The sequence below is a fragment of the Aquila chrysaetos genome, chromosome 22 (assembly GCF_900496995.4).
Source record: "Aquila chrysaetos chrysaetos chromosome 22, bAquChr1.4, whole genome shotgun sequence".
In the NCBI taxonomy this organism is placed as follows: domain Eukaryota; kingdom Metazoa; phylum Chordata; class Aves; order Accipitriformes; family Accipitridae; genus Aquila; species Aquila chrysaetos.
In genome coordinates, this window is record NC_044025.1 from 14,010,620 (window position 1) to 14,214,094 (window position 203,475).

Below are 203,475 nucleotides of genomic sequence, written 5' to 3' on the forward strand. Positions count from 1 at the left end.
ACACAAAGTTTTTCCTGCAGTCAGAATCCTTAGTTTTATATGAGACTGGGTTGTGCTAATTGAATTTTCACTTGGGTAGATAAAATCTTTAACAACTCTGGAATAACTAAGTGTTCTTTGTTCAATGATGTGGATCAGAATGATTTACAGCACCTTTCACATAATCATGCTAATTTTGCTTTCATATGATTAATTAAAATAATATGTTCTTTCTTCATAAAATAGAATTAGTGCACCCAAGAAGACAGGTTTTACTGCAAACTTCTTTTTCTGGTAATAAAAGCAATTTTCACGCACCATCTTTTTGGCAAAACTAAGTAAACATGCTTAAGTGGGCAAGAAAACTGCAGCTGGGGTCAGATCCCTTCATGGTGTACCACCACCGGGTTTAGCAGACTGCACCAAAGATGGTTTAGCCCTAATGCTACGAAGCAGACCATAGCCAGCATGAAACTGGCTTGGACATCCCAAAAGCAAAAGTCCCTTCCCGCTGCCATAGTTTCCTATAGACAGGCTCTCTCTCATCACATGTGGAGCCAAACTGCAGCACATACCTGTAACAAAAGAGAAACTCAAATGCTAAATTGGATCACGCCTGTGATCGAAGCTCTGGATTCAGCACAAACGTAATCTTTCAGCACCATTTAAGCACACCTAGAAGGATCAGATTATCTGACTGTGGTGGTTATGCTGAGTCTGACCAACAAGTTGAAACAAAAATAAGGCTGACTTAAACGGCCCTAGAGAAATCATCTGGTAAAGCAAAGCTTACGTGCTGACTCCCTGGCTCACTGCCCAACTGTGGGGATGCAAAGCACCAGTGAGCCCTACAACTATTGATGGGTCCAAAGGTCACCTCGGTTGTTCTATGCCAGGTGGCTTTTGATGCAACACTGATATTTCCCAGTGAGACCAACAAGCTCAGAACATCGAACATTGTTAGCAGCATTGAAGTGTCACATCTCATCACATTGGTGCTGGGTAACAGAAAAGAATCAGCAAAAGGGAAAAACAACAATAAAGAAAAACTTATGTGAAACCATGGAATATGTTTTCTATGATCTATCTTACCACAGAGCCGTGACTCTACTTTGATCAGAGGCTGTGCAGGCACCACTGTATTAAAATTCACTAAAGAAGAATGCAAGTGACTTTCAGGTCTGATCAGCAACGCAAGGAAGCGGGGAACAATCACCTTCTGCCATCCACATTCAATTCCGCAACTTCCCCTGCACAAGACTTACCCACTTTTGGTTAAGTGATTACCGAGAGCCACCAGTTAATCTTACATGGGTGCAGTGACTAATGGTATGAATGAACGATGAATTTTAACAGAGGTGCTTGGCAAAGACCTGAAACCATCTAGTTGCAGATGACCAAGTTCAACACAGGTTAATTCACCCAGAAGAGAAACCATGCTGAGCCAAAGTGTCAGGCAAAAGCAGCACACCACATTATTTTACAGCCTTTAAGGCAAGCAAAGGAGTTTCTGCCTGGTGCTGTAACCTCACAGGTAGACACGCCACAAGCTCCTTGCACTTTAACAGACATGAAAACCAGAACCTAACTGGGGGTCTGTAGCAAGTTCTGTGGCATTGAAGTAAGAACTGGGATTTAAGCAAGAAATTCAAGCAGCGACAGGGACATAAGTGTCTGTGTGCACTTGGTCATCACTGCCCTGGGTGGTCCAGGAACTCCCCAGCTAATCTCTGCCTGGAAGCAATGGACCACTTCACAACAAAGCCGCTGACTGCTACAAGAGTGGGAATTTTGGATGGCACTGGAAATCACAGAATGGTTTGGGTTGGAAGGGACCTTTAAAGATCATGTAGTCCAACCCCTCTTTCACCAGAGATGCCCCTAGGCAGCTCCTGCTGGGAACAGATCAATTGGTGGACCCCACTCTTCACCTCAGATGCACGGATTAACCCCCTGGGTAGAAAGCCTGGCAGTCCCCAGCAGTTCCTGCCGCTGAAGTGACCAAATTGTACAGGGGTAACTAAATTGTCAGTAGAAACTGCTCCTGCAAATACAGAAGCGGTCACTTAGAACCCATGTGGAGGATGTGAGTGAACTTGACAGGGCCTTGCTCTGTGTATTGGGTACCAAAGAAGAAACTGTTTTGTAGTTATTTTTTATTGTCCGTTCCAGTCTTTATTACTGCACCTTGTGTCAAGGTTTAACCCCAGCCAGCAACTAAGCACCATGTCACTGCTCGCTCACTTCCCCCACCCACCGGGATGGGGGAGAGAATTGGGGGAAAAAAAGTAAAACTCATGGGCTGAGATAAGAACAGTTTAATAACTAAAATAAAATATAATAATAATAATAGTAATGAAAAAGAATATAACAAAAAGAGAGAAATTAGACCCAAGAAAAAGACAAGCGATGCACAATGCGGTTGCTCACCACCCGCTGACCGATTCCCGAGCGGTGATCCGCCCCTCCTGGCCGACTCCCCCCAGTTTATATACTGAGCATGACATTCTGGGGTATGGAATACCCCTTTGGCTAGTTCGGGTCAGCTGTCCTGGCCATGCTCCCTCCCAGCTTCTTGTGCACCTGCTTGCTGGCAGAGCATGGGAAACTGAAAAATCCTTAACTTAGGATAAGCGCTACTTAGCAACAACTAAAACATCGGTGTGTTATCAACATTATTCTCACACTAAATCCAAAAGACACTGTACCAGCTACTGGGAAGAAAATTAACTCTATCCCAGCCAAAACCAGGACACCTTGGCAGGATTATTTAGATCTTCTCCTTTAGGTAAATACTGACAAAACACCCCAGATAATGAGACCTGTTACAAGAGAGTGGTGAAGTGGATCCCATGAGGGGCTCTGGAGGAGAGGCAGGTGCTCTGGCTGATGGCAAAAAGTGAAGAGGGAACCTCAAGAGATGCTCTAATAGCACCAAAGGGGTAATTGTGCAACCTGATGCATGAGAATGTAGATTCACAACCATCATTACCATTAATGGCAATCATGTGGATGGCTAAACTCCCCACACAGAGCACTGAATATTTACCTCCAAGTGCTCCCTCCTGTCTTATTTCACTTCAAGCCTGGATCGAGGTGCTGGACAGGAAAAGTTACCCAACTCGAAGTTTCAAACACGCTAAGGTTGTGATATCACATCTCTGACTGGATCTAAGACTTTCTCTAATGCATGAAACTGTGAAGGAAAGCCTATAGCGTTGCATTTCTTTTACTTTAACCAAATTAAAAACATTCAAAACAAGAGAAGTTTATTTTTGTCTGTCACCTAAAGATCTCAAGTCACTTTGCCTGAAGCATCCATGTGTACCAGCAAAAAGAAACCCCTCAACTGTCAAACGTCAGGGAAAACAGATTCAGGTGGCATTGTTTCTTAAAGTAGATATTTCCACCACAAAAAGAGTATAATCCATCTCAGACAGAAAACCAATGCAAAACTTAGAGCCACCCAATTACATCTGACTTTGAGGACTTGCACACTGCATAAGATACCCTGCAATAAAGGAAAATTCCAGCTGCTTATTTAATAATTCTCTTGTAATGGTCAGTTTATTGAGCCAAACCTCCCATTACATTAACATGAAGAGGTTGAGGGTTTCTTCCCCACCCCAAAGCATACCTAAGCATTCAGATGTGAAGTACGCCGTAAGACTGAATGGCCAGAGACAGTTTTTCCTGCTTGGACCTATATTGCTCATTGGCACTGTCAGAGACAGGACAAAGAAAGGGAACCCAGAGAGGTGCAGCAGAACCCTCCGGCAGTCCAAGAGACACCTACCAGTCCTAGAGTTGGCTAATGACATGCAGTTACTGTGCTGTTCCTCCAAGGTGAACAGCCTGACAAGTTAGGTAGGGCTACACATACTTATGTCTAATCCTTGGAGCTCAGGTATCAAGAAACACCATCATGGTAGAAAACATTTCAAAAAGGTAACCCACCAACCGTACCATACAGAGAAACCTGCATAGAGACATAAATATAAGGAGAGTGAAAATCAGTCAAAGCAATCACTTGGGGGGCAGGTGGAGCGGAATCAACACTGGACAGATTGAAACAGAATAACACTAATACTTGACCCTAACATCAATGCTAAAATATAGCTGCAAGTGCTAGGCAGAAAACAGAATGCCTTCTGGAAAGCAACTGTGAAAAATTTAGGCATCAAATAGAGACAGTCCATCAGCAGGTAAAGGAACTCAAGAAATCAATCAAGTTTAGGACAAGCTGACTATAGATGGAACAAGCACATCCACTGGTGCGAGAAAACACGAGCACTCCCAAAGAGCTTAGAAAAGGCATCTTCTCAGGAAGGCAGTGCAGTTGATACGGATACTGAAATGGAAATATTTAAAGCCAGTTCTGATTCCTATAAAAGAGTGAGATGCAGAACAAGCCAGCAAAAAAATAAAAGAAAAAGGGTTGCATACATGTCTTTCTGTACCTATCAAAAAGCCTCCAAGGATGACTGTACAGGTTCTCTCCAACAAAATGAGTAGTAAACCCAGGGATACTTTAGCTGGAAGAAAACCTCTCAGCACTAGAGTAAGTTTGACACTTGCAGGGAGCACGGCCTCCCCTTATTCTAGTAATTTGTGGGCTAAAGTATTACATTAATTTTAAATAATTAGAGAATATCTTTTACCTATACTGGTGCTTTTTGCACCTGTCAGACCATCACTGGTTTGCAGAAAGACAGCTACCCTACTGGGGTCAATGAAGTATCCTTGATTGTGTTTTAAAGTCATATTTGAGTTCTAGAGCAAACAAACTTTTACAAGCAAACAAGCACACCTCACACATATATGGCTTTTCCAGGAGTTCTGGCAAGCAAATGGTTAAAGACCAACACATGTGCAAGCCTGCAGCATCTCTAACTACATTAGCAGTCACATTGGTTTTGGTGAAAAAGCCACAAGCTTTATGGAAAGCACATTTATTTTGTTGTGTTAGCACAGAAGACAGTGTCTTCTCAGGAACTGGTCAGAGCCCATGAAGTAGAACAGCTTTTGTGTGATTAAAGGACCATTGCTATGCTCTCTGCTACAACTATCTCCATATCTCAGCTTGCTTTCTCCAGCAGACAGAAGGGTGTATAGCTATTTAAAAAATTCCTACCTCTACAAATAACTCATTGTACACACAGTTGTCTCCAGGGCAAAAAAACGAGCAAAACAGCAAACTGCATGTGACAGGTCACTTAATGCATTTCACAGCGATGCTTAGGGCTGTAGTCAAACTATCTGCTATCAGACCCTAATTTAGGTGTCACGACTACCACTCTTCAGCGGCTGATGAGCGAGCTGTTGTCTAGGAGCCCTGGCCAGTTCCTGGTCTTAACCTCTCCACGCTCTCTGGAGCTCCTGCGACACGGCACCTCAGGAAGCTGCCCTTCGATTACGCCTCTTCGATGCTACTGTCCTGAAGGCACAATAAAAGCCCCATCTGGAAAAGCACGGAGAGAACAGACTAACGGGCTGCTTTTAGCTAAGGGTGGTCTGGACGCTGCCAGCGGTCAGACAGCGTGGTCCGTCTGTCTGTCCGCTCGCTCCTCCACCGCAGTCCCGCTGGAGCCAGAGCAGGCTGTGTGCTACACACCACCGGCACCTCCTCCAGTGATTGGCATTTTCTGCTTCTGTAAAACTAATTTGATGACTGAATTAAACTAATAATTGCCTCATTTCCAAATATGGTCTCCGGGTGCACTTGACTTACAACATGCTTCTCTTGGCAGGTACCAGGGTGATCTAGTTGTATTACTTATGGAATCTGGGCTAATTTAATTAATTTTTGACGGAAAGTGCTCAATTTTGCAGATGGTAGCTGTCTGTTTATTCTGTAGCCAGGGCCACACACAGTTGTTGATACCTTTTCACTTTCCCCTGTGATGCAAGAAATGATAAAGGGCCCAGTTAATAAAGTCACCTTGAAAGGGAGACCTTCTGTTAATGGGAGAAGCAAAAGTCATTCACCACTTGAGAGAATTCTGGTTTCCTTATTTCTATCCTATCACCCACTCACAATATACCTCTTGAAAACAACTGAATTCTGAGGGAGTCCATATGTCCACACTTTCACAAAGTCTTTCAAAGCAAGGTAACAATTACAAGCATAATTACAAATGACATCCTGAAACTGTGCCATTTTCCTCTTCCACCGAGCATCGCCTCCAGTTCCACATGCTCCCATTGGAGCTCGCCAGCCCTGCAAGCAGGAACAGGGCGTTCGCATCCTGCATCAAAAGTCTGGGAACTTGAGTGCTGACAAGGCAGAAATAGTACCAGAGTAAATAATAATAACAAATAGTTGTTTCAAAAGTAAGTCTCTGCTGTTCAGACAATTAAATTCAATTTTCCACTCCCCTCCAGCCGAGGGAAGAGTCACAGACCTCCACCCAGGAGCATCACACTTGCCTCCTGCGCTGCCACCAACATCCAGGGTAGCCTCGAAGTCCGCGCTAGGGCTTCTAGCAAGCTCCCTAGGGAAGACTGCTCCTTTTCTCTCTCTGCCTTAAATTCCCTCCAGAAAAGGGCACATATTTTTGTTTCTTGCCCTCCATCTTGGCTACCCAAATCATTTTTTCCTGCAAGCCAAACCAGTGCTCACTGTAGGTACATACAGAATCCAGTCCTGCAAAACAAACGGGGGCTCTGATTTCACATGGGATGAGACACCAACATGACACAAGCAAAATAAAATTGAGCCAGTCAGCATTTAATGGTTAATGCCTTGCCAGCATGCTGAAGCAAGGTGGAGAGCATCATCTCATCCCCACAGCTCACAAGAAATCCTAACAGGCACTTCAGTCCATAGAGCTTAAACCACAACAGTAAAGATGCATCTCAGAGCTTGGGATTTACTCTCAAGGGCGAAGTGGTTGAGTTCTGCTGAACCATGCCTGGCTTTAAACAGCATGGAGAATAAGTAGAATCAGCTCAGCTGCTTTCTCCAGAAAAGGTGCACCAGATCTAGGTCATCGTCTGTCAGTGACAGGGAGGAAACCTACCCAGAGAAAATTAGACAGAGGAGGAAGAAGAAGTTAGGAACTGAAGGTGGAATAGTTCTGCAAAAAACGAAGAGGTAAGAAAGAGCTCTCCAGAGCTTTGATTCATCCTAGAGAGGAATGAAATGGTGGATTCTGATGCCACTGTGAGATGCTGAGTGATTTCAACCCCACTCCCAAATGTGGGTCATTTTCTATTATAACTGGGTAAGACTATCATTCCCATTTAAATCCATTCTACCGGAACCAAACCAAGATTTGTAAGGTTTTATCCCTCAAACTCTCTCAAAGCACTGAATGGAGGAGTTGACGCAAAGGCAATGCCACGCACAGCACCATGCCCAAGTCTGGCCTCGGAAACTCAGGCATCCTCTCCCGAGGCACTGGGTGAAGTCTGCCATGGTCCGCCAGGGACCGCGAGCACATCAGCAGAGGGAATTTAGGATATCTCCGTGGGTTCTGGTGCCTTCACAGCAGAGTATCTTACCATGAAACCCTTGCAGTAACAGATGATTTTTGCACATAGTGCTTTCCTATTCATTACAGAGTCACAGAATCATAGAATAGTTTGAGTTAGAAGGGACCTTTAAAGGTCATCTAGTCCAACCCCCCGCCTCAGAGTCTTGAGATAAGTGTTCATTCTGGACATTCATTTCTATTAATGAGGCTCAGGACCAGAAAATCGAAAACCAGAAGAATGAACGCACACACCCAGCAGCATCCACGCACACTGACAACAGCTAGCCTGGTATCTCACGACTCCCCTTGGGACACAGAGAAGGGCTCAAAAGAGAAAAGCTCAAATCGGCAGCGCTGACATTATAAGGCCTCTAGTACAATATTAAATTAGAGGCTTGGTACTCCCTCTAGGACTGCATACTGTTATTTGTAATACAGTTGAGCTGCACTTAAAATGAGGACTTACGAAACGAATAGACTACCATAAAAAGAATTAATTTTCTGTACTCCAGATCAGAGCTGCAGCACTCAAATGAGTCCTTTGGAAACAAATAACCGAAAAGCAATAAACCTATTAAAAGAATAAACTTTTACTGCACCAAAAGGGTGAAATAGTGACCTGTCACATGAATGGCTCAGTTAAACGAATACATTTTCTCTTTTGCAAATCAAAGCACATTTCCTAGGGAAATGGATCTTTTTTGAACAAATGCTGCTTTTAGGATTAGGCATGTGGGAACTGCAGCTTGACTTTACAACATGACTGTGCATTGAGCAGACTTTTACTAGAGCAAAGAAGTTATGGATGTAGTTAGTCAGCAAAAAAATTAAAAGAGGATGATCGGAATAGTCAGGCATTAAAGACTGAGAGAGACTATTCTGCATGCAGAATGCTCTGGAGCTGCAGCTTTCAGCCCATGGCAGAGTGACCATGTCTGGTACCAAGTGCTTTGGGTGGAGGCACAGACTCTGTTTAAAGGCAAGTGCCCCATTTCCCAGTGACTCTGTTGCTCTTATCTATTCTTTGATAGTGACAACTATAGAGTTTGCACCTATGGTAGGTTGCAGCAAGGGCACGTCGAGTTTATTTAAACCTCTGCCCCCGTTCCCCAAGTTTCACAGCAGGGACTGACTGCTTTCATGTTCTGTCCTAGGGACCTCCATCAGGTTACACGGGTCCTGTGCATCAGCTCTTCATCCATTCAGTATTCTCAGCCCCACTGCTCCAAAAGTACATGCACTTAGATAAAAGTCCTATGGTTTGATGGCAAAAAAACATTTGGCTTTCCTCTAAGCCCGATGCAGACAGGTCAGATATTCATGATCCACCTATGCAGATGAAGGTAGGAGGCTCATGCCTTTAAAAACAAACAAATCAGACATTTCTAGGAGCTGCAGTCTTCAGAAAAACAACAGGCAAGGACTCAAAATTAAAATGGCAGAACCGGTAATGGTTACATGTACCCAAAACACCCCTGTGGTGGTGAGAGCGAAATCTGGCTCACCCACAGCCCCCACAAAAATTCATCTAGTCTCTCCATTCTTCCATAATGACAAGGTTTTATTTACCTAAAGAAAGATGTATTCACATTTTGATGAGCTCTTGCTGCTTTTTAATCTATCACTCAGGGAGCTGCTCTTGCAGGGAGTATTTGACACTGAGCGAGAGGCAGCAGTGCCTGGCAAAACCCAACTTGCCCATTTTTATGGAGGCTGTGTTTGAGCATCCATCAGGTGTGGGGCTCACACAGCCCAGCCAGACACTGCTCTCTGGCCAATTTGGCAGACATCAAAGCACTGTCTCTCACTCAGAGAGAGTGGTTTTTCTTCTCTCACTACCCAGATGAAGGAGAAACCCAAGGAGACGGTCGTCCTTCCTTCTCACACCACTTTTGCACTTCACAGTCGTGGCATTGCCGAGCTCCGCAAAGTCTCCATCTTTTTCTTGCTTTGAATGTGGTAAGGTGCAATGTTTTTTATTCCACCTTTAATAACATGGAAACTGGCATTTAATTTTTAATGTTAGCTTAAAACCCAGGTGGTTGCTAGGCTTTACACACCAGCAAAATCAATCTCCTTTGGGGTCATTCAGAGAGTTCAGGAGTCTGACACTACTGCCTGCAACTAATCCCTTCCTCCTCCTCTTCCCTCCTCTCTCAAACACCCTTTCAATTTTGCTGGACTAAAGGCAGGGGTAAGGTCAGACGACCGGCAGGACTCCTGGGGTACTGCAGGGGCCATAAACCAACAGGAATTAAAGCAGGATATATATGCCAGGTTATCAAGCCCATTTCCTGGCTGGTGCAGTTTAGTGCCCCACAACACATTCCCTTGTGCTTTATCCGCAGCTCTTGAATAGAGCTTGCTACTATTCATTTCTGGTCACTAGGACTTTGCAGCTCTGAGTATGTCCTGCAGGCTGGTTTGATCCTACCTGCAAAGGCTGTCTTGTCTAAGGAAGAGAAAAAAAAAAAAAGAAAAAAAAAAAAAAAATCAGTGTATAAAGGAATAGGTAAGAACATACTCCTGCAGAGATGAGTCCCTGAGGTTTTAGGGTTTCATGCACTACCAGCAAGTTCATTGCACTTGTGAGATGTGTCCATACCACCAGTGTTTTAAAACCTACATTAGAGAACAGACTGCTTTTTCTTCTCTTTGGATTTTCTAAAGGGAAAGATCAAGAGACTGGAATGGAAGGGGGGGCAAAAAAAGCCATAAATAGGACCAGTTCCAGGAATATCAGCTACTTGTCAGCTCTGCAAAATAGATGTTAATTTATAGAGGAGAAGTATGCAGGTTCCTTCAGAGCCATACGTCAAAGCTTTCTCACTATGATACCTGGCTTTATTTGGCCTTCATGTTATGGACCAAATTGGATTTCTCTGGTTCTGGATAAACCACGCAAGGGTGATGTACACTGTGATTTATTGCTCTAAGTGCTTAAAATGCCTCCCACTAAATTTGTTGTGACCTTATCACACTATTAAAACCTGAAGTAAATAAGTGCACTGAGTAAAGGTTAACAACACACCAAATAAAACAAACAGCAAAGAGGGGATAGGACCTACTCACTCACATCGCTGGCACGCTCCAGGGAATGAAATTGCTGTGTGTTCTGGCAGCACAAGGGAAGAGCCCAGAGGACATAGAGCCGTACAGAGATGGCAGAGATAACGAATGGGGTTTAACTCCCCAGACCAGCCCCCCAACCCTGCAGCCCCCCAAGCGCGACAGCTTTGCTCGTGCTTTGCAAGGACATGTTTTCACCTCCAGAAGCCCCTGAATCAGGCTCCATGAAGAACAGCGTCCCTCTACCTCCAGCCCAGGCTGGGTAAGGACAGCAGCACGGAAATTCACAGGGCTCCCTCTGCACAGGGAGCCTGCACCTAGGATCAAAGCCCAGAAACCACTGAGGAGGACCCTTTACAAAAGCATTAAGGATTACACGTACTGCCAGGAGGTAAGCAACTAGCAGCCTTCGAGATGGGTCTGAAAGGGACTGTACGACTGATTTGCCTGCATTAGCCGGATCCCTCTTCCAAGGGGCGAGATGCTCCCCTTCCAGCCCACGATACTCAAAGCAGCGAGCCCAGGCAGGTTCAAGAAAACCCTGGTACCACAGAGATCTCTTCCCCTTCTTCTCAAACGAGACCCCCCCGAGCTAGAGGTCCCCCATCTCCGCACCCTCCTCTAGCTAGCTAGACCCAAAGGGGCTGAACCGCTTACACACCGGAGGCGAGAGGGCAGAGCTGCCCGTTCCTGGAGCAGACTTTAAACCATCGTATAAGAAATCAGTAACACATCAAAGTTATCGCTGTCCCCCTTTCCAGTGCACCAGTTAGTACCCATCTCCAGAGTTGTAACGTCTTCAGTAATAGCTCTGCTGCCACAACAAGATCCTTTAGAGAAAGAAACTTTACACTGCGGTCTGAATATAGAGTCAACAGGGACAAATCTAGCCCAGACTTTTAAACAAGGGCTGAGTATTTTCCTTATAAAACTTGGTTTAGGTTGATTTTCTGAAAGAACATGCTTAGGTCATGGCTTGTTTTGTCTCTCACAAAGATTTACAAATTATCAGATATCTGAATAAAATTAGTATCGCTAAGTAGAGAAGCCCTTGGAGAAACACGAACAACATGAACAAATGCAGACACTGACCCAGAGAAAGAAAAAGAATCATTTAAACCACTGATTTAAATAGATGCCTTGCTGTTTTGTAGAGGGAGGTATTCTCATCTCCAGGTGCTCATCGTTACAGCCAGAGATAACAATAAAGCTTTGTGCAACTCGGAGCAACACAAAATACCTTCCCAAACTCAGAACTTGCTCAAATGAAAAGCAAAATTGGGGGGGGGAGCATTTTTCATTAGAGAACCTCAAAAAAAAAGTGTTTGAAGTCCTCAAGACAAAAGAAAAAAAACAATTTCTGAATAAAATTGTTCCAAAGTAAATATTTAGTTCAGGTAAGTGTGAAGTTCTGAAAGTTTCTCCCCAGATATTAAACTGTTTGAATACAAAATTTAGTACTCCAAACCACATTTTCTTCTGATACATCAGCAAAGGCGAGTCAGGTCATTAGAATCTCCTTCCTTCTTATTCCAACAGCAGTTGTGATAATAAATTCATTATTTTCATAATTGCTCCACTATAATTTAGTAATAGGCTCACATTAATTTCAAAAGTCTTACTATGAGGCATTATCCAAACAAAATAAGAAACAATTAAAATTAAATTAATCTAAAATCCTACTTAGGAGGCATTACCCAAACAAAATAAGTAATATATAGCATGAAATTTATCTAACAACCTATTAAAAATGATGACTTTGAGGCCCCCAAAAATATTTTACTTAAAAGTATATGATATAATTGACTTTTTCTGCTGTATTTTCAAAGTGAGAGCAGACAGCCAGTCACAGTGCTAAAACAAAGATGCTGGGCAGCCACAGAGGCTTCACCTCCCCAAGGCTGGTCTCAGAGCCCAGCAGCAGTCCCTCCTCTCACCCAGCCAGTCTCACCCTCCCAAATATTTTCCTCTAGGAATTCAGGGATGTTATACCACCAGTCACTCACTTTTGCCAGAGCAGCCAGGACTCCTTGAGAAGCTTCTCTGCAGGCTCCTGCTGCCTTCAAGCCTCAGGGTTAAGAAATTCCTCTTCTCTAGCTGCAGGGAAGCACCATGGCTGCTGTCTGCTCCCCGCCAGCCCCCGCAGGTAATCACAGCCTCACCTGTGCAGCTTCCCACCCCCACGGAGCCCGTTAGGTCCATGCCGTGGGGCAGCTGTGGGGAGAGGCTCTCAGCCCCTAATCACAAACACCTTTTCACCTGGTTTGACCTGGGTCCCACTCACTCACAACCAGAGTATTTCAAGGAGAAAAGGCTTTTAAACAATAGGCACCTGATGTGCCTGTCTGCTTTCTCGAGTGTTCATGCACTTTCCTTGCACAAATCACAGCAGATTACTATCTGTTCCCCAAGGCTTCTGAGATCTTTGTAGCACCATCTACTATCTTGAGTCATAAACTGCTTTATTGTTTGCTGCTTCAGGGAGCGTGTAGCTAAGTCCTGCCTTGGACTGCTCTTTTGAATGTCCCTCCATTAGGTTGTAGCCACTTTTGAATTAAAACCCTCATAATTTTTTGTTTTAAGCATGTGTTGAACTGTTCTTGCTGGAGAGATGCATTTTCTCCACAGCAGTGGAACTTGTATTAATGCAAACCAGCCATTTGTGTAACAAATGCATGGTAACCCTAACACGTTTCTATAGTATGTCTCAATAACTAGGTCATATACAGCATTAAGAAAAATGCTACAGATCAGATTCCCATCTGCCATGCCCCACAAGGGGAACTAAAAGCATCATTTTATATGAGTAACTTGATCTCAGCGTCCAGTTTTACATTTGAGAATGTATGTCCAGGTTCAGAAACATATTAAAGCAAACACTTAACTCCACCCCAGTCAGTTATCTCCTGTCTCTGCCTTCTTGAAATGAGTCATTAACTGCATTTCATCTGTTCAGTTCCAAAATCCTCAAATTCAGCTGCAAAAATGGAACCCCTTTGATCTTAGATTGCCGCTAATTCATAATTGATAACCCAGTCTGGAAGGAAGGGAAAAGCTTCGTCCCCATTAGTCGTTCCACTTAATATGTTCTGGTGCTTCAATTATGCAAACCCCAACTCTCAGGGTCTGACTGCCTTCCAAAATGTGAGTCAATGGGGGAAAGAGAAAAACCCAGATCGAATTATTCCAGCTGTAAATCTTTGTAATAGCATAGATGTCACAAGAGTGATATCCAACACTGAACAATTCTGTTTGTTTTCCGAGCTGTTGCTTTGTAGAATTCCCAAGGCATCCATTAATGACTTCAGAGAGCTCAGCAGAGAAGGACTCATTCTTCCTTGCTTATATTTTTTTGGTCAGGTCATTAGGCTGTGTGCTGTAATGACCCTTTTTGGCCCAAGGCACTAAAAGCCTTGGAGTAATATATGACCTGGTAAGTGAGTAAGCGAGAAGGAATAATTAACACAAGTCATTTTGCTTTTTATTTTGTAGAAGAAAAACTGTCACTTCTTTCTGAAGATGTTTGAATTATAAATGTTAAGAATATGAGCACCGTGAAGAAAACAGTAACATATAGACATGACTGGGCCAAAGAATGTTTTTCTACTGGGAGACTCTGACAGAAGCAGGACTACGGAGCAGGGAACTCAGCTAAAAAGGCACAGATGCCTACATCACCTCATATGAATAACCAGCAATCAAAAATATGTATATGACTGTACCTGCATTCTGTCACCCAGCAGGGTGTGGGGCTTAAAGAAGAATTATTTGACTTACATTTCTCTTAGACAAAACTGTACAACCACGCAGCAAACTCCCAGGAATCCAAGGGAAATTAAAGACTGCAATCGCACAGCTGCTGTTCAAATGAGAACTGGTTTTAAGCACAGGACATCCCACTGAAATCAGACTGTTCAGGACATTTCAGTTCCACAGTTCTCCAGAATTCACCCACATTAGCACAAAAACTAAAAACGTAGTTTGATTTTCTACCGGCTTGTGTCAAGTGACTGATGGACTTCATGCTTCAGGAAGATGTGAACTCCAGTTGAAAGTTTTCCTGGAGTAGGACCAGGACAAGGTCTCTTTTCTGGAGGTCATCACAGCTTTTCTTTTTCAGGTGTTTATAGGATCTCTGCTCCACCTGTCACTGATTTTCTATTAAATTCATTCTCTTCGACACTTGTCCTCATCTGCCAAACTTGGTCAACAGGCCCTGACACTGCTGGGAAGTCTGGGAGATACACAGAGTGCAAAGGCATAAGCTTCCTTTCTGTAGTAAACTATGCTAAAGAAAAACACAAATATTTTGCAAGAGAAATTCACATCCTTTCTTTTCTCTTATATACAGTGAGTTCCCCATAGTGACAGAGTAAAGTCAAAGGCTTAGAGCAAATGCAGGAAACATCTTCACATTGCATTTATTGCCAGAATATGTCAAAGCCATCACATAAACCTCCTTGCATTTTCTGGTACATTTTAAGGGCTAAGCCATTAACCTCTTGCAAGGCTAAATCCATCAAGTTCTCCAGGCTTCCCTTGCTCTGTTCTTACTTCCCCGCCGAAACCCTTTCAGTGCTTGGAAATTGCGGAGCAGACCATGTCCTTTATAAGTAGACAGGCGCTACCTGTCCTCACAGACCATCCTCTTTCCTCTTTGTCATGTGCTGCAACCCACCTGCTGTTACTTTTGCCCACCTGGCATTCTCATTGTCCCCAAAATTTCCCCTTATTTCTCAAAAGAGAAATACGCCTCAGCCTTACAGAAGTTGATGAGAACAGTAAACTGTCAGCTTGCTTCCTCGGGCAGTGCAAACCCTTCCCCACACCCCAGGGCAGGGGCTGCCCTTGCAGGTGACGGGGGTTCCAAGTTCTGGCTTTGCTGGCAGACTTTGGGAATCCTGTCTCGTGGCCAGCAGGACTAGGACCACTGACCCAGGGCCAGTTCTTGCCTTACATTTTGGCTCTCCTGCTTTGCTGCATCTTCTCCTGTTGTTTTTATTTTTCACAGACACCTGGCAAAAGAAAAACAAACCTGCACCTCACAGACATTTTAATAATTCATATTCAACTTCAGTTACTGCAAGTTTAATAAACAAGCACTTATTAGAATACAATCATTTCTTCTTAAAGCAGGCAGTTTTTAGGAATGAAATCACAATAATTACCTCTAAGAATATGTATGAATAACAAACATTCAGTCCTCCTGTTTTTGTTGTTTCGTTCATTTCCATAAAAGCCTTCCCCACTGTTCCCCTTGCCTTTGTTTCAGCAGAGACTTTGCTTTTAATTGGACTGAATATTCAGCTGGGTTCAAACCCACATTTGTATGTAAAAAAGCTATACATAGCAACCAGCTCATCCCGGAATCCATTAGAAGTAACAAGAGGGATTGAAATGAGATTATTTCAAGAGCTCTCTCGCATTCATAGGAAAACAGATTTATTGCACTTGCAGAGAAGCTCTCCCAAGTAAGGGAGATGCAGGTGATAACATTGAGTCCTCCTGGTTTTTCTTCCCTTCCATGAAGCGGAACCATGTGAATTTCCAAGCTAATTTCATACCTGAAAAACAGCTTGCCGTGCACTGATAGCCTGCTATCCGCTTCTACGCCAAGACTGATTTTACTTTAACCGCAGTGACATACCAACACTGTCCGTTTCTGCAGCCTCTTTCCTTCAGCCCTCCCCCGGGAAGCTTTGCAGGTCCCCATGAAGTTCAACTTAGCGCTAAATGGAAGCAACGGAGAATACAGTAGCCTGTACAAAACTAAAATAAACCAGAGGTTGTTAAGTGGCAACAACAATAAACCCACCTGCAAGAGCAAGGAAAGCAGGTTGAAAAGCTGACTTAAATCTCCAGAGAAGGTAAGCCCAGCAGCCTCAGCATCATGCTGCATCAGGGGAGCTGACCACATCCCTAGCACCCACCCTAGCAAGCACAGCCATCCTCTCAGGAGGCTCCAATAAAATTTGGGCTCACCACATAAAAAGCAGCATGTTGCCCAAAGGGCAGACCACAGTGCCAAATTGTAGCCTTCCACCTCAGCTGCCACCCCTCCAGGAGCACACAGGCTGTGTTTTCATTCCAGGGCAGGTTTTTTATTATTTCTCTCACTTAGAAAATAGCTATTTTCATAAAGAGCATCTTTCCTGCACTCCCACTCACAGCAAGAAAATGGAAAAGTGATCCAGAGACTTTAGGTTTCTCCTTCTAGCACTTGACAGCAAAAGTTTCCCAGGAAAAAAAGAAACCCCACCTTAACAAGATAATTAATTGTTTTGTGGCATATGTGTTGTGGAACTGTTTAACAGAAGAGAACATGGGGGGAAGGACAATTTTGACTTTCTCAACAGGGAAAAGTAATACCTCTATAAGTCAGAGGCACATACCCTGAGGCTGTGGCTGAATTTTTGAAGGGCAAGTCCTCCACTAAGACTTGCCTTGCTGGTTGCCCTGCAGTGACCTCATACCGCAGTCCCAGAAGAGGCCATGAAGTCATCATATCCAAAGGCACAGGTTCGGATATGCCTCCTCTGAGGTAGTCTGCCTTCCCAGGAAGGATAACATTTAACTCCAGGGCTACAAACAGAGGCCAGGATGAAGCAGCAGCATGTTCTCCTGTGTCAGGTAAAGTATGGCCTTTCAAGTTGCTCTTCAAAAGAGAACATCTTCCTTTGGACCACAGAGGCATACGCAGCTCCAGCTTAGGTTACTGGTGAAAGGTCTGTGCTCAGAGAGGCTGTGATTAGAGGCCAAACGAAACAGGGTAAATTTGTAGCGGTTTTGAGAGCATGTGTTACTGTCACACACCCTTAAGTGCTGAAAGTCTGCTGATCCCAAAAGGTTCGGGCCACTAAACAGAAGTCACAGGAACCAAGGTGGTTTTCTTTGAAGTCTTGCTTCTAGTTGCTTACAACTTTCCGCTCTCAAACTAAATGAGCTGAAGCTTGGCTCTCTGTAGATAAAGGTCTTACGTTTGCACTATACCAAAAGAGCTCCCAGAGCGCAGAGTAATTCCTCTGCACCATGCAGATTCCTGTAAGAGTTAATCACTGTAAAGCACAGTGGGGTCTTTTGGCGAAAGGCACTAAAGAAGTCAAGTCCTATTTTTTCTTACAGATTCCACATCAAGTTTGTTTGTTTCTTTTTATAAGAGTGAACTGAAATGAATTGAACATTAGCATGGCTCAGCTCTGTAGTAGATCCTTAGGTGATATAAATTAACAGAGCTCTGACCCATATTCCTACTTTACACCTTCTTGCCAACCCAGGAATGGATGTTTGGTGGTGAAACACAACCAAGATTACTATAGTTAGCTATACAAGACTTGGCTCCAAGAACGTTAAGGACTCATCAATTTACCTTCATTTTGATAGTCCTCATTCCAAAACTAGAAGAGGAAAGAGGCTTTTATTTCGGTATCCTAGATTTTTGTCTCCATATCAACTCAAAAGCATTTTATAAGAGCCTGTGACTTGTGTCTTCTTCCAACTCATTTTCCCTGGTGCATTGGCATAGAAGCATGCTGGGCAAATGCAAAAAAAAAAAAAAAAACACCAACAAAAAAAACCCAACAAAAAATAAGGACCATGTTTGGATCTAACCTAGTTTGGGAATCCCTGGGATGCAGGGGAATTTGAACTGGCTACCCAGTTCCGGCTGTGTAAAAAAACCCCTGGCTTCTTTTTAAGCTTATTTATGTACAGATCAAACAAACAGACTTCCAAGTGCTTTCATTTAACTTTGATGCCAAACTTTGATGTCTTCACCATTTACAGTAATCATTAAGTGCATTTAATATATTTTTTTTAGTCCAAAATGCTACACATAAAAAGACCAACTTCATTTGAAATATGCAGCATTTTTGCTATTTGAAAACTCTGCATTTTTAATTTGTTTCTTATCAGCAGAGTACTTCTGGGGCAAAGAGAACATCAAGTTTTTAATGCCTTTCAGTTGATTTAAATTAATATTTTATGTTTGTATTCAAAAGAGCTGGCTAATAGAAGGGCACTGACATTTTTTCACACTCTTTCTCTGGCACGTGTTATATGCAAAGTAATGGTTATTTCTCAAATGTTTGGTGCTTTATTCCATGATGAGTACCCAAAAGATAACATTTCCACACAGTTTAATCCACTTGGATCACTGCTCAAAAGCCCTGTGCCCAAGCTGGGGAGGAGAGGTACCCCAGCCTCTCAAGATTAAGTTTTAGATGATAATATATCAACCCTTTGCTTCAGATGCAAATACCTACCTTTGTACGCCTGAAAGCCCCGTCCCCCCAAAACAACAAAGTAGGGAAGCATTTCTCTCCATAGTTTTGTTTTTCTGCCGAGCTCTTTTCCAAGAACATAGAAAGCCAGAGATAAGAGTGAAGCTTTTAATCAAAGGGGGCCTGAATGATTTCTATTGCATTTAATAACCACTTCATCACTGTCACTTGATGAAAGTGCTGTATTGGATTCCATAGCTGACAACAGTGATGAGGTAGAGGATAGTCTTCAGTTAGGAAGCTATACCCCTCTCCTTTTAAAACTGATGGAAGAGCACAGTATCTGAAGTTACCTTTTCACTGCTGAATGCTGCAGCTAGCTTTAATCTAGGTAGCTCAGAGGCTGGTAGCAATCTAGTACCAGCAGGATGGAGCTCAGTTTGTATTTGTCAGAATTAAGGTCAGAGTGATGCCGTGGTCATGTTGCCCAGAAATCTTCCAGGATTCTGTCAAGATGACAGTAGTTAGGTGACTGCTAAGGAAGCTGTGAATCATTTCCAGCAGGCATCTGCTATCCAGAAGCTGAGTTAACTTAGTACAACTTAAACACTCAGATTTAACCTACAGGATTCGCTAATCATAGAGATGAACCCTGGGCTTCCAAAACTAAAAATAGCTTTTTAAGTTGGGATTCCTGCCATGCTACTCCTGTTGAGAGCACAACAACTAACCTTCAGCTCACTGAATCACGAACATACCTTCAAGCAGGAAGAATTACCACTCTGTTCCCTGACATACCCACATACTGTACCAAACATTTTCTTTCTTTGTGTTTGCGTATATACACTGTTACAGCCCTGAACTTCCCCATGGGCCTGACTACTCTGAGAATTTAATGGGCACACAAACTGGTTTTTTACGTTCCTGAGCTGAAACTACTGGAGTCAACCTGGACCAGCTGTGCAAACAAGTCAGCATAAGGTCACCACCCATTTATGCAAAGCCCTCGCTGAGCATCTCACAAGGAGAATTTTAGAAACACTATGGAAGCATTAACTCTTCTATCACTTTGGTTAACAGGAAACAGTTGAACAGCTCAGAGAGGAGTCAGCAGAGATGCAAGCTCTCAGACTATCCCTGCTACAGCTATCACAGTCACAGACAGGATCTACAAATAAAGTCTGGAAAAGGAGGGAACTTAGATGAGGAACGTAATTACATAGCCAAGTTCCACACAGCAGAGGCTACTGCAGTGTTAGCACCACATTTTTACAGAAAGAAACCATTTGTGCCATTATCCAAGAGGATAGAGTACAGCAGAGAAAGTTTTCCTCTCTAGGGCAGATGAAGGAGGAGGAGACCACAGATGAAGCAATCATTAGTAAAATAATTGGCTGCCTGCTTTGCACAGTTGCCACAAAATGTTTACGCTGTCAGTGCCATGAATGCATTGGCTTGCCAAAGTCACAGCTGTGCCAAGGAACTGACTACCACTGGGGCTACTGTCACATTTCGCCCTGCAGGTATATGATGCACCCCTGGGTCATCACCCCTATTCCCCTGCTACCCCAGGTACCGTATCGGGAAAATTTATTATTAGCCTCCTTCTGAAACCTAGCAATCATGGGGGCCAAAATTCTATCAGGAACAAATATGATCTAAAACGTACTTTTGAGAAATGAGGATATTATGCTGTCTGATAAAGGATCTGAATTAAGTATTTTTTAAAAAATCAGTAATATGTTGGAGGCTTCTGTGTCACAGATCAAGAAAAAGAGCTGTTGTTTTTTCCTGCTGTAGATAGAAAGAAATGTTAATGTCTTACATTCAGGGACAATGATACTGAATTTATTGTACTGTGCTGGAGTGGGGTAGAAGTGTCACTTCATGAAAGTAGTTTTGTTTGCTTTTCCCTCTCATTTTCCAAATAACTTTAACAAAGCACACCTTGAAGAAGGAAGGATGCCTTTGTTTTGTATCAAAGAAGATGGACATAGAAAAGAACTCCTAAGAGACCCAAAAGTGGTTAGCTGAGCACAGGCAGTCATTGAAAAATTTCATCAATAAGTCTCACTTATCAGTGAGAAATCATATTAAAGAAGGGTATGGTCTAGGAAGGAAAGACATGCACAACACAGTAACTTATTCATAAAATTCATGTGTAAAGAAAGCTTCTAAGAGCACAATCCTGAAATATGCTCCCTGCAAGTTACTGCTGCTCTCAGTTCCGGTGGTGTTGAGCATACTCAGCACACTGCAGGATTTACCTCTAACAGCTATCTGATCCAAAAGCCAAACTGTTAAATGAATAAAACCCCTGCATGCTAGATCAGGACATGAGAAGATTGCCTGAGCTGCTGAGAGATTAAGATTATCGAGTGAATAAATCTAGCATGTGATAGCTAAAACAAATACCTATTAAAAATATAAATCTCTCAACACTAGGAGAAAGGCATTCCTAGCACAGACTCTGAAAGCCTTCAGAAAGACAGGCATATCCAGCATCAGAACAGATGGAGAAGATGAACAATAATTGCTTTCCAAGCATCCATCCCCACAAAAATAGTGAGCACAGGCCCCCCTAAAGAGACAGATAATAAGAGCAAAAGAAAAATGAAGAGTATCTTTGAAACACCTAGGACTTGATGAGAACAGGTGGGAATCTCTGCTTTGACATGTGACATACTAGCTCCTTAGCCAACCATTTAGTCGGCATTGCCTTGATCTCGGACAGAAATTTCCACTGACTTTTGTAGGCAAGAGAGGTGTAACTGCACCAGACTTCTGACCCTTATTCTTGACTCCCGTCAGCCCAAAGTAAATCCAAGTTCTACACCGTTTTGTCCCTTCCCTTCGCTGACTTTGGAAATCACCTTCCCCTTCTAAGGGCACCACAGTTCCAGTTGTTTCATGCTCAAATTTCCCCAGATATGTCTCAGTCAAGAAGGTGCCATTTGTCTTCCCTCATTCAACCGTCTGCAACCACATTTCTACACTTACCAAAGGCCCTGGGCACTCAGGATGAAACTTAGGAACAGTGTCATTTAAGAGGTTGCTACTAACAGGGATCTTGAGTGGCTTCCCCAATTCACATGGACAGGGCAGACAAAACATAGCTAGAGCGCATGCATGGATACGCTACTATAACACAGTTCTTCCACTACTATAATAGAAGCTCTATGTAGAAGTCATCACTGGCGATTGAACCCTTCCAGCTCAAGGTTCGGTATCTCCTGCTTGTCTTTTTCTCACAAGAACCATGTTACAGGCTCCAACTCAGGGCAACTCTATCGCAACACAGACCACTGCTTCAGCCTGTGCTCCGAGCTGACAGAACACGAACCCATGCAGGCAGCCTTCAGTCACAATACTAACCCGAGTAAAACCCTGAGCCCAGTCCTGCTGGGAGAACCCTGGCTGCTGACTCAGGACTGCCTTCCCCTGCCTGTGCAGGCAGGTTCTTCTTTAGACAGTCCAGTGTTCGGACTCACCAAACTAGTGACACATTTCAGGCCCAAAAGAAACAGAAAAGGACTTTTTAAGCCAGTGGAGAGAACCAGAACCATAAGGAATAGCTGAAAGCTAAAGCTATGTAAGTTATGATACAGCACACTGACAAAAGGCATTAGTTGCTGGAAGAACTACCACAAGGCAGATGTCCCACTTCCATTCTGCACCACATTTGGGTTCAGCAACATCCCCTTTCTGGTGAAAACTTCTGTCTTTTCTGACTTGCAGCCCTTTTAAGAATTGTCCAATACACCTTGCTGTACTGGAATGATTCAGGGAATTCAAAGTCCAGAAGAGAGCAGGATGGGGCTTATTATTAATGGTTTAATCAGCTGTTTGTGGGGGGTTCTGGGTTGGTGCCAACTCTACCTTCAGTTTTAGGACACACACTGTGTGAGGGTAAGTAGGACTTCTGTACGTTCTCTCAAGCTGTTCCATTACACCTGATTTATAGCATGACACTACTTGTTCTAGCCCATAACCTTGAGCTTGTAAACTACACAGGGGAAAATTTACTAACTACTGAGTTCATCTTAATGCACTATTGGGAATTTTAAGTGGGGAAAAAAGAAGGCAAGGAATCAGGGGCATCTAGAAGAGCTGGTTTTGAACAGCAATCCTTTAATGGCCCAGTGCAGTGCACCTCACAGTCCACTCTGTTTTCATTTAATTAAAGTTTTAGTTTACATGGCCAGCATACAGTAAGGACCTATGTTTGTCTTGCTCTGAAGGAGATAATCAATAGGAGAGATGTAGACACATTTCACCACTTATTAGCTGCATACATTGACAGAGTTTACCACAATAGCATGTACAGATGCCTTTACTCCACTCTTAAATGGCACTTAAGAGTTTGATTAATAACAGAAGCCAGAAAACTGTTTTGCAACTTTTCTATTGGAAAAGAAAATTATCATCCACATAACAGAAGAGTTTTCTGGTGGTAAAGGAGTCCTCATTAGTGTATACAGAAAAGCAATGAGAGCTGGAACACAGGTACTTACTGCAATTTTGATGAGTGACCTAAAAAGGACCTGGGACTCGCGTGAACATCAGGCTGAATGTGAGCCAACAACATGCTCTCATCACAGATACAGCAAACTGCATACTTGGCTCCATTAAAAGCTCGGCCAGACAACCACGGGAAGTTATCTCCCTCTCATCAGTGCTGGTGAAGCTGTACCTGGAACATTGAATCTTGTTTTAGGTCCCCCACTGCAACAGAGACAGGGAAACTGGAGAGGGTACAGCACAAGGGCTAGAGAAGTAGATTTATGAGGAGAAGTTGAAGGTGGGCTTGTTCATCCTGCCAAAAAGGTGGTTAGCAGGGTGATCTGATAGCAACAGGAGAGTTACAATGTGACAGAGTCAACCACTTCTCAGTAGCACCAGGCAATGGAACAAAAGAGAACAGAGCACAGCTCGGGAGGCTCAGGCTGGACTCTGCAGGAAGTTTTCCCAGGGACAGTAGCGTAGCGCTAGTACAGGCTAACGGAGAGGTGGCTGGATTTCCAATAGCATTAGGCAGAGACACAGGTGACTGGGTGCAGTGTTGACAATGGTCCCAACTCCAAGCTAATTTAAAATATAGATATCATATGAATACGTTTTAAGCCTCCATTTCATTATTTTTGGAGGAAAGAAAAAGGGAGTGGAATCTAGGTTCATATATGGCAAATTCATTTTACCACACAAATCTTGACAGCTGTACTACCATGCAACACACAGAAGTGGCACCCACAGATGCAGAAGTTATTCAGATGCTCTGCCCCACGATTTGTCTTTAGTTTCAAGAATGCTCTGTTCAAGTGTATTACAGACCTTCAGATTAATTTCCTCAGCTAATACTCTGAGGTGGATGCCTAATTTGCCCAATGTAAAGTTACACTCTCCTTGGCTTGTTCTCTTCAATGGCAGCTTGCCCTCTGTATTAGCGTACAACTTCCCTTCAACAAGAAGAGAGTGTTGATATTATAGAGCAAATTCAAAATTAGCTCTGCGTTTGCTGACTACTCCCAAGAGATGTCTTGTTCCTTACTTCAGTCTAAGTACCTAAAAGCCAGTTCCTGAAACTTTCCCCTTCTTTCAAGTTATTTTCCCCAGGTAAGGCTCCAGCAAACAGCAACTTGTGTGATTATTATTGCTATTACAGTCTCTTATTTTGTTTAATTAGTAATTATTTTAAATTACATGGCTGAAGTGCAGCTGGATAGATGTCATTCAGCAATAAAGGCTTGCTCTTTGAAAAGCTAGAAATAGTGGCATTTTCAGCAGCACTATAGCTCATACAGTGAAGAATGTCACACTTTGTTTCTATGGTTCATTGAGGGTATTAGGAGTAACCTTATTTCTATTTAAAGGAGAATTCTGTTTGCAAATGACTTTCCAGCATCCCAGGAGTGGATTTTCATAGGGACTGGCAGAACGCAAACACTGATTCCTATTGTTCCTTCACTCCAGTGACTGAAGGATTTCCCAAGCAACTCCACAATGCGGAGGTGGCAGTAGTTATACACCTCCCACCTGTGCAAACAGGGGTAATCAGAAGATTTGCACTGTGTGACCTTGGCCTAGTCAAGTTCATGCCAGGTACAGCAACGCAGCTGAAGCACCAGGCAGAACGTGCCTGTCTGTGCCCAGGTACCACCGAGCCCTAATGCAGTCCACCTCACAACAGCAATTTCCAGTACAGACCTGACCAGAACCAGAGGTCCCTAACTGTCCAGTCATTGTCTATCACACTCACATTTATCTTCCATGTTTTTGAAGAGGCTGATGGTCACTTTATAACTACATTCATGAGTGTTTCCTTACTCTGCCTTTGATGAACTACCTCCTCAGTAACTGCCCAGGAGTTTTAAAAAGGAAAAAAAAAAAAAAACCCACATCCAAAAAGACATGGGGCTGACAAAAGTCCTTCAACTTTCTCACTGGCTACTTTTAAATGTTTATGAACATGCCCAACAGCAGGTTTTTAAGTTTTCCTCAATTAAATCTCACATTGCTGAGCACAGCTCAGAGTTCTACTCTCTTCAGATTTCCCTAAAGCCTTACTATACCTTCACGCATACTTGCTCCTTCTCCAGTTTCTGGAACATCAGCACATATATACACAAGTGGTGAGTTTACAGTGCCCCCAGATGTTACTAATAAAATCAGCATCAAGTAGAGGCCTAGGTGCCTCTCTCCCTCCCTTCTGATGACAGCTTATTTAAGAATGTTCTTTTATTGGAGATCACAGTAATAAATGATGATCTTCTGCTAAAGACTTGTTGCAGTTAGCATGGAATTTTCTGTCTGAATCCATATCAACTATCTGACTGATGTGTGGATGTACTAATTACCAAGAAAGCACAGTCGAATCAAAACCGCCAAATTTTATTTATATATAGAACTTGACAGTATAAAGCTTTATCACTAGGTCTTACTGAATTTTAAAGAAGTTCAGGCAATTTCCCATACCAATGTTCTGATGCACCTATCACAGAAACCACTTCAGACACTCTTACCATCCTACCAGTGAAAGGCAGGGATCAAGCCAGTTCAAGCCCCTCATCTCACCAATCTCCCATCATTGTACTGTTACAGACACAGCTGTGGAGATTCCTTAGCCAACACCATAAGGATCCACTAGGGGTTACGCCTCTAAGAAGGCGCAAAAGGGTACTAAGGAATAAACAGAATACTGAAAAGCAGGTCAAAAAAGTCTTCCCACTTACTGTTTTGAGAAAGAAAACAAGAATGACAAGCAACAACCTTGCTCTTTAACTGAAAAATTTTAAAAGCCCAGGTCTGTTTGTATAGACTGTCAGGGCCACCTGTTGCATCATAAAGAAGCTGGAAGAAACATCAGTCACATTCTCACTTCTCTCCCCGTCTGCAGATTCATAACTAGAGCAATGATATCTATAAGGATACAACCTTGTCTGAGGGTCCAGAAGGGATCCAAAACAAACATCTACAGCATGCAGGAGAAACAGGTACTGGAACAAAATACCTAAAAGCCAGGTTTTACATGCTTAGATGACAAGCATTTATTAAGCTTGGCTTATTTTGCAATTCCTTAGCTTCTCCCAGATCACTGACCCCCCAAAAGATTAAGTCATTCAAGTTTGCTACAACTTGTAAGAGACTCAGTATGACAAAAGAGTTTAACGGCAGCTGGCAGAGCAAAGCACAGCTGTTTATCATAGCACACCAGAAACAGTTCTTCAAACATACATCAGGGACTACAGAGATAGAGAGTTTTATCAGGAACATACCTTTCAGATAAAAGTTACTTGCTTTAAAGCCACGATTTAGTAACACGTCTGTAAGTGCACTGCAGAGAAACAGACTGCAAATAAGCACCCATTAATGGCATTGAGCTATGCATGTACTTCTTGTGTAACTTCACAAGCCCCTGATACTCTAACATCACGAGACCCTTTCTTTGGTAGCCAAAAGAAACAACTGTATGCCACCTTCATTAAGACAACAAAGATAATCTGTTTCCTTATAGGAACTGTTCCTTTGCCATCATTCAAGAACATAGCAAAGTAAACACACATAAGAAAGGCTACCACTAGTTGGTGTGGTAAAAAGACCGAAATGAGGTAAGCAATCTACCTCCCATTCTAATGTTCCCAGGATGGAAAAGAAAGGCCTAAATAGCAGACATTTGCATAAACAAGTAACTACTCATTCTTTTTATGCTGATGTTCATGATCTCTGGCCACCTGAGTTGAAAATTTGACTGGGTGAAATGAGATTTCCCCCTATTGACCTCAGTCTTTTTCTCTTCAAAGAAGTAATGATAAAAATAGGACTGTTTTCAGAGAACTGAAAGCCTAATTTGTATATGCAACAAGCCATTCCATATTAAATCCACAGAGCATTTTACTCACCTCAACATTACAAAAGCAATTTGCTTCCAGACAGTGCAGAATGATTTGTTCACTCTTCACCAAGACAAGCTTTTCTCCATATTGTGCCTGTTACCCATACTGAGTTTCCACAGAGAACAGCCTGAACTCCATGCACATATCAGACTATTAATGCCATGGTCAGAATCAAGAACAGAGTTTCAACATGCTGTAAGTTTTCACTGCCACTTCCCTCTCTGACAAACTAAACATTGCCACCTACCGACTCTGTCAAAACCTGAACTTTAAATTATTTTTTTATTCCCCACTCCCAGACACAATGCCTAAGATGCACAACAGAGGCTGTAAGGAAAGAGCATTACAGCCTAGATAAAGAAACCATAAATTAATGCCTGATAATCTCGACTATTATTGTTACTTGTTTTGTTCCACTGTTGTAGATACTTTAAGATGTTAAATTTCAGTAATTTTAGTCCAAGTCTTGATCTTGCAACGTGACTGTCAAGCACATATTTTTACAATAGAAGACCCAACCATACATTAACAGACAGCTACATGAATTTGAGGACAACCACAGTTCCTCACAAGCTTTATAATGGCACCGCATGTTCTAGATTTGATAGTCCAGGGTAGAGCTTGAATGCTGTGGTCCAAGTAACTCAGAAAAAGTAACATCTGTTGCTTTTCCAAGATATTTCCATTCCTATGGCCTGAGAAGTAAGAAAAAAGACTATGGTAATTCTTGCATCATCCAGCTCCAGCAGCACCAAAGATATAACTAAAACATTATTTTAATTATTCTTTTATATAATTACATTGTCGAACAAGAAATACTTATATAGTCACAAAAGTTTGTCACAGTGTATTAACAAGGGTTCTACTTCGCAGCTGCTGCACGTATTCTTTTGCTTGGTCAAAACCAGTCCTTGGTGGCTCTGGAGGAGGAGGAGGACCTTCCACCAACTTCACAAAGTAATGGCACCTGACGATTTTCATGATGCCAAACATGCCTTTGCCATGGTAACGAATCCGCTTCACATAGCGGCCTCTGCCCGTCATTGACTCAGCTGAAGGAAAAAGGCAGGGGGGGAGAGAAGACTATTCAGTCAAGAATAAGCTACTACACATCTGCAACTGAAACACTGTCTTGCCAGTATATTTTTCATGACTGCATATGAAAAGTTAATTCTACTCAAGATTCTCTCCTCCATCTTTCTTCTATTATATTTAGCAGACTACTGCTATAGAGAAACCCGTGAGCTGAATTAACACTTTTCAGGAGCACCAAAAAGGTGACTTTAGAAAGCATGCATGCAAAGATAAATATGTAGTAAAGGATAAATCCAAAGGAAGCTACACTGAGCACTTACTAGATTATATAGCTCTTCTGAAGGTGGTATTAATTCCACTGCTTTTCAGTAGTTTGACTCATGAATTCCTGTAGAAGCCTTACAGACTTCATTTTCCCTCCTTTCTTCCTTTATTGCACTCATCGTAGGTATTTTCATTATCTATACATCCAGCCCTGCACTAGCAGATAAACCTTCTTATGGCAGAGGCCTAGAAGGCTCCAAAGAATTCTAATCAAATCTGCTCTACAATTCAGGTTACTTTAAGCTTATGAGGTCAGCTTAATAACATTTATACCACATTTGGCAAAATGGGAATTTTTTTCTTTGGGCCTAAAAACACCTACAAGTAAACATTTCTCTAACATTTTTCTAGACAAGAAAGTGTTGTAGTTACTACAAGACTATCCTGTAATTATCTATAACACAGCCTTTTTATTAAGAAGTCTACTGTCAATATTCATTTACTTTTATACTGTTTCTTACAGAAGTTTACATTCCTATCCTGCAAATCTATAGTACTAGCCACAGACAAAGCTTCCAGCATCTATGTTCACTGTCAACATTAAAAAGTAGGAACAGTTTGCTTCTTATTGTCTAGTCTTTCATAATCATGTCAAGCATCTTCCTCTTCAGGACTTTCTGTTCACATAGGTAGGGAGCAGAAATCCCACTCTCAGATGAACGCATCGTAAAAACAACACACCTAGCAGATGCCAGAATACCAGTCAGACACCAACTATAACAAAGTGATGGTTGAAGGCTCAACAGTCACACTAACTTCAGTTGTGCTGCACATGCCTTTCATGTTTTGGTAAAGCTAAGTTTACTAGAAACTATCCCCTATTCATTTCTGCTAATTTGAAGCAACAAAACCTTATTAAGGATAAAACTTTTTCATAGGGTAGAATGACATTTTTCTGCACTAAAATAAGAAAAAAATGTACCTATATGTAAATTTGATTTGAATTCCACATTGTGATTTCTCACTGCCATTTCCTGTGCTTCTAACAGAACCTGTAACAAAAGGAAAAGAAATGGAAATACTGAGTAGGAATTTAAGCAACACTACTTCTTATGTCTAGATAAACTTGCAATTTCTTCCATGTTAAGTCAGCTACAGGAAAGTGTTCTATAGAAATCAAAATTGTTAAAAGACAAACATATTCTACCTAAGTATGTTCTTTGCATACAGACTCAATAAGCTTCAGTACAACTCTATTACATTTTGGCAGGGAAGAAAGGGAGTGGAAAAGATGGTTCCCACGAGCATTTAACAGCCTTCCATACATGGACCTTTGTCTAATTAGACATCAGACTAGAAACAATTCCAAGGTGGACAAAATGAACTTGGGCCATTCAATATTTTCAGCTAATACAGGATACTTCTTTGTCATTATTATGCCAGAAATCAATGCTTCGGCCAAGAAAATGAGTAATTTGAGGCTCCTAACAACTACTACAGTGTATGAAAAGCTTTCATGCCTTTACAGAACTCAGTCCTTTCCCTGATGATATCTTTCATCTCTTACAATTTTAAGAACCAAAGCACATTGATGTAGCAGCCTTTAGTGACTAGAATCCTGCATTATTTACCATGAACTTAACACCAGGCATTGTTAGAGAGGGTACCCACATGTAATTTATTATCAATTAAAAGTTAAAACAGCCAGCACAAGTGACCTCTGCATATTCGTAAGTCACAACATTACATGACTGCTACAAAAATGTTGTTTGAATATGCTCCCAACGGGCTTAATAGAAACATAGAAAAACACAGAAATAGAAACATCTCCAAACCTCTGGTGATAGGTATTTGATTTTAAAGTTTTCTTGAAACTAGGAGTGTTAAAGAATACTACTACATACCTCTTTGATCACCTTTGCTCCCTTTTTATCACTAAACTCCAACTGAGCAAGAGCCTGATCAATGGACATTCCTTTTATCTGCAACCAAAGTGTTAAAGTTAACTTCTGCAATTACAAATATTTCCCTTCTCTTATTCAGAAGACAGTAATTAAATTATTTTGCCATTATAAAGAGCAAATCAAAAGACTTTAGTTTCCTTAATTACCATTTCTTCAATGTAGTATCTTACATACAGAAGTTCCGAGTTAAATATTGAATAAGTCTTGATAAAACATTCAATTAGGTTTTTTTCTTAGAGCAAAACAGCCCATTACTATTGTTCAAAGTTACCCTTGCCATCTACTACTAGGCAGAAACCAGCACAAAAATTCTTCCACAGTGCATAATCTGCCTATGATCCTGGGTACACATTTGAGAGCATACTAGGATAAAGCAGCTAAACAAAACTACAAACAACTGTTCGCCTGCACAGATGCACGCTCTTCCCCAGGACTCTATTATGAAGATGCTGATTAGACCATGATTGAACTAAGCTGTTAAGGCAAATACAGCAATTAAATGTTGCATTCTAACAAACACACTACAAAGTACTTTTTGCTTACCAGTTTTGCCAGATACCACATCTTGTCTTTGCTATATTTTATTTCCCTCCGACAGTGATATATTTCCTAGGTGAAAAAAAAAGTTAAAGGATCAGCAGTTTTGTTGTGAAAACAAGAATGGAGCACACATGTCTGCTCCACAATCTGTTTTCTTACTAGGAATAAAATGACTCCCCCTACTATACCATGAACATACCAAATCAGGCATACCTTCGACATTTGAAACTGAAAACATTAAAAAAAAGTAGCTAGCATACAGAAAATTTTAATACTATCTTATGAGAATTAGTTTATAAACACAAGTTCCTGAAAAGGATAATGAGAAGATTTTTCAATATCTTTTCCTTTCCTCCTCCCCACCTTTTGAAGCAGCCTGAAACACCCATTCAGTTTTAATATTACTCTGCTGTCAAAGTCAACTTACTGGGATAGCAACTAAACAATATTACTAGAATGAACTTAATTAGCTCTTCGTAAGTGAAGAGGGATTCAAGTTTGATTGGCATGAAGAGCTGTCTCCAAAGACCCATTTAACATTATTACTGTACCAATGGGGACCAAAACTAGCTAGTAAAATTTAACATCATTACAAATTTGAAAGAGGTAGCATTCTTTCTGAACGGGTAAAAAACTGATTTAATAAGCAAACTGGTCGATAACAGCACTTTCACATACATTGTATTAGTCAGCACGGCACATAGCATGTGTTTCTACATCATAAGCCATAATGTTCACAGAAGCAATAAAACACACAAAAGCACATGTCCAAAAAAACCCTATTCTTTTGAACTGCAAATGCTTTGCTGAGCAGTATGCCTAACAGAGGCCACAACACATTAATTTCCAATGAAGAACAATTACAAAAATGGAATTCCAAAATATCAGTTCAAGAGTGAGGAAATACCGAAGAATTAACCTAAAACTCTCCCACATTGTGCTGTAGGGAAAGCAGCACCAATTAGTCCCTTCAGTGATCAAATACACAACACTTAGTTTTCTATGTGCAACTTAATTTAAGAGGCTTGCTTCTGTTCACATTTAACTGTACTTCCCAGTTACAAAACAATCAATAAGAGGGGACAGGGAGAAACAGGAATAAACCTGCTGTTATCAAAAAATAATCTGTTATTACTGCATTTAAAAAATTGACCATGTTACTTATGCTGACTTTTCCAAAAGTTGTCTTGAACAGCCAGCAGAAGGCCCTACAGTTGGCAAACAGGTAACAAAAGGGGTTTAGATTCTTCGCGTCAGTTTATGGCTTAGTAAAACACAAGTTATTGTGCAACAGACTGAAGAAACAACTCCACTGTACAGTATATGTAAAATGGTTTCCTAACAAAAAAACCTCCTGCAGTCGTGTGCCGCATCTGACTCACATGTCCCTCCCCATGTAACTTTAGAACCTCTCAGTCCACATTAAACATTTCAAGCAACCACTACGACAGAAAACAACCTCTGAATAGCTTCATTACGGGTAGGCCACAGCAAGAGGTAACACATTATCAGACCTCAGAGAATCTATAACACAGAGAAATTAAGAAATGAAAAGAGTGTGCACTCTATTGTACCTACATCAAACAGGCACCACTAGCTCCACTACTCAAGGAAAGTTACCTTTATATCTTTGTGCACAGAAGCAATGATACAATCGCGTTCCTCTCTAATTGTTCTGTTTGTACTGACAGGAAATAAGTGTATAATGCTACATCCTTGGTAACTTCTACCTCCTTGTAGTTCAGAGACTTCTACAAACAGAGGATGGTACCTTGGCAGCTTGCATCACATATTAGGTACGTGATTAGCTGCAAGCAACTTGAAACTCCAATATAATTTAGAAATGGAAAACATTCAAAGTGATGTTAACTTTTACAATATAAATATGCCAAAGTGACTAAAATCTTAAATAACAAATGAATAATCTATCAAACTAGCGCCTTGTGGAGTCACCCAGAGACAGTGACCACCTGTTCAGAAGTTGCTAAACATAAACAGGGAAGGAAATTCACAGGCGTATCCTTACAGCTGGTCTGCGAGGTTCTCCAGGCAGCTGTGGAGGGTAAACAATCCTGTTCTTTTTCTCCCACTTCCCAAATTTCTGCAGAGATGTGCTTGTGTGGATGCACGACAAAGGAAAAAGGCTACTGGATGCTAGCCACCTGCAAGACAAGACCACAGTCTTTGCTGCTGAACACAAGAGTTCTTTGTCCTTGCCCAGATTACCTGGAAAATTGTGAACTTACCTGTCTTCATAAAGAGAACTGATACATTTGACTACTCACAAAATAAAACTGTTCAAGTCCTCTAGTTTACGTTGAAAGGGCTTTTTAATTCAACAAGAAGCCTCAGGCTTCCTAAAGCAAACCATGAAGCGTAAGTGATATTGGTATGGCACGAGATTCCACGTTAAGTGTCCCCAGATCATCACGGAAAGACACAGTCACATCTTTGTTCTTACGAAGGGTTCGTTACTCACCCAAACAATTTACAACTCTTCCAAGACTAGCCAATACTTATTTAACTTTTACCAACAACATTTTTAGCAGTAAAAATTTCTAGTTTTTCAAGGGACTGAGTATCAACAAAGTATTAGAAGTTTATAAACATTCTGAAATTTGAAAGATATTCCAAATTACTTTCAAAAGGCAATCAAGTCAATATAAGACAGCCAATAGCAAAACCACTCTAGTTTTCAGTCAGTTCGCTCACCTCAGATTCAGGAAAACCAAGCTACATTTTGCCCCCTGCTGACTAGATAAAGCAGTACTGGACAGCCACTCATAACTACAAGAAACAGATGAGTTCAAGACCAGATATTGTGAGTTTAACTAAGGCTTGAACGGCTTCGTGTGGGTAGCCAAGTTGTGCAAAGCATTTTAAAAACAACTGGCAAACAGAACACGTTAATTAGCGTCAAGAGGGCATTGTACACCTTGAAGTTTTCACATCACATCAGTAGGGGCTAGCATAATATACAAATTCAAACGTTACAGAATATTTTTTCAAATATTTGCCAAAACCGGTTTATTTGCTTAATACTTAAAAATCTCACTCATCAAGACAACAATTCATCATCATCAGACATAGTATCATTGATTAATACAGGAAAATATTTGATAAGCACATGAATATCACTTTGCAATTTAACAACTTAAACAGTAATAAACTAAGTATTGTCTTCCTGGTATTAGCAAAACACATGAACACATTCAACAAACTAAGACATCTTACATTCCCTCTATCTTAACGTAATCCAATCTCATGTGAAGAGCAACTCTATTTATCATAACTTTAGGAGAAAAAAGAGAACACGAACACATTGTAAGCAAAAGAAAACAGTGAGAAGCAACAAGCAAAAGTACATTATGTATGGGTAGGTAAGGGGAACAGGAAAGAAAAGCTGAGCACCTTTCCAGAAAGAATCATGCATAAGCCGCAAATGGGAGACATACAGACTACAAAAACTAAGTAAAACAATTAGCACATAAGTCTGTTCAACTGCAAAGCAATGAGCAAAGCACAGGCAACATAAGCCTATTTTTTCTCCCGTCAGTGACACAGGTCTCTGCAATTTACCTCCACAGGCTCTAGCAGAGACCAAAGCTCTGCACTTTGAGAATCCGCAGCAGCCTTTCTTCTACAGTCAGGGACACAGTCAGCAGTGACCCATGCTCCCCCAGCACAACTCTGCCATTCCTCCAGACGGAGGGGAAAGACCAGCAACTACAGAAAAGCAATGACTGGGGAGGGCGCAGAGGGGAGCAACAGGTACCGCGTTACTGTGACCGGCACCATAAAACCGGAGGAAATCTCCATGCCCGACAGAAAGAGGTCAGGAAAAAGAGAAACACCTCCACCACGCCACAATCTCCAAGTATGTAGAAAGACACTACAGAAGCACGGAGCGACCTGTTCCCCACAGCTCCGGGACAGGGTGAGAAGCCAGCAAGAGGGCCGAGCCAGGCGACCCCGGCCCCCAGCCCCGGGGACCCCCTGAGCGAGGCGGCCGGTTCCCCGCTGGAACGGGCCCGCTCCAGGATCACGGCAGAGCCAGACTCACCTCTCCGGCCGCGCCCAGCCGAGGAGACCGCGCACCCAGGCGCTACCTGAAAGGAAGCGGCACAGTGAGCAAGGGATAAGCAGCCGAGAAGCTCCGAAACCGGCGCTCCGCTCCGTCCCCTCAGACTCACCCGCGCCGAGCGCCCACCGCGCCGCCATCTTCCCCGGCCTCGCTTCACGGCAGACGCGCCCCGCGCACGCGCGGCCAGGCGCGTGGTTTGCGACGGTTTGCGACGGCGTGCGCGGCGCTTGGCGGCAGCGCCCCAGGCGAGGCGGAGTGGGGCGGCCCGGGAGCGATGGCGGCGGCGGGGGTGCGGGTGTTGCCCGCCTCGCCCAACTGGTACAGCAGCCGCTGCAGCGACGCCAGCAGCGATGGCCGCCTCTTCGGCTTCGCGGCGAGGCACCGCGTCTGCCTGCTGGATGTCGGCGGCGCCGCACCCGCGTTTTACGGTACCGCTACAACCCACGCCGGCGGGGACACCGGGCCCGCGGGCGACCCTCACTGACCTCCCCCCCTTCCACACACACACACACGTTTTATACGAGCGCCCCGGCCCCGGGGGGCAGCCGGGACCCGCTCGGGCACGTGTGGGGCGGCGGGAACCCCGGGGACGAGGAGGATGAGGATGAGGATGGGGATGGGGATGGGGATGGGGATGGGGGGGGCGGGTTGAGGAAGGTGCCGTTGCGGTCCCGGCGGGGTCGAGGGGGTTCCCATGGCGTTTTCTCGCTGTCGGTGCAGGAGAGCTCATCGGGCACACGGACAGGATCTCCGGGTTCGCGTTTTGCCGCTGCCCCGGGCAGAGCAGCCTCTGCGCCAGCAGCTCCGACGACGGGAGCGTCAAAATCTGGGACGCGGAGGCCCTGGCTCCGGTGGCGGGGTACAGCCTTCACCAGGTGGGTTTATTCAGGTCTGGCACAGAAAGCAGGGTGACGTTACTTTCGCCAAAGGTGACGTTCAAACCCGGGGAAATGAAAACCGTTGAACGCTTCTGGCCAGCTCCTTGTTCTAGCCTGAGGTCTGCAGCGTTGTTACATCACCTTAATAAGCTGTTGGTTACCATCAAAGCCTCAGTAAGCGAGTGCTCGCGGTGTGAACTCGTTGCCGCTTAACCCAGCTTGCTTTCGTCAAGTTATTGTTCCACACAGGACAGACTAAGGATGTACGTTTGAACAGTTACTGTCTCTCAGGGCAGCATATTGGCAAATACGTCAATCGTGCCAAAGCCTAAAAGAACTGAAATGCTTTAGAACTGATTCAACTGATGCTGGGGAGTACTTGCAGATTATTTTCTGCCTGTTATTCTGTGTTAGATGGTGGTAAGACAGCCTTAAATGTATGCGATTCTCTTTCTTCAGAACACCATCTCAGCATTGCACTGGTCACCCCTTGTGAAAGATTTGATTGTATCCGGTGATGAAAAAGGTATAATTGTTTGTTACTGGCATAACAGAAGTGACAGCCAGCAGTTCTTCCCAGAGCCTCGGACAATTTTTTGTCTCACTTGTTCTCCTCACCATGAAAACCTGGTAGCAATTGGGTAAATATTCATTACATTTTGTTTTCCATTCTTCTGCTGAGAGAACCTTACTGTGAATTTTTGCTACACAATTGCAAGGTTATTTTCTTCTGGATTTTTCTTCATTCAGAAATAACATTTAGATTTGATAGACCTGCAAAACATAAGAATCCATAACAATGTAAGTGTCCAGATTTGGTTTGAATCTTTGAAATTTCTTAAAACTGTTATTTTTTACTTAGACTTGTCTGGTGTTTGCCACATTATAGGTTACTTCATCTGAAAAGAATTTCTTAGTTTGACTAGGCCTTTGTCAACCACTGCAATTCCAGTCCTTTAGATACCCAAGGCTGTACTGAACAGAGAAGGAACGTGAAAGCCCCTTAGACTTAATGATACAGTTCTCTTGAAGGAGAACACAAGAGGGAAGGAATGAAAGTGATTTGTGATGAAGGGAAAAGTTTTCCTTGTATAAAAGCCACTGTAGTTTTTTAAGTCTCTGAAAGCTGTATTACTAATGAATTACTGTCATTCTTGAAGCCAAATGTACTACTGGTTGCATCTCTTGAAAAGGCAGCTGCAGGTACACCAGTGCTGTACTGGAGCTCCCATTGACCATAAGTCTGCTAGTCCCAGTGCTGCTTGTGATTTGGCTTCTCTGTCTGCAATACAGAGATAGTCATCCTGGTAAAGAGCTTGGAAATCGAGTCAGGTATTATTCCACAAGGATCCAAGAATCTCTTCATTAATTTAAGTCTCCATTTTTAGCTACAAGGATGGCATGGTGGTTATAATTGATATCAGCAGGAAAAGAGAAGTTCTTCATCGGCTAAGAGGCCATGATGATGAAATACATTGTCTGGCCTGGTGCCCTGTGCCTGGTGAAGAAAGGTTACCTGCTTGGCAAGATGAGCTCCAAGGTATGTAGAACTGATTAATAGTTTGTGAAGTGATTTTTAGTTCATGTAAATGTCTTTCTAGAGAATTGAATTCCTTATTCATAGAAAGTCATTAAGTAGCTAATCAAAGGCAACCAATAAGTTCAATTAAAGTACATTCTGATACAGAGCAATATATTTTCAGTCAACTTTTTAGAAAGCTTTGAATTTTAAAGTGTAGTAACATGACTTCAACGGTATTCAGTAGTTCCTTCAGAGGAAGGTGAAGTTCCAAATGGGGAGCTGACACAGAGCACAGCCGTGAAGAAAGGTTGTTACCTGGCTTCGGGAAGCAAAGATCAGACCATACGAATATGGAGCTGTACTAGAGGCAGAAGTAAGTAAAATTAATAATGTGAGATAAACAATAACAATGTGGTGGAAGAGTTCTTCTCTAACTGCAGCCTTCATTTGCTACCCTGATAGTTTAAAGCATGAGGAGTATACTTAAAGCTTCAGATTCACAGGACTTCTTTTTCTCTCAGAGGATTTTGATGTATTAGGTCTAGATGATCCCTCTTCGTTCCATAGGTGTAATGACTTTGAAGTTGCCACCCACGAAGAGAAGAGGTGGAGCTGTTGATCCTGCTGTTAAAGAGCGCATTTGGCTGACTGTTCACTGGCCTTCTGGTCGTTCCACAGAAATTATATCCAGCTGTTTTGGGTAAGCAGGGCACACAGTAGCCTGGGTACCATCAGTAACTGCAGATTCATTTGATACTTAAGGAAGAACTGGGTAGGAGACATTGACACCCCCTTCCTCCTTCCTTCCCAGTATAACTGGAGAGAAGACAGGCCAAGAGTTAAAGTGGGAATTCAGACTTCTAGAAAACTACTATTTGTCCCATAATTTGTCTGATAATCTAACTGAATATTGACTGCTAACGGTAGTAATTGTGGTTTTGCCCATCTACTGGGAGAAAATGACATGTCAGTTTTCAGTGTGGTTAACTATGGATATCATTTGTAGGGTGGCATTTGCGTGTGTGTATCTGTGTATAGGCACATGTAGTGGATGTGTGTCTAGCTGTATTACTCTTGTACTTGCAGTATATATGTGATATAGTCTATATATAGCCTATATTATTCTTTTGAAGTGAACAATGAAGTACACACTTTAAATTTCACAGAGGAGAACTGCTACTCTGGGATTTGAGCCAATCTGGAAAACGCAAGTGGACTCTTTTAGGATCTTCAGAAGGACAAAATCACTCCCGTATTGTGTTCAATCTGAGTTCTGTGAAGCTTCAAGACAAAGAGCTCCTTTTTTCCATTTCAATGGACAGAGATGTAAGAACCATTTATGAAATTAACATTAAAACATCTGTATGTATACAGTTTGACTGAGCCTACCCCTTTTAGGGCCACGAGTTTTCTCCTAAAGTGGGTTTATTGCAGCATTTTATAACATCATTGCTTAAAATGTGTTCTGAGCACAGGTTGTATATATTTTTGTTAGTTTATAAGCTCAAGCTCTTACCATAGTGGAGTGAATGGTTATGACGTTCTGGACTTGAATGGTAAGCATTTAATACAGGGAGCTTACCATCTCTTTTTCCTGGATGTTTCATTTTTAAAAGGCCTATTTTTCCTTCTTAAAATCATTTACTTGTACAAACTAAAGCATCTATTTTTTTTAAGTTTTTGCCTTTTACAGGCAGCAGACTGCATCCTATTTTCAAGTCAGGAGAGGACCATAGTATTAAAGTATAATCATTTTGTCCACTCCATTAGTCTTCCAACTATTGCAGCCCTGTCTGTGACATGTAATCCTCTGGGTGCAGATCACATACTATCTCAAGCCTTAAATTCAACCGTTTGATTCTTCTTCCCATTCAAGCTTTTTTTTCCTTGTCACGCCAGTCACTACATTTAACCATTCCTTGTTCCTTAAATATTCTTCAGGTGAAGTGCTGGGACCTATCAACTCTGGATTGTAGCTGGACCATGCCCTCGCTTGGGGGATTTGTCTATAGTCTTGCCTTCTCCCCTGTGGACACAGGCTGCCTTGCCATCGGTGTTGGAGACAGCATGATCCGAGTGTGGAATACTTTGTCCATGAACAATATTTATGATGTTAAAACCTTCTGGCAAAGCATAAAGTCCAAGGTTACAGCAGTAAGTGCGCTTTTGATTCCCCTTTTTTTTTCCTTGTCTCTTTTCGCTCCATTTTTTTCTTTCAAGAATATTTTTCTTTCACTCTGAAAAAGTTTTTTCCCAACTAAAAATATATAAAGCCAAGTTGTTCCTTTTGTACTTGATTCTTTTGGTATACATTTTAGAATCTGGCAACAAATTTTTAGACCTTTTTACAACCCTGGATGCTTGCATTAGATCTAGTGAAAATCAGCTGGAGTCCAGCTGGCTGTTACATTACTTTTTCACTTTTATCCTCCTTCTTTGCTTAATCCATGGTTGCCCTTGCTCTGCTAGGAAATTTGACACTCACAAAAACCGATATGGATGTCTTCAGTTTGGGTTTAACCAGTGGTTGGCCAGGCCCTACTGTCTGGTAAAATTGCTGGCAGCAGTAAAACACGGTAGTTATTCTTGTTTGCAGCAAAATTTTTCTCACCATCCTACCATATTCTCCATTTCTATTTTGTAATGCAGATGTCAAACAGCATTTTAATGATATTAGTCTCTTTCATCCCACTATAGCTGGTAGGGGGAGAGCCTTTGATACTCATAGCCGAGTGATCAAGTGGCTGTGCTTGCTCATCAGTTTCAATGTTTTCCTTTTGTTTATTATTTAGAAATCAAGTGTCTGTAGCTTGTGTCCTTACTGGTCTCTCTCTATTTTGCTTGTAGTTATCCTGGCATCCAACTAAGGAAGGCTGCTTGGCTTTTGGAACAGATGATGGAAAAGTTGGCATATTTGACACCTTCTCCAGCAGGTAAGAAAGTAGCTTTCAAATTCATTAGTGTCAGGTCCTGCTCTTATGTTACCATGCATAGGTGGTGTGGTCTTTCCCGAGATATACCTTTACTGTTAGTCAAGAGTAGGATTAAATTAAAACTAGTCAAACAGCTGGGTTTTCAGTGCATCTTTTATTCTCTCCATTATGTCTGGTAGCTTCTAAGGTAATCTTTGCATAAGGTAAACTTAAAATTGCATGACCAGAGATCACCTTGTGGGAGGACATCAGTCAAGGAAAATTTTAGCCAGAAGGACATTTTCAGAGAATGAAAAGCAACATGTAGGTGAAGGTCATCAGGACAGTTTTGTTATGATTTTAGTAGTGTCCTACAGGAGATGTTAAAGAAGGCTTGGTTGAGCCGTGGCTTTAGTATGTTAAAGTACCTGGTGTCCATTTTCACCACTGGAAATAAATCGCTTTGATTTCTTTCTTTTTTTTTTTAATTTCCCTTTGCTGAATCTGGCTGACCCTGCTTCCTTATCTTCCTGCCCAGTGCTAAGAATAAGCCACCTCAGATCTCCAGTACTTACCACAAGAAGACTGTATACACATTAGCCTGGGGGCCTCCAACTCCTCCTCTGTCTTCTGGTGAGTCTTCCAGCGCCTTGTCACAAAGCAGAACATTCATGCAGAGCACACAGATGCCATGAAGTTAGTATGCCCTCCCTTCTTAGGAAAAGGAACCCCGTTTGCTTGGTAGCAATCCTCTCTAGCAGCTAATACTGCATTCTGCTAGAGGAATTGTTAATAGTTTTGAAAGGGGGCAAAACAATCTCTTCTAGTTTTTGAATTCTAGTAGCTTCAGGAAGTAGGTGGGAGTGGTGTACCACACCTCTGCACTTACTTCAGGGTATTACAGTCCAATAAGTGTCTGCACGGGCTTCCTGTAGTAACTGCGTCAGATCAGGTATGGGTTCCTTAGCTCCAGAATTATGTTTCTACCATTTGAACTAACCAGAACAGCTCCGTTAGCTCTTCTTGCACAACTTGAATTTTTTGGGGACCAAACTTTAAAGGGAATTTTCATGCTTGAAGGGATTGTGCTATGGAGAGATCTGTTGGTAGAAATGAGAGGTCCTTTCAGAGGACTGTATTGTTAGAATTTCTTGCTGCTGGATCACAGGCAATTGAAGCATGTATAGCCTTTTAAAATGTTTTGATGTATAGTGGGAGTGATTACTTCTGGGAAGACTGATGAAGAACATAGTATATTTAGCCTTTTTACTCTGTTGGATAGGAGGAGAAGGTGAACAGCCCTCTGTAACTTTGTATAGTTGTGCTGGAGAAGGTATTGTTTTTCAACACAACCCCTGGAAGCTTAATGGAGAGGCAAATGACATCAACAAAGTCATCCGAGACACTAATTCAATCAAAGTGAGTATGATTTTGAGGGGTTTTTTTTATGGATTCATGATAACCATGTCATAGTTTCTATGGCCTTGTAGTTGTAGGTTTCTGATTTTGCCTCCATGATGAATCTGTAATAAATAGAAAATTTGAAACCTGCAGTCTCCACAGATGAACTTCAGTGACACTTATTGACTCAAACTATTTAAGCTGTTTATGTGTTTGCCTCTGAAAAAGCGTCTTTTTTTTTCCCCCCAATGTCAACATGGCCCATCGGCTCCTGGCATCAGTTACTTAGGTTTCTACTGTGTAATTTACTTAACTGGAAAAGTTAAATTGAAGTATAGGGTCTGGTTTTAAGGCTGTGTGTGGCTGTTTAAAATAATTAGTTCATACAGAGCTTTCCAGTTTCAATGCACTTAAAGTAATATCCTGAATAATGTCATAGCTTAGATCCCATAGTGGGCATGCATGAGTTAACTACCTCAACTTCTCCAGTTCTCATTTCAAATGTTAACTTTTTCTTTTTTAAATAAATTTTGCAGTAAAGGCAGTCATGATTTTGCAGGAGTCTGTTTCCATTTACACTGCAGCTAGTGCAGGGTGTTTGGTGATAACTGACCATAACATCTTTGCAAGTATGATCAGTCATTTCTTAGTTGAAAGTACAAAATAAGTGAAGTGGGTTAGATCTTCAGTTGCTTTAAGTCAGCATAAGTCAACTGAAGTCAATGAAACTATATTGATTTGTATTAGCTGGGTTTTAGCTTCTTACTTGAATAGAAGACTCACTGGGGATTGAGAGACTAATGTCACAGGCAATGAAACGATCATTTTTAGGCATCTAAATTGTAAACTGTGAGTAACTTTCATCTGAATTAGAAAGAACAGAAATAATTACAAGTAAACTTTGATTTCTTCTGAAATTTGATAGAATTTGCTTGCATCTGGGCCTTTCCAAGGAGCATAAGGAGATCAAGCATCAAGGTCCTATGGGAATCCAGACAAACTTCCTTTGAGACATTCCACTGAACTGATAAAAATAATCACTGGTTCTTGTATCAGTTCATTCAGTCTTTCTTAATTGCTCAAGCTTATGTCACTGCTACAAAAGCAATGGACCCTTTTGTTACTTTCATTTTGTAGACTAATTGCAACTCTGTCCAGTTGCCAGTCTTGCTCTGTTGAATGTATGTGAGAGAGATTTAAGAGGTTTTGGCAATAGTTGTGTCTTCTTTCTACAGCACAAACTGCCTGCGCGTACAGAGATCAGCTGGAAACCAGATGGCAAACTCTTGGCTCTTGGCAATGAAGATGGGTATGTTTCACTTCTAGGTCAAGGTGGTGTATGTGCTGATCTTGACTAGAATCACTGTAGTGAAGCGAAAGTACTTTTTGTTGCCCTGGTTTGCCTCTGTTCTTTCACTGCCAATGTATTTGAATTGTGATAATACAGCACTGCTTGCTGTTATTTGGTTTAGCTGCTCTTGGCATGGAGGATCCATATCATCACGTTAAATTATTTTTCAAGGATCCACTCGTGGTTGAAACGCACTTTTGCTGATGTACTAAACGAAGGTTTGAGTTGAATCCAAAAAAGAAAAACTCATTTAGTTACTCTATTTCATGTCCTGTAATTCTGCTCATGCAGTGTAACAAAAAAAATTCCCATTTTCACTGACTACTGGAATTCTTACACTGTTGTTCTTACATTTCAGCTCAATTGAAATATTTCAGGCACCAAACTTGAAGTTGCTCTGCACTATCCAGCAGCATCATAAACTGATTAATGCTATTCGTTGGCATCATGAGCATGGGAGCCAGCCAGAGCTGAGTTACTTGATAGCTTCAGGCTCAATCAATGCCACTATTTATGTGCATAATCTGAAGAGCGTCGTAGGTAACCGTTTGCAGATTACATTCCAAGTCTTGGCATCTTGTTTTGGTTTACTGCCAGTTTGTCTTGCTGGCCATACTTGATCCTTTTCTTTTTCTTTCAGAGAGCTCTTCAGAAAGTCCTTTGACAATAACAGAGCCTTTTCGAACTCTGGCTGGGCACACAGCTAAAATCACAAGTCTGTCTTGGAGCCCCCACCATGAGGGAAGATTGGTATCTGCTTGCTATGATGGCACGGCACAGGTATTGTTCCACAGACACTCATAAATATATTTCTTTTAGTTTCAAATCATCCATTCTACAGTGTTTTAGAACCAAGATGACTAAACAGCAAAGCTTCTCTTGTGAGATAAACTACTAAAGTACTGCAAATTTACCCTTGGTAACCATCTCCTGGTTCTGGATACCTGATATGCAGGTATCCATATGTTTTTCCGAGTTGCAAATTGATTTGTAAGTCCAGTCACTATCGTTTTCATATTAGCGCTTTTGGATCCTTAAAAAAGAAGGATGTTATGCAAATGTATTGATGCAAACAGAGGAAGACCTGAATTTTCTCCATTTGCATGTTGGTATTTGAAATACCTACAAGCGCAAATCACTGAAGAGAAAATGCAGAGTATTAGGGGAAGATGAGACTTTCTGAGTAATCGGATTTCTTTCTTGTTTATAAGGTATGGGATGTTATGAAGGAAGAGCCACTCTGCAACTACCGAGGGCACCAGGGCAGGCTACTGAGTGTCCAGTGGTCACCAGTGGATTCAGATTCTGTTTATACAGGAGCAGATGATTTTTCTGTTCACAAATGGCACATCTCAAAGCAGGAGCATACACGGCCTCCTCAGGGTAAGTATATTCAAACAGAAGATCCTTTCCTGAAGATAATATTGGAGCTGGGAAATAGAGGGTTGCCACATCGAAATGGTATGGTAAGTTCTTATGCTGAATTCCAAATCTGCCTGCTACCTCTTCAGGAATAAACTGTGTCTAGGTTTAAATTGAGTTGTATCCTTATTTGGAAACTAAATGTTGAACTTCAGAGACACACAGCTAATACACTAAAAATCTCTACAGATATTATCAGGGTAACTTTTGCAACCTTTTACAGGCAAAAAGAGTATAGAATTAGAGAAAAAAAGAAGTATGCAACCAAAAGTCAAAACCAAAAAGAAGAAAAAGCCTATAGAAAAGAGTCCAGCCAAGCAGGATCTAAGTGATACCATGAATGGAGATGAGAGCGGGAAGGAAATGTTGCTAGAGGAAAATGGAGTGTCGGACCATGAAGGAGAAAAAGCAGCTCAGGAGGCAGAGTTGCCTGATAAAGTCTCCACAACTGGTAATAATCAAATCATCTTAGTTCAATGGTTCCCAGATTGTTTAGCCCTCAGAGCATCACCAACTTTAATGTTTTCTTGCAGATTTTGTCATAATATGGTTTTATTGAAATAGTCCACTTGAAGGAAGTACAGTTTTGGAATGCCTTTCATAATTTTCTAAACTAGTTTGGGACTAATTGTCTTTAAATAAGAACATTCTGGCCTAATGAACAAAGTTACTGTGTTTGGATTGAAACGATGTCATTTTTGATCAGTGTTGCCTTCTGGTGATAAATTTTACAATACTGGTGGACGTTTGTTAGTGTCTGTTGACATCTTATTTAGCTTTCTGACAGTTCTGTAATGTTTTCTTAGTATTTCCTTTCCCTAAAAAGCTATTAAGTTCCATGGCAAAGCAAAGCCTGGTTTCTGTATATTTCAAAATTAATGTAATAGAATGTGAATATGTCAAGTATTCTGCTATGGGCTTTTTCACGTATTGTTTTTCCTTTTTTATCACTTGTTTTATCACTTAACTCCACAGTGTCCAAGGATACATTTTCATCTACATATGATTATTCTTCATTCAGCTTGCCAAAGCCTTTTGTGACCCAGAAAGCCACTCCTGTGAAAAAGGATCTGCCTAAAGAGAAACCAAGTTAGTATGTTTCAGGGACTTTTTAACAGTCCTGCATCAAGGCAGAGTTCCTCATTCTAGGCTTCTGTTTGGCTGCAGCTTCCCTTCCTAATGTGACACCAAATAAGTGCCAGAGAAAGAAGAGTGTGCTTTTAACATCTCTTAAATGTTTTAAATTGCTGCTTCTTTTATTTGCCCTGCTTGTCACGTCAATTGAGTAGTTTAATGTGGGCTTTGATATTGCCTTTTAGTTGCTAGTTTCATTCCAGGCAAGATGGGCGGAAAAATATGCAAAGCGATCAGTATTCAGAAGTCGGAGTTGTCATAATGGAGATGCATGTGGCACTTGAGCATCTGTTTTTTGTTTTCCTGTGTGAGGAAGAGGGGGTTTTGGAATACATTGGGGAGTTCTGCTGTAGGAGACTTGTAACCGTGCAGCAGTGACTAAAATGTGTCTGATTTTTCAGCTTCTGATGCTTCTCTGAAGAAGAGGAAGCCTCGTTCTATTCTACCCTTCAGCACATTCATGGATCACAGATCAAAAGATGAATTGCATCAGGACTGCTTGAGGCTGGCTGCATGTCTGAAAACCAAAGGTATCAGTCTAAAACTAAAATACTTAAAGGGTAGGTGCTCTAAAGTATTCAGAAGCATGTGTCCAAGGATTTGACTTTGACCACTAGGCATTATTTTTTTTAAATCCTTACCTTTATCAAAATGTGTGACTAGTTGTGGTCTCTTACCTAACCTCTCTTGCAGTGTTTCAGCACTCTCTAGCTACTCCAGACAGGTTTTGAGTAGGATCCTATGTTGTGGAGATAGGGTAGAATTGTCTGCATACATGCAAAGTGTTTTTCACCTTTGAAAGTATAATATGGGCAGGAGAAAATAAGCCATGAGGGAGATGTTTGTATTCTCACAGTATTGTTCCTTAGAGCATGCAAAGGAACGTGTTATGTTTGATTTAGACTAAATGTTCAGCACAAACATGGTCCTTCTAACCAAACTTAGTAAGTTCTAAGTGTAGATCTGCAAATTGTTAAATCTGCTATACAGGAAAGAAAGTAGAAGACATAAGCATTGCTAGTGAGTGTAATGGAGTGGTACAGTGACTTGGCACGTCCCAGTTCCCAGTGTTGTACCAAATCTTAAACATTCATTCTTTTTATCTGGTTCAGATAATAATGAAGATATGTCCCCTGACCTCAAGGATCGCATCCACTTGGGGCTGTTCACAGACAGGGCTTCTCTGCACAAGATGATTGATGTGGAAGGTAAGTGGAATAATGAATCCACTTTGACAGTATGTCCATCATAACTGTTAACATTCAAGGAGAAAACAAATTAGGAAAAATACTTGAGCTTTCTTTACTGTGGATTAAAATGTAGGATTAAGAATGCAGTTCTGTGTGAAAAGAAGAAAAGATGTATTTTTCCCAAATAGTTTTTACATCTTCCAGATGCAAACCTGCAATACCCTGAGCTTGAATAATCTCACTTTTGCCAAGTTATTTTTCTATGGCAAAAAATGCTATTGCACTCATGCTGATAGAAGTGTGTTTGCTTCCAACAGGAAAACAACACTTGGAGAATGGGCATCCAGAGCTCTTTCAGCAGCTCATGTTGTGGAAAGGAGATATGAAGGGTGTCCTCCAGGCAGCCGCTGAGAGGGGAGAGCTAACAGACCAGCTAGTAGCAATCTCGCCCATGGGTATGTTTGTTCTTGTAACACATAAGCAGATGGAATTAGCTGCCAAGCGTAGCCTCATTCTGATTGTTCTGAGTTGGAAACTCATGATTGTTCCAAACTGGAAGGAGGTTGCTTCTTTAACTGCCTGATAACAAAAATCAAACACAAAACATATCCTATTTCTGACAAAGAACCTGGACATTTCCACAAGCACCCTTACGCTGGGATAGCAGGAAATGGAGAGGTTTCCTTTGGGACTTCTTGAAGGAGCAGGCCCATCCTTCCAAGTACAAAGTTGGTTCTTTGTAATATGTAGCAGTCCTTCCAGCCTGCTGTTGGTTTAAATGTGCTTTTAAGTTATTTTACTGGTAGTGAAGTCCTACAGTCATGTTCAAGCCCTAGCTGTTTCATTGACTCAGTGACTTGTATTGGGATGGTTAAGAAACAAGAAACTAATCTGGGGCAGAGGAGGGGTACATGTTGAAGAAACCAGTGATGATGTCATCCCACAGGAATTCTTCCAGTTTTAAAACTCTGCCTCCAATTGTACTGCCTTCTCTTTTGCAGTTGGATACCAGGCCTGGGTTTGGACAGTAGAAGCCTTTGCGAAGCAGCTGTGTTTTCAGGAGCAGTATGTGAAGGCTGCCTCCCATCTTCTGTCCATACATAAAGTGTATGAGGCTGTGGAGCTCCTGAAAGTGAACCATTTTTACAGGTTGCTGTATATTTATGTTTAGGATTTGCTCTTGTTTTCTATTGGGGTAGATTTGACCTTTTGGTTCACTTTTGTGCACAGTCAATTAACTTTTGTATCTGGTTTCCCTTATGTGCGTTAGGGAGGCAATTGTAATTGCTAAGGCCAGGTTGCGTCCAGAAGATCCAGTTCTGAGGGATCTCTACACCAGTTGGGCAGCTCTGTTAGAGAAAGACGGTCATTATTCCATGGCTGCCAAATGGTGAGTGTTACTGGGAAGAAGACAGACTTGGTTCCATGCCTGAAAAAAAGAAGGTTCTTGGTTTTGTAGCAGCTGAAATCTGTTAACTGGTCTGGTCATTATTTGTCTGAGGTGCTTTCTCAGCCTGATCTCACTAGACTCCTAGGAGCTCCAGAGGGCAGTTCAGAGCAGAAGGTCCAAATGCCATACTACAGTAGAGCCATCTAGTCTAGCAAGACTAAGATTAGGATGTATACAAAAAGACTGTGTGATGTTTCCAACCTTTCCACTGGAAATGTGCAGTGCAAGAGTTCATCTTGAGTTTCTTGAGGCCTTCGCTAATATCCCAATCACTGGGCTCTCCTCCTCCAGCTAGGTTGCTTCAAATTTGTGACTACCAAAATTAATAATAATGCTTGAAGTATTTTGCTGGAATAGTGTCCTTTGCTTGATGCTGATTTCAGTTCTGGGATTTTTGAGGGTGTTCACACTTGGGAAAGGATTCAGATGAAATCCAGAGAAATGCAGTACGGATAAACTACTGCATATAACCTTTGTCTCTTGAATCTATTTATTTCTATTTCTCATCCAAGCCGTACGTGGTATGCACACCACCAGAGGTTTCAGTCCAGGTTTTTAGGCTGTGTGACTTTCCCTTTGTAGCTTTGCATCAGATCAGGCACCATATGTCTGTAGTAAACTTTGGTAAGACAAAGTGATGAGAGCTCTGAGAACCTGTGGAAAACAGAGGTTTATCTTCATTTGTATGTTTGTGCTATTGTGTTGCAATAAAATTTTTAAATGGTATTTTAGTACTAATCAAGTCAATTTGCTTTTATCTCTTTTCAGTTACTTGGGGGCTTCCTCACCCTATGATGCAGTTAAGGTGTTGGCAAAAAAGGGGGATGTGACATCCCTTAAAACTGCTGCTGAGCTTGCACTGATATCTGGAGAGGAGGAGTTGTCAGCAACTTTGTCTTTCAGATGTGCCCAAGACTTCCTGTTATCCAGGAACTGGGTGGGAGCTCAGGCAGTCCTTCGGCAACATAAAACTTTATTTGTGAGTCTGGTCGTTTCCTTTCTGCTTTCTTTAGCATTGTCTCTCTCCAGATGAACTTGGCACCACTTCCCATATGTTAATAGTCCAAGGTAGTCCTTTGAGCTGGTTTAGCCTCAAAATAATTTTCTAGTTTATTGCAATGACCCTATGAAAAAGCATGTGCCTTTGCAGAGGCAAAGGGCCCATGGTGGGGAGGCATGTAGGCTCTATGCTTGTTAGTTACATGAGAGGTAGTTGAGAAAAGTGGGATTTTATTTTAGGTATGTAATACTGATCGTAAGAAGAAAGAAGTGAAGGGAAGTATTCACTGTTTACATGAAAGAAACAAGTGAGCTAACTGTAAATCCACCTGCTGGAGGCTTAATCCAAAAATCCGTTTTCATGCGGACTGAGAAGCAGAAGGCTAGCTTAGCTTGTTCTGAGGTTTCCTTCTGACCTTACAGTCTCTGAGCCTATCAGCATTGTTCTTTGGTAGGTGCAGTTGTGAAACAGTCAATCATCAACAAGCTACTGCTAGCCATGATGTTCTTAAATTTGTCTACCTGCTGTGGTCAGTAAGGGATTGGTTTTTTTTTTAGCAGCAGTTCAGTGCTCTTTTTTTTTTTTTTTTTTTTTTTTTTTCCTTGTTAAAGGGACAAAGACTTGTTTTCTGCCTTAATGAACTGCTTTGCAAGTGCCTTAGTGAAAGAAATCCCTCCGATCGAAAGAGCCCCGTGCCTCCCTGTTATCACAACTGGGACCTGAACAGAGAGACCTCATTTTTTGACATGGTGATAGAAGTGTGGCAGAATGTATTGGGCATGGACAGCACTGAACAAGCCACATGTGCATGGGAGCAGCTGTGCAGTATTGAGCATCCTCCTTCTACCAGCAACACACACCCAAAGCAGGTAAATGGCTTTAGATCTGTATACACATTAAGCCTTACTATGGCATACACAGTAAAACACAGCCACTTCGTGGTGTTGTGCCAGCCATTCCCAGGGGACTGATGTCTGCACCCTGCTGCAGGATGAGGTTATAATCTGGGAGAAGTAGACGATAGGCAGCTGGGATGGCTTGCATAGCCACCAGTCTGTTTCTGCATTTGTTTCTGTGCAGGGTAAGAACTGATGTACGGTGTCAGTGATGAGCATTGAGATCACTGAGATGTGCTGGCTGGGTGAGAGTGACTGGCACAGCTGAGTAGTCTCTAGCAGTGATTTAGGGGTTTGTGTCGAACTGTTTGGAGAGGCAGGGCTGCTTGTTGTTAAAGTATCCTGGAGTCCAGAAGGTCTGTTCATAGACGGGTGCTCCTGCAGCTTTACTCTCTGACTGCAGTGAGTCACTGACCTTTAGTGTGCTCCCACTTCTCATCTGTTTAGTAGGACACGTGCAAGCACAGCTGCTGATTTTACAGTTAAAAGTAATGTAAAAGTGCTCTACCTCCTGCATGAAGGAGACTATGTAAATTGCATTGTTGTTAAAATTGCTTTTGGTTAAGTCATGTGCTTCTGGGCTCTTCCACAAGGGTCATAAGCTGTGAGTAATTCATATGTTGCAGTAAAACTATTAATCATGCTCTCTGGTGCTTCCTGTAGATGCTTTTCCATATCTCCCATGACCTGACCCTTGCAGCCCTGAGCTGTCACACTGCTACCTGGGATGAGGCAGTGAAAAGTATTCTTGGAGCTGTGAGCCGCAGTTATGATGCTGGTAATTTCACTCTGATGCAAGAGATTTGCAGTATCATCCTTCCTGAAGGTAAGTCTCTTAGTCCTGGCACTGACACAGATAGGGGGATCTTCCTTGTAAGCACAGCTGTGTGTCCATTAATATTACTAGACATAATGATGTTTGGAAGGAGCAAGACATACCCATATATATGGAAACTAGTGGCATTTGGCTAGTGCAAGGGCTGTTGGGCGATCAAAATTCCTGACTGTGGAAGCAAGCTCAGCAGCGTCAGCTGGTGTGGGTGATGTAAGAAACTGAGCAAATTCTGTTCTGCAAGGCAGATGGGGACATTGGAAAGCTGTGTTCATCTCATAGTCACAAATCACTCCAACTGGCCCTTCCCTTCATTCCTGCAGAGTATGCAGTGTGTTTATTTTGCAGATCTTGATCGTGTGACTTGATGTGCAGCTTGGGACCAAGGAAGTTTGCTGTAGATGATGAGAACATGCAGTCTCATGCTAGCTAGAACAGAGTATTGTGTTTAAAAAGATGCCAAAGATGTCTGCCTTTGCTATTCTGCTTCCTGCACCACTCTGCCAGTATCTGAGTAAATCTATGGTTTGGGTCTCCAGGATAGCCATTCATTTACCAGATCTGGTCTTTTCCTTTGGAAATATCTATAGACAATTTGTAATCCTTTTTTCATTATTAGGCTGTGATAACCTGAGACACAAACTGGAGAGTACAAATTCTCAGAGCATGGACGCTTGCAGAAGTTTAGAGGGCTTTGTGGCTTATGGACTGCTGTATGACCTGTGGTGGAATGCACCCAAAGACTCCCTTGTCTTGCAAAAGGCTGGTTTGGATCCTGTGCTCTGTCCCAGTGAGCAGACAGCTTTTGAGAAGAGTTACGTTTCAGGTCAATCCTCCTCTGAAGAAACTCCTGATCAAACTGCAGTTGAGATGGATGAAAACCTCTGCAATACAACTGAAGTTCGTAGGTGTGAGACAGAATATGACTCAAGAACTAGCTCAGTCGATTTGTTAGACAGACAGTCAAAACTGAGAGGCTGCGAAGTGCTTCTTTCAGAAGAGATTGCTGCTTTACAGAACACCCAGAGAGATATAGCTGAGGTCCAGCAGATTTTAGCAGATATGATCCGCCAGCATCAGCAGCAGAGGAACAACCTCCAGGAAAACACAAATGGAAGCACCCAGGAAAGCAACCTGCAGCAGAGTTCAGAGACTGAATCAGACAAACCATGCTCTGACAGCAACCAGATGAATGGGTAAGCTTCAGAACATGAATGAATGAATGGATTAAGCAATGCTGGTTTTTGTGTGTGTTTGTGCAGCAAATTTCCCGTTTAGCTCATTTTGCCTCTAATCTCAAGCTTGTCACCCAGGGACACTTAACATACAGCTCGAAAGTCTTGCATTTCCCTGGGGCTGGACTACCATGTGCATAAACTTACTATATCTGAATAACTTCCTGATAACACAGGGTGTGTTGGTACAGTGAATAAACAGGGCAGCTTGAAAATGGGAGGATAATGAAAAGGACAAGCATGATCTAAGAGGTCTGTCTCTTTGTTGAACAATTATTTGGGACTTTGGCAAGAACGAGCTGGAGCGTATGACGCTTGTCCAACTCTCTCCTGTGTTTCCTGTACAGGAGGGAGGCTATGCAGTCATTTAAGCAAAACAGTTACTCATGTCACCTGCTCTTTCCTTGACAGTAAAGATGAAGTAAAGGAACCAATTACACTCCCTGAGCTAACAAAGCAGCTTCTAAAAGCAAAGCAGAAACTAGCAGAATTTCCAGATAATTTAAAGGTAAGTTTTCGGAAGAGGCATTGTGGTTCTGAAAAAGACAAGTCTTTTTGTAAGGGCAGCCTCATCACAGAATCCCTTTCATACAGAAAGTAAGGAACAGTGATTTTCTTTGTGATCCTATGGCAATTTTGAGAGAGAATTGACACATGGCACCTGAGTGATTTTTTTTTTTTTTTTTCCCCCAAGCATAACTTTCTCCGTGCAGTTGGAAAGTGTAGGTAAAGCTCATGCATGGGAGAACTCAATGAGATATTCTGTATGAATCTCTCCCATGCATTTTAAAAGTAATCCCTTGCTACTTAGAATTATGTATGCAAAAACAGTTTTGATAAACAGTGAAATCAGAAATGTAAGGTATAGAATGGCATTTATAGATTAGGAACTGTAGAAACTACATATCACATGTTTGAAAACAATGTTTCTTAGGCTGTCTCATCGCCTCTGTTCTCAAGTTGATAATATAACTAAAGTTAATCATGGTTATTGTGCAAGAGGGGGCAAACCTGGTTAAAAGTGAGCTAATGCACTGGAAGAACAGAAAGAAATGCATCTGACTCATGACTATCTGTTCCAAAAATACTACAAAGCAGTGGCTTTACAGAGCTGGCTGCCTGAATATGTTGTAGTTGAACAATTATAATTGACAGAGTAGACATCACCTCATGTTCCTTTTTTTGCAGGTCTTCCCGTTCCCTGACGTGCTGGAGTGCTGCCTTGTACTCCTTCACATTGGATCCCAGTGCCCTCCTGAACTACGTGAACAAGCATTGGATCTCCTTAGGAAAGACGGTAGTGCTAATATTTATAAAAAGGCTGGCAGGAGGTTCTTGACATGACACTTTGAGACCAAACTATCTCCTTTGAGCTGTCTACAGCTACTTAACACCAAGGCTGTTCTTTCTTCAAGTGAAGGCTTGTTTTGATGGCTGTGTTTATTTTTGATAAAACTAAAAAAATAATCAGGTCTATATACAGACTCAGTTGTGGTCATCAACTACTACTACTTAAGGAGATTGTGTTAGAAAATTGAAAAGCAGTAGGTTGTGGCCTTGAACTGTATACAGGATTTTTGTATAGTCTTTTTTTATTTGTTGGAAGTTATGCTAATGAAAGCTCTTGCTATTTACATGTAAGAGAAACAGTTTTGAGCAGCTGTATCAGTCTTTCAGCAGAGGAATAGGAGCTGCCCTCAGGAAAAACAATGGTTTCTATAAGCAAACTGACCCTTAAGCCAGAACTGTTCTTAAAAGCATTGTGAGTTTATTTTCCCTCCTCTAAATAAAGTCTTCTACCACCATGAATTGGCATTTAATTTGATGGATAGAATCAGTATCAATCAAGAGCAAATGTATTAATAAGAAGCCTGTCTTTGGGGGGGGGGGGGGGGGGGTGTTAAATGTACATAAATCAAACTCAGTAGATGAAACAAGTGTGTGCTATGACTTAGCTTTGTGCAATGAAGCCACCTGTACAACATAAAAGATCTCACCCCCCCCCCCCCTTTATATTTGTTTCCAGCATGACTAGCAAGAGATAAGGGATTTTTCCAGGTCAAGAAAAGTCCCTGCTTTTGGCAACATCCATGGCTGAATAAACTGCTTTTTGCTACACTGATGGTAAATTTGAGGTACTATCATGTTATCTAGAAAAGCTGCTATTCTACAAGTGCCAAAACCAATCCTAGATTGTGTAGTTTTGAACATGCAACATTTTGGACCAGTCATACAGCTTACCTAAAGGCTTTGCCTGTCTTGTTAGAAAAACTAATTCTTCCTAAGAAAAGAACAAGGTTCTATAAGCCTCAGTGAACACAGCATTTATCTTGGTAATTTGTAGAAGCAAGTTTTTAAATGCAGCAGAAAAGTTCATGGTAGGATGGGGGGATCATGCATTTAGAAAGTTTGTAAGTAAAGTACAATGAAGATTATTGTTTAAGAAAAAAAGTAGGAGGGATGGGTTTCATCAAGATTCTTCCGGCCAAAATGCAGACTTGATACTGATGGGTTTCCTGCTCCAAGCTGAGTAAAGCCTCAGAACAACTTGAAGAGCAGTAGGTGAAAGCCTGGGGTTATATTAAAAGAAGATGCTTCTGTAGATGTGTTAATCTGGTAAACTGTTGCCACTAACTTGAACTTGCTAAATTCTGTACGAAGTAATTGAAAACCAGGAGGGGGAGCTAGTGCTTAACCAAACAGCCCTCCACTTTAAGCAAGAACCACTAGAGTTTAGCTGGAGCAGGAAAACTTCATACAGGACAGATGAGCAAAACAAATTTGTCACTTTAAGCGGCTATGCTGCACTGAAAGAATACCCCACAATACTGCTAGCTGTGCCGAGACAAGCAGAAAGAGAATGCAAGTCCCCCCAAAGAGATCTTAAGCTCAACATTCATCAGCTACTGTACAATAAGCCTAAAAGCAGATTTTACCAAGAACTACCCCAGTAGCAAATAATAAATAGTAAAAGAAGAAAGAAACTTGAGCATCTTTGAACATGTATCACTCAAATTCAGACTGCAAAACCTGGACTCTGGGAATTTTAGTGCTTGATGGAAAATCCAAAACAAGGCCTGGTTTAAAAAAATTTATTTTACAAAAATTAAAAACACGTAGTATTTACAAGCATTTTAAATACCAGCTCTAAACCTTAACTCCTAATGATGGATTGTTTAAGCTTGTTTAAAATGAAAGACAAAGAAGTCTTAAAATTTTAAGTAAGTTTGCCATGTCCAAAAGGGCTTTTTTTTTTTTAAGAAATGTCATTACAGAGCTGTTGGGGAAAAAAAAAAGATACTATAGAATAGCTCATTTTTTAAAAAGTCAGAATCCCAAGTTGTTCTTCCATCCTCTAACTACTTTTCAGATGTTTATAATGAAGAGAAATGGAGCTGTTTTGTCTGTTGTTAAGCATGTAGTAAAATCAGGGGCTGAAGAAGCACGGGGGAGAAGAAGAACAAATACTTATCCATCTGCTGAACTACTTGTGTTGCAAGGAGACGGATAAAATCTGTAGGTTAAGTTGAAGAAAACTGAAGTCAGAGTATTGGTCCAATCCCCTGTCAAAGGTGAACTTTTACGCCTCTTAATGTATTTCCAGAACAGTTTATTAATACCCATAAGAACTAAGCTAAGGCTCAGTATAGGTCAAACCTGTACCATACAGATTTAGAAACTCTGGAGAGCTGATCAAATCAGCTCCAGTAATATCCCTTCCCGCTGTTGTTAAAGCAAATCTCTGAATATTTTTAGCTGCAAGGATCATTTTTAATGTCATCCATTCCCAAACCTCTGCAGTGATCAAAGGGAGCAATTTCCACAGACTACACAAAGATAAAATAAGCAAAACATGAGGTGAAGCAGTCACCCTCACAACATGCAGAAGTTTTAAAATTAGCTTTATAAAGCACAATTTGCAAATTTGTGTGCATGTCTGTGTCCATTTTTACTGGATTTCCAGACCCTTAGCTCTACTGAATATTCTACCATTAAGTCTTCCTTGCAGATTCTGTACAGTATAAAGAGGAAAAAACCAGAGGTATACACAGTAGGTTCTGTCTTTTGCCCTTGGTATTAAAAAGATAGCAAACCACAAATGCTGGCATTAGGAATTCAGTCAACTCTCTTCTTTAGGGTTTCAAATGAAGATGCAGCTCTTCAGCAAAACTGCAGGCCTTCTGCAGGCTGTATACTGTAGATGCCTTTTGTTTGAAACACTATTAGGGAAAATGGTTGAGGACAGCAGCTGCCAATATGGTAACCATGTTCTGCTGAGGGGTACCACTTATCAGGGCTGCATGTTGTTGATAATAGCCAAAATGCTCATTTTCTCTTGGGCAGAGTCCACATCTTCATTTTGTTTCTGAGCCACTCCTGTGCCAAGGCCATACAGCCGCCCACAATACTTTGCATCATCAATTGTATCCTCAAAAAACAACTGCAGATTAAAAAAAAAAGGGGGGGGGGGGGGGGGAGAAACAGGTATTGTTTAATTGTGCCTCTACATCAGAAAGCACCCAATGCTAATTAAACAGCTCATTTGAAGTCAGCCACCTCCAAGATGCAGCGTGCGAATTAAAATAAGCACATAAAAGAGGAGTAAACAGAAGCCTGTGCCAGTATCAACAACTTCTATTATTGACAGTTTGAAGTGTGATGGCCACAAGGCTCAAAAAAAAACCAAAACAAAACAAAAAACACATTGTGCGTGTTCACATTTATGGATAGGAACTGGAGAAAGAAGAACCCTAAAGAATACTGCAGTACCTCTTTCATTCTGAAGAATGCCATTCCCGTGAGAAGAGAGTCCGATCCTGCCTGGTGTTGTCGTCCAATTCGCTGCAAATCCAGCTGATCTGCCACTTCTTGAAGGCCACCCTGCAAGGAGAACACAGGAGATTTTATTTTGGAAGATCCATCTCTTTCTTACCAAAATTGCCACACTTCTCCAAAACATAAGGGCAAACACTGGCTATGATGAATCGATGCAGATTCCAGCAGTACACACACACCAGCTGGGAGTGAAACACAGTGGTAAATACTGTTCAAGAATGCATACTCTTCTCAAATTTAGGTAACTTGCTTCCCTGCTGCAGATACTTGAGATGACTGTGGGTACATTCATAGGTTACAAATGCTGGACCTTTCCTTCCCCTTCCTCAAACAAGGCTGTGATTCAGTAGATAAATTACTTTCAACACTGAGCGTCTACTAGTTAATCAAGTCATGTAGTAGTTCATGTAGGAAGAAATACTCCACCTTGCATAGGGAGGATAGGCATGCTGCATTATAATTAGCCTCTGAAATCACTGACACACAAACAGGAAGGCTACGGGAATGTCCCCTATATAATATACATATTGATAAGTCTAAAACTGGGCAGGCAGAATCTATTAGATACAAACTAAGTCATAGGTGCTTATGTGTGACTACTAGCTTTTATACACATTCCAGTTTTAAGACTTCATATATGCAGCAGTTCTGTCAATTGGCTTACTGTACACATACAGTGTTGATGCCCATCCATGACTTGCTTGCTGGGGATATACAAGTACCTTGAGGTTTTTGCAGCTCTTCATTAAGTACTTTACATCATAGATAGATGGGAAGAAAAGGTTCAAGATATGGAAAAATTCATGTTCCTCTTCTGGTAACCTGGAATCTGTCAACAACTTCACCATGTAGCCAAAGTCATAACCACTGAAAACAAAAACATACAGAAGCCAGATAAGCAGGCAACATCTATACTCGGTCAGTACCGATACCTCATTTTTCACAAGAGTTTTACATGCTGTAGCTTTCAAACCTTAACATTTTCTGACATTCATAAAATTCCTCTGGATCAGAGCCAGAATTCATCCTGATCGTCTGTGTCAGTGTAGGATTTCTGAATGCTCCCTGGGTGCCTCCGCTAACCTCTTGCGGAACAGCTAAGCCATTGGGAAGAATATACTCTCCTTCCCAACGCTGCAAGTTTCTGTAGCTATGGGCAATATGGAAAAGCAGGAAACCCTGTAAGTATCTGTTGCCACCACCTCCTCCCTGAAGTCCTTTCACTTGCTATGATAGGTATCAAGGACCAGAGCCTTTGTAATAAAGTTGCTTGAAATGCCACAAGACATCTTAATTACACAGATTTCTCCCTCTGCGTAAACACAAGGTGGAAGTTGAGAACACCACCAACATTGTAAGGGAGAAGAAACAAAAACCTTAGTTTACAATGCACACAAGTTACTAAGTGTAGAAATCACATTTCAACTTGGTAATAACTTCTTCCATAGAGGAAGACTGTAACAGTGAAAGGATTTGCAAGCAACGCATACACAAAATTCAGACTAGAACAAAATGAAGTGGGCCAAGCATCCTTACTTGTGAAACTTGGCCTTCCTATCTTGAAGCTTATTTTAAGAACTGCAGAGCTGCTTATTCTTCTCCTTAAAATCTGTGTCAGTCTCCATGGACAAAAGCAGCAGTATTTCAGTCAAAAAGAGATTTCTCACTTCACATCAGTGACCATCTCAGACCTACCTGTGGAAGGACAGCCATTTCACGCTGTCACTAAGGACAACCCCTGATGTCATAAGCAACTCGGCAAAATGCAGGGTATCGATCCCTTCTTCTTCGTGCTTCTGGAACTGCAGCCCAGAGCTGGCAAGGAGGTCTATGGAATCCTGAGAGTACATGTCCTCCCTGAAGGAGAAAAGCAGCTTTGTGTTCAAGGTGCTATCAAGACTCATTTTAGAAAAATTCTCCCCGCGCTGTATTTAAAAAATTGGAGTGACCAATAGGCTATCTCTGGGTTCCACATTTGTGTCTCTAAAAATTCAAATTGAATTAGTTTTAATACAACTACTGCAGCCTCCTACAGCCATAATAAGCTATTCTGCAATCGTAACTAGTTAATAATTCTGTTGCTAGTGCAAATTCCAAAGATTCCACCTCCATAGAACTGAATGGTGTTTTGAAAAGTGCCATTTCTGCTAGGTGAACAGAAGCACCACAGGTGACAGCACGGAGAAGAATTCTCCCAAACAGGAAGATGCGCAACTCTAAAGCCCTGAGCATCATTCCTGTCTACATTTTTCTTTGTCACTTCACAGCACATACCACCTTATCATCATCTCCTATTCCATCTCTGGGAGTAAACAAAATTGCATAATACTTTGCTAAGGAAGGCAGACAGCGATGAGTGATATGTTTGGTGGAGAGCTGAGCAGGAACCTGACTTCTATACTAGTTTGCTTCATTTGAGGGTGGGGAGGAGGGAAGGACATGACAACACACTGAGCAAAATTCATGCCAAATTCGAAAATTGAGTCAAATTAAGTGATCACACTGTGAAAACCACTTCACTCTGATTTCAGTACTTTTAAGAGGCTCATAAATTTGTGGAAGTAAACATTGCAACTTTTGGGTTCAAAAACTATATGATCTGCACATACTAGCTATGAATTTTTCTTATGTTTTCCAATGACAGTTCCATAAAAATACTGATTCATTTCCTATAAATGTGGGTTTTGCCAGATAAACCCTCTCTTTATTTCCAGGCAGCTCTAGTGGTAATTATGCTGAGTTTGTCTTTACAATAACAGGGGAAGGGATAATGAAACTTGTTTCAACTGTAGCCCAGGATATTGCAGCATGGAGGAGACAAGAACAACTGCCACACTCCATTTAACAAGTTTCATCACACCTGTTTCAGGAGAATGATTACATCTTTTTTTTTAGATCCCAGTTTATATTTTAGCAAGGATCTGTAAAGAGGTATTTTCCTTTTTCCTAAAAACAGCACATCCATTTATTTTTACCAGAAAGAGATGGATTTTTATATACGTATATTTATATACATAAAATGTATAAAGTCTCAGACTATAGCATTGTTCCGGAAAAAAAGTTTAAGGCACATAAAATTATTTGGGATAGACTATTTATCAAGGGTATTAAGGATAGGATTTTAGCATGGCTTTGACTTCCAGAAATATTGCAAACTCCTGTCACATCAAAATAGGTTCCCACATAATCTATGTTCGAAATCTGAATTTTTATTGCTCAGAACCAGCCAGCAATGATGAACATACAGACACCTGCATTTGCCAAAGGAAAGCATCGCTTCAGCAGAAGAGAATAGGCATTATTCCCTAGCTCGAGACTCACGTAAGGTTGAATTTAAAGTTAAACTGCCAGGTGTTGATGCCGGAAGGATATTCTCCTTTCTCATTTGTGAAAGTCAGGCCCAGCTGGATAATTTTCAGAAGGTCAACATTACACCGAAGGAGCTGATACTGATAGTCTATGGAACTGCGGAATTCACCAATTGGCCTTACAACAACTCCAGGAAACTCTGTGTCCTAGGAGAGAAGGGAAAATCTTACTTCACCACTTACTCTATTAGGAGTCATTATTATCACTCTATCAGAAGTCTATTCAATTCCACACTTGCAGGTGTCACCACTGCATTCTATGAATTCTTCTGTAAAAATCACTTTTTTTTTCCCCCTTTTCCATATTCATACAGCTTTTAAACTGCTACAAGTCAGACACTAAAAAACACTACACGATTTGTTAACTATTGCATTCGTTCATTTATTACAAGTATCTCTTCTTGCAATTTTTTATTCCAAACCAAAAATGTTATAAAGTCATCCAATATGCACTATTGTATAATCTAAACATCTCCCTCTTGCAAAGGACTAACTCTCTCATTTTCCCTAAATCTATTAAAATGGACTTTTTAATTTATTCAGTGTTCTTTCATGTTCTAAATACAAGTTATATTTAGCACTCTGACCATCTTCATTCAATAGTCCAGATAGTGATAACCTTCACTGTTTTTGAGGAACAGCCAACGCCTACATTAACGAAAACTACTGCCAATCAAAACAGACCTTAACAACAGAGCAACTGTCTATTAGGTGAAGAACATTTTACTTGACCAGTGATTGTGTGCTATCTTTGCTGAAACCCAAACTTCCATACTATTTTTACTCTCCGATCAGGTTACAAAACTTAAGAATCCAGTGCTGTGTATCTGACAAAATTTCTCCCTTGCCCAGGATCTTTTTGTGTCCACTCTTACAGCATAGCCGCTAAAACAGGTCATAAGCACACTTCCAATGAGATCAAACAGAAGCAAGAAAGCTCATTTCCCATTGACATAAAAAAAAAAAATAAAAAAAATAAAATCACATTCACTTACACAACTGCGTTCTACACTGAAATACTACACACTCTGCAGGGGCATGTGTCTTTATGCCACGCTTTTATTAAGGACCTTTCATATCTTGAAGTTTAGCATTCCTAAGCAAAGTTGGCATAACTTACAGTATCATAACTAAAACCAGTTATTTATGTAACTAACTGCCTCCTGCCAAGCAGATACAGACTTCTAAGAGCAGGAAGAGATTCCTCCCACCTGGGGGAGATCCTGGTCATCTTAAACAAAGCTTTCTGAACACATTGTCATACCTACACCTACAGCCAGAATATTTTTCTTCCCTAAGAATCAACATCTGACCTTGTTAAGCAGGAGGCAGCCCAGCTGACTAGTTGTCACTTGCAGGTCTTTTGTCCTTCAGGACCATAGCATCTTCCATAACCAAAGGGAGAAAGACATTCAAAGGACAAATACACTGGTGGAAGACTAAAGATTTAAACCCAGTTGTACATCTGACCTGTTTCATTTTTCTGTTGCACAAACGAATACATTACAAATAGCTAAATACTAAATTAATTCAGGTTTTTAAGGCGGTCTCTCTCTCTTCCCCATCTTTCATTCATTCCATACTCAACACTACTTGTATTAAATTCTGGAAGGCTTCTCCTGAACTGCTTTCTGATTTTTCACCACTTAACTTCTAGCTCAGTTTGACTAGGGACAGGGGGAAATACTTTCTCACTCAAGAACCAACTTATTCCCCTACCCAAAAAAATCCCTTGACTAAGGCAATTCAGTCAAGTATAAAATATTTACCATTGCAATGTAGCTGTAACTTAGAACAATCTCTCGAATCTTCCTCATCTCTTCTTCCAGATTGTTTGCCCATACTTCACATATAACCTGGCTGTTCTCTGCAAGGGCTGCTGGCATCTTGCAGGGACCAGAGTGAAGACAACAGCTGATGTTGAATTCAGATGATGGTGTAGAATTGCAAGCTGTGTGATCTTATCAGTGCACTGCATTAAACAGATAAATAAATAATGCTTTATATGAAGAAAGATCTATATGTAGGAATGAATGCTCTGTTGGAGCCAGTCACGCTTCCATTTGCAGCTTCAAATAGCCCATTTAAACTTTACACCAAGTTTTTCTTGCTTTTATCACTTCCTGTAAACACCCTGAACGAGACGAAAACGTAGAGCATCCGTTCAGGTTATGAGCACAATGAGCAGCCCAGTTACCCACGAAAAAAGTCACTCTCTCCTTCTCCTGGCATAAGCTCTGAAACTTTAGGCATAAGACATACAAGCAGGGAACCCCCACGTTTAATGTTCAGCTATTGCGACAGCTTTCAGGAACAGCAACGGCACGCTTTACAGACTACATTTATAGGCATGAGCTCCTCCGACGTAATTCGGTAACCACCGAAGTGAGGTATCTCAGCTTATGCTAACGGCAGTCCCAGCACTGCTACCCCCGGGATGAACCGCCGCTCGTTTACCGTTTCCTGACAGAACACGGGCAAAACGACCCCACGTCTCCGCAGCCGGGGCTCCAGCCGTTACCTGGGCCTGCCCGCCGCCGCCGCCGGGACTCAGCCCGACCGGCCACGGCTCGGCCCGCCGCGGGGGGCGTCCCCCTCCCCCCGCCCGCCGACAAAAGGCCCCGCCGCCCGGAGGCGGCTCCTCCCGGTCGGGAAGCGGGAGTGCCCCCCCTCCCCTCCCCTCCCCTCCCCTCCCCTCCCCTTCCCTTCCTTTTCCCCTTCCCCTTCCTCTTCCCCTTCCCCTCAGCCGGGGGGTCCCGCAGCGCGCCCGGGGCCGCCCCGCCCGCACCTGCTCGCGCGCCGCCGGGCCGGGCCCCGCCGCTCGCGCTCCGGGAGCCGGACCGCCCGGCCGCTCTAGCCCTCAGTCCCCCCCGCGACTCGTCTGCTCCGGCGCTCCCCATCGCCTTCCCTGCCCCCCCCCCCCCCCACGCTACCTGCCCGGAAGCCGGGGCCGGGCCGCTCGCCTACCGCGCAAGCGCGATACGGCCTCCGGGAAGGGCGGGACTTCCGGGTTGCCGCTTATGCTCTCGCGAGAGATATGGCAAAGCCGCAAGGGCGCGCGGCGGGGGGGGGGGGGGGGAGGTTGCTGCGCGCGCCTGTGCCGCGGCCGCGCGCGCGCTCCCGCGGAGGGGAGGGCAAAAAGGGGGGGGGCGGGGGAACGCCACGCGGGGTTCTGCCCGGAGTGCGCCTGCGCAGAGCCGTCGGCCCTGTGACGGGTCGTCTTTCTCCTCCCCGCTTCCCCCCCGCCGGTACGGCTAATGGACTCGCCCGCCTCTCCCAGAGCAGGGAGCGCGGGCGAGTCCAAAGTCCGCGGACGGGGGGGGAGGCATGAGGGAGTTAGGTGTCCTCCTCTCCCTGAGGGAAGGGGGGACTCGAGGCCGGGCGGCCATGGCCTCGGTGGACCGGCAGCGTGCCGGCGTGGCCACGTCCCCTGGGACAGGGACAGCGCCAGGCCCTGCCTGAACGTCCCCGAAAGAATTAGTGGCCGCCCTTGGCTCACCAAAGGGAGAGGAGTGGGTCACGACAGAGACCCTTAGGCCGCGGCCTCCGTCGGGCCTGGGCTGCTGCGAGGCAGGGGTCTCCCCGTGGACCCACGGGCCTTTGCTGCGCGGCCCAGGCGTGGGCGCGCAGGGTTGCGGAGCGGGACGAGGGTGTGTTTTTCCAGGCCGCGACGGCAAACAGCTGCTGTCCTGGCACATGTTGCTCATATGTTGTAGTGTGTAGCAAGCTCATTACTTGAGGAAGTTCTGCCTCTTCCTGCAGAAGCTTAGAAGTCATTGTTCAAGTACCTACTATGCCTGCAAACTTTTAGGCTGACTCCTCCTGTTCCAGAAAGGCTATTTAAATCACATTAGCAACAGAAGCTTGTATCCGGTAAAGCAGCATAATGTAACTGCTTGTGTAGCATAGCTGCCAACACTTGCTTTGCTGGCAGGTGCTGGCGGCAGACTCTGAATTTATTTGGGAGCTCGTCTACTAATAAGTGTAGATGGTATTTCCTTTCTTTTAGACTGCCAGCCTGCTGGACAGGGTTGCATCTGTTATAAAATACTGCAGTTCTGGTACCGTTGCAGAATTGTTACCTGCCCACCATTTGGGAGTCTTTCCTCTTGCTGAATCTCAGCTACTTGCCTATCATTTTGATACAAGTATCTGGAAAAACAAATCTTGGTATCTTATGCACTTCAGACACAGTTCAGCGTCTCAGGTTTAATGTTCATACCTCAGCAGAAATGTAACTTTTAGAAAAGAAGAGGTTTTTCCAAGTACTGCTCTCTATCAAGTGACCTTGGTGCTGTCAGCGCCTTATGACATCCCATTATTGAATGTCACTTTGATTCAAAGTTTATCTTCATAGATGATAGATAGTTACCATTTTGCCTCCTCAGCGCTGCAGCCTCTTGTATTGTGTAATTTATATATTATGCAATATGCTAGATTGGCAGAAAGTAATCACCTTTTTTCCCATGTTCACTTGCGTTTGGGATTCCATGCAAGAAAACATATGTTGTTAGCAGGTAAATATAGCAGGTTAGATTACAGCACTCCGTAAATAAAAGGTTAGATTTTTTTCCCTAAAGAGTTTGGAGTAAAATAAATATATCATTTTTCTTGTTCAGAAACCCAGTGCTTGAAGGTATGTTGAAGCCAGGGAAAAAGGGAGGATGAATCTTCTCAGGACACCAGAAATATGTATGCCTTGCTACTCAAAAAATGTATTGCGGGAAATAATCACTTGTGATAAATTATGCTTGTAATGTTTAAAAGTTTGCATGTAGTTTTTTAAAAAAAAACTATTCAAGAATGTTTACAAGCACTGGTGGTAAGAGCTGGAAACATATTTTGCTTAAGGAGATCAGAATTTGTTTTTTCAATCATGGCTAATTTTGATCATGGCTAATAAAGGTGAAGAATAGCTGGAAAAGGCACCCTGCTCTTTTTAAAAGTCCCATAGTTCTTCTATTTGGAAGTTAGCAAACTTTCTTCCAGGTCCAGCACTCCAAAGCAGGTTCTTGAAGACTCCTCACACCCTCTATATGCTTCCATTAAGACCAGAGTAAAAAAACAGTCTGTGTGTGCAGACCGTCTGCATCATAAGGTGGAATAAAGGGCGTTAGTTCAACATTTTCACATTAGTCAGCTTGAGCTGCATGTCCTGGATCGTGCCCTGTTGAAACCGTTGTGCGTTTTCTTTAGAGCTTAGTAACAGCACCACAAATAGTAGAAAACTTGCTTATGGAAATCTTAAAATGTGAACTGAGAGTTAAAAGATGCAACTATTGCTGAACATGTTTGAACCGTAACAACAAGGCCATCATTTCCACTTTCCTAACCCTTCCATTGCTCCACAGATGCTTCTAAAGCGTACCACTGCCGTACTAGGTGGTGGCACACATGTGCCCTGGCAGGTGGTTAGAAATATAGTTCAGAGTGCAGGGAAATAATGATTAGGTGAGGTGCGCTAATTTCTGTTTGACGTTAGAGGAACTATCAGTGTGGGTTTGCACAATCCTGAAAGATAACTCATAGTTTTTCTCCTTCTAATGTTGTTTTCAAACAGCGAAACAAACAGCGACTGTTACAAAAACTGTGGAGAGTGAATAAAGAGAGGCTATTTTATGAATTGTCTGATCAAAAACTCCTTCTGCCGAGAAGAAATCCAGCTTCTTGCATGCCTTAGCAAAGATTGCACTAACGTTGGAGGGTTTCTGCTGAAGACGCCAGTGCAGGGCACAGGCTAGCCAACAGATAGAAGCAGCTTTTAGATTACTGCCAACCTGTGCTAGGTACAGACTTGCAGCAGAAGGTAAATTACATTTACATCCTTATGACTAATATGCTGAGCTGTTTGTTCCTAGTGGGTATAAATATTTCAGAGATAACCCATGTCAGAATTGAACAGCAGTTAAAAAGAAACACTGAAGTCTGTGAAATTCACTGGCTTATCACCTACTTTTGGTTATTGGATGAACAGTCCACCTAGTGCAAGCTCAAGTCCAAATAAAGATCAGCTCAGGACAATATTCTTATGGTACTCCTCCCTTGAAATGGCAATTTCCACTTCCTCCTCTGCATGTGTGTAAATAGTTTGAAGGAATCGCATTCCTCCCTGTTGAGTCTGCTGTCTATGATAAATAACAATTAGTAGCAACAGCTAAGAATTACAAACTCTTTCCCTGCTAGGGAATAAATAGTTAGGATTAGTCAAGAGAAAGTGTCAATGTCTTAAATCTGAAATTAAACAGCAGCGAATGTTTACTGCACTAAGAGGACAAACAGCGTGAGGTCAGGAGGGGAGTTCTGGGAATACTCTCCTTCCAGAAAAAAAGTTAATTGATAAAAATACAGAGGTAGTGGTAGGTACAAGAAACCAGGTGCAGACAATGAGGCATCACCACTATTCATGCTTGCAGATCTCTCTGCAGCTGTAGCTGCTGCTAGCTTGAAGATGTTGCTTACCAAACACGAGCACATGTTGCTTCACCTGTGAGTGGCCATACAAGGCTAACTGTGAGGCAGAGGTGATATTCCTTGTTTTATCTTGTGTGGAAAAAATAAATCTGGAAAGTTATGGTGAGTAACGCCCTCAATTCTCAGAACTGAGTTCATAATAGGGCACTGCATATTAGGTAAGTAACACAGATTTGGGCCACATTTGCATAATAAAGACCAATGCTACTGCAAATTACATCTTTCTCTCTGCAGTACCATAATTAGAGACTTTATGGTCTGTAAACATTATATTTAAAGACAACTGAGCCCAAGCACATGCTAACCTATTTGCATCTTGTCCTTAGCTGGAACCAATACCTGCAACTGGTTGAGGACAGTACGTAGCAACAGCGTTGGTGTAATTTGTAGACCTAGTACAATATAAGGAAAACCGGACTGCTGTTTTTTTGCCAAATTTCACAGTAACCCTTATTGCTTTTAACAAATACACCTTTGACCCATTCAGTTGCCCTGGCACTACCTATTCTGTGCTCGAAACATGAGTTAGTGTGTTATAAAAACTACTTATCTTTAAGGCGTCAGTGGCTTTTTTATTCTCAGATACAGCCGTTAACTCTTGATGAAAAACTCTTACCTGCAGAGATGTATTCCAAATGCTTAACTGAGTGACAGCACGCACATATGCACAGGGAACACTGCCAGTACTAACAGTGACATGGCACTGGCTTCACATGACTTCTCTGGGAGGGGACAGCCAGCTCCTGCTTGGAAACACACACCCCCGTCGGCTTTGCCTAAGCCCTCATAAAGTTTCCACAGCAGTAGTGAAAGGTGAGGAGTTGAACTCTGGGCTCTGAATAGACACAAAGGACCTCTCCTAGGCTACCATCAGCAGGAGGTGAGCGAAGAACGGGCAGCCAGAGTTGAGGAGTGTAGCAGCTTGAAAAGATAGGATAGAAACTTTGAGGAAGTCATTAAAAGGCAATGTCACGTGTCTGTGTAAAGTACGATTGTAAGCTTTTCTAGGAACTGTGGTTGCCTTCAGATCTGTGCAGTGCTTGGCACAGTAGGATATCCACCAAACACGACGTCTAGTCCTGTGTCTGTCAACATAGTATGGCTGATATGCAACTTTTCCAGTGACCAGGTAAGTTGTCCTTATATTTTCCGTTCTATACTTTCATGGATAGTCATAGCCTTTTTTCTCTCAGGCACGGTTGTTTTCCACTGTCTATGCGCTATAAAGGTTGATTCCAGTGAAGTAAGCTCTACAACAGATGATTCAAGCAGGAGGGAACAAGGAATACAAAGAAACTGGTAGGCAGCCAGTCCATCACAGCAGACGTACCATGTTACTCAGCTGCACTGGCCAGCAGCAGGACTATTTGGCTGGTGTCAGAAGCAGGATGCAAGGCAATACAATACAGGGTACAAAAGGAAAAGTGAGCGCTTGTGCAGCCTCAGCTTGGGACTGTCTGAGCAACAGAAGTGTAAGGGGACAGCAGAGATGGGACATAAATAATAATCTAAATGTTAAAACAAATGTAAAAAATATGGCAGTTCTTTCCTTTTCAGATTATGTTGAGCATTTTAAAACATGATAAACTAGCTAGACTAACTAGCTTTTTCTGATACCTGAAGTGGAAAATTCAGTGAAAACAGATCTGTGACTTAATGAACAGTTGTTGGACAAATGATGAAGTACATGGAAATAATAATAATAAAAATGTATTAGAATTATTTATTGACTAGTGTATGTTTCCTCTTTAACATCAAGAGACTGATTGGAAAAACAATTACTTCATGGTTGAGAATTTGGTTTGGATCAAATTTTGTGTTAACTAATTTGAAATAACCAAAAAGGAACTTTTTTTTTTTTTTAAACAGCACCAGTTCTAGCTAATATTCAGAAAAAGCTGCAGGCAACTGAGAACTTCACTGGTTGATTCAGGGCTGTGTAACTTGCCAACATGAGATCAGTGCCAAGCAGTTGAAGGGCTTTTTTGTTTGCCGAAACAGCCATGGTTACACGAATGCTTTTTTAATATATTTGGTGTATTCTTAATCAGAAAAGACATTATCCAACAAAAAAAAGAGTAGGTAATGAGATGTTGGGAAAAACCTAATCCCTCAAAATTTATCTTGTTTTAATGTAAATAATGTGACATTTTATCCCGTAAATGTGACTTAATAAAGGTAGTGTACTACGATTTTGGGGTGAGGGAGAGTAAGCTGACATGGCAGTACTGTTTTGAACTGGAAGCCTTTGCCCAAGCAAGACTTCTGTCATAATTTGATTATTTTAAAAGGAGTACTACTAGAAATTTGATTATAATTTTAACTCTTTCCTAAAGTCACAGAATATGGGACTCCATCAAGCAATGGCTCTTTCGCCTCCTAAAAATTCAAAGCAGAGTCACATTTTCTGCTGTGCTCTGTTCTCTAGCTCTTCGCCTGCAAAGATTCAGCAGTTTGACTTGGCACTGCTGCATGGAGGAACCACTCTGGAGCATCAGCCTTCCAGCAAGCAGCTGAGATACCCCTTTTATGTCTGCTTCTCTAAGATCTAATGTTGTCTACTACAAGGTCATCGGAGTAGGATAATCTCTTTAACCACAGAAAACTATGGCCAACACTGTTTACTGCATTGTCCCAGTAGAATCATTTCATATTGCTGTTTTCAGCTCCCTACTGGGTGGTTGTAGAGAAGACAGGGAGGCACACAGCAAAAGGGCAAGGGATACAAGTTATAACAAGGGAAATTCTGATTAGATTGGGGGGGGGGGGGGGGAATTTACAGTGAAGGTGATCAAATACTGGAACAGATTTCCCAAAGCAGCTGTGGAATCTCCTTCCGTGCAGATACTCAAAACTCAACTGTTCAAGGCTCTGAACAACCTGTTAAGAAAGCTGGAATGGAGCAAAGCCTCAAAAAGGAATGGATTATTCAAGCTTGACATATTTCAGGCATTAGTAGTGTTTTCTTGGAGGCAGTGGGCACACCTGCACTGAGAGGTCCTGTGTGACAAGATGGGCATGTAGTGCACATTACATAACATAAAATGCATCACTGCGATCAGAAGGTCTTTCAGAAATGAAGATAAGATCAATTTGTCCTGTGGCAAGTTATTTACTCTGTTCTATTCAGGCTAGCAGGTTATTTGCGATTGCTACTTATAGGTATTCATCAGATATGTTAGAGTACAACTATATTTTTTCAATAAGGTTGTGGTTGGCAAACTTGATATATCAGAGAAAAAAAACATACAGAAGATCTCATAGACTAGATCTAGTAACTCATAGTCTAATAGCAAGGAGCTCCAGATTCGTGGCAAGTCGAGAAGTCCTAGGAGACTGTGACTTCCTTAACACATTCTCATTTTAAGCAATAGCACCTTAGGGCACCTCTGACACTACTTTTTTGGCCAAGGGAGACAAAGTTAACTTGTTTATGTTTTTTTAAGGCTGCTACCAAAAGTTAGCATTTCCCATAGGAGTACATACAAACCTAGTGTCGAAATAGGGGGTTGGGAGTTCAGGCTCGTGGTTTCAAGTTTCAAATGACTTTTTGCCTGATTTTTTTTTTTTTTTTTTTCCTTCTCAGAACTGTTTAACATCAGTTTCTTCCACTAAAGTATGTGGTTTGGTGGACTGGCCTTGTCCTTTTTTGTCCATGAGTAAGCAGGAACCCAAGCATGAAGGTGGTGTCCAATTTTTCTCTCTTGTGCCCCTTGACCTGCATACTAATGTAATGTAGGGAAACAGAGCTGGAAACACCTGTAAATAAACAGAGTTGCATGTGTAAGAACGTGCCCAGAAAGCTATCATTTCAAAACTAAAGTATAACCTCCTGGCTAATACAAGGACTTCTTTTTGGCAGTGTATTCTTCCCTTCTGAAACGCTGCAAGAGGAGTACTCCCAAGAGGCTTGCTACCATCATAAAGGTAATAGAATATCATCTTCTAATGAATAATTTTCCAACTGTTTTTCTTTGTACCTTAGACAGGTGCCTTTCTACCTTCTTTGTGGTTTCCTTTGTTACCTTAGGTAACACAGTTTTCCTGTGCTTGAATATTCTTCTGAGTATAAAAAGCAAAATAGATTAAATTCTGCAATCCTCAGTAACCTGGCCTTCATATTATTAGAATTCAGGTATTTGTTCTTAAAGACCATATGAAACCAAGAAAACCTGTTAGCTTTTGGTAATTATAATTTATGGTAAGAGTGCAGCAATATAAAAACAGCTGCACAATAATCCCTAGGACAGCCACAGCATGTCCTGAAATAACAGAGATCTTTCCATGGCCATGGGCAGCAGCAAAGCCCCAGCAGCTACTTAAACCTGGGGTTTGATATTTTTTTTTTTTTTTTTTTTTTTTTTAATCAAAACCGGCAACAAACAGTCAAGCCAGAGCCAAAATGCAGGGAGATTTATTACGAGGTGACCACCTGTCCATTTAGGACTTTAAACCCTCTAATTGACCATAGCGGGACTTGAAGCAAAGATTATTTTCTCACTTACCATGTTCTTAAGCTGTAACTTAGAGTTCCTCTGCCACGTGAGTGAAGGCTGCGTGGGGCTCTACTGTGTTAATTCTTTGTGGCACAAACTCACTTTGTTGTAGTTGCATTTTTGGTTTCATCCTTATTAGTTTAACGGCATGTCGTCGTTATGGAAGAACGCATGTCCCATTATCATCATTTGCTTGCAGTCTGTGAAGCGCTGGAGTTCCTACCGAGTGCAATGTATTCCTGGGCCAGATGGAGGGAGGCAGCTGTGCCACAACACAACAGTACCATGATCTAAAGCTTTGGTTTTGGCTGTTCTCCCATTTTTCTTTGTTACCCTTGCATCCCTGTTCGTTTTCTGGGACAATACTAACTCATCAGGAAATAAGGGGATTTTTCTTCTCAAGAGCTCAGCTTTGCTTGACGGCCAACATGAAGGAGGGAGCAGGACAGAGCAGAGAGAGTAAATACTTTACAGTTTTGCAAACTGAACTCGAAGTTGAGGGGATTTGCTATTGTCAGCAGCATATGCTTCTACTCTCCAGCTGTACAAGGTTCACTTTACTTAGATCACCTTTTATTTCAGATGAAAAGAGACTCTGGATATTCCACCGTGGCTGAGCAGCAGAAGCAGGTAAAGGCTCAAGGTCATCTTTCGAAGGAAGCGTTATGCAGATGCTTTGGAAGGCTGGATGTGTTCAATCATCTTCTAAGAGAAGTGACAGGCACATCCACACTCCGATCGCTTTAGCACAACCAGGAGCTCATCTCTTCTTACCACTACAGCAACATTTTCCCAGCCTTTTTCCCTTCCAGCAGACTGCAGCTACAGCACCAAGTGATGAAGGGCCTGTTATCTTTGCTTGCGTGGCAAGAGACCACAACGCTCCCCTGTAACCAGAAGCTGTGCCACCTGACTGGCCCCAGTCCTCAAAGTGCTCCTGCTAAACAATTAAGTTTCCCAGCTGATGTGCCCCAGTCTCTTTACCTTGCAGGCAGCAACCCTGTTCTGCACTTAAGGAATTTGCCAACTTGTACAAGCCCTTTAAGGGCAAGATCTCAAGCGATCCATGGATCAGAGTTTGGGAACTACTGTGCTGGAGCTGTTGGCAGGAAGAGAAACAGGGTGTTAGCGCTTGGACTTAATGAACGAGATTTTTTTTTTTTTTCCTATGTAAACTTCTCTGGTTCTACAGCTCATGTAATTATACTGTGTGGGATTCATTCATGTAATCACTTCATCACATGCAATAAAAACACAGGCTCAAAACAAGACAGTTTCTAGCCAAAGAGGTTTTAAAATAGCTTAAGTGTTGAGCTTTAGCTACTCTGTCCTATCTCAAAGCAGGACATACACAGTGTCTGATGAATATTAGGAGTTATTAGTTTTTGAAACTCTGAGTTGTTCAGCTGGAAAATGCTAAACAGTCTGAAATACTATTTGGTCTAACTAAAAATTCTCACACTGGTAAGACATCAGAGTTTTTCTTTGGTATGTCCTTTCTTCATCCCAGGAGAAACAAGGATTTATAGGATACAATTCTGTTAAAAAGCTGTAAGCTTTTTATAGCTTTTGTAACCTTTTTTCTGAAGAATAGGTAGATGGTGTTCCGGGGTCTAAAGATTAAGAAAGTCTTATCTCATGTCAGCATACATGAGGCATAACATGGATGCAATTGGAAGTATGAAACTGCTAAGAAAGCAAATCTCCAGCCCAGAATCCAGCATGCACTATCTGAAGCTGCAATAGATGGCTTTCACCAGGCATGCCTTTGTAGTTCAGTACGCCCAGTGACAATGCTGGCAACTGATTGCATTGCTTCTAATATAAACCTATAGGGTTCACAAACATCAAGCTGTAGGGCAAGAGTCCTTTAAATGACTTCCTCCCCGGTTGCCAACTTGATTTAAGAAAAAAAAAAAAAAAAGAATGATGATAGGAGGAAATGGTTGTTTGTTTTAATGAGGAAGTTTCAGTGCTAATGAGCAAAGTTCTGTCCTGGGACAGATAAATATTGCTGACAAGTCCTGGGCGATGTTTAATGTTCTGTAGCTGTTACAGAATCTTAAAGAAGCTCTTCAGCACTGAAAGCCATCTAGAGAGGATTCCTCTATATTGCATTACCCTAAACACACCTGCATTCAATATTAGTGAGCTCTCCTGTTTGTCCTCTCTGACAGGAGACAAACAGGACAGCAACTATGAAGCGTGCTATTTTTACTCCAGCCTGTTTGTGCAGCACAACAACACAGTTAAACAGGAAGGACAGAGTAATGAACAAGGCACTAGCTGGTTATTACACTATATTATTTTAGAACTGCACTGATTTTTTATTTTAAACATTTATCCTGCAGAGAAATGTAATGCATATTTACCCAAGAAAACCCAAACTAAGATTGCTGAACTCCAGAACCAATTCCAACTTGGGCTACTCTAGAAGACAGATAGTTAATTATACATTTGTAATATATTTGCTAAACAACTTGGTTTCAAATATTTAAATGCTCAAATATATTGAATACTGCTTTTTGAATATACTTACTCCTGGAATCAAAAGGTCTCACTGGTAATTTTCTGGCTCTCTTGCAGTTGCTTTGTATAGTTAAAGTCCTTACTGTGATAAGAGTCATGCTAACATCATGCCCTTATGCTGTACACAGGAATGTTTTTTCAGTAGATAACATTGCTGTGACTGAGAGCAGGGATTTAGAGAACTTTATACTTTGGAGAAGTTGAGTACTTTAGCTCATTGTTAATGTGCAGTTGTTCTATACAGATGGCACATGGTACCTACTAGCCAAGTTGTACTCTTCAGTACTAGAGCTGAGTGGTACCTGTGAAGGCACAGCAAAGTGACTTATGCAAGGAAAGGTAATATCCTGTATTAAACCTCTGTTATACTTGGGGAAAAAAAGGCAAGCCTCTGGGCACGTGAGCCTGACTTCAGAATCAGTCTTCAAAGCAAAGAGGAAAGTTGAGAGGAATGGTTCTGGATTAACTGGAGCTGTTAATCAGATCATCTGAGCGCAACAGTTCTTGACTGCCGCAGGGAGAAAACATACTGCATACCGGGAAGGAGAAAATAGGGAGGGAGGGAGGTGTTGAGATGGAGCTCCATTCCTTACCCCCAGGTCTTCCTTTCCTACTGCTCTGACTTATCCAAAAGCCCCTTATATTATAGTCCTCCAGGTATGGAGAAGCATGCCAAATAAAAACTAAGAGGGAAAAATCAGTGGTCCTTTCTCTCCCTGTGGTTATTCCAGAGAAATTACATGTCAGTGACACTTCAGGTCTCTGTAAGCATGGCAGATGGATGTGTGTATGCTCCCCCCCTCAATTACACACAATATCCCATAACAGCTTTGTTATTATGTTCTTTAGAGAGTTTGTGAAACAAAGTGGGCCATCATAGGCCTGCCTTTACCTCCTGCCTTTCAAATACAAAAAATGCTAGTGTAGGACACAGCAGCACACGCTCACTCTTGTTGCTTGCTCACAGGCAGAGAAGCTCTGGGATGCCCTGAAGGTCACTGCCTGCGTCCTTGGTAGCAGCCTGCTCATATTCACTGCCTTAGCGAACACTGTTTCTTGGTAAGATTGTTCGAACAAAGGGGCTTGAGGAGAAGCTTTTCTGTGGAGAGGGGAAAAAGTGGATGATCAAAAGATGGACAACCAAGAACACTTATTCCCACAGGTATGTGCAGAATCTCTGGGACGCTTTAGGCCATTTCTGGCAAACAACATGGCTAAAGCTCTACTACCTGTTTGAGGGAAAGGAGTGGACAATCTTCTTCCTTGGTGAGTTTTAACAACTCCCTGCTGTAGGAGCAACCGTCCATGTATTACATCTAAAAGGGGGATGTGGACACACCTTCCCCAACTCACTAATCCTCCCACTGAAAAAGCACATGTAGGCTTCAAAGCCAGCCACAGCTGATGTAGTGCAACTGTGCTGCCTTTGGACTGGTTTGCCATTAGACCCCCTATACAGATTAAAAATTTGATTTTTTGCTGCTGCTGAAATGGCTTCACTGCGAAGACACTTTGCTCCTGTGAGAGCTGAGTGACTCAGCAGAGCTAATTACTAAAAATTAAAGTAAAATTAGTGAATTTTACTCTTGCTGCAGCGCCTATAAAACTCCTCTCTGTCTGTGATTAACAGCTGGTGAACAGGCCTGGTAGGGACCTTGCAAGGTCCCAGGGATCAACTCAACCTTTTCCTACTTGTATTTAAAAACCACCCATGACAGAGATCCCCCAGCCTCCCAGAAGAGCCCTTTCTTAGCCTCAGCTGTGGCAAGTTTCAACCTATGCGACATTTGTCTACTCCTCCCCATTCCCTAGGTTTTGCCCGGACGTCAGAACTTACCCATATTCCCGTTTAAAGGATCTCAGGGCAGGGGATATGCACCTGGTACATCTGGGTCCCAGAAAGGTCCTCTGGGCACTACGCCACTGTATTTTGTTTCCGATTTAGCCAGGGCTCTCAATTTATTCACCAATCTCTGCCCTTTCCTCACGCCACAGGGGCTGCATTGGTGCCTAGCCTTGCTTTCTGGTGCTTCAACGGAATCCTCATGGTGGCTGATGTAACAGGAAAGCCAACTTTCATTACTCGCTATCGCATTCAGCTGGGCAAGAACGATCCTGTAAGTATTTCTCGCTCTGCCTCTTCTGCTGGCTAAACACTTCCTGCAGTCTCTTAGGCTAGGAGCAGGGGAGAAGAACCTGTTATGCTTTTCTCTTGCAACCAGGTAGGATTCAAGGAGAATCAAGCTGAGTCTTGTATATCCACTGCAGAGAGGAAGGCAGTTCTTGTAATTAGCCTACTGATCAGATCTGGATTGACTGCTTTTACAAAGTTGATCCCAAAACTAATATGGAAACTGCCTTAAAAAAAGTCTTAAAGCTCTTTATCCTTCCGACTCAAAGCTGTATTGTTTCTGACTTAGCCTCAAGTCCTGACTTCTCTTTTGCAGGTGGACACAAAAAAATTGCGCCAAGCCATCTACACAGCGCTGTGTAATCAGTTCTTTATCTCCTTTCCCATGCTTGTGCTTATGTTCTACATCATGAAACGGTGGGGCAACACCTTCAGCAAGGAATTACCCACCTTCCGCTGGTTTCTTGTGGAGCTAAGCATCTTTATCTTAATAGAGGAAATTCTCTTCTATTATACACACAGGTGAGCTGAGCACAGGAACAGAACTCTATGGTTTTTCTCCACGCCTTTAAGCTTATACCCATCTCTTGCAACAGCAATAGTCCTAGTCCCCCCTCTTCCACCCATCTTGTATGTATATGGAAAGACTTACAGGTCCTGAAATCCACCTTTACAACATGAGGCTTTGGTATTGCCAGTAACTACAGTAAGCAAAAATGGGTAAAATTACAGAGGTGGAGCAGCTTAGAGGCTAAGGAAGAAACAAAACAGGTAGCTTGACACAAAAGCTGTGACCCAGCATTCTTTGAAAAGAGAAGAACAAGACTGATTATCCTGAACAAAAAAAGCTCAAGAGGTCAGTGACTGATCTCCTGTTCACTTGTACAGCACCTACGAAACAGGGCCTGGCTCCTGACACGGCAGGCTTCCTACCAACACCAACATTAGAGGGAAAAATTAAAGCAAGGAAGAGAAAAGCCTGCAAAAGACGATGCAGAAGCAAGCACAGCACTCTCAGAAATATGTAGGTTTCCCTTTTGGACAAATGCACATAAAAAATGTAAAAAGCCATTTCTTACGAAGGACCCACAGAACCTAAAATTCTGACTCTAATAATTGCCAGCAGGAAAAGTCAAAACAGTGAAAATATAAAGTGAGTCTTCCCCTAAGTAGCACTCCCAAGTTTGAGCAAATGAGTCATTCAGGGACTTTGATCTACGGGATTTATCTGGACTTAAGTTTAACATTAGCCGGTGGACATATCAATTGAGCGAGGGCTCAATACTAAAGAAAGAGAGAGACAGGGAAGCAAGCCAGGAGTCTCACCCCAGCTGCTCTGAAATCTTTATGTTAAAGAGGAGACATGAGCAAGTCCCCAGCAGAAATTCTGTGTTATGTTACTCTATGTTCCTTTCTTGCAGAGCTCAAAACCTGCCTTTCTGTTTTCTCTACTTAGGCTTGCTCACCTCCCACTCCTGTATAAGCACATTCACAAGAAGCACCACGAATGGACAGCCCCCATTGGCGTGGTCTCCATTTATGCTCACCCAGTGGAACACATAGTAAGTGGATTCTCCCATGGTCACCCTCCAGTTTCTGCATGGAGCGCGATTTCCATGAGATGAGGAGGAGTGGTAAGAGAAGAAAAGCAAACGCACCCTTAGACTTTTTTTTTCTTACAAAGAGGAAGCTAAGCTGCATTGCCAAGAAGCTTGGCTGTAGAAGGGTTGCTGTATCTGTTTATGCCAGACTCCACTAGCTTTAAGAGCACAGATCCAGGGGCCTCCAACAGATAAGGAACCCGACTGAATGGTGCTTCCTTGAGCACAGAGAGGGCTGGGACTACATACGGTGCCTTTGGCACAAGATGTGACACACAATCTGGGTTACTGCATGGATTCGGAATTCTGTCATGATTTTCATGCTGGTGGCTGGGATCACTGTTTGCAAGAGTGTCTCCCAGCGCTGCTCCAGTGGAAACTTCTCACTAAAACACATCCCACCTTCAGAAGATTCCACTTCTAAGTACTATCTCCTGTTAACAACACTCCTGGGCTGCAGCACCAGCTCTGTGAGTCTCCCTAACTGACAGTCTTTGGGCAGCAGACTGACTTCTTTTTTCAAGAGTCCGGCTAAGCCTAGCTGGTGCAATGAGCTTGGTCTGGGCGGCGACAGCCATTTGTGCCACTGGTAGAACACAATGAAGTGATGCAGCCGGGATCATCCCATTGCTGCCCGGGCTGCACATGTCCCCAGGCCATGCCCTTTTACAGCTAGGTTTCCCAAGAGCAGCTTCAGCATTATTCCAAGGTGAAGCTGAAATTCAGACCTCTGACTCCAGGGTGATTTACTGGAATCACGCTGCCCTCACACCCCGGGTTGAGCTCATGTCTTAACTTCTACTACAAGCTGAGGGAGCTTGGGCTGTGACTATGTTTTGCAGTGAATGAAACTGAGGTCAGAGTAAGTTATTTCTTTGATCATTATGTAATTTTAGTATGGTGTTTGCAGAGGGATCTTCCCTTTATGCTCTTTGCACAAAACTAATGTGGTGTATCACCTACATGAAACAATTCAGCTCCTAGAGGAGAGTCTGCTTGTTGTGGACTCGTTAATGAGGTAGAGTTTGCTTCTCATTTCTAGCTCTCCAACACACTGCCTGTCCTGACTGGACCGATGATCATGGGGTCCCATATTGTTTCAATCGCAGCGTGGTTCTCCCTTGCTCTCATAACAACAAGCATTTCGCACTGCGGCTACCACCTGCCCTTCCTACCGTCGCCGGAGTTCCACGACTTCCACCACCTCAAGTACGTCCGGGCACTGCTCAGCTTCCCCTTCCCCTCCTGCCTGTGCCCTGGCATCGCTGACGGGCAAAGCTCCTTTCCGAGGGTCAAGTGGGTTTGCGTAACTCACGTACAAGCAGAGAAGCCTATCCAGTTCGGCCGATAGCAGGCTGAATGCTGTCAGTTTTTCAAGCAGTTAGAGATGGCGATTTCGGAGGACTCCAGCCCCCTGCCTACGCAGCTGCCAGACACCTCACTGACATCCACCCTCCTCCATCAGCTGACTTGGAAACTTTCTCCAAAGCACAAACACCGCAGCTGAGGCTGGGTGTTTCAAGTTTCCTAAGATTACATGGGAGGAAAAAGCACATAGTGTCTGAAGCAGCAGGTATCACCTGGACTTTCCCCAGCACAAGGTCAGAGGCAGTTCTCTGCAAGGCTCTTCCTAGAAGTTTAGAAGACACTGCATGTGATCTAGAATAAAGACAGAGCAAGGGCAAGTCACACAGCTGAAATAAATTTGCAGGGAGCCTCCCTGTCTGTCCCTCTCCCATACACTGGGATTAGTAACACCGACCTAGTTAACACCTTGCCCAAACAATTGCAATTAACCCTTCCTGGCAGACTCCCAGCCTCCTCCTCCACTGGAGAGAGCAGAGTTTCAGCTGGTTGTTCAGGTACACATACCACAGTAGTGGCAGAAGCAGTCCCATCTCCCAGATGTGCACTAAATTCATAGACATACACCCTCGAACAAATTAACCCTCCTGCAGAAACAGCCCATGTGGCAGTTCTATCACCACCCAAGTGCTAGGCAACACCCAAACCAGTGTCGGTTCTTATCAGTCATTTCCTCCGAAGCTCGGCTCAAACCAGGACACGGATCACCGCAGAGCCGAGATGCTCTCTGGGCAGAACGGCTGTGCCAGCATACCAGTGCTGGAAGCACAGCAGCTCCGCATCCCGGGGCAGCCGGATCTCGGGATCACGGACACGGCAACGTGGCTGTCCAGCTGCTCCCGCAGCTCTGAGCGGTCCGGGAGAGAGACGGCTGCTGTTCGGTGCCACCGTTTCTGGGTCACGAAGGCACCAGAGAGGGAAATTGCTGAAGTTTCACCCAGGCTTCGACAGAGCTGCGAGGGAGACTGGTGCCGTGGCAGAAATCGCATGGACGGTTTCTCAGGGCTCTGAAAGGAGATGGAAATAGGAAGGGCAAGAGAACCTCGGTAACCTCCAGTGATGTTTATTCTGTTTGGTTTCCAGGTTCAACCAGTGCTACGGAGTCCTGGGAGTGCTGGATTATCTGCATGGAACAGATACAGTGTTCAGACAAACCAAAGCCTACGAGAGACACAGGGTCCTCCTCAGCTTCACACCACTCTCAGAAAGCATCCCCGAGGCACCCAAGAGGGCAGAGTGAACCCAGCAGCAGCCTGCAGTTCTTGCAGAGCCCCGTGACTAGCAGAGTGAGAGGCAATGATTTATGCCAAATAGTATTTTAATTGGGAAACATGTTACTGTTCACACGTAACAAAACCCAAAGTTGAACTTAAAACATGCTACTTGAGATGACTGCACTTTTGCTGCCATTATTTTCTACCTAAGGCACAAAAAACCTGCTCTAGAAACCTATTTTTAAACAAAGTTTAGAGCAGGTTTTTTTCTTAATTACTTGCACTGTTCCTTGGTTTTAGCTGCCTGCACATAAGCCAGATGTGTTCTGGGCCACACGGCTTTGGGGAGTTCTCATTATTAAGGTTTTAACACTTCAGTTTTCACAGGGCATGCTTTGGCCTCTTCAGCAGCATTCTATAGAAATACCAGCAAGATCACTGTAACTACATGTTAATAGGATTAAACCCACTATTTTTCTGAGACTCAGAACACCTGGGATATGGGATGCAGCCCCATGGAAAGTCAGTGGGGCCACAGCTTCAGAAACGCTCTCCCCTGCACATGCAACAGAGGCCTGACTTGCCCCAAGCGGTTTTCCTTCATGCGAGAGGTCAGTACAGGTCTGAATTAAGGGCTGCCACGTTCTCATCTCTGCTCCACAAACTAATGTCTGCAAACATAAAGTGAGTTTCCCCCACATAGGACAGGAAAGGAGAGCTGGGAGCTGATGTGCTGCATGGCAGAAGCCCTGGTGTATCACCTCCTCCTGCTGTGACTCATCTCGCTCCCCACACGCCAAAAGGAGACACAAATCAAAACAACAAGCTCTGTGCAACTATCAACTGCGGAAACAGACGTTCCAAGGAAGGCAGACTCGCTGCCGTCCTGAGCTGTGTGGAGATCAGTGAAACCCTGTAAGAAAGGGCCCAACAAAAAGCACTCATACCTTTACGCACATCCATAAGTACCTACACAACCGAGCTCGAGACATTCTGCAAATTTTCTCCATGATCTTTCTAAGTCTCAATCCTGTCTGGGGGCCTGGAACAAAAATGACACCTACCTCTCACCGTTGCTAGACCCACATCCTAAGCGAGCCCACCGAGGAGAGGACACGCAGGGCTGACCTGCGCTGCACTTACCTGCTGTCAGCCCAGCTCCGCCTGTGGAAGGCAACTCTCTTCGCCCAGCCTCCTCCAGTCCCTACAACCACACGGGGATGAACCCAGCCCGTTCATCCACCCACAGCCCCCTGGGGAGGGCAAGTGAGCAGAACAGAAAACCCAGGCCACATTGTCTTTTGAAGTTTTTATTTTTATACATTTTTTTGTATTAAAAAGGAAAAAGCATAATTACCACAAATTACAAAGGACTAAAGCATTACTAGAATAATGAATCACATCAGCCTAGAAAGCAGATACTCTGAATAATATTAATGTTATAATACAAGCTCTCATTCAAGTATTTTACATTTTTCTTTTCCTTTTATATGTGATGATGATCCTAGCACATGGGTCAAAGATTATGTACTATCGACAGAAGATGGATCATGTACAGCGGGCCATATTAACAAGATTTTCCTCCCAAGTGATACATGGTCTGTGATGAGTCATTTTAAGTTTGTCTCTACGATAAATGCAGCTGAAGAAGGTTGCACACACTTTCTAGTTTTGGGAAACAGAAGGCTGAGGTTGGGACACACAGGGTTTGAGAAGGGCCAGCACATCGAACCATCACCCCTTTTGCTCCAGGCGAGCGAGCCGAGGGCCACCCTCGCCGGGGTGCAGCTCAGCGGGGGTCTGAGCCACAGATCCAAAGGTTTCCAACCCCAACGGGACCGGGACAGGCTGGAAGAGGAGGAGGGGGAGCGGGGCTGCACCGGGGAGGCTCGAGGGGACCAAGTGGTGCCAAGCATCCCCTCCTGCGAGGGGCACCACCGGCACGAGCCAGCCCCTGTGCGGGGCTGAGACCTGGAGAGCGAGCCGCAGGGGGACAGCGCGGGGACCCTGGGGTTGACCCCAGCAGGTTCCGCACGCCGCAGGGGGCTGGAAGGCACCCAGGGCGCTCCCCGCTCCTCTGGAGCTTCCCACCAAGGGATGTGCTTGTCACAGATACATCGGTCCTATGTTCAAGTGTCTGCAGAAAGTGAAACTGTAAACTACTCATTGAAACGCTGCCCTCCAGCCACCCGCTCCACACCACCGAGATGAACGTTTTCTTTAGGAAAAAAAAAAAAAAAAAAAAAAAAAAAAAAAAGAGTCATTCATCTATTACCTGTATTGGAAACTTAAAAAAAAAAAAAAAAAAGTCAGTGAGGCATTTAACATCAAGTGTAGCAACCCTCTCTTAAAAAGAGCCTAGCATCCATTTCAAAACAGTGACAAAGTGACATAACCAGTCTCAGAGGAGACAGAAAATAAGCATTGCAAACACAGCTTGCTACATTTACAGTTTTCCTTTTTTTTTTTTTTTTTTCCTTTTGATAAAATAACTGGAAAGGCATTAACAGCTAGAAGGCCCCCTCTGCACTGCCATGTGGAACGTGTAGAGACACGTGGCAGGATACTGAGGTTAACGCATCATTTTGTTACAGTACAGTCGACCAGTCCCAAGCAAGATGAGCAGTTGTGGAAACTCGAGGGACCCCAAGGGCTACAGTGACAAGCCGCCATCAGGGGTGCGAGGGGGGCAGCAGGAAGAGGGACAGACAGGCAAATGGAGCAGCAGGATTATTACTTTTTTTAAATTCCCCCCCCCCCCCCCCAAATCAGCATGGCAAAGCAACAAAGCCTCCTCCGAAACACACCTTCCACCTCCACTCCTGACCCCACGCCAGAGCTCTGTACCCGTTGTAACCACCCGCATCCCGAAGACGGGCTGACACGTGGGACCGTGGCAAGGAGCCCCAGCTGTAGCAGCCTGGGACCTCCCGAGAAGAGGGGCGAGATGGGGAGCACTCCCCCCACTCTGCCTGCAGAGACCCGACAGCCTCACCCAGCCTTTCCAAAAGCAGCCGGGGCTCCCTCCGGCCGTGCCGGTGGCTGGGCACCAGCACTGCACAGACCTCACGAGCTGCGGGACACATCAGCGTTCACAGGAGTACGCGTGCCCAACCGCTAAAATTAAAAAAAAAACACAAAAACATGATCGTGGTGAAGCATCCAAGCTAAAAGCAAGGGCGAACTCCCTCCTCAGCAGGAAGGCAAGAGCTTCCTCAAAAGCAAAACCCCTCTCTGGACAACCGTCCCTTGGTCCAGCAGCGGAGCGAGCCGCGTGCGATGCCTTCTGCACACAGCAAGAGGCCAAGTGCCTCTGCGGACCCGTCCCCTGCGCGAGCCACAGGACAGGGGAAAGCCTCGCCACGGCCAGCCCCTCCTCAGCCTGCCACGGACCACGCAACTCGGCAGCCTCTGCATCCGTGCAGCGCAGGGATGCAGGATGCTGCCCCGTAACCAGAGCATCGCGCCCCGGCCGAGAGCAGCGGCGACGGGCCCCGCGTTCCCTCAGTCCGGAGGAAGATAGGCAGGAGCAAGCGACAGCCGCCTCAGGCTGCGTCACGTCTGTCTCTTCTTCGCTCCCGGGCTACGCTGCTGCCCGACAGACAGTAAAACAAGGCACGCAGGCCGCAAATCCGGAGGGCGGCGGGCCCGCTGGGATTGCTTTTCTGACCCACCTTCCCCTGGGAAATGGGGGCGGGGGGGTGGGGGTTGTTTCACACAGGGCCATCAGCCACACTGATGTGACAAACCACTGACTCAGCAGAGGGGGGGGGGACCACACCTCTTCTGCACCAAGACTAGAGTCTCAGCCTTAAAAAAAAAAAAAAAAAAAAAATTTAAAATCAATTCAGATTTTGGGAAATTCTCTAGGAAATTTCTTAACTCTACCACCACCCAAGCAATTCCACAGTCTGCTCCACAAGCAACAACTCCACAGCAGCTCATTCCTCCTCATTTCCTATTTCATTTGTTCCTAAAACGCAGACAACTGGCTTCAAAAGAGAACACGCACCAACGAGAGGAGCACGGGGACACAGCAGCAAGGACCACCCGCGGCACATCCAGACCCGCTTCCACTTGCAAACAACCAGCAGTGTATCTCCAATGTCCTTGTCCAACCCTCAACTCCAGCCTCCGAGGCTCCTTCTTCCCAAATCAGAGGCAAACCCGGCTGCATCCGTAACCTCAGAGATCTGACTCCGGCTCACGAGAGAGGGGAAATCCAGAGATAACAGTCACGGCCGCAGCACTGTACGAGCGTTACTTGCCCGCCTGGCCCAGTTACTACCCTGCAGCCCCAGAGCACTGCTGCTGTCATGGAGCAAGCCACGGACTCAGACATGTTGGCACGCTGAATTTGGACCTGCGAGCGAGCGGTACCAAGCTGCAGGGTGATGTGGCAGGGCGGACAGACCAGGGCAGGATCACACCACCAGGAAACAGCAAAGTAGCAGCTACCCAGCCTCACTCAAACCCAGCTGTGCTTTCAATTCTAGCAGCAGTTCACGAAGCTGCTCCACGCGGACCAGCCCACCTCCCCCCCCCCCCACCTCCTAAAGCAGCATCTTCGACGCAGTGTCAGTTCGGGAAGGTGATAACTTCAGCCAGGGCCCCACGAGCATCCACAGCCACTGCTGATCGACAACTTGCCCAAACTTGCCCTCTTGATCTCCACTCTCAGCGCCTGGCTGCTCTCATCCACCAGCCCTGCAGCCCTACAGGGACAGCCCTGAAGAGATGACTCCTCCTCCCAGCTATGAGATGCAGCTCTGGATCAACTGGATACTTTAGGAAAACACTGTTCGTTACCAGCTTGTGATTTTGCAGAGAGGGTAACGCACTTAGCTGCATCTGTGAGTAGCCCATTGCGGTGCCTGCTCCGCACCGCACGCAGGAGCACACTTTGCAGCTCACGAGGACGAGGTGCCGGAGCCACAACCAAGCCAGTTTCAAAGCAGGTATCCCGACCCAGGAGACCGAGCACAGCAGCAGCAAGGCAAGCGGCTCTAGCTGAAAAAGGAGCTGCTACCCTTACGGCAGGAGCACAACTTTCCAGCGCTACGTCTGGGCCCCAGGAGCGGATCTCAGCCCTCCGACGCATGCCCACACGTGGCCACGCGCTTACAAGGGAACACAGCTCACGAGCCCTGGGAGGGTTTGCCTGCCGAAGCCCACCCGGTGCTGGGCAGAGGAGCAGAGAAAATGCCGCAGCAGCTCTGCAGTCATCCCCTTGCCTCAGCTAGGCAAGGAGCAGCGCGGTGTTATCTCAGCCCTTGGAGATGCACAGGAATGCTACCCTGAGCGCAAGACTCCACGCAGCCGCCCGCCGAGACGTGATGCACAAGGAAACCCAGGCGAGAGCCCTCCTTTGCCGGGCAGGTCTCCCACTCGCACCCAACACGAGTCCTGCCAGCGGCCCTGGGCCAGTGACGGCTGCGGGAGACGGAGTTCCCCGGGGCTGCATCGCTCCCTCGTCAGGCTACAGCATTAAGTGGCACCAGGGACACGCCAGCCCTCCCACTCGCTTGCAGCAAGGACCAGTCCCTCCAGCTGCTGTGACGGATCTCCCCGCTCACCTCCCGACCACGCTGGAGGCACAGACGAGCAGACAGACCTCCCGCCCCAGCGTGCCCGGAGAGGGCATGGGGGTTCTGAGCGAGGCCATAAGCATGTACAGTTGCTGTTGCGGCAAGGATGCTACAATGGTATATACACAACATAGCGGCTTCAACTACGTCATGAGCACAAGTCTTGGATTTGACTGCCCTCGGCACCTTCCCCCATAAGAATCAGGGCTGGCAGGGGGTCTCCGCGATGTGGGGGGAGGCATCCGAGCGAGCTGCGGGGTCAGAGGAAAGGCCGCAGGGAAGATCAGCTCGGCAGCAATGCCGTGAGGAGTCTCTGGGCCGCGGGAGCCGAGAGCCTAGCGCGCCCCAGGGTGCAGGAAGCCAGCGAGCCTCCCCGGTCCAGCTCCACCATAAGGCAACTTTTTTTTTTTGTGTTTTTTTGTTTTTTGTTTTTTTTTTGTTTGTTTGTTTGTTTTCTTCAATAATATTTCCAAGGAAGAAAGCAAAGGGACATGTGTCTTTTTAAAGAGTTTTTTTCGTTGTTGTTGTTTTAGAGGGGTTTGTGGGGTTTTTTGTTGTTGTTTCATTTTTCCAAGGGAAGAGAAAACCTCCTTCAGCAAAGTCCTGTCTTTGCATGCGACGGGCATTCCTGGGGCAGGGGGTGCAGCGTCCACGCAGGCTTGAGTCCAAGTGCCTGCCGGCCTCCCACCAGCCATCCTCGCAGGAAGGAGTCAGAACAAGCCTATCCTTGGCAAAGGTCCTTTGGTTGACTTCCAAATTGTCCGTGATGGAAGGGAGAGGCGGGCGGAGGGAGAGCCAGACCCTCGGGAAGTTTGGAGGTGAAGACTCTGGGGAGGAGGGACCAGAAGGACGAACAGGGCGACGATCCTGTCGTGGCAGTCGGTGTCAGAGAGGCACCGCCACACGTGGAATGGGAGACGTCAGCCAGGTCATAGAGATCAGAGGCTCCGCAGCATCGTGACACGCTGCGGCTTCAGTCCCCATCGGGGAACCTCGCTCCTCCGAGCTTCCTGAGCAGGCTGCCCTGCGATCCGAAGGGGGCGACACAGAGGGGAGTCATTGGGGCCGCACAGAGCAGACTTGTTTTGGTAAATCCAGACGAACTTCTAGCAATAATTTAAAACTTGATATATATATATAATAATAAAAAAATCTCCCGTTTCCAACCCAGCCAGAACATTATTTTTTTTTTGAAGAGACACTAAGACATGAGTGTGTGCACAAGAGGGGAGGGAAGGGAAAGCAAAGGGTGGGTCTGCTGGGAGCGGGTCTGGCTCTGGTCAGGGTTGTAATAGCAAAATGGTGTTTTAGATGCAGATCGTCTTTGCTTTCCAGCCACAAGAGAAAAAATCGTGTGCGTTGAAGTTTCTCCCAAGCAGCCTATTCCTGGGCACCCACCTTCCAGCTCCCTTCCTGTCCCACCCCCTCATGTCTCCCCTTCTCCAAGCCAGTCCCCCGCCAACCCACCCCATCCCCCGGCTGCAGCCTCTCTACTTCCCCACTGTCTGCGATTCTGCAGCTGACGGGGCGGGGGATTGCTGGCTCAGGTTTTTGGCATCCTCTTGTGCAGGCTGGCTGGGTGAGGCGTGGGCTTGGCTGGATGGGCACTGGCTGACTGTTTTGCTGGAAGACTGGGATGGGTAGCGCTTCCTGCCATCTCCCCCTGACGTCGTAGGGTATCTCTTGTGTCCACCTTCCTCCCCCATGGGTGGCTGGAAGAGAAGCACCCCAGTATCAGCACAGCCTCCTCCAAATGCAGATGCCCTCCCCCCGGATCAGAAATCAGCCCTTCCTGCAAACCTTCAGTTGCAACTTCTCTCCCTAACCCACCAGGAACACACATACTCACCCCAAGCACACAGCTGCCCTCCTCTGCCAATCTACTGCTGCCAGATTTGCTGACAGAAAGACGGACCGACTTCCAATCAAGCACAAGGGTGACAGCTTGCTCTTAGGCACCTCCTTCCCACACAGGGGCACAGTCCAGAAGTCTGAGAGCTGAAGCTCCACACAATGCTGGCTCTGCTCAAGCCATCAAGGCTCGCTTTCCTCCTCCCTCCTCAGCTCATCAGGGAAGATGGGCTCATCCAATTCCCCAGAAAGCTGCTCTGAAGTGGATTTGCAATATTCAAACCCTGCAGCTTGTTCCTGGCACAGCTGCAATGATAGGGCATGACACTAGGTGTCACTGACTTCCCCTGCCTGGCACTGCTTGGGGACCAGCCCCCCAAAATCCTCAGTCCTTGGAGGGGCCTGAGGGGTGTTTTCAGCGGCCATCAGTGTGGTGCAGCCATTGTGTCTACTCACATCCACTCGGAAGTCCTCGAGGCGCTTGAACTTGCTGAGGTATTCTTGCAGTTTGCTGTTAATGTCCAGATTTTTGGCTTTGGAATATTTTAGGAAGGCCCAGAACTTTTCCAGCCCATAGAGCTGTCCTGGAGAGGAGGAAAACCAAACCAGATGTCAGCAGGACAAAAATCAAGCCAGATGTCAGAACCCTTTCCTCCAGGCTTCCCCACCGCTTGCCCCACAGACCCTCCTGTCCCACTGATGGGCACAACCGAGGCAAGATGGAGAACCTGGAGAGAAGCACCCTGCACCAGTAATGGGCAGCCCTCTTGACTGGGGAAGTCCTCAGGCTCTGCTGACCTGGTGGTGACAGTCACTTGAGAAATTGCAGGGCCTTGAGAAATCCTAGAGAAACCAGTGCCTCTAGAGAAATGTTTTGGGAGAGCTACAGCCTCCCATTGCCCTCCTCCATCCCCCCAGCAGTTTTCAGGACAGTAAGCATCCACTCAACCTTGTCCTGTGAAGCGAGCAACAGGATGTCCAGCCAGTCCCCACCGCACACATTAGTGTACAGCATTACATGGCTTCCCCAAAGTCATGGAAGAGGCCCGGAGCAGCCATGCAGCTGGGCAACATCGCTGCCAATCCCAGGGGAGGCCGAAGGAGGCACCTACCAGCTTCGTAATCCTTGATGGTCTCTTCTTGAAAGTCCTTAAATATGTCTGGCCGGAATTTCTTCTCCAGCCCGTAACTGTAGTATCTGAAAAGGCACTCCAGACCGTACCTGGGAACAGAGCAGCACGTGGTGCTCAGACACTGGTGCACACAACACCCGGGCAGAAAGACTCAAGGCAAGAGCCCTGCTGTGTACCAGCAGCAGGAGGTGACTGAGGGCAACCCCAGTCCTACCTTCAAACAAGGCTAAGATGCTGCCTTTGTTTTGCTGTGAGCACCGCAAAAAGCCGAACTCTTCTTCCCACGCTCCCCTCCCAGGAAAGGCCACTCCGTCTCTCCTCTCCTCTCCTACCTACCTGTATCCCTCCTTCCCGTCCTCCACAGCCAGTTGCTTGAACTCTTCATACATTTTCTTGTTGAAGTGATCTCGGAGGAAGAAGGACCAGAACCGGAAAAGCGTGTTCATCTCCTGGGACTGACCAATGCCCAGTCGTTTCCGCTCTGTTTTGGGAAAAGGCGATGCTTGCAAGGCAGATCCTTGCCCAGGGAGCCAGCTCTTGCACAGGGGCTCATGTACAGGAGGGCCCTATGGCACTGTGGCTACATCCAGCCCCGGTGCTGGACACCCTGAGCCACAGCTCATGCTCGCCACAAACTGTGGGGAAACATCAGCTACCAGCAAGGTCGTCCCGTAGCACCCTGCTTATCTCCGTGTGCATGCTCTGCAGCCGTACCCTGCCCGCCGACGCAGCGCAGCACAGACACCCTGCCCCACACCTCACAGCGCACGCATCCCTACCGTTAAGGCAGCGCCGACGGTACTTGTGGTAGACATGTTGCGTGAAGCCATTCTCCTTGAGCAGCTCGTGCGAAGGATGCTGAAACTTGGGCAGGGACTGCGGGGTGCAGCCATAGCTTCCAACAGCCGGGGTCCCCTCCGAGGGGCTGGAGCTGAGCATGAGAGACTCCTGTCAAACCCCTTCCTCGGCACCACCCAGCTGACAGAAGAGTGGGGTCACGCTCCACCCCACAGCACTTGCCTGTTGGTCCCACCAACTCCCTGTGACTGTCTACTCTGGGTCTGGGACCTGAGCCATGGGGTATCCTACTAGGAAGGGAACCAATGTTTCCAAATGAGTCCCACCTTGTTATTCCAAGGCTTCAGACTTTCCTCAGCTCCTTCTAGGAGGGACAAGTTGGGTCCCAGTCCTTTCTGCAGCCACCTAACAGGAGACCTCCCCTGCAAGACCAGATGCTGCCTTTCCCCTTGCTTCCCACACTCGTTCCCTTTCCCATTTCTGGCTCCTGTGTCACCCCGCGTGCCTGCCTCTGGTACCTGATGGAGGCAGTTCGGGGCCTGTGTTCCCGAGAGTCCATCACCCAGCCCACGTGGCACTCCATCGGGGGGTTCGAACTGTGCCTCGTCTTCCTCTTCCGCGGGGTCTGCAAGACATGGTGCATCAGGGATGTGTCCCCTTCCTCCCCAGGACCCAGATGGGAAACCCAGCTCCCATTGTGCACCCCAGCCCTGGTCCCACCTTGGCATCTATCGTCCTGCCCTCTTTCACCACTGGGTAAAACCGGGGCGTCTGTGTCGGGTCCTTCAGCTGAGGCGTGCGAGGGGTCCGGGGGGTCCTGGCGTTGCGGTAGTTGGGCGATTCTGGTACAGTCGTAGGCAAAGACCGGGCAATGGTTGAAGGCTCAGGGACTCCAAACAACTTGTTAGCCAAAGCGTCTGTAGGTACTGCAAAAAGAAAACCCCCCACCCTGGGTCAAGCTGAGTTCTAAGCACAAGAGCATCACTACAGCCAAGGGACATCCATCTGGTGGATGGGAAGCAGCAGGGGCAGGAATGCAGGGACACATCCCAGCCCTCTGAGACAAGCAGCTTCAAATCCAGCATGTCACCAGCTTGGCCAGATAGCCCAAAGCCTAGCACCAGATCCAAGGACGGAGCTTCCAGGGATCCCACAAGGTATCTGCTTCCTAGTGGCTAACAGCAGTGACAAATCCCCCATTCCCAAGAGAAGGACAGGGCAGCAGGTGCCACACACAGGCAAACAAACCCCAGCAGGCAGCTGCCTTCCAGGTACTCAGGGAGGGTCCAAGAAGAAAGTCACATCCAGGGGACTACATCAAAGTCTGTCAAGGTTTTCTCACTCAACTGGGACACCCCTGCTTTTGGGCCTCCTCTTCTGGAGCCCCAAAACATTCAGCTGGGAGACAAGCATTGCTCTGGGAAAGATAAACCCACACACCTGTGGCCCCAATTTCTTCTCCCCAGCTGCTACCCAACCTCTGAGGACCTCTCACCAGGAGGAATAGAGACAAATTCAGTCCTGCCCATTCATGCCCCCTGTCTCTTACCTTGCTGGAACCTGGGGGGACCGGGAGGGACTTCCTGGTTTGGATCCACAGGGGGCTCTGGGGTCAGGGTGTCAAACTGCTCCCTGCTGATCATATTCACCTTCTTGAAGTTCTCCACCTCTTGCTGCATTGGAAGAGGAAGATGATGAAGCAACCAATTGCCCTCTTCTCCCCTCATCCCATCAGCTCACCATGACCACCGCTCTGCTTGCGCAACAGCCACAACGCTGGGCACCAAGTGCAGCCATGGGGCCTGGGTGCCCAGAAAGGCAACCTGCTGTGCAGAGGTAGGAAGTGGAGATGCAGACGACAAAACTGGGCATTGCATGGGCCAGATCCGAGCCACTTCCTGCTCCCAAGCTTTCAGGGATACTACAAGACAGCTCCACTAATCATTGCTTGCTTCTTTCAGGCTTTTACCCACCCAGGGCAGCGCCAGTGCGACAAGGTTCAAGGCAAGCTCGGTAACCCATGCTTGGTGAGGACCCCATTGCTCCCGCCATCTTCTTGCATCCCTAGAGCCTCCTCCCTGGATTCTCACAGCCACACCGGCAGTGGGGCACAATGCTCCCATGTATTTGAAGGATCCGTACCGCCAGCACACACTGTCCTTCTGTCACCTGTTCTCCCCGCACCCTCAGCTTCTGCCACCCCAGAGAGCAGCACTGCCTCAGCAATGTGCCAGGTACCAGACATGGGAACACTGAGCCCAGCTGGTAGCTCCAACAGGCCATCCCACCTCACAGCCAAAATAATTTCCGTTGCTGAACGAGTCTACGCAAGTCCCCGACCGTGAGAGTCGCCAAGATGGGACTCAAATGTTTCAAAGCAGCAGATGGGCTTTCTATAAAAAGCCCAAGTCTATGCAAACTGGCACCAAAATGGAGAATAGCACAGGCCAAGTGCAGCCCAGCCATCTATGAACTCGTCCCCAATAAGCGTGGTCTCCAAGGGACCGTGCCATGGAGCGCTGGGCACTATGGACAGTGCAGAGACACCCGTTTCGCCCCACAGATCTGGCACTGCCTGCCAAGACCATGGCAGACAGCAGAGCAATGGGCCCCATGTTCCAGGTCACCTCATTATTGGCGCTTTGTTTACCTGGCTGCAGCCTCACACTACGTTACAGAGCTGTGTTTATCCCTGATACAGTAGAGCACGACGCTGCGAGCCAGGAATCCCAGGCTCTGCAAGAGGACTAACCCTGGTTTAGCTCTAACCCACGAGTGGGCTCTAACCTGCTGTACTGCCCTTTCCACCCCACACCAACAAGGTGGCCAGCCTGCTGCACATGAGGCGCTCTGTGCTCCACACGCGCTCCCTTCTTTGGATCAACCAGTCTCACCTTGATCTGTGAATACTCCGGCTCAAACTGCTCTGTCCACAGGTCCTGCTCGTAGTAGTACAGCCCATCGTTGATCACCTTGGCCAGCTCTGAGCTCATTTTAGCCCTGGATGTGTGGTTGCCAGTCCGGTCCCCACCAGGATGCCGGCGCAGGTAAGGAGGCGTCTGCGTCACGATGAGGATCTTGTTCACGTCCCGATCGTCGATCTCGTAATCCGAATCTTCGTCTGACCAGTCGGTGAAAGTGTTTTTACGGCCATCCATCTGCTCCATCTCCTCGTCGAAGAGGAAGTCTAGCTCCTCAGGTTCGTCTTGGTCCTTTTGCTTTTGCTGCTGCAGTGTCTTTGACTCCTCTGGTTTCTACAGGTAGGGGGGGAAGGGTGACACAGGGTGAAGACCACATAGCAACACAAGCCTACTGCTTGAAGACCCAACTATTACCCCTTGTCTGCCCACCGCAGCCAGAAGCTGCCCACCTGGGGAGAACACCTTATTTACACCACTGAGGAGCAGCTCCAGAGGGGATCAGATGGGGCCAGGAGAGTCTAGGACATCACCCCCACGACCATCAAACCCTGTCTGATCTGAAACCTGCCTACTTATGACTCGAGTCACCCAGACAACTGGGAGACCCCCACCCTGACAGCTCCTCCATCATCACCTACCTTGGGCCTGGCTGGGGAGGGCCGAGGTCTCTTCTTCACTTCAATCCACGTCTCTGAATCCAGGTCTGGCAGACTTGCAGACAGGCCCTTGGGCATCGTCTTCAGGTTACTGACCTCCTCTGTTTTGGTGGGGACCGGGCTGGCAGGACGCGGGGACCCAGGAGCAGACTCTAGAGCCAACAAGAGCCACAGGGTGCTTTAGAGGGAGGGAGGGAGACTGGGGGGTTGTGTACTTAAAGCACCCGACTGAAGAGGTAGTTTTTTTGGCAGCATGACACAGCTTGCAGGACTAGCTAGCATCCAGCAGCCAAGGCTTAGGAGCACGCTCACCACAAGTGCTGGGGCCGGGGCAGGGAGGGGGTAAGTCTCCGATTAAGGCTCTGGTGCCGGTGGTGGCCACAGAGTTCTGCACGTGACAGCTCCCCAGACACACAAAGCCCTAAAAGCAGGTGCTCTGTTGCTCTCAGGGAAACCTTCCCAAGACAGTCTGGAGCCCGTGGGAACAGATCTTCTCCTGCCAAAACTAACTCTTATGACAGCACCAAGAAGATCCTCCACTTGGCCTCTCAGGCCCAGCCCTGGGCTCCCGCCAGCCCCCACGGGATGGGGTGACAAGAGCAGGGGGCAGCCCATGAAGGACAGCAGACCCTTCCCCATACCTGCTGCCCCATTTGTGCCCAATATCTCCTCACCCATTAAGGAAAAGTTGGGTTCATGAGTGTCCTCTGCTCTGCCCAGAAGCAGTAGAGTATTTCCAGGCACAGCCGAGAGAATTCCAGCAGGACTGATCCTCCCTGACTCCCCTCAGTCCCCAGCAGAGCAAAAGCCACAGACTCAGTCTCTTTCATGTCTCCCCATGTACCGAGGCAGCAGCCCTCTGGGGGTCTGAGGACAGAGCCCATACCAGCTCCCACCACCAAGCAGAAAGCAGACGGCAGAGCCCTGCCCTGGGGAACACTCCTGACTCTCAGGTCTCAGTCCTGCTGCAGTACCAACACTGCATCCCACACCTCCCTCCACATTCCCCCCAGTGCTTACCTGTCTCTTTCTGGAAGCTTTGCCGGGGCACAAACTCAGGGCAGTTGATGAACTGCGAGAAGTCCGTCTGTGTGTAGTCTGCCATAGGAGGGCCAGGCAGAGCCCATTTTTCTGGCTGCTCTTTTCTCCTGATCTTCTCGTCCACGATTTCCACCACCTTGCTGTCCTTCAGAGCCTGGAACCAAGTGATACCTGGTTAACTTAGGGCCCTGCCTTGGCACCTTGAGTGGCTCAGCCCCAATCCTTCCAAGGGACCAAAAGGAGTAGGGAGGCGGTCAAGGACAAAGGAAGGCTCCACTTGCATCTCACCCATAGCCCATCTAGAAAACAGGCCTCAGACAGGGGTGGCGAGAAGCAGAATAAGAAGGGGAGTTCATCTTTCCTTGCCCTCACCTTGATGATGAGGCTGATGTCGGTGGTCAGCGCCTGCACCCGGTGGAAGCTGGCAATCAGGGTGATGGGAAGGAAGCCGTCTGAGTCCATCTTGCGACGCAGGAAGAAGTCTCGCTCCAGGTTGTCCACACTGAAGTAATATTCTCTGTATGGACAACACATCATTGAGTGGCAGCTCCAAGCCACCTTCCTCTGGGTACCCCCAAGGAAATAATTCCACGTACACGCTTCTGCTACTGCGAGGCTGAAGAAAGACAGCCTGGGGAGCCCAGACTTGGGGCAAGCTGGTGCTGTAAGCTGCGTGGCACAAAGTCAACACACCCTGGCTCTAAGCCTATGCACAGGATTAGCCATGCAGCCTCCAGGGAGGGCATCTGTGAACATCCCACCAACAACCAATGCTCAGACAAGGAGAAGAGGTGGTGCTTACATCTGCCGCTTGATGTAGTCTTTGAGCAGTTCCTGGTCCACGCTGTAGAGCTCGGCACTGCTGATGTTGTCAAAGTAGTAAGTGATGTTGCTAGCGTACTTCTGGGTGCGGGAGCCATCCGAGCCCTCAAATTTCCGGTACCCATACTGGTAGTCAAAGTGCCCTGTGGGACACCAGTAAGGGTTAGCACAAAGCCCCTGGGATCTGCTACACAGGCTGCACTGCCAGATGGGGCCGGAATCCTGCACAAATAGCTCCCTCTGCACTGCTCCTGGGGCCCCCATGGCAGCCCAGAATGGGGCATCACTCACCCACATCCCTCATCCTCCTGCTCTCAGCCTTTGCTGCAGAAGGGATCACAGTGAAGCTTCAACACACCAAGCCAAAGAGAGGTCAGGAGCCCTCTTACCCAGGAGCAACGAGGCAGCCCAGGTGACACACAAAGGCCCTACACTGAAGCTGCGTCAGAGTTAGCACAGACACCGCCCTGTCAAATGCCAGTGCAGATACTCTTCGCCATCCAAGCCATGACTCCTGCTTGGCTCTCAACATGACAAAGCCTACACAGAGTATCAGCATGCTTCAACTCCTGCACGCAGGGGTACTACAAGGGGCAGAAAACAGGTGGAAGAGCTTGGCCTGAGTAGCAGAAAGACATTTGCCTTTATTAAGATACTAATGAGAATAATTTGCTTTTATTAAAAGCACCTCAACTTACCAACTGGGATGACCTGCCACAATATTTCCCTGCATCCCCACCGTGCTCTGCCCTCCCCAGCCTGCTTTGGAGCCCCAGGTCTCACACACACACCCCCAGAGCCCTACACACTTCAACATATGCCCTGTTCTCTCCCTACCATCACGAGACCACAAATACAGTGATCACCTCCTCTGCCACGGCCACGGCCCCTGCCGCGGCCACGGCCTCGGCCCCGGAAGGTCCCTCGCACAGCTCCTCCCTCGCTCTTCACGCTGGAGGTTTCATCGTGGTCCTGCCAGCTGCGCTCGTGCTTGTTGTCTGGGTGCCAGCCTGCAGCAGACGGGGAAGGAGAGGCAGGAGGAGTGTTACGGGATGAAAGCACCTGCCTGGAGCAAGCCCGCTGCACCTGGAGCCCTTTGAACGCAGGAAGCGTGCCCACCGCCCCATGCCATGCCTGGGCATCAGGGCTTGCTCTGCCCTGCAGCCAGGGCAGGGAGAGCGGGTCCCCAGCCTGAGCCCCCACCTTTCAGCTCACTGCGGTTGTTGGAGGGGTGCCTGTGCTGCTCGTTTTGCCGGTTGTTCCGAGAGGCCGTTTTGTCCCTAGGCACCTCTGACTTCATGTCTATCTGCAAAGGGACCCACTTGTGTTTGTTGCCTGCAAAAGGACAGGGTTTGGGTGTGACACAGGTTCAGAGAGCGTCTGCTTCCTCCCCCGCAGCCCCCTCTTGCCACACAGCCCCCACACACGGAGGAGAGAAAGCAGCAGGGCCTTTTGGACTGACCCTGTCCTCGGACATCCCTCCAGGCCTCACTGGATGCAGAAAGGCTCCAACCGGGACTCTTGGGCATGGAGGGACATGACACAAAACTCCCTCTTTGCTTCAAGGCACTTATCCTTCCTCTGCCCCTTTCTGCCTGCCGAGGCTCAGGCCAGACCGAGCCCGCCTGTCAACCACAGCTGATGCAACCAAGTCAGGGGCTCTTCTGTGCCACCACGGAGCATACATGAGAGAGCAGACTACGGCCATGCTCCCCAGATACACAGATGCCCCTGCTTGGGCCCTGCTCCACCTGCTCCCACCAAAATGACGCTTTGCCCCCTTTGAAGCCTGCAAACACCTTTTCACCACAGCTGTCCCTGTGCTGGGACCATGTCCTGCAGCAAGGCCCCCAGGGAAGGTGGTGGACCCTTCCACCTGGCTGTGGGTCGCAGAGATGGCAACGGGCTGAGTCCAGGGGAGTGTCCCCACCAGGTCCTGCCTTACCTTTCTTCTTCTGGGCTGACTTCTGGTTGTCGTCGTCTCCATTCTTCTCCTCCCCGGACTCGTCCGATTTGGTTTTCAGGCTCTCTTTGCCGTCGCTCCCATCCCCTTTCTCCTGCTCTTTCATGTCTTTCTTGACAGGCAGTTTCCGGAGGGATGGTGCTTTGTGCGGCTGCTGGAGACACAGCAGTGCAGGAAAGATGGGAGAGGTGGGAGAAATGAAGACCTGGAGGCAGACCCCAGCTGTCCCAGCAGGAACAGGAGGACCTTGCCCTAGGCTAGAAGCACCCCTGCTCCGTGCCTCCCAGATCTGTCCTGTTCCTGGGAAAGGGCTTATGTCTGAGCAGGGCAAGGGCCCCTACAGATGCCGGGAAGTGCTCAAGCTGAGACACAAGCCCCAGGCACAGAAGTTACCGAGAAGGACTGCCAGGGAGGCCTGGTGCTCCTGGATGGGGTTGTCCTACAAGGGACCGGACTGCCCCAATGACAAAAGGGTGAGTGACCCTCATGTCCTGACAGACAGCCAGGAGCTGGCAAAGCAGCATCCAAAAATAGAAAGGTTTCAACGACACCCACATCCCTAGCAGGAGAGGAAGGCCATGCCCCTCAGGCACACAAGCCCTTTCTCACACGTTTTCAGTTCCTCCTGTGGAAGTCTTGACTTTTGCCCAAGACCCTTCTTGCACTGAGCAGCCCTGAGGAGAATGGGTCTGGGAGCTGCCCTACCTGCTTCACCCAGCCGAGGGGTTTAGCCTGGGCTCCAGGCTCCCAGAATAGCACTGAGGGAGGGAGCCCGATGCACAGGGCAGCCCTAAAAGGAAATCCCCTGCACGCTATTCCTGGCTGCCTCCGCGGTGACACTCAGGACCCCAAATGGCCTGGCTCAGCCAGCACTCCCAGCACCACAGAGGGACAGGGAGCTCTGCAAGGGCCTTATCCTGCTTACCGGAGCGATTTTGTGTTCTCACCTGGATGCTCTTGTGGGCTATTTCTCCAGGTGTTGGCCAATTTGTGGCATCACCGAAGTCACCAACCTTGTATCCAAAGAGAAAGGTCTCATTAGCACACAAGCTGCAGGTGCCGTTTCCTGCATCAGCAGCCAGAAGCCCTTCCAGCCACACTGTCACAGCCACCACCCACCACTGTCCTGCAGACGGCTGGCCCCAGGAGTTTTGGGGGTGACACCCAAGCTGCATATATACAGCCCCTCTCCCCACCCAAGCAGGGCCCCCAGTTTAATCCCAAGTAACTGCAGACAAGTTTATGTCGATCAGGGACTGTAATCAGGCTGCCACCAGCCCCATAAGCTACCAACATCCCAGCTCCCACCAAACTTTTTGCCCCAGCAGCAGCATTTGGCACTAAGCCACCTGAGGTAACTCACTCATCATAGGCACTGTCCCTTGGACAGGGAAAGCACACAGCTTTAGCATCCTAAACCCACCTGAAGCAGCTACACTCCATTAAAGAAGCTGCCCCCACCTAGTAGCAGGTTACAGCCAGGCATAGCTTCACTTAAGTGCTCAACTGCAACCAAGTGCTGGCAACAACAAAGCAAGGGATCATTTAGTAGAACTGATGGGAAAATTCAAGCAGGTATGTGATGGTGATGGGAGGTCCCTCATTCCAAACACCCCATGGCCACATGGGGGACCACCAGTCACTTTTCTGCTGAATAGGTGAGCTGGCCACTACCATCACTTCTACCTCCTCCAGGTTTTAGAGAGGACCTGCAGGACAGAGAGGAAAGGACCAAAACAGCTGCCCAGGTACACAATGAATCATGGCTGGGCACTGAGCTTAAGATTATCCGGGCACAGAAACTCCTCCTTGCCCTTATGGGGTTATTATTTCTAAATTAATTTGGAGTCAGAGTCCCTCAGGAGATCACATCTCTACATTCAAGTGCCATGCTCCTCTCCCCAGAAGGCAGCTTTCCTGGGAAAACTACCTCCAGTGCAGGACCATGCCTGTTTCACAGACAGGAGCACCTTCCATCCCCAGGGCCCTCCTCTCCCCGAGATAGAACAGTTAAGGTAAGTCATATCAAGTTTCAGATGCGTCTTCACTGGCTACTGGGAGCCAACACCAACAGCCCACATCCCTAGCTGTGCCCCAGCAGCATGCAACATCCCCAGAAGCAACTGTCCCTCCATCACACGTTGATCCCCTGGAACAGATTGCCCTGGTTCCTCCAAAGGAGTTGCTTTGTTTGAAATCAATTACGCTGGCTCTCTGTGTGCCAGTAAAGAACAGATTGCACAGGGAAGAAAAGACCTGCAGACACACCGCTCTGTCACACTGCCACCCTGTCTGCACTGCAAAGCAGGACACTGGCTAAGCCAACGAGGGACTTGGGGTGTCCTTGTGATGGGGGGGGAGAGGCTTTCCACATCCAGTGCTGTGCTCCAAGTGCCTCTCTGTGAGAGGGGAGGTGAGAATGTCTCCCCTAGCCTACCTGGGCAGAAAACCAGTCCAGGCAGCATGCAAAACCACTGAAATGCTGAAGAGGACATGGAGAATCAGAATGTTCTCCTCGACACTCTTGCAAGCATCCAAGCCAGCACATCAACCCCTCCACAATCAGGCTGGCGAAGGAAGCGGTCTGCTCACCAGACCCTCAAGATGCTCATGCAGTGTTGACAACTGCACCAGAACCTGGTAGCCAGTGAGGGGGACAGCAGGCACGGCCTTACCTTGCTTCCTTTCCGCTGTCTTGGGTTGGCAGCCCTCACCACTTTTGCAGGAGTTGTATGTTCTACAAAAGAAGGAGAACAAAACTGTTAAAACACAGCTGAGGGTTGTGGAAGTGTTAGCTCTAGAGGGAAACAGGTGGGAAGCAAGCCAGCTCCCCCTTCAGCAAAGGAGGGCTAAGAGGAAAAGGTGAACAGAAAACCGAGCCAGCTCCTGACCTGTGTCTCAGAAGGGCCCCATCAAGATCAGACAACTCCTGATCAATCCAGGTGGCCAAGAAATGGACCTTTAACACCATCCTGCCACAGGAAGGCACTCCCTGACTTAGCTCAGACCTCCCCACTTGGCCCTGCCAGCCAGGGAGGAGGGGTGGCAAGGAGTTCAGCTCACTCCGTAAAGCACCATGCAGAACTCGATCCGCTGTTTTGCACAGCAAAACAAACATGCCCTTGAACAGGCAAGGCCCACCACCATGCCAATGTGGCCAGCCTTCCCCAGGGAGCAAAGGAGGGCTCTGATGGAGGGATGTGCAAGCCTGCAGTACATGGGTGCTGCTCAACTTGTGCTTTGATCTCCAGCGCATTGCAGCACAGGGCAGCAAGTTCACATGGGGGAACGTACAAAGAGAAGGAGCCAGATCTGGGAAGTGCCTAATCCTGCTACAGCCAAAAGTATTTAGGCACTTGAGTGCCTCTGGGGTGTTTTAAGGTATCAGAATGCAACTGTCGGGGTTCACACCACCATGGACCTCACACAAGACCTGCAGCAAGTCAAGACCTCAGCCTCACCATGACCTGTCTTGGCTCCTGTTCACACACCACCTCCATACAAGCAGAAGAAGAAATTTTGACTTGTTTTCTCCCTCCCAGGTTTGGCTGCAAGGTCTCTGGACCTGGAGCAGGCTCACACAGGGCACATGCAGAGTCCAACAGAGCAGCACACCACCGCCTAACATACACCAGTCCCGCGAGGACCACATAGGAGGGTCTCCTCCCCGACAGCAGCATTCCACCGGGAGAGGAGGGCCCACCAGCCCCTCCCTTGAGGAGCAGCCCATGCCCAGTGCCATGCACCCAGCAGGAGCGAGCATTTCTGCTGACTCTGCTGGCTTTGTTTCCAAGAAAAGCACCCCAGACTAGGGTGGGGGGCAAGGGTGGGAGGGACGTGCAGAGAAGAGCCCAGAGGCATGACACAGACTATCTGGGGATGCCCTGGGAAACACCCTGAATAGCCTACCTACCCAGCTGTACTCAAAGCTGGCTTTGATCTCCTGCATAAAGCAGGACAACTTTACCTAGATGATCAAAACCGGTCCCCTTCCTAGCCTTGAAACCTGTGATTCATCCTGCCGGCCCAGCCTTGCTCAGAGCTGGAGGCTTTGAAGTGTCAATAAGGCAGTCAGACATGGCACGACAGAGCCACGTGCGCTCCCCTTCGTAGGTTCCCTTCCCCAAGGCTCCTGCGCGGGGATTTTACCCCCAGGAGAGCCAAAGCTCTCACCTAGGTCCCCAAATCCTCCCCTTTCCTCCCCAGACCTCCCCAGCCCACCTGCACTGCTTCCCCCCAAGTGCAGCGGCAGTCCCACGTGTCCCTCATTTATTCCACGTGCACCTCATTGAGAATCCCTGTTCCATGGCACAAAGCTTGCCACAAGGCTTTTAAACTTTCCTGCTAGTGTAGGAAGAGCAAGCACTTTCAAAACAGCCCCTAAAATCCTCCACTCAACGCCCACAGATGTCACCAACTAAATATAGCTTCAAAAGCCACCAAGTGCTACAGTACAAACCCGCAGCCAGCCCAGTTTTCCACAGGTATGGAGCACCTCTGCCTGCTCCAACAGCATTGACATGCCTGGCAATGCAGAAAAAAATAAGTGAACTTGCTCTGCAGCCTGATTAGGCACCCACCTCTCTGGCTAGGGGAAAGCAGGGCTCCCTCTCTCACTGCGAGCATCCCACCCGGGCACCTACTCCCACTGCACTGCAGCCCCAGGGTTCGCAGGAATGGCATCCAGCCCTTTTCTCCAGCTGCTTCAGCTCAGGAGCCTCATGGCCCCAGATGTGCTTGTGCTTTTCTGGGGACCAGTCAAAGAGAGGCCCTCTCACAACCTCTCCTGAAAGAGGATGCAGGGGCACAGGCTGCAGCGGCGGGTGCCACAGACTCCCATCATCTTTGCGAGGGAGGAGGTTGTTTGAAACAAGTTCTGCTAGTTTCCTTATCTGCAAGATAGGAACAAGGATCCCTTATCTGAGGTGCTGAGAAGACTAATTAGCATTTGCAGAGCACTGCGGAAGACAAAACACAAAGCAAAGCGCTGCAGCCTGGCAGGGAGGCTGCTCCAGGGAGCGCAGCCAGGCCAGCACCAGCACCGCGGTGGGGGCTGCAGGCGGCTCTCGCCAGCCTGGATGGAGTCGAGATCTGCAAGTCACGGTGGAGACTGCTCAGACCAAGGCAGGAGACTGAAGACACTGTGACTATGCTAGTGGATAGACAAACACACCATCCGCAGGGCCAAGGGCCATGGCGAGCAGAAGCTGTGCATGCCTGGCACCCTCCAGGGCACGTCAGCCTAACTGAGGGCCCCGGCTCCAGCCCATCAGCCATTCTGTAGTCAAGCTCCTGAACATCAAACCCAAAACTACTCATGTTCCCTTGCAGACACTAGCAAACTCTAGTTTAAAAAACCCAAACCCAACCCACCCAAACCACATTTAGGCTAACCCAGGTGCTCAGGCTTCAGAAGAAAACCTTCCTACCAGGACAGCAGCACATCTTGTGGTGCACAGCTGAAAAGACCCCCTTGCCCAAACCCTGCTGCAGGAAAACCCTGCTGCCCTTCATCACTGCATCAACCTGGGAAACAGGGAGCAAGCGGGTGTTGCTCATCCCCACACAGGAGCTCAGGACAAGCAGTGCTAGTGAGGGATACTGGATACTGCCCTGGTTGATAGCTGAACCCTTAAAAGCTGCTGACAGATGTCTCAGACCTGCCAGCATTTCACAAACCTCCTTTTGCATTTATTTGGTGGCAATAAGGAATTTTCAGTTGCGCTAGCACCAGCTGACTGCCCCCTCCACCCCGCCAAAAAACTGGGCCCCTCCGTGCGAGGGGACAGACTAAACAGCTGCAGTAGGAGCTGGGGCTTTAGTGGTGTGAGACTGGCAAGGGAACAACGGGCAGGGAAGGAAGGAGCAGCTTTGCCTGCGGCCACAGAGCAGATGCTGGCACAGCCAGGAACAGAAAAGCATGTCTCGAGTTTTGATCTGCTGCCTGCAGCCAGAACCAGATCATTTGCCCATGGGGCTGCCCAGCCAAGAGGAGGTTATTTCTTAACAACCAAGGCGACAAGGCACAGGTGGGAGCATGGCAGCCTCAATGCCAGTATTGCAGACAAATGCTTCCCACGGCCAAGGCACAGCCAAAGCATTCACTGTTTTTTGCTGCTCGCTCCCCAATGCACCCACAGCAAGCACCAAGAAGGGCAAGGCTGCGCAGGCACCTTGTGCTTTCCTTGCAGCCCGCGGCTGGCTGTGGCACAGCAGACCTCGAGGCAGAAGCTCACAGGGGCATCCAGGTGAGCAAATGCCTCATACCTGGAAGGAGAAGAACCACTGCACAAGGACCAGTCAGCCAGGGTGACAGCTGGTCCACAGCTAAATGTGTGTCCCCCCCGCTGCCCGCGCCCCACCAAGAGGGACACGTGCCGTAGGACCACTGAGCTTGGCTTAGGAGATGTATTTACTACCTTACCTGGGAAAATCAAACCCAATGCCCGCTGGCCTGGTTCCCTACCTTTTCTTACATCCAATGCAGCTTTATAATGGACTTTTAGAGAAGGTGGAATAAATCTGCAGGGCTGGGCAGAGACCTGGCATTATACTGCAGAAATACCTGCATCCTCTAGCAAGAAAGCTGTAGTGCCTGCTCCTGGCACACCTACCACTCATGTGCACCGTAAACAAGGCTCAGAGCACCCCAGCACCACCTGGGACAGCCTCAGAGGGCTCCCAGCAAGAATGCAGAGTCCTCAGCTCCGGCACATGCTCTGTCCCTGACACAGCACACCCCTCCTTCCCCAGCAGCCAAGTCAACAGAAAGGAGCCGGCCTGCCCCCAAGCTCCTCCAGCCCACAGCCTGGCACCTAGGAGAAACTGCTGATGAAGGTGGTTTTGAAGCCAAGAGCCCGGACTTTGCGCTGGAGAGGCTGAGGCAGGAGCGCATGCTCCGTGCCGCAAGTCCTGCTGGGGCTGGAAGAGCCAAACTGGTATCCCCAGTTAGCCCAGAGCCCTGGCAGGAGCCCGAGGGTGCCACACGGGACAGCCTGCCACATGCCCAGCAGTCCACTGGGATCCACTTCACTGCTCAACAGTCTCCAAACAATCCTCCCTCCTTCCAGCGCTCCACGGGACAGTCTTGGCGCATGCGAGGACCACAGCTCATAACCAACACGACCGGACACCCGCTCTGGCAATGGTTCTTCAAGGTCTCTAGGTGAGAAAGAGCAAGTGCAGCTTGGGCAAGGGCGAGCTGAGCCCTGAGTGGCCTGGGGGTCTGAGCAGGCTGCAAGTGAGAGGGGGAATAATGCCCCAGTCAAAATGGCACGGCAAGGAAAAGGTATTGCGTAAACCTCCTGAGAAATCAACGGGCACGCAGGTATGACAACTTCTGAGGAGAGTAAAGACAGAAATCATTAGACAGCTTACACTGAAGACTACTACTCACTCACACTATTTGTATATACATGCTCATTGTCCAGGCAGAGAAAATCAGCCTGAGGATTAGCTGTTTCCCCTGGAGATAGCTAGCTCCAGGAAAGGCTTCCAGGAGGGCAGGAGAGTCCCTCCTGGAGTACAACACACATGACAGACATAGTGGGACAGCACCAACCTGCAAAGCAATCCCCCTAAGAAAGAGGGACCCAGCAGGCGGCCAGCCACAGCCAAGCCTGCCAGGACCCCACTGTGGCTGCAAAAATCCCCTTGCTGGCCCCAAAGCAGACCTAGGGAGCCAACAGAGAACAGCTGCACAAAGGTGTATCCCCATCTTGCCAACATGGGCAACTCAGGGCACCAACCCCATCCCTGTCCTTCCTCCAGGCCTCAAGCAAGCTCTCTGCCAGGGCAGCCTGATCCACAGAGTAGCAGGGGCACAATATTGATTCGGAGGCTCTCCTGTAGCACTCATCACTGCCCATGCACTCGAACTCCATGACTTGGGGTTTGAGCCTGACCGAGCCATCAGAGGACAAAGCTGGTGAGCTTTGTGCCCACCAACACCACACCTTCTCCAGAGACATTTGCAGGATCAGTCCTGCAGGCCAGATGTGACCTGCAAGCAGACAGCAGCCTTCCCCCTCCCACCAGCAGCCCGCCTGCTGCAGACAGTGCTGAAGGTTTTTCTTGTTGAGAGTCCGTCCCATGGAGGCCCCCCCTGAAGTTACAGGCAGAGAAGCCTTGAGGGACAGGCAAACACCTTCTGCCCACCTCCTGTGGCTGCTGTACCTGTTTCTTCATCAGCAAGACAGCAGCAGTGGGCAACACACCCTTATTGTAAAGGGGCTGGGAAGCATGGGCAGACAGGAGGGGACCTCAGTCTCCCCAGGGAGCAATTTGGTAGCACCCCTGTGTGCCGAAAGAGGTCCAGATATCCCCAGAGACCAGCTAGCAGCTTCCACCTCTGCCTGCCTCCCAAGGAGCTGCTCCCAGCACCAGCCTCAGCCATGCGTCAGAGCTAATGCCAGACTGAGATGGGAAACACTTGTCTCTGCAGCTCCACACATAACTGGAAAAGCCCGGGATTTATAGCACTGACTGCATGGCACGCTCACATTCTGAACACATCATAAGGTACACAAAACCAGCAAGGTTCAGGGCAAACTGGGCATGCAGACTGCACCGCCTCTCGGTTTGCAATGTTTTATGGCTCTACCTCCAAATCACAGTCGTAACCAGAAGTACATGCATGGAAGGGGAAATCAAGGGAGCACTGGATGGAGTTCTCAACAGCTTTAAATGAGATATTATCACAAGGACATCTTCCAGCATAAGGGAGTCAGTGTCTCCACAAGAAGGGCTCCCACCTCCTCCTAGGGACTGCAGAGAATCACAGCTGGCCCCACCACCTGCAGCACATGGTCTCACAGCTCCCAGCTGGCAGCACAGCATCTGGCCTTGTTTACAAAGGTAAGTGGGATACTTGCAACACCTTTGCAATATCAGAAGTATCCCGCACACGCAAGAAAAAACTACAAGAGAATGGGCAAGGTCAGGACCAAGCAGAAGACTGGATCCTTAAGCTGCATGGCTGAGCAGGATTCAGGCTTGTAAAGCATGTGGGAAGCCTGTTCAGCAGGAGCAAGAGACAAGCTGCAGGCACCATGGCTCAAAGCCTTCCAAGCAATTTTCTGCAGCTCCTCAGCAGACAGCTCCACCTTACAAGCCCTAGTGTAACAGCAAAGGAAGCAGGGAGCTGCCTACACTTCTCTGCAATGTAAGCTCTGCAACTGCTGCAAAGATCACTCACTAAAAATAACTTCAAAAAGGGCATCTGACAGCTCTGCAGAGAGCATGAGAACACTCCCACCTGGGTGTCCTAGGCAGGCTCCGAGAGCTCAGGAGTTCGCCCTGGAAAAGTGCAGGGAAGGATGCCAGGGGTACAGGCAGGTTCAATACAGCGTGCCGGGACAGCACTGTCACGGGCTCGGAGTGTGGGCATCAGAGTTATATTCCCAGCTTTTCAAGCCCTCACATCCCTCAGCTGATACTCCCAAGACAGCTCCCAAGCAAGGGGAGCTAAACCAGCTCAAGATTGCCAAGTGCAGAGCTTGTCTCTTGCTGACAGCACCCTACAGGCAGCACAGACCTGCACAGAGACCTCCAGAGCAAGCAGGGGCACCAGATGTGACATAGCCCTGGTCACAGGGAGCTGACAAACAGTATTGCTTTTTAAATGCACATAACTGCTACAAGCTCTGCACACACAAGTTATCTGCAGGGTCTGACTTTTATTTCCAGGGCAGATGAGGGGCAGGAAGGGTCTGGACTTACCAAAGATGCATAACCATCCTCCCTGCAGCCTCCCAGTCCAAGACAGAAACCTTCAACTGGTGGCCAAGCTACGCTCCAGAAGGACTGAGTTAAGAAATGCCGACAGGCATTTCTAACATTAACAGCGTCAGTGAGGGCACCATGGATACTTCCTGGCACAGACGGCTACTATTAAAGGTAGCAAATGATCTCTCCCAAGGCCAAGTGACATCTTTCCACCACCTTTTCAAGCAACGCTCTTCCCTGAAGAGGATTTCTAGGAAACTTTTGACACACGATCCACGCTCACACCACCGCACCGATCCCTGGGACACCAGGTTCATGCAGAATGAGACAGCACAGGAAGCCCCCCAGTTTTCTAAGGAAAACCGAGCCCTAAATGAAGGGGTGTCTGCTGGGAAAGCCAGTGGTTCCCAGACCCCAGGAGGCATCGCAGTGGGGACGCAGCCAAGGTCACCCAGCTGACCGGACTCCAGAAACTGTCAAAACGAGGGAGCTGGGCTGGTTCAGGCCCCCAGAGCTGCTGAGCCACCCTGCTCTCCCTGAGCAGGGAGAAAGGCACCCATCACCCCACCACCCCTGCAGGACAGGCTACTCCAGCACCAGTGCCTGACCCAGCTTGTCTGGTGCAGACAAGTCTCCAGACAGCAGAACATTTAGCCAGTGGAAAAGAGAAAAGCCTCCGAGGACACTTGCAAACACTCCGTCGGGTTAAATGGTTCAGGGAGAAGGGCCGGAAAAGCCAGCAGCGCTCCCGGTCAAACGCCGCGTCAGTCCGTCATGAGCGGGCTGGGGCCCCTGAGAAAAGGCATGAGCTGATCCAGCTGCCGCTCAGGGCGGCGAGGCGCAGCAAGGACACCTCGGCGCTGGGAGAGGAGGGTGCCCGAGGCAAGGCTGCAGGGGCCCAAGGGCATGCAGGCAGGCCAAATCGTGGAGGAGCCGGAGGGTCAGGCTCTCCTCCAAGCCGGCTTGGAGACCAGCTGATAGTTTGGGACCTACAGAAAAAAAAAAAAAAAAAAATCAGTGGTGGGGGGAGAGGGAGGAGTTGAATGAGCAGCAACTACAGGACAGCAAGGACAGACACGCAAGGCATGGCAGGACTTGCAACTCCTTACAAAACACAGCAAAAAAAGAAACCCAACCCACTCACCTTTGGGGGCAACTGATTTGCAAATTAAAGGGGGCTGTCCACCCTCCGGGAGGGACCAGGAGCAGTTTCCTCCGCTCCTGCTTACCCCTGCTGCACCAGTCTGCCTGTTCTGCCAGGCTCTAATGAAAAGCTAGTTAACAGTTAATTATTACCCATTCAGACACACGATCCCCTACACTGACCGACTGCCGGCCGGGAGGGATAAGACAGTCACGTGATGCAAAAATCCCAGCCTTATGAAAGCACGGGCAACTATATTTAGTTAGAAAAACGATGACCTAGCAAGCCCGCCCCTCCCTTGGCCCCTCCTTGGAGGAACCGACCTGCCACCTCCAGAGATCCTACCTCCATGGCACCTGGGAAGTCCCTCATCCAGCCAGGAGTTGTAACACCGAGACGGGACGCCCGGCATGGGAGCAAGCCTGGGATGCATGCACATGCACGGGCTGTCCTGGGGAGGGGGGGGGGCAGACCAGCATGCAGCCCGGGCCGGGGGGGACCTTCCCGTCCCACCCTCAGCGCTGCACAGCAGGTCACCTTGTCAGCCACAAAAGCTGATAAGCACCAAGAGCAACAAACAGGGCCCAGCCCAAGGTCCTGGACCTTATCTTGAAAGCTGGAGGCACACTGGGAACCTGACCATCGTGACCAGTGCAGAGGTGGCATTCAGCAGCGATGCTCTTGCTGCCAGCCTCTGCACACCCAGGGCTGGTGATGCTCAGAGCTGGCAACGGGAGTTTGCCTCACCTGGATCAGCCCACCCCTCTCCACAGGGCCGCTGGACGAACAGGACAGACACGGTCACACTGAGAACGGAGAGGGAGCAAAGGCAGCGGGCAGCCGTCACACACGCGTGCCGCTGCTGCGGAGAGAAGGTCCCAGAAAAAACGTGTGCGGCAACAAAAGCCAAGAGCATCACCCGCACCCCCTCCCACTGCAGTGGAAGAGCTTCAAAGGAGAATAGAGGGGAAAAAAAAAAAAAAAAAAAAAAAAAAAAAAACGCCTGAGGACCAGACATCATTAATCTCTTGTCATCAGCAGAGGGGTGCTCTCTGCGCACAACCCACTGCGGCCGATGAGACAGCACAACCGGCAGTGCCCATAGCATGAGCGAGGGGAGGTCACCGCATCGCTGCCGAACCCAGGGCGTCGCGCTGACACGATCCCTTTAATGGCCGTCAGCCTCTTCTGCAGCTGCATCTGGGGACTTGGAAGCTGACAAAACCCTTCCTGGGAAGCATCTGGTACATCTCACCGTAAATATTTAACAACGAAGAGACAGGAATTGAGAGCCAAGTGCCTGCCACAAGACCCTCCAGCTCTGAGCATTCGCACTGTCTAGCAGGGGTCTGTGCAGTTCCCACTGCCCGTGCCAGCGGAGGAGGGCGAGGGGTCGTACAAGGCAAAGGTGCAAACTCTGCACAAAACATGCCTCTGGAAAACTTACCATCTCAAAGAAGAGAGCCAGAGACTGGGTTTCCGGAAAGTAGATCGTGATGCAATTTAAATAACATCATTCTTAGTTCCTCCCCACTATGACTCCTGTACCCGACTTTGGCTACTTCTGCAAAGGGATCTCTGCAGGACCAGCATGGCCCCTGTGCAGTGGCCACTTGCAAAGCAACCACTAGACCTCGCTCTCGAAGTATGCACCAGGTCAGCTGCAAACCTGCCTCCCTGACTGCATATAACAAAAGGACACTGAGCAGCAGCTCAGCTTGCGAGGCCAAGGAAGACAAAGCCACCACCAGACAGAAATCCAGCCGCATCTCTTGGGGTGGGAGGAAAGCAATAGCGATTTGGTGGTAGGACCAAGTGCAGCAAACATTCCCAGGAATTCAGGGAGGCCAGACCTAGGTCACCCACTAAGCAGTGTCTCCAGAAATGAGCTAAATCCTACAGTCTCGTAACCACCTGGATTAAACCAAGCACAGGTACGGGGGCTTCCTCCTGTTGGTGAATCGAGAGCATTAAAACCTTGAAAACAATAAGGCAGCCAAACATTCTTGCAATTTTTGAGAGCAGGCAGAAAGGCTCCTTTTTTGCTACTTAAGGATTACTGTACCTCAGCCAAGCTGATTTCAGGGCATGCTCTCCAAGCACAAGACACAATATCCTCATTTATGCCCCCCACCTTAAGCCAGATGCAGTGAAAGTCAAGATTTTTCGAAGTAACTTTGATGCAACAAATGCTGCCAACTTCCTTCCTGGGTGCACAATCATGTGGATCCTGCTGCGTAAACCACTCTCTCCAATCCAGGTAATTCCAGTGCTACAGGTGGCTGCCTCCCCTGTTTCAATACACAACGTAAAAGAGTAAAAACCACCCTAATCAGAGTGAGCCTTCCCAATGGAGGCAGGTATACCCAGCTACAAAAGACTGCAACGCAGCACTTTCTCTCCTAATTTATAGATCCTTTATAAAGGATTAAAAACTGCTTCCTTGCAGTGGGAGCATCACCCACATCTCTACATCTCTTTATGGAAAACTTCATAGTATTTAATTCAAAATGGCATTTATAACTCAAGAAAGATACCTCAGCCACTGCTGACAATTCTCCAAAATTATCAGCTCGGGGTACAGCAGCAGATTAAAAAAAAAAATCATCAGGAGCAGTGAGACCAAGACAGAGCATCACTCACTGCTCTGTTGAACACCAGTGCATCCACAAGTGCACCCTGCAGTCAGCTCTGGTCTCTGCATTTCAACAAAGGCACAGTAGTGTTACAGATGCAGAGAGAAAAAGCAATTAAATAGATCGCCCAGGGGCAGCCCCTTAAGAGGTGAGACTAAAAAGGCTGGGATCCTCCACCACGGAGAGAATGAGGGCTGGCTGCAGTGTACGATGCCAGGAGGGCACAGGAACAGCACAAGAAGCTAGCAGATCCGCTAGCAGGAGATCCATTTAAAACAAGCGAAGTATTTCCTTAAATAGCAGGCAGCAAACTTCACCACCCCACGCAGCAGCAAGTCCTGGGAGGTGGATGGCATTGGCAGCCTCGCAGAGGGGTTAGGTGTTCACGGCCAACATGTCCACAGAAGTCCGGGTGGAGATGCGCCCTCATAGCCCTCGTGTAACAGCAAAAGCAGGGAATATGAGTCCATCCCTCTGCTCTGCCAAGCCCAGCCCTGCATCTCTCAAGGGTGTTGAAGTCTCTCGGCTTTCCACCTGAGCTCTGGATCACAAGGTTTGAAATGGCTTCTTCTGAAAAGCACCCTGCAGCTGCCAAATCCTAGTCACTGGATGTGGGAGAGGAGAGGACTGAGGAACTGCTGTGCTAGACAGAAAAGAAAGTCAGTCGCCTCTCTCCGAGAACAGCTTTATTTCCAAATGCTGTTAGGTAACCAGGATGCAAACACTGCTGCCCTTCCACCTCCATAGTGCTTGCATGTGACACCAGGCTGAGGGCAGAACGCCTCCAGCATCCATACGCTAACAAGCGGGAACATGCTTTGGGGCACGCTATAGCTACTGTGCCTACAAAATGGCTGATTTTTGGCTCAGGCTCCCCACCTATGCAAGTCCCAACTCTGTTACTGCAACTCAGCATCCTCCATCACTATGCTAACCACTTCCTTGGGTGGAAGAACAGTGGACTTCTCACCAAGAGGGGAAACCAGCCCTACAGACCCACCTGGCCTTACAAGATTAACCTTAGAAAATAGGCACTGACATAGATATGGGAGTTCTGGTGATTTGCAGTAACAGACTTTAGCAAATTAACTTGTTAAACCACCTCAGCGATGAAAGGGAGGTGAGGGAGTCAAACCCAACAGCCTCAGGAGTGCACAACTCTGGTGCTAGGAGCAGGTATGCTCCAGGCAAGCCTGCCGCCCCCCACCAGCGGTGCTACCCTGCCTTCACACTTCCCTGTGTTTTGAGATAGCAGGGCTCCCAGATAAGTTTAGTGCCTGGGAAGAAAAAGCATAGCACCAGCTTTAAGGCTTTTCTGGAGAAGGCATGAGAAAGGACTGTGCAGCATCCTGTGCCACTATCATTAAGAGGAATCCTGTTTAAGCTTTCACTTATCTCCTTAAAAATATAGAATTGTATAAAAACCCCAAACTCTGTAGGTAATGTTTTCTGCAACACTATTGACATCTAACACGCACGTACTGAAACGCTATTATCTGCTGCAGACACACACTCATGCCCCACCCTGGAGGCAGCTGCGGAGGTCCCCAACCAGCTGGAGGGCAGAGGATGGAGTTGTGCCAACCAAAGGACGTCTCCAAGCCTGCAGCACAGGCAGACAAAACCCAACAGCCGATGAAGGCAGATCTTCAGCAGGGTGGAGAAAAGCCTCTTATGAACTCAGCACATGGGAATATACCTTTACTCCTTCAAAATCAGTCTTAGTATTTCACACTCACACGTGTTCTGAAAACGAGAAAGTCATAAAATACTTACAAATGGGTTGGATTACTACTTGGGTTACGTCAACATCTTCTGCAATGCTCCAGTGGATCTAGTTATATACCACGGCCTCATTAGCTGGCTAGAGCTCTGGAAACACATACACACACGCGACTTCCCACCCCCTGTTCAGTTCATTAAGTCAAATTACACTGTCTCCAATGTTACACCAGACCACTTAAAACCAGTTACTCTTACTGAAATCAGCTTTAAGACAACAGAGCTGATTTCCATACTTCCAAATCCCAAACACGCAATGCCTCCAATCAGCTAGTGATCTATCCTCACACTATTGTGTGAACTGGGGAAGTATGATCCCATGCAAAGCCAAAGATGGAGGTAGGAGGTGGACATAGTGACATGTCTGAGGCCACACAAGGACAAGCCAGCCGTTGACCCCCATTCCCAGTGCCTTTGCTACAGGACATCTCCACAAGGCACTACAGCTCTGAGACAACAGGATTTTACTGACTGGTCTTTGTACCACTGGGTAAAACATAAACCTTTCCTTCAGCCTTGGCACTTCAACAACATCAACCTGGATGAAAAGCTCCCAGCAGTTTGGGAAAAGCAAGAATCGAGATCATCAATAGCTGCTTTTAAAAACTACATCCCCTTCCTAATTTGGGACCTCCACCCAAAGCAGCCTCCCCCTGCCTCCCTAGGGCCCCAATCCATTTCTGCAGGGTCTCTCCTAGCGAGGCTGCACGCACTACTGGGGCCAGGAAGTTTTCATTGGTCTTGCACTGATGGCCACACAGTGTGTATCTCGGTTGTCACTAATAGCAATACTCAGCAGCAACACACAGACTAAACAAGCCAAGGGGGAAGTCTGCATCTTTTCAAAGTATTGCAAATTGAAATATACATCTTCAGGTTCATGGACACATCAAGCTGTATACAACTAACATACAGACTAACAGTGGTGACTCTGAGTTACAGTTGCATCTTGACACATCAAAGTTTTCAGTTATGTGTGATGACCAAGACCTACCAGTTTCCAAAATCTTTCACCCTGGACACCCAAATTTGCAATGCTACAATGTATAGGAGGAAAGTAACCTTCCAGCAGTTGTAGTCATCACTACATGAAAGCATAAAACATATCACTGCCATGTAGGAATGGCCAAATATTAGACAGGCTTTTTGTGTGGGGTTTGTTTTTTTGACAAGTTTTTGTTTGATTTGGTTTTGGGGATTGTGTTTTCTTTTTGGGTTTTTTTTGGTTTTTTTTTAATTAATGTCTGTTGCATATTCCTGTACCAGTCTTCTAAATCTGGTTAGCGCTGTCTCTGCAGAAAGAGTAGTGCAGGGAAGGCATGGGAGAGGAAGGTTTGAAGAACTCCATTTTTAATTAATACATACCAGACTGGCCATCAGTTGGAAATATATCTGTAAAAGAACAAAAAAAAAAAAAAAAAAAAAAAGAAAAAAGTCAGTATGGGTTGCAGCTGCAGTGTGAATCATATTTAAAAGGTCCCTCCCCTCTTGATTTGTTTGCTTTAACTAAACAGAGGAAGTATTTTCTTAGTATCCCAAGTTAAACATCAATCCAGCTTGCAACCTACCTCAATTCAACCACTTGTTGTGAGAAACATTTTGAAGGAGACAGTGTTTACCTGAACGTATTGCTCTCATAAATAACCTTCTATATTGGCTTCTAAGAGACAGCGGTGAGGAATAAAGAGCTCACGAGATGTACAAAGTTCCACACAATGAGCTAGCTGCTGTCACCCCCATGCTCCTGCTGGCCAGCATTATCAAATGGAAACCTGCACGGAGAACACCTAACTTCGTAACCGGCCAGGGAGCGCAGGTGGCAAAGCAAAAGCAAAATGAGCATTTTCCTGATGGTTCTTGGCTTTCACAGCCACAAGGGACATCAACAGCTGTGCCTGGCTCCAACACAGCACCTATAGCAGAGAACAGGCAGCCAGAAGCACGCACCCATCACCTGAGCGGACAGCCGGTGCCTTGGCACATCACACACCACCCCAGGGGAATGCCTTCGCCTTCCCCTTCCCATCTCAGGTGGCTCTGCCAGCAAGCGCAGCCCGTTGCACAGAGCTGCTGGAGTCTGGAGGGTTTCGGATGCTGAAACAGATTACTCAACCTTCCCACCCCATAAGCTCTTTCCAGTTAGAGGTACAGGTCCTTCTCCTGATGGATCCTATTTATTGCTGGGAGGAGGATATTCACTGAAGTAGCTGGGAAGGGTCAGATGAAAGATTCATTCTTTTGAGGAGCACGCAGGACAGCACATGTGGAGAAAGCCTGCTGATAAAGGCTCCCCAAGAAGCTATGAAAACATCACTTTTGAAAGAGCAATACACTATTTTTTTCTTCAAGGAACTTGGAAGAGGGGGAAGGGAAGCTGCCAGCAAGCCAAGGTCCTGCTAGGACAGGGGCAGGCCCCTGGCTCCTGCTTATCAGCTGTCCAAAACACACATTCAGCCGTAAAGTCACAAGAGTTGCTGCAAGGACTACCCCTTGGACAGGGCAATGCTCTCTAGCCTGGGCTCAACCAATGCAGAAACAGCAAAAACACACCTCTACCAAAGAGCTCCTATTTATCTACCTTTAACAGTGGACCCTGCGATCAGGCAGGGATGCTTTCATCCCATGTATGAGCAGAAGCAAGCGGGAGGAAAAAAAAAAAAAAAAAAATACCAAAACTCCCTCCGCTGTTACACAGGGTTATGGCCTGTGGCCATGTTCAAGGCATGATCTCAGGGAAAAGCCAACACATCCAGAAAAGCCTCCAAGCAGCGATCTGGATCCTTTGTAGACTGCATGTTCTACCACAACCCTCCACCAGCACATCACCCAGGTACATCTAAACATCTTGCATTTCTGCAATGGTTGCTGACGAGGTCGGGCTCCTACAACAGTGAGTAGAAACAGCCTGTACTTGATCTAACAGGTCCCAAACAAGAGGCAATTTCTGCATTTTCCTACTTGGGCAACTCGAAGGCAGCTTCTCCACAGACGAACAAGGTAGAAGCACTGGTTAATTCATATCCCACCTGCTTGGATGAGCTAGCTGTACCAGCTATTATCAAAAAACAAAATTAAATAACAATAATAATAATACTACTACAATGGCTGAGAAAAGGAATTCCTTTGTGCCAGCCAAGAACTACAGGCCTTGGCAAACATTCCCCTTGCTATACCCCTGCCAGGTGCAGTTCTCCAGTTTGCATTCCTGCTATGCTGTCCAACCAACTCTTCATCAAATGCATGCTGCAGCCTGGCCAGCCATCTGCACAACCAGCCACTGAAACCACAACAATTCGATAGCAGATTTGCTACTACATTTCCTAAAAACGCAGTGGAAGCACCTCAGTTGCTTAGGTCAGTAGAAAGCAAGGACCACGCGTGATGACCGGGGCAGATATTGCTCACATTCACCTTGAGAGGTTTGCCAGTGCAACTCCTGTTGAGGAAGGACACTTGCCTCTACTCCTCAGCCCTCTTGTCTGGGAGAGGCTGAGCTTGTCCAACTCATCACACCTACAACTGACACAGATTTGACTCCAAGCTCTCCAGGGCAGAGGCCCAGAGTGCTGGGCTTGCAGGCAGCTTTCCCCACTACCAAAAACAAGCACAGAGCAATCAGTCTGCAGGACTTGCTCTTCTGAAAAATAGGGTTGCTGGGATGACACATACGAGCTGGGAAGACACGTATGAGGCAGGGCTGGTCAGGGACTCCCAGGCACAACAACCCTTTGGGACACCTTCTCCCCTTGCAAGCACAAGTGACTAGATTAGAAATTAGCCTGCCAATTAAGGGCAGCACCTGAGGTGCCCAACAGAAGTCTAAATCAGGCAGCACTTTCTCCTCCCAAGAAAGCCATGGTAGGGAAGGAGGCAGAAGCACACATGGCTGGCAGGGCTAAGATAAACCCCTAGGGCTGCTCTCCAAGGAGCCCGTCTAGCACACTGCAGGACTGAGGCTGCCTGTCCAGGTCACGTCCCTTCCCAGCGCTCCCAAGATTAAAAATCAAACACGAAGGACCCAGGCACAGAGACCAGGCTGGGATTTTGCTCAAGCAAAGTCCCAACGTGGCAAACCAGCCCCACCAATTCCTCCCACCACACACACTGCTTTTCTCCCCAAGGCACCCCGATGCCGGGTATCCTGACACAGGCCAGATGCTGCAGAGGATGCCCCGCAGCAGCTCTCCACCACCCGACCGACTACCTGCCCAGCAGCAGGCACTCCCTGTGTCGGAGCCAGGCAGCTCTGCCCCTGCCTGCACCGCACCTCCCAGCCAAATCCAGCCTGCCACGCTGGGCCTATACGCAATAACCCCCAGGCAGTCAAATGGCAAGGAGCAAGAAGTAACAGTACCACAATGCAAGCAAGGAAGACCCAAGAAATTTGGGCCCTGTGGTCTCACATTTCCTTCCCCTTCTAGCATGCAGACACTTTGTTTCTCAGCATGGGCCCAAAACCAGAAAGACTTGGTGTCTAAACAGAGGGTTTATAATCACCACGGGAACCAATGATCGCTTCATCGCTGCGCCAGTCTGCCAAGCCAGATATTTCCCAAGCCCTTTACCATCCTCCTCAGCTCTGTACATGAACCATACAGCCTACAGTATCTCAGCGGAAACCACGTTTCACGAATCTCCCTGTTATCAGCAAAGGGGGGTGGAGGAAGGAGCGAGGAGGAGGAGGTCAAGGATGCGTGTCACAGCAGGCAGGATGTCGGGATGGGCGTGAAGCGTCCCTTTCAGGACCGTCACATAAGTGTGCAGAGCCGGTACAGAGGTGCTTGCTCTGAACACCAATACCCAGAGCTGCTGCACAAAAAGCCCAGGAGACGTAACCAAATTGAGGGCAGTCCTCCTTATTTGCGGTGGTGCTGGGGGGTGGATACAGAATCCCAATTTTTGCCTGATGGTATTTTTAAACACAGGAGGAGACCATATGCTAAAATGGGGCATTTAAAGAGAAAAGCCGATACATCCACATACATACCCCCTCCCCTGGGGCTATCTGGCCACCGCTGCTATTCAGGTATCTGGGACAGATCCAGAAAGGCTACCCCATTTACGAGCCCACATATCCCCTCCGCTGCTCCCCCCGCTCACTGCGGAAGCACGCTGCTAACTGGGCTCCTCCACCAGCCACGCTTCAGTGTTGAATCCAAAACTCCTCATAGGAAGCCTGCCTTCTCCCTGCTCAGGAGCTACAGCTGAGAAGGGACCTCCACCACCCACTGCCTGTCCCCTGCCCCTCTGCCACCAGCACCCCTCTTCAGGCAGGGATGCTGCTTCTTCCCAGCAGGGCCCAAGAGGCAGCAGCAGAAGAGCAGCTCATTAGCCCTGACGCAAGAGAAACGCTGACTCGTTATTACAGCAACCCGCAGCTGTAACTGCCGAGAGGGGCAGCACAGCCACAGGCAGAGTGCCAACGAGAACCAGCTCTTTGCACCCCACCACCCGCTCTGCTCTCCAAACTGGGGGGAAAAGGACCTCAGTGTGCTTTATGTCACCTGCCCGTCACGAAAGCACGCTGACTGGTACCACTGCACCAGTGTGCTGAGCAAGGGCTGCTCCTCCGCACGCACAGGTACGAGCGTAGAAGATACCATGCTCCTCAGCCACTCCTGGCGGGACACAGGGCTCATCCACACTGCCACTGCTATGGGAAGACACCAGCTGATTTGTCCTGGCTTTCGACCCATGAAGTTGTAACTAAATCATCCTCCACGTTTTGCAGACAAAAGACTGGGACGTCAGCAAAAAAATGACCTCTCCAAGGTCACATGGGGACTCGGCAGCAGAGACGTGACCAGAACTCGGTCGCAATGGCTCGAAAGTTGCAGGGCTGCACTGGCTGCCCAGGAGAGGGATGGGGAAGGGAAATGCTGGCAGACAGCAGGATCTCCAGGGATCTCTCCTCCTAACCTGACCTGCCACCCGGCAGGGACAACTCAGTTCTGCTCCTCTGGCTATGACTGCAATCCTCACAGTGCAAACAGCACAGGCAGGGAAAAGGTCCAAATTACATAGTCCAGTGTCTGCTTCAAAAAGACCAGCGCCACTTGAATCTCTTCCCCATCCCCAGACAACTTTTCAGCTCAAATGTGTATCAGCCGGCTCCCCCTCAGAGGCCAAGGTAGTGCCTGCACAGCTTCCTGAGATAGCTACAGGCCTCTTCAAAGCAACGCTCAGCAGAGAAGGGGGTGAGGTCTGCTAGGAAAAAGTAGCAAAGCAAGAAACCCCAAACCCAAAGATTAGCATGGCCAATTACATCCCTCCTGAGATCTTGCTTGCTTCCTGCTCCCCTCCTTCATTACCTGCCGAGCAGGCTCAGGGAGGGTCCGGCTCTCAGCCACCCAGCTCTTCCCAACCCTCCCCAGCCGCTAGGTCTGGGCAAACACCTCCCATGCCTCTTAACAACGCTCAGCTACTGTAACAAGAAGTATCTTTACCCCCTCAAAGAGAAGCTGAATCTTGAGATGGGTGAAAGATCCAAGCGAGATGGATCAACCCTAACCCGATGTTGGTTAGGTCCCAACACATCCATAAGGTCTGTGCAAGAAAAAAAGATAAAAAGCTACAGAAGCATTTACCAGCTCCACAATCAGTTTCTCTGCAAAGGTATCCAGATCCCCAGACCCCCGGTAAGTGGTTTTCTGCTCTTCATCCAGAGGAGAGGCTTGGTTCCTTCTCAGACACCCCCACCACCTACACTAAGAGGCTGAAAAGCTGCAGCCAGTGTGAGCTGTGACATTGATTTCCCACAGACCACATGGAAACAAAGGCTTGAAATAGGTTTTCAGTGTATAAATGACCATGGTTTTGATGAAGCTCAGCTGGGTTGCCCCTGCCAACTTCATGTAGTTGAAAAGCAGTGAAGACTTCCAGCATCACCGAGCTGCAAGAGGAACACCCCTGGAAAAAAATCACCTCCTGCAAAATCAGAGCATTATCTGTCTGAGATAGCTCCCTAGCTTTACTTCACACCACACACAAAATTAGTACCTTAATGCTGACATTCAGTCTCTTCCAGAAAGAAGGGGAGCAGAGCCGACCAAGCAGGGCTGTGGCTCTGGCTGAAGACACAGTCACCAGTGGGACCGGCACTGTGCCAGGCAAAAGCACCTTTCAGAGATCTGCTTGGAAGAAGGTCCAGGTCTCTTCTCTGAGCACCAGAGATGCCAACAGGGTTCTGGGGAATGCATCTGGTCAGCCTGACCAGAAAAAATGAGCTCTCTCCAAACAGACAGTCTTGCAAATCCAACACTCGCATATGCACAGGCACACAAGGAATAACTGTAAGGTCACGGCTGTTTTTTCTCCCATCCACTTATCAGTGCTTGCGCTGGAGAGAACAAACACTGGGTGTTCACTTCCATTAACCCCTTCTCCCCCCATCTCCAAAATGGACAAGGAACAAAGCGCTGCTGCTCCAACCACAAGCCCTAACAATCCTATTCATGCACCAGACAAAAAGCTGCAGAGGAAGTCCAAGGCACCTTAAAGGTGCCTGATTACTGTTCCCGTGAAGCAGCTGGTGACCCAGCTCTCTGCCTCACATGCTTTAATCACCAGTAAGCCTGAAGTGACACCACAGGAAGTCTCCAGCCTTCCAGGAGAGCTACCCAACATGAGTCTGGGTCCAATGATCACAGTCACCCTCCCCAAATTGTTCTTTAAGCTACTGGGTATTGAACAGGCAGTAAAATTTCAGGCATGATCAAGCAAAATTAGCATGTCAGACTCTTGTTGAAATACAGGAACCATTTTGGTGCGGCCCAGAAACCAACTGGATCCCACACTGTGAAAACCAATACAGGATAGCGTTTCCCTCCGATGGGGTTATCGCACACTGCTCTGCAACACGCTTTTCTGCGTGCACATCAAGGGCAGGCAGTCTCAGACACCACAGCAAAGCGTCGCCTAAGGACAGCTTAATAAGCAGTGAGCAAGACAGATCCTTCTCCCTGCAGAGGAGAATCCATTACTGTAGCCAGAAATCCAGCCTCTCCATGAAGGAGGATCCCCCCCACCTCCTCAAACGCCCCAGTATCACGGGTATGGCGCGTAACATCAGGCAGGGATGCCATAAATCCCTGTGAAAACCCCAAGAACTGAAAATTCAAGGTGCTCTCCACCTTAGGGCTGCGGGCAGAGGGCCAAGCAGGGGGTCTGTAAGATACACAAGGCAGCACAGTGAAGACAACATAATTAAATCTCTTAACTGAATTAGAAATCATCAGACTCACGGTCTGAGATGTTCCTCTCCTCCAGTCCAGGCTATCTGGTTGGTTTTAATCAAACACACAGCTTTTCCAATCACCCTCCAAACTCCATCCTTGCTTGGTTCCACATCTCTGCTGTTAATTAGATCAACTCAGATTTCAGCTCCAACTGAAGTTAAGAGGGTTGTCTGCCTGTAATCTGCCACGTCTCTTCCAAATCATCTTCACATTTTTACTTAGGGGTTTAATTTTACATTTGAAAAACGTGGGTCACTTACAGCAAATTCCTCCCTGCACAGTGTGCAAATGTCACACCTGTCATTCTCCGATTAAAAAAAGGGGAGTTAGAAGAGTTCACCTGAGACTGGGAAGCCAAAACAAATCAGTCCCCCTTCCGTTCAGCTCAGTGCCAGACCCTCTACAGTGGCAGAGGATTTCTGAGCACTCAGAAGATGCGTTAGATCATACTAGGTATTCCCCCAAGCTCTCAAGGTTTAGCTGGGAGTTGGGAAGTGAAATTTAATATGATTACAGCCAGCAAAGTCTCATGCTTTGTCATCTGAGCACATGGTGGAGACACCTCCGTGATTTGCTTTTCTGTCTTGTTGGGTGGGATCTTGTGCACAAATATCCTATCACTTCTGTTTCAGTCAGAGTAAAACCTCCCAACAACATTTTTGGGATGCACTTCTCCACATTTCAGTATCTGCAGCTACTGTCACATAATTTCTCAGCATCATGCACACTGGTGTCATTCTTTACACTTAATTCTTTGCTCTGTTTTTGCCTTTACTTGTTGCCTTGCACAGCCTTGTAGCTGACTTGCCAAAGTGAGCCTGTCTGGAGGGACATGGGTAGGGTGAAGTTCTTCAGTCACTCCTTTAATATCTCTTTTTGTGCTAGATGAGGCCAAGAGTATTGCTATTTGTTATTATGGTCAAGCCTTTATTTTCAGTAGGCTTGTTCTGTGAGGCTGGGAGAGCCGACATAAACAGACATTGCTCTTGAGCTATGTGGACTTTGTGACTATTTGGAAGGGCTACAGTAAAAGTATAACATTATTGTAGTGAGAATCCTAAGTGTCTTGCAGGAATAAACTCAGTGCTTCTTTTGCAACATTTAATAGAAAAAAATGGAAGATCTGACCTTGGAGAATCTGAAGAAATTAATTTCCTGTAGTCTGAAGTGAAGTGAATGTTGGCTTATCAAACATTTAAGTATTTCTTATTAGCCATAAGTTCTCACTATTTCATTCCATCCCTAGCTTCATCATCTGTAAGTGCGCAAGCCAGATAGTTTGGTAACTAACATTTGGTAAATTAATAATTTGCACCACTGACCAGAAGCTTTCAAAAGCAGTTATAAAGAAAAAAGAAAAGCAGAGTGATTTGGTGTGAAGGCTGAATATGCATTACAAATAATCCGCTTAGAGACAGCGCTAAGTATTTAGCAACGTACCCACCTTCTGGCAGCACCTCCAAGTTACCAATCTCCCCACACACCTTTTCTCTTACTTTCCCATCAACAAAACTCTACCCTTTCCTCATTTTTGTGGTTTTTCCCATTTCATACTTGTTTCCCCACATATTTAGTCAGGAAAAACTCACCTCTCTTCTGTGTTTCAGACTTCTTAAAACCTAACTTATCTAGCCCTGAAAACCCTCTGTCCTCTCCACGCATGCATCCAGCAGCCGAATCAAAGAAGTCAAATGACTACCAGGAAAGGAGAAGAGGTAAGCAGCCCCCCCCGCGCCCTCCCTCTCGCCGGCGGATCCCTTCCAGCGCGCAGCCATGCCCTGCAGACTGCAGAGTCACTCTGCAGGAGCGCGGCACATGCTGCCGCTCAGCTGGAAAAACGTGCTCAGCAGTGTTCTCGGGATGGACTCTGCTTCTTTCCCACCACCCCCCCGGCCTCCGGGGCTGCACCCCCATACCTGGGTAGGGAAGAGCGGAGCAGCACCAGGCTCCCACGTTCGTGTTGCCCTCCCAGGCTTACACAGCCCCTCCGGCTGCACCGCTGCCCAGCGGGAAGGACATGCAGCAGATTTCCGCGCCCCCCCTCCGCCCAGCTTTCCAATCACCATTTAACTCTGGCTCGTGTGTCAAGGACACGTGAGGTTCACAAGCCCCATCTGAGCCCCTGTTTCTCCCCATTGCCCACCCCCAGCTGCCGCTCTCACCATCACCAAGGGATCTCTGCAGAGCCTGCCAGAGACCAAACACGTAACGCTGTGGAGCACCAGAGATGCTTCTCCTTCACCACCTTCCTCGTGGGGCAGGGATGCCTCTCCTGAGCCCCTTCGGAGGCCAGGGCCACTTTGGGGAGCAAGTCGCGAACAGAGAGAAGCACCTGCGGGCGCGCGGCCAGCTCAGGGGTCAGCTCTGCCTGCTAATGCAGCAGGTTGCAGACCTGCTTCCAGCCACTTCAAGGGGTGCCTGGCCCCCAGGAGCGCAGGTGGGGGCAAGCTGTGCCCGCCAGCACGTTGTGCATGCCATGCACGCTCCGGAGGGAACCGGAGTGCCATATTCTAGGTCAAGCGAAGAAAGGGTGCCTGTGTCACCTCTGGTGACTAAGCGGCACCGACAGACCTCAAGTCACACCAACAGCCACCTCCACTGCCTATTTCTATAGCAAATGGAGGCTTCCACCTCACCCGTCATGCCAGAGCATCCAACCCAATCAGGGCCACCGCGGTCACCTCCCACACACCATCAGCCCCAAGCTATCCGCAGCAGAGATCTCTACCAGTCCTTCTGACTTGTGACCATGTAAAGGAACAGGGTGACTCAAAACCAAAAAAAAGAAAAATAAAATCACAACAACAGCAGAGCACTGAAGCCCGCTGCGCATTCCTGTACAGTGCTATAACCCATGGAAGTGTCAAGGCAAGCTGCTGCTCCTAAGTCAGCTTTGCTCCAGAAGGACACTGAAGGTAAACCACTGATAATGCAGGTATTAAATCAGCCAGTTCACAGCCCTTCCTCCCTCTCCTTGCACGTCACAGCGGAATATCCCCCAGCACATGTAGCTTTAATGCCGCAGGAAATGCTCTTGACCCTGGCAAAATCCATAGCGAGTGTCACACTGAAGCTGGGCTGGATGACTTGCTAAGGTTGGCTCCGGCAGCCCAGTGCAATACCGAGACCAGCAGGGCTACAACACATCATGTGCCAATTTGCTCAGAAAAGGCAATCCACCCAGGCCTGTCCACAGAAGCCCCCCAAACTGTAGCACAAATGCATGCTCTGATAGAGGAAAGTTCAGTTAAGAGGACCTTCTGAGAACCTGCAATTACAGGATGAGCCTCTGTTTAGAAACATGTTGACACTTGACTTGACCACTGTTTCCACAACCCTTCCCCCCAAAAATGTGTATCTTGCACAGTATGAGGATTGCCACCAGCAAACCTATTTTCACCAAATGCCTTGTGCCAGTTTTTACTCCATGGCTGCGGGACCTTCACGTGTGCACCCACTTCTCCTCTCAGCCAAGCAATCCAGACTGACCCTGACTCAGGACTCTCCCCACAAAGAAGTCTGGTAATTGATTTATTCAAGGCCAAATTCAGTTCCCATTTGTTCTGGTCGCCAATTATTGTTGCCTAAATACACCAGTAGCTGATTTAAGTTCTCGCGGCACTGCATTAACTTCTTCGAAGTCCTTCTTTTACCTCTCCTTTGACCAGCTCAAGTCGTGCAGCTGTATCATTTGCTACTAGATGTTCAGATTAGCCAGTTACTTCAATGCAAGGAGAAAAGTCTCCCAACTCTACTCAGAGATCACTAACAAGCACCTGGACCCGCAGAGTGAGTTTGGAACTGAAGTCCAGCCTCAAGCGAAGGAAGGGACAAATGCAGAGCTGGCCATGCCAGAGACCACACATCCACACAGGGTACCTAGAGCTCCAACTCCTTGCCCATGCAAAGCTCCACCTAGACGGCATTACCACCATGAGAGCACCCAGCAGGTATCACCAAAGTTGCACCACCTCTGTCCTTCAGCTCCCTCTGTGCACAGCGAGCCAGGGATTTGACAAAGCCAGCAGCGTGGAGACTTAAGCCCTTGGTAGGAATTCAGCAAAGGTTCCAATGCCAAAACAACCAGAGGATAAATAATATTTTAAAGACCATAACGTAAACGTGTATCGTGGCTGGGAATGAACAAAGCTCACCACTCCCAACTGGACTTACGGTAAGAGCAGAGCAAAAAGCCCTCCCAGCTCTCCTATCGGTTATCTGCCAGATCTACAGCGAGGCGACCATACCTCCGTTTACCTGGTTACTGAGATGGGAGCAGAGCTCCTCCGAGAGGCGCAACACCATAAAGGACACCACGATCCTCTGTCAGTATTCAAGCGTATTTAAGTTTTCATTAAGATGAATTTTTTTTTTAAACCCTTCCTGTTTGCAGCCATAGTAACTGCAAGGATTAAAACATTCAACCTGGTCTAGATAGCACAGCTTTCTACTAAAATGCCCATTCCTTATTTAGCCAAACAAGCGCTACCACTGAGGTGGTGTTGGAGATTCATTACAAAGTAGTTTCAAGTATGCAAACAGCAACCTAACTCTATCCAAGCCGGCATTTGGCGTTCCCCTGAGCATAATTTCACACTATTTGAGCACAGCGAAAGGATCAGGTGTCATAATTTGGAAGGGAGAGCAGAGCAGAGCAGAGCATTGCAGCGCAGCCCCAGTGCCCCCATTCTCAGCCCTGCTTTTTGTACTTGCTTTGTCTTCACATCTGACCCGAGTCCTTCTGCTACCCAATCCAGTGATCCCAGATGCAATCCCAGTGGAAACCCCATGGCACCACAGGCAATAAACAGCTTAAAAGAAGAGTTGTGAGGGTAAGGAGGTGGTTGGTGAGAACCCTCCAGCGACACCTCGGACCTGGCAATCTGGAACTGGAGGTCGCAGCAGAAGCAAGCGCTGAAGCCCAACAACCAGGGCCAGTGAGTCAGCTCTCAGGAGCTGCACCGCATTCCCCAGCCTTCCCGAAACAAACAGTGCAGAACAGGGCAAAGGTCCAGCACAAAGCTGAAGGGCAAAGGTATGTGGGGGAGGGAAAACGCTAAGCTTCATGTTTTTTTGGAATAGTGAGTTCCAGTTACCCTCATTCTCCCCAACAAGACGGGAAGAGTTACTCAAACGTGAAGTTGTGGGATCAGAACAAAACAGTATTTCAGAGAGGAAACTTGGGGCGGGGCGAGGGGGGAGGACTCCTGCTGCGATAGCAGCTCTGTTGCAACAAACAGCCAGGAGAGCTCCACAATTACGTGCCGCGACAGAGCGAGAATTGCCCAACACTTTGGAAATAGGTGTGTGCAGCACTACTGAGCTGGATACCCAAGCAGGCAGATGCATGCATCTACCCGGAATGCAAAGAAATGCCAAAGGTAAAATAAGCTTCCCATACATTTTATCTCCTGCACTGGAGGCTGGTTTCAAGGAAAGCCCTATGGGGAGTTAGTCAGCGAGGGGTGAGAAGCTAATGAATCTTCCCCTGCCTTCTCCTCAGTACCCGTAGCCAACCCAGGCTCTGCTCTGGCATAAAGCAACACGTGCTCTCTCTGAACAATAGTCAGCTAACCTCTGGTGCCTGCTGCTAGCAACTAAGGTGTGCCTTCTGGAAAGTACTGCTTATTTGCCCATTGCATCTGCCAAACAGCAAGCAAGAAACTCTACTCAAGAAACACCACCTGCATCTCCACTAGGAAATACGCCGCTTTCTCCTGGCTGAGCGTTTGCAACAAGAATGAAAACCCGCATAAAAGTTAGTGCAGGCAAAGCTTGGCAATTGCAGTGCCAGGCATTAAATCCTGCGCGTTCTTACTTCCAAGATGTAAATGGCTTTAAAAATTAAGAAGTGCCAAGTGCCTTGATGCAACATTTCTTGAAATAAATCCAGCAGGTTTTCAAAACGGGGTGCTGTTAACACCTGTCTGCACCAATGCTTGCATCAGCACCAGCCCTGGTGCAGGGCACAGCGGAGTACAACATGTTCCAGAAGGTCGAGCTGTCTCAACTGCAAGCCACACTTCTCCTCTATAGAAGAATTTGAGAAAATACTTTGAATTTGGTTTATGGCCAAAAGTGCAAAGCTGTTTTTGCCAGAAAACGTTTCCTTCACTACAGCAGACACAGACACTACCATCATGCCTTCACCAGTCAGGCTGCTGGCTGCATTTATTTACATGATAAGAAGAGAACGCATAATAACGAGGGGACAGTCACACAGACCTCGTTACTAGATCATTAGAGAGTAAAAATGAGGCATCATTACCAGCTCTGCCAGCGTCCCTCACAAGCAGTAAGCCGTGTCAAGTACAAGCCTCGCCACATAGGACAGGACCACGTGTTATCTCAGGACTCAAAGGATCCTCCCTGCTCTCTTGTATCCTGACTCTGGAATGCACACCAATAGAAATGTAACACGCATCTTGTCAAGACACCAGGAAAATTTTCTGGTGTGCCACTCCAGCTGAGCCTCAGCCTTGGCTTACAGCATCAGCAGTATCGCTGTTGTCTAACTCGATCTAATGGTTGCTCCACTTACTGCCAGGCCGTTGTGCTTTTGGGAGGAGGGGTTAAAAAGCAAGGAGAGGCTTTGCTTCGATAGTCCTCCTTCCTGAAAAAGCAGAAACATTTATTCAAACACCCTATTACAGACCTCTGCCTCCCTTGAGTGTAAAAATGCTGCGGCAGGTAAGCAAGACACCAACTTCTGAAGATAAATCCTAATCCATCAAGAAAGGACACTGCCCTTCAGTCCCTACATCAGCCCCCCAACACATTCAACTTTCCCAGCTGCAGCGAGTCAAACAGATCAAAACAACCAGAGGCGGATTTGTTAAGCTCTTCCCTATCCATACTCCAACACAGACAGCAGAAACTCACAAAGATCTTGAAGGTGGCTGTTTCCCTAAGCCAGAGCTCAATGCCTTTACTTTTATAAGCACCAATCCCAACACAGAGCATTACAGAATGGGTGAACACCTAAGGAGTAGGTCTTGTCCATTAAATCTGCTCTATGGGTCTATAATTAATATAATCATTATAAAAAATTAGGGCTTTCAAAGCCTGTAAAACAAGTCATAGAGGGTTCCCTTTATCTTTACAGAGCTGTCCTTACTAGGCTCCTCGGTCTCCTCACTACCTCTGGCAGGATCAGGGCTGGAAACATTTAGTATCTCCAGCACACAAGCACTGCTCTGGGAACACCGCTGGATCGTGAGCCGTTTTTTTCTAAGATCTGCTGAAAAACTAAAAACATCCAGCAGTGACTTGCCACAGTTTAAAAGCTCTCAATCCGCTTCAAGTGCACAGAGGACTCACCTTCCTTAGGCGACCCTCCTGGAGGTCACTGCAACATGACAACTCACACCTCACCTGCACCATCTCTCACACAAACTCATGCTCCAGATCTTTTTTTTGTAAGCATCTGCCGAAAGAAATCCTCCACCCAAAGCAGCAAAGACACAACAGGAGCCTGCAAACTCTACAAGAACGTACTTGGGTGAAGGGCCACCAGGCAATGTCAGCTGCCAGCCTGCCTCTTGTGGGAGTTCGCCAGCCATGTTTATTTTACACGTTTTCTCTTCTGCTAACAAACAGGCAGCAAAAGAAACAATGCCCCAAGAGAGGAGAACCAAACAGCAGTGTCTGGGGCACTGCAGGAACCAGTCACTGCTGCCAAGCATCCCAAAACGCACCACTAACCAATTCCATTATTTAAACACCTTTGGGAACACCGGGACAATTGTGCTGGGCCCAAGAAAATTCTGAGTGTTGCAGCACTAATCCCTTACCGTACCATAGGGTGGAAACACTACTGACACACTCTCTCCCTCAAAAAATCATCTCAGGAGTCACAAGGGCCCCCTCCTTGTGTTGGCCAGACTGCCTCGTGTCTGCTCACTTTGACGAGTCACCCACCTTTGCGATGGGCCCAGTAATGAACCTGGACGGGCCTTAGACATGAGCCTCAAACAGGAACGTTCAATCTTGCATTTTTACATCTTCTGGTTCATTTCTAGGGACTGTTACCTGAGAAGGCAGCACAATGGAGCGATGTGACCAGTTTTACGTCATACTGCAAGAGGCAAATGCAGATGGCAACGCTGCCCTGGATTTCGTTACGCTTTGCTTATGCTGGTGTGTACAACGACAAACCACCAAACAATCTGAATGTGGACTTTTACCTGCCACAGTTAACTTCTCCTCTATACTCCCCATTAAGATGACAGCTTTCCAGGTGGAAATTGCAGAGCTGTCCATCTTCCAAAGATCAATCCCTCTGATGAATCATCACGCTAGGCAGTAACAGATCTTGCAAAACACTAGCACATACAGTAACTGGGAATCTGATGTCATATCTGGCGGTGCAATTTTAGAGTTAAGAGAGACAGGCCGGAAAAATTAAAGAGTCTTTCCCAAACAAGACGCTTAGTGCAAACTTCCGTGTTTTCCTCTTACTACCGATTCACCTGAAGCAGGTATAAGCGATACCCTCCTGGTAAAAAGCAGCACCCGTCCCAACTTCCGAGGAAACGGTGTTCTGCAATTTCAGCCTTTGCTGACGACAGCAGCGGGTTACAAACGCGATTTTGGACAGCGTCGCCCCTCCGCTTCCCCACGCGACTCCCTTTTGGGGACACCCCCCCCCTAAGCCGAGCACTCTTCGCTGCTGACAGCCTCTCTCCACGGCTGCAAGCCTGCAGGGGCAGAGCCGCGCTCGGCCGCCGCAGCCCCCCGGCCCCGCCGCCATGAGTCGGCAGAGAAAGGCGGCGCGGCCTGCGCACCGGGGCGGGCGGGGGGGGGGGGGGAGCCGCCACCCGCCGCCGCACACGTGGGCAACGCCGGGCCGCCGGCCGGGAAAAGGGCCCCCCCCCCCCCCGCCCCGGGGAGGAGGAAGGGGGGGTGCGGTGGCGGGGAGCGGCGGGGGCCGGGCCGCGGCTCCCGGGGGAAGCCGCACGCTGGCGGCGCCCGGAGAAGCAACCACGTTGCCTGCGCTGCGCTGCGGCGGAATGCTGGGAGCGGGGGGGGGGGGGGGGGGGGGGGAGAAAGGAGCGGGGAGGGGGGGGGGAGCTCGCAGCGGGGCGGGCGCCGCGTGCCCGCCGCCAGGGCCGCAGGGCCTTCGGCCACCTAACGACCGCCGCCGGGCCCTCAGCGTGTCCGTCCGTCCGTCCGTCCCCCGCCGCCTCATGGCCGCTGCCCGGGCCGGGCCGCGCTCCCTCCCCTCCCCCGCACACGCGCTCCCCGCCTCATGGCCACGGACGGCGTCGCCGCTTCCTACTTCTAACGATCCCCCCCCCCCCGCCCGCCTCGCCCCCCCACCACCGCCGCCCCCCGCCCGCCATCTCCTCCTCCTGCCGCCGCGCTCCCCTCACGCCGGCCGCGGCCCCGCTCCCCGGCAGGCCGCAGGCGCGGCGCCGTCCCCACGCCGTGCCGCATGGCGCGGCCGGCCGGGGCGCGGTCGGCGGCGCAACCGACCCCCCCACCCTCCACCACCACCACCACCACCACCACCTCACCCTCCAACCCCGCTCCAACCGCCGGCACCCACCTGGAGGCGACTGCCCGTTCACCGCCGGCGCGGCAGCGGGGGCGTTCTTCGTCCAGGGGTTCACCTTGGGCGGCGGGGCCTCGATGAACTCCCGGCGCCCCGCACCTCCCGCCTCGCCGCCGTCCTCCGCCTCGCCGCCGGCCCTCAGCAGGCTCTCCTTCTCCTGGTTGTTGCTCTCCTCCTTCTGCTGCTTGGCGCTGGGCGGCCTCGGCGCCGCGGGGCCGCCGTCGGGGCCCATGGGCGGCTCGCCCTTCTCCCGGCCGCCGTCCTGCGGCGGCTTCAGCACCAGGGCGCGCTCCTCGGCGGGCAGCAGCGGGGCGCCGGGCAGCAGCGCCTCCACCTGCGTCGCCATCTGCGCGCCCCCGCCTCCCGCCGGGGAACTCCCCTCAGCACGCGGCGCCCCCGAGCCCCGCCGCCGCCGCCGCCCGCCGCCGCCGTGCCGCTTCGCACCGCCCCGCCCCCCCCCCCCCCCCCCCCCCCCACGCGTTGCCGCCGCAATATGGAGACGCGCGGGGACCACGCGACTTGCCGGCGGGGGCGCGCGCCGCGCCCGCGCCCGCCCCGGCCCGCGCGCGCTGCCGGCGAGGGGAGGGGAGGGGAGGGGAGGGGCGGGGCGCGCCCCCGCGGGCCGGCCGGCGGCGCGCACGTGCCTGATGCAACGCCCGGCTGCGCGGGTGGCGGCGGAGGAGTTGGGGGGGGGGGGGGGGTTTGTGCTTAAAGGGTCCGCACCGGCGTCCCGGTCCCGGTCCCGGTCCCGTCCCTCCGCGCTGGGGGCAGGCTCCGCCGCCGTGGCTTTCACCGCCGGCTGGGAGAGGCCCTGCTGCGGCTCGGGGTTCCGCTGCTGCAGAAACACGGCGTGGGACGGGGACGGGTGTTGGTCGTGTGAACCGGGGGGAGAGTAACGGCTGCCGCGGGGGTGTTGCTGCACGCTGCAACCCGGAGCCGAGGGATCTCGGGGACCCCGCGGCCCCGGGGTAACGGAGCGGGCGGCCGCGGGTGGTTTTGGTCCGCAGGGGAAGGCGCGGGAAGGGACTCGGTGCGTGTCCCGGGGAAATAAACCCGTCCTGGGGAAACCCCCTCCCGTGTCCTGAGCCCGGCGGGACCCCCGGTCCGAGGAGGTTTGATTGATCTCTAGCTGGTGGGATGTCGCTCACTGACGTCCTCCGTGTTTGTCCCCTAATTCCTAGGGCCGGCGAGACACGAGGGTCCAACCCCCGGGTGTTAAATTCACGCGAGCTACACGCATTTCAAAGGCAGCTTGCGCTGCCCGTGACCCGTCGAATTCACAGCGGCCCTTGGTCGCTGCCTTTTTTATTCATAACAAGCCTCTCCCGGCCTTTTCTCCGGGACAGCGAGCACGCCGCTCCGCTTCTCCGCAGAAAGGTCCCTCTGGAAGCCCCGGCGTGTCCCGTAGCCCCCGGGAGACATCGGCGCAAACCCCGCAGGAGAGCCGGCAGCGTGGCCGGGCGCTGAAGACGTAGTTCCCAGCTGACGGTGCGTGGAGAAGGATGAAAAGCTGATTTCACAGCGGAGCTGTAAGAAGGAAAGAAGAGGCTGCGAGGCAAACAGGAGCTCAGCGCTCCATTTGGAAGGGCAACAACGTCAAGGGTCAGGCGGATCCGCAGAGGGAGCCTCAGGCTGTCAGGGATGCTCCGCTGAGACCACCTCGGCTCTCCGCGTCCCTCGGTATCCAACCTCTTGGCTCAGAGAGCACCCCCGCGTGCCGCAGCCTCGGGGATCGCCGGCGTGTGCCGCATCCCAACGACATTGAAGAATTTGGCCGGTAAAATTCCGAAAGGAAGTTTATATATAACTCCAGAAGAGCTGGCCGCTGGCCTGGCTGCCTGGCTGAATACGCGGCGGGGATGCGCCAGTACCTGAGCTGCAATAACACAAGCTGCGTCCTCTACTCCGTATAGCCCAGTCCCCTATTTGCGGGGGGGTCACAAGCATGGCTTGGGGGCCGCACAGCTCCCATGGGTTCGGGCCGCCTTCCCCGCCAGCCAGGCTCGCACCTTTACCCTCGCTAGGAGCGGGTCCTCGGCTGGGGAGCGCAGCCCGTTGCTGGTTGAGGAAGGCGGCTGCAGCCGGAGGACGTGCAGCCCAGCGGGGTCCCCGTCCTGTCCCCCAGCCGGAGCGCAGCGTTCCTGCCGCTCGGTCCCTTCGGGACGCTGCTCCGCTTGCCACGTGAGCGGGAAGGAGCCTGCGGTGGCCGAGAGCCAGACTGGCCCCAGAGCTGCCGGGCAGGAGGGAGCGGGGCGAGTCTCACCGTCCACGCTCGCTCGGTGGCCAGCCAGGCCAAACCTCGGCAATGTTTTAAATGCTAGAAAATAAATGCGTGGGTGAGGGGGGAGAAAGGGAAGTGTCCGTGCAGCCTTTCTGCATCAGCCGTAGGGACAAATCGCCTTGGCTGGTCAGCTCTCAAACACCCATCCTTCACGTGAAGGGAAGCTGAGTGTGCGCCAACTCCAGCTGATGTAAACAGACGAGCCGCGTCTAACAAGCTCCGCGTGCCCCACTCCTCTGCTGGACCCATCTTCCCCTGCTCTGTCTAGTGTCTACGGCACTGGGATATCCTGCTCCTCAGCTCCAGGGACTTGCTGAGAAGCAGCCAAGAAGTCGCTACGTTTCTGCAGCGCAATTCACCGGGAAGTAATCCAGCTTTGCTTTCCCCAAATTCAACGATAGCACCTAACCGTCATCCCCAAGCCTGCTTCTCCGCCTCATCCTTCACCCCAGATGTGTCCCCGGGCCTGCCCGGGCCATGCCAAGCGGCTCCGGGTGCTGCCTCCCAGCCCTGTGCTGGCCCCGTGCAGGCTCCGAGGAAGCAGTCTCCCGGGAAACTCCTCTGCCGAGCAGTGATTTGGGCAGGAGCTCCCCTGCCCCGTGTACAACAGCATACTTATTTCTCCCTGACTGAAGCGTGGCTTGCATATTTATCACAGATGCCTGGCTGCTTTGATGCTGGCCTGGAGGTTCAAAGATGCTTTGATGGTGGTCGGTAACCTCTCTGAGCATCTCTGGGTCTTGCTTGGCCCCGAATATCCCCACTTCTGCCAGTCTGGCAACCTCACCCGGTGTCCTGACCTTCACTTTGGAAACAGCTTTAATTCAGTGGCCTGGAGCGAGGGGTGTGCGTGGCGGGGGGAGCACAAAGCAGCCGATGTGACTGATACAGCCCTTAGCTCCACCGTCCTGTTCGGATGGTAGCTCAGCCCCTTTCTCAGGTTCCACTGGCCTAATTTTGTCTGGCACTGCGGACAGGAGGTCACCGTTGTATGTGTTTCCTACGGTTTTACTCTAGTCTGGTCCCGAGGACTGAACACCCATCAGCGGCTGCAGCACGCTCCTGATCGCATCTCTTTTCTCTGCATCCAGGGGCTGTGCCGACCTTGTAGTCAGCTCGGAGCAGGAGCGTGCTTCCAAAGGGAATCTTCTCCTCCCCCCAGCACATCCAGAGCAGCTTGCTCGCTGCCGGCCAGTGCCGGTCACGCTGTTCCCTGGTGAGGTGAGTAAAGCCCAAGCTCTACACATGGATGGCAGAATATTAAGGCTCAGGCACCTTTAATGCTTTGCAAAAGAGAAAGGGGATTTTGCCAAGAAAAGCCCAAACTTCCCATCCCGAGTCATATGCTTTGACTTATTTATGTAGTTGTTCCTGCTTTGTGAATCCTGCCAGGCAGGAACATTGTCAGGGACGACGCACTCAAGGTTGGACAAATTTTCCTGCAGCGGCCCTGCAGTGCCGCCCTCCAGCGAATCCAGCCACCCCAGAGGGGTGTCGTAGTCCCGCTCCCGAGGCACTTGCAAATGCAGCATCACTGACCAAACTGCAGGACTACCTCTGGCATCCACGGGGGAAAAGCTTTTCAAAGGGCACCCAGAGCTTATTTCTAGAAAAGAAACGTCTTCTCTTCGAGAAGAGGGTGGCATGCTGGCGCAGAACCATTCCTAGGTCTCTGGGCCACCAGTTACAATCCCAAGATTGAACTGGGAGTTTTCAATTTCAGAAAACCTGACAGCTTCCCACTGAAAAATACCCAGCTTGCCCTAAGGATCCTCATCAGGAAACTCTAACTCAACCATTTCTGTTTGGATCAGGTACTCTCCCGCAAAGACGTGGAAGCCCAAATGCCAGTCCCAGTTTGCAGCCCCAGCGGTGAGTGGGGCCGAGGGCAGGCTGCCAGCAAGTCCCTGTCACCCTGCCATGCCATGTGCCTCCCAACCCCAGCAGACACCTATTAGTGGCACATTGTGGCCATCACAAAGGACTCGAGTACTTTTAAAACTAAACACCCAAACCTTTTATTCTACTACCCCACATACTGGCATTTCAACTCGCTTTAGCTCAGAACCAGAAGAAAGCACCCGTTCCTGCAGGTTTCTCCCGGAGAGACCTCCTCCAACATCTCCTTCTTTAACCCAGCTTTTAACCTCTCCTTGCTCCGGATTTTTAACCGCAGAGCTCGCGCCCCTGCTCTGGGGAAAGGGGCCATGCACGAAAGCACGACACGGAGCCGGCGCAGCAGACTCTCCACTCCTCCTGCCAGGGCAAGGGGATGAGAACACACCGAGTGCTCACGGACAGTCCCATAGGCTTTTTCTATCATCTGCGGCCGTGTCATCCAGAGAGATGGAAGATACTCCCTGGCTCTGAGATAAATGCGCTTGAACCCTTCTAGCAAAGCATATGAACGATCAGCGTGAAGAGTGAATGCATTCACACTAATAAGTAATTTTCAACCTACGTAATAAAACAGCAGACACTAACGAGTTCCATTACATCTCCATTAAAAAGTGCTTTGGCTTAGCAGGACTCCATGGCCCAGGGGCTCGGGCTCGGCGGTTTGATGTTGCAGCCCAGCCGAAGGCACCGTGCTGCTCAGGGCACTCATGCCATGCGTGGGGTAGAAACCAGCTCCCATCAGCTCTGCGGAGCCGCTGGCCCCTCGCCGCTTCCACCCATCTTCTGCCCACTGGGAAGTGGTGCTGCAAACATGTTTGTGTCGAGAGCGCGCCGCATGGATTTGCCTGGTATTAAGAAGTTAGATTTAAATGAGAGTAAATATCCTGTAATTAAAAATCTGAAGCCTGCTATGCAGTTTTTGCATGGTTTTAATATGTGGATTAGAGGAGGGGAATATCTAATGATACATAACTGCTTTTATCATCACGAGCTTTTCATCCAAAAGCCACAGTTCTTGTAGGACTCTCCCGAAGCCAGTAAATAACCCTGTCTGCTCAAGAAAAAATCTGAAAACACCCCCATTTCCTAGTTATTGATGACATTGGCTGTAGAGAGCAATACCTCCTCTAGACCAGAATTTCCACCGTGTGTATTTTGCTGTAGATATATTAGCCCGAGGTTGCTTAACATGTCCCCTAAGTCATTTCAGTTTCCAGGTGCTCATGAAAACATGGCATAAGTTGACCACCACCAAGGCTGATATTTTCTTCGATGGATATTTACCCTCTGTGCCACCGCTCTGCCATCAGAAATTTCAGCAAAATTATTTCAGACGCTTCTACAAAGAGAAATGAGGTATAAATGCTCTAGCATCCTTCTTCAAAATGCCTTAAGCTCTCTGTGCTTCAGACAAGACGTGCCTCAGATGCGTCCCTCCCAGGTCCCAACTGCCCACAGCAGCCCCAGAGGCCCCTGGCTCAGCCCAGCCGGGGATGTGCCATTCCCACGGAGAAACGAAGCGTGCTGGCAATGTGCTGCAAGTCCCGGGAGCCCGTGTTTCTCTGCCATCAGCACCTCGCACCAGAGCTGGCTGGGGACATACCTCTTTCTGCCTCGTGCCTGATGTGCAAGGAGGCACCAGCCAGCAGCTGCTCTACAGAGCTCAATTAATTCAAGCGGTGGCAGCTTGTGCAGGTGCCCTAAAAGCTCCCAAAGACTCAAGGTGAGAATCAGTAAGATTTATGGGTGGAATTGCTGTGATATTTTCCTCTAAGCACCTGAGGATAATTAACAGCCAAAAGGCTTGGAGTCAACCACCAAAGTTATGAAATACTAAATCAGAGGCAGCTCCCAGCAGCTTCGTTCGCTCCCTTTGCAGGTTGTACGTTCACGATAAAGCCATCCGCCACGCACAGCCGCAAATTCACTCTTTTCCCATGGCACTCCTGCTCCTTTCAGTGGCTGGCAGTTAATTAAATATTGTTTTACCCCTCTGCAGTCAAAGCAAAGCCCTTGGCTTTGCCATTCAAATCCTAGCCTGACCCACAGCACAATTACATCGCTGCCAGGTGTTTCTCTGGCAGGCAGCACGCTAGGATCTATGCGCTGCACCGAGACGCACAGATCCGACAGGTGCTCTTCTCCTCCTCAGATAGCTAGGGAACTGAGAAACAACGGGAAGAAAAGTTAAGAGCTTCTTGTTATTTTGTGTGCAAGAGTTCTGAATTCTGTCCCCAACTTTTGAGGGCACCGGGCATCCTACTTTGATGCTTTCCTTCCACTTTGGCAGCCACACCGACCCCAGTGCCAGGCACAAGCAGCCATCAGCCGGGGCTCTGATGGGCATCACGGGGGTACCAGAGGAGGAGGAACCAGGCAGGAACCCCACCAAGAGCCAGTCCCAAATGATGGGGCCGAGCTGCCTGGCCGGCTCTCCCGCACGGAGTTCAGGTCTCCTCTCATCACCCACAGCAGAGGGTCTGCGCACACCCAGCCCAGCCTGGCTGCCTGCCCCGAGCACCAGCCATCGCACCGCCGGTGGCAAAGGACCCCGGGAGGGGACAGCGAGTCTCTCTGTGACCAAAAGCTGCATCGTGCACATAAACAAAGGGGCTGAAGTGGGGGCAGCTCCATGTCTGGCTCTCCCTGACCCCCAGGTGTGACTAAATGATCTCCCTTTAACTGCGGAGATGTGCTGTCGTGCTCCCGGTGTCACGAGGATCTTCCCCCGCTGCACGCATTTCTGTTCCCATCCCTGCTCCCATTGCAGGGAGGTTTCCGTGCTGGGCTGGTTTTCCTGGCTTTCCTCCCCACGCTGTCTTTTGGGGAGAGCTCTGTCCCGTACCGACAGTCCCTCCCCGACCAGCACCGCTCTCCCGTGCACCCAGCAGCCAGGGTGCAGGGAAGGCCACGGCTCCAGCCTGCTCTGAGCATCCCCTCCTCTCCACTCGTGCCCTGCAGCGAGCTGGGATCTCTGGCTGTAACTCCCACGCAGCCTCGCCAGCTTTGTGTTTGCTTTCCCAAATATTTTGCTGGTGCAAAGGAAACATCAGCCTGCTGAATCGTGAGCTGAGCCACCTCCACCTCCAAGCTGAAAGCCCACAGAGTGGGAGAGATGATAAATGGGAAGCAAAGCAATGCCAAAGCACAGAGCAGCACACGCTGGTCCTCCCCACCACCCGCCAGCCTGTCCTGGTGCCACCAAGTCAAGCTGGGGACAGTCCCTTTAGCCAGGATGCTGGCACCGCCGCTGAGCCCACCGCAGCCTCCCGATAACACCCTGTCAGCAGCTGATCAGCGAGTCAGAGGTAAAAGGGCTTCAGTAAATTGCAGTGCCAGCACCCAGCCGTGGCCACCGTTGTACAAGCACGGTCCGTGGGACACAGGCGGGGGGATTAAGAGATCTGTGTCAGCAGCAGGTCTGTGTATACAAACACGGCAGCTAAAAGGGCTCATGTTCATGCTTTGTCCCTAGGGAGGTCATCGGGGATGGGAATGGGTTGCAGAGGGGCGGACGTGCGGCATCCGTGTCAGCCATCCCTTCGGCCGAGCAGCCAGAGGGGTGACAGGGCTGGGGACAGCAGAGTGAGATTGGCCTGGGCAAGGGGAACCCTCTCACCCCACCGCTCCTCTCCCTGCAGAGACCTGGACAGGGGATGTCAGATAATGCTGTAGTGCCTGGAAGGTTGCAGGGAGCTCCCTGGCTCTGTAGCGGCCCTCGGGAGGGCTGGAGAGCCTCACCTGGTTCTGGAGACGGGAGCAATGGAAAGGAGTTGCTCCATCAGTGGTTTTAAAAAGTCAGCCCGAAGCTGTTGCTGTCAGAAAGGCTCATCGAGATCAGCAGCTGCAAAGGCATCAACCAGAGTATCTCTAATTAACCCCAGAATATAGCATGTCTGCTTTCCCAGCTTCAGGGGGCAAGCAAGAAGACTGCGGGATACTCACGGACATGTTCCTGTAAAGCATCCCAGAGATCCTGAATCCACTGCCCACAGAGAGCCAGTGGACCAGGAGTCCAGGCTGCAGGAGACTGTATTTTATGACTTTACTCTTGGCCTTGCCTCTTCTGCCCCTGTACTTCCCAACAAGCTCCTGAGGTTCTTGACAGCCAAGTGAGCAACGAGGGAAAAAGAGACCCAGTCGAGGGACCCGAGACATCCTCTGCCTCCAGCGCTGTCAGTGGAAATTAATGTGGGATGGGAAGTTTAATTGCAAAGCTGGGGATGCAGTAGCTATGTTCTGCATTCATGCATTCATTTTTACAATTATATCAAGCAACATCAATTATATCAAGCAAATGAAGGAGTCCTGATGATGTTAGTTGATGAAGGTTGTTGCAGTAGTGACAACTACTGACCAGCTCCAGCCATGCTGGGTGAAAGGGATCTCAGGCCAGAAATACAGAATTTGCAGGTGGATTTTGTTATATTTTGGCTGCCTGATTCTGCAGTGATATGAGAGACTTCTCTCATCTGGCGAGAGGGATGGTGCTGACCTGTAAGGGAGTCTGACCTCCTGCCAGGCTGGTTGTTAGACTTTGAAATTAAATCATGAGCAAAATAAATGCAACATGAAGCTGCATGCAGTCGTAGCCAGGATTTCTCACCTGTGTTTCAGTCTGTTTGATTTTTGTGCTTCTCAGCTAACCTTGTTTGTTCCTAAACATGTTTTCATCCGACAACAAGCAGGGCCAGGACCTCAGAGTGGGAACAACAAAGCCAGACAGGAGCTCATCCTCTTCAAAGAGAGACACCTTTTAGGTCCTCTCCATCCTCATAAAAAAAAAACAGGGGGAAAAGTACATATTGCCCCTCTCCACCCCTGCAAGTTGCTTCTAAGCTCCAGCTTCCACAGCAAAATCTTATTTCTGTTTCAGTAGAGCCAGCACAAGGTCAGCACAGGACCATCCCAGGGCAGCAGTGAGGGATTTCCAGCCCTCCAGAAATCCTTGGCAGCAATTTATGTCCTAAACCAAGATCACTCCACAAGTCTGCCAGGCAGGAGAGACCTCTTTACACTTGAAACAGTGTTTTTTGAGCTTGTTTCCAGTCTACAGCCTTATCTTATTATTTTGTAACTCCTCTCCTAAAGATGCAAACCCAAGGCTCGTGCCAAACCAAAACATCTCCACAGTTTATCTGAGCAGGGAGGAGCATGTGATGGTGGCCCGGAGCCTGGAGCGGGATGGCAGCTGTAGCCTGCAGAGCAGCCGGGGACGGTGGGGCACGAGACCTCGCCAGTACAACATGAGAGAAGGACAAAAGCCACGTTAGAGGCTGCTTTTGGCTTTCCTGCCTGGTGGGACAGGGCTACCAGAGAGGGCAAACCCCGGGGCAGCGTCAGTCCCTGCGCACACAGCCCTCCCCTCCTGCACCTACCAGATCACCAGCTCCCCCCGTTCCTTTTCCCAGTGGGTCCAGAGGCGGTTTTGCCCGACACACTCCCTTCGGCAGGCATGAGCCATCCTGCTCTGTGCAGCGCTGGAATTCCTGTGCCAGCTCTGGTCATTGCTGCAGCTGTACTGCCTTAGCTGTTAATTTAATAATTTACTTTAGTGATCACTTCTTGCCTTTCTGCACGTGGTGACAGCACATTACAATTGCCAGTAATACTGGCGGAGGCTGGAGCATCGAGCCGCTGGTGCTCACGCTAACTGTGGGGCACCCGGGCATGTCATCTGCTTGATCTTCAAACACAGATACCTCCTCCCAGGGCCCTCCAGCCTGTCTCCCCCTCCCCATGCTCCCTGGGGGACCAAACACTTCCATGTTGTCCCCTTTCCAAGCAGGGGATCCTGTGACTGATGAAGGGGCCCCAACTGATCTTTGGGGGCTATTTGAGATGGCACCATCCTTTCACAGGGCAGTGGAAGGTGGTCGCATGGAGCTTCCCCAAGTGCTGCTGTTTTGGATGCTTTGCCTAGTGAAGCTGTTCTCCATGCAACCCCTCTAGTGACCTACTTGGTTGTGTGACAGCCCAAACACCAGGAAAACCCCCGGGGAAATTGCAGTGAGGTCGAATGCTCACATTGAAACATTTTCTAAGACACAGAATAACCCTTTTCATCCCATCTTGAAGGTCTCCTTGCTGCTGGAGGGCAATCCTGCCCCTTCATCCCACTCCCAGGGACAGGACAGGGCTTGGAGCTGGCTCCGGGGCTGGACCTGTCCCAGGAGCAGCTGCTGGTGTTCAGGGGGCCGCAACACTAGCACGAAAGCAATCAGGATCTATCCTTCCCTGGAAGAACCAGTTCCCCAGGTAGTGGCAAATGACACTTTCCCTTGGGCAGAGGCCAGGGACCCCATCTGGCTCGGCATTGCTTTTCAGATAGGCAGGTTGCAAGTCGTGCGGTTCACATGAAGAGAGGAGATAGCGCAGCCGGGCTCTGAGTACAAGGCTCTCGGGAGCAGCCAAAGGGACTGAGTGAGGCAGCAGGGCTTTGCCCACGATAAAACCTTCAGCACCCACGTGTGTAATCAGGAGAGGGCAGCCCCAGCTCTTAACTGCATCTCTGGCGAGCCAGGCTGGGTGGGGTGACGCAGGCACCCAGGATCCCAACGCCGGAGATAATTCGGCACCCCAGGAGGCAGAGCTGGCAAGGGAGAGAGGGGGCTGCCTCGGACAGGGAGAGTTTCCCACCGTGGCAGGTGTTGGTGCAGCCCAAGAAGTCATGCAGTTGTGGTGGGCTTCCCCATATGGTTCGTCCTTGGGGAACTGGCAATGCCAGTGCTGGTGCTCCCTCCCTTGCCCCCGGGCCCCTGTAGGAGAAATCCCCCCATCCCTGCTTCCAGGGAATGGAGAGCCAGGGAGTAAAAGAGAGGTATTTGGGGGTGGCTCAGCACTGGGGGCTGCAGATCCTTCACCGCCAGCATCCCCAGCTGGTCCCAACCACCTCCCCTCCCACTCGGAGGCACTTGCAGGGTGGGAGACTCGCTACTTGTTTGCAGCAGCCTTTGTGTGCCCCTGTGGCCAGGCTTGGGCTTCCTAAAATTATATAGCACTGAAGCAGGGCCTGGCCCCAGCTTTGCAGCCCCCACCATGCCTCTGGGGACAACTCGACCCCGTCCCTGTGCCCACCGTCCCGGCAGGAGCTGCTCCACCAGCAAGGGCTCTGCACTCTCAAAGCAGATGTTGCTTTCTCCCTATTTTTTAAATGTTTTTAACCAAGTGGGGTGTTAGAGGAGCCCAGCTGGCTGGAGAAGATGCTCCCAGCTCCCTGCCAGGGGTTACAGTTTTTTCTCCCACTGTTTCTTTTGGGGTAGCATGGCCCCAGGCCTCTGTCTGGTTGGTGGTGCAGTGCTGGGTGCTTGCCAGCCCCAACCTGTGACTCAAAAAAATCACCCACCTCTGTAAACAGGTACCCTAGAGCATCCTGAGAAGGGGGGTGTCCTTGGGCCCCTCCTGGCATTGCCCTGGTACTGGCTGCCGAGGGAGACCTTCAGCTGCCTTGGCCAGCTGTGCACCCCCGTGGGCTCTGGCTCCCAGCCATCGGGCAGGTGCCATGGAAAACCCACTGAAAACCTGTTTACAGCTCTCACAGCCTTGCACTTTGCCTTTTTTTTTTTTTTTTTTCCCAAGAGTTTGCAGGGGGAATCCTTTCTGCTTTTCCCTGGCCCCCAGGGCTCTCTCTTGAGAGGGATCAGAAACCGCTACTCGATGCAGTGGGAATTGCTTATCCTTCCCGGGAAGGATGAGACCCCAGGATGGGGCAAGGAGAGAGAATTTTGGACTCTCACCATGCCCTACGGAGCCCTGGCGAGGTCACGGTGGCTGCTTTGGGATGGCTGTGGATGAGGAGCAGCCCAGAGCCAGCTTGAATTTGCCAGCGTTCTTCCCCTTTCCTGCTGGGAAAGCAACCAGGGCATGGCAGAACCGGGGAAAAAGTCCCTCGCCTGGCAAGAAATATCGGTTTAGAGGGAAATGCTTTGCTGCTGGCTTCTTCCAGGCGAGGCCCGGGAGCGGGAGAGCCCCGGGAGCGGAGGCGAAGCCCGAGCCCGGCTTTGCTGCCATCTACCGCCCGGCCAGCCCGGGGCCGGCGGGACCGAGCACCGGCCAGCTCCGAGGGAAACCCAGACCACTGGTTTTCTCAGCTGGGGGACGGCCCTTTCATCCAACAAACATTAAAACCAGCCCTTTCCCCCTTTCAAAAGGGAGGTGTTTGACCTGCGAGGGCAAAGGGTTTGCTTGAAAAGCAGGTAGCCCGGGGTGGGGAAAACTCTGCTGGCAGGCAGCTGCCTGCAGAAAGCCTCCTTCTGCCTGGCTTCGGCCCAGAAATAAATCTCAGGAACACATCGGGACATTTGCAAGGTGTCCTCAGCGCAGTACGGGTTGGTACGCCCTGGCTCTGACTGGGACTGCCAGCTAGTCCCCGAGATAGCATCTCAGCTCCCGGAGCTGGCATCCCACAGCACCGGTGCCAGGTAAAACAGCGACGCTTCTGCAAGAGTAATAGTCTTTGTGTATGTAGAGATGCAAATATCTATATGTGCAAGAAATGTATATAAAATCCCATTTTCCGTGGGTTCCCAAAAGAGGCAATTTTTTGTTTCTGTCCCCTCTACTCTCGGGGCCAGTGAGAGCCGATTCTTTCCCCCCATTTCCCCAAATCTCAGCTCCACAGACACCACAGCTGCCACCAACCCCAGCTACCCCACAGAGGGGTGAGCTGGCAGAAACCCGATGGTCAAAAAGCTCAGAGGTTTTTCTGCTCTTTGCAAATTTGGAGAGAATTTAATGGCACAGCTCCTAAACCCCACTGCTCCCTGCAGTGCCCTGTGCTCCTCAGAGACAGGAGAACTAAACCCCCTCCAAAACAGTGAGAGCCTGGCTGGGAGGATGTGCCAAGGGCTGGCAGAGCTGTGGTTAAGCATGATTAAGGCACCCCTCATCCAGGGGTCCCTCTCTGAGCCCCGGTGCCCCGTTGGGTCCCGCTGTGCTGGGAGGTGAGTCCCAGAGGTGCCAAACATCTGCCTTTCCCACCAACAGCAGCCAGACCCGGAGGTTTCTGCCGGGGGATCCGGTGGTTTCCAGTCGTTTACGCCGAGTGTCCAGGGGGTGGCACATGTGGACTGTGGCCAGTGGCTCCACTCGGGGCTTGGCCCAATCCAGCCTCCCTGGCTGGGCCCCGCGGTGGGTCCGGAGTCACCTCCTGCCCAGGGATGCTGCTGGCCGGGTGACGGTCACTCGTGGTCGGGAATTCCCTGCAGCACAGGCAACACGTGCATCCCGCATCGCTCCTTTGAGTTTTTCCCACTGCGGATGAGCGCGGAGACAAGACGGAGCTGCGGACAGGCTGGGCTTACCCGCTTGGCCTTCAGCTCCCATCACTTATGGGTCTGGCACTACCCTGTGCCACTCAGCAGGCACCACTGACAATGAAGCAGAGCCCTCCCTGGGGGTCCTGCCTTCCCACCATGCGCTGAGCAGGGATATACGTGCAGGATGCGCTCCCTGCCAGCCTGCCAGCGTTGCCTGTGCCCTGGGAGCCGTTCGCATCCTACCCGACACAGCGCGCTCGCTCCAGCACTAGTCCTTTCCATGACCAGCGAGGCTGAGCTGCCAGGATGATGGACCAAGGGAGGCGGGGGGATTTGCTGGCTCTCTAGAGGTTTGGCCGTCACCGAGCAGCTGCTTGAAAACATGCCCAACCGGCAGCTGGCAGAGTGGCAGCACTAATCCCTGATGCTTGTTTGGTTACTCCCCTCCTGGCTGCCATGCAGGTCCCGGGGGTGTTTCCTTCTAAACTGGAGGTGTCCGTGGATAACAAGAGCTCAGCCTGGAGGATCCGTGCCTGGCTGCCTGCCATGGGATGGGTTGTGGACGGGGCAGGGATGGCCATCTGCTCCCCTAAGGAAATCCTTACAGCTGCAAAACCAGGATCTTTCCCCATAAAAACTCCCTTGAGCTTTTCTCCAAATATCAAACTACTCTGCTTAGTCAGGGACCACTCACCTGCCAGACAGATGTTATAGCTGCTCTTGGTTGTTGTGTTCAGCAATGCACCAAAGCGTTAGCTGTTCACACTCCCCTTGACGCATCCATCCAACTCCCAGGGCCACCATCACTCTCCTCTGAAGTCCTGGTGGGGATAAATCTTCTTGGGGGATCTGTGTGGCACGGTGCCATTTGCGGATGGTGGCGTTGCCCAGGGAAGGGCTGTCCCCAGCCCATCACTTTGCCGCCAGCCTGCAGCAGGTGTGATCCACTACTGGCACTGGAGGGAAAGGGCTGGGCTGGGGTGCAGGACATGCAGGTTGGTCCAAAAGGAAGGGGGGAACCGTACAGGTAGCAAGTTCATAAACACGCTGGATTGTGGGGTTTGTGCTGCAGGCTGCTGCCTCTTACGGTAATTGGGAAAAGCTTCAAAAGGATCCTCAGCAATAAGCATTAGCCCATGGGATGGAAACCATATGGGAGGAAGCCACGTACAGGGCCATGAAGTGAGGCAGAGGAGGCTGAAGGCCAGGTCCTAGGGTAGCCTCACAAGCCACCTTGGTTGCAGGGTAAGGGGATGTAGCAATCTCCCTCCCAATCCCCCTCCAAACTCCCACCTCCGTCTGGGGAGTAAAGGGGTGTGTGACAGGGCTGTCCCCAAAGCCCATCCCCTCCGAGCTCCGTAGGGCCCCGGTCTCACCACCATCCCTGACACTCCTGCAGGAAGCCGGGTCTCCCTGCCTTGGCCTTCACCACCATGGCTTCTGCTTCAGTTTGCTCCTAAAGACTCCTGCATCCCCAGGGAGGCACTCTGGTCCCAGGGAAGACTGCACCCCTGCACAGCACTGCCCTGCCTTGCACTGCACCCCTGCAGTGCCCTGCCCTGCGTTGCATTGCACTGCACTGCCCTGCACCGCGTTGTGCTGCCCTGTGTTGCATTGCATTGCACTGCACCCCTGCACTGCATCCCTGCACTGCAACCCAGCACCGCATCCCTGCACTGCATCCCAGCACCGCATCCCAGCACCGCACTGTCTTGCGCTGCATTGCACAGCACATCACAGCATCCCAGCAGTGCAGAGAGCAGTTCTCCCAGCCCACCGCTGATTCTGGCTGCTCTATTTGCCTGTCAACAGATGGAGCTAACGACCCACCTGGTCCCCTGGCCATCCTGCACCTGATCCCCAAATTGGTGGGGCCAAGGCCCGGCCAGGACTGCAGGAGGGCTGGGTGGGCAGCCGAGGGGCTGGAGCTGCCCACGGCCGGGCAGGTTGGGAGGCTCTGCAGCCGGAGTGGCCACGTCCGACACCCCGATCCCAACCTCCCATCCCTGACCTGTCCCATGGCCGTGGGACGAAACGTCCCGTCAGGCTCCCTTTGCATAAACAGCGATGCCAAATGGACATCCAGCCCCAACGGGGTCTGGTGTGGGAGAGCTCTGGAGAGCAGCCCAGAGGAGGGTGATGGGCATCAATGGGAGATTCGAGGCCGGGACAGGCTGGGGGGGTACATGGAGGGTCCCGTGCCAGCCTGGCCGGGGACTGGAGGAGCCAGATCTCAGGTCTCCTCCGTCTCAAAGAGTCGGGCTCCTCCGTGATTAACTGCTGGGCTACGCTGCAGATTAGCTGCGGGACCGCTGCGTTTGATGTATGGGGCAGGAGGCCGGCGAGGGATTTTCCTCCCCTTCTGGGGTTAATCCTACCCTGCCTATCGCAGCCCTTTGATTGCAAAGCCCTGTAGATAAACCTCCTTAGTCACCAGCAGACAGCAGGCACCGACCAAAAGGATGCGGGCAGGAGTGTGGGCTTGGGGAGATACAGGATTTGGGAGTTTTCTTGCAGCAGCTGGTGGTCACGGAGCGTGCATGCTCCTTGCAGCCTCAGAGCCACCCTCCAAAAAGGGAGGAAAGTGCTTTTCTTTTTACTAATCTTGATTAATTCTGCTTATTTAACCAGAGATCTAACTTCACGTGAAAAGAGCCATTGAAACCCCAAATGAGCACTGCTCCCCACCCTCTCTGAATGAAATCATTCCAAAGCCGGAGCGCTTCAGCAAATCACTAACACACCCGTGAACATGCGGTTTGGGATATGGCAATAGCCACACCGCTCTGCCGCTAGCCCCAGCCAGTTTTTATCACACACATATAACAGCCGTAAAAGCCAGCCTGGAACAAGCAGGGTTGTTTTTGCAGGAGTGGTCGAGTTTTGGATTTTAATAAGCCTCAGCCCCCTCATAATTTTTCTCTTTAAAATGCCAAAAGGCACCAGCCCAAAACAAGGCTTAGAAAATTCCTGTAAAATAGCTTGTAAGTGTCTAAAAGCCTCCGAGCTTCCCTCTCTCGGGCTTAGAAATGCCACCTCCGGAGGGGTGCCGCGGGGTGTGGGAGAGCTTGGGGAGGTCCTGCCGGTCCCCGTCCCGCTGCAGGGCAGGAGCTGCCGAGGGAACATTGAATGGTCCAGGCTGCGCTGTGGCAGAGGGATGGATGGTTTGGGTCAAGTCTGTCCAGTCAATTCGGAGACACATGGAGCTGCTGGAATGGGGACAGCCAGGGATGTGGGACAGGGATGTTCCTGGCACATGGCACCGCTGTGTGTCCCCTGCCTGGTCACTGAGCTCAGGGGATTAAAGTCCTTCCAAGCCCCACGTCTGTTCCTGACTGCTCCCCACACAGCCTCGTCCAGCTCGGTTTTAAAATACCATTCATGTAACCTGGCCCAGGCTTGACTTCTACGGTGCCTGAATCGTTTGTCTTAATATCTAACCTTTGAGCTTTCTCGTTGCAAATTAAGTTGATTACATCTTGGCCCAACTCCAGCAGACCCTGAGACCAATTGATCACTGTTGTCTTGGAGGTCTTGGAAGGCTCTTATCATGTCCCCCTACGTCTCCGGCTTTCTAGAGAAAACAACCCCCACCTCTTTGGCCAGGTCGGACCATCCACTTCGTCATCCCTGCCGCTGCGCCGACTCCTCCGAGCGTCTACATCCCGCCCTGAGCTAGCAGCCCTGAGCCCGGCGGGGCTCACTTTAATCGGTGTTCAAAGGAGGAACCCCAATGCCCTGAAGACCACCCTAGGTCGCTTGCTTTGCCTGCGCACTCAAGTGCACACTTGAAGCCAGCCAGACAACTCGCAGGCTTCGAGTGAGGTTTGGCCATCTGGGCTCCACCTTTGGCATGTGCCGGCCCCGGTGTGCCTCTCAATGATGCTGCATGCAGAAAAGCATTCTGCCATCTGTTTTGCCCAGAAACGCAGCTCTGGGTTCCAGCAAACGAGGTTCATCTGTTGCTGGACATGTGGCATGGGGTCCTCAACCTTTCAAGCCTTGAAGTCGAGGCAGGACATCACGCTGCATCGCGGCTGGGACTGGAGGGACCAAGCTGCCCATGGGCTCCAGGCTGGGGGGTCCTCAGACCCTCACCCTCCCTGTGAGGGGCCATCAAATGCACACACACATCTGTATGTGCATCTTCATGGCCAGAGCCACGTGCTGCCTGTCCAGCTTTTCAGCCAAGGATGCTCCAACCTCACGGTGGAGTGAGCCAACCTGGCCTGCCTGGAGGATGCTGTGCTTTGCCCAGCTGTCCCTTCACTTTACTTTTCCCAGTGACCAACACCCCAAATCCCTCCACATTTGAGGTCAGCAGAGAGCCCTCTCCAGCTGCCCAGACTTCAATGCCAGGGATATAACATTTTTCACCCATCCCCTTGCCCATCATCCTCCCCTTCTCCCCGTTCTAGGATTTAAAGATCCACAGGGCAAACAGCTTGAAACCGGCATCTGAGCAATTATAAAAGTGCTTTCTGCCAGCTGCTAGACTCCTTGTCACCAGTCTGATCGGTAGACTAAACAGCGAGGACCTGGGCTGATCCTCCTCCCATGCCGCTCCAGCCTGGAAACGGGGGGGGCTCGGGGGAGCGCAATGGTTAGCATCAAAACTGGCAGCAACATCCTAACGGAGAAGGCCAAGGGAATCCTGTGGCTGCTTAATGGAGGCAGGCGGGAGGAGGTGGAGGAAGGGCTGAAGGGACACTGGAGGATGGACCCCGGGCTGTGGGAAGCGGGGACCCCCCCCAGGCTGGGGACTCACTCCCCGCAGGGTGAGCTGGCTCCCTGGCTGCAGTCCTCCAGCTTTGCATCATCCCTCCTCCATCGCCAAACCTGCATGTCCAAGCCTGGCATACCAGGGACGGGGTTTCAAAGGTGATTTTTTTTTTTTCCCCTTCAGTTGCCCGAACCCTCCTCTTCCTCTTGCTCTCCATGCCGTACAGACAGATAACACAGGCGATTTTCCCCGGGGGGCTGGGAAGCTCATATGGAGCAGCTGGCGCCATTATCTGGGAGTCACTCCCTTATCTGGCAGCCGGTTTCGGCTCCGGGGAGTCAGCACCTCTCAGGTGAGGAAGGCTGGGTTAGCAGCTGCCCGCGCCGGGCACCCACGGGGGGGTTATCAGCCTGGTCACCTCCTCGTCTGGCCAAGCCCCATCAGATAGCGGCACTCGGACATCCCTGGGAATGGCGGGGTGGAAATTGCAGCCAGGGAGCTCTGGGAAATGCCTGCTGCTTCCTAAAAATAAGGAAAGAAAAAAAAAAAAAATTTGGGCTCGGGTTCCTCTTTCCATCAGTTAGCAGCAATGCGTGATCGTGCCAAAAAAAAATGAAGCGTAGTGGTGCTGGAGAGAGAGCTGCAGCTTTTATTGCTCTTATCTCCCGGCTTCTGGAGGAGCGCGCTGCCTGCGTGGGGGTCTGGGCAGGGACACGGTGCACACGCCACAGGGAGACCGGCTCCCCTCTAAATCATGGCTTGCCATGATTTACACGGAGGCTCACAGGTTAGGTAACTGCAGTAAACAGAATAAACAGACCTCCCTCTGGATTTATGGACCGACAAAAGGACCTTTAACCACAAAAGAAATGTGCTTTCCAGCCCTCTTCTATCACCAGATCCCAACCAAAGGCTTAAATGCTTATGTCAAGCCCACAGAGCTCAGGATTTGGGCTGGATTCAAACTACTCCTCCATCCTCCCTGCTACCCGAGTAAGTCATCTCATAGTTCATCTCCCGTTCACCTCTCAGCTGCCCACTGACACGCACACGCACACATGGTGCCAGAGTGGCCAGAGGGAGCAGGGAGAGGATTTTTCTGTTACTTGGCCTTAAAGTAAGTGACTAATAAATGCACAAGCAGGCAAAGATGTGCAAATGGTCTCTGCGAAGAGGTTGCTTTCTCCTGGAGCTACCTAAAAGAGGGGACATCTTTTTGGGGTGCTGCTGGACCCTTCCTCCCCAGCAGCTACCCACAGCCAAGTGAGGAGCTTTGACTGCTATCGCTGAGATAAACCTTCCCAGCACAAGAGCTGCTGTCTAAAGAGAAATTAAGGGTGGTTTTTTTTCTTTTCTTGGAGTAAAAGAGGTGTTAGATTTTCATGTGGTTCTCAAATAGCTGATGCATTTCTCCCTGTAGATGTGGAAACTTGTATAATGATGATATTACCAATGTTTCATGCCAAATCAAAGAGTGTGTATAAAGGCACGGTGCCTGAGGAGTCCTTTGTTATCAGCCTTTAGACTATTATTTTTAATGTGGCATCCCTGCGGAAAAAGCAGCTGGAGAACAGGAGCCTGTCCATCCCCAGACAGTCACGGCTCGTGCTCGGGGAGCCGGTCCCACTGATGGCAGAACACGGTAGGGAGTGCAGGAGGTAAGCATAAAACCAGAAGCTAGGCTGAAAAACTTTGGAAAATTTGGCTTTAATAGGACTTCTTGCTTTCCTATACTCATCAGCTGAGTCAGCCACAGCGTCAGCCTCTCAGAGCAGCCCAGAAAACACACTGCTACCAAATAAGTTCTCAGAGCCCAGTACTACCCCTTCCTTTGATAGCTGGCGAGGGAAAAGCATCCAGGAAAGCGCCGCCTTCCCTCCATCTTGCACATCTTTATTTAATTCCATTGAAAGCAAGCGCACATATTTGAAATGGAACGATTTAAATCCATGAATTGTTCTAAATCCAGGAGAATTGCCAAACTCCCTGTTTTAATACATTTTCAAATTGCCTTTTCCTCCTGTCTTGGGGAGCCAAGATATGGCTATTTAATTACAAGCACAACCTCCATTTAAGAAACCCTTGTAATGAGGCTGGCGTGGAAAGGCATCCGATTTTTCCATTGTCTGACAGAGACACTGCAATTAGTGTGTTTTATCCCAGGTTTGCATTTGGCATGACTCAGTGAGCGATGCTTTGGGGAATGGGCTAGTGGTAATCTCCGTGCTCTGGGCTCTTCGTTATCCTGCCCGTTAGAGGGGACTGAATCCAGACTCCTGCCAGGGGAAGGGGATTTGGGCTGGCTGCTTTCTGCAGCTCAAACCTGGGAGCAGAGGCATTTAGTCCTCCATGGCGCAGGTTGGGGGAAAGGGAATGGGAAAGAAATATAAAAGGGAGGGAGGTTTGAGTCAAATGGAGGCAAAGAAAAATCGTAGTAAGGGAGAGAAGCAAGAATGGCATTGCAAAGAAACTACAACGTGGTCCTTGCAGTAGCTGCATGCAAATGTTTCCCGTGGCTTGCTTTGAGTCAGGAACAAGAGCCGACCCACGGAGGGAGTTGCTCCAGGTATATTAGCAGCGGCTCAGCTCTGAAAATCACTGCAAAGAGCTTCCCCGAAGGCTGGGGAGACCCAGATATGAAGGGGTGCGACACAGCATCATTTCCCAGCTGGGATGCCCTAAACCCAGGGTAGGGACGTCTCGATGCTGGAGCCACTACACCCTACCTCAGGGACCAGGGTGTGCAGAGCCTGCTCAGCCCCGCTCCAGCCCCAGGAAGCCAAATTTAAATGAAACCACCTCCCTGGCATGACAAGCGAGGACCATCCCCTTGCAGGTCTTCCCATGCCATCAGGCTGCTGCTAGTAGGTGCGGTGCCACCCCCCATCGCCTGGCAAAGCCACCCACTGCCCTCATCCCACGGAGGGGACCGGGGTGGGCTGCGGAGCCACCCTGGAGGTGATAGAGCAGGGTGGGGGACATCTCCCCCCCCCCCCCCCCCCCCTGCCAGGCTGTGGATTTGGGTCTGCACTGCCTACCCTGCTCTGTGGGCAAGGAGATACGGAAAGGACCCTGGCTGACGTGGGGGTACCCACGTGTGATACCAACACCCAGTGTCGGGGCTGGTGGAGGGTTCAGTCGGGTAGGGAGCCGCTCACATCCCGTGCCGGCTCTCCGTCTCTCAAACACGCATTCCTCCGGGCTCAGGGAGCGCTGGGCCGGCTCTGGCTCCCAGAAAGCAGCCGGGCCGTGGTGGAGCCAGCGTCCTCCCCATCCATCATCCTTATCAGCCAGCGCTGGCAGCCCGGCGGTCCTCGGCAGCGGGGCTGAACGGACGGCAGGCCGGAGCCGTGTGGCGAGAGACAGGCAGGAGGCATCGTGGCGATAAGCCACGCCGCAAACAAAAACAACAACTCTCTTCCTTGGTGACTTCAAAGCGCCGAGCTGAGATCTATGCAGCCACAGTCCCCGCGTGGGTGCTGGGAGGGTGGGGGCAGTCCCGGCGGGGGGACCTGGGCGGGATGCGGTGCTGGGGCCACGGTTTACCCACGCGGAGCTGTGGCTCCGACAAAGTCTCCTGCAGGTTGTAGGCAAGGATCAAAGCAGGTTGCCCTGCACTGGGATGGGCACAACCCGATAAAAGAAGCAGCTCAGCCCCAGGCAGGGTTGCGCACCGTGGCCGTGGGCTTTCTGCACCCACGGGCTCCCAAAGCATCCCATAAAAATATCTTCTGAGTGATTTGCCGGGGACGATGAGGGCCATTTGCTTTTCACGTGCAGCTGTCTCACCAGGCATAAAGTAGCTTTGGAGAGCGGCTCAGGGGCTGTCGGGCTGAAGATTTAGGGCTGTTCCCAAGGAAAGTAAGAGCCCAGACACAACTGCGCTCCACCTGCCTCGGAGAGGTCCTGTGAGCGTTACCCCTGCTCGCATTAAGCTGGATTTTATTCCTCTGATGGTCCCAATGAAATCCGTGAGACCTCTTGTGGCATGAGCTGAAACTCCACACGCGTCCACCAGACATCGCATCGGGCCATCACGGCTGTAGGGTTGGTGCCACCCCCATCCGTACTGCCAACACCATCTGGGCAGCGCCAGGGGAAAAGACATTTCAAGGACTAACTGGAAAAAGAATTGTGTTGTGGTTAACGCAGGGGTGAAAGCATCTCACACCTGAGACGGTGTTTGGATGATCTACTGCTGCAAGCTGCAGGGAAAGAGACCCAGAGAGTTGATCGGGGGGAGGTTAAAGCCAGGCTGCAGCACGGCGGTGGCCTTGGGGAGAACAGGAATGTGGTACGGGGAGGGCCGACGTATAGCAACATATACGCACTCACAAACATGTATGCATAAATGTATATTTATACACATATTAACTTCCAGCTGTATGTACGCATATCTTAATTTTCAAGTGTAATAATGCTACTGAAACAAAATGGCACACACCTTTGCTGGTAATTGCCTCTTTTTCTCTTTGTAGGACTCAATTTCATTGAGCTTTGTCTGTAAGCCAAGTCAAATTAATGATCATTAACTTCTTAAAAAGTCTCTTAAATTTATATAAGCATTATTCATCAAGGTCTCTTGTATTTATTTGTCAACACAATGACTCAAAATTAGAATTTTTATCTTGATTTGATTTAATTTCCTTTCCCCCAAATTTAAGAGCCTGTTCTTTCTGTTTTCTGTCTCTCCTCCCTCCTCATTTTTAGTAAATGCAAGGAGACTTAAGGGGTAAGGGGATCCCCATCTATTTCACTTGAGTTGCATTTAACTGAATTAAAAGTGGAAGGATTACTTATTTTTTTACCTAGTCCACCACAAATCAGAACTATTCCAGGTGAAGGAAGAAGAGTTTATTTCATCTTGTGGAAAAAAGGCCCTTTTCCCCAGCTGCCCCCACAGGAGGTGTGGAGGAAGGGTCCCATCAGATGCACTTTGATGAAAGCCATCCTGATGCTGGAACACCCACATTCCCTGCTTCAACTCTTGCCTTGGGGCAGCCCTTCCTCTGCCTTTCTCTTCCTACCAGGACTATGGCCTGGGCCTCCCTTGGCACGCTGCCTCCCTTCCAGAGCCTTCCCCTTTGCTTCCAGCAATGACACCACACACCAGCCCCACATACGGGCACCAGCCACCACACACTGGGATCATTGACATGAGCAACGGCCACGCACCGGGATCATGGACGTGAGCAACCAACACGCACCGGGATCATGGACATGAGCAACCACCATGCTTCAGGATCACGGATGTGAGCAACCACCATGCACCAGGACCATGAACATGAGCAACCAGCAACCACCACCCATCCACAGCAGAGCTCGGCCCCTTCACCTTTTATACCAGAGGTGGTGATGTCAAAGGTGCTTGCCACAGCCTGATTGGCTGGAGGGTGCTGGGGGCGTGGTCTCCCTGCTCAACCCCTCTTTAAAGGGGGCATGAGCCCCCACCCCAGTGGAGATGGTCCAGTCTTTGCTGGGAGCAGCCTGGCAGCATCCTGTGCCTTCCCCCGCCGCCCTGCCAGGAGAGAGTGTGCCTGCACATATACATACTTACATACATTATGATATCTTGTTTTAATTACATTGGAGCAAATGACTCCTTCCCCTATGGTTTATATCAGCGCTTTGGGTTTGTAATTTATCTTGGCACAGTCTAGACTGGAGCCACTTTGAAGCTGTTTCAAACAGGATGAGAACAAACAATTTTTCCAAAGTGGCTGGATTAAGAAAACTGGCAGCCATTCATCTTTGGGGGAAGGCTTGTGGCAGCGCCGTGTCCCCGCTGGAGTCCTGCCAACCTCCTGCTCCCTACCCTGCTGGGACAGAGAGGTCCTAACCCTGCGGAGGGTGGGAAATCACACCACTAGCTACCGTGCATGGGGGGGGGGGTTGGCAAAGGACACCATCCGGGGGGGAGCTGTGCAAGGAAGACCTGATTTATAGCTAATTATTTGCATTTAGTTTATCCCCAAGTGTTAGAGAGGAGGCGGCTGTGCTGAGAGGATGGCACCGCAGCAAGAGATGCAGCATCCAGCATCACGGAGCACTGTCTGCGGCTGCTCCTGCTGCTCCTGCAGCCCGGGGGGCCGTGGTCACCCCATCCCGTACCCAGAAAGTGGCTCCTTCACCCATTCACGAACCCCTGCACAGTGCTTTTCCTATAAACCTTATTGACATCTTTAGTGCAGGAAATCTCTCCTTACTTTCTTCAGATAAAAGTAATCCTGAAAACATCTTGACTAACTTCTACAGTTTCTCCAAGATATTTCTTTCTTTAAAAAACCAAACCAACACCAAACTCTTTCATTGACTGGGAAAGGTGGTTTTCTTCTAAATCACGGTCTTCAAGCACCCCAAAAGTTGGAGGGCTCATTTTGGGATAAGCATAGTATAGGGAATAGTTTTCCCCGAGCCCTGCACTGAGCTTACGTGGATCCCCATCCCTGGGCAGGGTGGGGGTCCCAGGGGGTCCTCAGGGCCACTCGGACCTATTAGTGCCCATGGGCCCTGGTCCCCCAGCCCTGCCAGGGATGGCTCTTTGTCACCTCGGGACCTAGGAGGTGACCTCGGAGGTGACCTAGGAGGTGACCTAGGAGGTCCGAGGTGACAAAGAGCCGTCCCTGGCAGGGCTGGGCGCTGAGCTCCCCGGCAGCCCCGAGCCCACGCACGCTGCCACCCCGCATTGCCACAAATCCAGCTCTGAGCAGCAGCAGAGCTCGCATGGAAACACATGTGTTTTCTATATTTTTCCACCCAAACGCTGGATTTTTAAATATTCTAGCAGCACCGTTCACTCGGCAAAAGCTGCCAGGGTTTATGACAGATCCCTCCTCCTTAAGGCTTTGAAATAAGGCTGTAAACATGCTCGCCAGGCTAAAGTGTTGCCTGTAAAGGGGGTTGCTCCCCTCATGATGTGCCTATTGGCTCCAATTAGCACTGGCAGGAGTCAACCGCAAAGAGAAGGCAGAGCTTATCCCTGGGAGTGAACTGATTTATTTACAGCATTTTCAAAGCAAGATGAATACAGCTTTTTTTTTTTTTTTTTTCCTTTATGAAGCTACCCATTTGCAACAGGAAAAAAAAAAAAAGCAACCATCCCCTAAATAGCTGGAAGCGGGAGGATGCTGCCTGCTTTCCTTGAGACAGAAATCCTGCTTTGTTTAATAAGGGTGGGATAAGATCGCCTGGCATTTTACTGAAGCTTTGCCCTGGCCATCGCCAGAGTGGGGGACAGGGAACCCTGCCCAGCCATGCCCGGAGCAGGAGACAAGCACCTCAGCACCACGGGGTCAGGAGCCAAGCGCTGGTTTTATCAGGGTGCTTTACCGGGTGCCTCAGTGAGAGGAGCTGGGTTTTCTCGGGGTGCCACCTGGGTACCACCAAAGTTCACTTGGGCAGGAGCCAGAGGCGCTCAGCCCAGCTGGATTTCAGACCCATCTCATCCAACCATCCCATCACAGATTTAGGTACCGTAAGACACCTGTGTTGGGAAGCAGCGGCTCCGCTCTCCGCTTCGGGGCTTGCTGGAGGCAACACGCTCTCTGCGGGGCCGGTTTCAGCCACCGGGCTGGGGGAACGGCCACCCTGGGGAAAAAACTGTGGTAATCCCAAGAGGAGACAAACCTCCTTGTGCAGGAGAGCCGGGGAGCGGGCCGGGCGAGACCTCCCCATGGGGCTTTCTGCTCCCGTGCCAGCATCCTCAGCGGGAAGCAACGGGAGGGAAAAGCTGTGTGCCCCACGGGCTCAGCCATCCTCCCACCCCACAACTCCCCATCCAACCATCGCTTCGGGTTCGCTTGGGTCCATCGCCCCATCCGCACAACCAGGCACCCGTCTTCATCCTTTGGGCTCCTTCCACCTCCACTGGCCACAGCCTGAAGGTCTCTTCTCCGGTGAAGCTTTGCTCCGGCTGCTTTCTGTCACGGCGGCGGTGGGAAGGAGCCGAGGCGAGGAGGTGTTTGTACGGGCAGGAGTTACGGCCATCGCCCGCTACCGACCACGCGCTCTGCTTAGCCGGCAAGAGCTAAATGGCCCGGCCACAACTTAACACCCAAGCTGCCCAGACGAGGTGGCAGCTGACAACGGGGGGGTTTACGGACTTTGGAGGGGACTTTGTTAGTGGTAACCTCGGGGGACATTTTGCTGCCGGGAAATGCTGGAAGATTGTTGTGCTCGTTAAAGGAGGGGAGGCGATGCAGTCGGCAAAGGCGGGAGTGCGCTGCCGAGCTCTGCCCCTACAGCACGTCCCCGTAGGTCCCCGTGTCATCGCGGTGGGTGGCAGCTCCGGTCCTCGCCGGGGCTCGGGGTCCTCCGAGGGGACCGAGCCCCTTTCTCATGCTCGGTGGTGAAAGGAAGGGGTGATGCGCTGCGGGAAGACGGGCGAGGATAAAATCACGACTCCTTTGGGTCCGCCCAGGGATAACCCGTGCCTCAGTTTCCCTGCAAAACCTGTTTACGACGTGTTGCTGCTCTCAAGGCACCTCGCTCTGCTCTGCCTCTCGAGACAAAACAGGCGATGCCGAGCCCCGAGCATCCTCGGCGCTGATAGCAGGCGTGGGCCAAGGCCCCGCTTTGGGGCCGGGCTCAGCTCGGCAGCTGAATCAGCAAATAATTAGCAGTGGCCAGAGCCGGGGGATTAGCATCCTTCTCCTCTCCAGCCGTCCAGCCTGGCTTAACCCTTTCATCCGCGTGTCTCCGAAGCCCCGAAGCTTTGGGGTCTCCCGGGGGGAGATGCTGCCGTGGGGCCGGTGCCGCTGGTGGGGTGCCCAGGGTGCCGCGGCCGGTGTCCCCTCGCCGGAGCGACGTCCTTGCCGCAGTAGCAGCCGGGGAGCTGGCGCAGGGCTCGGGGCGAGCCGTCAGTCCCGTGCGTGGCGGCTCGTTTGTTCACCTCCGGGCAGCCCGATGACAGCGCTTCCCTTTACTACCAGCTGCAAAAACCTGGCAGCTGATTTAGGAGAGCTCCCGGGGCCCAAAATGTAAACCGTTTTTCACCAGGAATGTATAAGCAAGCCATAAAATAAGGGATTTGAGTCTGGTCACATGGGACAGGCCTCCCATAAAATTGAAGCATTGATCTGTATTTTAGTGAGCAGCTTCGAAGCTGCCCGGATGATTGAAGACCTGAGCTTTAACAAACTCTGTAATCTCCCACCATACATCTGAAGTGGCATGTTTGAAGTCCGAGGACGAGTTATTTATATTATTTGTATAATACACGGTGAAAGGACATTAGCCACAGCTCGAGCACCAGTGGTGGGTATTGCTGCCAGGCAGAGCGAAGCAGCGGCTCCGCGGTGCATCGTTCCACGTCGGGGCTGTCCTGCACGTGGGCACACGCGTGTGACAGCCGAGGTGGCCCAAACCCACAGGATCTGGCCACGCTACTGCACACGAATGCCGTCCTGGCTGCCCCGTGCCATCTGCAGCTGCTGGGCTGGGACACGTGGACCTGTTCTGCTCTCCTGGTGGGGGTCACCCCCTTCCTGGCACGTGTCATCCCCTTCCCACTAGGTCATCTCCTTCTCAATGTCTGTCACTCCCTTTTTGATGTTTGTCACCCCATTCCCAGCAAGTGTCACCTGTTCCTGGCACGTGTCACGCTCTTCCCAGCACGTGTGCCAACACCATCCTGGTGTGTGTCACCCCGTTCCCAGTGTGTCACCCCTTCCTGGCATGCATGACATCTTTCCCAGCATATGTCACCCATTTCGAGCATGTTATTTTCAGCACGTCACCCCCTTTCCAGGGTGGATCACGCTGCTCCCAGTGTGTGTTCCCACTGCAGGTGTAGCTGGGCTGCGGTGGGACACACCGCTGCTCATGGAGTCCCCTCGCCTTGGCAAAACCATGCAGGGAAAAAACTCACTGCCACCCTTTCACTTCCATGGCCCAAACTGGCCTCGCCCATCAGCAACAAAAGAGTAGTTGGAGCAGTATATATTGACTATAAAAAGTGTAAATTTGGGGGTAAACAAAATTATTTATAAATTCCAGACAAACTCTGAACAGCTCTGGTGAGGCCAGAGGGATGCCTGGGGTATGGGCTGAGAAAGGCCAAGTGCCGTTTAAAAGCATAACTTAGTTTTCCATGTCTGGGAGTTGTTTCCTCTGCACCCTATGTTCACTTTCCATGATTTGAAGAGGTTAAGCAAAAAACGGTTAAAAGCTGGAGAGTGTGTCCTCTAAAACCAAACCGAACCAGAACTATTGGGGTCACCTAAAGCATGTTGCAACCTTTAAATGAAGCTTCTCGGCAGCTTTCCTGCACCAAAATCTCCACTTTTCCCAATTACATTTTTTCAGGGACAGCTGTGAAACATAAACTATTCCGTTAGCGTGTGGGAAAGGGGAGCTCTCGGTTTTGGTGGCAGCTCCCAAAACACGGGGCTCAGTGGGACACCGGCTGCTTCCCCGCCGTGCTGGCAGACCGCCCCGGGGGGGCTGTGGGGGCACCCAGCACGGGAAGTGACATTGCGCTGGCTTCCCCAAAATCCGATTTTTCTATTTCTTCCTTCTCTCTCTTGGAGTATCACTAATCACAGCAGTTTGCCCCAGGACATTATCACCCAAATAACCAATAACCCCTGGTAAACCCCACAAGCCCCCCATCGCGCGCCACAGCCGGGGCAGGTGCAGGGCTCGAGCTCAGCCCCCGGTTTTCCACTGTAGGCTCCAGGGGTAGGTGGAAAATTGCGCAATACTCAGCCTCCAGCAAGTATTTTGCGGCGGCCAGAGCTGGGCTCCCATGCCCTTGGCAGGATGATGGGAGCCTGCGATTACTAAATCCCTTGCCCACTTAAGGCAGGCTCGGCACTCCAGCCCACAGCGAGGCATATTTGAAATGCTTTGGGCCAGATTCGGACTCCTGTGCCTTTCAAGCTTTCCAACGGTGGCCCAGCAAAACCCCCTCCCCAAAATAACCCCCAGCTGTGCCGCCGAACCCACGCCATCAGGGGGTCCTCAGAGTGGGTGCCGCTACTCCCGTGGGAGCCCTGGGATGGGGGAGACGGGGGAGACGAGGGGGGCCGGGGTCTGTTTTGTCTCATGGAGGCAGCCCCGAGCAGAAGAGCCGGGGCGAGACGGCCGGGACCGGCTGCCGCTGGGGCTTCAGCAGCTTCGTGCTGCGATCCAGGCACGGAGGGGCTCGGGGGGGCCACCACAACCCTTGCAGGGTGTATCGCTCCCACCCCAGCAATGCCCCTGGAAAGGGAGCCAGTTAACTCCGTGCCACTTAAAAGAGGGATTAAGCATACGAGCCTGATAAGGGGTTAGGAGGGTTATTTCTCGCCCTGTCAGCTGGCAGATAGGTTAGGGACTGGGGCTGCCGGTGGCGGGGTCGAGCCGTGGGGTGGGCAGGGTGTGCAGCCCCCCGTGGTTTCTCTGGGGGGAAGGCGGCGGAGCAAAGCCACAATAAATGCCCGGCATTTCACCACATGGGGAAATTATTAGGACAGATTTTTGGCAGGGGTCAGAGCGTCACTTTAATAGCGCCGGCTTTAACAAGTGTGTGTGTGTGTGCTTGCAAGATGCCCGTGAAGTTCCCTTATCCTGGGGAAATTGCTCCAGTTACCTGCTTGGCTTTCATGGACCGGGAAAATCAGGGTCTGGAAAGGACCGAGCCCATCGCTTCATCTGTCCAGATGACCAAAACTCCCCACAGTCTGCTGCTTGGCCACAGTTAAGTCTCAAACTGCATCTTGCAGGGAAATAAGACAAATGAGCTCCTGCTTTGAAGACTTCTGCAGGAGAGCACAGCCCAGCCATGGCCGGCGGGTCCTGCCCTCCTCGGAGCTGGCTGCAGGGCAAGTTTTACACCGAAACTGCCAAAGCCCTGTGACTATGCGAAAAATCAGCTTTTGCTAAAAAAAAAAAAAAAAAATTTGAAAAGCTTTAAATGCGATCACTTAAAAAGGGGTGTGTGTGCGTGTAAATAATTTTAAGTCAGTCTCAGGAGCTTTGCTCGCCTGACTCATGGTTAGGGGTTTTTTTATGCATCACATCAGAAAATACTGTAAAACATACTTTCAAAGCCTCAGAGGACCTCGGCCTCCTCGGGGTATTCAAAAGCATCAATTACATGAGCATTACAGGCAGGATAGTTTGTACGAACCCTGTTAAAAAGTCAACCTGAGACTTGTGCCTCTAAATCCCCTCGCTGCCCCCAGGGCTGGAACTGATTTCTGCCCGGGGTTCGGCACTAGGAAATGTTTCGGTTTAAAAAACCTTGAAAAACATTAAAACCAGGCCGTATGCACTTATTATTGAGAAAATCCCACACAGATGGACTGCATTGAACCGCGAGCAATTATTTTCTGCCATTCTCGTGAGTTAATGAGATGATCAGAAGTCCCCGGCGGCCTTCCTTTGCCGGCAGACCCGTGCATCAACCTCCTCTTCTGCAGCCCGGGGCTGCGCGGCGCTGGCACGAGCCCCTTTGCCAGCCCCGGGGCTCCCTGCCAGGGGACTGAGAAGGCAGCGAAGGCAGACCCTTGGTTTTTACAGGGCTGGCAGCTGTAAAGCCCCAGGACCCAGCGTTTTTTTTTTGGTCCTGAACGTATTTGGGTGTGCCTGCACATCAGGGACCCACACGCTGGCAGGAGCTGGTATCCTATGGCAAACCCACGGCTGAGCAGGGGCTGCCAAAGTTTGGCACGGCACGGGCGGCCGAGACGAGAAGATATCGTTCTTTTTTCCCCGGTATTAAGCCAGGTTTGATGTTACGCTGCCGGTGGGGACCTGCTCGCCACGACAGGCTGAGCGCATCCCCCTTTTGCCGAGCGTGGGGTGCCGGTGCTGAGCCGAGCTCCGGGCTCCTTCTGCCATCGTTAGCCATCGTTAGCCGGCGTGGCAGCGATGGAGAGCCCCGGCTGGGCCAGACCGCGGGTTGTTTACATCCCCCGGTGCCTCTACGCCGTTGGGAGCCCTGCAAACAGCCCGGCGTGATGCACACTCACTCCTCTGGCATGAGCAGAGCAGAAGGTGGCTGAGGTCTGCACCCTTATCAGCACCAGAGCCCTAATTACTGTCCTAACGTCTAATACTCCAGGCTTGGCCGGTACCTTACGGGCCTGATTTCCTTAGACAGAAGCTGTTATTGTCCAGATGAGGGGTTTGAAGTCTTGCAAACACAAACCTATCCTCAAAGGGAATTTCTTTCGCTGACACTTCTCAAGACAAAGAAACATTTCTGTCTGTGTTTTTGCAGATGGATCTGGCCTTTCTTCCCCCCCCCCCCCCCTCTGGATATTTGCAGCGCTGCCTGCTTCTGCTTTCAATAAGGAAGCGATACGGACAGGGGTCGGCACGACCACCTCGGTGTGGGGCGGGAGGGCAGACCCCGCTGCCGGTGGGGCTGCAGCCCCTTTTACCAGTGTGCCGGGCTCTATTTTACTGGGACGCTGGGCCGGGCTCCATGCCGCAGCTCTGGGGCTGCAAGCCCTGCCGCCGTGGGGACGGCACGATGCCACGGTGGGGGCCGGGGGCTCGTCGGGGTGGCAAGTGTAGGATGGGGTGGGCTGGCAGGAGAGCCCGGAGCCGCGACAGGCTGCTCTCTGCAGGGCGCGGAGCTGGAAGCGTCGGCTTCCCCCGCCGTTCGGCTGCCCCGGTGCTATTCCCAGCGCCCTGGGCTGGATGTGGTCCTGGGCAGCCACTTGCCAGCGCGCTCCCAAAATCTCTATTTATAACCGGGAAATGGCCGGATCATTTCTTTGTACCAGTCACTCGCCTCCAACGGGACGCGAGGCTGCCTGCTCTGGCCGGGGTCGGCCGAGCAAAGCAGCAAAGGGAAATCCCGTGGCCTTTCTGCAATGTGAGTTAATCAAATTGTGCCTCGTTAGCAGCGCACAAGGCGAGAGCCCGGCACTCGCCGAGTCCAGGGCAAAGCTCCTGCTGCCCGCGCTGGGATACGAGCAGGCTCTCATATGCCAGTGGAATCAGCAATTTAAAGTAGTAATCTGATCAGATGTAGCTAGTTATTATAACGGACTCGGTGACTTTAACGAGCTCCTGCACAGACTGGATTACCGCGGTCACTCATCCATAGTTCATTAGAGCTTCAGGACCGGGATCCACGAGAAGGCATGAAATATGATCTCCTAATCTCGCCTAAGTGGGAGAAGCCCAGCTATAAAGAAAATACCTTTTAAAAATACCCGCCGAGTGAATAAATCTCCCTTGTGCTAAAAGGCAATGAAAGCGGACCTGCGAGAGAAGGGGATCTGCTCGCGGGATGCGTTTTCCGTGTGCACGGTTAAAGAGACTTCGCACAAGGGTGGTGTGCTTGCGTGGAGGAACAGAGGTCCTTCTGGTTTTTATCGATCAAAAATATCTTTCGAATGGTTTTCTGGGGGTTCCTGGGGAGAATATACAAATAATGGCTGGATGGAGGAATGAGATGGGCAGACCCGCTGTCCCCATAGGCAGCAGCAGTCAGAGAGCCTGGAGGAGGAAGGTCTGCCCATCCTGGAGCTATGCCCAGTGTCTGGTGTCCCTCTCAGTCCCAAACGCCCTCACCCAGTCTGGGGCTGGAAACGTCATTTATGGCCAGTGAATGGCAGCCAGCTGGCACCCGTGCCCCTGAGGCTGTCCCCAACTGATCCCTTTCCCAGGAAGGGTGGGTTTGGCATCACCGCAGGTATCTGCTCACCAGGACAGCTCGCCGGGGTGAGGATGCTCCTCTGAGCGTGGCACATCACCTGGTGCCATCGGGTGACGTGTGCGCGTCCCCGAGGCTGAGGGCATCGCCCAACTCAACTGGAGGGGCTGGATCCTCTCTGGTGGGGTGAGGTGGTGGCCCTGGGCCGGCTCGGGGTTGGGAGGACAAGGTGTTTCCCGGGACCTGGAGAAGGTGGGATGGGGCAGCTGGGCCAGAGGTGTCCCAACAGCTGGTTTGCTGAGATGAGCCACGTCCAGCTCCACTCCATGGGCGACGGGAAGCGGTAACATCCCTATGAATGGAGAAGAAAGCAGAGCTCCAGAAAATGCGGGGCCAGATCCATGAGCCCTGCACGATGGGTGCAGGCAGCTCTCTTAACTGGGAAACCCACATCGCTCCCTGGGCAAAGGAGGTGGCAAGGCAGAGGCAATGCCGGTATGGTGGGATGCCCATGCAGGACTTCCCAAGCAGGACATGCAAAGAGAAACCCCGAGAAGATTCCCTGTCCCCTATAAACCACCCCAGCCCTTATCAGGGAGAGCATTCAACAAGCAATTAACTGAAGACTTCATTAATACTGCTGCAGCTGGGAGTGCTCAGGGGCTTAACCTGAAGCATGTGCTCCTCTGGCTGAGGGTCTTAATGCACTTAGTGAACATCTGGATATGGCCCGCCCCTTCCAGACCTTTCTTCTCTCCACAGGCAATCGGGTTATCTGGAGGGGAAGGAAGCCTGAAAGCTGACTCTGTCCTCCAGGGATGCTTTCATTCCTCGGCAGCCCCGGGGGACGATTTGGCAGTAAGGAGCGTTGCATAAAGGAATGTCCCGTGATGGACGGCGCTTAACGGGACACCTCTGCACGCACCCCTCGGCAGAGTGGCCGCGGGTGCAAACTCTGACCCGTCCCCAGCAGCCTCTTGGTGCGGGGAGGCGATGCCGAGGCTGAAGGATGCCTGCGCTCGCCCTCGCAGCGGGGCGGACGCTTTCCCTCCAGACACCTCCGCGCAGGCACTGGTACCTCTGGACGCGCAGGCTCTGCAGACTCCAAACGCCGAGAAATGTTTGACAGAGCAGTGTATGTATTCCAAACATTGTTTGATTCATGTTTTAAAGTCTCACTTGCAAGCATACTTCCCCAGCTCAGACATCAATCACCGCAAATATGTTCTTATAAACAAAGCAATACAGACTGACTGTCTCTTCCACCCCTACCATATGCAGGTCACTGGGAAGCACCCCGAGGAGAGGTGCTTCCCAGCACATCTGAGCCCCACCGGAGGACACCAGCACAGGTAGCTGGGAAAAAGCAAAGGGAGACCTGTTACCAGTGGCACGGTACCACCCAAGGGCATGTATCCCAAAGGAAGGCGGTCGAGTCCTTCATCGCTGCGCCGAGGATGACTCGCTCCCGCTGCTCAGCCGGTGCAGAAAGGTGCCTGTCCTCACGGTGACCGGTCAACCCTTCGGCTCCTCATGTCCATCACTCTGTACCCCCCCAAACACACAGCCCTGCCGTTACAGGAGTGCGCTCTCACCAGGCAGGGATGGGGGATGCCATGGTCAGGACGGAGTATTTTGTAGCACCCAGGGTTCCTGCATGCAGCTGCACACTTACATGGGTAATGAGAGCAGGCGCCTAAATTCATTTTATGTTTTAACCCTGAATGTCTGATTATCACGTCTAATACCTACACGAGAGCCCCCTCCTCAGCATTAGGGACTTGCGGTGCGTGGTGTGGCCGTGGGCACGTCACGGCTGGCTGCTCTCTGTCATCACCGCAGTCACCACCGGCGCTTCCCTGCCCGCACTGCCTGCGGGAACACGGGGCCGTGCCGGGACGCGGTTGTATGTGCTTCCTCCACCACCGCGGACATTCCAGACCCTACAAGCCCCAGCCGTTGCCACCACACGGCAACGTTCCCTGAAGCACACCCAGCTCTGGGGCCACCCCGCCGCCGGCCGGGCACCCCGAGAGTCCTTACAGAAACAGTGAGACAGGACAGGGAGGGTGGTAAAAAATGTCTGCTCCAGACTCACGGGTTTTGGCAACTTTTTAAAGCAAACTGCCTTTCCTTAGGACGCTCCAGCAAAGTGCAGGATCCTGCTGGTAGGCGACTCTCGCACTCCTCAGCCCTCTGTTTAGGAAAAATAAATAGGAAAGAATCCAGCAGCGGCGCTTTCCTTCTGCTGTGCGAGATGGATTGGCACTCACCACCGCAGGAAAACTGTCCCACCATGATCTAACCCAGCACTTTGTCCTGAAATGCTCTGCTACGGCTAAATAAATGACTCCTCTGGAGCAGGGTGACACATTCCAGCCCCAGACAGTGACACTGACAGATGCAATCAGCCTGCAAGGTTTAATGGGAACATGGCGCTGGCGGAGCCGGTAATGGGAAATTTAAGAGGGATTCGGGAGAGGAAGAGGAAAACCAACAGTGTTTGCTGGTGCGGGAGGGAGGAAGGTCGCGATGGGGCAGCAGCCCAGCCATGGCATAGTGGTATTTATTGTGGGCGATTCGGTGGCAGGGGCCTGGCTGCGGGGAGGGGACAGCAGCGGGTGGGACAAAAAAGGGGTCCTGGCTCTTTGTCATCTATGAGAGAGCAATCGGGAGGCAGCGTTGTGGCCATCTCCTGCATGGGAAATTATTAGCCCTGTGGTCCCACCATGACTCCCAAATTGAGAAAAACCCCATCCTGCTGCCGAGCACACACAGAGCTGCTTTTTCAGAGCAGCAACGTTGCATCCTGCCTGGGTTTGAGCAGGCTCAAGCTCTCCCAGGTCAGTGCCGTGCGTCCAGCCACAAGCCGCGAGCTGCATCTAGCAGGTGACTCAGGTTCGTACACCCCAGGGCTGAGCACCAACCTACCGACGGGAGCCTGCCCACCGCCCATGCTTCCCGTTTCAGCCAAAGCACTAAGGCGAAGGAGGCTTTGGACACGTATACTCCAGGTTTTCCTCCCCGACTCTTGCCCTGCATCCCCATCGGTGCGGGGCGGAGGGGCTGTATCAGTCTGCATCTCGCCTGAGTCAACCCGGCACCAGCCACCGTGGCCCAAGATATTCAGCAAGTGGCTCGGCCACAGAGCTCCAGGGGGACAATTAGAGAGGAGACAGCTCCTGCCTGCACCCAGCTGCCTTCCCGCACCGCAGGGCAGAGCTCAGGGGCCTCTGGGATGCTCGGGGGGGGGGCTGCACTGCTTTGGGGCACTTCTCTGCAAAGGGGCGAAGAGGGCAGCCCCGCCGCGGCTCCCGGAGCCAGCCCTGTCTGACAAGGCACCGCTGCGAGGGCAGGAGCGGGGAAAAAAAAAAAAAAAAAATCTTGCTGCCGTAGGGAGATTTACTAGGCTGCTTATCAGCACAGGAAGAGCTGGAGCTTAGGGGCAAATGGGAGATGCTTTGGCTATTGCGGTATTTTTTCCTACCGTGCTCTGACCCTGCCGGCTCACGCAGGGCAGGCAGGCGGCACGCTCAGCTCCGCCGCTCGCTTGCCAGCAAGCTTCGCATGAGCCCCTTCACCTCCGGCTCTCTTCTCACCAAGGCAGGGGCTGCTCAGAGCCCAGAGCAACCGTGTTCATAAAAAAAGCGGTTTGTGTTTAAGTGCTGGTGTCCATAAGCCCAGCAGAGCCACTGGTGTGCCCGAACACTGCAGCCTAGCTCGCCTGGCCGGGGACTGCTCCCCACACCCAGTGCGTTTGAGTCTCAGCAGCCGCTTTTAACTGGGAATGTGGTTTGTAACTGCAGCCAGGACCTACAGACGGGTGGTTACGGGGCTTCTGTGGGTCTTCCCTGTCCCGCTGCCCACCTGCAGCTCACACCAGCCTCACCACACTACCCCTGGGTCACATCCTGGGGCTTATTTCCATGAGATCTCAAGGCTGTGGCCAACTCGGGAATGAGACTTTTTCTCCTGGTGAGAAGGGATGCTTCCCGAGGGTTGCGCTTTGTGCTTATTTGAACCCCCCGCAAATACGTGGGGGAGCACAAGCGTGCTGGGGAGCTGGTGCATTACAGGGGGTACGTTTACCCGCTATGGATGCATGTGAAAGAGGGGGAGAAATGACTTCTTCATCTCATATACTGAATAATAATCCATGCGAAGAAAAACAAGGTCTGAGTGAGGGAAATGCACCCACAAAGGCCTTTATCTGGCAGAATCAGAGAAAGATCAGCTGCAGTACGGGAAGCAAGCGCGCTGCACACAGGAGACCCAGCCCATCTAGAGTTTCGGCTCTGGTTAATGACACTGCAAATTAAGCCTGTCATCTTTAGACATGAGGTTTCTTGCCGTTTCGGCTCAAGAAGACAACCACCACCCTCTAAAACTGCAGTTTCACAGCGGCATCCCCTCTTCTCCCCCCATCCCGTCCCGAGGAAAGGGGGGGTGCAGCAACTCTTGGGGTGGTGAGGACGCGTGCTCCCTGCCACCCAGCTGCAGAGACCCTCCACCCTGCGATTTCGGCATCACACAGAGCGGATGAGGCTGAGACAGCTTCCTCCTGGAGCGCCTGCCCAGAAGGATCCCAGTTCCCCTTATAAACTGGCAGGTTTGCGCAAATCCATGAGTAATAATTTTTGCCTAATTGCACAGCTGAGTGCCTCGGCAGGGTCTCACTGGGCTGGGCTTTCTGCATGAGGGGGGCAGCTGCATGTCAAAACTTCATCACCAAAGACCCTGGGATAGAAATATTTGTGCCTAAATCACAATCTGTTGCCACTAGCAGAAAAAGCAGCACCATATATATACACCCCCCATATGTTTTTTTTTTAATTTATATTTTTATTTATTTATATATACAAATACTTTTTTTTAACGTATATATATATAAAAATCACATCAGGATTGCTGGTGTGTATATTGCTGGCTTAGGAATTACTGGGATTTTTTTTCTGTGCTTTAGGTGTAACGTGGGGTCAGTGAAAAAAAAGAACTTTATGAAGGGCCTTGACACCTCATTGGGGAAGGCTTTTTGTTTGTCCTGGGGTGAGCGTCCTCGGCTCCTGCATGGGATGGGCCCTTTGGAGAGGCCACGGGAGCACTGGGAGAAGCTCAAAGCAGGGCCGAACGCTGGTCCAAAACATTTCCCTGCCAAAACTCGCCCCTCTGCAAGCCTTCATCCTGATGGAAAGACACCGCGCTGAAGTCGGAGATGCTCCACTGGCCAGGACAAGCGGCGGTGAAATGCCGGTGGGGGCCCTCGCCTTGCCAGTGTCTGGTGGCTTTGGCCATGTCCTGCGAAATGTCCCTGGAGCTGCTCCACCACCGGTGCCGGCAGGCGGGTTTCACCGCGCTTTCCTGGGAGCTTTTGAATTTATGGTATAAAACAAACCTCTGCCTTTTGTCCAAACAAGATGCTTCCTGCAGAAATGGCTATTTTGGGTTGTTTTTTTTATTTTATTTTAATGGCTGCTAAAAGGGCAGAACTGGTTTGCACGAAGCTGCTCCAAATGTTTCCAAGCAAAGTTTAAGAGAAAACTGGAGTTTCACTTAAGTGTGTTTTAATGGGGAAGGCTTGTTTTTCCTTCATGTTCACTGCTCTTCTTGGGAAACAAGGAGCCAAGAGCAGAAATGTCTTCAGCTCAAAGCAAACTATTTTGTTTCAGTTTTGAGAATTGGGGAGGGATCAGCTTTTTTACAGTTTTTTCCTTCCAATAAGCTCTATTTCAAACAGTTTTTTTTCTCCAGAGCATGTTAGGAGGAGTTGCATCTTGACATACGATAAATAAAGTCGTTATGCTCTGCAGGTCTGGATTCACTTTTCACACCACATCCCCATCCCATGACCCCCCAAAAGCAAAGCAGGACGATGTCCACGGCAGCACCACGGACTACACTGACAATAGGACACCCAGTGTATCTGGGCCTTTTTCCCCCAAAACATCCCCACCACCCCCCCCGTGCCCATGGGTGCCCTGGAGGCACCAGCACAGCTGTGCTGGGTGCTGGGTCCCAGTTTGGGGTTGGGGATAAGGAGCCCTGGGGAGGCAAAGTGTCACCCTGGACCCAAAAACCAGGGGCTGCCTGGATGATGGGGAGTGAGACCAGGGCAGCTTTCATAAAAAAAAAAAAAAAATTCATCGAAAAGGTGTTTTCTTGCCCCAAACCACCCGCATTCGGAGCTTGCCGGATGAAAGGACAGAGGGTGGCAGGTAGCGGGGGGGTGTCCCCCAGCGCAGCGTGGGGCTGGCACCTCTGCAATGCGTTTGCGATTGTGTATTTCGGGAGCACATTCCAGAGCCGGCCGACGGGCCAGTGCCGGGACGGCAGCGGCTCCGGTGAAGAGCCGGGCAGCCCAACCACCCTTCCCAGTCCACACCGTCTCTCCCGTACAACACAGTCTTGCACGGGCTGTGCTTATAAAAGCCAGTGTGGGGAGGTGAAGGGCAGGATATGGCCCGTGGCCGGCAGCGACTTTGCGTGTGAAATGTTGTTTTTAACTAAAGAAACAGCTGCCTTTTACAGATCTCCAGATTCCCTCTTCTTCTCCCTGTTTTTTGGGGAGGGCATAAAGCAAAACCCAAGGAAACAACACAAATAACTGATCCCCAGCTCCCCGTCACCTCCTCCCCCCAAAACTTGCATCCTAAAAAGGAAAATATTTGCAGCCCCGGTCTGATGCCGGCTGCACTCCTGCTTCTGCCACCTCCCATTTATAAAACAGGGGAAACAAGGGTGGAAAAAAGCATTAAAATTATTTAAAACCCCCAGCCCCCAAATAATTTTCAGTTGCAAAAAAAGTCTTAACAGACGCTTGTTAATTTTTAAAACCATCTCAATCTGCAGAAAACGAACCCAACCTTGAAAAACCATCTTGCCTAACCTGACGGCCTGCCCGGAGGCTGCACGGTCCTCTTGGGATGTGGCGGAGGGAACCAAGAGAAAACCAGTCCCTCTGCTCCCCTGGGAGTGGAGTAGTAACTCCTGCACCTGGGGAGAGAGAAGCCCTGGGAATTGGGGAAAGCTGAGGCTAACCAGGATGATAAGGCACCAGTAATTGCCGTTATCTTCCTACCCTGGCAGCACTGGGAAGTCATAGCCGGACCCAGCACGAGGCACTGTGCAATGAGAACTGGAATTGCTCTGAAAAACTTACAGACAAAATGAATTAAAAAACCCCAGGTGGATCTGCACGGAGACGAGGGTGGGAAGTATGGATACTGGGACGTGGTCCCACCACAGGGAAACGTGGGCAGGATGCTGCTCCCTGGCTCCGGCTGCTCCCCAGTGCCAGCACACCGTGCTGAGCCTGCGGCACAGCAGAGCCCCGTTAGAGCATCCCAACCTATTTCGGTGGCCTGGGCCACTGTCGCCAGCCTTCTCCCACTGCAAACCCCGTTACCTGCAACGTCACGCAAACTTGGTGCGGGATAGGAGGAACCCAACCAACGAGCCGGGTCGGTCCCTACGCCAGGCACAGTGCCAATGGGACAGGAGGGAAGCCCCTCTTTCGAGGAAGGTGGGATGGCGGCGTGAGCAGGGACCGGGGAAATCCTTCGTGCACGTGGGGTATCAGGGTACCTGGGGTGGGAAGGACCCTGAGCTCCAACCGTGCCTCCTCCTGCCGAGCGTTGCAAAGCAAGAGCCAACAGAGCAAAAGGTGTGAAGGTGAGTCCCGGCGGTGGCACCACCAGGAGAGCAGAAGGAGGGGGAAAAAGTCACATCTCACGTCATGACCCACCTCCCTTTTCCCCACTGGCACATACGAGATGATCCGAACCTGCAGCCACGTCCGGCTGAGGGGAAAGTTGGAAGCAGCGAGCCCAGCTCTACCCCATCCAGATCCAGCAGTTTGTCTCCAGCCATGCCCCAAACCAGATGCTTTAGACGAAGACGCCAGGAGCTGCCTTAATAAGCGCTTATGCAATCCTTCTCGCGCGGAGGAAATGTCTTTCCCAATCCCCAGCCATTAGCAGTTGGCTGATGCCCTGGAGCAGGACATTTTAGAGCCCTTGTAAATTTGCTTCAGGAGTGGAAAGTGGACGGAGGAGGGGAAGGCGCTGGTTTTCGTCAGGGACCTGCATCAGCCGGGAGCTCTTCTCCACTTCTCCCCGTGAGCGGAGAGGTGCCACCACGGGTCAGCACCCAAACCTGTCCCAAGCCAGGGGATTGGGGACAGGGGGGAAGATGGTGGCACCTCCTGCCCCAGGGGTCAGCACCCGGCCCCGGGGCTTTGGAGGTCAGTGTTGTTCTCAGCAGGGAATTTGAGTGGGGAGAGAAGAGGCTTTAGGGCAGAAGCATCACTCCTGCTTCAGTGCAAAAGTTTCTTCTGGATTAAGAGAGTTCAACAGGGGAGCAACTGGACCAGCTCTCCACGCACGTGGCTCACCTGGGCTGCGAGTCGGAGCGCACGGACTCGTTTTTTCCATCATCTCCAATTGCGTGTCCATGACGGCTAATGTAATATAAACAGAAATTCCCTTTGCGGCAGGTAGAGCCTCCTTCCGTTGATTTCCGTGGCAATCAGATGGGGGAACAGCACTGTTTTAAGCAAGACTCAGGGCACTCACGCCAGCTTGGAGCAATGATTTTGGGGCCGGTTCCAGCAGCGAGCTGCGAGGCTGCCGTTACCTTCCCTTTGCCTATTGTTTGCATCCAAACCTAATTGCAAATTGACATGAGCCGTCTTTGGGGAGCGGCTGCTCCGCTCTGCTCCGTCAGCACAATGAGCCGTTGTTGATACGGCCGCAGCAATTTTCCAGGTTAATTTATGGCCGCCACACCCCATTAGCGGCAATAAATGTGGAGCCCGGTTTTGCCGAAATTGTGAGTTACGATTTTTCAAATAAATACATTTTCCTATAAACCAGCGCTCTGTTTAGTTTGAATGTTCCTCGCAGACACATCCATCTACATAAAATACACAGGAGAGGAAGCTGAGCTGTGACTTTGCTCTGATGACATAAAAACTTTTGTAAACACAATGTCATTTACAGTACGAGCAAGGAGAGAGGACAAAAAATAAACAGCGAGTGCCTGGCGCATCCCTTCAGGAGCACATGGAAAATTTAATAATCTTTTTTCCATAAAGCTTTGTTTTCCTTTTGATTTATCCAGACAGGGCAGTGGCTGCTTGGCCATAAATAGATTGTATTTCTTGAGAGGCAATGGTTGCAATCATCCTTTATGTCGCCGGAGGGGCGGCGCGGGAGGTGTGTGTACAGAGAAGATGCCGCGGATTGCTGCTGAGAACAGGAGCATCCGTGCTGAGCACAGCCACCGTGGGTACCCAGTTCACCCCCAATTCCTCCTGCTCCTTCGGTGGGGCTTTGACAGCCCGAACCCCACCTGGAATTGCTCGTGTGATGCTTGCGTTGTAGGATCAAGCATTCCAGTGATATAGTTTGGGGGACTCGGGCAGCGTGCGGGCACAGGAGTGCGCGAGCACCAGCACGCGTGAGCACCCCTGCTCCCAACGTTCCCCCCCCCCGTACAAGACCCGTGCTGGCACAGCAAGACACGCGTGGCAAACCCTCCTGGAAAGCAGGGATGCCCTGTGGGCTTCCACAGCCGTGGCGCTGGTAGCCCAGCCTTGGCCATGACCCTGGGGCTGGGTTCATTGCCAATCGAACTGACTTGATTTCATTCACTTCTGCAGGTTCTCTCCCTCCTCACATCGCCGGGAGGAAAATAATCCCCCCAGAGCAGCGACATGCCTGCAGCCAGCCCGAGGCACCTCTCCTTGAAGCAGGCTCTGCTCGTGCCTCAGTTTCCCAAGGCTTTTTGCAACTGTTCCCCCCAGGCCTCCGGGAGCAGAACTGTTAGGAAGGTGCTGAGTGATTATTATTGCATGATTTCGGGCGAGTGCTATAAATACCCAGGGGCACCTTTAGACACAACCCAGCTGCCCGGGGGAGCTGGCTCAGCCCCGCTCTGCGCCTGCAGCGGCTGTCGGAGGGGGGGAATTGAAGGCAGCGGCTGGGTGCGGAGGTACCTCGGGGCATAACCCGATGGGGGGACACGGGGGGAGGCCGTGGGGTGTCAGGGCTGGGAGCTTCCCGGCTGCACCCTGGGGCTGCGGCGGAGCCTGGGGGGGGGATGGATGCAGGCACAGGAGGGTGCCGGGATGCTGCAGGGAGACGCTAGCAGGGAAAGACAAGGGGAATATTTTACGGGGCTGCAATGTAAACAGAGCTGGAGCAGAGCCCCTTTTTATGGAGTCCCTGTCCTGCCAGGGCATCTGCCAAGGCCCTGATTTACGGTCCTATTTAGATAAGGGAGCCGAAGGGGGGGGGAGCAGAGCTGGCGTCAAAGTCACAGGACACCCCGGGCTGCCTCTCGCTGGGCGCTGATAAGGAGGTGGCTGAGGGGCCGGGGGCCAAAGCCGCAGCCCCCGTCCCAGGGCAGGGGATGGGTGCGGAGCTATAGGTGGCTCCTGCTGGGGTTGGGGTGCTGGGGGCTGCGGACACCCAGAATAACCTCACCCCCCCGACATGTGGGACCGGCCCCCCCCCTCGCCATCGCCCAGCCGCGAGGGCAGGAAATCTTTCTCTGGGAAGGATTTGAAGGAAAACAGGTGGAGAGAAACGTGGTTCCTCCCACCATGCCAGCCATAAATCGCCTAATCTGAACCGCTTGGCATTCCCCCCCCTGCCCATGCAAGCGGGGAAATGTGAAATTAAAGAAACTCACCAAAAGTTTGAGAAGTGCTAAATTTGGACGCCATGACAAAGGCAGTCTGGTTTGATTTAGAAGGTGTCGGCGTGAAAAGGGCTCCGGTTTTATTATTTTATTAAAACACGAAAGATTAGAACGATTTTCCAAAGGAAAATCAACCCACTGGTCCCGCTATTTGCTCAGCTGAGCACTTCCAAACTGCACGGGGTCCGGGGACCTCCGGCGGGGAGGCGGGGGGGATAAAGCAAGATAACGCCCGGGCTTGGGCTGGGCTTACCTGGCTTGGTGGCCGGAGGCTGGAGGTGGCTCTGGTGCACAGCTCGAGGCGACGGCTCCGAGTTGGACGTGGCTGTGAGTGGCCTGTGCAATGCAGGGCTATGGGGATGGAAGGTTGGTTGGTTTTTTTTTTTGGGGGGGGGGGGGTTTTCCAGGGATGGGGTTGGGTGGCACAGACCCCAGCCTGGTGGTTTGCTGGATTGGGGCTTTTACAGGGTTGGGGAGAGGCTCAGTGAGGAGCCTGGCTGGTTTGTAAAGAGGGAGCAGGGCACTGCAGGTGATACCGTGCCAGCATGGAAGGGGGGGCGAGGCATGAAGCGGGACCCCTAAACCTCTCCCACGCAGGGACTTGGCCCCCGCTGGCTCTGAGCCGGGCTCAGGAATCCCACCCAGCCACGGGTGTTTTGGAGGAAATCGGGGACATGACGCCCTACCCAAGGCCTGACTCTAACGGGAGAGTAATCACTAGCAAATGTTTGCAGGGTGCTTGTTTAAAGGGAGTGGGGAAGGGGGGGCTTTGCAGCAGCTAAGAACAAAGCGGGGGGGAGCGAAGCTGGGCAGATCCGGTACAGTTGCCCCCCCTCCCCACCGGGGCCCGGCAGAACCGGAGACCCGCTTGCACCCTGCCCCGGCCCCCCCGGCCTCCTGCCTTTGCAACTCGCCTTGTAACAACTAACGATGGAAAATCCGAGGCATTTAAGTGGCTCCCGAATCCGCCCGGGAACCGTGATTGAGAGAAGTCAAATAAAATTTGTCATCTTTAAAATGCAGGAGGACGTTAATGGTGTGTTAGCCCGGATGATTAATACAAGCGCCTGCAAACAACCCTCCAACGTTTCCACCCTCCGCTGCAAGATGAATCGCTGGAAAGCGCCGTTAATCGCTAACATACCTTGGGCCCAAAGCCCCTTCCTGCCCCGCCGTGCTGTGATCGCCACCGCCGTGCCCAGGCTGTCCTCACTGGGAGTAACTGGAGCAAAAGCAGGGGTCGGCCCCCATGTCACCCGGCCAGGCGGGGGGCAAAGCACAGGGTCTGGGAGCCATTGCCCTGGGGATCTGTCTCCCATGGGTGCAGAGGCGAGCGGGACATGCTGTCCGCTGCAGGGCCCCACACTGGGCTCAGGTTTGGGGATTGCAGTGAAGTACAAGATCCCAGCCTCAACGGGATCCCCCCAGCCCTTTTGTGGCCAGGCCAGGACAGGGAAATGCAGGGCAGGTCCCCACTTCACTATTGTAAATAAGTTTGTGTGTGTGGATAGTATAACTTTTATATATTTGTGTATGTGTGTACAGTGTCTCTGCATGAATGGGCAGCATACGCATGTGTGTTTATATGCCACGCATGCAATGTGTACGTGTGTATACACAGTATATGTATGCAGCATGTGTGTATATGTAACGTATAGATGGTGGCAGTGTGTGTGTAGCATATGTGTGCTGTCGGTGTGTAATATATATGGGTGCAGTTAAGTGCACGTGTGTAACATGTTTGTGGGGTGCGTGTGTGCACGGCACAGACACGTGTGCGGTGTATGCAGCACCTCTGCCTTTGTGGTACGTGTAGGCAACACGTCCAGTGTATTTGCGTGAGCAGCATACGCGTGGGATGCAACCACGTGCGCGTGCAGCACACGTCTGCGTGTGCAGCCTACATCTGTGCAACGCGGGCGTGCGCTGTACGCGCGTGCAGCGTGCCCGAAGGCGTGCAGCCCACTGCGCCGTGCATTTGTACAACGCACAGAACACGCGTGGGCAACGTACCCCCTGTCCAGGGAGCAACCTCCCCCCGCTCCGCCATCACTGCCGCCCCCGCCATGCCCAGCCCGGCCTCCCTCCGGTGCCTTCTCCTCCTCCTCTCCCCCATCACCCACCTCCCTCGGCGGAGGCTGCCCACGACCCCGGCTCCGGGTGCGGTACCGAGCACCCCGCACCGCCCGGCCGGCCCCGCCAGGGACTCCGGAGCTTGGGAAGCAGAGACACCCCTCCGCCTCCCCTCCGCGGGTCGCTGCGGCCCCGGAGCGCCCACCCGGCCGTCGGGGGTCCGGCCACCCGCGGCTCGGCTCCCCCCCCCGCACCCGCTGCCGCCTCTCGTCCCCCGCCGGGCGAGGCGGTTCTCCGTGGGGGCTCGGACACCCCCCGGCCCGGGGAGCGGGGAAGCGGAGGGGATCGAAGGGCGACGGGGCGGGGGCTGGGGTCCGTTCGTCCGTCGTCGTCCCCCCTCCCCGTCGGGTCGCTCCTCACCCCCTTCTCCCCGCAAGCAAGGAGCGAGCGGGAGGCGAGAGCAGACGGCGGAGGTGTGAGCCCGAATAAACCGAGTCAAGAGCGCGGCTCACGCCCCCTCCGCCGCCCCGCTCCCCCCGGGGCCCCCGAGCATCCTCCCCTGCCCATTGGCTCCGCGGCGGGGGGGGAGCCCCCGGCCCTATATAAAGGCAGGCTCGGGAGGCTCCAGAAGGGGTTAAAAAAAAAAAAACCAAACCAACGAACAAAAAAAAAAAAAAAAAAAAAAAACCCAACCCCAACAAAACCCCCCCAACAACAACAACAAACCCCAACCCAAACCCCAAAGCCAGCCACCACCATCGCAGCCCCACGCCGGAGCCGCGCTCCCCCCCCGCCGCCGCCGCCGCCGCCGCCTGCCGCGCCCGCCCGGCGGGGAGCGCTGCCCGGCCGGCCGCCGCGGCCATGGTGCGTTGCTGAGCGCGGCCCCCGGGGCCAGCGGGGCGGACCATGAACCTGGTGGGGGGCTACCAGCAGCACCACCACCATCATCATCACCATCACCACCCCATGCTGCACGACCCCTTCCTCTTCGGGCCGGCGGCGCGGTGCCACCAGGAGCGCGCCTACTTCCCCGGCTGGGTGCTGAACCCGGCCGAGGTGAGCCCCGAGCTCGCCGGGCAAAGTCCTAGCTACGGTCCCGCCGAGTACGGCCCGGCCGGCCAGGGACGGCTGGAGGCTCTCAGCGGCCGCCTGGGCCGGCGGAAAGGGGTCGGGGGACCCAAGAAGGAGCGACGGAGGACGGAGAGCATCAACAGCGCTTTCGCCGAGCTCCGCGAGTGCATCCCCAACGTGCCCGCCGACACCAAGCTCTCCAAGATCAAGACCCTGCGCCTGGCCACCAGCTACATCGCCTACCTGATGGAGGTGCTGGCCAAGGACAGCCAGCCCGGGGACGCCGAGGGCTTCAAAGCCGAGCTCAAGAAGGCCGACGGCAGGGAGAACAAGAGGAAAAGGGAGACGGTAAGAGGCGGGCCGGGACCCCGCTGTCCCGCTCTCCCCGGGCCGGGAGCGGGCGGGGAAAGCCCCAGGGCTGGGGGGGCGGTGAAGGAAACCTAAAATACTTCGCGGCCCCGCTGGAACCTTTTTTTTTTTTTCCCCAGCTTAAAAATAGTAATCAAAAAAACGACCCGCGGGGGGCACCTCGGCGGAGAAAAGCCCTCCCCGGCTTGCCCGGCGGGCTCCCGAGGAGCCGGGCGGGCTCCCGGGCGCTTTCCCCGACGGATAAACCCCCGGGACCCGCCGGTTCGTCCTTCCCCTCTCCCGGCCGCTTTCCCGGGACGAGCGGGAACGGGTGCGTTTCGGAGCAAGGGCGGCCGCTTCTCTCCCTGCTGCAGCGGGCGGGATGGGGGTGGTGGGGACCCCCCCCAAAAAAAACCTTTTTATCTTCGGGGCGATAAAAGCCGCTCGGAGCCCCGAGGCGGGCGCAAGGTGCGGGCGGCCCGGCACCTTCGCTCCGCTCCTGACCGCTCCTTTCTCCCCCCCCCCCCCCGCTCCCCATCTCCTCTCCCGCAGCAGCCCGAGGTCTACTCGCAGCCTTTGGGCCACGGCGAGAAGAAGCTGAAGGGCCGGACGGGTTGGCCCCAGCAGGTCTGGGCTCTGGAACTGAACCCCTGAGGGCTGCCCCGACGGCGCTTCCCCCCCCCCCCCCCCGCTCGCCCCTCCATGTGCAATGTCGGAGAGAGCCCGGCCCGGCTCCCGGAGCCCATCCAGGCGCAGGATGCGGGTACCCGGCCCGGCTTACACCCCCCCACCGCCCCGCCGAGACGGATGCTCCGCGGGAGACAAGCGAAGGGCGCCTTGCGGGGCCGGATCCTGCCCGCCCCGTCGGCAGCGGGGACCGGCCGGGCCATTTCCCACCCCCCCTCCTCCTCGCCCCTTCCCCCGTTTGCAGTAATCGTTGTTCCTTGCCGCTGTCAGCAGCGATCGGCGGCTCCTGCCCTCCCGGGCCGGGCTGAAACGGTTTAATTCGTTTGTAAATACAAGCCCGTCCCCGTCCCCGTCCCCGTCCGCTGCCTGACCGACGTGTGGCTGCGGTGAAACTACCTAGAGGTGCATTTGGGAACACTCCTGTGCCGGGTTTTCTACCTCAGATCTGCATGACCACTTCCCGAGGGACCGGGCGCGCCACACCACGTATTTAAAATGGAATAATTAAAAAAAAAATTAAATAAAATAAAATTTAAACTTTACGCAAACAGCCTCGGCTCCGGCCCCTCCGCCTTCCCCTGCTCCCGAGATCGCGCTGCTGTGGCCGGGCTCCCTGCTCTCCTGCCCGCAGGAGCGAGGGGTGCTGCGGGATTAAGGACTCCCCTGAAGCCAGTGCCCTGCTGTGGGGCCGATCCATGCGAGGGAATTCCCTCCCGTGGGGCTCGGGCAGCTCCCTGGGATCCTCTGGGACTTCTTCATGCCGTGCTTGCTCACCCCGGAGGCTGGCAGGGCTCTGCGAATGTCTGCCCCAGGGCACAAACTCTGCCCGTGCCCTACAACCCCTTCCCTCCTGACCCAGGGGACCTGCTAGAGGGACCGGACTTGTATTTCGCTTGGGGAAGGATGGCAGGATCAGGCCTTTACAGTGTCTGGATGGCACGAGCACCGTGGAGCTGTGGAGCCCCAGTTTTATTGCTGCCACGCAGAGAACCAGGGATCGGCTCCCCTTTCCTGCCCAGGCAGCTCCCCTGCACGGCTCTGGCACTGGCATCGCTTTCTCACAGGGATCCCCTCTTAGGTCCTGCCTTGGCCACATTTTGAAGGAGCAACGTCCTCTCCTCACTGTCCGAACAACAGATACCACCAGCCTCAGAAACACCAACGCTCACGCACCCCAAAGTTGTCTCTGTCACCTCTCAGGCATAAATCCTTAATAATCCTTAACAATTAAAGCCAAATCCTCGTTCCTTTATTCTGTGCACACACAGCTCTGTTACCAAAGGCTTCCAAGACGTGTGTGCACGGGCTCAGGGCCTGATCCTGCCTTCCCAGCCTGGCCACGCCGCCGTTCCCAGAGACACCAGGATAAACCCTGACGCTCGGCCGGCTGCTCAGGGCAAAGAAAACCAGGACGGGGAAGAGTCATACGTTACTGTAGGGTTAATATGAGGGCTCAGCTGGGAGCATTAAATTTTCTATTTTAAACCAAGCTTTTGCTTGCAACTAAAGGTATAGAAATAATGATGCAACATCCATAAATCGCTGACATGTTGATCAATCTGTGCATGTGCAGCCGCACACACCAAAAATACACCAGCTGACCCGTGGGGAAGGAGCTTGGGTTTTATAACCACTTTGTGGCTGTGCACAAATACAGACGGATGGACACACAAATATTGGGGGGTATGGCCGGCATGATTAAAGCTCACAGAACGATCAGGCTGCGTGAATCACCCTTCCCTCGCTTCGGAGCCGCTGCGCGGCTGCCTTCCCAGCCCCTGATCTGTTTTCTGATCTCTTTGAATGAGGCCAAGATGAAAATTGACTGCCCGAGTGGAGCAATGCATGCAGTGGTATTTTTTTTGTTTGTTTGGGCTATAAAAAGTTTAGCACAGCACTGAGTCCCCGAGTGAAGTTAGAATAGAGCATTTCTAAACCCAAACACATTCAAGGGAAAAAAAAGGAAAGAAGAAAATGTACAGAAAATCAGCCATAAAAATAGGATATTTGGGGCTAAGTTTCACAGTTCCTTAAAGGGCTGGGTTTTTACGGGAAAGTTCCCAAGCGATCCCTAACACTATAATCCAGCGCCCCATAAATGTGTCCAGCCCCAATCCCGTTTACATCTACCAGCCCGTATCCCCATATCTGTAAGGCACCAGTCGGGGCTGCCCCTCGGCATCGGATGAGAGAAAGGGTTAAACGGGGACCCGGGACTTGCTCTGCTGTGTAAAGCAGGGGGGGACTGCACAGGAGTCAGTGTCCTCGGTCGGTCCCGGCACGCCAGGCTCTACCTGAGACATCATCTGCAGCCTGGGGACCCTCCCTTACCCCACTAAAAACCTCCGGTGGATTTTTTTCTTGTGGATTTCCAGCTTTGCTTCTGGGAAGGGGTCACCCTGCACAGCCAGGGCGATGCTCTGCCTGCACCCGCAGGATTGTTGCTTTTCTTACCCCGAGTTTCTGGTGGTGGTACCTGCTGGCTGCAAACTTTTGGGAAAGGACTCCCCTGTGCCAGCCTCCCTCACTCCTTCACGGTTTTCCAACTGAAAACACTCTCCATTTCCATGCCTGCAGAGGGTTTCCCTGCCCAGCAAGGGGATTTTCCTGCGAGATTGGCTCAGCGTTTTGTGTGCGCGTCTGAAAAAAACCACTAAGCATTTCTTGTACCCCAGGGCTTCACTGCTCCCCAAAATGCGCACTTTGAGGGGAGTGTATTTGCAAGCAGTGAGCTCCGTCCCCACCTCGGCACCACACAGGCGGCTCTGCCGCTCCGGGGCTGGGAAGGGGTGTCGATGCTGAGCTCGGGACTGGGTTCAGCCTCGGATGGGGTCACCCCCTTCACCCCCGAAGGGAGCGGAGCTGCAGGGGGGGTGGGAGCCCTGCACGGGGACAGTCTCTGTTCCTCAGGCAGCAGACCTGAGCGGCTGGGAGAGGCGTCCCAGCAGCCTCCGGCAGGCAGCAGAAGGGGTCCCGGTGCTGGCTGCACCAAACCTGGGTGGAAGAAGAACCATCTGGCCACCAGCTTTAAATTTTTGGCCATCTGAGAGCCTAGCACATCGGCCAGGGGAGGTGGCCCTGCACACACCTCCGGCTCGACCCTGCCGTGAACTTGATGCCGTTGGGAAGCATCATGCTCCCGGCACGCAGGCGTGAGTCTGCAGTTGCCCGGACAGAAGCACACGCATGCAGGGATCGCTTGGCCCTGGGGCAACATCATACGTGCCGTGCCGTGTCCCCTGCCGCTGGAATCCAGCCATGAGGGACGGTGGAGGGGACCCGGCTGCCCTGCTGCCTGCCCTCCCTGGCCCCTCGCCCCCCTGCCTGGACAAGGGGGCAAACGGGCTGTCGGGTGCTTGCCACCTCGCAGTCTGGGGTTTGGTGTGCAAAGAAATGGCTCCCTTTTTGCCTTTTTTTTTTTTTTTCTCCCTTCCTGCCAAGCCCAGACCCTGCTTGTTGTTGTTGTAGGTATTTATGGGCCTGTTTATCTGATCTCGGGGGAGCCTATTCTTATCTCAGAAGCAGCAAGGGAAGGGTTACACTGGACAGCTCGGTAGACAGTATGGAGCCAAATAAAATACCAATCTGACAAAAAAAAAAAAAAAAAAAAAAAAAAAGAAAAAAAAAGGGAAAGAAACACCCAGCCCCAGCCACCCACTCACCCAGGAGTGCGGGGGTACCTGGAGCAAACCTGCAAGGCCAGAGGAGCGTCCGATGTTTCTGCACAGCTCCACTTCCCTGCTCCCCGGGCTGGATCCTGCAAGGGACCCGGCTCCGCACGCACCCGAGACCACCTTCCCCGGGCAGAGACTCGGGCAGCAGCCCCCAGACGAGCACGGTCCAGGCTGAGGGCTGGGACCCAGCTCAGCACGTGTCGGCCCCCAGACCAGCACAACCCCGGGCAAGAAATGCCCAGGCACACAGCAGAGGAGAGCGCGTCTTCACGTCACTGAAAGAGGGGAAGAAAAAGAAATTTTTTTTTAAGTTCCAGGCGGGTTGTTCCGGCAGTTGGGCCGCGATGCTGGTGTTCGCTGTTTCCCCGGGGTGAGCATGGAAATGTCCCTGCTCGGGATGAGAGGCACAGCCGGTCCCCAGCCCCGGCAGGGACTCGCTCAAGGTCACCCCGAAGGTCACGGCCAGGGCCGGGGCTGCTGCGTCCCCTCCCGGGGCCTCTCTGGCCTGGCCCCAGCCGGTGACACAGGGCTGGGGGAGGCTCGGGGCAGGGGGGAACCCCCCCGGACACCTCGCTGGTGGGGAGCAGCGGGGAGCCCCATCCCTGCTCCGGCTTCTCCAGAGCCCAAGGGTGCAGCATGGCGGGGCCAGAGTGAGTAGGGCGGGATGGGATGGGGCTGGATGGGATGTCCCCTCCTGCCATGCCAAGCAGGGGGGCAAGGGCAGCCCCCATGGCAGGGGTCCCCCCCCCCCAGTTCTTGCCCCATTCCCCACTCTAATTACCCACTCTTAAGGAAGCGCCTGTAGTTCTGGCCATTTAAGGTAGCCCCAGCCCCTCTCAGTAAGGGTAATTGGGTCATAATTTGTTTTCGGTGTCAAGATGGCGTCAAAGATAAGACAAAAATCTCCAGGTTTGGGGGCTAAAGAGACAGGAGAAATCCTGACCCGGGGCCGACCTCGGAGGAATGGCCACAAGCCCCAGTGAGTAACATGGCAGGTGAAAGATTTACTGCCAGGGGAGCTTTTTGATCCTCTCCCAACACTCGGAGCCTCTCAGCCCAGTTGCTGGCTCCCAAGTCAGGCTGTCTCCTGGGAGTACCCGCTCAGGTGGGAAGGTTTTCTGTCCAGCAGAGGCCCCCTCAGCTGCAAAGTTCATGACATGCAAGAGTTCTTCCTCAAATCCCCATGCTTCTGGAGTCACGTGATTCTGAGACCCATCTAAAGAGAAGATGCATTTCCAATCCATAGCTGTAGAAGGGATGTCCAGGCATGGGAAGACTCTGGAGCCACAAGGCAGATGAAGGCTCCAACTTTTTTTCTTTCTTCTATTTTATTTTTTTAAAGAAATCCAAGCTTTCTGGCTTTTCACCCCTATGGCTGTCCCTGCTTGGGTCCGCTAGCACTGAGCTCTGCCCAGGGTGCATTTCTCCATGCAGCTGCCTGTGCTGAGAGAAGACCAAGAGCACTGCACCCCAGTCCCAAGACCATCCTTCAAATAACAGACAAACTCACCGTCCACCCCATGCCCCTACCTCTCCAAAGCCAACCTTCATTGCTCCCCTCCATGAAGGCCCTTTCCCCAGTGCAGGGTGTTGTGAGAGGAGTAAATACTCCCTTCTCCCAAGACTCACGTGCTTGGTGTGGGGTTAGCAAAAGTGCTCACCATGCCTTTCTGCAGAATGACCCATCCTTGTCCCGCTCAGTGGTGGAGCAATCCCATTAGCAAGCATCTTCTCTGGCAGCAATGACACTTTGCTGCCAATTTCCCGCTGATCTTCTCCCACAACATCTCGGCACAGCCCTCAGGTGAAGCTGGATGGCGTGGGATGGCACAGCAACCCACTTGTGTCCCACACAGCAGCTGGATTTAAGGTCCAGGGTGGAAGCCGGCTGGGAGCTGGGTCTGTCTGGTGGAGGATCAGTGCTGTACAGCTCAGGGCAAGGGGTAAAAACAGCCAGGCACTTTGCTCAGCAGGACTCTGTGCCCTCTCCATAGCTGTGTGATGCTGGACAAGCTCTGTCTCCCCTGGCTACTCCAAAGCTAAAGCGCAATAGCAAACCTGCAGCTCCAGGAGCCTGCAGATCAGGAGGGCCAAGGAGCCAGACGGACCTGCTGGAGCACAAGCGGGAAGTGCAGGCTGGTAGGAGAGTATTTACTGGCGAGAGGAGTGTGAGACCAGCAGTTACCCTAGAGGCTTGAGCCGAGGGACTGCAAGGCAAGAGCATGCACTTGGAGCCTCACTGATTCCTTGGGATGGATCCCCGAGGCGGGGAAGGTCCTTGCTTGCAAAGTTTCTTTTTTCCCCTGCTTGTTCTTTTGCATGAGGAGTTCAGGTCCTGACCACCCTGAAAGACTTTACAGTAACCAGAGAAGTAGGGGAATTTGTGGCGTCACTAGTGGCTGAAAGCTGAGGAATTGAGAGGAAAAGGGATTTTTTTTTTTTTCCTTAGACTGCAGCTACCTTGACAAAATTCTCATGGCCTGTAACTGACCCGCAGGAGCAGCCCGGGGGCGGCGTGGGGACCAGAGGAGGCTGGTTTAATTGCCTCGGCTGGGAACTCCTTCCCAAACTGAGAAGCTGGAAGGAGTTACAAGTCTGAGCTAGTGCACAAAGCTTGCGTCAACCCCAAAACTCCCTCCTCTGCTGACCTTCACTGTTCAGCTTCCACTACTTCGGTACTGTGTCTGACGGAGAGTAGAAGGGCAGGCTTTGCACTGAAGCTCATCAGCTTGACTCAAACTCGAGCCTGGGCTGCTGTGTTCAACAACTCACTCTACAAAACAGCCAGGAACCAAGCCAGCTACTTAGAGATAAACCCACGTAATTCCACACCCAACGCCCTTTTGGGCTCCTATTTCTAGGAACGTGGCATAAAGAGGTGGGAAGGCCCTTGTGGAGACACCTTTGTTGGTCTGCTTTGGGGAATGCATAAAGACTTGGAGCAGATGAGTAGCAGGGAGGAGTGGGGAAAATAGGATCAGGAAAAGGAGAGAAGGGAGGAGGACAAGAAATAGCCTGGTGAGGGACAGCAGCTCCCCCGCACTGTAGTTTGTGCTAGTCTAATAAGAAAAGCCCTGTCTGTACCCAGTGCTATCACTGCACCAATGAAGAGCCTTCAACCTGCTTTTTATACTCAGGAAAATAGAGACACAGAGAGCTGAGGTAAGCTGAGGCCAGCAGTAGCGCACCAAGGGCTATGCTTGTGACATGAGGGTCAGGGTTTATGGCCAGTAAACCACTGGAAATTCCAGGAAAAATTTTAAACAACCTGATTCTGCTGGGAAGGTGGGTGTGGAACAATGAGAAGGTGCCAGGCTATTTCCCCCACATCTCCATGCAGAGGGGCTGGATGTGGCGCCTGCCTTTCCCACCCCAGCCCAATGAAGGGCCTGCAATTTGGACGGCAAGCCACCAAACAGGAGATCAGATTGCTCAGGGCTGCCTGCCAGGCCATGGCTGCCGGCCTGCCGTCTGCTCAACAGGCGCAGGAGCTGGCGAAAACCCAGACACCAAACTGAGCTACAAACGAGCCGGCTCCAAGACCACTGGATACAACCCACCACCTTCCCTTTTCTAAAGACGGACTTGCCCACACAGGCATCGAGACCGGGAAGAGACATAGGCAATGCTCACACACCTTTTGGACTCAGAGCCTCCTCTGCCTTGTGACCACAACCTGGGTTAGTGAGCTTGCTAATGCGGAGTCCATCATTGTGCTCTCTGGTCCCTGGCAGTCCATACATGCGGTAGGAGAAGCAGCAGAGCCATCTCAGCTACCTGATGCTTCCTTCTTCCCCTGTCTCGCAGTCGCTGCTCTTCTCCACAGGCACCATGGTGCTCCCTGCTGAGGATGCCGCAGAGATCACAGAGGACTTCCTGCAACATGTAAAGGGAACAGATCTTGGAGAAAGTTCCAAAAACAATTAAGTAAAAGCACATTAGGGGGCTTTGAGGTACTTAGGGAAGAAGCCAACACCGCCTGCTAGGATAAGAGATGTGAAATCGGCTCCAGCTCCTGGCAAAGTGAGATTGAGTGCTGGCAGAGCCGTGCAGTCATCCGTTATTGGATACAGGGGAAATAAAAAAATAAAGGAAAAAAGAAAAGCAAGCCCTAAGGCTCTCCCCTGCACACTCAGCCTGCTCAACCACATCTCTAAAACATAAAACCATTAAATCCACATTCGCATTTTTCCCCAGTCCTCTGCACTGCCCTTTCTGCTGGGGAGCAGAGAGCCGAAGCCTGGTTTCCATCAACATTGCAAGGAGGCTGTAGGACGGCTCACGCAGAGAATCGGACGTGTTCAATTTCAATGTCCAACCACGAAAAAAAAAAAAAAACCCAAACAAACCATTTTTATGATCTCCATGTCCCACTACAGCATAATCCCGCTTCCAGTTTCTGACAAGTACGGCCAGCTTCTACCGAGGAGGCATCTTCGGGACGGGAAAATGGCTTTGGTCCCTCCGCCAGCTGCCCTGGCCTCCGAGGTGCAGCTGCAGAGCACCCACCACCTGGGTTACTGAGCTAACACTGCCCTCGCACGGCAGAGGGACGTGCAGTTTTAGGCTCATCAGATCAATCTGGCGGTTGCTTACTTTCTCAGTGTATGTTAAAAAGACTGAGCGGGTTCCTCCTTAGTTTTGAGCTTGAAATCTTCTGTGGGTTTCTTGGCTGGGAGCAAACATAACATTAAGCAGCATTACTCATCAGCCTATACAAATAACAGATTGACTGACAAGAGTTTATTTGTATCACCGGAGTTTCCATTATACCCTCTCATGCTAAAGACGGCACCTGCACAACAGGTTGCTGCTTACAGCTGTCCTCCTTCAGCCCTTCTGCCTTTCCTCCCTGGGCAGGACACTTTCTCACTGTGCTGGCAGAAGAGCCCACAGTCACCAATTTGGGAATGCACATGACATATCTCTTCCCCTTCCACTGGGGTATGTTGCCCTTGTTCTCACCTGAAGACTTTTCCCTGATACCTCCTAAAAAAGCTTGACAACACGCACGTGATGCCCTGTATAGTGATCCACCCTTGCTCCTTGTTTCGTGGCACCCACCTGTGTCACCTTTGGTCTTGCCTTCTTCAACTGAGAGTTTCCCGAGACAGGGACAACACTCTTATAGCACGGCAGATGTTGCCTTGCACAAAAAGATCCTGGGTCATTGCAAAGGCCTCCAGACATGTCCACAAATGCAGGCACTGAGGACACTGGGATCGGTTTTTGATGCACCAGCTCAGTCTGCCCCAGCTTTCCAACACATCAAGGTCAGTCTTTAACTAAGAGAATATTAGACTCAAACATAACTAATGATCACCGATTGTTTCGCACAGCAAAACATCAACACAATTTGATTCAGCTCCCTAAGGTCTCTTCCCTGCGGTCCCCGCTCCCTTGCTACTGAAAGCTAATACCCTGGGATGTAGGACAGGGGCGACCAAGCGTCTCCTGCTCGCATCACTGGCAGTATAAATAGCCACGTGCTGCACGGCTGGAAGTCACCATACAGCGGCAACACAAGCTGCCACCCTCCTCTCAGAGGGCATTTCATCCCTTGACATGAATTGAACGATGATGAGGAGACAGGTCAGTAGGTTGTAGGACAGCACCAAGGAATACGGATACAGAAAATGCTGTGGGATTGTTTTGGGGAGAATTATCTGTGCAAATCTTTACTGCATATCAACAGTGCAATTTAATTTGACAGTGATAAATTCAGGTCATGTATTTTGAGTTTAAAGCTCTCAACATCCTACCACCCTCCTCTGTGAAAGCCCAAGTATCTGAAAAGCTACACTACAACCTCTTTCCTAGCTAAAAATCAAGACTAAAGCATGCCTCAGGACACTGCCAGCAGAGCCTTAGGAAATGCCATGATAGGGTTCAGGAGAACAAGCATTCGAGCCCCAGTTTCTGGCATCAGGATGCTATGTGTCAGCACTGCTCTGGAGTACCACCCACCTTATCAGCTATGCATGCAGCTTTGACTCTGGACAACAGGAGCTAGAAGTCATGCATGAAGCGTAGCGAAGGGTACACTTGAGAAGGAGGCAGAAGCACAGGACTGAACTAGACATAAAGAAGATTCATTAGGAAATATGAATCAAATGAGATGCTGCACTTGATTGACTGTTCATGATACAGGGGGGGAAAAAAATCCCGATCATAGAAAAGCCCAACACTCCCCAAAAACGCAAGGTCACATGGCTCTCCAACAACCTCCATCTTTCTTGTGAATTGTCTTTTTGTTGCATTCAAAAGACTCCATGATTTGCATCTGCGCAACCCACACAGGTTTGTCACAAAATCTCCCATCACCTGAGTTTTCTACTTCAGGTTTGACATATCCTAGTCAGCAGTGCCATCCTCTTCTCCACGTCTGCAATATTTTGAGCCCTGGAGAGGTGGGTGGGAAACGACAGTGTATCAGAGAAGCCTGGCACAAAACATCCATGCAAAGCAGAACTCCATTGGCTCTGGAGCCAAAAGTGCTAAGGGCAGGAAGGCAAACAGAAGGGAATGTAGGCCTTGTTGCTAGATAGATCATTTATTAAAGTGAAATTCAGCATTTTATCTTTGTCAGACAGTACAGAGTTAAAGTCTCATACACAGTGGAAGCAGGACATTTCCTACACCTCAGAGAAATGAGTTCTACAGTTTTTGCTATAAGTTACTAAGTTGCTTTAACAATACACAGCTATATTACACAGTTAAAAATACAAGGTGTCCAAAACATTTGGCATAAGATCAGCACAACACATGGAGGCCAGAAACAGAAGAGGGAACACAGTTTTTCTCTCCCAGTAAGCCCGCTAAAGGACTCCAAGCCATTCTGCAAGTTACCTGCTATTCACCTCCCCTGCACTCTAGCTGCGGAGCAGAGAGCTGCAGCTAGGACAGGAGTAAACCCAGCCCTGTTAGGGCTCAGCGAAGTAAGAGGCTCCCGGAGCCTGCTGATGTACAGGATGGCCTGCAGAGTTGCTTGCAAGGGAAGTTCAGGTTTAAGGCAGGAGCCCCCCCCCCTCTCCCCACACTTTCTTCAACCATTTAGTTCATTCCAAACAGATGTGTTCACAGGCAAGTCGAAAACGCGAGGACCAGGGATAGCCGTGAAAAGTGCAAGGAGTATCTTACATTGTAACAGTTCATTTGCACTTTGAAAGTGGAAAATGAGAACTCCCTAGCTCAGTAAGCTAGAGATGGCTAAAGGGCATCAGTGACAAGAGGAGTGAGGCATCAACAACATTCCTTCACCTTTGGGACTCTTCAGTCAATGCGCTGGGGCAGTACAAGGACTCCTTTTGTACAGGAGGCTACCTTGTATTACCCACTCTTTTAAATTGTAGAGGCAAAGTGACTCTAGTGCTCTAGGGAAGTATAAGGATCTGCGAACTTAAATAAACAGTCCCCCTGCAGACCATTTCTCTCCCCTCCAACTGCAGTTACTGCTGAAGATCTCCCATTGGTATTTACATTTGGCTCAACCAAAAGATGTAAAGTGCACAGCTCCCCCCTTCTTCCCCTCTCATAAAACATCCATTACAAGAGCTAACACAGAACAAATCTTCCTCCACGCTGCTAACCGTGGAAGCATGTTTTGTTCAGTCTCTCTGTGGGCCACATCCTGTTTCATCTTCTCTGTGCCATCATGACCCACTTGAAAACTCACACTTACTGTGGATTATTTCGGCTCTTGTTTTCAAAGCCTCTCTGAATCCAGCTTGCACTTAAGACTAACTTTAAATGCCAGACTTGATATGTTTTGGTCAAGTCTTGCACACTAGGGTATCTAGCGGTTTACAGCCACATTTCTAAGGAAAACTGGGACACCAGAGTACTGGGGACAAGTGGTACAAACCTGCCCACTCTGCTTTTCTCAGGCTGAGCATCTAAAGTGCCTCGCAAAAGAAACATTAGCTTTTAATGCAATCATTTACTTCAGGTTGATATACAATATTCTCTGAGATGCAGAAATTAAAAAAACCTGCATTCTAACACAGCCTCCTTGGATATATTTGCACTTTTCAGCCATCAGATTGCCACTGACTCAAGTCTTCGCATGCTTCCAACTCCCTTGAGTTGAGCTCAAGCCGATAACTACCAGCAATGATTTCTTCTTCCCTTAAAGTGAGCAGAGGGTCAGCATACAGGATGAAATTAACCCCGGAAGAGATGTTTCCACATTATTTGGATTTCATACTAATGGCTTTGGATCTATTCAGAAGTCTAATGAAGTTAATGCAACTCTTCAATGAGAATTGAATTAGGCTATGTAATTGAATTAGGCTGTATAATGGCTGGAGGGCTTCCAAGGCGATTCCTCTGCCCCAGGGTGAATGTCACCTATGCAGCCTTGTAAGAAATAAGCTTCCACTATTATAAATGGAAGATGACATCTGGTCATCCTCCAAGCCCCCAAGGCTTGTGCTCCATGGTTCAAAGCTAGACAGAATTTAAGGCCCATCTGTGAAAAGCAAAATGTAAAAGGAAAAAAAAATAATCTTATCATACCAGCCAAAGCGATTTGGGTCTTCTACCTTTCCAACAAGTCCCATCTGAAAGTGCTGAGAAAATGTCCCACCTCATGGCTTCACAAGTGTGAGGTTCAAACACATTTACTTTGAAGTTTAAAACAAAAAGTTGGAAAGTCTTTTTTAATTGGCATGCAGCATAAGGAATCAAATACACAGAATGGTATTATACAGAACGACAATTGCATTGTTGCGTTTTCTGGTTATTAGACACTAAATGCTTTTCAAGAATCACAGGCACCCTGAACATGGATATTGCTACTGAATTGACGTGTGATTTCAGTTCATAGCATGGGAGCCATAAAGTGGCTAACCCTTCCAACAAGACATCGGCTTTCTTCTGCTCAAGGCGTTTTGCTCTAGGTAAGTTGAGAACAAGGTAATAAGGCATTTGCAAGGGTTTATAAGGCCATGGGGTCCGACAGCCAAAGATTCTTCTGTTTCTTTGGTGTCTTGCCTCCAAGCTTTCCACCTTATAAACAACTGCTAATGGCTGGTAAACATCTCTTATCATCACACTTCACTAAGAATTTTTTCAAAAAAGTATAATTGCTTTAAGAGTGAAACCAACAAGGATCACATTTCACATCAATTGACTATTTTCAGAAAAAAAAAAAAAAAAAAAAAAAAAAAGCTTCCTGGATACCACCTCTGCACAAAAGCATTCCAGTGAATACACCTGAACAGATGGAACCTGCCACCGTATTTCCTTGAAAAGAATCATTTTGCTGCTGGCTGCTAAAAAACCCCAACAGATTTATTTACTCTTAGAAATAAAACAAAACAAAATACAACAACAAAAAAGTAAATCCCAAACAAACTACATTTTTACAGTTTTGGTCTAGAAGTTACAATGAGGCATAACCCTCTCAACTCAGAAACTCATTTCTCCTTGGTAATATCCTCTGATTACATGAGCACTTTGAAGATTAACATGCAGTCAGAGAACGTACCCTTTTAGCTACCTGTCCTGAATGAGAGAAGCCAGATCATGTTGACTGGTGTGGGAATTACTCCACCCTTTCAATAAGGAAAGGACCAGCATAATTCAGAAATTTTTAAACATTCATGAAATACCGACGCAAGACATTCTCTCCTCATTCCTTGAACCTCTCTCTTGTCTGATGTTCTTAAAATCCATACTGAATCAAACAAGGAAACGCTGAAACAATCACACTCCCCAAAACTTCACAAATGGGACGTGTACCATAACAGAGTATTTCTGCCTATGACACAGGACTTAGACATGTTGAAGTTTGTTGAACATGTTTTTGGAGTATTAGCAAACACTTCAGAGCTGATGTGAACAGCTTGCTTTAAATTGTGGTGATTTTTAAAGAGACCCTGGGAGAGCTTCAACAAGAGCTTCACTATGTGAACCCTTCATGCCTTACGAAACATGATGCAGTACTAAGCTGGGATCATGACCTGTGTATTTAGCTCTTCAACAAAGCTTCATCCAGTTTTGCAATATTAAAACCTGCTATTGACAAAATGCTAGCCAAAGTTTTCTACTGTTCAGTTCGTTGCTTAAGGCTTGTTGAGAATATACTCTCTATGTGGAGTCTTGGCATCTTGTAACAGAATGGAGACATTGGTTAGGACAGCAAAGAAACAGAGTGGTACTTTAAATCATGAGATCCCCTTGAATAGAACTTGAGGTCATTGGAGAACAGTCACAACCAACACTTTTATAAGCTCCTTTTGCCAAAATAAGCACTGTGTTATCTGTAAGGACACCTTGGCTTTAAATAACAAAATCAGAGCGATCTCCTCCTACAGTGCCCAGTTAAAGAGCACCAGCATGCCATCCTCCACTCACACAGCTCTTATGAAAGCACACGTAATGCTCACGAAAGGCAAGTGCTTCGATACTTTTTGCCTGTTGCAAAGACAGATGAAATGCATCATGCTCCAGTCAGTTCACTACCCCGGTTATGGTGCTACACCCATTAGCATCAGTCTGCTTTACACTGAACAAAGACTGCAGAGCCCACTAATCCACCCAACAGTTTTGTGACACCTGCTACAGACTAGCTTCAGTATAAAATTCACATCACCTGTGATTGATACCTGACCTGATACAGAGATTGAGACAGATGTCTTAAGCCATTGTTTCACCTACCATCGCTGAGCCTTGAATACAAGGGAAATATGCAAAAGTGTTGAGCCCTTCTACCAACATGATCAAACCCAGCAAATAAGCTGTATTTGTCTTAATACCACATTCTGAGGAAATGCAGAAGTTTTAAAATGCTTACAGACAATTAATTAGTGAGTTCTTAAATAAAAGAAATTAGAAAAAGAGATTGCAGAGAGTTGTTTGGCATCCATGTCGGAGGGCAGCAGGAGGAAGAATGGAAAAAAAAAAAAGTAGTCAATTTCAGACTAGTCAAGTAGTGTTCACTGGAGTAGATTTGGTGAGCTGGAGCATTTGTAGAAGTTTGGGACTTGAAGCACTGACTCAAGGCAAGACAGAGCATGTGTAGGTGTGGAGCAGGCTTCAGACAAACTTCTGACCCATGCACCTTGATAATGAATTTTATCTCTGCCGCTATTCCAGTCCTGCGCCAAGACAAACTGTATGGTGGTTTGTGATGCAGCCTGAATTCAGTGAAAAAATTCCATCTGTGATCTGAATTGCACTGAGATGCAGATTTCCAGAAATGGTTTAAAACACCGAGTTGACAAACTCCACAGTCCTACAGGTTTACTTGGTTTCCCCATTATCCTCATTTCCTTATTCCAATGTGACTTTGAAATGAGGGGAAGAAGTCTTCAGAAACATGCTGGGCACATGTTTTCAAATGCTCCTGATATGAATGTCTATATTTTTTTCTGTCATCCAGACTTACTGCATTTAAAAAAAAATTTACAATATACTTCATCAGTTTTTATATACCTAAAATTCACAATACCATCTGTTCCTTCAAGGTCTCTCTTATTCCAAGTCTTGTTAATCTTCATTCTAGTTGCTTGCTACCTTCTGATTTCTGGTCCAGCCTGCTTTTGTTGTTCTTCACCATATAGATGAAATATGCAAGCGTCTCTTTCTCATTCACAGGAATATTCCTGAAGTGACGACTGACAGTCTAGAAGGACAACATGTAAACAGACAGAAATTCTGAAATTAAAAAGTAGAAATAATCAGAACAGAGTTTCTCTTCACTTTCCAAAAACGATTTTATGGCCACTGAGCGTAATATACTTCTAGGCAAACATGCACCAATTCAAACTGTCAGTCCTCATTTACCTCTCTCTCTCTCTCTTTACAGCTGGAATGTGCATATGAACATAGCATAGTCTTGCTATGTCAGCAGTATTTGCAGCCAACCTACAAGCGGAATTTGGAAGCCAGAATGTCCTCCTGCCAAAGCAGCACAGTCTCTCCTAAGCGACATTTCATGCTGAGATTATTTGGAGAGTAAGTCTTCCCTGCATCTCAGTACTTTAAAGGAGAGTGTCAGAAATATTGAAACACTTTGCTGTTTGAACCAGATGTAGCAAAGTTTTAGAGTCCAAAGGAAAACGCACTGCATAAGTTTTCACTAAAAGGAACACCAGGGGATTTGCAATGGGATGGTTAGGATTTGGTTAGGGCTACTCCTCTCCGACACTAGTGTAAGCCCTGAACCATTAGCTGCTTTTTCCTCAGAAAATGAACGTAGAAAACATGCTGGAGCTGGATGAGATCTGCTTCTCTTATGGAAGAAGCTCTTTTTTGGTACCCAACACAGCTCCAGAACTGGATTTTGATGCAGGCTGAGCAATATGTCACTCCAAGAAGATTTATGGAAGTTTGAGTTTTCCTTACGGTGGGGTAGCAGCAGGAGTCTAAGAGCCTCAGGCAGCAGTGATTCAAGCATGGGAGCTGGACGAGGATCCAGCGTAGGGTCAAAGCTGCTCAGACTTCACAGGAAATCTGGGAAGTGTGTGACAACTTTAAGTTAGGCTCCCTTTATTTTCTGCTTGCATAGTAGTTTTATTTTTTTTTTCCCTCCTTGGCACATTCATGGTAAATTGCCTAAGCAAGGAGTCCTTCATGGCAGGAGGTAGCTGAGAGACTATGAACTGGTTAGTTTGAACGTGATAAAGCAGAACTACTAATGAGGACATATACCCACCTTGCTTCGTTCAACTTACTCCTACATGCACTACACTACACATTCTCTATATTCTGTGTATTTATTCCCTAGTTGACTTTGAAAGAGAGCAAGACAGTATCTTGCTGTCTTTTCTGGTCTGGTGGTTTTTGTTCTTTAAAGCAAAAGCAAAACAGTTTCGGGCAGACAGTTGTGAAAGCCTCAGCTTACAAAAATCAACCAAGTTACCATTCTGTAACTGCTACAGGTTTTTTTCAAGTTTAGAGAAGACTTTTCCCACAGACTGCCTTCAGATCAAGTCAGGAAAGAGAGCAGAACAGATGCACACCAAGCACAACTAGCCCAAATAACAGAGAGATACAGAGAGTTCTTTCTTAACAAGTACCCCATATGGTGAGAAAGCAGCAGCAGAGGCCCTTAAGGGAAGGGCCTTTTATTGACTTAATACAGAATCATAAGACATCAGCACAAGGGAGGGAAAGAAGGAATCTGAAGTCATGGTCAGCGATTCTGCCTTTAATAATAAGCAAGTCCAACCAGTTCAAGTACCTGTGAGGAAAGAAAAACTAACAGGGGCACTTAAGGTGACTGGGAGTGTGTAAGTCTGAGTTTCAGTTGAACAGCTATCATCAGCTAACACCCAGGCCACTGGAAACTAGGTTCTGTTTCTGCTCCCTAAAGGTAATGGGTTGTGACCATGAACAAGGAGGGAAAGGAAGCAGAGAAAAGCAAGTTACTAAAACATGCTTTCAAGAGCCAGCTTCCATGTCTTCCATGACTGTCTCAGTTGAAAGCAAGCACGCAGCTTTCTGTTGGCATCATCCCCTGAAACCTTTCGCAGAGCACAGGGTACATATTAGCGAGAGAGTCACTACAGGTATTAGTGTCCACAAAATGCACACTTAAGCAGAGGAGATAAAAAGTTTTTTAATAACAGAGGTAACACTACCTCTGTCGTCACTTACTTCTGCTAGCTGAGCCTTGTTGAGTCCAGGCCTAGTCTGCAACTTATAATGTCTCTTGTAACGTCGCAGGGTGTTCACTTGGAGCTGGAACAAGTCAACCTGGAAGTGACGCAGAGAAGAGAGGATGAGCACTACCTTTAGCTTCTATTAGGCAGAAATGTAGAGTTATCTAAAAATAACTATTCCTTCCTCAACAGGACTGCTCCTTGCCTACGTTCAGAAGCACATCGGCTTGCCTTACTGACAAATCTAAGTATATTTTGTATTTGTTAATGCTAAAGGACGCAAATAGCCTCAGGGAAATACAAAATTTCGTTCTGGTTCACATGCTGTCAACAGAATTGCTGGCCAATTTCTGCTCTCAATTACACCTCTGCAACCTCCAAGCAAAGGGGAACCTTTTGTTCCCACAAGGTTTAAAGAGCTCACACATGAAATATCAATTTAGCAGGCAGTGAACAAATGGCTTGTGACATAAAACAGAGTACAGAGACAGAGAAGAAATGAAATTCAAATACTTCAATGGGAAGTGCACAGTTTAAAAAGCAAGGGTGGTGGCGGGGGAGGTTACAGGAAGGAAGATGAAGATCATGTGGAAAATGCCATGTTTCAAGGACAAAAGGAATCTTTGCTGAAAACCAAGAAAAAAATCACATTAAAACTGACGCACTGCAGAGTTTCCTATTCAGTTAGGTGACATGCATCCCTCAGTTTCTAACCACCAAACACCCTGCACGCTCTACAGCACTAACATTTTTAGATGCCAGCTGGGTTTGCACCCATCATCCTGGCCACTAAGGTAAAGCCTGTATGGAAAAGCTTTGATGGAGAACCTCGTAGACTGGAAACACAAATAGCTACAACAAAAGGTCGAGTATCCTAAAAAAAACCCCCCCAAAACCAAACAAAACAAACCGAAAACTTGCTACTGTTTCAGCACCTCCACACAGGAGGTGTGCGGACACAGCTTTGCAGTCAAGACACAGCTTTGCTGGCAAAATGATTCTTGTTGGGTTTTTTTTCAGAAGAAAAATGCCTTTCAACAATACAGGTGGCACTTCCAGCAGAGGGCTCTGCTGATGTGGCCAGAACTCATCTCCTCCGCAAACATCACCTCTGCACAACTTTTTGCAGCATCAATAATACCAGAAACATCACCAAAGCACATACAGCGCACAATGGCATAGAGAACAGACTATTCCAGAATTCTGTAGCACAGAAAAAAAACAACCCAAAACCGGTCTATTTCCTGAAAATAAAAAGATGTAGTGAATGATTTTAAGGTAGTTTTAAATGGTGCCCAAAATGCCATATATGCAAAGGTCTGGAGAAGCTTAATACCCCTGGATAACACATACCTAAACATAGAGAGACTGACCTATTGGATTCTCTAGTGTATTTGCAAAATGATGCATGCTAGGTAACGAAGAACCATATCGGGGCCTCAGACACCACCAAAAATCACTTGTTTTTACCTTTAAAAAAGAATTAGCGTCAAATACTCTTTTAACAGCTCTCTGGAAGCAGTACGTACATGAAGCTGTGCAGTTACCTTATCATACCTCTTTTTATAGAAAACTACTTTACATGGGCAAGGAACTCACACAGGGGTGAAGAATAAAATTTGGACATTACACATCAGGAAAAAGTCTTCCTGAAAATGAGAGTAACTCCACAGCAGTTTCACTGGACTTGCAATTTAAAATTTAAATATTTCCCGATACATGAAAAACATCCAAGCCAAAATTCAACATGCTTGAAATTGGTAAAGCATCCTACACCCACTTGGCACCAACTAACCTCCGGGACATCCGTTTCATGCTCAGGAGAGTCACCTCCATCATCACTTGTCTTCCTCTTTCTTTTGTTTCGGACACTTTGAATGAAGTTCTTGTGAAAATCACAAATATACAGATGTCTCACCTAAGAATCAGAAGTGGTGAAAAAGCAATCAAAACAGGTACTGTAGAAACAGCATTCAACAGCAGCCACTTAGACACCAGTATTAGAGAGTGCATCCCTCATGACTGGCATGACTGATTGCCTCATGACATTAAGGAATTTCTAATCTTAAACGCCAGGCCTGATATTGTACTCTTGACTTAGAGATAATTGACATTACAAAGACTAAAGGCAAAGAAAACAAAGGACTCGAGAGCTCCAGCTGAACCTGAACCTCTGCAGATAATATATTTCTTTTTTATGGTTGCAATCATATGTCAGGAAAAAAATAGGTAATTGTCTGGAGGAAGTGCATTTGCTTCAGGACTTAGTACCAGGTGACTACCAAGAAAAATATTATTCTGTTCCACTCTTGTGAACTTTCTGGTTTGAATAGTACAGAGATCACGAATGCAAGTGTTTAAAAATCTAGACCAAATAAAAGTTGGCTAATTACCTCAACTAAAACAAGCAAAGCAAAAGCAAACCCGCCTCTTTCCTATAGCTTATCCTACCACGGAACCCCCTTTTTTAACAAACATTATCTCACTGGAGTTAGCATATATACAACAAAGGACCACAAATGATCAAAATTATTTGGTACCCATAAGGCAAAAATGTCTTCAGATGACACAGATACCCTACATTCAAAAATCACTTTAGGCAGCCCACTTCATACTTTCCCTTCATTTTGAGTTCATTAGCCTGATTTCTTCTTTTTATTTCTAAAGCCTTACACCTGTCAACAAAGAACAATTTCTAAAATGAGAGAAACGACTATACCACTACACAAATCTGCTGAGGACTACAACCAGGAGAAATACTCCGTTTTTTAAGAATGAGATTGTATTTCAAATCGAGTCACCCTCTTCCCGTGACATGACATATTTTGGCTGTGCAAAAGCAACCTAACCAACTGGGGAAGTTGCCAAACAGACTGACTCAAAAGGTCACCTTTTTTTTGTTTTTAATGGTTTTCATCTTTAAAGATCAGGTAAGAAAAGCACGCAGAGCAGAATTCCATTAACAGAGTCACTTCTGAGAAATTCCTTCTGTAATCTTGACGGGCTGCTCTGCTCTACCTAGTTCTCTACTCGGCAAACGACCCGTTTCTATCTTGAGCTGACAGCTGTCACTTAATGTCATTAAGCGGTCAGCAGCAAATTGGGCTGTTTGGTGCCAATCAGCGAACAAGCGCGCAAGTGCCCTGTTGAAGAGGCAGCACGCCTCGCCTTTTGAGTTAGATGCAATAGTTCAGTTTCAATAACCTGCTTCAGTAGAACGTGAATTCTTACCAATTAAAAAAGCAACGCCAGTGACACCTAACTGAAATAGGAACCCGTATCGCCGATTTCCCCTAGGAGCATCGGCAGTTTTCAATACGAAACTGAAATTAAAATAGCACTACTGTCTCCGAAGCAAAGACGGCTGGCTCCTTTGCTCCCCCGAACATCACCTGCTCCCCCCCGCAGGAGAGCTTTCCTCCCAAGCACGGTTTTCAGTGCCGCTTCATTAAGCCTCCCGAGATAAGCAGTGCCACGAGGAAAAGCCGTCTCTTTACCCAGGCAGCGCGTTCCTCTCCTCCCCTCGCCCAGTAACACCGAAGACGGGAAAACTCGGGTTCCAGAGAACCCGAGTTCGCGACAGAAGCCGCCGCCCCTCGCCCCCTCCCTCCCCACAGCTCGCAGGGGTGAAGGCAACCCCCCCCCGGGGCAATCGGCAAGCTCAACTCGCCGGCCGGAGAAGCAAACTTTCCGCCGCCCGCCCGCGGCGCACGGAGCGCGGCCTCCCCGGGAGGGACCGCAGTGCGGTGGCGGGCTGGGGACGGCAAGGCGCGCCCGGGCGGCCCCTGGGGGGGCTCGGCGGCGGCGGGCGGGACCGGCGGAGGCCGCGACTCACACTTTTGTCGATGTCCAGCTTCAGCTTCTTCTGCGAGATGCTCTTCTGGATCCTCTTGCTGAAGGACGCGTTGCCGGCGGGGCGCACGCAGCGGTCCCCGTCGTCGATGAGGCAGCAGCTCTGGCCGTAAAAGGGGGCGGCGGGAGGCCCATCCCGGCTGTCCTCCTCGGTGCTGAAACCATTCATCGCCCACCTGCCCGCCCCTCACCCCGCCCGGGGAGCCGAGAACCGGGGAAAGAGCCGCCGCCGCCGCCGCCCCGCGCCCTCGGGGGGACCCCGCCGCCCCCCCGCGGGGGCCCCCCCCCCCGCTCTTGCAGGGGCCCCCTCAAGGGGGGACCCCCCTCAGCGCCGGCGGAAGGGGCCGCGCCGCCGGGAGGGCCGCCCGCCCGCCGCCCCTGAGCTGTGGCCGCGGAGGCCGGGCCGGGCCGGGCCCCGCTAAGCGCCGCCGCTCCGCGGGGGAGCCGGGACCCCGCACGCACCGCTCTCACACACAAAACCGCCTCCCCGGCAGCGGAAGTCCCGCCGCCCCGCCTAGCAGGCGGGGCGCTGGTTGGGTCGTAAGGTTCGAGGGGCGGGGCGCGCCGCCGCCGCTCCGCGAGTCTATTGGAAGGAGGCGCTGCCCGTCTGCCGCCACCGCCCGCCTCCCCCCACACACACACCCCCCACCCACCCGCCTCCGCGTTCGCACGGTAGCCGGAAGGTCGCCGGGAGAGAGGCGCGCGAGCGCGGGGAGAGGCGCGGGGCGGCCGCGCGCCGTTGCCAGGACACCGCAGTGGCGCCCCCCCCCCCCCCCCCCCCCGGTCTGCGGCGCTGAGGGGGAGCGGCGGCCCGTCCCCTCACCTCACCTCACCGCCGTCCGTCCCCTCACCGCCGTCCCGCAGGGCGCTCCCTCCCTGCCCGTGAGGCGGCTGAGGAAACTCGGCGTCTCCCTTCGCCCGGGGCGGCCCGCCCGGCCTACGTCCCTGAGGGAGGAGGCGGGAAACGTTCCCGGCGCCGCCGGCCTTCCTCTGCTCCACAGAGACCCGAACGCAAGCCTCCGGCCCCAAGCCTCCGGCCCCGGCACTCGCGTTCCTCAGCCTCGGGCCCACGGGCTCCTAAGCCGGGTTTCTCCAGCCGGCCAGAGCCGAAGCAGAACGCCGCAGGAGCGGCGGGAAAGCCAGCAAAGGGCCAGGCTGAGCCTGCGGCTCTCGCCCAGTGCCTTGTACGGAACTGGTGTCGACGTACTCCACAAATGCCCGTTCTTTGGCTACATCGTCACATAAGGCTCCTGCTGTCATCGAGGCGGGAGTCCCTGGCTGAAATATTAAATCTTCTTCAAATTTTGTTTTTTTCCTAATTACTAGGCAGGGATAGTGAAAAGAGTGGACCTGGAAAAGTGTTTCCCAAAGCAATCTGACTTGAAGCTTCGCATTTCTTTCATCTTCAGGAAAGAGAAAAAAAAAAAGGTAATAAAAGAGGAAAAAGCAGGGGGGAGAAGAAAGAAAGTCTTACTGATCTGTGGGGAAAAGATGTTACTTCTGGAAATGCTGTGACCTCTCTAATACCAGGCAGCATATGCTATTGTCAAAGGTGTGTGAGCAGCTGTAAATGGAAAAGGATTTCATCTTCCTGAAGAAAAGACTTCTGCACAAACAGAAGAAAGGTTCTATAGACCAAAATTACTTCAAAGTCTGAAATCCCACACGTGGAACAATGTGCATTAGCGCAGGATGAACTGTGCTGAATCACACACGCAAAATACCTTTGCAAGAAAGAGACTCCTCAAAGCCCTTGGTCATCAGATCAGCCTGCTCCACAACAACAGACAGGCATCTTGCAGCCTGTTCTGCCTGCTCCCCACAAGACGACTGAGAAATGCTAAAAATATGTATTTTCCAGGCAGTCCTTGCAATACCAAACATGTCTCAGAATAAAACTGGAGGGCAGGGACTTAATACTCTTCCTCAACATTTCTGCCTCTTGTCTTAGCTTTTATTGCTGATGCCCTCAGGAAATTACTAATTCCTGCTCGTGTGACTAGTAGAGAACCACAGTGCACTCTCCTGGGGACACCGCTCCTAGGAGTCGGCCACGCCAATGGGAAGGTGGCAGAAACAAATAAATGACTTTACCCGCAGACCAACAAGCAGTTAGCGAAGAGCAAAGAGATTTAAAAAAGCAAGATGCCACGGCTTAAAAAGCCCCTGGCCAAATTGCCTGGGATATGCCTGCCTGAAGTGATACCCTCCTGGCAAAAACCATACAGATATTCCCTTGTTTTGGGGAAAGGGAAAACACCAGAAGGTAGACAGTGATCTCAGAGCTCCCGATAACAAGCTTTCTAGGTTTATCTTAATATTGCAAATAAAAATCAAATGGCAGGCTGAGGAAATCTTGCAGAAGGACTATCTTGACATTTGGGAAGCTGAAAACACAGACTGTAGGGACAGATGATAATAGCAGCAAGCAAGTAGATGGAAGGGAACATGATCATAACAGGCAGGACTTGCTCCTGTCCCTGTGAGGAGGAGATTCTGCAGGTCCTCCCTGGACTCCTGGGAGTGGCTGGAGAAACCGGCACCATCAGTGCCAGAACAGGTTGGTACTTACCATCAGACTGTATTTCATCTTTGGCTGCAAACTCTCATCCCATGCAAATGGAAAGATTTTAAGTTGTTTTGCAATGCCTACTAAAAGGAAAAAAAAAACCAACCTGCTTTTGTCACTGTCTGTTTGCTAATTCAATGCTAAGTACCTCCAGCTCAGGCTAACACAATGACACCTTTTTTCAGTCTTTCAAAAAAAAGTGCATGGAGGTGTTCGTATAATTGCAGTTTATTTCAGCATGTTTATCCTCATGGGAACCTCAAGATTTCACAGTCTGCTAGTCCGGAACTAGCTTGCTGTAAAATAAACTGCTTCATAGAGACATTCTTTATTAGGTATCTATCACTAACCTGATCTAATAATTCTTTGTGGGAGCTGCAATGAAGTGAGAAACAATGTTTCATAAACCCATCAGCACCCAGGCAGCTTTAGTGCCTTTGAAGCTGTAATAGCCTGCCCATCCAAGCCAGCCCTCTAATCAAATTAGGGGATCCTGCACAGGCCTTTAAATCTTTGCTGGAGCAGCACTACCCGCTGAAGATAAGTCTGCGATGTAGCTGTCATCTGGAACTTACTGTTTTAATGGAGCCATTCAGGGTTCTTGGGACAGAAATGCTACTCTCCAAAAGGTCTGTGCTGTCAAAGGTGTCCTGGGAAGAAGCCTTTTTTTTTTTTTTTTTTTTTTTTTATATACCTCCAGTCAGAAATCAGACCACTTCCATTTTCTGTACCTTGGGGGCCAATGGAAACACTGCCCTAGCGCCTTCCCCCAGCCTCCCACTCTCCTCAGCATTTTTCTAGGGTGGCACATACTGAACCTGCTAAAATGCTTAAACTGTCACAGCTTTTGGCACATACTCTCCCTGGCAAATGTTCCCGTGGCCAAGAATCACGGCACAGTCTTCCCTTAGGAGCATGCCTTGCAGTTAACTGCTGGTCCCCCAAGAAAGAGCCTTTCCTTTCCTTCACACATGCTGATTTTCCCACATGCAGATTTTCACACATGCTATTGTTTGTCTCCCCTCTGTTTATTTCACTGTTTTTCACCCCATGGAGTTAAGTAAAAAGGAGTGTTGGGAAGGCCACAGAAGAAATGAAGTGGTGACAGTAGAAAGCGCTGAAGGTCCTAATGGGAACACGGGATAGGGCCATGAGCAATGCCTGTAAACTTACCTCGTCCTGGGCTGAAAGACTGCTCTCTCCGCAGAAAGGTTAGAATACAAGAAGGGCAGTGAGCTGTTAAAAACCCTCCCCTGAAAACCAAGGTGCAGGATGGATCTACCAGCAGTTGCTCTCGAGGCAGGTATGCAGAGGAAGGAGAGTGACAGCTTCGTCCTGCCCTAAGCTGGGCAACGGTTTGTGCGATGCTGAGCTCCCCCAAACTGCAGGAAAAGGTAGTTCAGACAAGACGCATGCATAGACTTAGGTGACGTTAACGTGTTATTCTCACAACCACATATCTCAGCAGTAAACGCACAAGCTGCCTTTGAGAAAAGTTTTTTGCGTTGAACATGTGGCTGGTGACAGGCTCAGGGACAGAAGTGTCCCAGGCATGGTGGCTACTGCCCCGGGTGTCAGCTCTCAGAGGGCCTCACCTGCAAGGCTCTGTTCTTGAGGACAGCAAGGTCCATGCTCCGAGGAGGACTGCAGAGGGTCACCACCCAGGGATGACAGCACTGCAGTGTTTGGTCAGGGGGACAAGAGCACCTGAGAGTCCCACCCCAGCCCCTCTTCTGAAGTACTCACCCACACAGAGTAGCAGCCAACTACGCTCAAAAGCTCCTCCCCATAGAGAGCCAGCTGTAGCTTGACCATGAGGCAGTCACTGCAGTAGATGGTGCTCCAACACTGCGTCACCTGCAACGGTATCAACCTGGGGAATTTTTACTTAGTTGCCAGTTAACGCAACCTTCTCATCACTTATTTGGGTATTGAGAAAAAAGAAAACACACACTGAAGTAAACACCTTTCTTCCCCCTTCCTTTGGCTAAATTTCATCCAAACACCAGTCCTCCACTGTTCCT

The 203,475-nt window shown here is 49.3% G+C and overlaps 7 protein-coding genes and 2 long non-coding RNA genes across 25 annotated transcripts; 4 read left to right on the plus strand and 5 right to left on the minus strand.

Moving 5' to 3' along the window:
* Positions 1-25,617: 25,617 nt before the first annotated feature.
* MRPL22 (mitochondrial ribosomal protein L22) lies at positions 25,618-35,273 on the minus strand (the record flags this gene model as incomplete). The annotated part of the gene is made up of 8 exons (XM_029998596.2): positions 25,618-28,187; positions 29,417-29,486; positions 30,339-30,416; positions 30,942-31,007; positions 32,965-33,100; positions 33,651-33,725; positions 35,002-35,047; positions 35,132-35,273. Coding segments are annotated over 8 exons (825 nt in total), but the record flags the coding sequence as incomplete, so codon positions are not given.
* On the plus strand, positions 35,260-54,054 carry GEMIN5 (gem nuclear organelle associated protein 5). Of its 4 annotated transcripts, none has more exons than XM_029997888.2 (28): positions 35,260-35,450; positions 35,743-35,897; positions 36,360-36,541; positions 37,289-37,440; positions 37,664-37,795; positions 37,990-38,122; positions 38,589-38,748; positions 39,364-39,576; positions 40,270-40,355; positions 40,873-40,967; positions 41,617-41,753; positions 42,971-43,044; positions 43,445-43,626; positions 43,727-43,866; positions 44,298-44,469; positions 44,732-44,959; positions 45,484-45,597; positions 46,044-46,172; positions 46,755-46,850; positions 47,150-47,287; positions 47,834-47,981; positions 48,103-48,222; positions 49,051-49,261; positions 49,894-50,151; positions 50,842-51,004; positions 51,630-52,206; positions 52,657-52,753; positions 53,434-54,054. In XM_029997888.2, exons 1-28 carry the CDS (start codon positions 35,297-35,299, stop codon positions 53,587-53,589), a joined length of 4,602 nt encoding a protein of 1,533 aa, XP_029853748.1. In that variant the 5' UTR covers positions 35,260-35,296; the 3' UTR covers positions 53,590-54,054. The 4 variants fall into 4 exon arrangements, with proteins under 4 accessions (XP_029853748.1, XP_029853750.1, XP_029853749.1 ...); XM_029997890.2 differs by having other exon boundaries at positions 41,620-41,753; XM_029997889.2 differs by having other exon boundaries at positions 37,667-37,795.
* A 1,268-nt stretch (positions 54,055-55,322) lies between these two features.
* Positions 55,323-63,470, minus strand: CNOT8 (CCR4-NOT transcription complex subunit 8). Of its 3 annotated transcripts, none has more exons than XM_029997892.1 (7): positions 63,383-63,470; positions 62,219-62,421; positions 60,403-60,596; positions 58,777-58,938; positions 57,804-57,948; positions 57,016-57,126; positions 55,323-56,686 (listed from the first exon to the last, which is right to left on the minus strand). In XM_029997892.1, the coding sequence occupies exons 2-7, from the start codon at positions 62,333-62,335 to the stop codon at positions 56,537-56,539; spliced, it is 879 nt and encodes a 292-aa protein (XP_029853752.1). In that variant the 5' UTR covers positions 62,336-62,421; positions 63,383-63,470; the 3' UTR covers positions 55,323-56,536. The 3 variants fall into 3 exon arrangements, with proteins under 3 accessions (XP_029853752.1, XP_029853751.1, XP_029853753.1); XM_029997891.2 differs by lacking the exon at positions 63,383-63,470 and adding an exon at positions 63,238-63,366; XM_029997893.2 differs by lacking the exon at positions 63,383-63,470 and adding an exon at positions 62,907-63,004.
* A 4,113-nt stretch (positions 63,471-67,583) lies between these two features.
* On the plus strand, positions 67,584-81,721 carry FAXDC2 (fatty acid hydroxylase domain containing 2). 4 transcript variants are annotated; one of them, XM_029997626.2, is made up of 11 exons: positions 67,584-67,800; positions 67,929-68,049; positions 70,783-70,847; positions 71,999-72,046; positions 74,913-75,004; positions 75,108-75,211; positions 75,941-76,062; positions 76,393-76,598; positions 77,533-77,638; positions 78,720-78,886; positions 80,126-81,721. In XM_029997626.2, exons 4-11 carry the CDS (start codon positions 71,999-72,001, stop codon positions 80,280-80,282), a joined length of 1,002 nt encoding a protein of 333 aa, XP_029853486.1. In that variant the 5' UTR covers positions 67,584-67,800; positions 67,929-68,049; positions 70,783-70,847; the 3' UTR covers positions 80,283-81,721. The 4 variants fall into 4 exon arrangements, with proteins under 4 accessions (XP_029853486.1, XP_029853485.1, XP_029853488.1 ...); XM_029997625.2 differs by having other exon boundaries at positions 67,584-68,049; XM_029997628.2 differs by lacking the exon at positions 67,929-68,049.
* Positions 81,551-130,510, minus strand: LARP1 (La ribonucleoprotein 1, translational regulator). 6 transcript variants are annotated; one of them, XR_005931098.1, is made up of 21 exons: positions 130,105-130,510; positions 113,683-113,709; positions 99,705-99,766; positions 97,977-98,042; positions 97,012-97,183; positions 96,270-96,401; positions 95,924-96,076; positions 95,047-95,209; positions 94,617-94,761; positions 94,224-94,398; positions 93,186-93,355; positions 92,521-92,880; positions 91,176-91,299; positions 90,347-90,552; positions 90,145-90,251; positions 89,608-89,759; positions 89,165-89,309; positions 88,808-88,917; positions 88,152-88,279; positions 87,694-88,001; positions 87,501-87,556 (listed from the first exon to the last, which is right to left on the minus strand). XR_005931098.1 is itself a non-coding variant. In XM_029997622.2 (20 exons), exons 1-20 carry the CDS (start codon positions 130,454-130,456, stop codon positions 87,335-87,337), a joined length of 3,168 nt encoding a protein of 1,055 aa, XP_029853482.1. In that variant the 5' UTR covers positions 130,457-130,509; the 3' UTR covers positions 81,551-87,334. The 6 variants fall into 6 exon arrangements, 5 of the variants coding, with proteins under 5 accessions (XP_029853482.1, XP_029853483.1, XP_029853481.1 ...); XM_029997622.2 differs by lacking the exon at positions 87,694-88,001 and having other exon boundaries at positions 81,551-87,556; positions 97,012-97,180; positions 130,105-130,509; XM_029997623.2 differs by lacking the exon at positions 87,694-88,001 and having other exon boundaries at positions 81,551-87,556; positions 95,933-96,076; positions 130,105-130,508.
* A 339-nt stretch (positions 130,511-130,849) lies between these two features.
* Positions 130,850-135,187, plus strand: LOC115334440. The gene is made up of 2 exons (XR_003921124.2): positions 130,850-133,612; positions 134,206-135,187. It is a non-coding gene; the product is annotated as an uncharacterized LOC115334440 (long non-coding RNA).
* Positions 135,188-176,496: 41,309 nt separating this feature from the next.
* Positions 176,497-178,990, plus strand: HAND1 (heart and neural crest derivatives expressed 1). 3 transcript variants are annotated; one of them, XM_029998576.2, is made up of 2 exons: positions 176,497-177,059; positions 178,825-178,990. In XM_029998576.2, the coding sequence occupies exons 1-2, from the start codon at positions 176,547-176,549 to the stop codon at positions 178,975-178,977; spliced, it is 666 nt and encodes a 221-aa protein (XP_029854436.1). In that variant the 5' UTR covers positions 176,497-176,546; the 3' UTR covers positions 178,978-178,990. The 3 variants fall into 3 exon arrangements, with proteins under 3 accessions (XP_029854436.1, XP_029854437.1, XP_029854438.1); XM_029998577.1 differs by lacking the exon at positions 178,825-178,990 and adding an exon at positions 177,612-177,796; XM_029998578.1 differs by lacking the exon at positions 178,825-178,990 and adding an exon at positions 177,615-177,796.
* LOC115334445 lies at positions 178,915-185,293 on the minus strand. 2 transcript variants are annotated; one of them, XR_003921125.2, is made up of 4 exons: positions 185,058-185,293; positions 184,069-184,193; positions 181,438-181,695; positions 178,915-180,740 (listed from the first exon to the last, which is right to left on the minus strand). It is a non-coding gene; the product is annotated as an uncharacterized LOC115334445 (long non-coding RNA). The 2 variants fall into 2 exon arrangements; XR_005931164.1 differs by lacking the exons at positions 184,069-184,193; positions 185,058-185,293 and adding an exon at positions 183,082-183,709.
* A 2,664-nt stretch (positions 185,294-187,957) lies between these two features.
* SAP30L (SAP30 like) lies at positions 187,958-199,388 on the minus strand. Its single transcript, XM_029998175.2, has 4 exons — positions 198,866-199,388; positions 196,826-196,948; positions 195,026-195,124; positions 187,958-193,049 (listed from the first exon to the last, which is right to left on the minus strand). Exons 1-4 carry the CDS (start codon positions 199,049-199,051, stop codon positions 192,921-192,923), a joined length of 537 nt encoding a protein of 178 aa, XP_029854035.1. The 5' UTR covers positions 199,052-199,388; the 3' UTR covers positions 187,958-192,920.
* Between the last annotated feature and the right edge of the window lie 4,087 nt (positions 199,389-203,475).

What these genes read in the sequence shown, in the direction of transcription:
- HAND1 (XM_029998576.2), top strand. Translation starts at nt 176,547, where the DNA reads ATGAACCTGGTGGGGGGCTACCAGCAGCACCACCACCATCATCATCAC. An exon ending in ACAAGAGGAAAAGGGAGACG is followed by an intron (nt 177,060 to 178,824) that starts GTAAGAGGCGGG and finishes ATCCCCTCTTAG; the next exon opens with GTCCTGCCTTGGCCACATTT.
- GEMIN5 (XM_029997888.2), top strand. Translation starts at nt 35,297, where the DNA reads ATGGCGGCGGCGGGGGTGCGGGTGTTGCCCGCCTCGCCCAACTGGTAC. An exon ending in TGATAAAGTCTCCACAACTG is followed by an intron (nt 44,960 to 45,483) that starts GTAATAATCAAA and finishes TTAACTCCACAG; the next exon opens with TGTCCAAGGATACATTTTCA. An exon ending in AAAGTGAACCATTTTTACAG is followed by an intron (nt 47,982 to 48,102) that starts GTTGCTGTATAT and finishes TATGTGCGTTAG; the next exon opens with GGAGGCAATTGTAATTGCTA.
- CNOT8 (XM_029997892.1), bottom strand. Translation starts at nt 62,335, where the DNA reads ATGCCAGCAGCCCTTGCAGAGAACAGCCAGGTTATATGTGAAGTATGG. An exon ending in AACTTTAAATTCAACCTTAC is followed by an intron (nt 58,939 to 60,402) that starts GTGAGTCTCGAG and finishes TTTCTCCTTCAG; the next exon opens with GGAGGACATGTACTCTCAGG. An exon ending in CATTCTTCAGAATGAAAGAG is followed by an intron (nt 56,687 to 57,015) that starts GTACTGCAGTAT and finishes TTTAATCTGCAG; the next exon opens with TTGTTTTTTGAGGATACAAT.
- FAXDC2 (XM_029997625.2), top strand. Translation starts at nt 71,999, where the DNA reads ATGAAAAGAGACTCTGGATATTCCACCGTGGCTGAGCAGCAGAAGCAG. An exon ending in TTAGCGAACACTGTTTCTTG is followed by an intron (nt 75,005 to 75,107) that starts GTAAGATTGTTC and finishes TTATTCCCACAG; the next exon opens with GTATGTGCAGAATCTCTGGG. An exon ending in GTGGACAATCTTCTTCCTTG is followed by an intron (nt 75,212 to 75,940) that starts GTGAGTTTTAAC and finishes CTCACGCCACAG; the next exon opens with GGGCTGCATTGGTGCCTAGC.
- SAP30L (XM_029998175.2), bottom strand. Translation starts at nt 199,051, where the DNA reads ATGAATGGTTTCAGCACCGAGGAGGACAGCCGGGATGGGCCTCCCGCC. An exon ending in ATGAAACGGATGTCCCGGAG is followed by an intron (nt 195,125 to 196,825) that starts GTTAGTTGGTGC and finishes CGTCACTTCCAG; the next exon opens with GTTGACTTGTTCCAGCTCCA. An exon ending in ACAAGGCTCAGCTAGCAGAA is followed by an intron (nt 193,050 to 195,025) that starts GTAAGTGACGAC and finishes TTGTCCTTCTAG; the next exon opens with ACTGTCAGTCGTCACTTCAG.
- LARP1 (XM_029997621.2), bottom strand. Translation starts at nt 130,456, where the DNA reads ATGGCGACGCAGGTGGAGGCGCTGCTGCCCGGCGCCCCGCTGCTGCCC. An exon ending in AAGCTTCCAGAAAGAGACAG is followed by an intron (nt 93,356 to 94,223) that starts GTAAGCACTGGG and finishes TGTTGGCTCTAG; the next exon opens with AGTCTGCTCCTGGGTCCCCG. An exon ending in CGGAGTATTCACAGATCAAG is followed by an intron (nt 91,300 to 92,520) that starts GTGAGACTGGTT and finishes CTTCCAATGCAG; the next exon opens with CAAGAGGTGGAGAACTTCAA.